Here is a 288358-nt window from a genome sequence, read left to right on the forward strand (position 1 = left end):
TAACAAAGCATCTCCTGACAAAACATAACCTACTAAGCAAGTCCTTCGTGTTCACTGGAGGTAGGAAAGGAAGCATGGGGTTTAATTGGCAGCCAAGAATATTTAGCCTGGACACTAGGAAAAGCTGTCCATGGGTGAAGACAATGCAGCTATGGAATAGAGTGCAAAGAGAGGCTGTGGGACCTCCGTCTGTGGATGTCTTGAAGGAGATGCCAATTAAATTTTGTAAGGAGGGACAAAGGGGAATGAGTTCAGCTGTATTGCATGCCTTGGGATCTTTCTACAATGCTCTGAAAAACGGTTTTAAGAAAACTACCTTTGCTGATATGAATGCAGGAGACAGCATTTACCTCAGCTAACCCTTAAAGGCAAAAAAAACCCACACAGCCCCCTCTACAGAGCAACTAATCAAACACTTATTTAACAAAGGGATGACAGACCTTCTCCACAGGCTACAGAAGACTAGAGGGCCACCTCAGACATCAAAACTAACTTCTAGGCTGCTAAAGTTCATCGAGATGAATCCACCTGAAGATAGCCTGTATAGCTCCACGCAAAAGAAGATTTCTGAGAGCAAAAGGCTTTTATAAAAAGGTCCAAGGATAGAAAGTATAGGGAAACAGAAGCTAAAAAACAGGGTGCAGACATTTAACAAGTAAGAAGCAGCTTACCTGGAGACACACTGGATTCTCTGTCACTTGAAGCGTTTTGGTCAGGGAAAGCGCTCGATGAAGGTTTGGTGCTGTGCCAGTTGCTTTGCCTGGAGAGGTGAAGGTCAGGCTCTGTGATGAGCACTAGTATTTTTTTTTGAAGCAGATTGGACTGGACAAGGAACAATTCAGGTTATTTACTGCAGTGACAGCCTAGAAAAAAACTTCCTAAAAGAGATACGCTTTGCAAACCACACTTCCTTCTACCCTCCCCGTAGTACTATGAATAATGCTCCTCCGTTCAGCTGCAAAGCAAGGCTTGGCTCTGCTGCCACCCCATCACAACTCAGCCTGGAGAATACTCGTGGGCAACCTCTGCACATTAACCCACCTCTGCAGATTACCTCATGGCTCAGGAATGGAGCGCTCTCTTCTGCAAAGGCACATGTTTGTAAGAACAGCCCCAAATTTGTACGAGACGGTCAGTACAAGCAGGGGGTAGCCTCTTGCGACATATCTCTAACATCCTTGCTTCACCCAACAGTGAAAAAGGCTCACTCTGGAATTAAGCACGTTAAAGAGCCACACGGTGAAATTTTGAATGTGAAAGAGAAAGATGGAGGATATGAAGCATAATTGCAGGTGGAGGTTGGGAGAAAGTAAATACCATTCGACTTGAAAAAATAATTTCACACGCTAGCAAACAAAAATGAAATTTATAAGGAGTTTATTGGATTGGTAAAATGTAATAAAAAAGCATTTGTGATACTTCTTCTGCAAAGAAAAAAGGCATCTGGCGATTCTGCATATTTATTTTCCCTTACAAAACATTAGAAAAGCATAACTGATAAAATAAGGATAACAACTGAGAGAGCAGAGCAAAGAGGAAAATACATCTCAATATAATTGGATAATGCATAATAAAAATACAGAAAACACATGCTTAAAACAGCTTTCATTCTCTTACAGTAAAAAGTCATTTTATGTGTTGAATAAAAAATATACGCCGGTTGCTCTGAAAATTGCAGTTTAGAAGAGGTAACTAGCTGAGAACAAAATATATATATCTATATATATTTATAAATATAGAAAATGTGTATATGCTGTATCTGTCCTCAGAACAAACTGGAATAAATGGTTTTCAATTCATGAACACAAGTTACCAGAGAAAAAACTTCATATATTACCTAGCAGAGCGATCCTGTAAGGTGCTGATTGCATTTCCTGAGTGCCCTCAAAGCCCCGTGGAAGTAGTCAGTGAAGGAGCCGAGTGGCCTGGTGGGTTCAGTGAGCAGGGAGGGGACTCAGCCTCTCACAGGTGCATTCAGCAACTCGCAGGATTCATGAAAAACTCCAATGACAGCAGGATCGGGCCCCTCACAGACTTGGGTGCTGCTTGTGCTTAGCAAGGGGTAACGCTCTGGTAGCCCCATGCTCTGACAGACAGGAGACCAGTCCCAAAAGCTCAAGTAATGTTACTTCGTTAGGATCTGAAGGCACGGAGTTTGCAGCAGAAGGCATCCCTCGTACAGGGAATGCCTCCTCGCACCCCTCTCTTGCCCAGATACCCAGGCTAGTGATTCACATTTAAAGGAAGATGCTTCCCATACCACTGAGAGCCTCTGTCTGCTAACGGAGAACCAGGAGAAGGGCGAGCAGCCACGCTCCCCTCCCAGCCGCACCAAAGGAAACAACACAAAACCTGCTCTACCTCAAGGGCTAAACCAACAGCTACCAGAATGCTGAAATACCATCTCAAACCTGGCCTGATCATCCACTACCCATTAATATCCAACGAGTAAACAACATCACCAGTGAACCCTAGAGCAGACAGGCCTACAGCTGGCAGGAATAGGCCCAAGCATAGCAGCAACAGAGGGCAAATACATTCCTGGGGGCATGCCCTCCTTGCAGTTTGGACTAGCTAAGCAGATCTCCCAGCCCATGAGGCATTTAGCCAAGAGGAATCTTTCTGCAATGACCCACACGTGGTTCGGACCCCCTGGTGTCAGCCCACAGGTAAAGTAAGTGTTAGGATTAGGCTCTGAAATGCAACACATCTCTGCTGTTTGTTCTGAGCAGGAAGGTGCCCTTACCAACACTGCACCATCAGTACTCTGCCTCTCATTTCACTAACTGGGAGGAAGGCACCTGGAGGCTGCCCTCCAGGCTCTCTGGCAGTCCAGAATACAAACCACGGTGTGGGAAATTATAGGACCCTTAAGGAAGTTGAATTTTCACCAAGGCACATCCGATCTAGCAAGGTCAGGAGAAAATCCAAGCGTGAATTTGCTCTGCCCATAGCTCGACCAATTCTCAGTCCCCAGTCTGCAGAGGGACAACAGGGGTCATGGCGGTGCAGTCCCGAGCATCAAAGAATCAAAGCTTTCCCTTTACTGCATTTCCAATAAAGCTCGCATTTCCTCTCCATCTGCAGCTGGAAAAGAGCTTCCTAAAACAATTTTTTGGGGATTCAAAGTGAAAGCACATCAGCCTTTTTAACACAGCAGCACGAGTCAAACACCCAGCCTTTGGTTCAACCTTTGAATTTTCTCTTCTAACATCAGACAAAAATGTGGATAATGGAGAGCTTATAAAAGCCAATATTAAGCAAATAAAATCTCCAGATATGAATGATTCTGGAGCTCTGACAAGATTAAAATGTTGAAGGAGATACACCCAAGTACCTCCACTGCTGAACAGTTGTCTCCCAGACAAGGTGGTGCAGTAAACAAGACAACAAGCTTTGCTCATTCCAATGGAGAACAAACAGATGGTCAAAATTAACCGCCTGTTGATTCTGTTCTGTATCATTCCTATGGTTTTCATCCCTGCTTGGCTCCGGGGTTATTTCTCTGCTGCCCATGAATGACTACCTCAGGTCTCTGAAAAGGCACATTGTGAAGAAAGCTGAATATATTTTTTGTAAAGGCAACTCAGTTAATAATAACCTACTCTCCATCTTGCTGGTTGTGCTGCTTAGATGCTTGTCAGGTGCTTGGCTACTTGGCCATTGGGCGCATTAGAAATACTACTTCTATACGGACAGATCAAAGAACTAGATCAGACTCAAAGGACAAGGCAGAAAACATCCCTTTGCCCAAGTGGAATCGGCTTCCTACCCAGACAGAGCTGTCAGGGATGCACTGGCAGATGTGAAGCAGTGCCTCAGTTCTGTGCTTTCAGCGGGTACCACCTCAGATTGAAACAAACCACAACCTCTGGCTGTGCATTTCAGTAACACTGCTCGTCTCACACAGCCCTGAATGAAACATTAGCACAAAGGCAGCCTAATTGGAGCAGGATCCCCCTCCCCTTCCCTGCAAATCTGAATCACTGTACGGCTAACAGCAGAGAGAAAACACCTGTTTCAGGCAAAATACCTGCACTACAAAGACAGAATCAAGCCCTAGGCTGGCTGCAGACTCACCACAGGGAGCAGCTCTGGATACGGAGAGGATGAGGTGGGCCTTGGTTCATCAGGAGGATTTCCTCACCTCCTAGATCTGCAGGGAACAGGCTACAGCAGTGTGGAAAGCCGGAGCAAACATCTGCCGAAGAGGTGCTGGGCTCTAGTTTAGGCAACATGCCAGAGGGCGGCTTTTTTCTCGTTGTTGATAGAGCAGCTGCCACCAAGGAAGAGTATAAAAGCAATGAGGAACTACAGTGAATGCCCATCTCCCTTTCGTTTTGAAATCCGAGCACTTTCCCAAATGAAGGCATTCCTCCCACATAGGCTTCATATTTGGAAAACTTCCCTGTATCAGAACTGGAAAATATTCTGATTGCATTTTCTAGTCCTAAAATCTGGGTGTGCTTTCCTAAAGAGTTCCTAACTTTGTTCTAATTCAGTGCCCAAAACAAAATGGACCATATAAGGACCAGATCAAGCCTAGGACACAGCTAGCAAATGAATTTAAAAAAAAAAAAAAAAAAAAAAAAAAAAGACATCACTAAAGAGCAATTGGTCCTGACTACCAGAAATGCTGAAGAAGCAAAGCTTCTGTACAACAAAATTAGCACAAAAAGCTGAAACTTAGCCACTAAAAAAAAAAAAGAAAAAGAGCAATTATACCCTTTAGTTTTTGCCATGTTTATTATTTTCACCTCTCTGCTCCCAGATGAAATGGGGCTGGTCAGTTCTCTTTCCCATTCAAGCCGGCCTTGCTCTTTGGGCTGTCCCACTGCTGGCACGGAGCTGCAGGGACACGACTTCCCGCACCTCGGGGGAATGCTGAAGTTGGGCTATTTTTTAAACATCAAACTATTCCTGTTCAACATACACTCTGCTTCCCTTCCAAAAATAAAACAAGCATCCGAGTCTTTAAACAAGAGGACTGACCCTTTATAGCTTCAGAACAATGTTTTAAACCTGGGGTAGGCGGGATGGGAATGGGAATACATTTTCCTACTTAGGGCAAATAACGAGGAAACCTACATTTCTGGGTACGAAATGCTGGGTAATAACAAATCAGAGGGCTGTTGCCGAGCCCGTTCTGCCAGCCAGATCCCTTTGAGAAAAAAAAAACAGTAAGAAAGGATTTTTTTATTTTTTTTTCACCGATGAACTTAGAATGAAAAGAGGGGCAACACTCAGGAAGGGAAGAGGAAGCCAGGTACATGGCATGGAAATGACTTGCCTGGAGCAAGAACACAAGCAGGCAGAAAAACGGCAAATAAAACCTGTCTCCTTATTCCCTCCAGCCTTGTTCCCCCAAACTAGTCTGGGAACAAACGGTGGGAAGAGGAGGGGGGAGCAGCAGCCTGAGCTGGGCAGATGCTCCAGTTTAAAGCGTATCTTCCCGAAGAGGAACCGAGGCTGGGGGCAGGGGAGATGGCTATTATTAATGTCCTTCCGTATATAGCAAAGCAGACATCCTGCATAATGGCAACACAATACATCAATAATAGCCCAAGAATAGCTTCCTACCGTTTTTTTCCCCTGACAGTTAGAAACATAAAGAGAAAAATCAAGCTGCTGAGATAAATAGCTGAGTCTCCACCCCCACCTCAAATTGCCTTGGCATATTTTAAGAGATAAATGGTTCTATGAGAAATTTAAATAGCTTTCTCTTTTCTTTTTTGGCAGCTGCAAGAACTGGGTCAGGTGTAGAAATTATTAATTTTGAAGCCTGAAAAACCCATGTTTGAAAGTAAGTTTTTTTTTTTTTTTTTTCCTTTAAAGCATCAACTTTCTTAGAAGTAGAGTTAGAAAAAATTAAAAAATAATTGTGCTTTTTTTCTATAAGTCATACCAAAAATAATTAAATAACAGTGCAAGCTGCAGAAAAGGGACGATTTGCATAACGCTTTAATGGACATTAAATGTATCCATAGTGGGTTGTTAATATTTTTTGCATAGAATAACAGTGTTTGCACAATGGCTTTTGTTCCTCTTGATCAAACATAGCGCTGGGAATATGGCTTGAAGGAAAAGACTGGGGGACATCCCTCTCATGTTCTACCCTAACTTGAGAACACATTTTAAAAGACAGAAGAGACTGCCGTGGGAGTGACCAGCACCAAGGACTTTCACAAGGAGCCCGTTTCCTCATTGCCAGGCCTCAGGACTGACACGCCAGGGAGCTGACCTGCTTGAGGCTTGCTTGCTGGTGCTCAGTGCTGGTGAACCTGGTGCTGATCCAAGGGCAAATCGCTGCCTTCCACTTCCACTCAGGTTACTGTTGTTTTACATCGATATCAGCATTTGTAGCTCAGCTACTCTGCACGCTGCCAAAAGCCATCACCCTCCTTGTGCCATATCTGGAAGGATCTCTTTGCACCCATAAAATCCTGAATCTTACAGAAAAGAAAGGCGAAATCCTGTAGAAACTGCTCGGAGCAAAGAAATACTGATATATAAACTCCCTCGCAGGATAGTACACTAGTTAAGACCTGTAAAAGGTTCAAGTTTCCAGTCCTACAAAGACTCCGAGATCTCTAAAGATACACAGCTGGCGCACAGCCCGCTCCCCTTGCTACATGCCTGGTAAAAATCTCTTTTCTGTGTCCCAAAGCAGGCAGATACGTGAGGAGGAGGAGGATGCCTCATTGCTGGATCTCCGCAGGGCTCGCAGCTTGTGCTGTTCTCCCCTTAGTGACCAATCAAAAATTTAAAAGGTGACAAAGACAAATGTAAATAGAACTGCAGTGCCTAGAAAGTCAGAGCACAGATAGGATCAGAAGACAGACTGTAATTACAGGCCCTGCTACTTATTACATAGGCCAGTTGTGTTACATGAGCCTTCTGTGGAAACTTCCTGTGTAATTAATAAAGGAGAAACAAAATACTTTTGCAATCACTTTTCTAGATTTCACTGTGGGGGTCCAATCCTGCCATCCTGGATTAGCTCTAATCATAGTCAATCTTTCTCTGCATAAACTGAAGGCATCTGTTCTGTAAGACGTGGAAAAAAAAAAAAGAAAAAAAACCTTATTGCAAACCTACACCACGCAATCAAGAAGGAAAGGAAATCGATCCTGAAAACCCCCACCCAGATTGTAATCTGACAATGTTTTCAAGACATCTGGCAAAAAAAGGAGAAGAAAGAAGAATGTTATGAAATATTTAAAACCCTACTTCTGTCAGGAATACATGAGAGGGGAAAGGTGAATTTGAAAAGGCTGCATTATTTTTAAGCCAAAAATGAAAGCACCACTGTTTGCATAGGAGCATGAGATGCTCTTGGCCCAAGCCAGAGCTGTCCTGAGAAAATGTACCAGGCACTGATTTAACAGGGGCTGGCATGACGAAGTCCAGGCTGCCTATGAACAGGGCCAAAGAAGCTGTCCTGCACACCGTGGCATGCACCACAGGACTTCAAGGGTAAGGCAAACGAGAGCGTTGATAACACGGTAAAATATCTGAGTATACACAGCCCATCACTGCTCCTCATCTAAAGTTTCAATCAGATTTTCAACAGAGATGAGAAGCAGATCCAAGGAAGGATTTCTCCTAAAAACATTCCTCTTACTGCTGAGATTCTTACTAAATACCCAAGGATGGCCAAACTGCCCTGCAAGATCTGAGATACGCTGAGTGGCACTTTGCTTTGTTCCTGCATCTAGGATCTTGGCCCCTCCACTTGCAAATCCCTACCAGCATGAATCACCTCCCCAGAAAGATCTTAGCCAGGCCTGACCGCTGGGCTGACCAACCTGCACCACCACAAGCAGGCCCAGGATGAGGCTGTACGTGCCCAGCTGTCATCAGGAGGGGAGCAATGAAGCAGACAGAGGTGCAGGAGTTAGGATGCTCAGCAGCACCTTTGCCTTGGTTACATCCACCTGCCTGCAGGACAGTTCCTGTAGAAACCATAAAAGACTTCAGGACAAGCGCTGGGCATACAAATGGGATCAAAACGGTCCTGATAAGCTGAAACAAAAGACACTTTGGAACAAAACTGGCACAGCCACAATCCCCATAACACTTGTGTAAGACAGCAAGAAAGAACGCCTAGAACGTATTTATCAAAAGCCATTTTATGCAGATTTTTCCTTCTGAATATTTAAGATGTGGTGAATATTAAACTTCAGAGATTCTTAATACGTTCCAAAGCCCCGTGGACCTTTGAAATGCTAGCTCATCAATATGCAACATCTAATCTTGTCAAAAAAAAAAAAAGAAGGGAAAAAGAAAAGCTATTCATCCTTTGCTCATAGAGGTTACAGAAAGAATCCCAAGGAAAAAAAAAAAAAGAAAAAAAAAAAACACACACAAAAAAAAACAAACTTCCAGCATCTTATGCAATAGGTTAAATTTGCACTGGTTGGGAAAGTTTCACTTTCTGCAAGGAAAAGGGAAAGTGCCTGTATGTGCGTTGCTGCTGGAAGCTTCTTCTAAAGTGTGAGGCTGAAACTGTGTAGCTGGATTACAGTAAGTAGTTTATTAAGAAACCAAGGCTTGTGGCTTTGCATCCTGTTTCAGTCAAATGTAGTCTCAGGATCCCCCCTCCACAGCCAGCAGACAGTGCGCCACCTAAAAACCCATTCTTGTCCAAAACACTGTGGTTAAAATGGCTTTGCTTGTTTATAAAGTTTAGTGTTTCGTATCGCTTGCATCTGACCTTCAGCAGAAAGAAAAGCTCAGTTAAATTGTGCAAATATGTACCAAATGGGAGCAAGGGAAAGCGGCCAAAAATGCTGCATGAGCTTTTGCAGGGCTGCAGCCTTTTAGGAGCACCAGTGAGATGAACTGGATGAGAGGCCAAATTGATTTAGGCTCCAGGCAGGGGCTTTAAAACACCATGACATCCAAATTCACAAAGAAAATGTTCTGTTACTGCAACCCCAAATTTCCTGCACATGAAAACACTGTTTTCTTTCATCTTTGGGAGATGCTCGTTCTGTAATCCGACATTTAAAAATGAACAAACAAACAGGAGTCAGCTGACAAAGGATTCTTGCTGGTGAATGGAAGTAGGTCACCGAGTGTTCTGCCTTTACAGTCTGGCTTAATATTAGTGTCGTACACAACACAGTAACAAAACTGCGCTGGAGACAGGGAAAGGACTCTAATTTTGTCTTTTCTATGAAAATTAGCATTAACATTCTGCATTAACGTGCAATGCCTCCCCAGTACCCGATATCTGGATAATTAAAAAACAAAAACACAAAGCAAACCACACACTAAATTAAACAACAACAAAAAACCCTTGCAGGTCAGCTTGCATTTAAAGACATCTAAGTATGAGTAATCGGGCAGAGAGGAATTTTCCTGAAGGAACATAAAAGAAAATGAAAGCTCCACATACAAGACCAAATAAAATCTTCTGTCTCTCACGAATGCAAATGTTGGCTGCCCTTTTACACAAACATATTAAAGGAATAAAACTGGAGGAAAAGAAATAAAAGAGGGAAAACTAATAAATTCATTTTTGGAGAAAAAATACTTAAAAACAAACTATCCTTCAAACAAATTTCTTCATGATAAGTCCCTGCAATCATGTGGTTCTAAATTACATGGTTAAATATGACTGAAAAAGTAAGGCACAATTTCACAATCATTTTAAAAGCAATAATTATAATCATTTTCTTTGATATCCATATGGCAGGCCACTGATACTATGGATGCGCAAAACTACTTGATTAGAGATCTGGAAAAGTTTTTCCGACTACTAGCTGAGCCTTGCAATACCTCTGTGAAGTAAGCAACATACCATCTTCACTACAAGGACAAGAGCATATTGAGCAAATGGAAAAAGAGGGTAAGATTGCCACTCGTGGACAAAAGGGAGGGCAGAGACAAAAAGCAAAGAGCCCCCAAGCACCACATTCCCAGTGAGGGATGTTAACCCCTGGAAATGTAAAGGTAATGACACCCCTGGGCCTTTTGTTTCCTTCCTCATTTTCTAAAAGACCTATGCATAATGAGAAATGTATACAAACAGCAAAACGGGAAAAAAAAAAAAAAAAAAAAAAAAAAAGTTTGGACTAAGAGCTCTTGATATCAGCGATCAGCCCATGGGGTAGTTGCCTACACACATAATGTGAACCCAAAAGAGACCAGGAACACACAGCCAGGAACAAAGCCCAGAGGGTATAAGAAGCAGTGCTTAATATTTCAGCCTAAATATTTCTTAGTTGTAGCCCCACGACCACCTTATGTGTGCACGTGAGTCCATATGCCAGAGTGGTCTGCAGGTGTTTGAGCTTAGTGTTTGCAAATCACAGCAGAGAACCTGCAAGCTGAAATGAGAGCTGTTCCCCAAAGGCCATCAGGAAACCTACTGAGCTTATGGCTGTCTCTTGGGTTTTTAGATGTCAGGAGAACTTTATAATTTTACAAGTGTTAAGTTTTCTCTCTCTCACAGCACTCGGAAGCACCAAATGCCAGACAGGCAATTGACTGTTGCAAATTCAAACTTGAAATGTTGAGGAAGGCAGGTAATATTTCTAGAAATGTTTCAGGAGAAATGCCATTCCTAAGCCCAGAATGGTGATGAAGCTCAGTCGTACCTCTTGATCTTCATGGCAGCTGCAATAACGTTCTTATATTTTCACTGATTTTAAGGAAAAAAAAAATGCAATTGCCACATAAAAAGTCACAGGCACTCTCCATAGCCAGCCAGTCCATGGCTTTAAGAAAAACAAACCCAACAGAAGTAATGCTGTTATTTTAAGAAGAGTCACATTATTTGGATTGTTCTGGCAAAGGAAACAGGGACTTCAAAGTTAGCAAAGCTAGTCAAAAATAGGGGGTAAAATACCTTGTGAAAAGTTTCAAAGCTTTTTTTCTTAAAATTTTACTTTACCAGGCCTAATACTGAATCATTTTTCAAGAACACGTGCTTTAAAAAATAAAAAAAGATAATAAAATATTTTTCCAAAAAAGTTTTCAAAACCATTACAGAAACTTAAATTTACCAGCAGAAGAAACCCAAGAACTACAAAAAAAACGAGGGAGACATGGGTTTTTGACAAATGAAAATATTTGTTAACAACTCTGAAATCTACTTAGATAAAAATTCAATATGGTTTTAATTATAACAGCAAGAAAAACTGTTGTGGATAACACTGAAAAGAGAATATCTCATTAAAAAAAAACGGCACTTCTGACATCACATAATTTAGTGTAAAAATTGTGACCAGCTCTAACTGGAAATAGTGTTCTCACTCACAGCTCTCTTAATTTGTACATTACTAACCTCCAGATAATTCTGAGTAGTTCCTGCTATCCTTTGGCAACAAACCCTCAATTACCATCACTAGTGTTTTCTCCTGGGAATTTCACCACAGCGAGATTCTTCAGCACATCTCTCTGCTAGCCCTGACTTACAGTATTGAAATCTATATCAAGTGTAGCCAGCACAACTCTGGGAACAAATAGCAAATCAACGTGACGAACCGACTGCAGGAAACAGATATCAATAAAAAAACAGTTAAAAACTCAAATCCTTTCTCAGCCAAGGCATCAGGTGTCTAACACGGTTACTGAAGAAGGTGAAGCCACAGGACTTCTCCCACAGACCACCTCTGGGGGTCCTGTTAGCCTACTTTTGTTGGACTGTCTCAAAATCAAAAGGATCAATACCATAAAACCAACATTTATCAGGCCTAGGCTAGGCTTGGCTCACCACGGCCTAGCAGGAAGGAGCAGTTTCAAAGAGACTTCAGTATGATTTGTTGCATATTCTCTTCAACTGCCACCAACTCTCTATAAAAACACCTTTTCCTCATTCTTCTCAGCCACATTTTGCCAGTAGGCAGAAAGTCAACTTGAGGCCTGTGTCTCAGGGAAGCCTTGCTCCTGCCGTCAGGCTGAGCACTAGTATGCAAAGTTGACTCTGATAAACACTTTGCTACTCCCACACCTCTATGATGAAGTCATTACCCGAGTGTTTCGCAGCTGTGATAAAAATCTAAACTAAAATATTTCTTAAAAAAAAAACAAAAACAAAATTAAAGGTGCATTATCTGATATGCTAAAGCCACGGTGTTGCTTTCTGCTTTTAAAAGCAACGTTCAGGCAATGATTAAGATAAGTGAAAAAAAAAAAACCATCACATCCATAAAATACTAGTGTTAGCCTTGGGGAAATGCTTAAGGATTGGGCTGTAACCAAGGCAACCCAATCTTTTGGAGAAAGTTTAAGTAGACACTTAAAGCCATGGTTCAAAGATACAGTAAATCTGGCTGTAGGGCTACTTATGACATAGGGAAAGTGCCGCAGCCACCTGACACGAAGCAGCGATCTTGTAATAACTCACCCCCCCCCTCATTGTCCACATGCTGCATTGGGTCATCTCCTGTTTGCCCTCCTCCAGGCAGCATGAGGGCGACGCAGGAGCTGCATCATGTGTTCAAGCTCATTTGACAGAAATTTGTGCCCACATCCTATCCAACTTGAATCTGCCTGACTGGGCAATACAGAATCAGTCTGGTATTAATGACTGTACACCCATGGCTTATGTCACACTATGCAATGGCTTTAAGCCCATGCTTAAACAAACCCCGTGGACTTAAGCATTTTGCTAAATTAGAACCTGATCCTGGCCCCTCTTGGGCCCTATCTGGCCACACAAATCACGGAATCAGGCCCTACTCACCAACAAATGCTCAAAAAAGCCAAAGCAGCACAAGCAAAACCTCTGTAGACTCAAACAGATGTATGTGATCTTCCAAATCTTTCTGAAAGGAACAGTTTAGACGTTACCACAGGCACAAACGAAGTGATTTTTATCATGGCTAAGAAGTGCACCTTAAAAAAGCAAGGCCTCTTTGGCAAAATAAAGTCCTTCTTTGGAACAGATAAATCAGGTTATATTACAAATATGCGATAAATATTGTGATGTAGCAATATCCCAGGGGTTCTTAATTACAGTGCAAGTAAGATAAGTCCACCAGCATTTCCTAATTAAACCCTGATGCATCAGAGGGGAGATTTCCATACACAGGTGGGTGATGAGACCCTCAGTACATACATGTATATATACACATATATATACATATATGCACTACCTTTCAAATATATTTATAGCTATTTTAGAAGCCAAAAGAACATTCATAAAGAAAATGAAAATAAGCTTTTTGGACACTCACTCCTTCCAACAGGCAGATGGCTTTGGTGTTTCAGAAGTGAAAACAAAAGCACGACAGTACCTTTGTCCAGATATATCAGGTACAGAAATTAGCCACAGTACCTCATATAACACTGCCCAATCTTTGTCAACTGCTTTCCATCTATGGGGTATTTAATGCGTGAAAAGTTTGGCTCTCACCTCCCTGCACACTGGCCCAACTCACCACAGCACCCTAATAACACAGAGATTCAGATCTAGACCTCCTGGCTGGCCCTTAGCTTTTAAGTGGGCTGGAATCCCAAACCTACATACCAGCAAACTTCTCTGGAAAGAGAAAACAGAACTCCAAAAACAGTAGTTTGGGCCAATCTGTGATTAGTTTAATTCCCATAGCATCCCTGGGAAGTTGTAAAGAAACCTCGTGCAGAAGATGAGAAGCCATATGACTTGCTCCAAGTCCAGCCTATGGCAGAGCCATAAAAGCCCAAAGGGCTCTGGACTTCAGTCCTCCTGAGTCGTGCCTGCCTGCAGCCTGTGGCCAAATCAGCTCATTTCCATCAGTTACCCCACTGTTATTTCTGAGAGTCTCATCAGCCACCTGATTTAACACTAACAAGAAGGAAGTTCAGAGCTATGTTTGTAGCCTGATGAATGGCTTCTTCTCTGCATGCTTGCAGAAATGTAAAATCCTCTGCAGGCATACAACAGTGTTAGCAATCCCAACTCTGAACTCTGGTGTTTCTGTGGGGTTAATTCAAACAGGATTTGCTCAATAGTTGCCAGGGTTTTTGACCAGTGGTGGTGGGGACTGCCTGTAAAGAAGCGAGCTCAGAAGTATCTTACGTGCCATGGTACAGGGAGCAGGAGCCCAGATGGAATCTGGCAGAAGCCACAGTGCAAAAAAGTCTGTTAATGTATAAGGCAGTAAAACTCTTGAAGGCCAGGGTAGAAATCTAGTATAAAAAGGCAAACTGCTTCAGCACAGTCACTACAGTGGAGAACGATTTCTATTGCTTAACGATGCCACCCTTCTACAAAGAAGGATTCATTTTGAGCTGTGAATTTTGGGAGTCTTCCCTGACACCAATGCAGCTTGCCAAAACACAGAAATACCTATCTGAAACCTCTGTTCCTTACACAGTTTATATTTGAATTTACTGTATACGGCTAAAGCTATTACAGTTCACAGTGTTCTTCCATAAAGGTTAGTGCTAAACTGAAAGGAAATGCACCATTTGCCGGAGCTGCAGTGAGTATATCAATTTTTTCTTCTTTGTTTCTTACCAGCCCAGCTCATCTAACTTTCCTTTTTTTCCAGCATTAGTAGGTATAATTATATCAGGCTTCTGTTATAGAGATTAAAGATGAAAGCACCACATTCTCATTGCTTTTCCGTGGGTGCATGAAAAAAATTTCTTATAACACTGTTGAAAAGTGCCAGTTTGTCACTAATATGGTCAATCAGCCTGCAACTGTTTCAGTTCTGCTTCTTAATTTGTTAAGTGCAAAGAAAGGTATTCTCTTTGATTACATCTGCAAATAAGATATTAATGTCAATTCAGTGATACGAAAATTACTCCCTCACTATGTAATTTGCACCTGAGTTATTATGGGTTTCATGAACAAGAATATTACAGCTGCTCAGAGCGAGCTGCATATTTATTATTTTTTTAATTAACAAAACAACAAAAAACACAAAAACTCCAGCAACATGAGGAAAAAAAAAAGGTTATCTGTGCCCAGCTTTTTATTTACCTTGGCATTTGTATTAACTCTGGACAGAAGATGAAAGTGCTGCTCCTGGCCCAACACTCTTCTGCAATGACATTTTACCAGCAAGGAGTAATAAGTGGCTGGGATTAAAATGAAAGAAAAAATGCTTGCTTTTTGGATTGGCACAGAGAACAGTTTAACACCTTCTTTAACTTTTTTAAGATAAAAACTGAACAACTGCATGTGTTTAGAAAGGTTCTTTTGCCGTTGTTGAAATAAGATACCTTTTTTAATGAGAACTCCAGATTGTGCACGTTACCATAAGAGAAACATCTATCCCAAGGCCTGATTCAATCCCTGTTACAGCTGAAGAAAAATCCTCCCCACTGCAATAAACAACGGAATGAGACTGCACTGCTAAATATCTACCCAGAAACCAGCACTGACATTGGTCCCACTATAATGAGTGGCATAAGATTTTTTTGAGCATCGCTTTCTGCACTGCAGTTCTATGTAGTTGTTTTTTTTTTTTTTTATTATAAACAACTGGGATTTTAAGAAAGTGTTTCCAGCCCCAGATCCTTAAAAGACCTTCTCAATGGACATGATTGACTTATACCTCTAGTAAATCAAAAGCACATTGTGTGTGTTTGTGTGTGTGTGTAGTGTATTCAAGCTTATGTCTTTCTGTGATTGCTCATTTTGTGAATTGGAAGCTTCACTAATGAATAAGTTTATGCAATAGCAAAATATAATTTCATAAGAAAAAGAAAAAAACCCTATAGAACTGGAAGGGATTGGAGACAAGTAAGGGCCTAAGACAAAAGATACAGACAACAAATCTGTGTCCCAAAGATACAATGTCACATCTACGCTCTTAGGTGCAGCATGGCTGAAGTTGTATTGTTTGTGATGTAATGAGAGGAGCACTGGTCCTACTCTCATACTGGTTTCACACCTTCTGTGACAGTGGAGCTACTTCTGCTGTGACCCAGACCCTATTAAAGTCAAAGAGAAGCTCCCCTGTCTTCAGTAAGAGCTGATCAAGTTTTCAAAATGACTTAGGAGAAGGGTCTAGCTCAGCCACCTTTCACCAGTTCAGACCTCCTTCTACAGGCAGATAACTTAGGTGTTATCACCACTTGTCGCCATCAACTGCAGAGACAGCTGGTGGTCTGACTTGCCACCCTCCTGGGGAATCACGTCTAAATTAGGTGCCTACTGCAGGCAGTCTGAACATGGCCTGAAGAACTGCCCTCTTGCTCCAAGGCCTTCCAGTTTTATTTTTTTTTTTTTTTTTTTTTTTTTAAACAGAGTTTCAGACCCTAGGCTGGAAAGAAATCATGCAAAGCTTGTGCAATTCCCCCAGGAAGGCATCCTGGGGAGGGTCACAGTTGATACTCAGAGATCAGTGCTGGCCTTGGCAGTCAGAGCCTGGATCCGAGCTGAGTTGCAGGTCTTGCAAAGGATGTGCCCGTCCAGAGGGTAACAGCCCTGATTGTCCCCTTCAGACAGGAGGCCTCCGCAGTCCTAGGGAACAAGCAAACAGCAAGAGCAAAGTAAATAAGAAATAAGAACAAGATTAAGCGAAGAATCTATTAGTCAAAGAAGCTCTCTCCTCACTCTCCACCTTGTAACATGATCCAGCCTGAGTCAGCGTAACACAGAAGCTGAGGTACGTGATGTCTTTCATGATTAAGCCATTTCCTGATAAGAGACAATGCTGCAGAGAAGATGGGTTCCCAAGCTCTCTGCTGAATTTAATCCAATTGAAAATAAAAGGAGATTATTCCCTTCACATTTCTGAGGAAGGAAAGGTCTTCGCATTGAAGAAAACATCAAACTTAAGCACATATTTAATAATGCAAAAAAAGATAAAAAAGGAAGCATCCTCAGGAAGGAAGTTCGGTACTAATATCTGACTACAGGTAATCTCCTTTGGAAGAGTTAATGCCACAAAGCTACAGCATCCTTTCCAGGGTGACAGCTAAGCAAACTCCCTGCCTGTCTCCCATGACCAGAACTGCCACCTGTGTTTGTATTGCTGTTGGTGCAAAAGGGTGTGCCTGAGAGGAGGATTTCGCTGAGACAGGAACAGTAGAAACCCCCCAAAAAAGGCCCAAGCCCTGCCCCAGAGAAGTCTATCTGTATATTTCCAGGCTGACTTAAGTATAGCTACTAGGAAGACTGGGAATTCCTCCTCATGGTGTGATCACGCAGTCATCATTTGGGCAAGGACTACTGATGGCCATGCCTCTTCAAGATAAATCTGTGTTTGTAAATACACCTGGCAAGCAAGTGGTAGAAAAAGGAATGTAACTATTGCTTCACTTGAGATAGCTGAGGCACGTGGAGGCAAATGCCAAAACACAGAAAGATTTTCAGAGATTACAAAAGACTTCTGTACCTCACTGATTTGGGAGTCTAGCTCTCCTCTTTATTGTCTTACTGACATGCAGTGCCTGTAGGAAGACTTTCATTATGCAGAGATCATAGTGCAGCAATCTCTGGAACAGCAAATCCACATGAACACTTCAGGTCAAGCCCACAGCAGTTCAGTTGCCCATGAGAAGATGTTCCAAGCTAATAATGTACTGTTCTGGGACCTATGATGGATTTCATGGAGCCACATGTCTGTCCTCAGTTCTCCACTGCACCTACTTCTGACATCCATGTATGAAGCCCAGGTATCTCAACAGCCAGCATGAAGAAATGCTGTATGATGAATTAGACTCTGCAAAATTTAGCGTACAAATGCCCCAATGCCTTACAAAAACTAGGCCTAAGTAATGGGCTGAACCCTAGATGCCAGTGTCAGACTGAGAAGTGAACCAGATGCCTCAAGTCTCAGCTAAGACCTTTAAGCCAGAGTCCATCCTTCTTTCCAGTTGGATATTAAAACCTGCAACTGCGATAAGAAATACGTTTAGTCTCATTTTCTTACCCTGCCATCTGGCTGATATATTATCCAGCAAGTAACACTTGCATTGAGGAATTCTTGAAGGTTCTCTAACACAGCTGTTCTCACATGTTAATTGCTTTAAGGTGATTTTTCTTCTGTCTTCAGATTCTTACCATCAAAATTATATGAAGTGTGTAATGAAACTTAACAGGAAAGTAGCACAAAAAGCATTGCACTGAACAAGAATGATCATGTTTATGTGTCCATTAAAATTCTTCAACCCAGAGCCATATGTTGAGTTTCCTGTACAATCTTGCTCAAATTCTAACACACATTAGCTTTCATTTTAAGAACATAAACATGAGCAACGTTTGTGTCCAAGCTATAATTTATGATGCTCTCAAATATTAAGCTCTAATTAACTGAGTCACATTCTCTTGCTCTCCTAATGAACCTGTTATGAATAAGGGACCTGATTTTCTTCTCATTTGCGCTGATATAAATGAGGAAAAATTCCTTGCATGCTGGAGTCAATGAAGTAATTTGATTGTAGAGCCAGTGTTACAATAGGGTATGCCTGTAGTGTTTATAGCATGAGGCAGCAATGAAATTATACCAGCCTTTGCTTTCTCTCCTTCTTGTGATTAGAATACTAACCTCACACCGGTAGCACTGGACATGGAAGTCACGATCCAAGGCGACAATGCGGACAGTCTCCTCTTGTCCTGGGGCCGGCATGATGGGCTCCTTACACACTGAACATCTTGGTGCAAATTTCCTGAAGAAAGAAGACACAGCCCCAGTTATTCTTAAGCTCAGAGCAAAAGTTTTTGCTAACTGCACCAGGAAGGCAGAAATGTGTGCCTGTGTATAAATGGCATATGCACGTGCAGACATCACATTTTGCAGCTTTGCACAGCTGCCTCCTTGGAAAGAAGGCAGGAAGGAGCACTTTCATCTTACAATGCAATTTCAGGCTTGCAGAGTATTAAAGAGCATCTTGCAGACTTTTAGGAAAGGTCTTAAAGAACACCTGACAGTCAGCAAAGCATATTTTACCTGCCCTAATTAACAACTGAAGTATCTGTTGAGTCACCCGTGACCGTGACACCAATGCACTGCCACAATGCTTAGGCTCAACCCTCAACCTAACTCTAAGAAAGTTTATCCAGTTCCTAAGGTTAGAAAGATGAGCAGGATCTGCTCCAAAAGCATCTCTTGGAAAAAATAAAAATCAAATATTAAAAACAGGCAATTGGTGAAACAGACCCTTGGTAAAAGAGGCAAAACAAGCCTTTTATTTTCCCACCTTATATTGTCCACTACATGAGTGTCTGGTTATTTCACGTATGTTCTGGTTTTGCTCCCCCATCTGCACATGACAAGGGTTAATCTCTGCTCCCAGGCAGGTGGGTGTGCATGGGAGCATTTAGCCTGTGGCAAATAATTACTTGCTGTTTTGGTTCAAAACATATTGGTACCAATTCTCTGGCTGCAAATTCTCTGCTCAGAAAAAAGAAACTTAGACCTACAGAATCTGCTGCCATTTAATGAGAGACAGGGTCATGGGCTATGGAGTGACAGAGGGCAATGCTTATAGCAAACATCAGAACACAAGGAGATCAAAGACCCTTCTCCTCTGAAATATCTAAGAAAGATTGACTTTGCCACCCAGCCTGTCACATGAACCACCCCAGAATTAACTAGCTTAAAAAAAAAAAAAAAATCTATCTGTACTAGGAATAAAGAAAAATATTAATTTCACTGGCAGCAGATGAAAGATGTCTGTGTAGCTGCGATCTAACGGAAAAATGAATTAAACAGTGGCGATAGTGAGCACTCTGAAAAATAACTTAAATGGATCAGGATATGACCGGAGCTGTAATCGCAGTTAATTATATGCTGCTTCATGCAGGCGCTTCCTTGTGCCATTTAGCTCAAATGCAGTGCTTAAAAATACTTCAACATTTTGCTGTCCAGGCCACTGCGGGTAATTCATTATGAGCCAAATATTAACTTCAGGGGCCCAGAAATGACTCTTGCAGATTTCAAGGGAAGTGGATGTGCTCCTGGGAGCTCCAAGCTCAGGGGGTACCTAAGTGTAGCGTGAGCATCAGGAACTGTTTTATTATCAAAACTGTATACAAGATGTGGAGTGCTTGACCTCCAGACCAGAATATCATTGCTGATCAGTTAAAAAGGGGCTGGCCAAAGTCATGCTGAATGCATGGCAACCTGACCAAAGACATTCTGAATGTCCCACTAGGTCTTCCACTACTCCCCCATCACCTTCCCCTCCACCTTTTGTTCAATGATTTTATGTCCTTTACTTGGATTGACAGCATCCCGTTTTCCACTCTCAGAGCCCTGAGGTCCAGATCTGTTCACTGCCAAAAGACTTGAAGATGGACATCAACCCTTGCTCATAACCTTTCTCCAGAAGGAATATGAAGCTCAAGACCTGCAGGACTTGAAGGAGAAGCAGCCTCCAAACCATATCTGGTTTGGAGAGAAACCTTTCATGCTGGGCCTCTGCTCAGGACCAATTTCTATCTTACTCGTCTTCTGACACAGAAAATCAAACCAGCACACAGCCATTTCAGCACCTGTCAATTAACCCGACCTATCTGAGCTCCAGGGAACATCCTCATGTTGGATTTTAACATGCGAGTTGATCGTGGCTGCTTTCCTTTCTGTCAAGTCAGTCTGCTTCTTTGAGCTTTCAGGCCCACACACTGATGTCACGAGGCTCTAATTAAGTCTACCCCCTTAGAAATTAAGAGATAAATGGTTGAGATGTAAACTCACATTTGTCAGTATTGATTTCCTCTTATAATTGAGGGGTGTAATGTGTCTGTCTTTCCCATACAGGGGAAACATTTGTGCTCTGATTATATCTACCTGTCTTCCTCAGATTAGCTGTGATGATGGGGGTGGTAGCATGGCAATGACAGAAGCTATTTGCAACTATACCTTTCAACTTACTTTAAATAGCGGCTTCACTATAAATTATTACCAGGGCTGTATTTTTAGCAGCTTTAAAATCTAATTAGCAACTAGAAACAAGAGGAACTGTGAGCATCCTGTGGACACCTAGATCCCTCTAGCTGGTAAGCAAATACCTGCAGAGTCCAACTGCACAGGACCTCTCCTAATTGCTTGGTAGACAAAGGGGAGAGACACTGATGTGGAAGTGCAGGTAGAGCCAGGGAAGAGAAATGTGCACGTGCTGCAGGGGGAGTGCAAAGCATTTAAAACAGAGGAACACAGGGGATATCCATAAATTCAGATCTAAGCAAGATCAAGCATCAGCAGCTGTTAATCAATTAATCTTGCCTGTCACAGCATGCCTGATTGAAGCAAAGCTCTGATGACTTCTTAAGAGTCTTCAGAGTAAGCCGCAGAGGGTCCAGAGCTTTTTGGACACTCAGCAAAAAGAAAAGGAGGATTTTTAGGAACCAAAGAGAAAGACAAGCAAAGCCACTGAGAGCAGCTTGGGACGTACTTATGGAAATCCTCGATGCAGTGGATGTTCCCACCGGCATCCACGGTGAAGGGGATCCCATCCAGGCTGCGATGGCACATCACACAGGTGAAGCAGTGGGGATGGTAGGCCTTCCCAGTGGCTCGGAGAATCCTTTCCATGATGGGCTTCGCACAGACACTGCATTGCTCCAGTGTGTTCTGCAAATAAAACGTACACAACCACATGTGAGTGCCATCTCAGCAAGACACTGCAGCTTCTATAGCCAAGAACACGAGAGTGTTATGCAGCCCGTGCTCCTGTGTGCTTTGCCTCCATACTGCCCAGCCTGGACGACCTTTTGCAGCTGAGTTATCAGAGACAACCTCCATGATGCGCAGTGCAAAGCTGAAGCTCACGTTCCTGGGGCTGTACAGAGACCCCTTAACTGCTCTGCAAATACAGGTCTCCTAAAGAACCTTCATCTGCCTCGTATGTAAATCAATATTCTTCTACCAGCAGGGAAACTGCTGGTGAGTCTGGGGAGAAAAAACAGCAACCCCAACAAAAGCACTGCAAAGACAGTTCAGGATGACCTCATGTAATCGTTTATCTCTAGCCCACCGTGTCTGAGATGGCTGAAATGCCAGCTCCAAAGCCAGGCTATTTTGCCTCACAGCTTTTATGTACTGGCCTGCTCCTGAAGCACTGGAGCCAAAAAAACACCTTTCAAGTGGGCTGCACTGAGTGATTCACCCCATTTCAACTCTCACTCAGCCCTACAGTCAGTTATAGAGAGACCAACACAACTGTGCTTCAAAGAGTTGTCCGTGAGACACTCCAGCCCTCCGGACACCAATGTGCAATTCACCATTTAAACCAAGCACCCAAAAGACACGTGCCATGACTTGAGGGTACAACACACAGAGATGCTACCAGTAAGTCTATGGCAATGACCTGGGTCATTTTGCTGGACTTTAGGAAAGCAAAATTTCACTCACTGCTCTTGCTTGATGAACCCTAGAGATTTCAAACAATGTTATCAATCAATGTTTGAATCCTGGATGAGACAGAACACCTATGATTACAATACTGCTTATGACTGAGATACACAGAAATGAGGAGAGTAAAAAAAAAAAAAAAGAAAAGAAAAAAAAAGGCACAGAAATATAAAAAGCTGCTGAAAGGCAGCTCACGTTGACAAACGCAGGAAGGCTGAAGTTCTGCTTCCTCATGCAACAAAATTCCCAGGGAAAACAGTGCTTTGACTGACCGCACTGTTATTGCTTCTCTGAGCCAATATTCTCAGGGGTAAGATCCAGTCCTTACATGTGCAGCCAAGACGTATTGTCAGGAGATGAATCACCCAGGAACTCAGAGAGGTTACTTCTGCACTCACACATACGCTGTTGGACATTATCTCTAGGCTGCAAATCACAAGGATGATACAAACATATAAACACACAGGTTCATATCAAAAGATCAAAAGGATTGTTTTTGGAAGGCCTGATATGAAAAGTCCTGAATTTCAGCCCGTTTGAGAACTGTCTAACACATTTGTAAAGAGAGCACAGCCAGACTAGCCTTGGTTTCAGACTGGATTTTGCTTTATGCTTTGTAATAATGGGCAGGAAAGAATTATTGCTGGCCTTTCTGTCTGGTTACTGTCACCATCATCATCATTATAACAGTAGCTGGTATGCCAGAAAAAGCAAGGTCAATAATTTTCTCCTTGGAGGAATAACCTGGCAAAATTACCATTTTGCTTTGCATAAGCAGATCACATCACCTCAGTCCACATCCCTGCTGTTCTCCGTACTGCCAAGGAAGGAATGCTGTATATCTGCAGATGCTGATGGAAGATTGTGCCACTCGTAAGGCATCTATGACAACTTCTGAATACGTACAGGTACGGAGCATTTGCCTCACCAAGTCACTGCTTGCCTCGTTTCCAACAGTTGCCAGCAACAGAGGCCAAGGGCAAATGAAATCAGGACAAACAAATACGGTAATTGCTGAGGATACGCTCCCAGCCTCCAGCAATTTCTGGCTTAAAGACTTCCTAAGCCAGAGCTCAACTTCTCTGTGCCCAATAGCCTTGAGTGGATGGTCCTCCCATGAAGTTTCCTGATGGCTTTCTGAACTCTGATAAACACTGAGCACCCACAACCTGGAGTTTCACGGCTTACCTATGTATCCAAGAGCTGCCCTGCTAAGCAGTTTGCCTGGTCTCCAGACAGAAAAAGTGAGCAAAATCTACCTCGTGCTGTGAGTGGAGCACAAAGCAGTAGCTGCCATCCATCCCACAAAGGGATTTAACACCAAACGGTGTGGCCTGGAACTGCTTCGCTACAGACCTAACACAGCTCCTACTCACGCGTTTCAGAGAGAGTTAAGACTGCAAGGGGATAATTGCCATCATCTTGCCTGACATCTCATGCTGTGATGGCTTTGGTGGGAGTTTTGCAGTGACCAGGGTGGCAGGTAATCACGTTTCTGGATTATGCCTTCAGAAACAAGTCTTCTACTCCCAAATCTCAGCTCGGTCACACTGTCTGATGTTCTCACAGCCAAACACGACGAGCATTTTAAATTAACCAACTCCTGATTAAACCGATACAATCCGAAAATCAGACCTGAGAAATTTATTCTTTTCATCCTTCCAAGTCTGTACCAGTGAGGAAAAACAAAGTCATTAGTTTCAGACTACAGCTCACTCCCTGTCTGGGAGTATATTTGCTTAAGCCTTTTTCCCTGCTAGAACCCTGGCTCGAACCCTTCTCTTCAAGGTGTTACCACAAGATGCCAAAGGGAAAGCTTCCTTGATTCACGCCCATTTGACATCGGGTTGCTGTAAGGCAGGATTTGGCCTGTGGAGCTAACAGGGTTTTCTTTGATTCTCTAATCAGGTTATCCCACATGCCTAAATGCTGCCCCAGCAGCTAACAACCTGCACAAAGGTATTTCTGCACATTATGGGAATAGCTTTGCTGTAGGATTTCAAGTTAGGCTTCTTGATTTTGCTCTTTTATGGTTCAGCTAACTCTCCTAGCACTTCTTGGAGCTTTTAGGCCTTTAGAAAGCCAAACAAGATGAAGAAAAATATAATGATGGTGCTGTTTTTTTTATTATTATTTACTTTTCCTCCTGAGCTGCCACTGCCAGCCCCAGGGTGCCTCTGATGAGCTACGCAGAGCATCAAAGTAAGGCAAAGAGAAGAACCAGCTAGGAAACATCAGACCTAGGTGTTGTGGTTGAATTCGTATCAGAAGAATACAGCCCACTAACCAGGAAGGGCTGAAGGGCAAGTTTACCACCATTTTCCAGTATTTTTTGGCTAAGTAGCAGGGAGTGACCTCCTTTATTGGAGACACTTGTGTCTCCAACCCTGATTTTGGGGGGGTTTGGAAAGGACAAGGCAGGAACAAGTGACACAATCCATTTCTACATGGGCCTTGCATTAAAGACCGAGTCTGGGTCCAGGCCTCGTGTGAGCAGAGCTGCTTATCCATGGCAAAGAAGAAACATCTCAGCTGGGGAGAATAATGTAAACTAACACATCTGAAAAGAGAAATAACCCCAAGTGAACATGCACTAAGATGCAGGCAAAGAACAGATGAAGCGAGCAGGTTATCAATTAGTTGCTTGCAGGTAAAGACGTGAGAGACTTAAAAAAAACACAGCCCAACCAGCAACAAAATGGGAACACCTATCGGATAATAAATGGCAGGGAAAGTCATTCAGGGCCTCCCCGTAGCAACACTTGGTCCTACAGAGACACAGAAACCCAACGGGAGCTGCTCTGCAGATGGTGGGATTAAACGTGGGAAACAAGATGAAAATCCAAGCTGCTGGGGAACAGTTCTGGGGTGCAGGAGCCATTAAGGACTGGAAGGGGTTGAATCCCCTCCTGAAAACTGAACGTCCCAGATGGAAAGCTGGCAGACAGCTTCAGGAGCAGCGCTGCAGCGACAGCCAAGCAGCCTGTGGGCTGCAGCACATCCAGCTTCCCTGCTCTGGATTAAAACCCCCCAGAACCAACCTTTGGGTGACAGCAGGAATTCACAACACGGTGCAGCACACGGAACCTCCCACAATGACCTAGCAGTAAATGCAGGAGAAAAGCCACCAAGATTAGTCACTGCTGCTTATGTGCTGGCAATTCATCTGGAATGCTAATGAACGTAACCTCTCCTGCACTCCGCATGGCAGACAGAGGAGAGCTCATGCACTGGGACACGAGGATGGTATAGCTTGTTTTGCTGGGAAAGGGGAGGGAAGTTGCTGGAATAAATTACGTTGGCAATTCATGCGTGGGGACATGAACTCATTTCGTGAGCACTGGAGAAGAAACATTTTTGGAGTGACTGCAGAGGAGATGGTATTAGCTGCGGGAACCAAAAGTGACTGTTGTGCTAAAAACAGGCACACGGTCAACTACTGTAGTTGAACTGTAACTTAGTAAAGTGTGGTAAGTGAATTGCTTTAAATCTTGTGACTCTGTCCTTCATTTCCTCAGACTGTGAGGAGAGCGGAGCAGGAGACATTTTCCCCATTGTGGGATGATTTTTGAGGCTTGAAAATATTTCCATACTTAAGTGAAGACAGAGCGCTTTAATCTCAAAAAGTCTGGTGAATTTATAAACCCCAAATTAGATCAGGTCAATTGAAACGCTGTACTTCATATGATTTCAAATGGTTTCATTTAGGGCTTTGGTCTGCAAACATATAGTTGGATTATAAATTAAATATAAAGCAGACAGTGGTGGAGGGGTTAAGTGTCAAGATGTAATTTCAACACTTTCAAAACCTTTCTTTTTTTTTTTTTAATATAAAAAGAGCATTGAAGACTGAGACCCCAGTTCCCTTCACAAAGTCCTCAGCCGTCCCTAGTGATGATTTACCATCTTTCTCCATAGATGCGTAAATCTTGGCACATGCAGCTTTTAATTCACTAATGACTGGCATGAAATTCCCTCCTCCCTATCCAAAGGGAAAAATCTAGGCATGTGTGGGTTAACTTTTCCTGCTTACCTTACCAACTGGACACGTTATTAGCAGTGGGTGACACTTTCCTGCCCTTTCTGCTGCTCTCAGAGGGGTAGGTGCTGGCAGATCTCGGCTGGATCCCTGCCGCTCAGGTCACATTGCCATATATCTGTGCCAGTGTGTATGGGGGGAGGGAAGAGGCATGACCCCTGACAGCCAGAAATAATCTGGAAAAAGTCCCTAATTCAGCCACAGTGGTAAGCAGTGAGGGTGCTCTTTAGGTGGTAGAGTTTGTTTTGCTGGGAGAGGGGAGAAAAGATGCCGGGATAAATTACCTTGGCAGCCCTGCAATGCTACCAGTGTGATGTGGGTCGGCGCTGAGCACACAGCTACCGACAGCTACACAGGGTAGGCTCAGGCCCTGGAGGTTGCTGTTTTCAGTGGCTTTCAAATAGTTCTTCCATTCGGCTCGGTTTTCAGTGGCTTTCCCAGCACAGTAGCAATACCATGGCTGGCACGTTTCCCCTCTGCTGGAATCTGCTTTTCTTGTTAGGATCAACCCAATTCAGCTTTGTGTTTTTGGACTCTGAGCAGCTGGAGGTGAATCTGGCCCGGAGTCCTCCCAGCATACATGGTGAAAGAGTCCCTTCCCCTTGCCCTGTAACTATTAGAGACAGACTAATGTATTTTTATGGCTTGGGTGAGTAGTAAAAATGACAACAACAGGCAATCGAGTCCACAAATGTGCGGTAGCATCAAGACCATGATTAAAATGGAGCAGGGTTCAAGAAGAGGTTCGTGAAAGATTAACAGGTATCAAAATAGGCTCTACAGCGAGAGGAAGGAGCTCCATTTGTGCTTTCTTAAGACAGCTATCTTACCAAACAGAGGTTAAGGGATTGCTTTACTATCATCTGAGCATGCCCACGGGTGGAGAGGAGACCTCGAGAAGGCAGCTGCTGGATCTGGCAGGCTCACAGGCTGCCCGTGCTAACTAGAGGTAGATATTTTTAACAGTGAACATAATTAAAATTAGGAACAGGGTGATGTCTCTCTTGCTCAGCCCTGTTTTACAGAAGACCCACGGCCATCTCCAGCGCCAACAAGTTGAGACCCATGCTGGAACACCAGGGTTAAGCGATCTGCTCTGCATTAGGCTCAGCATCCGACCACAATCACACTGACTCCTTCCAGCTAAAAATCCACAAGCTGCCTCATGTTGGAAGTTACTTAACTGCTCTTTGGCACTCGAAGCTACTCATCTTCTGTGCATTCCTCGCTCTGACAACACTGGGGTCTTTGTCACTTAAAAATGGCAGCACTTAGGAACTTAACTGAGGGATTCGTACTGTAAATTTTTGGGCTGGAAGGTAAAACGCCTGGTTTTACTTCTGCTTTTTCCATCATGTAACTGTCAGAGGCAAGGCAGTTCCCTGCTCTGTGCCTCAGTTTGCCTGTACACTCAATAGCTATAGGAGTTGCACAACCCTGGGAGAAACAGGATGCTGTTACATTTGATAAACACTTGTGAAGCGGTCCGTGTGCCCAAATTGTTTCTTGATGGAAATGAGATATTTAACAGCCACAATTCCAGCTAATCTGTAATGACTGCATGCACCTCAAAAGTCCCCGAAGTCTGACTTTGGGAAGCGCAGGATGGGGGAATAGGTGTTGCAGTGCTTCAGTGTGCCCACTGCAATTTGCAAGAGTAAAATATTGCAGTCTTGGGGAAGTGCTCTCTAACTCACACGACTCTTTTTATCCTCTAAGCCTCGGAAATTTTTTCAACAACAACAATTGTAATCACAGATAATACTACAGTAAATCAAGTAATTGTTAAGGATGCTTTCAAGTGCTATGTAGAGGAACTTCGTTACACATCTTGGTAATCAGCTCCCGTTCCTTCAGTAATTTTCCTTCTGCTGAAGCTGTGTGTCCAAACCTTCTCATATCTTGACATCAAAAAAAAAGAGGAGCAGCACATTCCTCACACAAACCCAAAACAGTGCATACCGTACGTCAGTGAGCCTTGCTCATGCTTTCTGTTAGCACTGCTGACCACAGGTACAAACCCCAGCGTAACCATGTGAAGTCAGTTGTGTTGCACCAGGACTGCAGCTGGAGCAACAAGCGTCCCACCAGGCTTCTGGAGCACTGAGAGATGAGCGTCAGCAAAGCAGAGCACCAAGTATGAGCCTGCCTTGTCTTACTGGATCATCCACCCCAGATTTCTTTAATCCGAGGAGATCCCAAGCTCATGACAAGCCCTCCAGCCCTCGTTCCAATCTGCTGCATAACGCACTGCCTGGGGTAAGATGCTGATTTTCCAAGATTTCTGATTTGAAGGAAATCCCTCACAATCCCTCCCAGAATGCTGGAGGTAAGCAGTTTGTTCCAGGCTTCGGCGGCTCAGCAGAACTGGCACAGAGCTGCCACCAAAATTCCTGGACCCTGCTGGCGATTAGCATCGCTCCAGACCCCGGGGTCGCTACCTAGGGATGAATCACCCGCCGGCTGTGCCAACTGCAGAGTGACCGTCTTCAGCTGGCTCAAGGATTTGTTGGGCTTCTTTCTACAGCTACTGAGGTTCACTCCACTGTGAAATAAAACGATGATACGCCATTAGCTTTGCTCCTCAGGGACAGGAAGAATACATTGCACATTTTGATAGCCTGTGCTTTTACCTATTATTAACAACACGCCAGGTGACAGCACCTACAACCCGGTCACAACACCGGGCTGCACGGTACAAAGTGCTCTAGGGGATAAAGCAAAGCTGTTCCCTAAAAGCCCAAGAGCTTCCAGTCCTTGCGCTACAGATGCTGCCTTTCTTGCCTTACACGTTCTCACCATCAAATCCTTCTCTTCCCTCAAAACACGATGTGCCTGACCTCGTATGCCACCCTGGGAGTTTTGCCTAAATAAGGCCTGAAGGATCTGTCCCATCGTGATTGCTTTCCGCACAGGCAGCAGGAATTACACGCAGCTGGGAGATGTGGCAAGCAGGGAGCAGCTCCACTCTGCTCCTTGTTTAGATACAATTGTGGACAACACAGAGATATAAAGCTTAATTAGCAACGCTGAGGAAGCTGTTAGAGAGGCATTTTAAACCGCTTGCAGTTTAAACTGATTAGAACTTGGTGAAAACAAAACAAAATTGTGTAGCAAATCGTTAGGCCAAAATCCAAGTACAATTGAACCGCATCAAAGGAAAAACAAAGAAGTTACTATCAGCAAGAAGTAGGTTTTTTTTTTTTTTTTTCTTTTCTTTTTGGTAGCGAATTTAATTTCATAGCCTTTAATAAACCTGATGCTCCAATCCAAGCTTGCCACTCTGGCAAAGCGCTTAACCAAAATAACACTGGAACTCATAGTTGGCAGACTGAAGAGGCTATAAATTGGTCAGATCTGGGTGGAATACAAGAAAAAAATCCAAAATTCCATTCAATCTTCCTGTTTTAGAATTTTGATGTAACTGACCATTGACATGGAAATGTTATCTTGACCTTAACTGCTAAAGCTGACTTGCGGAGGAAAAAATGACTGACTCTGTGACATTTTGGTGGTTATTTATAGTTTCCCTCACCCTCTTCTTTCTTGGTCTTCTTACATTAGAAATGAGTTCTCGCCTGCCATGCTTTTCCTGAAGGACTGAGCAATGCAAGAATTTGTGACAAAAACTATCAAGAAAATGGAATCTGGTTGATTAGCATGGAAATAAAGTTTTATTTGAAACTGTTTTTGTCAATAAGGCAGCACCCAGCAAAGATGAGCTTGTCTATTTATTTCTTTTGTTACGGATTGACCACCAGCAGCCCTTTAACTACCACCTATTTATATTTAAAGTTGTTATTTTATGCCTCCCATGTTCTCCAGGAGAGATTTCATGGAAAAAACAAAGCAATGGAAAAGATGGAGGAACTGCTTAAGAGCCTGGATATTTCTAGAAGTTAGAAGAAAAAAAAAAAAAAAAAAAAGGCAGAATCCTTCCCCTCCACTCTTCAAGAATAAAAACCTCACCTCTTTAAGCCACAAGGAGAGGCACACAATCCATTTTCCCCTTCCTATTTCAAGGCACAGATAAGGGCACGTCTAAGCTGCTTCTAATAGCTACCAAAGGTTCAATATTTCAGCTGAATATCAGTTTAACATCTCTGCCTTCCACCTAAATTACTCGAAGAGAATGCAAAGCTCGTACTCCTCTCACCTAAGTCACAAGGGACAGTCATGTTTTCTAGTGGCAGGGAAAGAGCACTGGGGACTAAGGATGCCTGGTGTCTGTCCTTGGGCTCAGCAGTGACTCAGAGCTTCATTTTATTATTTTCCATCTCCGTGCCTCACATTATCTGCAGAGTGGCTTCAGTGTGATATTGGGAGGCCTGTCATGCTCTGACAGAAGTAATGTCACTGGTTTGAATGCCAAAGCTGACACCTAGAACTACCAAGAAGTAAACAAGTCCCCAAAACAACAGAACCAAAACCAGCAAGATGAGATTTTCTTTTTTTTCCACAAAATTTCATAAAACTGCCACTGAAGCACCTTTTGAGCACAAGAGATTTTTTTCAGTGTATACATACAAGTTGCGAAATACAGGTCATGGCAACGGTTCAGCATAAAAATAGCTGCTTTTAATAGATAACGTAATCCAATATAAAGCTTGGAAAAAAACGCAACAGAACTCTCAATGCACTTGGATGCTGCTGCTACCTGGACTGACAGTGAAAATATGATTCTTCCAAATCTCTGAAGTGTTCTTCAAGAGCTGCCAAATGCATTTAAGTCCCTGATGTGAGGAGAACATGTTAGAGCCTTTAGGGCAATGGGAAACTTATCTGTGCCTGGAACACGAGGGCTGAAACCTCTGTAGGTGCTCTGAGATCCTTCCAAATTGAGAGAAAATGTAGGTTTTTATTTTGTATTTCTTAAAGAAACTCTCTTGAGTGAAACGTATTTTAACGACTTTAGAAGAACATTGGGCAGGGATGACTGGCAACAGGCACTGGCCACTGCTGAGGATAACAGCAAGAAGAATTTAGAGAGTCACTGTAAGGCAAGAATTGTGTCTACTCGTTCCCCACTATGGTGAAGGGGGCAGGTTTTTTTTTTTTTTTTTTTTGCCAGGATTTCTTCAGAGGTTTGAATCGAGTTATCCCCTGGAGCGACACCCATTCTTCTGTCTAAAGTCAGGCTCTAATTAGAAATAAACGCAGGCTGCTGAGTAAGTCCAGGGTCAAATATATCCCCTAGCAGGTACTGGGATTATTTTTAGATGTAATGACATCCCTAGTTCTTTTCATTCAGGTGACCTGGATGTTTGCTTCAGTTCCTGGTCTGGAGAAGAAAGTTCGAGCTGCCTGCTGAGATAAGAGTGACAGAGGAGAAAGGGATACAAAGAGGGAAATGGAGACAGCTATATATGGAGAATCTAGATGAGACAGAGCACATGAGAATTACCCAAGGAAGTCTACAGTAAGATGTGAGAGAAATGAAAAACAATCTGCTTTCTAGCTGGAGACTGATACTCCACCATAAGCATCCATCCATCACCCTCCTTCCTCTACTACAAGATGTTTTAAGCCAGAGAAAGATGTGGAGATGTAGACATTAGCCCCTCTGCAACTCTAGCCTACCTCCGAGGGCAATTCTGCTGGAACTCCACTGCTATGGACATCACTGACAGACAGTGACATAGGGTGGGGAGAAAAAGGATGGTACATAATTTCTTCTAACCCCTACAGACCTGTGCTATAGACCAGATCCTCTGTGCCATCCTTGGATGGATGTGTGAGAAATGACTGAAAAGCTTTGGGCTACTTCTTCCATTCAAATATGGGGGTGGGACTGGTGGGCAGAAGCTTCCTTGCAATACAATTACCTAGTTTATCTAACATCTTGGTACTGTTCTGTTACTCATGAACTGGAGATATTAAATCTCCTTGTGAAAAAATGAAGTTTCCTTACTTCGGAAAGACAATATGGATACTTGGACAAATCCTGATGGCAAAACCATCGGAATACAAATGAAAACAGGCTCTGTGATCTGCTGTCGAGAGCAGATGGACATATCTGAGTAGGTGGTAATTCTCTGGTGTCAGCAAGGTTAGTCAAGGATGTTCGCTCTAAGTCATTTCTTTCCCTTTCATCACCACAAGAAATTCTGGATTAATTTGGAATATGAAGGACACTGGTCTGAGCTGTCAGGAAGGTTTATGTCAGAGCAGAACAGACTGAAAATCAAGCTGACAGTTGGCATTTCTTTACCCGCTCTTTTACATCACTTGAGGAGGCTGCCCTGTGTATTATTTAAAGTTGAAAAGCACAGACACTGAACATTGTGCTAGTCAGCTAAGTGTCAGCTCCTAATATATACTAACCAGATTACTCCGTAGTTTGTGAAAGCAACACCACCAAAGGCTTTCAGCCAAGTATTACATTAAAAGAAGAAACAACAGTCGAGAAAATACAGTAAACCCCAAAGGTGAATGGAGCTTTTGAAAAGAAGAGATTAACTTGGGCACACAGAGCAGTACCACAAGCACCACGGTCTTGTGACAGCGCTTGAGAATCAACAAGCAAAGCAGAGCAGCAACGGAAGAAGAAACCAACTCATCCAGCCTCACCGTTCTCCTAGTGACACAGTTACATAAGGAATGTGCATTTATATAAACACATTGAATGTATAATAAATATTATATAACGTGCCCATTCTCCAGTCGATAGCGTCCTCTTGGCACATGGACTTTTGTGCTGAAATCAGTGCCTATGGAATATAGAGGAAAAATGACATTATTCCAGGATGACTGCTCTGTAACTTTTCCGTTCTGTTCTGGGGATTTTATTTTCCACAGTTGTGGAAAAAAAAAGTGCTCTGGTGCTTCACATAGTATTTTAAAATGTCTGAGATCTTTCACAGTCACCTGCACCGGTGGTTGTTTCTTATTAACTGCTGAATTGCTCGTTTCCATCCTAAATCAAGTTACTTCCAACTTTCCTTTCTGAATACCAGAAACTGTCTTTTCCCCAGCAAGAACATCTGAACACCCAAACTAATCTAACCCTTGCCTTCTGCCAAGCAGCTCATGCAAAGTAAAACTGGTATGGTTCATATCTTTCCATAGCTGCTGATTTAACAGCTCTCCTAGGAACAGAAGGAAGGGCCATCCTTCACCACACGCTAAATATGGATCAGGTCCAGGTGCAAAGGCGCGAGACATCCTGGTAGTAACACGTGGCTCATGTGCCTGACCAACCCAGCTACACACATCGATGAGCACTGGTGGTCTCCTAATGGAAAAAACGCGTTTTGTTGCTGGCACCATACTACCCTACTGTGCAAAATGATCCCTCCTCCCCTCCCGTACCGCTACACCAGCTTCCAAAGAGATGAGGGAAAAGGACAGAGGGACAGGAAGCAGTGGTGAAGGGTGTGGAGCTAGGAAGTGACCTAGGACTTTCTGAGTCATCCTCTTTTTTTCCGGGTTTGCTGCTAGGGCAGCATAGCCCAGCTCTGCCCTACCTGTAAGCTTTCCTATGGAAAAGTTAATGTTGGCTCCTTTGTATGCGATGCAAGTCCAGCGGGCATCCTCCTGCCAGTTCTGCAAGGGCAGCTAAGGAGTCTTGCTGGAAATCTGGCCCCAGAGAGAAACAGCAATGGAAAGCAGCCATTTCAGAAGCACGTTATTAAGCCATCAGACCAGTAGCTACAGGATCCCCATGGAAAAGTTGATCCAGGCACTTCGTATAATTACTTGAGCCCTCCCAGAGTCATTTATTCCCCTTTGTGGTTGGCAGGGAAAGTCAATATCTTCTCGAGCTGCAAAGTCATAGGGCTTTTTAAGAAGTCCAGTTTGTAGGTGAAGATGTTTCTCTTAGCAAAGCCTTCACTTGAGTACACTGCTCAGGAGCGATCCAGGCATTTCACAGAGCTAATGCAACAAGTTCAGATGAGCACGGCATGCGGTCAGGTTTACGCTTTCCATTTGCTTTACCTACATATGTTTTAACACTCACATTTTTAGATGAAGAGGAATAAAAATAGATTAATTGTACATACTGCCTACAGTACTGCTGGACTCCACCTGTGGGAAGGAACTGGAGTTTAAATTTTATTAAAGTTGCACATGTTTCCAGGAGGCTGCTAATTATCCTGTGTCTTTTATACAGTATTTCTGGCTCCAGGGTCTCTCTGTACTTTTCTGAAAGAAACCCAACACAAAAATATTTGAGCTGAGATCTGGAATGCGTGACTGAAAACCTTGCACTCACTCCAGGGTTCATCTGACCCTACGTATCCTTGTTCTTACCAAGCTTTGGAAAATGCTTTGAGATCTGCCGGTGAGAAAATACTGCCTGGATACCAAAGACCTGTCTTTCCAATTCAATTCTTCTGCTTCTATGAACTTTAAACTCCACTGTTTCTCTGGCATCCCTAGCATTACAGCTGGGTGTAGAGCTGATCTTTTCAAGGCCTGATGTGTGAAGTAATTCACTTTTGGTACAGCCTTCCTTTTAACTGCTAATCGCTCACAGTCACACGCAGCAAAGTGTCCTTGGGGACGGGGTGTTCTACATTTTAGGGCGGTTAATTTGAGCTGTCTTGTCTTAAAAGACATTCGATGCCTGCAGCTTGAGTTGGGGTACGTTCAGCAGGTTAGAAAAAAAAGAATAAAACAAAGCAGCCCACAGCCTCTCAAGTCAAACCCCAAGATGGCTAGAAAGAAGGCCAATTTTTGGAAACATCAGCTTTTATCTCTTCTGACCTAGATGGCTGACCACTCCAAGCACCATCTCCATAAGTGCCTTTCTTGAGCTCCTTGAACAAAGGCAGACAAATCCCCAGTGGCCGTAAATCATCATCATTCGGTAGTATCAGCTGGATTTAATAACATCTGGACCTGCCATGGCAGAGGTCTAACAGGAGGAACGTGTTAGCTAGCACCCTGCACAGGACACAGGGACCCTGCCAGCATACGATGTGCACGCTTCCCATCTTCCAGCCATGCCTGGACTCTCTGCACTCTTCTGGGAAGAGTACAAAAAGAAATCAAGACACCACCCCTTCTACACCAGCTCCACGGTTTGTGAGGTCCTTGGCACCACCACAGCATTGTTTCTGTGCAGAATCCCTGGCAACCGATCCACTTCAGACTTTTAGTGCTTTACAGGTTTAACATCAGCAAGCTGAGCTTCTTGACAAAAGATCCATCACTCGTCTCACGGGACCTCCTGCACATCACAGACCAGAACCATCACTCCAGCTCCAGCAGAAATTCATCGAGAGCTGTTGAACTAAGTTGGGATTCCATGACAGCAGTTGGGCCTAGTCTAAAAACATCAAGAGATGAAGACTTATCGCTTACCAGTCTCCTTTTGAACCAGTAGGAACCGGTCATACTGCTAAATTATTTGTCTCATTTCTGCTGTGAATGTTTGGCTACTGCTTCCACCATTGTTCTGCCTTTCACCACTATAAAAGTTCCTTTAATAGCCAGTACCTCGCCTTGCACATTACATCACGCCACCTCTGGGAAGCTGAACTGTCTGAACTCACTTTCAAGTATTTTTTTCCTCCCACCTTTGGCTCCTTTCTTCATCCTCTTTGGTTTTCAGTATCCTCATAAGAAATGGAGAGCAGACTAGATAGGGGATTCCACTCTTCCACCAACACTGAACTTGGGTGCAAAACCACTTCAACTTCTTCCCTCCCGGCTTTTACAAGTAGGCCTTTTGCAAGGGTTGGTATCAGCCAACACTGGAAGGCTTCCTTAGCTGGCTGTATAGAAAGCTGTGCTCCTTCCTAAGCAAGGCACTTTGCAGGATGAGCCTCCACCTATAGAGTTGGTGTGCCAGAAGATGCTTGTTTTCTTCCCTGGAAGAAAAGAAGGCCTCCCTATTGGGTGTATTAAACTAGTTTTGCTGAAGCGAGCCCAGAGGCATGGACTGATGAATGTCCTATTCCACTGACATCTTACTAAGCTGCTATTTTTCATCAGCATTTTTTTTCAGCATTGTTAACAACAGCTTACAGATAAGCCTAATAGTACTCAATGCTTAACAGCTCTGCAGAACAGCACTAAAAATCAGTTTTAGCCATGCACTATCACATGAAGGGACACGTCTCTTTCTCTTGTAGAGACAGTCACACTGGCCTCAAAGACATTGCTGGGAGAAAAGACGACATCCCAGGCTGCCTGGGTACTGTCATGAGGAGTCTTAAGCAGAAACCATTAATAAGTTGCATCATTTAAGCGCATTTCTAGGTTTGTATAAAGAGAGGTAGCTACTTAACACATGAAATAAAAAATTCAGCATGTAGAAGGTTTGGCAGACACATTTAAGAATTGCTTCAACAGGAGAAAAAAGTGTTTTCCCTTACTACAGAGAAAAAACTTGCTAATCACTTTGACAAGCCCCTAAAAACCAAAGAGCCAACACTGGTTACTATTGTGTAGGGGATAGTTGTAGTTAAACACGTCTGAGTGGCAGCATTTTCAAAGCTACTGGTCAAGCCTACTTCTGCCAAAAAGAAAGGACTCAAAATCATCAGAGATGATCCTATGGCTGGAAGAAGGGAGAGAGCTTGGAGGCTGACTGTTCACCAAAAGATAAAACTACAATACAAAAGAAGATATATTCCCGATGAAAGACCTTTCACAAACAGAACCAGAAAAAGATGGAAAGATCCCCAGGGAGAAAGATGGGAAGCATCTGTCACAGCTGATACAGAGCAAGGGGAACCTCTGAAACTCATCTAAGCATAAGGGAGTTTTAAGCGTATGGAATTCCATCTCCGTAAGTTACAGCGTTATAAGCCCTTTGAATTATTCAGTGTCTTTTGGATGTTACACTTTTGTCTGCTGTAACCTTAACTCGCTTTGAGTTAATGGTGATAATACTACATCAAGGTATTTAAAGCTGGAGTACCAAGAGGCTAGCGATGGCCTCTGTCAATAACACACTGCTCCAGCACGAACATTTTCCCCAAGTTGCTCTGACTACACTAGCACACAGCGAGGTGTAGAAGAGAAGACCAGCTAGGAGAAGCTCCCAGCACCCCCAGACCCAAGTGCTCAGCTGACTGGATGGCCATGAAGTCATTCCATGCACATCTCAATCAGCAGTTCATTAACACCAACCCGTTTCTCAGGAAGGAAAAACTGAGGCAAGCTGAACAATAACAACAACAACAAAAAAAAAAGCAGCAGTAGAATTCAATGCAGGAATCCCAGCTGTGAGATATGGACCCAGGACCCTGTTCAAATAGCTGAGCTCCAGCTATTTTACCTTAACCACCGTTCTCATTTCCTTGCTCCAGGGAGCTTTCAGCAGCATTGGCAGGCTCAAAGCTAGCACACAGACTGAATTAGGGATCCTGGAGCTAAGGAAAGAACTGGTAGGCACCTGAACAGCCATAACGATGCTCAGGGCTAGGTAGAACAAAGGGCAGGAGGAGGAAAAAGTCATTTCCCAGCTGCCTCTTAGAGCACAGACTTTATAGGGTACATGATATGACTCAAACACCAGGAAGACATTCAGGGAACAAGGACAGAAAAACTCAGCTAAACACAGCTCCTGCAGCCTGGCCACACTACCCCAAGAGCTGGTGCTCACAGCAGGGCCTGAGGTAGCTTACTTCCCTTACACCCCTCACAGGGTAAAAGCAGCACTACAGGACAGCTTTCCCATGCTGGGACCTCTTTGCACTGTTTCTGCCCGTGAAGCACCAGGAATTCCTTCTTTTGACAGACGTGTGAGTGGCTGGTAATGTTTTCCTCTCCCCTTCTCACAGGGGCTGCCATTTGGCACATACAGGGGGCACCCATCAGCTGCACATGCATCTGAGCTTTGTGAGTCCCACGTAGCAATGTGCTACCTCAGACATGCCAGATGAACTCAAGGTGTAGCAGAAGAAGAGTGGCACAGCTGGACCCACCCATTTTTCAAATCTGTGGAAAGGATTTCAGAGGGTAAGGCAGCTTTTACCTTCTGCTTTCGTATGCCAGGATAGTTTTCTAAATGGCTTGTGTGTTAGATCCCATATACTTAAAAAAACAACAACAACAAAAAAAAGTCGTCTTTTCTACCCAAACCTGGCTGGAAGAGCAATCTATCTACAGAAAGGGACAGCTGCACCATGCACATATGCACAGCTGAAGATCTTTCCTGTACGACTCCCCCTGACCGTGTAGAGAGCTGTTAAGATGTCAGATCATGGTTTGTTGCTCTCAGGGAGGCTGCTGCAGCACTCAGTCAGAACAAGTTTACGTCTAGGAGGAATTAATTTGTCTGAATAATGTCATCCTGGTTAAACAAAATGTTAGGGAAAATATTGCAGCGTTCTGGTGCACCTCCTTGAACTGATGCCTATATATGGGGATCAGCCAGCGTGAAAAGGATCCTGCTGAGTCAAACTAGATTATAGCAGCATTATTTTATAGAGGCAGGAGAAAAGGGGAGGGAAGGAGAGAGGGAGGGAGGAGCTAGGGAAACCTTGCAAAAATGCCAGCTGTTTGACATGTTAAAGCAAACAGCGTGGAGATGAAAAATGCTACCCACTTACACAAGTGCAGAGCCAGGTCTGCTGACAGTAGCTGCCGAGGCTTTTATTCCTTCCAGCTTTACAGGCAACAGAGTTGTCAGAAAGCAAGGCAGGCTCCAATTCCTTCCTGGGCATCAGGATGAGCTGGCTGGGTTCCCACTGGGTACCGGTGCCACAGCAGCATCTCGGTGGTGAGGATGTTCCTCGCACGGGGAGGATGTCCCGGAGCGCCTCGCTCGGAAGGAAGGAGGCAGCTCACAGGCTCAGCTCTCGGAGCCCCTGGGGAGCCGGTGCAGATGGCAGGGAGGGAAAACACACAGGCTTTCAATGAAGTCCCCGAGGTGCCTCCATTTTTCATCACCAGGCATTCGCGCAACCATTCACGCGCTGATGGTTCAGTGCTGGCTGGGGACAAGTCATAAATGGAGCGTGCCCTTGGGGGTCTCGTTTGCAGAGCTGGGTCTGCAGCGTGTTCTTAGAGCGAGCCTGGAGGGCTGGTGTCCTCTCTCCAGCAAACAGCTTAACCTTACAGCCATAGCATCAATTCCTCTGCCTGTCTCTCTCTGGCCCAGCAAATATTTACCTATGCAAAGCAGAAATGCTTACCCAGGAGAAAGCGAGAGCTACCTCCATCAGCCATCTGCACCCTGCAGTGCAGGGGGATAGGCTGGAAGCTAACTCTCCCTTCAAAACCGGCCCTAAATAATCTCTATTTAGGTCACTGCTCTGAACAGTCCAAATGTGGGAAGGGTCTGTGGGTAGGTGAAAATCCCCTACCCTAATTATGCTATTAAAGGAGAGACCCCACCCTAAGCACAAAAAAATACTCAGGCTGGGAGGAGGAACCTCTTTCTCAGGCCAGAGAGATGTCAAAGCAAGAGGTGAGGCTTGCGCCTCTCTTTGCAGTGCTTTTATTCAGCAGTGCTGGCCTCAGTGGATCAAAATCCCTGTGCTTGGTTATCCTGAAGAGTGACAGAGCATAACTGAGCATGGTGGATTGTGCAAAGAGTCGTGCTTTACAACGCTAAGCTGAAGACCGCTGTGGTAGCAGTGGAAAAACACTTCTCCATCCTCCACTGCCCAATGCCAGAATATCAAATGCAACGCGAGGCTAGCCAGGGCATACAAACGCATGGTTCAGAGGGAAAAGTTCAAATGGATTTGAGTCATGGGAGTACATCAACAAAAAAAAACAATTCTCAAAAATACAAATAAAACCTATCAGTCATGTTGTAGCTTCGAAAACCAGAATTTCCTCCCAAAGCCAGCAGTAAAACAGAAAATTTCCATGATTACAGGATGCATCTCTGTCTGGAGCTAATACAGGCTTCTTTTTTTAAATCTGGATTTTTCAAACCCAGTAAGATTTGTGTCTAACAATAAGAATCCCTCCTGGTTGGCTAGACAAAGTGATCTTGCCACTCCTTTTCGACCCCCTTTTCCTACAGGTGGCATCGTGTACCTCTGCCCCCATCGTGGTACTCACCATGGAACAAGATCCACGTTCACCTCCTTTTGCAGTCAGCAACATTAACCCTGTACTTTTCTAAACAGAGAGCTGGAGCAGGCTGGGAGCCTGTGGCAGAAGGACAAGAGCCAGGGTCGTTCCTGACCCACATCTTCCCAAGGGTCCCTCCTACCCCCTGCGCATCCCAGGGTGCTTTCTGCATGCTGGCATCAGCGAGACCCTCTCCTCCAGGCAGCCTCTCTGCTCATCTCCCCCATACCTCCAAGAAATGGTAGATTTGGGGAGGTTTTGCCCTCCAACTGACGAGGTTTCAGAGGCCAGGTCAGCCACCTCTAGGGACTGCTTCCTAACCACACAAATCTCATAAAACGTTCCGGGCGTACCACACCTCCACTTTCTTTTCCTGGCTGTGCCTTCAAAGAAAGTGGTCAGAGCTGCCTTTTCTGGTGGCGTCAGCCCCGAAACGAGGGTGAATTAGAGCATGACTAAACAACCAGGCCACTCAGGAGCTATAGGTGGAAGAAAACCTACTTTCTAGGTACTCAGATGGGGTTTGCCTTAAATACGCCAAGCAAAGGTGACACCGACACCAAGGCGATTGCAAGAGGGTTGTAGGTAGGGCTGGCTAAAATATTCCTCCCTGAGAGCTGCCAGCAGGCCTCCACCCTCACTCCTAAGAGCCGTGCATGTTCGACCAAGTATGCAGCTTCCAGCTAGATGAAGTTATCTGGGATGAATCCCACCACAGGCATCAGACCCATTTAATAGAAATCCAGTTGTCGCTGAATCACAGACAAAAAATGTGCTCCCTTAAAGGAATAACAACAGTAAAAAACAAAGCACCACCCCCCCCCCCCAACTCCCTGCATGTAAACAACAACAAAAAATAAGTTGTTTAATACATTTTATAAAAGTAAAACCAGAAGAAATGCTTTGCCTCCAACACATAAGGAATATATTATTACCACATTGTCTTCAGTGATTATTCAAGCAATGCATTTAAACGTTCAGGGAGAAGAATGTTTGCTAAAATATTGTTATGTAACATGGGGAAAATGACTAATTCAGCCCTTGATCTTTTCATTTCGCTCCAAGTAAGAGTCACTAGATCTTATTCTCTGGTCAAAGCAGCAGCATAGCCGAATTCTGACCCAATTCCCCTGGTGGCTTTTACAGTGGGCCGATCCTATCCCCCCCCCTCCAAACTGAGTTCCTAAGCATAACAGATTTCTGTACCAGTCCTTCAGGGCTGCAAGTTTCCAAAAACAGGTGGAATAAACAGAACAGACTTCGCTCTGCTTCCTGCTGGAGGTCAGAGATCATTTGCTTCCAGTTCCTCATGGCTCACATGGAGTCAGGAGCCGTGCACATAAGTCAAGCAGTGCCGACTGCATAAAGCCATCATAAGCATACTTCAGCAACTGCTGATTCACAGAGTGGGTTTGCTACATGAATTCCTCTCCTGATAGCAGGCAGAAGTTACTGAAGATCTGTCCTGTGGGTATCCTTATTTCCAGTTCATTTGCATCAAGAGTATACGTAAAAGACAAATAGGCCTGTCTGATCTTATGGACACCTACTAGAAACTTTCATTTTCCTGTCCCAGTGTGCATGTGTGGGGAGGGTGGTACAGAAATTCGGGGCTTATAAACCTAAAAAGCCATTAGTTTTATCTTGAAGTTTCATTTGTTTTATTTTTTTCTTCAAAGCTGTGACCCAGTCCAATCTGTATTGGAGTGAAACCTGCTCCACGTCCAAAGAACAAAGTTGATGCTGACCCTAATGGGACGTAGTTAGGGCTGGTGAAAATATTTTGATTATAGCTTCAGAAATGCCCTGAACTTCCCATTCCAAATGGAAATTTCCATGGGAAATATCTGATCCTGACATTCTTCTGAGAAGCGTGGGGAGAAAAGAAAAAAAACTCTGTTCTTGGGGTTTTATTTCCAAGCTTTGAGATTCCATCCTTCAAAACATGTGATTTTCCCTTTTGCGGGAAGGGGGTAAGCGGGGTGAAAGCATCCATTCCCAACCAACTTCAGTTGAAATCTATTTCTTTTGCAATTTTAAGTACGTGTCCCTGAGTGACTGGAGAGGTTTCAGTCTTCACTTTGATCAACACTGGCTGTGTTGCCCCATCAAGTGATGCGGTCACAGCTCAGGTATCTGCAGTCCTCAAACCAGGATTGTGTTTATCCTTCCTCTAACCTCCAAATAGGAGCATAATGCCCTGCATGATGAGATGGGCTAGATAAGTCTAGATCTTGTTTAGCTTGGAGTTAAGAGGGAGGAAGGTTATTGAAATCAAATGTTTGGGATTTATCCAGATGCTCCCACAGCCAGAATCCAGGCCCTTGGGGCCAACCCTATAAAACATTTGCCATCTTTTCCTAAGGGCTTCCTCAGATTGAGGTTCAACGGTACTCACGAGGCTCTGTCACCATACGAACCTTTACCAGTGTGATTTACCCAAGCTGCCACAGGGGCCATAATCATCACCCACTGAACACCTGTTACAGCACTTCTGTTATTTTTAATTAATGACAGCCAAAGTAAAATCATCAGCTCAGCCCTCCCTGAATCTGCCCTGAATCCATGCCCTCCTTGGTAACAGCCAGACCTCCTGGCAGTGGATGAAAATGCAAAAATCTGCTAACAGCAAGGCAGAACCCCCCCCAACCACACTGGAAAAAGTTTCAGAAAGCAAACAAGGTTCCTTCCCCAGCTACAGCACGGCTTATTTTGCAATTAGGAAAGAGAAGATAAAGGGATGAGTGAATTTCCTGCTGTGATGGGGCATTTGCAATAGAGTCCCTATAACTACATCTTGTTCCTAGCGGTACCAATCTACACAGTACTGGGTTATTATGTAGTGTCTTGGACTGCTTGGAGGTAATAAGCATTCACCGAAAATGGACTGCTATTAGCCACCGGCAAAAGCTGATTATAATAGTGCCAGCACTGGAATATGTTTTCCACCCATTTACAAGAGGAGTAAAATAACAGGAGGAAAAAAAAAAAAGATTCACATTTGCCAGTGTTTGGAGCGTAGTGTGCTCTACATACAATTATCGAGAGAATGACAGGAAATTGACCCATTTACGCAGAAAAGTTCCTATCGTGTTCTGCACTATTTCATTTCATGCCCATTTGAGAACAAGTCATTTCTCTTCAGGGCAGAAGATAAATTGTCAGCTCGTACACACATCTCTTTTCATTGCCAAGCACAAAAATATCACAAAGAAACATTTCCCTGCCCTCTGCTTAATTTTCTTCTTCTTCTTCATCTTCTCTAATAAATGGTGCTAACTATAAAAGTCAACGGACTGTAAATAAACTCAATTCTATTCCTACCTTACCTTATGATTGATTTTTGGACATAATGTATTCCACCCACAAGGTCTCTCGTCTGATTCAACCACTTTTCTCAGCACCAGAGAAAAATGAGATAACAGCCTTGGTGGAATAGCTTTATATAAAAACAGAAACATTTGGCAACTGCAGTTTTCTTAACAGCACACTGTAATACACGCCGCACCACATCGCAGCCCGGTGGACGGGCTCTGTGTCAGTACCGAGGATGTTTGTGCTGCTGCAGGAGTCTCCGGTGCAGTGCCTTCGGTGTGCATTTTGGCAGAGGTGCTGTCAGCACTGCCATGGCAAAGAGGCAGCGTGAAGCAGCTGGAGGATGTGTGGGACAAGGCCAGGGAGCCACAGCCATCTTCCCAGCTCTGCCTTACGACTTAACTTGCCATGGGAATCAATCACTTCTCTCACCAAGTACTTGACAGGGGGCAAAAGCAGCAATGGGATCACCGGAATAGGCAGAAAATTCATAGGAGAAGAGGGAGCAGTGACCCGAAGACAGCAAGATCCAGGGAGAGAAGCAGCACGTGTGGGTGAGAAGAAAGAGCATCAGAGAAACCTCTACCTTCTGGGCTCAGCTTTCTAGAGAACTGAGCGCTTGCTCTCTCCCTGCTGCTTTCAAGGGACGATGCTCAGCCCTAGTTAAAATCAAGGACACAGAGGAACGCAGGATTAAATGGAAGTGCCAGCAGCCCAGGTCTGCAAGCAGAATGCAGGTGTCTCCTGCCTGGTATGACTGGAGAACTGCTGATGTAATGAGCCTCGGGCACAGAAGAGCCAGCATGGCAGTAGTTTTTACTTCCCAACTCCAGCCATATCCTTCAAACACCCTTCCAGTCCTCAGCTTTCTTTTCCAGTTCCTTTAAGTCAAAGCAGCCCAGCAAACCCTGTGTTCACACCACCTTTCCTGCAACTGGCATCCCAGCTGACACACCTCAGCTCATCGTCCCAGCCTCTCCTCTTTCCTACATCTGCAGAGCACAGTGCTGAACACACTGTTCATTTGCTCCAGGACTTCACATTTAGTTTGTTCTCTTGCCACAATTCTGTCACCTGGATATTGGCTTTGCTGTGCTCTTCCATCCTGGAGCATCATTGCCAGGAGTGAAATTTAGTGACCATTTGGAGCAGGAAATGAGATGGGGAAGGGAGCCCGGAGTCAGAACCACCCTCAGCAGTTGCAGCATTTCATTACTATGCACAGGGCAGAAAGCTCATGCTCTACACAGACAGCAGTCATGGGAAATGCTGCTCTGACCACTTTTGACTATGATGGAGCTGTATAGAATATGAACTTGGGAAGCGCCTTGGGAAGGAAAGAGCCTTTCTTCAAAAACAAACAAAATGTTCAAGGTCCTGATAATTCACACCCAGACTATATTTCTTTCCAAAGACTATTTCCCAGTTAAGACAGGGGATTAGCAAAGTAACAAAAGGAGGAGTTCCCAGGTCAAGAATCATTTGGAAATCTTAGCCAAAACCAAATTGTTGGGGTCTGTTCTTTCTCCCAGGGAAAAGCTGTTTGCTGCTGCTCCACACAGAACACAGCTGCCTCTGAAACCCAGAGTCCGCGTATGCCTACAGGGAATGTGAAAAAGGGGGGGAGAAAAAGAAAACATCGCTCTGCCTTTCAGTGAGAGGGTTTTGTTCCTCCCTGGCTGACAGCACGGACACTTGGCCATGTTGCAAGAGAGCAGCAGAGAGCATTACCTGCTTGGAAGCTGTACTGCTGTTCCCCACCGTGAGGGCAGCCAGATTTACTCAACTCCCTAGAAAAACAGTGAAAGCTTTAAGAGACACTTTTACCTTCCTGTCTTCATCAGCTGAGGAAAGAATTTCCTGTGGCTAATTGCACATTTTAGCACCAAGATAGCGATTGTCCTCTAACTGCAAACATCTGCCTCCAGCCTGGGGTACAGCCCAGCTGCAACCACAGGACCTTGGGCACCAGCACCAGGACAGGATGGTGGTCCCCTGCCTCCTGCCCCGTGACGCAGGCGCAATTACGGGAACATGAACCTTGCTGAAACGGGATACAGCTCTGGAGGTGCCAGCTGCTGACTCTGCAACCTCCTGCTACGTGCCAGCCTCATCCAATCCTCACTCCAGCCACCCTCCCTGCCTGCTCGAAGCTCTTACGTGAAGCCTCTGGGCTTACTAGCTACCAGAATGAGTCTGACCTGAGCAAAACAGCTCAGCTCCAAGCCCACCAATTCATATACCGGTGACAATTTTTCCACGGGTGTGATTTGGCTCAAGCATTTTTCTGGTAATCACTCACTGCTTATGCACAAGCTGGGTTTGCTAAGCTCACTCTTGGAGCTTCAAAAGATAACCAAGCTCTTCCTAACAATGAGGAAAAGACAACAGGGTCCTTCGCATGCATGCCCTACAGCTTGTTATAGACATATGAATAGGAAGCAATGGGAGGGGGAAGTACAAGCCAAACGTTGCTGTCAGACCTGAGGTCACACTGACCCCCAACGCAAGGGACAGAGCTGGGATGGGTCCCATGCACATCTGTGCAGAAGCAAACTCCTTCAACGCAAGGAAACTTGCTTCTCAGTTCCCTGTCTCATTTCAGACATCAATGCTCACCTTCTCAACACAAAAAAAAAGGAAGAAAGAAAGGTAACAAACATCTTCTGCCAACACCTACGTGCATACACATGCACAAATATTTTGGAAAAACTGAATAATCTGGAGATGGAGGGGTTAGTGCCAGATTTTTAAAAATTATTAAACATTATGTACAAAGAAAACATAATTAGCTCCTACGGGATGTAAAAAAATTACCCATGAATGAGGGGAAAATGGATAACCACTCCTGGGTTTGCCACTTGTGAATTATTTAATAATCACTCCCCAGCAGATGGAATATATTTATCCACCCCATTGGAGCACATTTTGCAATTTATTTACGCTGCTTTAAAATGATTATTTATTTAAAAAATAAACAAGGTATCCACAAGGGAAAATGGAAGTAAACACAAACTAAAAGAGAAAAATGCATCTTTTAAGCTTCTTCAGTTAATTTTAGGGAATTTCCATTGAAAATCACTTGAATCCTCCTTACTTATCTTTGGCTTTAAAGAACAGAAATTGAAAAATGTTAATGGAGTCAGTCTAGAATCCTCACAAGAGGGGCACTTTATGAGATAGGAGTCTGTGCTTCTTACAGCGTCATTAGCCACATTGTCTTGGGTAACAAATCTGATTCAGCTCCTATTCTAACAGAACACATTCACATCAGGATCGGTGGGAGCAGGCCCATGGCTTAGACTACTTTGCTTTGTAGGAACAGTTCCTTTGCCTAACCTAGGGTGACTCTACACCAGTGCCCCACCAAACAGCACTTAGCCTTGCCATTTAATTAGCTACTTAGTCTTAAAAAAAAAAAAAGGTGCCATTTAGCAAACACTGAAAATCCAAAAAGTATTATTTAGTATTGTGCAAGTGTATGAGTTTACTGCCTGTTTCTGAAATTACAATAGCAATTCTGATCAAAAGGCCTTGGCCACCCAACAGCAAAGTGTGCTACTGATAACTGCAGAGTCATTGGGACAAACCTGAGAGAAGTCCACAGAAGAAAGACAGACCTGATCCAGGCAGATAACAAGTCATTACAGATGGATTCAGGCTTCAGTCCTGTGCCAGTCTGTGTGTATGTACAAGTATGCATTAGCTGTGTAAGGTTGCACAAAAGCTCTACTACTCAAGTGGGCACAGATGGTTTAGGAAACAGAAGTCATCTGGGAGAAGTCTAGAGACTTCCTGACCCAGAGCATAACACAAGTTTCCATACTTTGCCTGCACTAAACAACAACAAAAAACCAGCCCCCAAATACTATCCCCTCACAAAAAAACTGCAAGAAAAAAACAACAACAAAACCACACACAAAACTAGCTGCTGTTGGTGAAACCTTTTCAAATTTTTTTCCAAGAATCTACTATAATTTTCTTGAAGACCAGGGAAGGCTATTAATGGCTATCAAATGCAGGAAAGTCCCATTACAAGACCATCAATGGCTGCTGGAGAAAACACTTTCAAAAGTGAAAGAAGCACCAGATGACTTAGTTGCCAAGAGTTCAAGTCTCCTTGTCAAGAGCAAGTTAGGAGACCAAAAAGCAGCAAGTTCTTCAGTCACTGATGTGCTTTGAAGAAATGCTTCTCCGAGTCCCAAAGATAACTGCTTTCTCATACCTTGTTTCCCTTCCCCAGACCAAGAAAATCCACAGCTAATACAGGGCAAAATGTTTTGATTTTGCAGAAGAGAGAACAGAATTGCAGACATGGATGCCAGGGCTTTGTCAGATGACTAGTTTGGTAGAAGGGCTAAGCTACTTTAACTGGTATAGTGAATGCCTTATGGTTTTAAACTTAAAATGAACTACCAGCATAATACTAGTTAGAGTTTTGACTGAGAAAAGCAAATTGCTGTGTTCTTCTCTTTGCTAGGAAATGGCTCAAACAATCAAATCTTCTCTTGAACTTGGGCTTCTACACTTCTCAACAAGCAAGCCACACAGACCTCGAGGATTTCAACACCCTGGAAGGGCAGAAGCAAATTCACTGCATATTACTTCCAGAAATGCAAATCAGATTTTAGAAGTCGTTTCCATCACAACAATCTAACATATGATCATGGACACAAATACAGATGTGCACTTCTCCATCTCTGCTGGGATGCGGATGCTGCAGGCAAGGGAGTGCAATGCTCCTCTGCCCCCTCCTGAGAATGCAAAATGGAAGTGTCAAACGCTTCATGTGGAGTTATGCGCTCATTCATTTTAAAGACAGAAAGGATTAAATACATCTACATAAAGGAAAGAAAAAGTGTTTAAACAACAATAAAAGAAGATTTAGTGGTATTAATAAAGAACTCCCTTAAACCAGCATGTCACCATTAAAGTAATTAATAGGGCATGCAAGACACTTCAGCAGAAAGCGAGCAGAGCTCACATTAGAGCCTTTTAAGTTTTCACATGACCTTAAGATAGACTATGGCATTTCTGTGCAGAAGTACCCTCTAAAACAGAGATGGGGCATTCAAGTCCATAAAAAAGTGATTTTAAAATTTAACTGATACGGTGCAAGTCTAAAACGCAAAGGTTAAGGGAATATTAGAAGGGCAATAATTCTATCTGATTAAACTTTTATCTGAAGGGACAATAAAATGTTCAGAATGAATTAAGGATTTTATTAACAGATGCAGCAGCTCTATAAAAGAGATCAAAATCCAAGTGGCAGAGAAGAGAAATTCTGCTTTTTCTCCCTGGTCTGGATGGAGGTAATATTACTATAAAACTTTAATCTTATTGCCATGCCACAGTGAGAGTAAACCTGTCAGAGGTAAAAGAACAAATCTAGACAGCTTTCTCTTCCTCCTCTATGCTGCAAGAACCTCTTTTCAGCATATAAGGAAGAATACATGTATTATTCTACGTATGGCTTTGATCCTAGAAGCGACAGACACATAGACAGGTTACGTGCTGGCAGTTCACCTGGACTTCTGCGGGTTGCGGCAGTCCCCGGGTGGTAAGCACAGGTCAGTTATATGGACCGTTCCAAACGAGTACTGAGCAGAAATCAGTGCTATGCCACTAGGGACCCTTCAGCACATTTCAGCCTTTCCAAAATGGAATTAACTGTTTGAGGACTACCTCAGGTATTTTAGTTAACACCTTTGTGCAATAAAAGGATCACACTGATTTCCGAGCCCTTGAGCAAATGCGTTTCACTACCGTAGGCGATTAAATTTACACCAGCCGTAAATCTGTGGAACAGGATAAAATAAAAGCCTCCTGTGAAAATCCTCAGCCAAAGCAAGGCACGTATTACTTAGAGCAGGGCTCAGTCCCATCAGAGTGGTTTAGACTCAGCAGTATTTGCCAGCCGTGACTTAGGCCATCACTGGTTTTTCCCTCAATTCTGGCAACTCGGTTGCCTTGGTGATGGCTGCAGTGCCTGTGGGAGGTGTGCTGCAAAACACCTCCCACCCGTTTGGCTTTCCTAGGAAATCCGGAGCCTTTTGCTGCTGGCAGCAGTACCACGGTGGCTCTTCCACTGCCCTCTACACCCACCAGGGGCACAGCCTGGCCCCCAACCCACCCATCCCACACCACAGCCTCCATGCAAGGACCCAGGGCTCAACCCCTCTTTAACTCTCCACAAAGCCACACCACGTACTAAAGCCTTACGAAATGCTGAGGAGTGAGCCCAGAAGACAACCTCAGGGATGTCCAAACCTGATGCGCATCCTTCTTTTACCCTACTCTACCCACAAGGGAAAAAAAAAAAAGAAGAGTGGCTCCAAAGAAGAGCAACCAACTGCAAATTGCCAGGGAGACTAAGATGTCAAACAAATATTTTTCTTTTCACAACAGAACATAAATATTTGGCAGCACATTTAATTTAAAAAGTCTAAAAGTTACTCAAATAGAGGGAGGAACGTTGCTATGATGTTCGCTTGCTTCCTAAAATATGACCAGTCACAGATGGCTTGCTGTAGGAAATATTAAATAAATTTTTAAAAGTGTTGTCTGGCTTATGCACAGATTGCATTTACACAGATACCTCTGTTGGTGGAGCGCCAAGATGGTGTATTGGTTCAAACATGTCCTTAAACAAAAAACTACATTGTCAAGAGCTAATGGAATATTCATACTTAATCTCAATTCCTGATAATAATCAGTGTTGAAATGTAAATTAACTTCCAGATGTTATTTTTTTTTCCCCCACTTGCTGTATTTCCCTTCACAAGTACGGGAAACTACCCAGGTCAGTAGCAGCTTTTCAGTTTTGGGCACCGTAACCATTACTTGTTCAGAATTTTGGAGTAGTTTGAAAAGGACCTGTATGGAGAGCACCAGGTAACGTCAGAGTTGTACAACAACCTAAGTGCCATGAAGCAGTATTAGAGTCCAGAAGCACGGATGTAAATACAATGAGCAACAGCATTGGACTATCAAATGTTAGCAGATTAACTGCAGCAAGAAAATGAAAACCAAAACAATCAACACAATACAAAGATCTTTTGCAGTCCCCAGCATTTGCAGCAGTCCATTCCTATAGTGCCTGAAGAAGCCTGTCAAATTCCTGCTTTATACTTGATTGCTGTTCTAAAAACAAGCATGTTACTGAAGGGTCCTGTTCTACAGAACAAGAACAGGTCACAAAGCTCAGTTTTTGATGACAGGGAGGCCTTGGATGAGCTGGGCATGGTACATAACATTTGTCACCAGTTTCCAAGTCCCCACACTTAATGCACTGTCTCAGAGAGCCGGGCAGTGAAGCTGCTCAGAGGGTTACAGCATCAGGTTGCTGTGAAAAACCCATGTGGTGCTTCTGTGTCAAATATTTGTCAGGAAACAGGCAGGGAAAGCAGGGGCAACACTGTGCAGATCTCATCACACATTTTAAACCATCCAGGGGCCTTGCCAGCTCTCCCTGCAGCACAGCAGGCTTGCTGATATGCCCACCAGTGCCACTGTCGCCCTGACACACACGGATGGTTCCCAAATGATGAACAAACGGTCCCCAAATGATGGGTGCAGACACATGGACCATGGGAATCGTTGGCTGCATTAACCAACGTGTGCTCTGCTGCTGTGAGAGCTGCCACCAACCAGCACAGTCATCACTTGTCCCCATTGAATGCAAAAGCTGAGCAGTACCAGATTCCAGCTATAATCTGGTCTTCCTTCTGCCCAAAATACCCCAGCGAATGATTTACCTTTTCTGTTAATATTGTACTTGGCCCACACCTTTGTAATCAGTGCAGCTGTGAGAGAAAACACTTGCAATTTGCTTTTACCCTCTATAAGCACCAAACACTCATGATACTCTTAGAATCAATAAACTTTCTCTCCTGTCATCATTCCTGCTTGTTGTGCTTTCCCTAAACTGGCATGAATTTGTTTTTCTAACCAGAAATCTACCGAGCCCATTGGGGTTTTTGAGTGTGCGCGATGGCAAGTTAAACAGTTTCCTCTACTGCAAACAAACATTGCACGCAGGCAAGCTGATGTCCTGGAGTGAAGAAACAGAGGCAGGACGCTAGAGGGAGGATCGACTCGCAGACTGAGCTTCTGCCAGAGCAAATTCCTCGGAGTGTGGCTTCACCACGGAGACGGGTTGAAGTGGCAAGCTGCAAACGCCCGCTCGCCTCCCTGGCAGTCGGGCTTGCAAATTGCTGTCTGGACCAAAGCGAGAGGACATCTTGAATAGGAGTGAGCGAGACAAGGCTTTCTGTTTTCCGAAAGGCTGCTATGGGTAAATCATACCTGCTAAATCCACACACAGCCCAGGACAGAGTCAGCTCTATTACTGGCAGCTATCACAGCCTGGCTGCAAGGCCTGTGCTTTACCAGCAGCTCCACAAGCATAAGAGCAACGGTGCAAAATAACCAAAAGGTTTGCTAACTGTATTAACCCTCTGTTTTCTTGTGCTAATTCTGACTTATCTGTGGACACTGGCATTTTGACGTTACTGTGTTGAGCAGGACAGAGCAAATTCAGTAATACATGGATCTGATGGAAATGCACACCTAAATTACAGGACCTATTCCAAACAAACCACAGCCCTTCAAAATAACTGCCTTCAGTGGTTTGAAGGGACAAATAAACTACATGGGATTATAAGCAAGCAGTAAAACTCACAGAAGGGAATACTGTCACGGTACCTCCCACCCTCCTGGGTTTTTTGAGAGCCCTCACTCAGCTTCCAGCTGCTCTTCACATTCACCTTATACCATTGCCCAAGTCCCCAGAGTGCAGTGGTTTGAGGAGGGGAAGAAAAGAAAGATACCCCCTTCACTTGAATATCTCTGCAGGCTTAACTGCAGCTAGGCAGCGTGTTGGGACATGGAAGGCCCACGCTGCACACTGCAGGCTGTGCCTGTGGTCCTGGACAAGTTGCTTGAGCTCAGAAGTGGAGGAACCAGAGCTAGGAGATGACTCCTGGATCTACCCGTACCTAGATCAACTAGATCTAAACCATTCTTTAGAAATGCCTGCACCGCCTGTCCTTGAAGGCTTCCAGCAATATTCATGCCCTTTCTAAACAAGCTGCATTTAATCTTCTTGGGGACAGCTGTCTGCTTGCAATAAGCTGACAGTGCCACCGCCCTTTCCACCTACCTGCTGCTGTTTACCAGGAGGTTTGTATTGAGGTGGAGGCCACTGCCTGTCATCCACTGGCTCATCATAAGGGTAGTTTATTAGAGATGGATCTCTAGATGCTACTCAGGTAGCAAAAAGGATAAAAGCAGCAAAGAACATGCTGAGAAGGCAGAAAATTACAGCTGAAAGTAAAGCAGAGGTGAATGCTGCAGGACTGACATCTAATATTCATCCATACTTGATTGCAAATGAAGATTCTCCTACTAATGCTGTGCGCAAGACTTTCTTCTTGACTTATAAGCTGTTTCTGCTAGCTCTAGAAGGCATATGCAAGAGTTGGACTACCTTCTAAAGTGAGATCTCAACACACAGCTTGAAGTCATTGCTAAATGAATTCACTGTCCCCACTGCTGCAGTATGATCCGTAAGCAGATGTATAGCCAGGAGCCATAATGGCTCTACAGAAAGGGAGACTATTATCTTCCTAAGAATACACAATTAGCCAGTGGAGTTCACCCTGTGAGGTGAGAAATTCACTGAGTGGCAGCAGCTGGTCCTTCACAATGTCATCTTCATTCAGATATGCTAAGAACTCCCTCCACAAAGTTCCCATGGTATAATTTTTCTAGATTACACATGTCAAAGCAATGCTTTCTTTACATAATCAAATATGATAAACGTCCCTAATTAGAAGAGCTCAAGGCAGAGACAGGAAGACAACTGAAGATTCTGGAGATGCCAGTACACACAGGAGGAAAAAATATGAATTCTACTAAGAAATCACAGACGCCCCAAGCAAACCCCAGTGTAAAGGAGGAGCCTTCACTTGATAAAGGACATATTCATGAAGATAAACCACGGAGAGGAGTGGGATATAATCCATCCATAGCAACATTTTGGCCCACCAAGACATCTCCCACCTAGTTAATCAGCCCTGCTTCATGGCCAATCTTACAACATCGCTCTACCTCTTAAGATGCTATCCAGCACTGTGATGACTTTTCCAGAAGTATTCCCCTTATAACACTGGTACCATCACGCTATTTAGCTCTGCAGTCCACAGCTGGGCTCTCTCTTAAGCAACACTCCACCCAACTTTCTGGAAAGTCAATTATACCAAGGTGGGGCCTGATCCTCTCGCTATCTGTTTCAATGTCACTCAGCTGCATTTGCAACAGTCAACAACATGAAGGGAAACAGCAACAGTAGGTTGAAAATAGGGTGCACAACACCTTTAATCCCATCCAGTGATTCAGAATGGTTAGCCAAGCAGATCCTGCTGTGCTGAGAAAAGAATAATGTTATTGTCTCTAAGCCACCCTCAGCAGACAGGTATCGGGTCTAGCTCAGAGAATCCTCCACCAAGGTGAGCCCACTGCAATTCTTTTTAGGGCTGATGCTTCAATATCTTCCAAGATTACTAGGAGATTTTTCTTTTACAGCCTCAGTTCGTAGACTTCCTTGTGCTGTCCTTGCTGGGCAGTGAGATGAATTGGCCCTGTCCTCTTTGATATGCCCCTCCGAGGAGCTGCTATACAGCATACCTCATCACCTCAAGGTATGCTTTCTCCCCTTCCTTTATAATTCTGGTTTAGAAAGGAGGTTACGAAAAAAACTCTGCCTTCTCCCTCAAAAAGGAACCTTTTCCTTCTGATTAGAGACAAAACAAGAGGCATGACCCAACTCTTGTAACAGCTAATAGCCCAATGGAAAAAAAAAAAAAAAAAAAAAAGATTCACACTTCACATGGGTCAGCTAAGATCAGCATCTGCCCCAGTTTTGATAGAAGCTGCCTCACTGACATTCTCTCAGGCTTTTTTTTTTTTTTTTAAACCTCCTAGTCTTGAACTCCTGAAAGCTCCAGGTGTAACTTCTGTAACAGCACCCTGTCCTCCCCTATTTTATGCTCTGATTGCAAGAGACCATTTACCAAAGCAGCAGTACTGAGCCTATGCCCCACTCCCCTCCCTCAGCTTCCACCTGTGCTTTCTTAAATATATCAAATGAGTTGAGTTGAAACTAACAGAAAGAGCTGGTAAAGTTATGGATTTATTCATTTTCAGATTTACAGTGATAATCAGTTTACGAGGAATGACAGTCATCTTTACCCCCTAGGATTCCCCCACCCCCCAAGACATCACCAGTTGGGCCTAGACTAGCACAATTATTAAAGCTAATAATCGATAGGATCAGAATGTGCCTGCAAGCAAGCCAAGACTCTGGGCCCGTTTTATGTCTGCTATGCCCACAGGCTTCCTCCACTGAGGGCACAAAACCCAGGAGGCAGGAGCTGGCTGCACCGCAGCAGCAATGCTTATAGGGTCACAGGTTCAGCTCCCTGCTGCCGGTGACTCAGGCAGGAGCTCAGCACTAAAACGAGCAACACCAGCTTTTTTCTTTCTTAGGAGAAGACTAAAGAAGAGCATTGATCTCAATGAAATATTTCGAGGGCAGAAAAATTCCACCACGTAAAGAGTGCGTGACTTCTCTTTAGTTTATTTTATATTTTTGTTCCAGTTGTCATTTTGAATTCAAACTCTTTGGAAAGCAGGCATAATAGTCTTAATGATCCCATTGAGCAGTTTAAATTCAAATTGTGGAGCACTCGCAATACCATGCTGGCAGCACTTTCCATAAATTACTCTCAAATTCAATACGTTGCTTGACAAAAACAAGAATAAAGGGCTTTTTACTTTAAAAAGAAGAAAACTTGTATCATGAAAAAAAATCTTTAAATTATAGTTTCTCTTTTCTGGTCCAATTTAAATTGTTACATGGTTGCTAAATTAGTGCTGTAATCTCTGCTTACAAATTGCAGAATTATTTTTAAAAATAGATGTAATTTTACTGCAGGGATCAACCTCACGTTCAGCTAGTTGCGCTGGAGGTGCCTTCTCTGGAGCAGGTTTCGAACAGCCATGTTCTTGTGCGAGCAATACCAGACACATGAAAGCTGATCGTCATTTTACCAGAGACTTCCATGAGCACAAATTGAGTTAACACTGAGACTTCCTAATGATCAACAAATTTAAGCTTCCGCAGGATGCTCTGCGGCACCAGTGGCTCTAGTTGTACCGTTTCATGAAATATCCAGATTTCTTCTCCTTATGGCCTGACCTATCTTCTCCTACTGCACTACAGCCTCAACAGGCCAGAAAGTTTGAAACTAGGAAGAGGTAGAAACCTTGATTTTTTTTTTTTTGTCTGTGTGCACACAAATAAAAACAAACTTAACTGATGAAAGAATGCTACAATCCTGCATTTTAAGCTGGGAAATGGCGATCAAGGCATGAAGTCATGCACAATTCTTCCTCTTTCAAGCCCTCCTGGTACTATGGAAAGACAAACCTCACCCTGCAAAATCCTGGCAAGCAATCTCTGGGGTAGGTTTTAAGGTTATATTCTCATATCTTGTAGAGTGCAGCAGCACCTGGAAACCTCCATCGCTGGGTGTCCACAGGCACTTCCCTCAGGGCCCCACAGTAGGTTGCATTAACTTAGACACGACAGGAGAAGTCCTCAGAGGCCAGGAGCATCTGCCAGAGCTTTCTGCGCTAAGTGCAGGTGCTCAGCACCTCTCAGCCCTCAGCCCCACAGAAAGTTTATCTCCTACCATCAGCCACTGGACTGCCAGGAAAGGGGATAAAGAACAGAGGGAAATTTCCATGTCCTGGAGAAAGTCATTGGGACATCAGAGAACACCCCATTCACAAAACAGCAGCATCAGTCTTGCCAGACTGGTGTGTCTGGTTAACCTTGTGTTCAGTCCTTACAATAATACTGTATTTGGAAAGCAGACAGCTGGCACTGCTCTAACATCTTGCTCTTCAATCTTTTACAACAACAGTTCTACTGATATTACTCTTAACCTTTTCTTTGCACCGAGCCCAGCGCTAAAATCTCTTCAACTACAGAGGAAGCAAACCAAATGTTTTTTGTCAGTAACTTGCCCTGTAACACAGGAGGGAAGTATACTGATAACATATTGCAGACAGCATTCTTCACATGTACAGCAATGAGCTGGTTACACTAGAAACCCTATCGTGATATTTCAGATATTACTTGCCTGCCGTAAGGACTAGGAGACATCTGCCTCCTATTAATGCTTTATTTTTTTACAGTTGCTTTTAGTTGAGCAGAAGTGTCTTAATGGAGAAGACTGGTACTCTTTTAGAAATAACATTAATAATGAAAGAATCCTTGGATGCAGAGCAAAACCAGCAAACATTGGCAGCAGAACTCACTGCATTCATACAGAAGTGATAGTGACTGGCTTTTGGGTGTGGGGGGGATTTTTTTTTTTTTTGATGAAAAAATTAACTCTGGTACTCACATTTCTGTTAGCAAATGTTTTCAAACAGGTGAATGATTCCTTGGATGTTAATTCAGAGACTTTTGGGGAACTTCATCTTAACTGGGTCACTAATAAAATCAGAAACAAAAGCAAAATACAACACTTCTGCAGGCTATTTAAGCCTGGTATTGACTAAATACTAATTAAATACAACTCTCCACAGTAATCTTAATTACTCCACCACAACTAAGAGTCACATAAACTGAGAAGATTAGCCAACTCTAATTGTGGAAAAAAAAAAGTGTATTTTTGTTTTTGCACAAAGTTTTTGTGTGTATGAGTCACACAAGGGAATTATGAAAAACAAGAATTCATGAATTTGTATACCAGGTCTAGGCAAATATTAGAGTTGACCTTCTTTAATGTAAATGCAGCAGCTTGGTCTAATGGCCTACATAACAGACCAAGAGTTTTGAACACAGAGAGGTGGGGATGTGTGGTGGAAATCAGCATGAATTAGACCAGTAAATAAGCATCACTGAATTATTCAGATTGATACCAGCTGAGAACACTGTTCCCAGAGCTGGCTGCAGCCACTGATGAGCTGTGAAGCCTTGGGCCAGCCAGGCAGGCTCCACCTTCCATGGGAATGCAGGCCCACAGGAACCTGGGTCTGGGATCTTCAGTCTCATTGATTTCCCCTACAGAACTTCATGTGTTCGAGTTATCTTCTGATAATAGGACTTGGAAAAGCTCAAAAAAAAAACAAAAAAAACAAAAAAACAAACACAAACAACAAAACAAAACACCACAACAAATTTGAGTCTTCAATGCAGCAAAATCCTTAGGTGCAGGCTAGATTTTAGGCAGGGGATTAACTCTCGTTAACTTCAGTATGACTGCATCACACATCTACTCATTCAGACCATGCCCTAGCAATTTAAGGGCCCCTATTCCATTTGCAAGAGCAACTTGCAAACCTACCCAGGCCCTTACTGTACCCACTCATCATCCCACTGAACCTAATGCAGACACTGCATTTGAAAAATCAGACAGCTCCATGACAAAACCCTTTGGGGCTAAGGAGCACAGACCCCCTTGCAGATCTGACCTTCCACACAGCAGAGTCCTGAGCTTCCTGAAGGGTAACAAGACAGACTCCCTACACTTGCTTCTTCCAGGCTGTCATGGTTTTTGGCTGGGATGGAGTTCACGTTCTTCATAGAGGCTCAAATGATGCTGTTTTGGAGTTTTGATGAAATAGTGTTGATAACACAGCAATGTTTCAGTTGTTGCAGAGCAGCGCTCACACAGAGCCAAGGACTTTCCTGCTTCTTGTGCTACCCTGCCAGTCAGCAGGCTGGGGGTGCACCAGGAGCTGGGAGGGGACACAGCCAGGAAAGGGGACCCACACTGACCAGAGGGATGCCCCGTGCCATGTGGTGTCATGCTCAGCTATAAAAGTTGGGGGAAGAAGGAGGAAGAGGGGCATGTTTGTAGCAATGGCATTTGTCTTTCCAAGAAACTATTACAAGTGATGAATCCTGATCTCCTAGAAGTGGCTGAACACCTGCCTGCTGATGGGAAGCAGCAAGTAAATTTTGCTTTGTATGTGTGGCTTTTGCTTTACCTAGTAAACTGTCCTCATCTCAACCCGTGAGTTCTCACACTTAACTTTCTAATTCTCTCCCCCAACCTAACTCAGGGGAGCAAGCAAGCAGCTGTGTGGTGCTAAGCTGCCTGCCAGGTTAAACCACAACACAGGCTATTGAGTTTAATGTTTACTTGGGTTATGTATTTATTTTTGCTGAATCAGATTGCCAGAATCCTGCTTTTCCATTTCCATTCATGGTACCAGCCGCCCAGCTACCCATCAGCAGGACAATCCCTTCCCCTTCATATGCAGCAGCATCCATCAATCCCAAAGTGTTTTGGGTTGAGTCCATAACCATTTTTTGTGGATTGTATGAACATTTAAAGGCCCCTTCTGATTATATAAGAGAACGCTATTAAACATTTACTCATTCCTCTGTACTCAGAGCTGCAAAGCCGTATTGCAGAACATACAAATGCAGATGCAACCAGGCAATTATCATTCCTTTATCCCTTAAATAGATAGAAGACAAATTTGAAAGAAAATGAGGAACAGAATCCTTCTTCCTTTCCTTTTTTTATCCTTTTATCTCCCAATGTAGGAAGTTTACTGAACCCTTGCCAACAATTCACTCAGGCTAATGAAGTGTATAAGTAATGGGATTAAATAATCTTAAACCATTACTACAGTGGCTAATGCAGATGTTTTCCCAAACTAAAGCAGATGAGTGGCAAAGAATATGTGCTTGATTTAAAAAAGAAGAAAAGTATCAATCTGCAAGCAGATGAAGTCATTTCCATCCTGAAGTGAATGAAATGTTTAACTCCAGTTGTATGAAGTTGCTCCCATCCCATTATGAAAGCACCTTCCTGAAATCTGCAGTGCTTTGCACGTGGTCAAACTTCCCACAAAATTAACCTTTTATTTTTATGATACAATCATTTCAGTGCAAACAAAAAATGGAAATGTTTAAGAGGTGTATTTTTCAATCAAAAAGATCACTTAGTTTTTGAAAGTCAATTACCATGGCCCATCTATCACTGCCACTGCAAATAAGACAATCTTCCCTTTTTATATTCAATATTTCAGCAATAATCCCACTGCAAAGACTCCACAGAAACAGAAGGAATAAAGGAATATTGGTAGCATTTACAGAAATACCTATTACTTTCTTTAATTATTGAAATACCAGAAATGTCAAGAAAAGCAATTTCTGCTTTCAGAAGTGCAGTCTAATTCTGGAAAAGCCTCACCTTCCCACCCCTAAAAAAAACCCAAACAAATATCTATGGAAATAAAAGATGCTATAGAGCATACCGGAGGTACATTGGCCTTCACAAAATTTTACCTTTTTCTTGCAAAGTTAACAGGTAGAACTTGGATGCTACAGTTACCAACCTTAAACTAGGCCTTGGTTTAAAATAAGGTTAATTTAACAATGTGCAAAAAAAGCAAGGGTTTATAAAAAGGACTCTGAATTTGAGGTTTACAGGAAGACCCATGAATGCTTTAGTAATGTTCTGATGTTTCTGGTGCTTTTCTCATTTTAAATTATAGGGATTATCCCAACATATTGTATGCTAAGGTCACAATAAGGTAAGGCCTCAGGTTCGGTGATGTTCCCTTAATTTGCAACCATACAACTGGTTCCAATTGTCTTTTATAGGAGCCTCTTAAAAAGTGCAGCTCCTCAGAGCAAATGTTGATTGTTTGATTTAAGAGCTTGTTGGAAACGTAAAATGAAATTTTAAAATAAGATAAGCTTCAGAAAAATATCCAATCCAAAAGTTTAGTGGAGAGACTTCCATTAATATTAAACAACATGAAAGGCAGTTTTAGAAATTTTAGTGCTATCTTGAGTCCCATCTTTCATTTTAGTGGGCATCAACATCTGTATGGGTTTTGGTATCAGGTTTCTCAATGCAAAAAGCTTCTGAGAATAACACCACCTCTTAAAAAAGGAAAAAATTGCTGCATAGTCCTTACAGAGCTGAAATAATCACAAAAACCACCTCTTTCCCCTGCTTTGGCCACTTCATTTCAGTGCTTCATAAAAACAGAAATTGAAGTTAACCTAGGAAGCTGAAGAAATCCGAGTTCTTCTGAAGACCATGGAAAATTGGTGCTTACAGTACTGCCATGAGATTTACCTGCAAACTGGGGCTTTAACTATAATGCAAGAGCGTTGTAGAGAAGGAAATGAACATTTCCATTGCCTAAACATTAAAAACCAAAGGGTAAATAAGCACAGGTACTTACGATATAGCAGGGTTCACAGTAGGCTTTCTTCTCCACTGCGTAGAAAGGCTGTCCCCTCAGCTTGTTGTTGCACATCATGCAGGTGAAGCACTCCACATGGAAGACCTGGTCCATGGCCGTGCAGCCAGTGCCTTCCCCAACAACATTCTCCCCGCAGCGGGCACAGCGGCCTGTCACCAGAAGGAAGGGACATGAATCAGTGCAAGCTCCCATCCTCAACTGCAAAGAGGGTGCTCCTGCATGTCTGTGCTGAAAATCCTAAAATCATTTTATTACTGGTACTACTAACAGTGACTATCCTAAGGAATCTGAGCCCCAGATGCAAACCATTCAGCTATCATCTTACCCAGCTATATAGTCACCCTCAGCTCCTCAGCTAGATGGGATAAACCTGTGCCTAAAGCCTTGCCTCTGCATGAAGGGGTTTTGTGGTAGGAAGCCCCATAAAGCTGCCTGGTGGCAGCACAATTGTTACCATTTAAAGAGTAGTTTTTGCTTGTACAGCTTAAACCAATTCTCTCAATGGAGCCAATTATACCAGCAAAAAGACTTCACTTTTATGATATTGCTAGTATAGCACTATCAATCTGTGCTCTTGCTGACGTGCTGATGCTGACACAGTTCCTATTTTAAATAATAAAAAGTAGTAGCTAAGGACTGAGTGATCACAAAGAGTGCAAAACCATCTCCTACATGGAAAAATTACTTTTTTTGTGCTTGAAGATTAATATGGATTCAGACACTACGTCTATTTAAAGTAAAGAAACTGATCTATGAATACTTGATTCCTACAATAATTCAAGGAAGGTGTATCAGAAGCTACTAATAAGGACTCTAAGAGAAGCTCTAAGAATTCTATCTGTTTCTGAAAAAGATCCCTAACGCAATACACAAATATATAACAAAAAAATCTGCACACACAAACATACAAGGCTTGCTTCCTTTTCTACATCAGTGCTGAAGAACTTACAGGGCAGAAGTGAAGACGGGTTTTAGAGAAAGAGGATTTCTTAGTTCATGGGGAAAAGACATTTTCCTGTAGAAGACTGTAGTGCAGAGATTATGGAAAAGAGCGGGTGAAAGGCACACCTTCGCACTTTTGCTCATATGCTGAAAGGCAACCATTCATTCTAAACTGTGATATCCCAGGCAGATTTGAAGTCCTTGGCCAGCAGCCAGTGTTGAGAGTGGTTCACAGAAAAGGCCATGGAGGGAAGTTAGGATAGCAACCTCAGTCACCCTGCACAAGATAGCCCCATCAAAGGCAACGGAGCATCTATGGTCTGGGGCTTTACCCCACTCAAACCAGTATTCTCCAGCTGAAGAATAATTGTGGTGTCCCCAGTTGTGGGATCCTGCTTCCTCCTCTGTGCGTGGAGTAATGTGGTCACTGAGGGTGGGAAGGAGGGGAAGGAAAACAAGACCTGAAGTGAGAGAAGGAAGACAGACTGAGCTCAAAATGGAATTACTCATAAAAACATATACAAGCAAGATGTACCTAATAATACATGTATTTCGGTAATCCAACAATTATCATTGTTCTCTCATACCATGCTCTCTGTTTATTGACTTCTTCCAACAAATACTGCAAGACTTCCTAAGAGGACTCGGACACGTCTTGTCACCCCGACAGCAGGGCTGCTGCCCCTGCATGGGACAGCTCCTAGCACCCATGTCCCTGCACTCACACCTTCTTCCCTGCCTGCCCCAGCCTTCAGCAGGCTACACCCAGTGAACAAAGCATGTAAGCTGCTTTTGTATCCCTCAGGAATGTGGCAAGATCATATAGATACGCATTTGAGATGCATTAGGAGAGCTTGGAAAAGAACCCAGATCATTCTGATTTGCTACCATGGCATAAGTGTTGTTGGCACTACACTGGGCAGATGGTTCCTACTCTAACAGCTCCAAGTCTAAGCAACGTGGAGAGAAAAGTTACCAGATAAACCAAGAGAAACCTGGAAATCCCTCCAAAAAGGAATTAATAGATGTTGTTTTTAAGTTTAACCTTCTTTAGCATTTGTTATTAACGTTCTGATCGACAGTGCTGGACTTTAATCACTCCACTGTAATGCTTCTTGTGAGGGCTCCTTTTTTACGAGCAGAGGAGGAATGCAGGCTGCCCAGCATGGTGAGGAGGCTACAGAGCATGGGGGAAGAATGGAAAAAACCGTGAGGACTAGGACCAAGTGAAAGAAAATCCCACTGGAGAGAACCACAGGAGCAGTAGTGCTACGAGCAGAGGCAGGAGAAGCCTACTGTATGTAGCACAGGAGTTGCATGTACAAGGGGAGAGCGCTGCTCGGTCCTGCGTGCGGACAAGACCGAGTGTGCTGCGGGGCCTTCTCCAAACTGCTCATGTAGCTGGGCTGTAATATGAAGAGACGTCTGGGGAGCAGTTAATATCTCTATATATAAAACATGAAATTGAAAGCCATTAGTGTATTACTTTACACAGTGTTTTTCCAGCGGGAATATTCCGCTGAAGAATTTATTTTCCCTGGTGTGCCATTCTGTGATCATCCGGTATTATTTTTATGAGGCATTTGGACACAGAATAATGTAGTGTCTATGCAAACACTTCTCAGCTTTCTTTGTTAACATCTGAGTAGAACATGTGGGAATCTTTTCTTCCCCTCCTCCTCTTCTCACATTCATAATTTAGCCACTCTTGCATACTTCACCATTTATCTTCCTCCTTGACCAAGGCATCTCTCCGTTTGCTGCAGAAACTCTCTATACGTGGAGCGTTCCTCTGGCTGCACTTCTTATGTCGGGAAATCTGGGTTTGCTTCCTAACTTAGATATGCAGTCTTGAAATGCTTGGCAACTCACTCGGCGCCTTTGTAGCTCTGTCCTCTCTTTGAGCAAAGGGCATAAAGACATCTTCTCTGCCCCGAAAGGTGCCCTGAGGCTACATTCCTCCACGGCTCTGAGGCATTCCCCAGCTTCGCTGCTGGTGGCCAGGTACAGACCAAAGAACAGCACAACAGAAATCTTAGCCAGCTTCTCCCCTTGAAGTTGGTATTTCCTTAGGCTTTCCTTCCTCTTTCTGGGTTTTTCCACAGAAGATTCCCATTCAGGCAGCAACAGACTTAATCCATCTACATTTATGAGAAGTCCAGCTCCTGCTATTATGTACACAGACAGAAATGCTACTGTAAACGCTCGCACAGGAAAGCTTAAAGAAAGCTTCCTTTTTCAGAAGTTTATATGCAAATCGTAACGCTGTGGCCTGGAGCAAACCATGTTTTTCATGAGACACGGCCACTCCAGTGAGAATCAAAACACAAGCTCTGTGCCTAGCAACACCACCGACTGACTCACTCGCCCGAAGCGTAAAAGCAAGTCAGCCAAAATATTCAAATTTGGGAGCTTACAGTTGGCTGTCTGGATCCATGCAAAGGCACATGGGCAAATGTGGGACTGATCTGGTGTGCAGGGATGCAGCTGTTAGGCCCTGAGCCTTCTGCGGGCTTTGGTGCAATCTGTGAACTTACGGGGCTCCTGTGAACCCAGGTCACTTCTCCTGCCTCCTGCCTCTTACTCAGATTCGGCTGAAAATGGCTATCAGTTTCCAGAGTCGTCGGTGAGGGAGGAACTGACAAACAGATAGGCACATGCACACAGGCAGTGCGATTGCTCAAGCCTCATTTCCTTAGAAAACCAGAAAAACCCCACCAAAAACAATGCATCTATCATTATGTCTGATAAAAACAAAACAAAGGTCTGCTTTTCCTGTGTGCCAATTACCAACGGCGAAGGTATTTGTGGTTGGATTTACCACAATTAAGTGCCCACACATGTTCCCCATTTTAATATTTTCACACTGGTTGAAATAACCCAGTCTGTTGTGTGCAGAATGCCCATGAGTGAACACAGAACAAGTTGCGCTGCTTATTGGGAAAGAAGTAGCAAAGGCGAAGCTTGCAAGACTCAAGAACAAACAGATTGCACAAAAAAAGATTACACAAATAATCTAAGAGAAAAATAGCAGGCAGCGTATTACAGTAGAAACACAGAACAACGTGACCCATTTGCTTCCCACGGAGACAAATAGCACTTAAAAGGCAGCTTAAAGACAAAGGACAAAATTAGTACTAAACTGCACGAAGATGAAAATCTGTCATTTCAACATTCTTCTTCTGCCCCTCCAGTCCTTTTTAGGCCCTGGTTCAAGATCATTTCAGCAGAACTAGAAGGTGATAAGTTGGCAGCAAGCCTGGGAGACCGGAGTCCTCTATTTTTGCATGAAAGAGGTTCGTAACCTTGGCTGCGACCTTCCTTCGTCATAGCCAGGCTGCCACGTGTTGGGCTTACCTTGGGGGGACAGATAGAGGTGCCCACAGAGGCTTCCCTAATAAAACTGCTGGAAATGCCATCGTTACTCGGTGGATCACAGGGAAACACTTCAGCAGCTGAAAGGGAATGTCAGCTCCTATAGTTTATTCTGAAACGTCCAAATTTCCTGTCCTTTGTAGTATAAAAAAGGTGAAATATTGCAAATCTGAATCGAGGGGGAAGAGAGTAGAGAGGCTCAAATTGCACGCAATGCCATGTTCTAACTTTTTCTTATTTTATTACTATTATTGCCTGTTTTTTGCTTGTACTACCACAGGTCCTGGGTGATCAAATTGTGGAAAAGCCCTACCATGCTGGGTATCAGACAAGCACAGAATAAAAATAAGGGCCCAGCTGCAGGAGTTTACAACCTATTACAAGCAATAATAACTGTGCATGGATAGGAAATACAGAGAAACAATCAGACAGAACTGGTCAGCAAATAAAATTGTGGTCTCAGCACTCTAAATGTTTTACTGTTGACAAGCAGCCTTTAGACAGCCGAGCCAAGGAAAAGGTTAAGAAAGAATTTGAAAGAGGATCTGGAGGGAGTTTGAGGGAAGTTTAATGGGATGCTTCTGAGGAAAGGACAAAGAGAGCACAAAAGGGAAACGTAAGTGCCTGAAGATTGAACATAGATACCTGCAGACGGGATGGATGAGCTGATATGCCTCTGGAGATTATGAGAGCAAAAAGGGGTGGGAATAGGTCATTAAAGGCCACACAAGTAAAGACGAGAAGCTTCTGTTTGATACAACACAGAAGTGAAACCAGAGGAATGATTAAGAGGCAGAGGAAATCTGGTCTAAGTGACAAGCCATACGGTGATCTCTGCAGCTGCATGCCAGTTGAGCATGAACAGGGAGAAACTGCATTTTTTGAAAAGGATGTTGCAGAGATTCAAGGTCACTGGAGCTTGGATGCAGGTTTTATCTGTGAAGATGAATAGGAAAGGCCTTAATCTCAGCTGTTATTCAGCAAGATTCTTAAGATTTGGCCAGAGTCTGGGTGTGATCTGGAGATGAGGAATCAGGTACAGGGTGTCCAACCTTATCTTGGACATGAGTCACTTTTAAATGTCAGATTAAGAATGTGAGCCAATCAAGCAAGCATCTACCACTGAAGATGGATGGTGGAATACGTACATGCCATACTAATGCTTATGGCATAATATTCCGATAGCAATCACATTGGAGCCAAATCCAGAGGTAATGTAACTCCATCCAGCTAGCTTGAGATGGTCCTGTTTGTACATCCAAGGGCTGCATTAACCTTATTTAGGCTACAGCATTATCTGTCTGTCATACCTACTTAGACACTAAGCTGTTGGGGGCACAGATCATCCCTTGCTATGTGATTTATAGTGCCTAACAAAGATAATTCAGGCAGCAACTAGAGATACTAAGAGTGAAGAGAGCAGAGAGAAAATGTGCAAGCCTTCTCTCTACAGAAGGCTTAAATTCATGAATTCAAAGCATGCGTTCTTTATAGAGAGGAGATAGGGGATCATTTTCTGATAAAAGCATAAAAGTAGGAATGTTCTGCATTTGCTCAAATGTGGGGAAAAAAATGTTGATATCTCAGAAACTCCTGCATGATGGAAAAAACTGTTTCCCACCTAACTGTACTGTGGGAATATACCACAAGGTCATATCCTCACTGCCTATCAATTACACAATTTCCCTTGATCAGCTAAGTGTATTCCCTGGTTCTCGCTGCAGCCCTGATACAATATGCAAGAAAGAACTAAAGAAATACAGCATACTGCTTTTACAGAAGCGTACTAAGAACATTTTTAAAATATGTAAATACATTGGACAAAATATCTCACTAAAAGTTCCCCTGGCAGCCTCAAGACACCCAGTATTTCCGCTGTGTTATTTTTCTAATCATCTCTGTTTAGAGTCCGCCAGCGAATGCATTTTAGAGATTCATGACACATTCTGCTTTTGGACAGCTTTGAATCAGCTGGCAGTAAATGTGGAAAAATCATTATTCCTAATGAAGAAATATTGATGACAAAACAGCATTTCGAGGACAACGTTGACCATAAGTCAACAATGTAACAAGATTTTCCCCTCTCTCCCTCCTCTTTCCTAGTGACTTTTATCCAAGGGTTTTCAAGCATTTCCCAAGCACATGGGATTCCTCAGGGCACCAAAGCCAGACAGCACAATTATTCCATTTTAAAGGAATACATGAACAGAGGTTAATCCATTAGGCCAGGAGTATAAGAGCAGACCTTAACTGCCAGGGTACCTTAATTGGGTTAAGTCTCAGTGGCAGAGATCCTGTAACCCAAAAGCACCCAATGGGTTCCTTGATTCATCCAAAGGGCATAAAATAGGAATCTTTGATCCATAAGGTAGCATTTATTCCATTCCTGTGGAGCATGGGAGGCATGTGTCCAACTGTGATTATGTTTGGGAAAGATGCCTTGACTGTATCTGTCCTACTGTTATTCCAGCACTTTGGCACCCAGGGCCTTGCAATTTCAGGGTGCTGGGAAACCTAAATGTAATTTGTGCATTTTGTAGGAAACTATGATACTTTCCTCAGTTTATCCTTGCCTTCCTTACCTACCCGTTTTTGTTTTTGTTTTTGAACTCAGACTTCTGAGTGGGAAGCCCTTGGCAATGGTTTATTGTGCCAGGATCCAAGCTTGGAGTTCCGCCGTTTGACAGTAGCAGGCTGTATGCATCAGTTGTCTTACACAGCCTTTGGACATGAGACAGATTAATCTTAATTCCCTCTTCTTCAACAGACGTCAGAAAACACAATCTCTCACAGTAAACAGAGCTTTATGCTGCAACGTGTGCCTGTAACACTTCATAAATTCAATCCGAGGCCGTGATTTAATTACTGTGTCCTGGTTATTCTGGTTTCGCTGCGTTGCACTTGTACTCCAGATGTACAGGTCCCTGCAGTGACCTCCTTGTCATTTGTACTACGCTCGTCCAGTAGGAGCTGCGCTCTCCTGTTGTTTGCATCCCTTTCCTCCAACCACAATACAACTTCATCTTCTCACTTTCCTTGGCTGCAAACCTGACACATTCTCAGTGTGCCCCAGAGGTCTCATTCCACTCTGCACAGCAAAAGCACTGCAACTGTGCGGGCTCAGGCTACTGACACTTTCCTGTGCCGTTTCAAATGCTTCTCCGTGCTGCACGGAGGTGAGCTTGCTGTCAGAGCTGGTCACTAGTCCTCACGGTGAATCCTTCCAGCTCCTGGGGAAGGTGGAGGACTCTTAGGACACCCAACATGCAGACGGGGAACTGGGACCCATGTAAGTTATATCACTTGCCAAGGGTCACACAAGGAGTTTGTGACAGAGCCAGGAACTGAAACCACATCTTCTCAATCCCAGTCTAGTCTCTTTAACCACAAGACAACCTCTAAAAAGGTCTGATGGTGAGACAGGCTTACAGCACAAAAACCCCACCAATTCAGAGGGATGTCCCAGCCCTGCTGGACAATCCTGCCTTGGGACAAGGTCCTTGCACAGGCCGTGCCATCACTCCCCAGCAGCCTGGCTAGACACAGTGATGGAGCATGAAGAAGTTCGTGCCTCTCCAACTGGCTCTGTTCAACAGCAGAGGAGGGAAGGTGTGTATTGCCCTCAACATCCACGTGCTGATGGCCATTGTCCCTTACTCATCTGCATCACTCTCTCCCTGAGACGTGAGAGACAATTTAGCCTGCTTATGATATAAAACAGATTATAGCAAGTGCTTACCAACATGGTAGAGGCTCCTTCCTGAATTATCAGAACTTCAATGCATCAGTGACACAAAATAAAGGTTCAGAGAGGAGCCTTCCTGATTTTTCCACAAAGCTATACAAACTCAAGTTGAAGAGGATCTTGAGAGATTATGGAAACTGCCTTACTGCCTCGAAGGCAGGAACAGCATTCTCTACATCATTCTTGACAGGTACTTATCTAACCTGTTCCTAAGAACCTCCAGCAATGGAGGTTTCACCAACAACCTGGGCAAAACATTTCAGCGACTTTCTGACCTTACCATGAGCAAGTCTGTTTTTCCTTCCATCAGACCAAAATGCCCCTCACAGTTCTCTAAGCCAATGCCTTCTTACTCTACTCATGATGGACACACAGGACACATGTGGGCTTGGTTTGGTCTAACCAGTCTTATGGGAAGCTTTTGAAGCATAGATCTGCATGAACCCTTAAAAGAAATTGGCCCCCCTCCCTCCCCAGACAAGACACCTGCTGAAGTACCTTTGTAATGCTTTTCAATGCAGGCAAACGTTGATCTGATCGTGTGCCCAACTCATCAGCGAGGTACCAGTGACCCAACTCGGGTGATCTGCAGTGAGTGTCCCAGCCCAGTGGGGGTCAGTGATGCTCTACAGTACTTACGGTCCCAGATACTTTTTGAAGCGTGCCTTTTTTTTTTTTTTTTTTTTTCACATTGTGTCAACTTTCTGGCACATGTTTTACCATGTGCAAAGGGGTTGAAATAGAGCCTCAGTAACATCTGGAGATGTGAAAGAAAGGGGGTGAAAAAAGTGTGAGACAGGAAACATTCCTCCCTTTGCTGATTGATCAAGGAAATGCAAGGGAGCAAGTAAAATGTACTGTATTTCCTTTATAAATGTTCCCTTTAATGCTGATGAAAGTTGCCAGATGACAGAGACTACAGTTGTATATCCACTAAAGACCCCCGGCTGGGGAAACAGAAGAGCAAGCCGTTTGCATAGCTTTGCCAGGCACTTTTGGCTGGGGCACCGGCTGTTGTCTATGGAAGCAACAGCAATTCCTCCTCCAGCCAGCCTGCCCCATGGCTCTCCAGGACTGCAAACAGGGTGTAATGTCCCATATTGCCTCCTGGATACTACCTGCTTCTCTTCACTATTGCTCCCAGTCTGGGCTCAGAGCTAGGCATGGAAATGCCAAAGAAAAGGAGCTTTAAGTTGCAAGTATAGAGTTGGATGAAAAGAAGTACAATTCTGCAACTATATTCTAAAATTAAAATTTTTTTGTGTCTCTGGGTGAGTTTCAAAGCACTGATTTGCACCCCAAAAAATCTGCAAATGAACACTTAACTAAATAAGGAATTCAATCGTTTCATCTGTTAAAAGTAAATGAACGAATGAATCTTACTTTCATTCCCTGTCTTCCTGTGCCCATCGTTCCTCTCCATCAGGGGCCTATCACATATAGGAATCCTAATCACATATAGGAAATTAGAAAAGCAAGAGACGTTAAAAAAAAATCCTGCCTCTGATTTCTCTCTTTACTTTTTTTTTTCCAAAATAATAATAGGGCAAAATCTTTTAAAGTTGTGAAGAAGTGGGACTTTCCATGCTTTCAAAAGCTGAGAAAACTGTTCTTCATTTTACTTCCACAGGAAAATGAGAGTTCTTAAAACAAAGATGACTCTTCTCCTTGGAACATATCACTAAAAGAGATCTCTCTCTTTTTATTATTATTATTTTTTATTATTATTATTATTATTATTATTATTATTATTATTTTATTTATTGAGACTTCACCATTATGTGCTAGCCAGGGAACAATCTCAGCAGCTCTTTACTAACTCCTGGGTAACAGGTGAAGGTGAGGAGATCAGCCAGTTCCTTGTGAGGTCGGCAGAAAAGCTTTCTCTAGGCAATCTATCCCAAAGCTGGTACTGTGGGGTTTTGCCCTTCCTAAAAGGGACCTCAGCGAGGTAAACTGTTGCTGGTAGAGCTGTGGATTAGACATATTTTGGCAGTTCTGGTGATCCTAATAGCAGCAGCCACTAAGCTAGTTCCCTTTGTATCCACACTTGCAAGCCACATTCCCTGGACAGAGGAAGGGCCAAATATACGGTGGCACACAAGCTGTATATTTGTCTGGAACTCCAACAGGGAAAGCAAGGCAGGACAGGCGACAGAAATCACTCCTCCTCCCACCCTCATCTTGGGGCGATGAGGAGGGAGGGTTTCCTGGATGATCCCCAGGCCCACTGGGCTCTCTCTCTCATTCTGCGCCAGATTTCAGGATCCTCATTTGGAAAAGCACCTGGCAATCATCAAGAGGGCCAGTGGCAGAAGTCCCAGCCAGGGGCTAGGTGGGGGAGCTCTCCCCGGCCTGTCTGGGCCTCCTCGCAGGTGTCTCTCTGCGCACGCCGTCCCAGGCTGCTCACCCACGGACTCAGGATACCAGACGTGCTGGTCGAGCAGTGGAGGGTAGTTTCAGGGGCTGTTGCACTCGACCCCGTAACATAAGCGGTAGTTGCAAAACCGAGCAGGTCTGGAGGGCAGACGAGCCGGCCTCCTCTTCAGATGCCTCGTGTTTGTTGTGCAACGGTTGGTGCACCTTCGCCCACCCACTCCTCCAGGTGGGGAGGACCAGCGACCGCCTGCCCCCAGGATCACGCCACTGCTCAGCGCAGGCGTGCCTCAAGTGTAGATCGAATTCTCCTCAGCATTTGCTGTCTTATGAGCTGAACTGAGAGTGTAGTTAAGGCCCAAACTGATATGGGTAGCAGCCTTTCCATCGAGGTCAGGAAATAAGTTGCCTTGTAATGTATGCCCAAAGGATTTTTCATGATGAAAGCGGCCCCCAGCAGCCCAAGCAATGGGCCAAGGCCCTGCGGTGTTTGGTGCTGAATTAAGACAGAGCAAACCAGGTCCCACTGCCCAAAGACTTTCACATCCAACTGTTTCTGTGTTGCGCAAGGGCACTTCAAACCACTTCTGTCCCCCCAGCCCAGCCAACCCATTTCATAAGCCCAGGATGGGCGCCATCAGTATGTTCACCAGACTCGAATCCAGCCAAAAATCACATCCGCTGCTGGGCATGAATGACTCAATTCACTCTTCCATAGCCTGGCCGTGCTCCAGACGGCGTTCGGCAGCTTGTCTCTACCCCTCTGCATCACCGTGAGGGTGGTGGCATGAAGAGATTTTTACCAAAGGCTCTGTTCAGCGGAGAAGGTGAAAATGCCTGAGTAATGGTGAAGTTTTGAGTCAGAGATGCTTCCCGTGCCAATGGCTCCGGCCTACCAGCCTGGCATGCCTCCTGCATGCCTGCCTGGGGAAAAACGTCTGACAAAAAACAAGAAACAGGGAGGGAACCTGTCTTCCCCCTGCCAAAAGTAGAAAAAAAAAAAAAAAAAAAAAGGTGGAGAAAGGCTGGATCCCACAAAGAGCAGAGTCCTGAACAAATGATAGCTCTCATATTCCCCGCGGCTTTGAGGCTTGGAGTTTTCAAAGGTGTCTGACCTGACTGCATTAGAAGAAGATGTCCCACCAAATTTCAACTGGCACCTCATTTATTTAAGGTCTTTTAAAACCCTGCCTTTCACAATCCGGCACCAGCCCAAAGCTTCCTTGCTGTTTTGAAACATGCGCTGTCTGCGTGTCGACAGCAGCCTTGCTGTAAATCACATCCATGAGGCGCTGGAAAACGCCTCACCTGTACGCCGACCATCCACCGCCCCCTGCACTGAATTCCATCATCCCAAGTTTCTCAGCAGCTGGAATCAACTAACTCTGTTTTTTTCTCATTAAACCAACCTACCGGACAGAGGTTTCCTTCTTTGCCCCAAAACCTGGGACTTTTCCAACCAGGTGCAAGGTCCAATATTTGTTTACTCTCTTGGACAAGTAACAGGAGCTTTACAACCTGGGATGGAGAGGCACTCCCATTCTGGCGGGGATGTGCAGCGCTTGCTTCTACTCAGGATGACCAGACATGTCATATCCTTAAAATGGGACACTGGTATTGAGAGCAAAAGTCCTTTTAAAATAACACTTGATGTCGGTAACACCATATTACTTATGCTCATGTAACCATGCAATAATTACAATTCTGCTCATCCTCTGGTCATGGGACCTACTTCTACTGGCTGAGGTAGATGGAAAGTAATACTGAAAACTCTCCCAAGTATTTTCAAAATGATCTCCCTGTGGCACATGCTGCATATCTGGAGTCCATGATGGTGCAGGTTGGTATCAAGTATCCATAGACCGTTATTCTCACCTGATTGTCATATTCTCAAAGTTTGATCAAAAAGGAGAGAGAAGTTTTCTTGCCTGGCCTCCACTGGCATTGAATTAGTGCAAAATATGAGACACATATTTATAAAAATTATTTTATTTAAAGAAAATCTGTGGAAAACCCATCTGCACAATGGCATGTGTCACCCTCACACATCCTACAGCTTTTGATTCATAATTAGCAAGGCTTAAAAATAATAAGAATTAAAAAACAAAACAAGAAAACATAAAGCCGAGCTCTTTAGTGGCCTTAAGACTGCTCTGTTTGAGGCTAGGGCCTGTTGACTAACATAGGAGACATTGGGAATGTCGGTTAGGATCCAGGTTTATCATGATACTGGAAGGGCAAAATAAAATCCCAGTTTTGCCAGCTGGACAGATTGTCTTGACATTCAACCCGCAGTCCTCCATGAAGAGGCTCTGATGTTGACCAGTATCTATGAAGACGAGTTCAAAGTATTACTCTTATCACATTTCTAAGATGGAAAGTTAGTGCTAAATTGGCTTTTGCATGAAGGGCACCAATTCCTGTCTCCTGAATTATTCACACAATTCTTGACCTGAGAATTTTGCGCTGATGGAAACTGAAACCCCAAAAGCTTTCGCTCCTCGTGCTGGGGCAGAACCAATCAGAAAGGACCGATCCGATATCCAGAGGTCATGGTGAGTCCTGCCAGTCCAACGTCCTTGAGCGGGCATTAGAAAAGACTATCATCAGCAGGGATTATATGCGTTTGCCAAAAACTCAGCGTTGAAAAACCTCCTGAACATCCCGAACCAGTCACGGTAACCTCCATACGGAGAAGGATGACAAATCGCTGTGCTCTGAACTTTCAGGGCACTCTTTATCATTGTGCTCTGAACTTTGAAAGCACTCTTTACCAGTTTCCTTCATACAAGGCAGTTCACTGTGAAGATGGTAAGTATATTTAATCCTCATTAAGCGCTTTGGTATGACAGCAGGGAAAACTTATGGACTTGTTTACATGTGATAACAGAATCATCTGAAAACCACTAGACCTCCAAATTTAGATCTGAGGTATGTGTAGAGACACTCATTTCAGTTTAGCCCAAGCTGGATTTTAACTGATGTCAATGTAGGCAACTTCGGGCAGTTTTGAATATACATGATCAATCCAAGAAAGCCAATGCTGGTTTATCTGAGTTGGTTTCCATTTGCACCTAAAATGATGCAATTTGTTTTATGTTGACAAAGTCAGATGTGATGGGTAGATTGGGGAAGCTATTATTCATACCCCGACATAGGAAACCGTGTGGGAGATTTTCACCCCAGCAAAAGGCTACAGTTTGCAGAAGCTAGCATCCAAAACAAAGAATTGCAGCCATGTGAGGTGAGACCCAATGCAAATGCAAATTTTTAAGGCTTCAAACATTTTGGAAATATCTTTCATTGTTTTTCACTGCTCTAAGCCTCGCCTTTGCAGCCCCTACACAGTTGACAACCTGTGAAATAATGTGTATAATGCAGCTCCTGGGAAGTCTCCAGACTGCATTTTAGATCTGATGACTGATTAAGTTTTTGAATTAAGCTTCAGATCCATGTCTGAGCATTAGAAAACCTGGAAAAAGTCTGCATTTTACTATCCCAGTGCTTATCATTTCAGTATTGCTTCACAAGAAAGTTGAAGCAACTTCTCTGTAACAAGGAAGAGACAGGCTTGTGTTTTGGAAACCACAGACTGAAGACCTACCAAACTTCTTTTCCTGCAATACAGTAAAAGGCTTTTCCAGGGAAAAGCTGGGTTTGAGGTTCTAGGGGTCACCATAGGATATTCCTAGCTAAGAGGGAGATAAAACAAGTAAAATGTTTCCCCAGGGGAAGAAAATATGACTCTCATTTTATAGTGATATTTCCACTACGTATTGTTTTGCTCTGCCCTGTCCCCAGAGTACAAGCATGAAGCCACTGCACACACTGATCTCCTGAGAGCTTAGGCTATATTTAATCAACCAGACCTCTAGCCAAGCTGATGCCAATTTGAACATCTTCTAGTCAACACACACCTATTGAGATGTGACCCACTATGTGTCATGATTAGACCATGCTCCAAAATATCATCCCGTAAAACCTTACTCATTTATCCGAACAGCTGCAATTTTCCTGGGCCAGAAGAGCTCTTGTAATCAGACATTTGCTGGGTGCACACCATTCCTAAAAGCTGTTATTCACAGTCTTGGGACTTTGGTCAGTTATACAAGATCTGAAATCACAGGTCAGCCTGTTTCCCTCCTAAATGAAATGAAGTTGTTCTGCAATGGGCAATAGCAGTGAGACTGTGTGTGAACACCTTGCAATTAGATAAAACATAAGGAAAAGCCAATGCTGGCACACCTGAAATGGTTTAGTTACAGATCCTCACCTGATGGCCTGCTATAATCAGAACAAAGATGTTACAGGGAAAAACACCAAGATCCCAAGACTAACTGGCTTTCTATGAAGTATTGTTTTTGTTTGAAAGACCTAGTCAGCCTTAGATCAACGGGCCTTATGAACAACTTTAGACACGAACATGACATGACCAGGACTAGCTCAGGGCACAGACCTGTTCCCCCAGGACACCCATGTCCCTCTGCACTAAGCCTGGAGGAGGTCACTTTCCTGACACTCCTGCTAAGGCTCCTGAAGCTTGTGTTATCTGTCCAGTTTTTCATCCGAGTCCTCCAGATCTGAAAGTATGTGTCTCTCTCTGTTGTGAGCAAATAGAGCAGTTTCCACTCCTCACCTGGTATCCTCACAGTTTTGCACAATGAGACCGAAGGAGTTTAAATGACAAGCTTCCACTAGGAGCTGCCCATATGACTGACACAGCCCTTCTGGCTCTCCTCAGCTCCCCTTCTGAAGGAGGGATGCCGAAAGGTTTAAAAATAGCCCAACTCACTTCCACATCCATTCTTACTGTAGCCATAGCCTTCTCAGTCCTGTCCCCATTTCCATACTTTCCTCTCTGCTTCATATACACACATCAGACTTGCCAACACTGGAGAGATATTCACACTTCACAAGACCCTGTAGGCACCAAAAGCTGGATCAGTTGATGTGAGATGTTGCGACGAAGAATGGGAAAGAGGGGAGTGCCATTAGAATCCAAGGTCCACGCAGCATCCTGCACTATATATACACACACCATACGTATGCCTTTTAGGATTCTCACTACTTCCAGCCACAGGAAAGAAATGAAAAGCAGCTGCCCAGCTTGTGGAGGTGACAACGAGAGCATGTGACCAGAATTAGCTCCACGCTGGCAATGACGATTGCTAGGACTTTCCGGTCCAGAAGAGCTGGCTGCACGTGACAGTGCACTGCAGAGCATAAGTGACCTACACGAGCATCCCTTCCAAATGTCTCCCTCTAGGAAAGATTAGTCAGACACAATTTCTTAGGTCACGTGATGGCACACAATCCCCGAGTTAAAAAGAGGTGGAAAGTCAGTATTGTCGTGCCCCAGCCATCCATCAGCTCGAGAGAAAAGTCAAGGTAGAAGTCATCTGGCTTCCTGCAGGTTTTTTGAAAGCCAGAAACTGAAGTCACCTGGCTTTCAGAGCATGCAGATAAGGAAATGATGGCATTTTAAAAAGCTGTTTTTTTTTTTTTTTTTTTTTTTCCAGAGTATAATTTTAAATGACAAAAAAGAAACAAAACCAACCAAACTCCCCACAAAGACTTTCCCCACTCCCTCCCCACCCTGATATGAAAGGCTGTGCATCATCTGTTTGGTCTACCCCGACAGAGCAGATAGAAATCAGAACATGCACTTGGTAGATAGAAAGTTATTAACCTCTCAAGATACTGTCTGGAATCCAAATTTGTTGGGTAAATTGCATATTAAAGCTGAATACTGCTGCTAACTGCATACAGCTTGATTCAGAGCTTTAAACAAATAACTTTGCATGGCTGGAGCAGTGATTTGGAAGGACCTATGAGAGAAAACCATTCATATTCCAAGACCAGGTGCTGGTCTTTAGCTGTAGAGGGTGTCTTACACTTTGGATGATGGTTGCACCCCTCTAAAATCTCCACAAATGTGTCTCTCATTGCCAGGGTGTTTTACTGAACTACTGTGCTCAATGGGAGACTTATTTCTTCAGCTTCTAAAATCCATAATCTGTGCATAAACTAAACTGTGCTGTCCCCTTTTCACCCTAGTCCTGGTGCTGTGAACATCCTTTTTTCAAGGGTTAAGCTCTACTCTTAGCTAATATCCCCCGAGGTAACTATTTCTAAATCTTTGTGCATACCTTGGAAGGCACAAAATAAAAAAAAATAATGCAAATGAGCAAGTTCATAAAATAAAGCTTTTTTTTTTTTTCTTATAAAAAAGCATAGAAGAGGTATCAGGTGTGTCTCCTATCTCCAGTGATCCTATTGCTATGTAAGTTTTCCATTCCCACTGGCTCAGGCCAGGCCACGGGACAGGCACGGTGGTTTGCCACACTGATAAAAACTGCATGTGCACAGTCCAGGCAGGTGACATCTAATGGCAAGTTTCACAAGTCACAACGGGTTTACCCTTGGCTGTTGGTAGCGTCCCAAATGTCTGCCAGGGCTGGCTGCTCATGATTTCCCTGTCAGTTTGGGATGACAGCCTCCTGACTTCTGAGCACAGGCTGTGACCTAGGGTTGTAGCCAGAGACACAAAAACTGTGTTCACGTCCAAGATGACATGACGAACGGCAAGGTGCATCTGCAGACATGAAAACAGTGCAGCCCACTAAAAGCAGCAGGAAAGTTTGGCTACTTCTGCTTCTTTTCATTCTTTCAACACTCCCCTACCTCTTTGCACCACTGAGAAACACTCTGTATTGATTATGCTGACACTGACAGCAGAGTTGGAATTTTTTTTTTCTTTTCTTTTCACATCTGAGATGAGAAAGTGGGTTATGATTCATCTCACACAATCTGAGTCAAAGTGATTCCTTAAAAAATAAAGAAAAGAAGAGAAAGAAAAAAAAAAAACACAAACAGTTTTGATGTATTTCTATCAGAAGAGAGCAGGCTGGAGAAGAGCGCCCAGCACATGAGAGAACCCTGCTTATTTTTTTTTCACCACATTTCACTCAGATAAAATCTGCCCTTTCTCCCCGAACTAAACTTCAAGTGACACTCAAAATACCCCCAAAAGTTACTGGCAAGACACTAACCACCGTATCAAAAATGACAGCGTGAGGCAAATGCCACCAAAAGAAGAAATAATAAATGCCACACCAGGCCCCTGCCCACCCCCATGGGACACTGCTTGCTAGACTGGAAAGTAACAGATTACTACGGTGAATTATCAATTTTCATAATAGCCATGAACTATCCAAATGCTAAAGTGCGATAGCATTAGTGGGTACATTATATTAACAGCAGTTAAGATTACCAAGTGTGGTCCTGGAGCGCTTTTTTTCCCCTTCCTTATTTTCGCAGCCGTGTTATTAACCCTGGAAAATAGGGCCTGTGATCTAAATGCTGGGAAGAGCCTTCAGAGAGTTGTGATTTCTCATCAGACAGGGCTCACAAGCCCATTTGGTTGCTTTTCACATATAATAGGAGCGAGGCCATGGCTGTGGGTAAGGCACGGGACTTGGAGGAATTTTAGGCTCAATTCCCACTCTGCTACTGCTTCTCTGCGTGACTCTGGGTGACTCAGCTCGGCTCAGCCAGTCAGCCCCTCATTTGTGAATTAAGGACAATAATAATTTCCTGGTCCTTGCTGTATTTTCAGCTTGGAAGCTCAGAGGGATGCATACTGTTTCCTCCTTCATGGTTAATTTGCACATAGTGGAGCACGACTGCAGTCCCGCTAGCAGGCCTCAGATATCACTGCCGTAGAAAAAAGCCACAAAATAACATGGAAGCAATGGCAAATTTACTGCAACCAGCTTCAAAAAATAGGTGAGCTGTTGTCAGTTGTAAAAAAGCAACAACAAGAAAGGTTCTTCTATGCCAGGTCATGTGCAAAACTAACTCTAAACAAAGAAAAATGAAACTGTTTTCATGTCACTGGAACAAAGACAAAGAGTTGGCCAAGACTGCATGGCTGGAAGCGTGGTTTCTAACCCCAGCTCCAAAACTGGCTGCCTTAATATCTCTAAACAACTCAGACTTAAGTTATGACAAAAAAAAAAAAAAAAAGAATTTTGTGGCTTAAAACACTCCAAAGCACTATCTGAAGTGAAAATTACTTCTAAAAAACTAGAATCCAGAGAAACATTCTCACTCCTTGATAGACACACAAACATACAGCCCCTTTTAAAATACCTGTCAGTGAGAATTTAGTGATTATGAAATCCTGGATGGAAAATCCTGGTTTCACTTGTCTCCATACAACAGTGAGGAGGAGAGGGAAAGCAAACCTTCTCCATCCCACCTGCTCCTAGGCTAACAGTCTGCCTTCAGCTCCTGGCCTCCTCGAGGAGATTCCCAACGAGGGGTCCTCCGGGTGCCACGATTTATGTTTTTGGTGAGGTGATGACGTACCCACAGAGAACCCCCCTGAGACCAGCCAGCTCATTTCATATGGGGCAGGAAGCAGCCATAAGGTAGGTCACACTTTCGGTTCTTAATGACCTGTGTTAGCTACGGACTAATGGCCTGTAGACGAAGTCTTCACGGCTCATTATCAGTTCTTCAGCCATTTCAGTCCACATACAGTTCAGTTTGGGCATGTAAGTCTATCATGGAACAAACTGGATTCTCTTTGAACTGCTTCTCAGTTCACGATAGAAGAATGGACTTTGTTTGCAAATATGAGCTATTAACTTTTGGGCTTTGAGTATTAGCCTCATCTTTGGCCAAAGTCTTTTCAGAAGGAGACTGAGCTTTGCTATCCATTTGTACGGCATCTAGCACGGTAAGGGCCCTGTTGCAACATAAGAAATGACTTCCAACTTCACAGAATAATTTTTTTCATGGATATGTTCATTTTTAAACATGCTGCAGAAATCTTGTAGAACATTGCTGTACTTAAGAAAGACATTTCATTATCATGTTTCACTCCTCTTCGAAGACACCAGGAAATTGTCAGCTTTCATTTTCTGACTGTTGCTTCAAAAATAATTCCATTCACGACCTGAAACCCACCTTTGTTTCACAGCACATAGGTGATCATCAAAATCCCTTTGCTAAAGTGCTAGCTTGGTGCTCTGCACTTATTCTCCATTAAATGATTTCTGCATCAAATCAGTTCTATTTAAAAGTAAAAAATATGTCTAGATTGACTGCCAGCAATTCAAGCTAAATGAGGGACTTAAAAACACCAAGGTTGTCATGCTGCCTTTTACCTGCTTCAGCTGGCATTTTATCACCTACAGCAACAACGGGTAATTTTATTTTTGATGCAAGATTTAGACCACATCTGTGAAGCAGTGCTGGTCTCTGAAGTGACTGTACTTCAGAAACACTCATGATGCAAAGTCTCGTCCACTCTTGGGTGGATATGAAAAGAAAGAAGGGAACACGAGGCTGCTGCCTCTTGGCACATGTGGGTAGCAGGTGCTCAGAGCTTACAAGAGCGCAGCCTCCCCTCAATCCTGACTGCTGCATCTGCTCGATCTGCATTAAGGGACGTATGCTCAAGACTTTACAAGACTAAGATTCCTAGCATAAACAGATATGGGTGCTTGGCTTTCCAAAACAATTTTCCCACAACTACTCCAGAGTAGGAACGATCAAACTTTTGCACTCTTTTGAATGCTGAAAAGCAATTTAAATCAGTTCACAGGCTCTGCATCCGTGCTTTCTCACGCCTTACTCATGGCTGGAGATAAATGCATGCAGACATGGTATGTTTTGCTCTCCAGCCACTCATGGGGCTCCTCTTTTTCACTCCCCACTTGGAACTGTGGGCCAGCTGTAGGCATTGAGACTACCTGTATAAATTCACTCTCAAACCCCTACCTGCACTTGCTGTTCCAGCAGTCACAGGACTCCCTGAAATAAAGTTAGATGCGGGTGGCAAGCACTGACAGAAGTGAGACTGAAGAAACAGGCTCTGAAAGCCATTTAGCAGGGTAATTAAAGCCCCTGGGGAGCAGAGGGAGGATGTCTCCCCTTGCGGCAGGCCACAAGAGGGCAGCTGGATGCTGATGGTACTGCACCACGACCTACCCGAGCGCAGGCTGCTCCCCGACGCTGTAGCTTGAGCGTAAATGCTACAATATGGCTTGAGCATAAAAGATAATAACTTGAACTGCAGTGGAGAAAAGGGTCCCCATTATATGTATGCTCTTCCTGCTTTTGTGAGTGGTTGCATAACAGAAAATGACTGTCGGCTCATCAGTCGCTGAAAATCTAACCTACTATTTTCTGACCCAGATGTTGCTCAGATGAGGACGGATGCTCTCTTGCACCAGAAACCCTGCCTTTAAACAAAAGACACGATGACGCATCACGTTACATGGCGAAATTACAATGCAATTATGCTCTTTTAATAATAGTTGCATCTTTTGATAATAACCTTTTCAGAAGAACCCGGCAAAATACATCGACTTTCATTTTCCTTTTCTGGTGGTAATTCCAATGAAACTCTTACAAAAATACAGAGTGAAGACAAAAATGACATGCAGACCACATATGGTTTAGAGACACTAGAACTGTTTAACCCACAGAGCTATGTCAGGAAACAAATACACGACGAACTGAAGGAAGCCCTACCTGCACAATCTCTAGGGAGCCTTCTCATCTCCAGCTCCTCTGAACCCATCAGTGTCTTTCCCATACCTTACTTGGTCTGCTACCTGCTAACCCGTGTCCTGCTTCTCAAGCAGCAAAACGAGGGGACACCATTCTGACATCAGCCATTCTGACATCACGCTTGGTGCAGATGTAAACCCAGTAGGTGGAAAGGTTGACAGAACCGTGACAGGTTCAATCCTGGTGGCACTTATCGTTCTTTACTGTGACACTGCATCTCAAAGAACTGTTGGAGATGAAGGCTTCTCCACGGGGGATATTCACAGAGCTGCTGCTGTGAATCAACTCCTGTCTGAAGGACTAGGCACATTCAGTGCACTGAAAATTGGGTGAAAGGGGAAAAATGGAGTCTGCAGAGGTAAATCAATCTGCTACAGGTCTCACAAGAGGTCAGGATGAGAACCAGGAAAGGAAGCCAAGCATCCTGCTAGCTGGCCTTGCTCCGCACCATACTCTGCACCACCTCTACCATTGCTTAAGTCAGGACATCAAGTAAATATGAAAGAAGAAAACTGTATCTCCTGGACTGTTAGCTCCGAGACAAATAGAAGTCCTTTTATTACATGAATTGAGTATTTTCAACAGGACCATCTCAGCATCTCTCCTCTCCCCCTGTGCATCCCTACAATACACTGGAACTACAAGAGGCTGCTTTGGTAGCTCTGAGCGCTTACGGTAAAATGCCAGTGAAAGTTTCTTCCCACCAGTTAGGGAAACTCCTCCGTTGTGGGGAGTGACTCAGCTGGGACATAGTCCAGAAGGCAACAGGAGATGAGGGGCCCCAATGGCAATTTTCCAGTCTTAATCAGCACTGACTGCATGGCGATAGAGACTGATAAGCTGCCAGAAGTCATTTCTTTCTATGAGATTTGAAACGGTGGTCCAGAACAGTTGTGATCTTTGTGTGTGTGTGTGTGTGTCTTTTAAAAAACACAAAATCATGGGCTGTAGTTCCCCACGGTGGCCAACAAAATATTTTGATAGTTTCATCCTAACCTCCCGTAAATCTCCATTTCTCCTCCTCCACCCTTATTCAATTTCCACTCCACACAGTATTCTATTTTTCCTTCAACATGCCTATCTGTAATCACACATTTAGCAATGGGAAGAGCTGTGACAGAGAGAAAGCATCCTTACAGCACAGTGCATAACACGTGGGAATCCTTTCTAATAAAAAGGGATTTGATTAAAGACAGCCAACTACCACAGATCAGCAACTGAATCAGCAGTAAAGAGTAGCCTAGACTTAGGAGACTTCAATTTGCTGATCTGCCAAGGACTTCCGAGGAAAAGTCACTCAGTAAGTCATTCTGTAACCTACAAGAGGGCAGAAGGTGACATAGACCAAAGATCACAGCTCTTAGATGTAGTACAGTAGAGTGGGCTTTCAACAAAACTGAGTAAGGCAGAATAACCAGCATGCGAGTTTAACTCCTAAAATATATCTATTTTTAATTGTGGTACTCAGTTATGATACTTCTGTGCTTAAACCCTGCCTTGCCAGTGCCAGCTAGAGGATTTCCCAGTGAGTAGATCATGGTGTGGTGTTAAGTTTAGGCAACAAACAGCTGCAAACTGTGATCTTGCTGCTCCCAAGTGTGCCTACAGCACGCTGCTTTCTGGCTTGCCACGCGCCCTGGCTCCTCAGTGTGAACCCTGCAGTGGTGCCAGCTGGGTGTGCTTTGGTAAGCAATCGCTGGCTAGAGCAGTTTCCCCATCTCTGAAACCACCTTCAGGCATTTGCACCCAGGGAAGCTACAGAGAGGTGCTGTGGTGAGCACAGACGTGATGGCAGTGCGGGTTGTCCTGCTCCCGAGCTCAGCTCACCCAGCCTCCAGCAGCACCAGCCGGTATTTCCAGGGCAACGAGCCCTGAGTGGCTCCTACTCCTCTTCCCTCCCCAGGAGCCCCCACTCTGCCCACGCTGAAACAAAATAGCTTGATTGCAAACCGGAGATACAGAAAGTGAAATTGCAGAAGGAAGATGGTTACAGAAAAGACCCCAGAGTGCTGACGGGCCAAGTAAAATGACCTTTCTCCAGCCTGACAGTTCAAATGTAATTATTCCAACAAATTATTTTCATGACTTAATATAACGCCTTGCAGCTTTCTAGCAAGGTTAATTAGATTCCTCAATTCAAAACCTATCTGTTCTTAACCAACTTTTAATATGCTGAAATCCAGTTTTCTAAATTCAAACTAATAAAAGTGATTAGCTGACAGCTATCTGGTATGCTACAATTACCATGGCATTTAGACCTCAGGCAGAAGATATTTAATGCAAATCAGAGTCAATGTCTCTGCCCATTTGTCCTTTTTCTGATAATTGTATCAATGTGCCATATGAATCTTGTACAATCCACGCTACCATGCTAAACAAATAAAGAACAAAGGCAGAGATACTGGTTCAGACAGTTAACCAAAGTTGAAAGACTCTTTTTTTCCTCCCACACTTAATTTCTTCCTTCCGCATGAGCATGAAGTTGTGGCAAGGCACTAGGCTGACAGCTCAAGTAGATGGCTATTTAGCTCTGACATAGCCAGAATTAGTACAAAACTCCTGGCCCGCGCTGCCATATCAAAAAGCCTCAACCATTGTGATCCCAGAGACCATTTTCCCCTGAGAGTGGCTTGGGTTGGAACGAACCTAAGAGGATGAGGGCAGACCACCTCTTTGATTTTATCCAACCATAAAAAGCAGTTGTGCCCCAGGACTGCTGGTTTTGTTTTGCGTTTTTCTTGGTAGGTATATAATTAGTTGTGGCTGTGCTTCCCAAATTGCTGCACGGGGCACAGCGTGCTTAGAGAGCTGACAAGGAGTTCAGCCCGACACGCAGTTCATCTGCACATCAAGAACGCCAAGGCTGGAAACCGTTTCAGAGATGACCTTCAGTGGCATACATTTAATGCAATCAGATCAGTCAGGTGCAGCTTGTAATTAAGCATCACCCACCCAAGATAGGACTAAGGTTGATGGGTTTTCATCTTCCAGCTTGCATCATGCACCACTCCATCTTTGACCATGCTACTGCTTGTAGCAAAAGCACTCTTAAAATTTCTGAATGCTGTGGAGGCTCCTTTCCATCTCCTGTTCTCCTGCAGAATTAAGAGCTATTGGCGTGGCATTGGTCTGACCTCCCATCTGATAGCTAAATTGATGACCCAACACTGAGAGACTTTATGTTCCAACCCTCTGAGCTATGCATCCTTTTTGGAAGTAAAAGCTTTGATGTACCGCACTCCCAAACGGAGCAGAGCCATCCTAGTGATACATTATTAGTCTGCAAAACCCTAGCATTTCAGCTTCATAAATACAAGTGCTAAACAAAACTAAAGCTCCACTTCAGGAAGCAATTTCTGAGCTGTGAGGAAAATTAATCACTAGAACAGCTTATCAGGGTAGGTGGTTGACTCACCATTGCTTGAAATCTTTAAGATAAGATTAGATTTTTATTTTTTTTTTAAAGTCATGATTCAATCAAGCTTTCTGGGAGAAACTGAGAGTAGGACACTGGGCTGTATAATGGCAAGGTCCTTTCTGACCTTGGATCCTGTGAGTCTTCAAATTCTTTGTTCAACCTGACTACTTTCTTGGGCTATAGGAAGAGTGGGGTGGGCTTCAGTTCGGCTCCTGCCACTTACGGTTCTGCATTAAGAAAATGACTGTAATCAAATCTCATGCTTTAGGGCTTCAGCCATTTGCCTGAAGGGAGCAGGAAAAAGGTTTCTCCTTTTTGCCTGCCCACGCTAATAGCTAAATACATGTTATGTTTGTTTGGTTGCTGCTTCCCTTTTAAAACATCAGAGAGTGAACACAAATGGGTATGGGGCAGAGACGAAGTCAAATGCAGCAACACAGAAAATGCTCTCTGGTTATCTTCCCTTCAGCAAGTAGTTCTCGCTTACATCTCAGATCTGTGCTTCTCATCAGCTCTGATGATTGCCAATGTTTATAGAGAGGACATTTTGGCTCTGAGGGTGGAGGCCGTGGAAAGCAGAGGGTACTGATGGAGCATGGAGACCGATACCTACCCCATCTCACAGGGCAATATTTATCTGATGAGAACATCTTGACCTTCTCATGTAATCAGATCCTTGTCACTGCCACATTCTGTTTATTAGCTAAACCTTGGTCCTACCTGTTTTTCGATTACACAAAACCACTGAAGTTTCTTTAAGCCAACCGAAATCTATAACCAATAGACCTACAGGGCAATCTAAATGAAATTTTTCAGAATTGCTGAAATAAAGGAAGGCAACGAGGACAAAATAAATGGCCTCCCCTAGCACTTAACCTTACAAACTAAAGCAGTTTGTTTCCTAACAATTCTATCACCGAAGCCCGTAAGAAGCTAAACACATGGGCAAGATGTATTGAATATGCCCAAGTCTCATGAATTTAATGCGGAGTTTAGCCTGTACCACCTGTGTTTCCTGTAGAAGTAAGATATGCATTTTATCCCTATAGATGTCTGAGATAATTCAGTTATACACCATTTCAAAAGGAAATCAACTGCTTATCTTTTTGCCAGGCAAGGAAGATGATATGGTTATGCTCAATCGGTTATACTCAATCAGTTCAGATTTGTCTTCCTCGTATTTGCTGGACCCAGTTCTGGGCTAATGGGTGTCCATATAAAACTAACCCGATTGACTCAAACTCAGTTTCCTTTTAATCTATGCCAACATAGAGAAAATGAAAATCCATGCCTCAGGAGCAGAACGCATTTACATTGCCAGGCTTTCTGCAGATGAAATGAGAAGGGAGGAACAGGGCAGGTGGGCAGTATAGCATGCAGCACCTGAATTCAGCCTGGTAATACAGAAGCTGGGTACAGGTGGTGTCAAAATGAACCAGACATTAAAAAATTCCACTTTATAACCAGGAAGACTGTAAACATACAGCAAGTGAGCATGAGATTTATGCTGAAATTACAGAGGAATTCCTATGGATGATTACACTTCCAGCCCAAGCATGGAAAGCAAATCTATCAATAGGAATGTCACTACATTAATAGTGCAGCTGTCAGGCTTTCCTGTTACCAAACCTGGTAAATATAGAAAGGGGCTATGGACAGACTGATTCAACGTGACATAGCACTGCTCACCAAAGTAGTCATCAGAGGGAGGATTCTCCATGTCATACAGCATTTTCTTGGTCAGATGTTCCAGCTCATCCTCAGGCCTGAAGGCAGGAGTGCTTGATGCGGGTCCAGAGCTCGGATACCCACTCTAAAAAAAACAGAGAACAAACAGTCTGTGATGTGGTATAACAGAATTCCCCTACAGTAAAAGGGTCTATTGACTGTTCAGTGTTGAACTTCATTCTTTGTCTTTTAGCTTTTTGTAAAGCCCAAGGGATTCATACAAGTAAACATCCCATTTAATGTAATGAAAATGGACTCCTAAAAACATCCAGTGAAGTGCTATATATCCTATTAGAATGAGAAGTACTCTGTGCCTCATAATTAGGTGTCTACTGGGTAGCACATAGCAATAAATAAAGAAGAAAATTATTCCAAGGATAACTTGATACAAACATTTTCCAGCGCTGAAAAAAGGCTTTGGAAGCTTTTCAGTTTGGATTTGGCAAAAGCTTCCATCATTTAACAATGCAATAGAGGAGATGCTAGAACAATCATTCCTACAGTGGTGGAGTATATAGACAAAGACAGATAATTCCAAGCTGCTAGTTATGTTCTCTTCTTGTTTGTTTTGACACAAATCCCGCTGTTAACATTAGCGAGAGCAGGAGCTAGTCCACAGATTTTTAGTACTGGGGATACAAAGGTTTTAGTATGTGCTTAAAAATTGAGACCTCTTGGCCTTCATGTGCTAACAGCTGGCATTAAATATTTAAAGTCTGTCTCAGTGAGTCTTCTCCCTGGAAAACAGCAGAAGTACAGGCATATTTTGAGAAGCACAGAAATAGTCGCATGCCTAAGAGTTTCTTAGAAGAAGCTAAGTTTGGTGTCTGCAGCGAGAAACTCGGTCATTTCAGGATTAAAAAATGCTGACAGAAGCTTTCCTTGTGTGCACTGCTTTCTTGAAAGACTTGCATGGGAAAACTGACTTATTTATGAAATGCAGTATTTTAGTACAGGAAGTTGTTTAATTGATCAATTGCTCTCTTCATCAAAGATTGGACCTTATATATGAAACTTCTGAACATCAGCCTATTAGGAAGCACTTTTCATGCTCTTTACCTGTTTACATGGGGAGAAAATGTAAGATTGCCAGAGAAACAAAACACCAGCCACCTCTACCTAGCTTACACAGACAACACCTGAAATGGCGAATCCTTATTGAGCCAGTCATGTTCAACAAGAACAGCAGCTTTAAAGCACTGCAAGAGAATTAGCTAAATGTTTTCATGCCTTTTTTCTTTCAGGCAAGAAAGAGATTTCAAATGAGACATCAATCAATGCAGAGGTCTCCAAACGGCACTTAGCAATAATATTTCAATCATCCACTCCAAGAAACCAAACACTTGCACGTTCCTGACCTTGTCGTATTTATTTTTCTAGGGCCCATGCTAAGCTGCACACCATCACCCCTCTTTGCTTGTTGACCTGACCTACCTCACATGTGCTGCATCCAGGAGTGCCGTAGCACAACTGCACTTCTTGGAAGTGCTGGATTTGCTGTGCACACGCAATAGGACAGCTGTACCTGCTGCCTGCCCATCTCTTGCTCCCTAACAGAGCAGCATTGCACAAAGGAGCTGAGTGGCACAGTCCCCTGGAACAATGGGAACCTGGAAAAAGCCCCAGGCTGGATGAATGTCCCTGTAATGCTGTGCAAGGTCTATCTGCCATGTGTTCGGCATCCCTGGCTGAGAATACAGATTGAACCAACCATACCTTCAGGTTTTCCCAGGGATGTTTTATTTTTCTGCTGAAGAATTTTTCCCGAGCAGTACTCAAGGCTTTTGTACCCTAGTCCAGGATTTCTAGATGCCTAGCAGTTGTTTTGAGTAAGCTCTTGAACATCTGGAAATCCTGAATGTCCGCACACAGCTCCATAAACTCTATTGTACAAATGCAACCATACTGTGTTTGGGTTACCACAACTTTTTTTTTTTTTTTTTTTCCTTCATATGGGGAGACGTGCCTGTATGATGCACAGAATTGCACTTGCTTTCAAAGCCATGTAAGTGTCACCTTGGTGGGATATAGCATTTTTGTGTGGATAAGGCTATTCACATGACTAAGAGTTTCAGAGCCAGGTACTTGACCCAGCATAACCAGATGCCCTTGGCCAGTGTTTTGTGACTGTTTTTAGAAGGCTAGTTAACAACTGTTTCATTAGAAATAATAAATAACATAACTCTGAAAAAAGGGTTTATTAATAAGCCAATTAAGGCTGCCAGATATAAAGCATTTAATCTTGGAAGAACAGCATTTTTTTCCTTTGCTCTCTTGTTCCTAAGAGCTGATCATGAATCTTGCTTGAACATATATTTTAACACAGCAAGTGCAGCCAAGGATTTATTAGCTTGAGAAATCAATCTGGCAACTGAGCATCTTAAAATATTATTCCATCCTCTTTCGGTTTCCGTGCAGAAAGGAATGACCATCGCCACCCCATTGACTGGGACTCCTTCCCTTTTCACAGACAGGACGGTACGCCCAAGCTGATGATGGCTTCCACCCCTTTCTCTTCCCTGTTAGCAATCACCAGCGTGGCACGAACACGTGCAAGCACCACGCTCCTGCCTCTTCTGCTGGGCTCTGTCCACACAGCATCTAAAACATTGCTTTTACCCTCAGGCCTGATAACATAAATGGACCAAAACAGAAGGCATGAGCTGCCGTCTGTTCACAGAAAGGGAAGCAAGATGCGTGGAGCTGAAGTGATTTGCCACACGCGGGCTGTGAGGCAAAAACAAATCCATGCCCAGGCTGCTGCGAGTCCTATCCTCATGTCTTCAGCTGCAGAGTACTTGGGCCAGACTCGATGTTGTAGACATGCTCAGGCTGTTCTCCAACCCAAGGGCACCCCACACGCAGACACCATCAGCACGAGCCTCCTGGTCCCGGTGCCAGCCAGGCTTTGGTGGGACACCCGCGGCAGGCGATGTGTGACCCTGCTCCCTCTCCTTCATGCCGGCTTCCCACTTCTCTAGATCAGGGGGCCTGCTTGTGTCTGCTTGAGTAGGGGCTCTGGCTGTGCCATTTAAACTGAAAGACACAAACCTGCAGGTTTGCAGACCTGTCTGACTTTCTCTGGTTTTGGAGACCACGTAGTCTCACACACACAAGAAATAGGCTGCTCTCGTATTTTATCTACATTGCACTTTTCCAAACCGGGCAGATTTCTTATCCAGTATCCACAGTCAGCAAAAATAACAAATATGAACCACAATGTCAGAAAACAGTTTAACTTATTTTGATTAAAATGCTACGCTTTTTTGACCAACGTTTAAGCAGTGCCAGGCACATCATTTTTCTCCTAGCATGGCACATGCTGGCCACATGCCTCCAGGAAAATGCACTTCATGCATATGAACATGCTGTTGAGTTTGCTGGGACATGCACGCACACAAACAGAGAGAGAAAAGTGTATCCTTAGTGGATCTAGATCTGCTTGTTTCAGCAAAACAATTTCCTTCCTCCTCCTTTGTTAGGTCAGGGTAAAAATATAACTCTGGCTTTCCTTACAAAACAGAGCTATGCTGTTTATTAAACTTCCTCTATTTTTTCCTGATCTGTGCCATGATCAAGGCTGTCTAGAAATCCAATTTACTGTCTAATCTAGCACAGTTATCTTCATGCATTCTCTTTTCTCCACAATGCCTCGATGCACACACCAATGGACACTGCCCGAGCTACAGGGAGCTGTGGCCTGTGCCGAATGGCAACCTGGCCTTCCAGACCCTCTGAGCATCACTCTGGCTAATCCCAGCAACATCAGAGATGACAAATTGACCCACAAAACAGAAAAGAGCCATGGTCTGCAAGGAGGGACCGTGCTTTGGGAGCAGGAGCACCTGAATTTAAACTTAACTATTGCCATCAAATATAGAGCAACCTTGGGGTAGAGCATGACAACTGTGGTTGCCTTTGCAGATGCAAATGCTTTCATGAATAAACATTGCCCTGTGTGCTTAATTAATGGCATGCCTAGGAAAATGCCAGCGTCCCTAGGGTTAAACCCCATGGCAGAAAATATCTCCTGCTACAAACGAAAGGAAGTGAGTTAATCGCTTGTGCCACTCCAAGCGCTGCAACAACATCTGGCTCATCTTCCTCATTAAAGTTCAGTTCCTAAAAAGCCAGGTCAAAAGACGCAGTCGCATGGAATGGCTGCACAATTATTTTGGTACATGGAGTTTACATTTGCTTCAGCACTTCTCTGGCTTGTGCTCTGTACTCCAGACCTCACTGGTAATCAGCAATCTCTGGTGCTCTGCTGCCCAGAAAAGGGAGCTCTGGAGGCAGTGTGCTGCATACTCCGACACAAACCTTCCCCATCTGTGGATAAAGGTCTACCCGAATGGGTAAAAATCACAACTCAAGATCTACAAAGACATCTGAAGATCACGCTGTCATGAATGCGCCGTCATTCAGAGTACACTGTATGTGGTCATTTTTCTTGTCCATTTGCAAATGCTGTAGAAGAAGTTTCTTCTCTCTGAGAGAAAATAACTTCAATTATGTGTTCCCAATTACAGAAACGTGGAAATTATCTTCTTTTCAGAAGGTAGAATTAGCCCAATTTGGAATTGAAAAGCAGCCAGAAACATCTCTCACTGATACTTACTTTTCTTTTCATTTTTTTTTCTTTTTGTTCATCTGCATGAAGTTAGCACTTTCCTTTCACTTCACTCACCAAAGCTGATCATCAGTTAAATAAACAGTTAAATAACATCTCAGCACATTTTTTGTTCAATGGCCTGACAAAGACCATACTTTTTCATTTAAGTTATTGACTGTCCAAAACAATCGCAAACTTTCAGACCAAAAAATTCAGCATGGTGCCACATCTCTCATGAGCTGAGCTCCCAAAGAAATATCAAGATTGCCTGCAGCTGTAATTCAGTCTGTAATTAAGGCCAACTGAACCCTCTTACAGAGGAGATGCACTGGAAAAAAAAAATAAAAATAATTCTTGATTTATTTTCCCAGTGAAAAGTCACAGCTGCCCAAGTACATACACATTCCTGAAAAGACGACTCTGTCTAGATTCCTGCCGCATGCACACTCCTGGGTTTACTTCTTGGAGAACCATTTGTCAAGTCCCTTTGAAGAAGGTGCCCTGTATCCCCTGAGGGATACACCAACTGCCCGGGACCTCCTGCCCACATAAATGGCCTGAAAACACAAGTTTTGAGGCAGGCAGAAGAGAGTTTTCCCCCAGGATGAGCCCGAGCGGGGCAAGCCCTCGGTCCCCTCGCAGGCCACGTGCCTTGCCACCGCTTCCCGAAGCAAACCAGGAATCCAGAACGGGCATCTCTGGCAGCAGAGCCCTCATTTATTAAACACTGGCATGCTTTGAAATAGGACAGTTTTGTAACTACTCCAAAGCTCTAGAGGATATTTTTCTTTATTTTTAAACTTCATTATTGTAACTCTATCCTCACTTAGCTATTCACGCGCATTCCCAGTCCTATTCAAATCCTGCGAAGCTTCTCGTTTCAAAAATCTCTTGTGACAATGTTACACAAAATATGGGTAATAATAATAATAATAATACAAATAAATTCCTTCTGCCTGCTTTAACTTGGTCAGCCTGTGATTCTGGCCAAATGTCTCCTTTTTTCTACACTTTGAAATAGGGACGTGGACAGGTGGAAGGGCAGGCATCTTGTCTGTAGTTTTAAAATCCAGATGATAGAGCCAGAATGCAAAGTCATTAAATAGCTGAGGAGTTCCCAAGCCTTATGAAAATTAGACTGCCTATTTTGACTACCTGGAATCCAGCTTTTAGCTCACATTTATGAAAACCAAGTCTTGGTCTCTGTGCATTGACACTGAATTCAACAGAATCACCCTAAATAAACCTTAGTTGCCCTGTAAAATGGGTCTAACGATATTTCTGCGTTAATTAATCAGTGCCTACAAAGCTCTCCAAGCTTCTGTGATGCAAGCAACTATACAGAGACTGCTTTATTAATCATCAAGCGCGGTAATAAACAAGCATGACTGTTTTGTCCTTGGATTGTTTGCATTCTATTATATGCAAACAGACTAAATAGCTTTTCTTGCTATTCTTCACGTTCTCACTTATGTTCTGAATGGGGAAGGGCTGGTTGTTTCTGCTAGGTGTTAGCGAAGTTGGATAATCTGTAAACACCGCTGGCTGGTGCTTGCTTCTGCGCTGAGCATGATTGTGTTAAATGACAGCTTCCACTTCTGCTGTGGAGAGTCATTGTTCCTGCTGGACACTGTGGTTTGTTTACAATACCCGGGGTTAACAGGAGATGAGCTAGGCTTTTATGGAGCAACATTGGCTGTTTCTAATTAGGAAATGCAAAACAAACAAATCTCCAAGTAATGCATCTTTGACATGTGATAACACGGAAACAGCAGATTTAAACTGCATTTCAAATAAGAACACCTACACAGCACTACATGTTAATGTCCCGTTGCTGCTTAAATGCATATACAGAAACAAGTGCAGCAGTGCCTGATCTTGCCTGGGGCCTCCTGGCTCTATCATTACACAAATACACTTTACCTGTCAAGGCTTATCTCACACAGAAAGGGGAGCGGGCTATTTCGTTTCGTGTTTTCCTCTTAACCCTACTTACTTGGGTGGTAGACATTTTAGTAGCCAGGAATTCAAGGCACAAGCTGCATGGTACTATTGAGAGGGAGAATGAAGCATCACTGCTATGTCAGTATATGGATAAGTAAACTGCATTGTTTTAGCCCTACATTTTTAGCTGTAAGACCTAATTCTGATTCATAAAATTAGATCAGGAAGTCCTATGTTTACTCTTTTATTTGTTTCAAGATAGAAAGGTTTATTCTGCTCTAGCTGCTTGCCTTGCCACATCTCTTTGGGCTCAGAGTCATGTACTCTCCCATTCCCATGTATCACCACTAGCAGTAAAGACCTTAAAGCCTGCTTACCAACTCCCCTTCTCTTGATGTCATAATAATGTAAGTTTCCAGTGGATGCCTTTAAAAACAATTAAGCATCATATTTACTGCTATCAGCAGCTCAAAATACGCACTCCAGAGCAGGAGCCATAAGCATCCATAGCAGATGACAGTCTCAAAGTTTTAGTCCCAAACTGCAGAGGGAAATGCTGTAGATGGCCTTGAATTCACCTTTTTGTCCTCATGGTTATACACCTCGGGGTACATAGTGCCATCCAGGGCTTCTTCTCTGGGGAGATGACGTACAGAACATTGTTGTAAATCCATGCTAGCACTACTGAAAGACCCAGGGCTGTGGGGGACTCTGGTCACAGCAGCTGGCACCCTGAAGTGGCTTGTGGTCTCCCAACCAACCAAGCCACATCCCTATCTCATAGGTCAAGCACAGGGACACACCTGGTGAAAATGAGAATGCTCCAAAATTCATAATGATGAAAAGAGATGGTTTTGCTCGCACCGGACACAATTAGCCCGAACAATTCATCACCACAATAAAACCACTTTTAAAAAGGACTCTCCTTCCAAACCCCATCCTTCCAGAAGCATCCCGAACCCGCGAGGAAATAACTGAGCTTTGCTCTTTCTGAAGTTTTTCACTGGTAAAGCACTTCACCAAGGCAGAGCTCAACCATTCTCGCAGACGACGAGAAGCGAGGCGACGGGCGTGCGTACACACGCCTCGGGTGCAGGGCCCTCCCCGGTGGACCACAGCGGCGAGGGAGCTCACCGCCATTCAGCAGGCGGTGCCGGGGCTTTGGCAGGCTGTTTGTGCAAGGAGCACCACCTGCCCTGCGGTTCAGGTTCGTCGCCCGCTGAAAAAATACGCTGTCCCAGCTGCAGGGCCTTATCGGGTAACAAAACCAGAAGTGCTGGGGCATCACTTGTTTCAAAAGAAAAATAAATCTCACCATTTTAATGGTACTAATTTTGCATGTGAAACTTGCATTCATACTGTATTAACAGTTTAAATATAGCTTTCTTGCCAGATGCCTGAATATGCTAGAAAAGATACTTAAAATATGCAAATGGGTTTCTGTTTTAATACACAAAGAAACTTAAAATCACATCACTTTCCATCATCAAGACAGGTTTCAATCTAAGCTTTTTTCATGTGAAAACTATAACAGCAAACAAATGGTTAACCAAATGTGTTTAACCCACTATCTGCAGTCTCACTTTTAGTCAACTGTGACATGGGCCATTACACTTCCCAGGACACCAGTGACTTAAATGAAGACTACACATTTTGCTTAACATTGACAGATTATATATATTTATATATAAACTACAGTAAGAAAAAAAGCTTCTCAGACTAGAGAGGGCACTTGGTTCAGCATCCACAGGATTGGAGGGCAGGATTCCTGAATTTTATCCTCAGCAATATGCTTAACCAGTCTGATCCTGCACCCTGCTGTTTTAAATGGTCTTCATAATGCTTGGCTGTCTCAAGAGACTTTGAGAGCCTCAATGAACTCATGATTACAAAATGCTTTGAGATCCTTGAATGAAAGATGCTGAATGAGTACAAATTATAACTATTATTAATTATCTTTGGTTGCCAAGTTGTGCCTCCTTCCACTCAATGTGTCTACGTTTTGTCTTGTAAGATTATAATGTCTTCAAAAGAAACACTGCTCTCCCAACATGCCCCTCAGCTGCCCAGGAGGTGTCTTGTTATATAAATAAAAGCTGTAAGAATAATATTAGCTAAAACAATAGTGTGGCAAAAGCAAATTATATTCCTGCAGCACTCCGAAATGTCTTCTTTTTCTCAGGACAGGAAGATTTCTCTGTTTTACTGTTCTGATCCCAATGTTCTGATCCCCAAATCATCTCTTCTCTTTCCCTCATGTGCAGTTGCAAGATCTTTGCTGTTTTTCTTTTAGGTTTGCACAGCCCGCACCTCTTGAAGTGGTTACTGCATGGCCCCAAGCCCTTTTAACAACACGAGTTCCTTTGGAAAGTGGATGGGGAGCTCCGAAGACGTCAGACAGCGTAAGCACTGAGTACGAGTCTTCATTTGACTTTCAGCCTCCCAGGTGACCGAGTCAAGGGAGAGAAGGCAGAAATTTAACAGACTGTCCAGACAGCTGGATTCTGCCCAAGCCATATAACTGCCTGGCTCCTCAGCCAAGCCACACTACGAAGGTGACAAAATACATCCAAATGGATGGATACCTTTTCTAGTGATGCAAGAGAAAAGAGAATTTGCAAATAGTATTGAGAAGATAGATTGCTATTTGTCAAAGTCAAAGGACAGCTCATTTGCTTGCACCTCAGGACGTTGCGGTGAAAGATCATGGAGTAGAGTATTAAAAGGGCAGTGCTACAGCTCAAGACAATATGTAAAGCAGTAAAGATCAGAATTCATTCTCTAATTTCTGCCTCAATTAGAGTGTCTCTATATTTTATCCCATCTACGTGGATGGTTGGATGGTTTTGTTGCTGAATTGCTTTATACTGAAGCTTTATTGCATTTAGAACAATTAATTCTCCTCATGAAGAGCCCTCTCCAGGTACCTTTAAGTTGCCTGAATCCCAGCTCAGCCATCTAACATCCCATCAAGTGCCATTTGCAATGACCATCTGCAATTTAATTCAAGCAGAACAATCTCCCTGGACGTGAGTGGTAACTCGCAGCAGCTCCCATATCCCACTTCTACCAGCAAGCCCTGGCCTCTCTGCATCCCCAGCCCCAGCTATGACAGTGGCCTCTTAACAAAATTACCTGACTGCAGTTGATCGTAATGACCGGTCATTAAAAACTTTTCAAAGATCTCTTCCTCTTTTGGTGAAACAGGGGTGTCCATCAGAAGTGGACAGTTTGCTTGCAGATGAAATGCTTTCTGCCTATGTTACAGCCCAGGAAAGCGTTCAGCAGCAAGCTCGTGGTGCATCCTATATCCACGAGGCATTAGATGTACTTGCAGATGCTTCTCTGATGCCGAGCGCTATCAGGCAGACGATACGATACATTAGCACTAAGGGAAAAGGTAGTAAGGCTAAACAGTCCCATCAGGGGCAGAGGGAGTAATGCACAAGAAAGGAAGCAGGAGAGAGTGAAAGGCTGCAGTCCCCAGTGAGTTTCATCTCAATAGCCTGAGCACTGCTGCTCTAGAAGGGACTTGTATATGTTTTACTATCAATTACCCCAGGATAATCAGAAACAATATTTTCAGAACAAAGCGGTGCCAAATTCTATACTGCACTTGGGGAAAAGGCCAGGGCAAATGCCTGTCATCTAGATGATCATTTATTTCATCCAATGTACTTATGAAAATGATCTCTCATTTGGCTCACAGCAGTAGAAATTTCTCAACAAAGTCATAATTCTCCTGTAATACAGTCCAGGGCAGTTAAGTATTAGTCAGATAAAAGCTTCAAGCCTCCCTTGAAACACTGCCCCTGCTTAGGAATTTCCCACAAGCAGTGGGAGGTGGGAGCCGAGCAAAGGGCAGCAAAACGAGGGATGATTTTCCCTTGGAAGGAACCACGGGCAGAGGACCCAGCACATCCCACCTGGTGGTCAAATTGTGCCAGGGAGGCAAAGAAGCAGGGTTTATAGGCTACAGAAAAATGCTGCAGGAAGCTTCACTGTGGGTATTAAATATTCAAGGAGTCTTTGCAACGTGCAGGCACAGGGGTGAAGATCTGAGCTGCCTGTGCTGTTGCGGTGATCCTGCTTGCAGAGAGAGAAGGAGACGGCCCATGGAGAAGAGCTGCAGGAGCAGTGAGGTCAAGGTCAGAGCTAGAATGAGGGCACTGGCAACATGGGTAAAGAGCAAAACAACCTTTTCCAACACAAAAATAACAGTTAAAAAAGGAAGAACTACAAAGGCAAGAGAGAAGTGTTGGCAAAAAGAGGAAGGGCACTCCGAAGGCAGTGTGCAGTAGGGGATTTGAGACATACCCTGGTGTTGGAGGAGAGGATATGACGAGCCAGAAAGGAAGGAGAATAAAGTGCAACATGGCTAGGAGCTTCCAGAGCTGGCAAGAGCCCATGGAGAGCCAGCTGTGTGCACCCTGTGCATGAAGGAGAGTGGCTCAGGGAGGAGCAATGTGCAATGGAGCAGTACGAAACAGAAGGCTGCATCCTACTACCTGCATCCTCAGAACAGGGAGCAGGCAGGAAAGCAAGAGCAAATGTGAGGTATCAGCATCTGCTAATTTTACTGAATCAGCTCCCCCATACAGGAACTACCGAATGCTAACCAAAAAATGACCAGTTTCAGATGGTGGGATTGGTCAAATGCTTCTGGATACATGCACATGTGCTTCTGCTGGGGCATCAGGGTGAGAGGGCACTCAGAGCACAGCAGTACCCACGGGCTCACTTGATTTCCCCAGTGAAGGGTTCAAAGGTCAGAGGTTGCCCTTTGCTTCCCCTGCTGCACCTACTGTGTGATCCCACATCCACCAGGGGCACACTTTTCAAACACAGAACTACTTTGTGGTCACAATGCCCCAGATGATAAGAGCAGAGGTGCTTTTTCTGTGGTGATTGGGCTGTTATTCTGCAGAAGTACCTCCGACCTCCAAGCCAGATCAGGTTTGGAATGAAGAGCAGGGGGTCTTAGCTCAGCACTAGGAGCCAGAAGTGGATGCAAGGCTTGCTGGATTCAGGGCCATTCTGCTCCTTTCCCTGGTCCCCTGCTTTGCCACTGGCCTCTTAAAAAACCCTGAGACCTTGGCAGCCACACAGGCTGTGTGCGAAGGGAGGGAATGTGAATTTCCCCAGCTGCAGCCTTGAAGACCGCTGCCAGCCCGGGGGCACAGCCACTGCTCTGACTTGGAGACCTCATGATCTGCGCTGTTCAAGGCATCAAATGCTTGAAGAAACTTGCCCTGCTCAGAAGGCCACGCTCGAGCTGTATTTCTGTGCTGTCTTTTGTGCCAGGCTGGGACTGACTTTGAGGAGGTCAGGAAGAGCCTGATGACTCAATAAATAAGAAACACTTGGGAGAGTGAGCAGAACTGACAGCTCAACAAGATCCATGTTTAGCTGTCAAAACATTCCTCCATGTACAGAGACGCAGCGAAGAAGGCTATCCACATAGCTCCCGGGCTAGAGACGAACTTATCCCGCTAATTGGCCAAGCAGTGCTTCGTGCAGGATGGGGCGCACTGGAGGAGGCGGTGGCATGTGCAATTAGGGCTGAGGAGGCCGAGGGCTGTGGCAGGACACAGCGTCATGCCTGGGCCACTTTGATGTATTTAAAAGCTCGCTTTGTCCGCGAAACGTGTTCGTGTCCTGTTCAACCACAACAACAGCAGCAGCCCCCTTCTGTTTTTTAATGATTAAGCAGCTCGCAGGTTGACTGAGCAAAGGCTGAAGGGGAAGAACAAAGAGATAAATATAATTCTGCTTGCAGAATTTACTTGTAGAGGATGGGCTAGACTTTCAGACGGTGCAAATCAGTCGCTCGAGGGAACTCGCTGATTTACACAGCAGCGGAGGGTCTAGCTCAGTGTGCCAAAGTGAGCAAGTACTCAGGTGTACATGGGCTGCTCGAGAGGCACTATTTGAGTCAACGAGGTCAACGCAGGGAGAAAACCGGCTCCCAGTCTGCCAGACCAAAAGCAAGCACTGCAGACTTAGACCCCACTCTCTCTGGGGATATGGGTTATTGAAACCTGCTTCCTTGCAGGTGACACTCTAGGGCTTACTTAGCTAAAGTCCCTTTTGCTAACTGCGGTGCCCCTCTCAGTCTGGCTTTCATAAACTACCACTACCACTTCTCAGATTAGACCAACCTGGTCTTCAGGGCTTCTTCTCTCCTTGCTCCATTTGAGGAGCCAGTTGCCCTTTGGAGCAGACCTCACAGGAAGCAGGCCTCCTCCACCTTCCTTCTCAGCTACCTTCATTTTTCCCAGGGTAACTTATTAAAAAAAAAAAAAGAAAAAAAAAAAAAAAAGATTTCAAAAGCTTATCTATAAAAATGCTGTGAACCTCAAACTCTACACAACTACGTATTCTGCTGTCTATGCTTCCTGCCCCTCCTGCCCCTCCGCATTTGTGTTACGCTATTAATCAGGGGACTCACGTCCCCTCCTTGTGCTGGACACATATTTGACAATCACCCTGGCATTTTGAGGGGGTTTGCAGTGTGGAGGAGGAGAAACAGCGAGGACAGCAAAGTGCTGGAAGACATTGCCTGGGGAGAAGCTGTAATTTCCATCACAGAGGCTTTTCTGAGTAGGAACAAATATTTCTGAAGAATGGCTTAGGCAGAGTTGATCCTGTCTCTGAGCAGCAGACAGATCTTCGAGTGAGTTCCAGCCTTATTGTTTATGCTTCTGTGATTGTGATAACGGTTGTGACAGATTCTGCAACGGAGCTGAGCAAAGCCAGCTGAAGGCCCTATGGATCATCTTCAGGGCTGAAGCTGCTTACAGGAAGGGAAGCTCATGTGTGAAGTTGCTTTATGGTTTTGTTCCAGACTCTAAATCAAAGAAACTTTGCTCAGACGTGGTATGACAAAGAAGCTGGGTCCTAAACAGGCACAGCGACTGCCCTTCTTTTACCGTCTCCAAAACATTGTGTCTCCAGCTTAGACTTCTGGTACATAAGGTTGCTGAAATTCAGAGAACCCACTGCGTGGGCTGTAAATACTTCGTTAGACAAACGGAGGCTTTGTCTTGCCCAGGTTCCTGGGAATGCTCACCTGGCACTCGGTGCTGAATCCCCACTAAAGCCTCTCAGGGTGCAGTGAGCCTGGCCAGGAAGCACGCGGTAAATGAGCACGAGTGCCCCAGACAGCAAAACGCTCCACGTGCCTCTTGTGCAAAGGCCCTCGTGTGTCTGCAGCAGCTGGCAGGAAAGGGAGTTACTCCAGAAACATCCATGCGAGCCCATCCCTGCGATGCCACCTTACGGGGAAGAGGAACGGCAGGGGAGCTGTCTCATCTACTCATCGCAACATCTTTAAGCCACAAGATGGTATTTACTAGCCGGCACCAGACAACATTCAAGCAAGAACAGAAAGTCACTTTCCCAGCCCTCCCCGTGAATTGCTCCCATCTGTGCAAGAGAGCAATCCAAAAGCCCTTATGCCCATGACAGCGCTGCAATCACACGCTTCGGTTTCTAAACCCAAAATAGCGCGAGCCAGACCCCGGCGAGGCTGGTACATCGCATGCAGCTGCGCTGATAAAGAGGAGACGTCGCGAGCGGCTCTCGGGGCCGTGGGTTGCTAGGGAACGTGGCGAAGCCCCGGCAGATTTCGCTGCCACTCGCTGGCTCCTTCCCCTCTTCCCACCTCGCTCGCTCTGCGCCAGCTTCTTCGCCCCGCGAGCGCCGTTCCTCCCGGCTGGAGCGCGCACAAACAAATCTGCCGGCAACAATGGAGCGCGATTGCTCGGCACGCGGTTCCCCAGGAAAGAAAGCTCGCTGGCCTTTCGCTTTCAAAGGCAGCCAGATGATGGTATGGGAAGAAACACTCTCGCCGTTTTCTCTCCGTCGCGTTGTTTCGTTCAACTTGTGCCACGAGGAAGGGTGGGTGGCGAGGCCGGGTGGTGCAAGCAGTGGGCTGACTTTGTGGGAGCTGTGCCGGCGTGGAGGCAGCAATGCGGCGCTGTGCCCTCCAGCTCCCTGCTGCTGCCCAAACCTTTGTGAAGCTGCTGCAGGAGACAGTGCAGCTCCCACCACTGCACCTCGTTAGCAAGGGCATATGTGCAAGGGTTGTGCTGCTGGAGAGCAGTAAAGGAAAACCTCTGCCTTCCCCTAAAAGCCTTGCGGTGAGGAGAGACCGGTGACCAAGGTGGAAGTGAGAAGCTTTCCAGTATTAATCAATCTTTAAACAATTTGACTGAATGGTTAGGAAATGCAATGCTCCCTGCTGAGGCATTAGGGATTTATATTTACGTGTCGCTTATTTCTTTCCGCCCGGTGGTATTTTTAGCTCCCATTTGATGTCAGGCCGGTGGTGGCTGCTGCCGGATCGATGAGGCTCTCCCACGATGGCAGCTGGGTGAGGGATGGCAGTCGGGAGTGGGATTCTGCTCGCCCCGGGATGCTGCCTGTCCCTACATTGCATACAAGGTGAAGCAGCGGCTGCTTCCCTAGCCTTACCTGCACAGCGAGGCTGCAGGCCTGGTCAAATGCCCTTCAGTACCAACGGGGACTTAATTAAACTCTGAAGGCAGCAGACATTAACAAGCCCATACACCTCCAAGAAAAAACAAGAGAGAACAGATCTGGAACTGACTTAGATTGCTTCACAAACTTCTTTGTCCCACAAAGGAGGAAAACACAGTATATGTTTGAGGACCTATTAAACGCAGTTAATTCTGGAGAATGAGGAAGTAGCGTTTCATTTTCCTAGTAATAGCACAGCACAAGTCTTGTCTGTCCACAGTGCTTGTACTCACCATACCCTATAGGCAAGGGGAAACTCACATAATCTCCAGGGCAGACCAGATCTGTGGTTTCCACCTACTCTCGGCTCCTGTCTTTAAGAGGGACCATCACTGTGATGATGGACTGTACAAAATACATGCAGCACAAAACATTAAAATACTAAACAGCATGTCAAAAGCCTAACTTCCTCCCTGAGTCCAGGTGATTTGCGATTAGGCTACTTAGAGATAGGAGGATTTGTGTTTCTTCTCAAAACCAGAGAATCTTATGCAGTGTGACAGCGCACATTCTTCTTCCATGACAAGCCAGGCAAGGGTGGTCAAGGTCTCATCTTGACCTTTGCCCAGCAGCAGCATGCCAACATGCAAATACCCTCCCCGGATTCGTGTTCTGCATCACGTGTTGAGCTCTACACAAACAAGGAGGATTCTCACTTTATGAGGGAATACAAAAAGTTGCGTGCAAGTGTATGTCAGTACGGCAGCATTCCTACAAAGAACTTGCCCGCACTGCTTCATCATCCTCCAGCAAGCCAGTGGCATGGCCTTAAAAATGTGAGGCAGTGCCAGCATCTCCTTCCTGGTCTATTTGTGCTTAAAACACTAACCCACCTTCATTTCCCCTTTAGTCTACACTTCAAAAAATGATATTCATCTGCAGAGACATGCTAGGTTGATACATGCCAGGCGCAATTTATTCCTCAGCTCAAGCCATATGGTTCTAATAATAGTGGCTAATAAAGGAAGAGTGTGTTTTCACCTGTAATTTTTCAAATCCCATCAAAAAGTGGTGCACCACAGAACGCTGCAGACTGCAGCACAGCACATGTGCTCAGTCACATTCTGCACTGCTCTGCACTTACTCTGCTAATGGCCCTTAATTAATATGCACAACCAACTCAGCATCAAGGGCAAAGAGAAAGCGGTGCAGCTTTGTGTTTGCAGAAATTGTACCTTAAATTAAAACAAACAAACAAAGCAACTGCAAGTTTATTAAAAGTGATTTTTGGGATCTGAGCCCTGTAGCAGACTTTGGAAATAACCAGCAACAAAAGACATCAAGTTATCTAATGGGTTCTTGGCAATCATTTTGCTTGAGAAATAAATTTGCCGGTAGTGCGGAGACAAACGTTCAAGGCCAACCTTGACATCTTGGTCTTGGCATGTCTCAGTAACCTCTGTAGTTAAAAACATCCAGTGGGCACTTCCAGGAAGGAAAGCCAGTAGATTTCTCACAGAGGAAAATCGGCAAGTAGCAACCATAGCTAACTCAATAAAGCTTAATGGAAAGGAAGCAAGAGATATGGTTGGTATTAACACCCTGATCAAGAGCTAGGGGATTTCCACCTGATTTACTGTGGAAAAAAGTATCATTCACAAAGTCATCCACAGAGTACACACTACAACACAGCGTTTAATATAATAGCTTGGCATCATCTGACTCCAGATGAAAGGGTAGGAGGATATATTTACACTGCACATGACTCCAGCCTCCAAGAATGCCCCTCAAGGCAGCAGCAGTGTGGTCTTTTACCCAATGACACCCTTATCCTGCCACAACTGCTGTGCTCATCAGCCCAGAAGCTTGCAGGGGGGATGTTGGGGTCTGGTGAGCAATCCAGCACGCTGTGCTCCACCACTGGGGCACTTGTCCTCCAGCTGCCTCCCAAAACTCCCTGAATGAGCCTTAGGGCCAAACAAAACCTTCCAAGGGGCCTTTTTAGCCGTGGAAGAGAAAAACAGCAAGTCACGGAGAGGCTGAGCTGACAGCCCCACAACAAGCTGGGGCAGATGAGTGCCCTTGGAGATCCCAACACCACGCACATGGCCAGGGAGGATGCAAGCACTCGGGTTTCACAGTTCAGCTCTGGGCTGAGCTAAAACCATGCTCCTCTGAACCAGACAAACCCAACAGTCAAGGCGGACTTTCTTCAAAGGACTGCGGTGAAGCACAAGGCCACCTCAACAGGATGCTTTTCAAGTAAAAGCTGAGCCATCGAGCTTTCATGCCTCAGCACAAAGAGGGGTTTGTTTAGGGTAACTCCAGGATGCAAATCTCCACTGAGGTCCATGTCGTGAGTCCAACCTGAATGTACAAACCCACCTGATGAGACAACTGCTTTCTCAGGGGATGCAGAATACATAGGATCAGACTCAAATCTCATTAGATACACGTTTCATTGCTCAGGGTGTCACAAACATCAATGCTGCACCTAAAAATTAATCCCCTCCTTACTGCCACGCTTGGTGTTTAACCAATTTAGGAGTTGAAATCTACTTTTTTTCACCACATGGGTGAGGAGGCCAAAAGATAGTGGGAAGGGAAAGAATGAGATGACCATCTGCATTCTCAAGCCTGAACTGAAGATTTTTTCCTATCATTTTGTGGGTCCAGATAATTACTATGCTTACATATTGCTTTCAATTCAGAAAAGTTCCCCTCTACAGTAGGGAGAAAGTGCACAGCAAGTAAATGCCAGAAGCTTACATTCCTCACTTGGGGGTCTTATCTCCTGATATACAAGACCCCTGCTGAAATGCATCCAACTGAGGACACTTCTTGTTGATATCACAGAAAGAATTATCATTAAAAAGAAAGCCTTCTGGACAGGAACAACGAAACCAAGCAATATAATGTAAAAAATAAATAAATAAATAAATAAATCACATTCTCAATAACCAGAGCAGCTCATTTCAAACTATGTATTTTTAGTCCAAGATCTATTTTTCTCCTGTTGGCAGCTTTTGGATTTGCAGAGCAGATTCCCACCAACACCTGCTCGCTCTGCTCAGCGAGTACTAGTGAAGCACGCTAGTACTAGCTCTAGTACAACAACGAGCTGACGCGCAGTTCACGGCTGCCTCCACTTTGCATCCCATGCACTTTCCCAAAGCTAGCTGCTGTGTTTTCAGCGACCTGAGAAGAAATACTTGTTCCCTTCGTAATTAGATTCACAGTAAATGCGGGAAGCGAAGCAAAAAGAACACAATGTTCAGAGCTGCCACTCATGGTTAAATAATTAGTCAATATTACGCTCAAATGCTGCCTCCAGTGTTCATGCCAATCTGTACGAGGAGGCATTTGTCCTTACATTACTTTGGCGCCTCGTTTCAGTAATTTCTATAAGCTGGCAGCCTGGCCTCTGCAGAGAATGGGTCACACCACTGCTAATTCAGATAGATTACCAAATACAAGCAAAAACAGAGAGGGATTAAAGGTGGTGAGATGTTAACAAAGCTTTAGGAAGTAATATATGTAAGAAATCCTTCCACCTGATTTTTATAAAGAAGGCCTCGCCTAAAAACAAGGGGGTTAATTAGTTTATAATTAATGCACAGCCATAATCCTATTTGGTCTACGTGTCTGTTATTGTTTTCTTACACACACACAAGCCCTATCAGTCCCCAGCGGGAAGGATTCAGTTGCTTGGCCACCCTGCATAGGAGCCCACTCCTGCTTAACAGTCAGTAATACTGTGGGCCCTGTTAGGACCATGAAACTCTTCCCCAGACTGGAAACAGCAGCTCACCGACGTACTGCTTCATCTAGGTATTCGTGTCACTTCCCCCAGGGCAACATTTATCATGGCTGTATTTTTCCCCAGCGCACTTGTGTGTGCTAGAAGGGTTTCTGACAAAAGGAGTCGTGATGGTTTCTGGCTGATGTAGAGCTGAGCTAGATTCCCTTGGAGCATCAGGTGATGCCTGAATTAACGCTGTTGCTTGTCTAAATAAACTAGCTTACAAAGAAAGTATGGAACATTTTATGAGCGATGGGTACAGACTGAGTCCTGGAACGTTTCTGCATCATCTGCGCAGCCTTTCTAAAACGCTTCTATGAAAGGAATGGAGACTACATCAATATTTACTTTAATCACTTAGCAGACGCATGGCTGCCTAGCTAATACGTGGTTAGGCGGTGGAAGTTTCACTTCCACCTCGTGCCAGCCAACAGCAGGAGGACTACAGACATGAATGAACTTACCCTGTTGTAAAACAGAGGCAGGAAGAACAGCCAGCGCTGTCACACAGCACCCCATACAGCTCTGGGGACTGCAGAGCCCTTTCCTGGAGGCTGTCCACAAGGGACAACACGATGATCTTCAGAACAAATTGATTCCAATGCTTTTCACCAACCTCGAACTCAGTAAGGGTCAACAAGACAGCCAGGCACCACAGATGTGGCAACAAATGGTGCTCTGCAGCTCAAAGGAGCCTGGCCAAATACCAGTCCCTTCTCGTAAGGCTGCTTGCTCCTGGAAAGGAGCCACTTCTCCCTCATCTCTGCCTGGTGCAGAGGCTACTCAGGCCTGGGCTGCTGAGAGCATCGCTGCTAAAACCAAGAGCATGTCTCACAGGCAGGTCCTGCAAACGAATCAGGTTGGCAAAGTTCAACTCTAATTTACAGTACCTGTGGGATATGGGGACTAACGAGGACTGAGATCGTGTGCTTATGCCTGAAGATCCTGCAAAACCTTTTAGCAGGAGGAAGATGGGGGAGAAACACCAACAAGAGAACTCTGAAGTGATTCATTTTGTCTGAGTTTTACTATGCGTGCCTGACAGCGACTTCATTAATCGCACAGCTCGTCTCTGAGTTGCCACCCTCCCCTGGCTGCTTCATCCATCCACGCAGCTTGCTGGGGGAAGAGGGAGTGAGACGGGATCCAAATTAGAAACTATTTATTATTGTTGAAGTAGAAAATTAATTGCTTTTCTTCTCCTTCTTCCCCCATTCTGAAACACCCCTCCTAGGGAAACTTGTGCCGAGAAGTCCTTGTGAACAAACACATGGAGAGTAACAGAACATGGTCCATATGTAGTAGCAACCAAAAATAAACCCAAGTCTGAAATGCGTACAGTCAAGTGGATTCATAATGTCTCTCTCTACGCCACAGTAACAGATGGTCAGTGAACTGTTACAAGACAGACCAAGACTAGTTAAACAGATGGGGAGTGTTATTTTTATACTGGTTTATAAGTGAATATTTAAATTTCCACTAGGTTATCTGAATTATCATCAGAGGAGAGCATTCCTGAAGTCCCCATCCAGCCAGAGCTACATTCTGGAGAGGCTTTTCCCCAGGGAAGCTGATGTGGTTTCTTCTTATGGCCCTTCACCGGTGCTGCTTTACCTGTGATGAAACTCTCCCGGATCTCAGCAAGGTCTGGCCCAACGCTGTGTGCCCCTGGAAGTGTTTCTGGTGCCTGACACAGCCCTGGGAGTTTGCTCTCCCATCCTGTCCCAGCCGCTCGGCAGAGCTCTGTCCAATGCTGAAAGAGCCGCTGCCGGTGGCTGCGTGCGAGCTGCGGGGCTGCCCGGCCTCCTCTCCTCATCTCTTCTCTCGCTGCTTTTGTCCCTTACATTAATTCACAAAGCAGGAAGGCTCTGAACGGCTGGAGCTCAGCTGAGGGGCAGGGTGGATGGTGGTAGCTAGCAAGAGCCATTACAGTGGGGTGGCATTTAAAGAAGACATGCCTTTAAAGACTTGTCTGTGTTGAAGGAATGCATAAGAAAGACCGTAGACACAGCAGACTTTTCTCCATTTGTGCAGTTTGCATTACTTTTTTTGCAAGCTTCTCATCTCCGGATAACACTGGTTGGGTTCACTTTCCCTTCTCAGGGTTTAAGTGCAACATCTGGTTTCACAAGAGGGCAGGACAGACTAAAAAATAAGTTGATTAGCACCTTGCAGCACTTTGAATCACATTAAAAAAAACTAAACCAGCAGTTGATGAAGACACTGATACGTGCTGCTGCCAGATGTCTCAAAGGAACTTGGCTTTTTAAAAACCACTGAGCACCCTTTAACAACCAGAGTGGTTCAGTGTTTCAAGGTGAGCATAAAAACACTAGAGAAATCCACATTCTCTTAATTACAAGTGAGGAAAAATGAAAGTGAAGCAGAATACCTGGGATTTGTAGGCACTCACACACTGAAAAATCAGTTGTGTGTCCACAACATGTCTGGCTGATACTGCCCTGCATCTTTTTAGCAAGTCCTCCTGGTAGCAGTTGGAGATTATATCCATTCCCCACTTTAAAAACCTTTTTACAACCATACAGATGCACAAAGTCTTTATGTGTGATCTGACCCAGGCCTCCCTTCTCTGAGACTCCTGCAGCCAGCTGTGGTCACAATTGCTGGAATGGCACCTGGCTTGGAAATACCACCCCTGAAATCCCATTCTCACCTTCCAGAGCGACCATTATCCTCTCACTGTTTGAAATACTGCTGACTACTGGTATGAAGCTGCAGGGTTCTGCCTGCAAGCCTCAGAAGAGCTCCTGCTTGTACTTCTTTATAAAGGAGTTCCACTTCATGGCTGCATTATCTGTCCAGATGCCTTCACACAATAGCGCTAAAGAAAAATGAAACTCTCTTTGCAAGTATTTATTCCTAATTTACTAAGGGCTAGCAGGAACCAGTGACAAAACCCCCAAAAGTTCTCATTGAAACATTTCATTTACCTAACAGCTTGAAATCTCCAGGCTGAAGATTACGTGCGCACACAGGCTTGCGTGCTAAGTCTTCAATTAAAGAAAATAGAAAAGCCTTGCAGTTTAGTCACTGGGAGACTTTTAAGCATTCGCAGCCTCATCTCTTTGCACATGAAATGTTAATGGGGCAACCATGCACGGCTGGCTCCACAGATCCTGCTTCAGATAGCAGTGGTTTTTTTGTGATACCTATCACTGGGCTTCAGAGGTGAGGGGGCCTGTCCTGCTTCATAGCTGATGACACCTTGTCAGCATGCCACTTTCTCCACGTCAGTTCAGGAGTTCATTACATCTAGATAACACCCTTTTTGCTCTCTGCCTCATGTTTTTTAATGCCATGCACAAGGCGGTGATTCATCAGAGAAGATGGAGCGGTGCTCTGCAGCAGGCAGACAGCTTCCAGTTGATCTACTGCCCTGGTTGGAGTTCACCACAGGGCTTTTTATTTCACGTGTTTGTTTATTGCAGTTCCTGAAAGTCCGGTGCTGTTACAGAACAAGCTCGTAACTGCACCTGACAGAGGGTCAGGGCTTGTCAGAATTGGTCTAATTTGTATGTTGTGTAAACAACATTAAGACTTTGGAAGTATAGTATTAAGCCTTCAGTTATTAAAATTGTGTTTTAAAATATGCACGACTAGAGAGGCATTTGCAGAACACGTTATTGTTAGCGTGGCTTGGAGCCAGCACAGACCTGCAGTCTTCTCTGTGCTGCTCCGTGTGCTGTTCCACACACAGGATAGAAGGCTACTGGTGCTCTCTTAAGCCAAGTGTCATAGTTCACTGCACTCTGATGTGGAAATTAGTTTCCTGAGATCCTCTAGCAGTTACACAGAAAAGGCTTTATAGGTTTGCCTTGTAGCTTAAAGTAAACTCATCTGAGAAACTGGTGGTACTGAAAATGCTTGGAAGACCTGAGAAGGGCCTTAGGCCTGACACATAAGAGGTCAATCTCTGGTAATTCTTTGCATTAAACTTACATTACTTCTTGCACTTGGGTGTGCTTGCTATGTCCCATTTTCCCTCCATCAGCCTCAGTCCTGGTAACATACCTTTTCCATGCTCTGCTTTAGGTACCCACAGAAGAACAGTCGTTGGGAGAACAAGACCAAGATTTTGCAACAATATAGTCCAGAGTGTGCTGTACACATACACAATAAATATAGTATACAAACATACATACAGATATTTACAGACACACACACACATAACAGCATCTAAATTATGAAGCTGTGCAGTTCAGTGAAGCTTGCTGGAAATGCTATGAGACCAGCATTTAGAAGATTGAGTCACTTGTCTTGGTGCTTAACACAGATGCAGGAAATTGTATCTTGGGACTTTGTTTCTGAACTCATGTCATATATACAAGAGCATCCAGCTACTGGAGTTGTGATCCTCTGAGACAGCAAGGCAAAAGGGAAAGAATGGCTCCGCACACTATATGAAGTGTGTACAGTTCTGTGCTGCTCATTTCTGGAATTAGTGCAGGCATGTTTTACTGGGGCTCTGGTCAAGTATGAGAATGCGATTTGCAGGAAGAATAAAAAATACAAGGATGCAAAAGGCCTTTGATCCGACTCAGTTTCACTTCAGAGGGAAAAAAAAAAAAAAAAGGTGCTTACTATATCACAGGTGAAATTTTGGCTCATTCAAAGTCAATGGGAGTTGAACCAAAGACCAGGTTTTCAAACCGTAATTTCTCCTCAGAGGCTAGCACAGTCTGGTATTGGATTTATCCAATGGTCTGATTTTATCCCTGGATTGAGTGTTTTTGAGGGGAAAACAGAAGAATGAATGTTCCACTAAATGAGTATACAAAATACACAAAATAACTATTGTTAAGACAAAAGATACTACCATTATGTTTTACCTTAGTTTGATTGATAAATATGCTACCACAGAACCTGTTTTCAGAAACAGCAGTCAGCTGAAATCTGGAGGGTGAGCAAATCCCTGCTTTTCAAGAAAAAGGGAATGACACCTCCAATAACTTCAGAAGCTAAAAACAGCAAAAAAACATTCCTCTCTGTTAAATAGAAGTTTATTCCTGAAGCATACTTTTTAGACAGTTTATTTTCAATCCAATTTGCAGTTTTATGAACCAAACTGGTGTTATGGTGGTTGCTAAAGCAGTTGTATTAGTTGTTACAATTATAATCTTCCTTCTTCCCAGAGCCATAAACCTTCCCACTTGTTGCATAATGGAGCAATTACTCCATAAACTCTGCTAGTCTGTTCGTTGACTGCAAAATAAATAAGCGCCAATGAGAGCCATTGGCCTGTACAAAAGATGAAAATGCAAACAGAAAGCAGGGAATTCACCAGATTTATGGAGGAGATTTTATTGGCCATTATCAAAACATCCACAAGATTCAAACTTTCCTCAGCATATAAAATTTGCAATTGTAAAACAACAACATCGCAATGGAACTTTCCACTGCAGGATGTGACGAGGGGGAGAGTGCTCCCGGAGCAAGAAACGCTGCTGTGCTCGGGGAGGTCGTGCTCACCCCCGTTCTCGTCCCCTGAGCTTTACTTCCCCTCCTCTAGCCCCCAGGGTTAACAGCATCCCCTGGGTGTAAGTGGTGGCTGCCTTCAACATGGGCTGGGAAATGCTCAGGCTCTACTGGGGATGCGAAGGGAAGCTCTTGCTCTGACTAGGAAGGAGGAATACGGACAAAATGCCAGCAAGTTGCTTTTTATCTTCAATTTCTTGGACTGCTGCACACTATCAAAAGTCTTTTGCTTCCTCAAACCCTGCAGTTCCTCTTCAGCTGAGCTGTGAAGTTGTTTCATCAACAAACTCAATATAAACTCTCAATGACAAGCCTGGAAGATTTATGATTTTTGTCATCTTTAAATAGCCATCATAAAAAAATACTGAAGCTGCCGAATTCGTTTGCTAGAAATTGACACTTATTGATGGCCACTGCTCAGGGATAAGCGTGGTGACCTGCTACAGTAATGACCAGATAAGAGCCCACTATAAAATGAAAGGGAAAAAGAACTTTAGGTCAAACATCTTCAAAATTCATGTGCGTGAAGTCAAGCTTTGAAATGCATCTGTAAACATGAAATCAGGGGTCAGCTTTTCAGACCTGCTGTGTTCCTGCAGTCCCTACTGAAGTCAAATGCATTGTGCCATGGAAAAGCATACCTTGGGCTGCTCCTTCAGCAGCCTAAATATAGATGTATACGCCTAATGCTGGGTGCCAGAGAGAAAAAACAGGCATTAAAGGAAAGAAGAAGGAAGAGATTACATGGTATAGCTGTGTCAGTGCTGCAGCTATTGGTCTCTAACTGCAAAGCTATTTCTAAGGAGAAAGATCTACTTCCAACTTGTGTTTTCAAAACTAGGGTTCAAGGCCTTGATTTTATATCACAGAAAGAAATTTACCATTTGGCAGCAGAACTGCAGATTTCCTTCTTTTTAAAGAACAGAGGACACAGAGCAGCCCAGGTCTCAAATCCTCCCAGATCAATTCCTGAAAGCCCCATAGCTCACTGTGGCCCATGGAGGCCTGAATTCCTCTCGATATCAAACTTGGCACAGGGACAGATGCCAAACACCTTGACAGAGCTGGCTTGACAAATATGTGCTGGGAGAGCCTTGGCTTCCTCATGGCACCACACCAAGAGGATCCTGGATTGGGAGCCCAGCGATATTTGGTAGCAACAGCACGCTTCCCAACCCGGAATGGCCTTTGCCAGGAGCAGAGCTGCTCCCTGGGATATACTTAGATCTGGTTCACTGACGGGCGCAGGATGAGATAGTCTAAGTCCCTCGCAGCCTTTACATTTCTAAGATTCAATGAACTGAGGCATCTGGCTGTTCTCTCAAGAATGTATGTTTTTGGCAGAGAGACGCCCAAATTGCTCTTCTCTGCCAGCAGGAAAGACTTCTGGCTTCTCCCGCCGCTCTCCATGCTGGAAGTCAACACAGAAAGCATAGCCAGAAAGGGCAGACAGCTGCAAGGACCTATTAGTTATATTCCACTGTCACCTGGGAATTTCCCTATTGCCTCTCCCTACCTCTTTTCAAAGAGTCCCTTGCTGTCCCCTGCTTTCCCTATAATGGGAGTCAGGATGGTTACCAGATTGTTAAATTTTTGCCTTTTGCACCCTGGTGGCATGGTGGGTGCTAAACACTTCGGTCTGTCCTCACATCATGACTCCAAGGCCCCAAAATATCCCCTGTTAAGTATCATGCTGCTTCATTTGCTTGACTTTGTACCAAACCAAGCCCCATAGGCACGGCCGTCAGCACAGAACGGAGGGAGTGGTGGGTCCTCCCTGTTGCCAAAAAGCAGGCCAGGGATGTCCGAAGCTGAAAACCTGAGGCCAAGCTGTGGCTGTCACGACAGGATCCAGCCAGCAGCCTGAACAGAGGTGTTGTCAAAAAGGAGAAGGGTGAGGAGCACAGTGAAGGAGCGACCGAAGCTGCAGAGAGGTGAATAAACCATGGGTGCTGGGGTGCGAACCTCAAGCTGATAACCTGAAGGAAAAGGTGGCAGAAACGCAGTGAGCAAAGCCAAAGCTAACCTAACCGAGTTCAAAGACAGGCACTACGCTTTGGGCAGTCACAGAAATAAGGAATTAAGGGGAAGGAAGAGAACGAACAACAACCTTACAGGCCTTGCCACAGATACTGGGAAATGGGCAGCAGCACCAGGCTGTGACTGACTGGGGAAGGGCCCGGCCGTGCCTCGGGTCAGGGCACGGGGCAGGTGGCACCAGGGAGGTGACTGGCTCTCGTGGCTGGGTCACAGGGCCCTGCAAGGCACAGCACTCACATGCTCCAGCATGAGCTCTGGCCGGCTGCAAATCCTACAGGACTTAAATAAAACGTGGCTCTTAATCAACAGATTGAATGCTGAGAAACCTGAGCGTGAGGTGGCTGCCAGAACCCGCAGCCAGTGAAAGTTGTTATGCACCAGAAGACATGGCCAGACCAGGCTTCAAGTCTGAAATGACTGTGATGGGAGCAGCAAGTTTTCTCTTTTTAATGCGCTGCTGTTTCCTGCACCGTGTGGTTACAGCAGTGCAGGTGACGGCGCAGCCGAATGGTGACACCACATACCACAAAGTCTAACTTCTCATGGCTCTTCTTGGGGCCGAATTGGTGGAAATTGACCATTGCTTTCATCTCCTTGGTCTTAGCAACTTCATATGAGTTGCTAAATGAGGTGCAGAAGTAGCAGAAGGAATGTCCCTCACTTCAAGGTGTTTCAGTCTCAAGCTCAGAGCTGGGCTCTAGCACCCAAAGCAAAGTGCAAGCCCCGTGCCTGTAAAAAAGGGCTTACAGGCAAGAGTGTTTCATTAACCAGCAACTCGGCAGCTTGCACATGTGTTGTGTTTTGTAGTGTAAAAGATGTAGGAATAGCAAGGGTTGACGTAACCGGTTTGGAGAAGACATAGACTGGAAAGTTTCTCAGAGCTTTTGACAAAGGGGTTTGCAGTCATTTCCCTGTGGTTTCTTGTTTCTCACACACTTAGCAGAGGAGTCGCATGCTAGAGCTCTGTCAAAACCCTTCAGAGTCACTCTACCCTAGTTCCTAACACTGGGGTACCTAAAGCACGGCCCTGTGTAACAACCATTTCAAACCTTCTTCTGACTGTGGTAGACACGAATCCTTAATATCCTGCTTTCTTTGCGTCTTTTCCAGCCTTGGTTTGCTCTGGGCAGAATAGGGCTTCTGTGCTTCTTCAGCCAGGCAGGTCTTCTACTTTGGCCAGAGTTTCTGCTTTTTCCTGCTGAAGCCTTCTGCCTTCTTTTCTTCAGATAGGAACTTGTATCTGTCGTTCAGAGGGCAACATGTTCACCTCTAGAATGACTGCTGAGCCAAGACCTCGCTGTCCTGTTGATATATCTACATTTTATTTCTGACTGTAGCCGAGGATGACAGAAAACTAGAAATGTATAGGCTCTGTTAAACTGCAAGATCTCTCCGCCTTACAGCATTTTAGGTGCTATAAGGTAATAAAGAAACAACACTGCTTTTGTTCTTCTCAGTGCTGAAGGGTTCTGCAGGATCTCTCTCCCCACAAATGGTAGAAAATGCTGTTCATGCATGAAGCCAGCTCTGGATAAACCCTGTCTAGTCACGCATCCCTGAGAGTGGATTTTTCAAAAGAGATGCAAAACAAAGTACTTGACCCCCTTGTGATCATTGCTGCCAATACACCCTAACGTTACCTTCCAGATCCAATTACAATTGTTAACATTCATCGCAGGGCACCATCTCCTAAGCTCTGGGCACCCCAAAACAGGCAAGAGCAGCTGGGTGCGCTCCTTTGGAAAAGCAGGTGCGCGGGCACATCTTCTGAACGTTGCAAGTATGCAAGAGAAAAATAACATTCCCTTTCTTGGAACTTGTTTTCGGCAGTTGAACATTTCACAAAGAGAAACTGTTAGTACAAACACTCAAAAGGTCAAGCTCTAAATAAACAGACAGACAGAGTGATGAAAGGGGTTAGTTGTTATTAATGAAGCTGAGATGATCACAAGTCAAAAAAAAGCAAAGCAGCAATGAAGACAGAGGGCTATGAGCACGCTAGAAATTTTGGCAAGATCACATATGAAGATACAAAAAGCAAAAGTTGCATTCCCCAGCCTGAGACGTAACATGCCCCAAAAAGTCCTCCTTCACTGTTCCCTGGGATTGTCAGCTACTTTGCAGCTCCTTTCACTGACTTTAGGAAGATAAACAAACTGGATTTGCACTAGAAATGTGCACCACCTATCCCCACATGAATACTATACTCAAACTAAGGCAGAGGATGAAAACAAATCCAATTTGTATCTACTACACAAGCCTTGTTTTATTTTCATGCACGAACAGGATTTCCTTCCAAATCAGGTGCATGTTTTTCCCTGACACACAATACTGATAAAACCTGGCATATAGCTCATATTAGAAGAAATCTGTGCAGAGTCAATCACCAGCCATAGAAAGATGATGATGACAACATCAGAATAAAGACAATAATTGAAAAAAAAATCATGGAAATTTCAATAAACTAAATCATGGCCAAAGATTTCCTGTTTTATTGGTGTTTACTTTGGGGATTTGCTTGTTTACCAGCAATGTGGCAGTGTTACACTGAGTATTAATACGTACTTTACAGAAAATAGAGAACTGTAGAAGCTGCAGAGCAGCTTTTGGCTCTGAAGCAAAATTCAGATCTTATTATGTATCCCAGTTTAGGACTAGCCCTCCTTATAATGAGCTGAGCCCCAAACATGAGCACAGTCAAAATTTGGCTCTGTAGTTTGTAGCTTGACCTTAGGTAAACCTCAAACAGGATCATTTGTGGTTCAGAACAAACAAACAAAAAAAAATCCCTTGATGTTTCTGAGTCATCACATTGCATTAGTTCAATTTTCAAAGGTGGATTTGTCTCAGTCGGTCAGGGAGCTTTTGGTGGGATCAGTAAGTGCTTCTTGGCTCCAAAGCGATTCAGCACTGAGGACACGATGCGCACAGAGGGAAGACCTATCCGAAAACAGCCACGTGCTCATACCACGCAGGGACTCATGTGCAGAGCTACACGCAGCTATTTGAACTGTTCGCAGCCAGTGCCCAGCTCACGAAGAACAAGGAGAGCACTTCCGACATTCCTGTGAACATTAAACAGTCGCTGAAAGGGCAGGACGAGCTCCTCCCTCGCACGAGTGAAACCTCCCCATGCCGCCTCACACGGTGTGGTACATCTTGTCCTCCTCCTGCTGGCACCCATCCGGAGCAGTGGCATTAGGGGACAAGCCGTGTGACAAGAGCAAACAATAGGGCAGACACACACACACCAACCGTCCCTGATACACAAGTGCCAGTGGGGCTGGCACAGAACAGAAGGGCTCAACAAAGCCAGCAGCTCCCCAGCCACTGAATGGCGATGGGAAAGTCTCAGAAAGGAAAGACTGGAACCTAAACAGCTCCCACACCGATGGGAAAGTTAGCAGGTCTCTAGGGAGGTTGATCTGTGCACGTGACACCAGTGGATTTGCAAACAACCCAGAAAAAGTGAGCCAAACATCTGTGGGTATACGCAATGGCCTTTCACAACACACGGGACTGCAGGCACTGCTGAGTCTAACAGTTTTGGGGGAAAACAAAACAAAACAAAACAAAACAAATAAAATAAAGCAAGTGCTGCTGGTATTACAGACCAGTGTGCTGAGGAGACAGGAAAGGAACAAGCTGGGACTCACTGCTGCAAGAAATAACCAGGTCAAACTCTGCTGAGCATGAAATGTGATGGAGACTTGGCCCTGGCCTTGACCTGTTGCCTCGCTGTGTTGTTAAAACATGAGCAGCAAGGAAGGGAAATGCTGGAGGTTGACCCTGCAATGAGCAGAATGCTTTCAACAGAAGCCATCTAGTTGCACAAATCACTTCTTATATGTTAAGAGATGGAACAGAGGGAGATGTGGAGTGAGGAGGAGAGAACATGTACGTTCATGAACAACGTGCACATGTGTGTGGTGGTGGCCAGAAATGGAAAACAAAGAGATCAAACCAGCAGGGCTGGCTATGCCTCGAGCTCCACGCAAAGCCTCTCTGGAGGTTCGCTCTTCCAGTGGCATCCACAGCAGCCGTTGTGGGCTTGCTCACTTGCTAGGCTGCCATAGACTTCGGACTAAGACAAGGCAGGGATAAAAACTTGGATGCTGTGTAGAAATTGCTGCACCCCAATAAACAATACAATCAATTACCTTTTGCTAAGGAAGGCTGGTGACCTCTGGCAATGCCCTTTCCCTTGTGAGCTGAAACACGCAGACAAGGCCGCTGTGCTCTGATGTGCAAACACACACACAACCATACGTGCTTGCTTTGCTTACTGCCCCGTGCCTGTGCATCCCAGCCAGCGAGGCAAATGTCCTTCAGTAGGATCACTTGAATGACATTGCAAATCCAGCTCCTTGCCCAGAGCCAGCCCTGGTGCCCAGCAGCTCCCAGGACGACACACGGACATGCCCCTTGCCCTCGGAGCTTCTCTAACCATCTAGCACACCAGGAACACAAAGGAAAACCCAAAGACACACTGAAACTTGGATATGTCAGTTTGGATGGCCTCACACACACAACCCTCAGACCTGACAGGTGCCTTCGCAACTTCTCCTTTTAAGAGGAAGCACAGACCACTGCGTGTCAAAACCCCTGGGTTCACTTCCCCACTTCAACACCAACTCACTCTTTGGACCTGGGCATGTTAATTAACCCAAGCAAGGTTTGATTTCCCCGTCTGCGTGAAAACTGCCAGCCCTTCAGAGGCATTCTTACTCAGTCCTTCAGTGCTTGCAGACAGAAGTCCCCTGCGTGCAGACTTCGAGATCCCACCATGAATGAGCCATCAGTATCGCAGCAAGAGGGCTTAGATGGGAGATCTGTGTGGGACAGCTCATCCGTGGTAACTCCAAGGGGAAAGGAAAAGAATACAAGGTTCAAGTTGTCAAAACTATGCCGACAAACTCTTTGGTCAGTGTGTCAAAGACTGATGTTAAGCCACTTATAACCCACGTTTTGGTTGAACACTTCTCATTGCCCATGCTTGGCTTAACGCAGTAAGCTGCAGTCCTTGGCTTTGCAGCAATCTGAACTCATCGGGTAGGATGCACAAAAGGAGCAGAAATCATGGGTGACTGCAGTGAACTCTGAGAACGTGGGTAGAAGTGCAGTGACCCAGCTGATACCCGCCTACACACGTGTGCATGCCATGTGGCTGTTTAGCATCCCACAGCAGAACCCAGGCTCCCTGTATGCCACACAACTGCCAGGTCGCTTCTTTTTGTCAGGCAGGTTTTTACTGTTGTTCCTGTAGTCCTCTGTATCCCCACGGTCTTCCCAGCACTGAAACCTCCTGCAGTTCTGCCAGGCTAAATCTATCGGGTGGCAATCACACGGGTCCGAGGAAAGCTGTGCACCTCTGCCAAGAAATTGTGCTTTCCTGCAATTCAAGTGAAAATCAGTGCTGGGGAAGGAAGGCATCTGCAGAACAGCTGAGGCAGATATGAGCAGATACGAAACCATCAGCAATAAGCACTCATCAGGACAAGCTGAGCGAGACTGCCTCGCTCACTGTCATCACAACGCTCTGGACCTTGTATATTGAGCCTCATGCGCAGAGCCTGTATATATTCATCACCGAGGAGGAGTGAACAGCTGCCTCTTGCGCAGCGCATAAGAGAAACAGGAAAACAACTCTCTCCAAGAAAAATAGGATGTGAGATACAGAGAAATCCTTCTGGGAAAAATCAGAAGCAGTAGGCTTGGAAAGAAAGCTTAGAGAAATATATGTCTGTAAAGCTGGCTCAGTTTTTCAAGCAGAAACCTACTTTGTATCTGTAAGGACGCATGTCCACAACAAACCTGTTCTGATATCCACTTTTGCTACCCTGCCTGTCCTTTCTGACTGGCCCCACATTGCTGGTGGTGCCAACCCCAATCAGCACATCCCAGCCAAGCTCCCCAGAAGTGGATGGATATCCACGCTGGGGTGCCATTCACCTGAGTGGTTCTCTTACTGCGTTCCTCTTCACACTTCTTTACCATGGGCACCTTCTTATACAGCAAGTAAAATCTGTTTGCTCAGAATTTCTAATGTAATCAACGTCTCTTCTATCCTCACAAAAGAAGGTATCAAGAAGTGTTAAGCATACAACAGTCCAAGGTCTCCTGTGTACCAGTGTGCATAAGGTATCAATTCCCCTGAAGCTAAGCGTAAAGCTGCTGTAACGCCAGAATTAGGTTCACTGTGTAATTGTTCGAGGCAGGCAGGGAGTAACCAAATAAAGAAGCTACTATGTGATTTACTCAGTCTCCTAGTTGTTGCTTGAGAACCTGGGATGACACTGTGTTAGCCTCTGATCTATACTCCTAGCTTTTATTAAATCAACATAGTTGCTTCAAAGTTAATATAACTATCCTGGCATTACTCTGGCCCACTATACACATGACAAAACGCTAAACTGCACTGTAACTCCATGTGCCTTCACAGGATAGATCAAACTCACCGCTACAACAGCATTACATACATTTTCTGTATGTGGACTTTGGATATATACGGTGTCATATCTGTGAAGGCTTTCTTGGATGTTTGTGTGCGTCTGTTCCTGTTTCCTTGTCTCATAAAACCCCAACAGTTGGAATTACCATACAGAGATACCCTGATTCCAGCTGCAAATCGTTTCCTTTCATAAATGAGTTTGTTTTACAGCCTTCTAAACCTGAATGGGGATAACACGGCCACCAAATGTCAGATGAGCCATTAGAGACTGAACACCAATGGAAAGCGTCTGCATAATCCTGAATGCCGGGGCAACAACATTTATTCTCATCCTCACTTCCCATTCTTTGCATCTGGTTCGCTATAAAACGTGCAGATGCTTCAGTAATAGGAAAGCCCAGGATGCAAGTAGTCATGCCTGATCTCATTGTCCTTTTCCCCTGCTTGGCAACAAAACACATACTTCAGCCATGGCGAGGACGGCCTCTTCATGCTCCAACCACACCCTCAGCAGATGAGGGAGTGGGCTACACTCACCCCTAAATTCCACAAGAGTCCTCAGACCCAGCCAAGGTCAGGACACTGCATTGTTGCACTGTTCCTCACGGCTAGCGCTGTCCAGGAACTAAGACATCCTTAAAACTCTTTGACTTGCTTAATTAAGTCATTCTCTGTCTCTGAAGTGACCTTTTTACCCCCTCAGCACAGGCACCTAGCTATCCCTCTGACGCTGCATCAAGACACAGACCGGTGGAGGAGAAAACCACATGGCTGCTGCCTTCGTGAGCCTGGCTGAGTTACCTTCTCCCCCTGCGAGCGCGGGGAAATGACTATAAAAGTGGGATATTGCTGCATGCCTTGCAGAGGCTTTGCGAAGAATTTAGTTAAGATCCATCGGAGGGCTCTGAAAAATATAAAACACTACATAAATGCTAAAAGTTAACTGCTTTTAATGATGAATAGCCTCAGATTTAAGAGAGGTCTTTTCTTAGTTTCCATACAAAGGTGCAAAAATATCCTTCATTGCAAATAATCACTGTGCCTGCTGTGAGAGGCTCTGCACATGATTTCAATTCCCTTTCACATAGAAAATAGGAATAATACTTTGCATTTATAGACTTTAAAACTACTTTGCAGACAATCAAGTTTCAAAACCCCCACTGTGATACAGGAGGCAAATATTATACCCGTTTTACAGAGGAAACTAAGAGGCAAACATTTTCAACTACCTAGCCTAAAGCCAGAAACGAAACATTTGAGAACTTGGGCTCTCTAGCAAGGTCTATCTAGACCCGGCTTTGCTCAGTTGCTCTTCTTAGTAAACTCTTTACGCTTCTGCCCCCAAACTTTGATATAGCAGGGCATGCTCACGGCACAGCAGAAGTGGCCATGGCATTTATCTGCATTACCAGTGCATTTAGTTTTTTTGTAGATACCTCTATTGCCCACAGAGTGTGCCTGGAATTGCATGAGGCCACTTATTCCATCTTTTAGCATGTGTGGCAGTAGAAAAGTTGTTGACAACTCCAAGTTAACCAAACATGTATTTTTAGAACCTAAGTCCGACGTTACAGTGTCTGGACTCATAACTACCCATTTCTCTGACATTAAGCTGAGCTACCACATGAGAAAATTGCTAGAATGATAGTATTTCCAGGGCATACTGAGTCATTGTCCAACATCTAAAATGGGAAATAAAATAATTTCTCAGAAATTGTCAGCACAGTGGGAGGCAAAGTTTGCAGGAACTCAGCTTGTGTAGAAAAATTCAGGTTTCTACTCTAAAACAGGTCCCTCAGCACTAAACACATTTTTTTTCCTCTTTTTTTTTTTTTTTTTTTTTTAATTTCCTGGTGATAGAAAAGCAATTAGGTCCCATGGCATTGATTTCCTGGCATTATCTCATATTTAGAACAATTATTAAGCAACACTAGCAAAATGATAATGGTGATGACTAGGGAGCAGCAGGAGAAGGACTGCGTAGACCCAGAAACACGTTTCATTTTTTGCTTTGATCTGTCCTAGAGATGAGCCGAGGTCCTTGCCTGATGACACCTTTTGCCCAGTCCCTGGAGAAGGATGCTCACGCACCTCGTCCCCCTCCACAGCAGCAATTCCTTGCCCGAGTGAGACCACCTTGGCTTGCCTCCTCAACGGCCTGTGGGGAATGCTAATGTGGAAGAGTAGGAAAGTCCCTCGGGCAGAGGTTTTCAGCCACTTAATTTGCATACGATTATTTTTTCTCTCCCTTGGAAGTGCAGGCCCCCGCATAATGAAGTTAAGCTTCTGACAACAGGCTTGCATAGATCGGGAAGTGCAGCTCAGAAGTAATTTGCTGACACTTGGGATTTCCAAGGTGAAAGCCACCGACCTACTGTCCAGGTATGGGACAGCCTGCGCTCAAGAGAAGCAGCCGCCTGTGGTCCCACAGTTAATAATTAACTCCTAAGTGGAAGCAGAAGGGTTGATGAGGGTTTATGACTGCATATCCTTCGTATCCTTCTTACAAGGAGAAACAGATGTTTGCAAAGACCACAAACCTCCATTCCACAAATCGCTTGCTCTGCCTGTTACCTTGAGGCAGTCAGTTCCAAAAGCTGAATTAAAAACCAAACAAATTAATTGTTTTGCTGGAAGGTTCAGAGAAGAGCATGGGGTGGAGAGGCAGAGGTTGTACAATTCCCTCACACAGCAGCACGTCTCCGGCCTGCTCAGAAGGCAGCAGACAGCATGGGAAAACCCTGTCCTGCCACTGAGTTTCCTGCTGGTAATCAGGGTTTTCAAGATTCAACTACAGAGGAGCACTGGAAAGTCTTCTTCATCACCGAAGAAGCATAGACCCTGTCTCATCTGTCAGACCACGGACACGTCTGGATGTTTTCACTCGCATTCATTTATATTTATAACCAAACACCAGACACTACCAAGTCGTGTAATGGTGAAGCACTTCATTTCAGCTGAGATGTTTGGTTCCCCTCCCTTTTATCTCACTTTAAATTGATAGCATCTTGATTTCCAAAAAAAAAATGAGGGGATGGCACTTTTGAGTGCTGCCTTTAGCTATGCATTTGTATGCATTTTCCATCTTTTAACTAACAAACAGGAGGAAAAAAAGTTAATTTTGCTAGCAGCCTGCTGTGATATAAATAAAAATAATAGGTACATTCACAGATTTTGAACTTTTTACAGCCACTGCTGCAAAAAGCAATTTTAATTTATAACCACGGAGTCTTGCAAAACATATAACGAAGACATAATAAAATGGAATGTTTATCCTGTGGCTCCCATTAGACCTCTTCCGTTCGATGGTTGTAACTAATGACTTGTTTTTCCACTTTTGTATTGGAAGCCTTATTATTGGGCGGCACAGAGCATACCTTATTTGATTTCCCTAGCAATGCCTGCACCTCTTGCTGAAGCCTGCAATTAGATGTTTATGAAATAATATTAAAAAGCTGCATAATCTTGTCTGTGGTCAAAAATTAAAAAACAACAACAACAAAAACCAAACACAAACGCCAGCAACAAACCAGCCCTGTTTGTATAATATTATACCGAGTACAATAGACTAATGTTCACTCCACTGCATGTGTCCTTTTGACTAACCACTTCTATCTGACAACCTTTTTTTGGCAGCAGAACACATTGTACTTTTTGGATAATTGACTGTGGAATATAATGTTGTTTATTCAAAAGCAGGTCACACAGAACTGAGCTTCCAGTTGTCTTTATCCTTTTACCTTTCTTACCTTCACAATGTTTAAATTTATGCTGAACTTCTTTTAATTACACATATGGTTTTAATTGCTGCGCTGTACTTATTCACCAGAAGGTGACTTGATAGAGAAAGGGTAAAGAAAGGTAGGTGGGATGTTGAATTCAGATTTCAAAACTAGGGTTGGGCATATTATTGGTGAGAAATCTGACAAAGACACAAACGCAAGGACATGCATTTCCAACACCCTCTGTTACCTCCAGGGCCATATTTGCCTGCAATATAACTCCGTTATTTCTTTGTACTAAAAATCTACTGGACACAATCACCCACCTCTTTCTCACTCATCTGGAAATTCAACAATGGCAATAGCCTCGGTTTCAAGCTTAAACCCTGGGGACACGCAACCTCGTGGAAAATGATGTGGAAACATGTAGAGGTTGTGAAAAATCTAAATTTGGGTACATGCAGTTAAGGGAATGGGTTTAGGAGAGAGTTTTAACTGAAGTGCAAGATGAGGCAGTGCAAGAATTGATGCATTTCTAAAGCATTCTCTTGGTTTGCAGCCTGGGAGAAGAGAGGTCACAAGTAAGTGGTGCTTAACAGGAGAGAGAAAGGGCTCTGATGCTGCAAAGGAAACAGAAAAGCCTGGGGAAGGAGGTGCAAGAGAGCACCTCTGTGATGCTGATCATCAGACCAGGGGACCATGGTAATCACCTCAGACTTCAAGTCTGCAAGATACTCATGAAACTCAGCTTTGCAAGAATACAAATGTCGCAGGGCACTTCACAAGAGATTTCTTCTGTAGTCTGACTACGACTGGAAAATACCCCTCCAGGCCTCCTGGTGACAGCCTAGAAGGAATCCATCAGTGGCAAACACACAGCAGGAGCTTCCCTGGTCATTTATGCAGTTTTTTGCCCTGAAAAAGCCACGAGTTTTCCTTTCAAGCTCTCACGGCAACAACAGAAAAGGAGGTGATTCACTTAATGAGCCTCCAGCTCTCACAAAGCCGGAGGAAACACCTGAGAAAGAATATCCTTCAGGTGAGGGTAAAATACAGCCTAACTAGGAAATAACGGGATGAAAATGATTATGTCTAATTTGCTCTATTACAGCCCAGGTGTGGTTCCATTTTCCTGATGACTAAAGTAATCCTAATGTGTCAGTCTAAGTTACTGCCAATTCATTTGAGGAAATTTTGTTTGTTTAGAAAAAGCTTTAATCGGGGTGGGGGGGGGAACGATTCTGACAGTAATAATAATTCATCTGTCTGTGCTGGTGCTAAACCACACGGTGGAAAATCCTTGCTAATGCTAGATTGATCACCTAACACACAGCAGCTCCGCTCTTCTAATTTGTTTCATGTTGCTGACTTCAGACAGCACATTTCACTCTGGACTATTTTGAGGATCCATGCAAAACTGAGTAACTGCCCTATTAGTGTGAAGGCATATGAATAGTATTCTGCAACAAGCAAAGCAGAGTTCGTCTGGTATTTTTTCAAGCAGAGAATACACAGTGTTTGGAACAAACAAAAAATGCGATTGGAAAGTTTAGAGCCCTTAAATTAATTCCCTGGACAAAAAGTTGAGGCACCATATTCATAACATCACGTTATGTAACTTGCACTGGAGCCAGGCAGCTACTAAGTGAAATAGTATGAGTTATAAAAGCAAAATATTATTGTGAAAACAATTTTACAACTTTATAATTCACTATTATTTTCATTTAAGAACAAAACTGTCAGTATAATTGCAAATTCTGTTTGCCTTGCAGCAGTTCTTTCAGCTGGTGATAGGAAACCTTTTTTTTTTTTTTCCCCCAAAGGATGATATTTCACTTAATATATTGCATTTCTTTACATTTATCCAGAGGTAAATCTAAACTGGAAGCCCATTATTTGGGTATCTAAGGAAGTTTTATATCAGAACATTTACGATCGGTAAACGTAACCATATATTACCAATTATTTCTTACCATTACTCTTGGAGGAAGAAATACTATATCAGCATCCAGTATAGACAATTCTCTACTCTTTATAACTGAGCATCTATTTTAAGGGACATCCCACATGACGTGCATTTCTCCCTCTGCACCATGACCATTTTCTACCTTGCCTGCTCGCAGAAGGACGAGGCCCAAGAGCCTAGCTGTGGACAACCACGGCTATCAATGGAGCAATGAATAATCTTTTGAATTGTGCACAGCTCCCTGCACAAGGTTGGTGCTTTGGTAACAAGCCATTGCTATGATAATGTGTGCACATTCCATTAAGAACCGGATTAAGACCACAAACATGTTTCACAGAATTCAGTGGGAAAATCACCCCAGTATGAGCGATCCGCTCTGAATGACACAACCAAAACATCACATTAGCCAAAGCAGCACTATGAACTGGGCAGTTCCTTGCCAAAACACTGGTATTACCACTAGCTTGCAAGCTGATTTTCAAACCAATGGAGCCAGAGCCCTTCTCGCCTCAAGCAGAAGAGCCATCCAATGACACTGAGATGCTCCATGCCTACTCTTTGTCCCCAGCTCTTCTACTGGTTTATCGCCTAAGCCTGGGCAAGTTACCTTTCTCATTCATGTCCTAACTTCATGTCCTAGCAATCAACTTGACAGCAGAGATTATTTGATAGATGCACAAGATCACCATGTGCTTCGGTACCTTGGCTTTGGAAGAATTACAATGTAGTTGGACTCGATTGTATTTTAAAACAGGAAGACTCAGCCCCTCCAATAATCAGCATCACCATCACATGCAACAGCCAGAGTATGCCTGCGAATTACTTAAGTAGTACTCACTTGTATGGGTGCTGCTTTTCGAACTGAAAACTGTAAACTGATAGCTCAAATCCAACTGTCCTTGCCTCATCATGCCTCAGACCATGCCATCCACCAGAGATCCAAGCTCAGATAGCCCCATGGTTCGATCACCACTGCCTGCAAACCAGACAGCCTCCCCATTAGAGGTTTCTTCTCATCCATAGGTAAATATATGCTGACCATATTTTATGTCCACAGATACAAAATCCTTACCCACTAGACTGTAACACAACCTGACAGCATCTGCCAATGTAGACACTTGGTTATCAAGAGTTAAACAGCACACAAACAGAGGCCTTAATTAACTTCAGGGTTGCCCCATTCCTTATCATGTATGGAGGCATTGTCCTCGGCTTATTTTAAGAAGGAGCAAGAAAGAACATCCACGTATTACACCAAAAGCCTCTTTCTCAGTTATTCCTCTTTTATTACTAACCCAGTGTGGCTAAATAAAGGCTGAAACTGAAAAACCTGCATCCCGAAGCTGTAAATTTAAGTTGGATTCTCAGTATTTGCTGACCTGACTTACTTCTGTAACTACAGGATCCCTGTTATCTTTAACTTCAAGGTAACTGCTTGGCAACTTGTTGTTTCTCTGTGATTCCTAGGAAAGAAATCTGATGAATTCCTCTGTCATCAGCCAGTCCTCCTAATAAAAGCAGTGCTTAAATAATAAAATATAATACAACAAACTAACTGTAAAGTTCTGAAACAAGAGTGGTAAACACATTTTACAGTGAGAATTGGGCTCTTTCAAAAGTTTAAGGTATGAGAGAGAGCGTGCCAGATTCCTGAAGCAAGCTGTTCTGAAAACAACTCTTTGCAACTCTTGACAATACCTTTGCACCTAAAAAATCTGAAGAAACGCACAGAGATTTTGATGTCGAGATTTGTATTATCTCTGATTGGAAAATACCATTCTCAATGCCACAGAGTGCCAACAAGTCCCAACTCTGAGCCTCTCATCACAGTGTTAGACACCACTGCCTTCTTCCCCTCCTCCTCATTTTAACAGAAGCAACAGCATTTAATTTAATCCACCCAGAAGCAATGACAGAGTCAGCAGCTGATATACAGCTAGCGCTGGTTAGAACTCAGAATTACTGTTTTGTGAAGAATGTCAACATTTTGACATTTGTTACTATTCTCAGGGTAGAACTTGCATATTCATTTGGAAATTTTGAAATTGAAATGTCACACTGAAATCACAAATTCAATTCTGAAGTTTGGAATTTCACCTTTTATTTCACTTTACAATATCTTTCCCTTTTAATTCATTCAATTCCAGACTGCCATATTTTAAATAACCATTTTTAATTTTACTATTATTTATTTTAGCATTGTAAAACTATGGGCAATTACTAGCTCACATTGTCAGAAAACTGACTTCAATCACCCTTTTATACTATCTATCTCTGAATCCCATCCAATGGAAATTCTTGATGTGTGACTTTTGACTTGGGTGCAGATGAGAGATTCTGGGGGAGAAGACTCTTGGGGGGAGGCAGGCTGTGCACGCTAAGCTGCCTGCCTCTCTCCACAGCAAAAAGCAAAGCTAAGAAAGACTATATCTGTGTGACAGCAGGAGGAAATCTGGCAGATTGCATTTACTCATCTGCAGAGAACAAAAAATTCCTAGCCACTAGATTAACAGCAAACAGCAAGAGCATTAGTCTCAGTTCAAACGCAAGTGCCGGAGGTATCTATTTTATGTGAGTGATAGCAGACTGTAAAAATTATTAAACCAGTACAAGAGAAGTGCATCAGTCATAGCAAAGGACACTGGTGAGCAGATGTTTCTGAGGCAAAGATGAAACTTCCAAGCGAATGTCTCCATCGCAGGTATTAAATCAGTGGAAAAACTGACAAAAGCTGTGTAAAATGAGAAAACAGCAAGCCGTCACAGTCCTCTTTTGGGTACTGCAAGTTTCATGAGACCGTGTCAATGCTGGTTGCAGCAGGCAGCAAAGAAACACCACCTCCAGCAGTGCGGAAAGGATGCGGTGGTTGAGGTCTGCTAATCACGAGCAGCCACCACCGCCTAAACCATGCCAAAAGCAGGAGCTGCCTCGTTAACTTTACCTCCTGATCTCCTTTTGTCTTTCCATTTTATTTCCACGGTGCTCACCTACAACGATGCACAACCCTGAGAGGCTGTTTGGGGTGGTTGTCCTGCTCCACATGCATGCCACCTGTAAATAAATAAGCGGGGACAAGGGGACTTGGGGCTGGCAGATGATAAGCATATGAGGACTCATGCATTTGTGCCACGGGAGCAGGCATGAACAGACACAGCTACCAAAGGGAAAATTACTGCAAATTTGCAGTAAAAGAGCATGGATTTGGATGCTGTACTAGATCAGAGCTACAAGACACTTTTGTCCTCCTCATATCAGCAGATTGCTCTGAAGAGATCGATGGTTTTGTTGAGATTTCCACCATTCTGGACCAAAACTACAAGCCGTCCTCAGGTGATTTCAGGTGCACCCAGTCTGGAAGCTGAAAATGTGCAGATCCCTTTGGAAGGGAATGTGGTTCCTCAGGACTATAAGTTGATTCAGAAAGAAGAAGGAGAAACCATGGGATCCAAGATCTAGGAAGGACAGACCTCCTGGGTGTCTTCAGCTGCCACCTCTCTTATATACCAGCTGCCAGGTGAGGTCCCTGAAAGTGTGAAGAATTTTCTGTCTCCTGCTCAAATCTTAAAATCTAAGTGCAGAAAAAGGATCCTCAACTGCCAAACTACACACTGTCAAAGCTAAACATTTGGATTGAGGCCCCGGGTGCCCATAGCTCCTGTCATTAGACAAAAATAGCAAAGGTTAGGGCAACAGGGGACTGAGCCTTTGTAGGACTGAAGGAATGAGGCAGAATGAGAGCTACAATGGATGCCAACAAGGTCAACACCCATAGAGTATTTTCGCCTGACCCCTTGGAGATATGTAATAGTATCTCAAAAACACTCAAACATAACCAAAGTGAAAGGACCTAGAGTTATTTGAAGATATGAGAGCGTGACAAGGGTATTTGGTGAGTCAACCAGTTCAGTACAGAAATATTTGATGATAGCTGTGTCGGTCAGTGGTGGTAGTTTCTTCAACTCTATTTTGGCCACAGGGCAAACTGGCAGGAATTCTCCATGTCAGAAACCGGCTTTGCCATTCTTTTCTTCCTACTGTGGACAGACATCTTGGTGCCAAAAATGAACATACCTAATGAGTCACTCTGGTCTTGTGCTCTCTGACCTTTGGGAGGGGGGAAGTTAAGAAAGAGGCTTCAGACTTGGACTTGGTCTGCAAGGACACAGTACCATTGGCAACAGGCATGAAGGCAGCCGGTCATTTCACACGTTTCTGTGATGGTCTTGTGACAACTCCCCTGTTGCTCATGCAGAGATCCCTACTACTTTCAACTACGAAGAGAAAGCTACTGAGATTTTTTGGCCCTGAAGCACATGATGGTTTAAATGAGGACACGCACTCTACTAGTTCATTTCCTAACTAGGACTTGGGCATTAATGCTACATGGAGCGCTACAAAAGACTAAAATGCACAGAGGTTTCACATGCACTGCTCTCACTTCCATAACTGGCCCAAGGACAGAATGCACCAGTTGTGTGTGAGTAAAACTCATTGTTCTCAGCGGGCTTTAAGAGCCCGTACAGATTATTTGCTGTTCCCATACCAATCCAGATTTATTTTGGATCAGCGGCGACTTCAACATGATTAGCACGCAGCAGTAAACATAGAGCCACAGTACTGTCAACCTCTTCGTAGCCAGAATACAAAATATAAAGCATGGTGGGTTTTTTACCCATTAAAAACCCTAAATGAACTGATTGAAAATTTCAACTGTCACAGTGACAGTTCATGGTATGTATTAGAATCAAGGACCATGAATTGCTAGTCTGAGATTGATTTGTTAAGACATCCTTAATATTTTCCACACAAAGTGTGTTCGAAATTCAGAATGCAGTTTTCTGAATACATTTAGGAAGCATTCCATATCTTAAGATGATTCTGTTGCAAGAACAAAAATACCTAAAGGTATTCTTGCATTTTAAGTGACAGGTATCAATGTCTGTTTCTTACCCTTGTCTTCTCAAGTCATTCTCCTTAACTGAAAGGCCTCAAACTAATCTTGAAAAAACAAAACACAACAAAACGCAGAAGCTAGTTTTGTGTATAAAAAATATACTACAATTCATGTTGCAGCCAACAAGTAGAATTATGGTGACAGCTCTCTATCAGAAATCTGGCACTAACTAATAGCCTTTCATTTTCTCCCTTTAAATCAAATCATTCCAGAAGTTGGTTTTATGAATGAGTTAGACTGCAAAGGAAGAGAACGTTTAGCAAAACTGGACAACACTGCTTTGCTGGCAAAGCACACCATGTTTTATTACTGACCATTTCCTGTTAGACTGCAAGATCATCTTCAGTTCTTCACCAATTAAACGGTACACCTTATGAAGCAGCAATCAAGCAGTTTGCCACCAGTATATCAGAGATCAGTTCAAAGGTGAATAGGCAATAATGCCGATATTTAGCAGGCTAAAAGGCAGAGTATATTCTAGAAGAATTTATCACTGAGCGGATCGTGGTCTGTTTTGCTGGAGAACTGAAATCGTTTTTATATAGATACATATAAAATATTTCTATATGTGTATTTGCAAACGCCACGTGCACACATACAAACACATATGTAAATATATATAAATACATATTTATGCATACGTGAAACCCCAAACTTGAGCTAAATTAAATTGTCCCTCCAGCTTTGTAATGCAAATGAGACTAACAGGCTTGTGCTGTTTGTGGTTCGAGATGATTTGCGTTTCCATAGAGATGCTGACTGAATTAAAGTTTTTAATTTTTTTTTATATATAGGCCTACTTGTATCTTTAAAAGTCTAAATATGTATCTGCTGTACCTCAGCATTTCCTCAGTGACTCCACACCAATTTCCACCAGTTAAGGCTATGTGCAAATTTTGAACCCTTCGCTACTTTCCAATCTAAGCCCTGTACCAGGCACCTGCAGAGCTGAGTTTATTGCTTCTCTCCTCACTCCTAGCTTCTTGGTAAGGAAAGGGGGAAAAAAAGGAAAAAGAAAAAGCAGTTTATTAACTGCTAGCAGATCATATTCCAAGGAGTTATTTATTTATTGCCCTCTGTATACTGCTCAAGAAACATCTTTGCCGTCAAAAGTTCCCACTGTCAGAAAATCTGGAATTCAGGGAAAAACAGACTGTGCGCTTCTAGTGGGGGAAATGCCAAAGGACAGACTTTTTCTTATGTGTCAGAAGCTTTTTACCCTTTCTCTTTGAGCAGTCACAGGCTGGAGAGCAGGGACGTGCTGAGACGAGCCAGGGTAGCCCTGGCCAGCGATGGGTTCACCACCTCCCTGCCTGGGCATGGCTGTGCTCGCCCCTCAGTGGAACTTAAGCCCGTCTTATACAAGGATCGCACAAAGCTCAAGTCCCCACATGCCCCCGGAGCCACATTAGAGATGGCCGCCAGCAAAAGTGACAAGGGTCGGCCAGGGTTGAAATTTGGGCAGGGAAACCAAGCAGATCAGTTTAACTTTCTGTTTCCAATCGGCTTTGCTTTATGAGGCCCGGGCACAGGCTAAAGTGGCTGGATGCCACTCGCCCTGCCACCACCTGAGAGGAAAATCAGAGAGCCCACAGCACTGTGTGGGAACTCATTTCCATGTGGTTTCAGCAATATGTGATTTTTAAACAGCGACACACAAGAGGTCAACCTCCGGAATCGCTCTGAACCACAATCAAAAACAGTGTCTTTTGTACCTCCCATCTGCGTAAGAAGAGGAACTATTTCTCTGGTGAACCAACGATGTCCATAAGCACCCATAAGACGAGATGTTGACACCCAACCTCTCGTTTGATCCTGGGAGAGCCCGGAAGGGAAGTCTATGGCACTAACGCCATACAGACGTATTGCCGACGAGCTTATCGTGTAGGGGCATGTTGCAGGGACGTAGCTCCCTCCCGCCCCGCGGGGTGAGCTCCTGCAACTAAGGCTGAGCCTCTGCACGCAAGGCTGCCCTACCCTCCCATGCTGACGCAAGTGCTAAGCCCCCAGAAGCCTATTTTTGAACCAGAACAGAGTTCCCTGTTTCCAGCTTTTTGGAAGCCCCATGGAGGGAGACTACTGTCTGTATTCCTCCTTATTTTCCTCCCTTTGACATGGGGTGTGGAGACAAGGGGCAGAAAAGGCAAGAAGCTGAGCCCCTGCTGACCGAGATAATGTGCCTGCAGCCCTGACCTCCTGGGAAGAGGAGCCTGAGCTGTGGCCACCCTACTGCTCAGGGCACATGGGTGCAGGCAGAGCCATTTAAACCTACATGCTGCCTTTGTGGAAGGGTCCCAGAGCCCTCTGCACTCCCCCACTGAAGCCTGTGAGCGCTGCATCTCTTACCTTTTGCTGCAGCGGCTGCGGGGCCATCCCTGGGTCGGTGATGTAGGTCTTCTTCGTACCGGGCGGCTGGTACAGCCCTGGAGGAGCTTGACCCACGGTGTTACTAGCAGGATACGCTGGCTCGACCTTCCATGTGCTCTGCGGCATGTAGGGCGCTTCGGAGCCGTTCCTCCCCCCGTACCCACCGTAGTACGGGTCCTGGTACCGGCCCTGCTGCGGCGCGTAGCCATAGCTGGGCTCCGAGGGCCGGGCTGGCGGCGGGGCGTACCCATAGTCGGGCCCACGGGGCTGCGGCGAGCCGTACTGCGGGGCGCCGGGCGGGCGGGACGGCGGGGCCGAGTAGGGCTGGCCGGGCCCCACGCTGCCGTAGTGTGAGGGCTGAGGGCCGGGAGGCTGGTAGTGAGGGCTGGGCTGCGCCGTCCTCACCTGCACGTTGAAGGTCGGGCGGCTGGGCGTGGAGGCCGTGGCGTAGGAGGCCGGGACCGGCTGCGGCTTCAGGGTGCCGATAGGAGTGACCGGGATGGGAGCCGGCTGGCCCGGGCCCTTGGCGGTGGATTTCTTGGTGGCGGTGAGGGGAGGCTGGTTGGGAATGATCATCCGCTTGTGGCCGGTGACAGGGGTGGACACGGACGGGGCGGTGGCAGCAGAGCTGCTGGTGGTCCCGGAGCCCTAGGAACGAACAGAGAGAGCGGCGGCGTCAGCAGGAGGGGCCGCTCGGGCATTGGGTTGTGCGCGGAAGGGTTAAGAGGGAACGGGGTTTTGCAGTAACATCTGCACAGCAACTCAAACTGCTTAGGAAAGCAGGAATGTACCTGAGACCACACATTATAAAATGGTAATAGCAACCTTTTCCAGCTCTGACAGAACAGGGACAGCGCTGCTGCAGCCGAGCAGAACTGCCACGCACGGTGTTTCGTCTCTCCTTGGGGTTTTCTCCTCTGCCTCAAAACAAGCAAACAAACTCAAAGGCGATAAATGTGAGGGGAAAAAAAGGGGACTCACTGGAGAATAATTAGGGGGGAGACTCATGTTCCTGTGAAAATGAGAGCACTCAGAAAAAGAAGGAAAATGCAAGTAGAGTCTCTGTGGAGATGTGAAATTCCTTGGGTCCCCAGAGTGCTTGGAGGGTACTGCCCCCAATATGAGACCATCTTTGATACAACACAGGAGGCAGCAAAATGGGATGGCACAAAAGCAGCTCCCAAGCCGTAAGAATAAGCTTGGACCAAAGCAAGACACAGAAGTGTCCCTGCTCCTGGCTGTGCTCCTAAGCACTGCAAGTCTGGAGTGACCCCAGCAAAGGCAAATGCTACACACGGCACATGAAAGGGCAGAAAGCAAGCCAAGATTCCCAAGAGCTTCAGAAGTCAGCTCCTGCAATGGCAGCCCTGTAACCCTGCACCGGCACCTGGGCACAGCAGCGCTCGGGCAGCCAGGCATTCGGTTCACAGCAAGCACCGCCACTTCCTGGGATTTGGCGACCGAATGAAGATTTAGTGAAGCAGTGACACTGTCCTAATGGGTATCTTACATCTTTCTGTCTAATGTACTTGTTTCTCGTTCTTAAAATTCTTGTTTAACTCTCATGTCACAATACACCGGTGTAAAAAGACAGCTTTGTTAAAGAGCTCACAACATGAAATGGTTTCTGAAGACTACTGAAGATCACCATTAAGCTGAAGATCACCAGTACTGAAGATCTCCAACTCTGGAGCTCAGGGTTAGGTAAAATTTCATGCCTCTCTTTATTTTCCTTTATTCAAAAAGGACACTTGAATTCCATGCCTTCTGTACAGAGAGGGAACACACGCAGTTTGACAGCATTTCTTTGCTGTTGCCCTTAGCAAGATGGCTCTGTCTCATCCAACCTTCCTGCACTGGGCTTGATCTCACCCCGATCCCCTCAATAACCTCTCAATTCTCAGCATCCCAAAGTCAGACAAGCTGAGCTCTCACCACAGGCTGTGTTCAAGCTATGACATACACCTTTTTCCTTAAATGCTCAGTCTTGTGCTTGTCCCCAGGCACTGCTGCTCTGTGCAGGCTCCCTGCCTGCATGTGCTGCCTCACCACGCTCTTGCTGGCACTGCTGGGCAGGGGAGAGGGCACTGGGGGCTCAGCAGGAGCACCCCGCGCATCCCTACCCGGGCCAGAGAAATCCTCTGCCTGGTCAGCAGGTGGCGGCAATAAATTGCTGCCAAATCAACCCAGGTCAGTGGCTGGAGAGGAACTTCAACCACCCATTTACTTCCCTGAGCCTCCGAGGGTACCAAACTCACCATCCGTGCTAAGGTGGGAGAAAGGCAGGCCCACCACCACCATGTGGCAACCACCACACACGAAGGGAGGTAAGAGCAAGCCACCCAACTTCTCTTTCACAGCCCACAACCATGTCTACGTGGGATAAGGAAGCTCAACTACACGACTGGGAGCTCTTCACTGGTGACAGGTGCAAAGACATTTTTGCTGATGCACTGGAAAAGAACTTACTTCTGCAATCACACCTTCAGGGCAAACCTCCCACAAGGAATCACTATAAATGAGCAAAACAACAGGAAAATAAGAGCATCAATCTAGTTTTAGAGGTGTAAAAGGTGTGAATGCAGAGGTGGGGAAAAACAATGCAGCAAACTTCTGCTGGAGAAAAAACATCTCAATGTATTCAAACCCTGACCTCGTAAACAGATCCATGACAAAGCATAGACAGACTGAAGAGATTTTGAAAGTGAGAAGAACGAAGAGATTTTGCTGAAATGCAAAGACAGAGACAAGTTAAGGGTCTGTAGCCCTCTACTAATATCGCCTGAATCTTCTATTTCTGAAATACCTGATAAGGAGCAGGCATTCCTCCATCCCTGCCTCCAGAGCACAACTGTGCTCAGTGCTAGCACGAAAATTTGCTTCCTGTTGGAATTATTCTCCCATGTCAGCCTGGCGTTTATGTCCAGGAGTGCTAGAAACTTTCCCATTTCCTCACCTATTTCATTCTTGTAAATGACAGTAGTTTGTCCACTTACTGTAATGGGATGAAAGGTCCACAATGCGGCACTGTGTAATTACCACCAGAAAAGCATTTTTTTCCCATGTGAACAGGCAGAAGGTAGATAATGTTTTAATGACAATGGCACATCAGCGGGGAGGGGGAAAGCTCAAAACAAAACAACATCAACGAGCCCTTATTCATCACATTTTATGTTTCTGAATGCGGACTCTGGAAGCAAATGATGACAGACTGCCAGTAAAGCTCTTGCAATCGAAGCCTGTCCCACCCCAAGAATCCCGGGGGATTTTGATCTTATAGATAAGCATCCACTTAACACATTTCCTGTATTGGTGCCAGTCTCCTGCCAGGACTGGAATACACCTTAACAATGAATGATAACCTCTTCCTCCAAGATAACCCTCGCTGCCTGCTCTCTGGCACTCTGAAAGGCTCTGAGCAGCTCCCCCGTTTGACGCCACAAAAGGGATGCACTCAGTCTCCCCTCCTGCACCAGGACCCAAGTGAAGGAAAGGTGGCAAACCATGGCACCAGGGCCACAGACCCAGCTCTGCCATCAGCTTCGGAGCAAAGGGTCGAGCTAACAAGTGCCGGCTGCATTGTGGCATTCAAACCACAGCCTGCCTTGAGGAGGAGGAAGTTTGCATCAGTAGGAGTCCCCAGAGGCACCCTGCGTGACTCATTCTGAATTCCTCTGAGGGTGCTGGGCAAGTGTGTGATGAAAGCTGGGCTTGAGTGGGAGGAGGAGGGTGTAACACTAGTTAACATGGTGTAGTAGAGATATGGGACAAGTTGGAGGGAATTTAACACTACTGGAGCATTAACGATTTATGGGGACGCAAAGAGGAGCTTTGGCTGTAGATCCTGAGCAAGGGCACAGGTGAGGCAGCACCATAAATCCTCTGCCCTTTTGCTTGGGAGAGAAGGGTGGCTACAGTCCAGGCTTCTGTGTACCCTGCCGCAGACTCAAATATCACCCCCAGCATAAACCTCTATCATTAGTGGATTAAGAAAAGACGCTATACATGCACATGAACTATGGACAAGATTCCTGCTCTGAGGACAGGCATGTGCAGAAGAATGAGAAAATGACACTCCGATACCGTGGAGAAGAGTGATTTCAACAGATGTCTGTTAGGCACTAGGAGGATAGGAGAGATGGATGGGGCTATAAAGATGTCGGGTAGATGAAGAGGGAGTACCGAACAGAAAGCTGGAAAGGACTACCTATATCACTGGGTACAGTCCCAGCAAAACAGATGACTGTCACAAATGTTTCATCCAAACGAGTCCACGGAACATCTAGTAGCGCAATGAAGTAGGCTCATCCAAAAGCACATCGAAATGACAGCCCAGAAGCACGAAAACAAGTAGAAATAGGAGTTAGAAAAAGGATGAAGACAAAGAGTGGCTTCATAGGATTTCAGGCATCCCTTCCTCCAGCAGCTCCTGGACAGCTCATTTCAAAACCGTACTGCATTTGCAAGTGACTATCGCAGCCAAACACGCTCTCTGACATCCTCTAAAGGCTGTTTTCAAAGGAAGACAGGCTTTCCTCTGCTCGCCATGCACTAGATGAAACTGTCTGACACACTTCGCAAGTGCAAATTAGAACCACGCTACTTACCATCAACCCCTTCTTGCAAATTCATATTTGCAAAGAGAGAGTAAACTAGAAACCCCAGGTGCTGATAAGGCAGAGTTGTTAAGAGAAACTAGAGTAGGAAGGAGTTAAATTCAGAACCTCAACTACCACAAACATTATAATACAAAATCTTTTTTTTAATGGGGAAAGCACAAGAGCCTTGTTTAAACACAGATGGAAGTACCTAAATGTACTGCCTCTTCTACAAATGAATTATCCAGCAGTTCAAATAAAGGTGAACTAATACTGACAAAATCAAACAGAACTCAATGAATGTGGGAGGAAAAAAACCCCAAAACACTTCTCCTAAATAAAGCTACCATGCGCAACTGTGAGGGGAATCATTCTGTTTGGTAACTCCTGTCATGTCTACTGAAATGCAGTGAAAGTTTATAAACATTTGCAGGAGTTTCTTGCACCAACCACCGTGTGAGAAGGCTGTGCCGTTATCACAAATCCGTGCGTTTCTACGGGTCTGACTGTCAAAGCTGGAGATCTGGATTCAAAGCTACCCTGGTGGGGAAACCCAAAGTTCGGAATATCTGTGCGATTCTTCATTCTGTAGAAATTATTTACATAGATCTTACATTAAATTCAGCGTACACCTACAACAAAGTCATTAAATAGGTACTAGAGATGAAATCTGTTCTACAAGAAATAGTCTGTAATTCTATACCATTTGCCAGGGTTAAATCCTAAGAAGAGTACAAAGTAACTGTAGTGTACAGCTGGAGCATGGTTCTATATGATCAGCTGGAAGCCTGATGAAAAGGACTCGATTCTCCTTTTATTTTGTGTATTTGTAGAGTATTTTCTATAGAATCCCTTCAGTTATTCAGTTTCAGAGACTGGATCAAAAATGCCTACACAAAGTTTATCACGTTCTATTCAATTCTCCAGACATTTTTCATAAAGGTACAGTTGAATAGCTCTAGCCCTTTAGCTGTCAAATTATCACATATAAAGATACATTACTCCAGCTCAGTGGTTTTCAACCTTTATGCTCTGCAGCCCCCAAATGTTTTTCAGGAGAGACAAGTTCCTTTACGGAGAGAGTTAATCTACTGACAAAAAACATGTTATTTTTTTTTTAAGTTACCTTTCACAGAATTCTTCTTAGTTACCTTAGGAGTGATGCAAGGACCCCCAGGGTTTCCAGAGCACAGGCTGCGAACCACTGCTCTAGCTGGGGCTGTCTTTTTTGAGTATTTCAGTCACATTTACTCCGGGAGAGGAATGAAACAACCCTCGAAAGGCAAAGACCTGGCAACTACTGGTGGTCTGAACGCAGGACGCAGCGTTCCCAGGAGGCTGCCGGCTGCCAATGCCCGTGCAGCACCTCTCTTCCTAACCCAGCTGCTCTTCTGCATGGTCCATGAGCACAAGCGGGACCGAAACGTGGGGCCAGCTCGGGCAGGCACCAGGACCAGCTGCAGTCTTCTCAGTGGGGCTTGGTGGCAGCAGTGGTTGGAGGCCTGTGTGTGGCAAAGCCAGCGAAGGGTGGAAAATTAACTTGGCTTCTCCTGACACCATGGGTTGGCGTTCACCTCGGCTAGATGAGGTGCTTAAAGCTGTGAGATCGGTGAAGAAATGCATCTCCACGGGGCCATTTATCCCACTCTAATATTGAAGCTTAAAAAGGGGAGATGAATCATCCACTGGGGGAATCTACTTCTCTCCTCCGACTGTAGAAGAAGCACGAAAACAGCCAAGACAAGTCGCTGAATATTTAGACAGCACAAGTTAGTTGAGACAAATCCCACAATAAGCAGGTAATTTTGACGTGACTGTTAGAAACAGAGATACCTTTCCCCGGCATTAAGTGTGCTGCCACTCAAGCTCAGCTGGTGCTTTGCACCGAGGGGGTTTTGGAGTGCCGATGAGCCAGGACCCTGCCATGCCTGCAAGACCAAGAGGCTGGGCAGCGAAGGCATTTCCAGCAAACAAAGGGGGTGATGGGGGTGGGCTGCACTTTTCCACCTACATGCTGCACAGCGGCTCCCACTGGAACTGGAGCTGCTGCCTTGCCATGAGAAGCATTTGGGCTGTGCCTTCTTCCTGCCTGTGGCAGCAGAGCCCAGCTCCCTCTCAACGTGGGAAGGAGAGCCCCAGGGAAACATTAAATACCCTGCTTTGAAACCTGGGCCTTTAGGTACCTGAAAACGTGAACAGGCATTTTATGGGGTTTCCTGGTGTGCAGACACATCTAACACCTGCTGACTTCAAATTCTGTATTTGAACAAGCAGCTTTGCTAGTAATAATGTATGCTCAGGTTCCCCTCAGCATATCCTCTTTTTCTGTCTGAAATACCATCTGGGTGAAAAAGAGAAATCTGGCCTTTTAGTTGGGACTTGCAGATACTTAGCATTCTGGTAGAGCTCTAGCTGGGTTGCTGAATGTCCAGAGATCGTGGGCAGATGCACTGCCCCCATGCAGCATATCCGATGCATTTGCAGTAGCAAGGATTTTCTGGCCTTCTTTGTAATGTCCAAATAGGAGACCGAGCACACTGAGGACACGTCGGTCCCCTGTGCACTGATGCTATGCCTCGGTTGCTAGCACAGGTGTCTTTAGGTGTCAAAACGTCCTTAGAATCTCATCCAAAATTTTGAAGTCTGGTCCAAAACCATAAAAACCTCAGCCAAAACACGGTTATAATCGGATGAAGCTTTTCTTTTCAGTTTCATCATTCTCTCATTTCCAGTTTACAGCTGCCATGTGAGCATCACAGAGGCATGGGCTGTGCATGATCAGCAGCCACACTCGCACTTCCCAGCAGTGTTTATATGGGATTCAGCTTGTTGGCTTGACTACCAGAAGCTATCAAGGTATTCGAACAGATTGCTCCTAGGCATTACACCAAAAGAAAAAGAGGAGAAATCTAATAAAGTGTTCATCTCTGGTTCTCAAATGAAGAGAATACCTTACAGATGCCATAAAGTGTTACAAGAACACAACTGCTTCTGAGCTTTGATCTGTTTTTCAGCTGCTACCAAGGGTGGAAAAGGAGTCAACATAATTGTTAATGTTTCTGTTCACAACCTCTTTTGCACTCCTTGTGACAGCCCAACACAAGGGAGAAGAGGGTGCACAAAAGAAAAGGTGATAACAAGTTGACCTCCAATATTTTATCATGGAAAAAAGACTTTCACAACAGATGTGTGCAGTTACAAACACCTTGGTTCAGCTTTCAGTATGGGTGTCAAGTTTTCTAGGCAAGCTGGGTTTCCACTTCCCAACACTCCATTAATTCCACAGAGCCTGAGCACATCTGAAAAGTTTGGTCTCCAAAACACAAACGCAATGCCAGGGAGGAATTTTGCTTGTCCTTCTTGGTTTCATATTTACTTTTCTGTTTACCCCAACACTATCACTACAATAACTACTGTGAGACTTTTTATTTGTTTTTCCCTTTCTGATGAGTGATCATCCGGTATTTATGAGAAGGACTACGTGAAAGACCAGCTATAAAGATGTGCAAACAATTGACCTAAATACTTCTAGCTCTGGTAGACAGTCAAGGGCCATAATTTGAGCTTAATTCATTGATAGAGATTGCTAGAATTAAAACTCTCCTATTTAAGCAATTCCTCTTGATCAGTTCAACTGCAGTAGCCACTTCATCTACAAGGACATCTGACATTAGTATGAGAAGTATCATTGTCAGAAAGCTACAGAAGATGTCAGTTGTGAGAAGTTGGATGTTTTCTGAACTAATCTTGGGATATTTCTGTAATTTCCCACCTTCTTGACTAGAATGACAAATTTGTGCCAGTCTGGACCTCAGGAACACGCAACGGCAGCCCCCCACGTGGGCTGAATCTCTGGCACATCGACTCAGCAATAAATTATGTAAAGAGCTGCGCACCACAGCCCTTTGGTTACATCAAAATGCAGAACTACTGAATACAATCCCGGAACAGAAGACCACAAAAAGGGTAGAGCGGTACGCTGGGAACACAAGTGCATGGTGTAGAGAAACCAAGCTCCTCAAGGAACACCTTCGCCAAGGTTTAGTCAGGCAGACAGCATCCAAAACATATCCATTAGGCAAGCTGGGCACTTTAACAAGTTGAATGAGTCTCCTTGCTTAACTTAGGTAAGACGTTGCATTGCCTGACAATGGGGAAAGCCCCCGCTCCCCTATAAATAAAAACTTTGGGTGAGCAAGGTATTTTTATGACTTTTGCTATTACTGAGCTAGTGAAGCTTAAAGTATCATAATTACAACATCCACAAACTTAAAAACGTTTTTTCTTCCTTTTATAACTCGCTATTTGTAATGGAAAAGAAGCTCATGTGCATGATAAATATGGGCAGGTTGGAGGGTTATACAGATTATGCAGCTATCCATGGATGTGTATCATGATTCACATAAATGGATCAAAATGGAATAATGGAAGATGCATGAGCGAGGGGAAGGGTTGTGCAGCTGTGAGTGACACAATGAAAAATATTCACAAAATCTTCTGGAGAAGTCTTCTCCAGCTTAGATGGAAAAGTTAGTATTTTCCATTGTGTGTTAAACAACAGATTTAAAAAATAGTCCAGAAACTCTATAAAAGGTTCTCATTTCCTACTAAATTGCAAAGGAGTTTTAGAGTGTTTATAGAGTATGCAAGCTTTCTTCCTTTATTAATTCTAGAGGATATTAAAAGTGTGCATATGCACACATAAAATAATATGAAATACATATGCACTCAGTCTCTACTTGGTTTACTTTGCTTTACTTGTTATTTGTTTACGATTCCATTTAGTTGTTGCATTGCTTGCATTTATGACCTATTTATCTTTTCAAATTCCAAAAGTCTATTAAACCAGATTAAAAAAATTATCCTACCACAGGGCATAAACATTTTCAAATGTTAGTATTGTCTCTATTTCCTGTGAAAACCATGTGTTTTTATTCTTTTCTTCCCCACATTTTAAAGCCTGTGCGAAGAGTAGTACAGAAGAGTAGAAGCATCACTGAACAATTCCGTGTTCGTACAACATCTGCTTTCTTATGGTTCATTTGAGGTCCAGAACCCACCATCATCCGCCAATATTTTTAGTGGGATACAAAAATGATTCAAGTTAGTAACTTGAGTGGTTAGCAGCAGAGAAAAACCATGCAGCCTCACCAAAAAAATAACACTTCAAGAAAAACAAAAACCAAAAAACAAACAAAAAGAAAACACAACACCATAAAAGGCAAGCAGATACGACAGAGGGGTTATTTTTCCTGTTAGGTCCAACGTACACCTTTCCAAAACGCTGACGGGCTCCAACAGGTCAGCTTTAACTGTTTTCCCAGATGGCTCCTTCTGGGAAGTGGAGTGGAACGTTCCCTCATTTATCCGTCTGCTTGGGTTATCACCGCTGCCCGAAATACCTTCGTCTTTTCACAATATCACAGACTCCAACTTACGATGCTGAGAAATATATACGATTGGAAAGGTTTTCTTTCACCCTCTGCAGCTCTTAAAATTATTCTGTACGTATATAAATACATACAGCAAGATGCATGGAATTTATCCATTACAAGTCTATTCAAAACACCAGGGCAATACTGTAACAAGCCAGGAAAGTGAGAGTATTAATTTGTAGCACAGAAAAATACCGTCTGTAACATGGCAATACTCAAGCAAAAAGCAATGCAGACAGTTGGAGAGAATATTTAGAAATTAAGGTGCTAACTCAGAATAATCACCTTCTCCACTATTTTCCTCTCTCAATAGAAAACATAAAATTACTTTAAACATGTGGATAATAAAGTGTTTACTTAAAAAACACGTTGATAAAAGTTTAGAATAAAAATTTAGGACTGGTATTTTCCATACTTAATATCAAAACAATATTACTCTAAAAAGCCCATGTACAGCAGTCTCAAATCCATTGCCTCTGCAGGCTTGGTTCTGTTGCAAATGGCATTATAAATCAATCCGCTTTTCCTAAATATGCCTTGAGGAAACAAAGTCACAAATAGCCATTGTAATTTTTAATATAAAAACACACACACACAGAAAAGAACAGCAAAAAAATCTCTTCCTCATTCTGAAGCAGAACGCAAGAGCTGTGTTTTTCAACAACTCGTATTGCTGAATAGGTTATATGCTTGTTCCAAAAAGGACAACTATTTTTTGAAGCAACTTAATGCCACATACTAGTTTAATACCAGGCTTTCTTGTATGCCACGCTCCTCTCAGCTCAGCAGTTTTAGGAAAAAAAAAAAAAAAAAAAAGTCGTTAAACTTCATCAGTGATATCTAATGAGCCCTATTAAGTTATGATTTATAATTTTCCTCACTTACACTGCTCTTGGATCAAAATAACATCTCGAGACATTTGCTCCATGGCTGCTGATCAGGTTAAGGTTATCGCAGACACAGCTAAGAACCAGAATATTCTTTAAAACCTCGTTCTGCCCGAGTTACATTTTTAAAAAGTGCATTATAAGAAGCCAGATTCTGATCTCAGTGACACTGGTGCCAGCTTAAGCAAGTCAGTTGACTCCAGGAGATTTACTTCAGCACTGTCTGTGGCCAATCAGGATTCGGCCTGCTACTGCCAATGAATTTGGAGGGCTTTTCTCCGCACTGGGAGCACATCGGGGGTTGCTATGCAAACTTAACAAATCTTAAAAATGAACATCTAAGGAGATCTTGGCAAGTCATACCTGAACGAAAGCAAATGAGATTTCTAACCTAGGCTGAGCACAGGCTAAGCAGAGGCCTGGACCGGCCTCCGGCTGCAGCCCCTGCGAGCCCCGGCCTGGCGAGCCGACCCGCGGCACGCTTCGAACCAGGAATTGAAAAGCAGCTTGCTAATTCAAAACAAGCACACATATCCTCCCGCTCTCCTCACTTCTTCCTCGTGGTGGATGTATAAATGTATACTGATGGCTCCTGGGATTTATAGCCTAACCGATTTTGACATTTTTAACTTCAGAATTTGAACCAGTGACTTTCTAGCCCCGGGGCGGGAGTGCTAAATGCTAAAATCTTTGGGACTAGGGAGTATTAATTTAGTCCTTCTGAGCAGCTTGGCTTCAACAATGTTCTAACAAGGGCTCAACGCTATCCAAAATTCAGCAGTGGACGCCCAAAAACTGCAAGGAATTTTGGATCCAAAGTGGAGTTTTGTGGCTTTGGTTCTTGTTTGTCACAGGGCAAACGAAGCTCCAGACCTGAACTCGAGGGGAGCGGGGAGAACTCAGGTCTGGGTCTGAATTTACAGCAAGATGAACTTCACTTCCAGCTTGCGTTGCTTCTTTTTTTGTGGTTCATGACATATTTGTATTTTAAGAAAAAATAAACTATGCACGGAGCAAGCGTCCTGGCATCACAAGTCATCAATAAATCTCTTTTCCATAACAACCCACAAGAATTCACTGCAGGACCCAATTGTTAAAACACAAAGCCATGACACTCTATAAGCTTTCAGAAGCATCATTCTAGCCCTTGTGGACTCTCTGAATTCTCTAAATGAGTCACTGGCCTCTCAACGGAATTGTCAAAACTTAAGTTAAGCCAGGTTAATTCCCTCCCCCCTTTAATTTAGAAGTCCAGCTGCAGCGTGTGGCTTTCCAGTGAAAAGACCTAAACGCAGAGCTCGCTCACCCCGAACAGGAAATCTCACGGGGCCTAAAGCTCGTCTTTTCCTAAAAACTAGATATAAGCCACACTAAAGGGGGAAAATGTGATTTTCAAAGCCTTGTGGGGCATGTGATGTAAAAATCAATATCCTACTTACACAGCTCAAAGCATTTTCTGCTGAAGGCCAAAGGATCACAGCTGAAGCTGTTACGGTTGGGAAGGGGCAGCTGTAAGTGGGGACGGGGGGAGCAGACCCTAACAGAGCAAGGACAAGGGAGAGGCCAAACCCAAGCACTTTCACCAGAGCAAGCAAGGGCTTCTGCTAGGTGGGACACAGTGAGGACATCCCCTCTGCCCTGAGGCTCTTTTTGGTGGAAGGTGATGTGATGGTGGGACAACTGCAGCTCGCAGCACAGCATCCTGCTTGGCTTTAGCTACCTTGCTCGAACTAACGACGGAGTATCAGCTATACAGGACACCCAAAACCAAGGCTTTTGCTGGGCAGGGTCAGCCTGCCAGCAGCTAAGCCCCAGCCACATGTCCCTACCACCAAACTGTCCGTGAGAGTGCATGTGGAGCCATCTCTGACCAGTCTCTGTCTGCTGAGGCCTCACCTATTGAGTCTGCTTTAACATGGAGACGAAGCAGGGCTCCAGCATGTGAGCATCTTCACAAGACGTTTCACGTGTCTCATGCACACAGGGTCCAGTAGAATTTACCAGATGTTATTACTTATTTATTTTTTTTTGTACACAGTTTGCTAGGCTGTCTTTACAAACTTGTCTCTGTCCCACTCTGTGCTGCATCATACTCGGCATAAAGGAATAAACTACCCTGAAAATTGCTCAAGTTTTTGTACCCTCTCCCCCACTGCTGGAAGATCATTTCAAAACACCACTTTGTAGTTTGTTAGAAAAACAAACAAACAAACAAACAAACAAAAAAACACTTAAATTTCCAGGCCAAATATTTCATGTTGTCCTGTTTGTCCTTAGGAACGGGTACAACAACAACAACAGCAATTAGTCACAGAAGATCATTGTGTTGATTTCAATAGCTTATACCAATTTGGTAGGAATTGGTAAAGGCTCCATAACCTTCCAACAGAACTACAATTTTCACCACTGAGGATATTATCACAAGGAGGAAAGGTGTTCCCTCAGCTGTAACTAATTCTTTCCTTAATAATAAAAGAGAAGCCTACCAGCAATTCTTCTGAAAATGGAAAAGATGGAAAAGGAAAAAGAAAAAAAAAAGACAAAAAAGAAGGATGGAGGAGAAGAAAAAAAAGTAGTTTCTACTACTAATGCAGAAAAGAAAAATTTAATTGAGGATTTTGGACTTCATTAAAATAAAAAAGTAGCTTTCAAGACTGCAGAAAAAGTTTAAAGCATGATAAGAACTCAAAAAAAAAAAAAAACAGATGGAAAACTAAGAAGAAACTGAAATTAGTTGTGGGTTGTTGTTTTTTTGTTTATTTTTTAAAGGGAAAATATAAATGATTTTAAACTGATCCCATGATACTTTTAACAGCTGGAATTGATAATGCTGAACTCAGCCATCGTTGTTCTATATTTAGTTTTGTATCTATCAAAGTCCACATGACTTTTCCATGAGACAGACAGATATATAGGGTGATACACAGATAGAAACATAAAAAGAAAAAAGGAAAAATATCATTAGGAAAGGGTACATTTTCTTGTCTGCTCTTTCAGTATGATTTTTTATTTCAATTTCTACCTTATTATTTCCTATAAGTAGAAACAGATTTCTCTCTCTTTCAAAAAATTCTTAAACAGAAAACCTCTTTTGACAGTTTCAGCAGCAGATTAATCACTTTTGCAACCCACAAAAAAAAAAAAAAAAAAGTTTTCTGGAAAGCATAACTGTCTGTAAATGTAAATGACAGAATTACTCTCTCTTATGCTAAGACGCCTACACATTCTCTCACTTCCATGACTCAGCACCAGATAAAAGTATGTGAGATAATAAGCAGTGAATTTTCCTTTAGAACAACAATTAAAATGGTTAAAAAAACAACAAGTCTTGTTCTCTCCCCCCTGTCCCCGCCAAATAAACAGAAACCCCCATGGTGTTAAAGCAAATTCTGCCAACAGATTTCCCTTCCACTGGAGTCACTGGAATCGAGTACAAATATCCCAACTTGAGACTTCAGAGAGGAAAGGGACCAGGCTCAACAGCATCAAAATCAAAACACATGCAAACACGAGAGGCTTTTCTTTTTCTCCAAATGAGCAATAATGGGTCTGTTTCAACAAAGAGGAATTTTATTACTGTTCATCCCCTGCCTCGCTCTAATTTGGTAGACAAATGAGTCGAAATTTTGCTCACCTATAATGAAAATTTCCAGGCACTCTATGGCAATGCACTCATGCCAAAAATCACAGAAACCTGTGGGGAAGGGAGGGGAATTTCAGTGGGACTTTCCCTCCTGCCCTGTGGTCGTCATCTGAGTTGTGCGAGGAGCTCGTCAGGAGCCCAGTTATTTCTCCCGCAGCACGCCGAGGCGGTGGCAGACCCTTCAGACCAACGTGTAACTCTTATTTTGGACCAGTCTCCAAGAAGAAGCCAACCTCAGCTAGGCTCTGATGGTACCTCTGATATAAGCAGCCACGATCTCAATGCAGTAATGCTGGCAGCCGGTTTGCAAATGCTGCTGGCACAGGGACAGCCACCTCCTCCCCACAGGCTCCATCAGCCCCAGCACGCAGGGTGCTGATCAAGAGGAATGATTGTTTATTAAGCAGATATACTTCATAAAAGGGGGACTTCCCAAGCCCCCATACAGCCCGGAGTCCCCCTTGCCCAGGGCTGCACATTTCTGCTATGAGCTTTGACCATCTCGTGAGGAGTGGGGCACCAAGAGCCCACGTCCCTTGGAGGCAGCTCCCTCTGCCAGGACCTGAAAGTCATAGGATTAGTTAAATTATTAAATAAAGCAGAAAAAAAGAGAGCTCATGCCCGTCACCTTCAGAGGAAGCCCCATCCAGGAGAGCCACACCAAGCAGCTCTGCCATCAGGCCTTTGTACTGCTGATGGCTCTTAAATATTTTATTCTAGAAATCGGAAATTAATGGCATTAGCCATTAAAGTTTAAATTTAAAGGAAAGCCCCAGGGTAAGGCTCCTGCAAGGCAGCAACCCCGTTAGGTCCCTAATCTCTGTGCTGTGAGGATTAATGTCCCATACACAGCACACACACACAGGCAGCTTGTGCAACAGCATCGCGGGCCACCGGTGCAGGACATCTCATCAGAGGGATGCTTGGGGCTGAGCCAGAGGCAGAACCTAACCCTTTGGCAGACATTTATTAATAAAGCCCCTCTTCTTTACGTTGGGGTTCCTGGAAATTTGGGGCAGGGTCCCCCAAATGATGAATGCTTCCCATGGAGAGAGACCAGGGCTGGGAGAGGCATGGGGAGCAGGGTCCTGAGCACCCCAGTGCCACCCCAACCCAGTCCACCTTTTCCCCAATCAGCTGTACTCCCAAGGATAAGCCCTGTAAGTTCTAGATGGGGAATTGCAGGCCCCAAAAACCCAGCACTGGCCCGTTGGCATCTGTGTCTCAAAACCGTGAGTTTTATTTCACGAATGACAGATTTCCAAGCCCAAATCCGACTCAAAGCAGGTGTAGCTCCAGTGGTTTCTGTGCAGCCACATCTGCTTACACTCCAGGGCAAATGCCAAACTATTTATTGCTACTTAAAATTTATTGCATTTTTAGTCCTCCATCCCAAAACGGCTTTTGTTCAAAAATTCCTTTTAAATCCTTCTATGCTGACGGGGTAAATCAAACCCGACAATTAAAATTGTGAATTGGTCAGAACCTCACAACTTCCACCTGAGGATCTCCAACCACTTTTGGAGCTTAAAGGCATTTAATCACTCCCATGCCTCTTGCAAAGAGGAAAAAGCAAAAAAGCAAAAAAAAAAAAAAAAAAAAAGCATACTTTTAAATTCTCTTTTTGCAGATAAAAAACTGAAGTACTGGGAGCCCCCAATACCCTGCTAGGAAGCAGCCTGCCCCAAAGACCGCTTATCTAGTAAATCAGAGGCAGGGCTGGGAAGGGAAACCAGGAGTTTCAGCAACTCTCAGTCCTCTTGTTCTCACCACTTCATCAAACAACAGGCGCAGCTATGTGATCATACAGTTGTCAGTGTTTTCCCTCAAGGGGCTGGTCAGAAGATGCTGAAAGCATTTGATCCACATGGTATTAAATGCTAGCACTGAACATTATTGTTCGACGATGAAAATTCAGACATAAATAACTGGCTTGTTTCAAATGAGTAAAAGGATGTCTGTGTTTGCAGGAAACTCACAAGAGGGAGTAAAGAACCAGGGTGTTCCTTTCCTTTTATTATTACCCCCTTTTTTTTTTTCTTTTTTTTTTTTTTTTTTTATTTCTTTCTCGGCGATGTCTGGAAATAAACCATCAGACAGGGGAGCTGCTCCCGGTGCTGCTGTGGCAGATGGCAAGCACGGCTCGAGACGGGGGCTCTGCCTCGGCGGGGCTGCGTGGGGAATTCTGCAGCGGGAGGCAACAAGGCACAATGTGCAGGCTGCCGTCTGCATTCATATAAATCGCTGTCTGTTGCTAGCAGCACAAGTTGTTCTGAAAACAAGAGTCAATCATCTGTAGCCTTATTTCTGTACATTTCCTGCAGGGGTCTCATGAAATAAATGAGAATAAATGTAAGGGCGAGAGTTCCTATTAGGAGCAGCCTCGTCAGCATCACCCAGCCAAGCATTTACGTCATCAGCATGCTAATTTAATCAGACCTGAGCAGTGATGCTATAAATGGATTACCATCCCAGCTAGTGTGGTTACCGAGGTAACTCAGCCCTTTGTGCCACGGATACAATCGGCTTAATGATAATAAAAACCTCAGCACAAATGAAACAGAAGGAAAAGCCTGACAGGGCTGACGCATACACGACCCTTTCTCTCCTCTTCCCCCCCACCCTTCCTCAACCTCAGCCGCTTACTGCAATAAAATTAAGTGCTGCTGTGATCTGTATGCACAGCATTCCCATAGGGAACACGCAAGTAAATAGAACCCGCGGAAATAATTAATACAGGCCAACAACTAATGCCGTCAGCACTACTTAGTCATTCCACAAGCCCTGAATGGGAGAGGGACACGCAGAGACAGAAACGCTGCACGGGCAGACTCCAAAGAGCCTGCAAAGGACTTCAGAGAAATAGTTGCTCGCCCCCATGCAGCATTAATTATCCCAATTAAGCGCTCGGGCCAAGAGCCAAGCGCAGTGGTGAGTTTCTGCAGTGCCAGGAGGGGGACGTTCCCCCACTGTGTCCTGCTCGGCCAAGGCTGGAGGTCAGGCGAGCATGGGCAGGCAGAAGGCCGGGGACAAACGCAGCCACAGTGCCCCTGCCACAGCTGTGGAGGGGAATTGTCCTTCGTGGGGAGGGCTGCAAGGGGCTCCTGGGCTTTTCTGCACAGCCAGCACCTCCCGGCTTGGCCTGGGAAGGGATGTGCCCTGTGAAGCCTCGGTGGGCTGAAAGCAATGGTGCCACTGTCCTAAAATGGCTCCGCGAGCTCTTCACCCAGATGAGCCCAGAGCTCCCTGTGGATGCTGAAAGCCACATGTTTTCTTACTCATCTGCCAAGGAGCACATTTCCCCTTGCTTTCAAGACCTGATTTTCTTTTCCTCTTGCCCAGTATCTCAGCAACTCTGAGCTCCAACAGCAGCACCTAAGTGCCCAGTGCTCAGGCGTTTCACCTGCCCTAATGGCAGCTGCCCTACTAACGCCTCATCGGAAAGCACCAAACACTGCAGCTGCATCAAGAGCAGGAGTGCACCCGACAACCTCAGCTCATGGGGCTCCTGCTGGGTACTGCTCCAGTCCAGGCAGGACCCTAAGGCATTAACACGAGACCAGTAACTTTCCACGGCTTCACCAGGATTGCAATGAGTTTTCAGCTGCCTGTCAAATAAACACATATATCAATCTTGATGCTTTGTACATCCCAAAATGCAGCCTATGGAAAGAAATCCAGAGTTTTCCCAGGGTTTATAACTGGGCATGCACAGAAATGGCTTTGGCCTTGCCTTCATTTTGCAGATTTCTTATGGAAAAGTTCATATCGCCAATTCCTGTTACGAGAAGGACCTGAGACTTGCTGCATTTCAGTAGCAGCAAGCAGCAGACAGGAGACAGCATCCCAAGACCCACTCCCAGAATCGGCCTTAAGACCACCGATAACAGAAACTATTTTCCAGACACTAATAGAAATGCATCCCATTTTTCTCCAATCCTGTGCCCTGTTAGCTCCATGTCAAAGCTGGGTGTGTGCAGTTGGTGGGATCGTGTGAGGGAAGCCCATTCCAGCCCCAGGAGATGGTCTCACCAAGCCAATCCAGCCCTTTTCCACAGAGTAGAGGTACCAAGGGTTTGGGACCAAACAAGGGTTAGTGGGATGAGTTCTTCCAGAAGAGGAAACCCTTTCTGAAGCAGCAGAACACCAGCAAAGCCAAAGCAGCCTCCGTGCACTGTTGCATGTCCCTGCAATGAGCAATAATAGCAGATTTGTCTATAGAATAGAAACATTCAGGCTCATCTCTTGGGAAATCTCGCTAAATACTTTCTCACTCCTCCACTAAGCAGAAGAGCACCAGTCCTCCCGGGAAATTCATTACATGCTTCTAGAGAAATAGTTAAATGGTTCCTTTAGGAGCCCTTTTAGATCAGATTACAGGAGCACACTTTTCCCTGGAAGGGAGAGAATCCTATGCAAATGACACCAAATTAGTATGAAAAGTTAAACTCTAGGCTGGAAAAATCAGTCTGGCTGCAGGACTGCACCTCACCAGGCGCCAGGCCGGGAGCTGGGAACAACCCCAGGAGAGGCGGCCGGGGGGCGCACACCCTCGAAGCAAAAAAAAGGTGCCGCTGTCGATGTGAAAAGGAAACCCTCACCTTTGCTTAAACTTAAAAGTCACAGTGACAGCTTGAGGGATTGTAACCTTTCAGTGACACACCGGCAGGCTCGAAGCTTTGCTGTGCTCCCTGCGTACAGCTCTGGGGGCAGAGGGGTCCCAGGAACGCGGCATCTCGGGGTGCCTTTATCACTTTGGACAGTTTGCTGTGTCTGTGAGCTTAATCAATACCAGAGATGAAACCGGGAGGAGTGTACGGTCATGTCAGCATATACCACGCGTTCCTAGGGCTGAAGGCAAAGCCTCGGGAAAGCGTGGGGGTTGTTTCAGCAGGGCTCTGAGCCGGGGGTACAAATATTGGACGTTTGAAACTCTCCTCACACGGTGTTTTAGATCACCGAGCTGCACGTAGCTAAGCTGGATGCTGGTTGTTGCACCCCTTGTACCTGGGGCGATAGCACTTCATTTTACAAAGGGGTGAAGCACAACAAAAGGGAGGTCACGACTTTGCCTCTGGTTGGCTAGGTCAGTGCAAAGCCAGGGCTCAAACCTTACAACCCCAATGCACAGACTAAGCACAAAACTGCAGGGTGTAAAGCAGCCGGTCACTTTGGAAAGGAACCTACCAAAGGGATGTGATGTTATAAATGTTCCTCCAAGACGGTCTCTTGACCAGTTATTCTGCAAATACCATTCTGGTCAGGGTATATGCGGCTCCACATCTACATGCATGGGTACGCCCAGGAGAGCGCTTAGGAGCACACTTAAATTTCAAGCATGTGATTAATTTCTAGCAGAGATGACGGAACTTCTGTGTCTGGGAGTTTTTTTAGGTTATGGTTTTTAGGAAGTCTGAAAATTACAGCACAAAACAACAGACATTTCTAAGAAAAAGGGAGGAACTGGCAACGATGTTGAGTGTTTCCATTAATTTCAATGGGAACTACAGGTGTTCAACACTTCAGAGAAAGCACTTAAATATTTTTGCCACCACAATCAAGCAAAAATCCAAGCAGCAGCCTCCTTTTTCCCCTTACACCTCGCTCCTCCTGCCAGCCAGGTGGGCCCTGGGGTGGTTACAGCAATGCAGTGCTGTGCACAACAGCCCCATCCAGCTGCAGGTGTCCCAGCCACATTAAAAAGAGAATTAGGTGTTCATTAAAATTTATGGTATGTTTCTAACCTCTTTATAGTTAGGGGCTTGTTCTCTTGGCCGTAAGGTTATATTGGGTATGCTAGGCCTAATAATGGTGGTGGTTTTGTTTATTTGTTTTTTCCCTGCCCCTTGTCTTGCTTATACAATTTCATGCTGTGGAATGATGCCAGGGGAACAACCCAGGCACCGGTATCTTAATTTCACAGATGCAGAACAGCCAGTGCAGGCATTTCTTTTCCTTCTTCTTTTAGAACACCACAGGACGGCTGGGAGGGGTTGCTCTGAGCCTCTCTGGGGACGACTTCTCAGCACAGCAGGAGCTGTGGCCATTTACAAGTGGGTCCTAACCCTGGGCACCAGTGAAATCAATGACTAAGAAGGAGCTACAGGAGAGTCTGTCTGTGAAAGAGAGTCGCTGGGTCAAATACTTATTTCACTGCTTACCAGTGGGAAGCTGAAGTCTTACTGCGCCCCTTCCTGCTGCCCAAAGGCCTTGTCACGCACAGGCAACATCACAAGAATGATTTTGTTATTTTCATTATTAGGATGACTCTTTCAGTGACCCGCAAAGGTAAGCAGCACAACACACGCTTGTCAACTGTCTTTGCTCCACATATACCCTAATGCCTTCAAAAAAAAACAGGTCTCCTCTCTGAAATGAGCATTGTTAGCTCATTTCACTCTCTCAGGTTGGCTCAAAATAAATAAGAAGCTGAAATATTTTTGCTGCTGTTTAGTTTCCTAAAGGGATATTATATACTTAAGAACCATTAAGGCAGTGACCATTTTGATCAGAGAAACCAGCAGCAACAGAGCTTGCTGTCTTTGGAACATCTGCTCTGCTTTTCAAGTCCCTCGGATTGCAAAGGAAGCCAGAAAATGAAACCTTCAGGAATGGCTCATTTCCAAGCCTTTACGGGCGGATCAGCGGCAGGGCACGGAACTATTCTTCGAGAGAAAGCAGGGCATCCTCGGCAGCATCCTCATCCAGCAGGGCTGTCGGTGGCTGCAAGGCAGCCCCTTGGGGATGTGTGGGTCTCAGATGTGCGTGGGGAGGCCAGGTGCTGCTCCTGTCTGAGTGCACCCCTTTGGGTAAGGGGAACAGGTCAAAGTCCACCAAACCAACTGGTGATTTTGTACAGCCTTAAATTGCGTCAGCAAATCTTGCTGCAAGCTTCCCTGCAAAACCATGAAGAGAGGCTGAAAGGGTCCCGAGGACAGCATGCAGTCCAGTCCTCTCTCTTCAGGTAGGGCTGAGCCTATCTGACTTGCTCCTAAGAGGTGTTTGCACAACCTGACCTAAATCCCCTCCAGTGATGGGGGACCCACCATTTCTCCCCGCTGTCATTTTCTAGGGCTACCTATTCCTCCTACTACAGTTAATCCAAAATGGCTAATCTAAACCTCTTTAGCTGGATTTGAAGCCCCAGACTTCGTGCGTTCCCAAGCAGACACGCAGAACCTTTCATTCTCCTTTGCTTTGCAGCTGGAAGCAGAACAGACCCTGAACAATTAAGAGGCGAGTACGCCCACAGGGAAAAGGTTATTTACATAAACAGGATCACAATGTGCGTGTGTTTATGTATTTATTACTTATAAGAAAATACTGCAATCTTTTCTCTTTTCTAATTAAAGCACCCAGTTTGCCCTGCTGCACAATTGCTAAGCAGATTTAAAATGGGGACTTCAGTAGCTATTTTATGGCTAATCAAATGAGTAAATATAATGATCTGCTCCAATTCCCATTCTGATTACACAGTGTAGCTATTTCATTCCCTAAATAAGATCCTTGCACCCAAAAAGAATAGTTTAACAAGCTTAAGAGCAGAATGTGAGGCTCAATTTCTCTGAAGGGTAATAGAGTGGGAGTGTCTGTATAATTAGCTTTGTTGGGCTTCCTCCCTCACTATACAATGCTTTCTATACAGAGCTTTCACCGTCTCTACAGGTCCCCATGTTAAAGCTGCAAAATAATGCGGAACACATTAGATTCACACTGGCTTGTGCAGAGGAGTATTGGAAGACAGAAAACGAGCTTGAGAAGTGCTAGCTATTTCAGCCCAAAAGGGCTCCAGTTTTAATTTAGCTTTTGCAATAAAAGCACATGTGCTCATGCACATATCTTATTCATCTCTAATGTATTGAACTCTTAGATGTTTCTGAAAGTTAAGATCCTCCAGACTACTAACACACTGATCAAATCAAAGTATAAATCACAAAAGTACACCCAACATTTTCTTTGCTGCACAGAACTTGGAATTACATTAACATCTCACAATCTCACAATCTATAATGCGAAACATTAACTCATTTGGAAGAGTCTGATGTTGAATTCCCTCATAGAAAATAAAAGTATTTCATATACTGATTTTTCACTGCAAGAGGCATTTTTTATATAAGCTGGCAAAATCATGATATTTTGTACTTGCAGAAAGAATTTTCAGCTGAAGATCTGAAAATGCTTTCTGAAGTCTGACAGCCAGGTGGAATATGTTATTATTACCATCTCTGTTTTACAGATGGGAAACTTAATGCTAGAACAGCTCAAAATCTCACTGAAAATACAGGGGGCATGTCAGAGATCTGGAAGGAAGGGGAAAACAACAGATCCCATTCGGTTCCAAAGTACTCTGCCTACTTCAGACCTCTCCCAGTGAGCCATATGGTCACCAGGTCTCTCTCCTGTCATTTTCTATCTGGAAATATCACATTGTCTGTAGATACTATCTTCAGAAACCATCATGCAAAAACTTTGGCAATGAGGTTAAAATCTAGTCAAATAATTTAATTCTGCAATGACTGCAAACATATTTGAAAAACAAAATGGGATACTAGGGAAGTTACTCTGAAAAGAAAGTAAAACAGTGGAATCACAGGCTTTACCTGTAACAAACAAAATGCACAGTTACATGTAATCCAGTGCTTCACAATAAGTTAACAGCAAATACCAAAGGAAATAATACAGGTCCAGGAGCCACTTCCATTGTTACTGCCTTCAAACTCCTCAGTTTGCACTTGGACAGCAATTCCTGATCAGAAACATATGGATACTGCACTTAATTTTTCAAATTACTCTGAAACAACTAAGTATACCAGGACCTTTGAGCCTTGAAAAGAGACAGGTAAAGCTATGAGGGGTACAAAAAGGAGGAATGATTGTCCTGTCTCTTCCAGTGCTAGAAAGAAGCAACACGGAACAACCCAAATTGGAGGCAAATGGAGAACATACACAAGGGATTGAGTCTCCTTTGCCATGGGATGTGTTAGATTCCAGAAATTTACCTGATCATAAAGCAATTAGATGACCTGACAGAGGAAAAAAGCCCAACTGAGTATTACTGGAGAACATTTCTGATAAAGTCATTCTCTTTGAACAGCAAGTTGTTGGATAAAGGGAAAAATCCTGGGGCAATATTGCTATAAATTTGCCCTACCTGTCTTCTTTAGTATTTACTAGGAAGGACACTGAGCTGGAGTGACCATTCACCTCAGACAGAATGGAGACTCTTAGGTTCTTAATTTCAGGCCTACATATGCTGACACTTGACAGAAAAACACTGAAAAGCCAAGGCTTAAATTCCAACTTTGGTCCAGGCAGGGTGTTTTTCTAAAGCCCAGAACCCAGACTGTATTTCTGTCTCTGAAAACAAAACAAAACAAAAAACAACACAAGATGGAGATGGCAGTCCAGAGTGTAAAGGTCCCTTATGCCATAATGCACTTCTCTGTAGGAATATTTCCCTGCTGTTGGGCACAACATCCCACCTGGGAAGCCCGTTCAAGCATCTCCACAGAACAAGAGGATCGCCTTCATGTTCCCTTGAGACATGAGCATAGAGCTCCTCGGAGGTGTATTAGCAGAGTGAGAGACCTTGTTTGGACATAGAGGGAATTTCAAGCAGAGAACAGCTTGAAAATGGAGAACAGCACCCTGGTAAGTATTTCAAAGACAAACAGATACCTGCTTTACTCCCAGCAGTGCCAGCTTAGCCACATAGAAAAGTGAAGTAGCTGCACAAATTTTTCAAGGTTGTGCTTGACATAAGCTTTTGAGAGAAAAGAGAATTTATCCGGATCCACCCATGCAGTCACAGAAGATCAGGAAGGTCCAGATGCAAATACGACAGATCACAAACACTACAGCATTACCTACGCATCCTCACGGCACCAGGTACTGAATGCTCACCCGAACACCCGGCAGTGAGCAGACAGGCAAAGACACGGGTTTATCCCTCTTTAACAGAAGGAGGAGTGCAGCCCTGAGACAAAAGATGGCTCAGCCAAGGTTAGACAAAAGCAGGTGACAGATGTGGGAGTCTCAGGGACACAGCTACAACAAAGGTCTGAGAACTCGCCTTCTCCTTAGGGTCAGGGTGGGACTACATCAAAAGGAAGTCGAGGTTAATGACAGATGCTTCAGGCTATTTCTTGCCTCCTCTCTTTCAGCATAGCCTTACTATCTTTAGTAAGCTTGGAGGAAACAATTAGAAAAGCTGATGCCAAACAGTCCAAACTGTCCCTTTCTCAGGGACAAAACCCCAAATTCCCACCTGGCAAAGCTGCCTATCTAAGAGTCCTGCAGAGTACAGCAAGAAAAGCCCTTTCAGTGCTCAAGCTGCTGTTTTACAACAGGAGACATTTTTAGTCTACAATTTTCTCTCTTCCATCCTTCCCCATTGCTTAAAATTAAAATAAACATGGACCAGGGCCTAGGATTTTATTTTATCTGTCACATATTGCTATCATTAAACACACTCAAAACGAGTGGGTTTAGTTCAAATAAAACTGTCTCTTCCCTCTCCCTTTCTCAGCTCAACAAACATAAAATAGGAAACTGCACTCCAATACATTCAGAAGCAATACACGTTACATCACGAGTAGATGATCCATCTGGCAGGCTGACATGGTAATAAGTTTGCTTAATTGTCAGGTCAGGCGTATTACAGATCCAGTCTGTCAGTTCTTTTATTACAGCTTTGTACTGGGGAATTTAAGCCGCCTTCTACTCTGTATGTATATATGAGGTATGGAAAGTGAATGCATCCACATGGCACAGGCACACATGCACGGACACATATAGGAAGTGTCACTCTGAACAAGGAGATTAAATTAAGCAAAGAAATACTCGAGTCAAATAGCTCTTAGCAGCTGCATGTGTTTCAGTCCGGAATAATCACCCAAAGAAAGCAGTGAGATATTTACATTTAATTTATTTGAAACTAGACTGGGGAAAGCACTGATTATAGGGGATAATCCAGCACTGGCTTGTAAGCAAAAGAGCCAGGGATCCTCAGATGTTCCCTCCACTTATACTTAGTAAGTGATCAGTCCATTACTTTGGTTTTGGCCCTGTGAAGTTCACACCATGCAGTCTCCTGAGACTGTCCATACATCCTATGTCCTCTGGAGGTATCGCTGAGTACATTCAGCAAATGTTTGAACTTATCAAATGCCTGTTTTGCCTTTAAAAAAAAAATACAATGAAACAAAGCAACCCTTTTTCATCCTTTGCTTTTGTATCTTACTTCATCTCCTTTTCTTCGTTAATGAGCTCAATTCTGAAATTACTTTATTTACAGGAAGACTTTAAAGTGTTCTGAAATACAATTTGTAGGAAAGATGCCAAAGATGAATTGTATTCTCTAGACCTGCATGCATTTGTGATTTTACATGAGCACGCACACATATGTTCAATATAGGAACAGCAGGTGTTCTCTAAAGTTTTATTGCTGCTAGTTAGAAATGACCACATTACTCAACAGTGTCAAAGCCAAGTCTTGTCAAAAACAAGTCTTGCCAAAAAGCTAAAAACGGCTGTTGTGTTATACAGCTCTGCTTTGGGGTACTGATTCTTCCAGATACCTCCAAGACCTGACAGTGATCTACACTTAGCCTGAAGAAGCACTAAACGATTGCATCTTCCCTGAGATAGCTCTGCAGCTTTTCATACTAAGCAGAGTGCTGTGTTGAGCACAGTAGCAGCTCTCTGTCACCGAGGCCTCATAAAACACTGTGACCTTCATGGCCACCTTGTTCCACAGCCAGGTCCCTGTTTCTTGCACTTTGGACATTAGCCTCCGATGTGGACTCGAGTCAAAATGTTTCCAGAAAAAAAGATTAAAGGGAGTTCAACATAACATTTGTACTACATCCCCTTTTTCAAAGAAACCCAGCTGAAAAACAGTGGCTTATCCATCACTTTTTAAGACCTCAGTGTTAATTATACAGCTATGCCATGGAACACACAGTTGGTCTTTCTGCAAACCAGCCCAGTAATCAACCCCAACACCTTCTCTTCCCCTCTTGATAATTGCGATTTGGAAGTGCATGCGTATCCTGGCTTTCTGCCAGATGGACATAGAGTCATTCCTTCCATCTTTCCTGAATCCTTCTTGGATCACTAGCTAATGGCTTTGGAAAAGGGAGCCAAAATTGCTTGAGCCCCTAGGAAGACTGGAGTGATTGCTGGTCTGCAAGATGGCACTTCTTCAGGGCTCCCTTCTTGGGACAGAGGCATCCTCTCATCGACTTCTTATAAATCATTCCAAAGGGGACAAGATACCCGGTCTGACATCAACCCAAAGATAAACACCAGTGCTATTTATGACAAGATAGCAGGGTCACTGACCTGGGCTATGCTAACAACCAGCTAAGATGACCGCAACAATCCGATCTGTCTTTACGTGTATAATGCCATAGAAACTGCACAAACTGCCCTTGTTCTTGCCGTACTCACCCACAAGAAACCACTACTTTCTGAGCAAAGAATTCATGCTAAGACAAACTATTTTGCTTGGGCAGTCTCAGACTGCAAACATTGGCAAAAATATTTCTAACACCTGCATCAAAATCTCATTTTTTCTGGCCAGGTCCACTTCTGTGTTGTTTTTTTTTTTTTCTTTTTCTTTTTTCTTTTTTTTTTTCTTGGTGTTGTTTTTTTTTGTTGTTGTTGTTTTGTTTTGGTTTTGTTTTTTTGTTTTGGTTTTTGATTTTAAATCTGCAGGAGAAGACAGTAATACTCATTGGAGCAACACGTTATTGATTTCCCATAGAAACGGCAGCTAGAGTACTCTCTGTCAGCTGTGAAGCAGCATGTTAGGCTTATCTTGCTGTAATATTTTTTTCCATCCCATCCTTTTACATACTCATAGATGTCTCCTATTCACTATTGAAACACCATATGGCGATAATATATGCTAACACAGGCACAGTGACACAGTCCACAAGCCTGTTATTGAGCAAAAGTTGACAACATAAGGCTAAGAAAATTGTAAGTGCTTCCAAGCCACAATATGTACGTCATCTAATTGCATTTTACTGTGATGCAAAGAAGTCTGACTCAAGGAAGGAACCTCCTTACAATGAAACTCTAACAGCCTGGAGTAATTTACAGTTATTTGAAGAGCTATCGGAAGAATCTATCAATTCATAGCTTTCAGATATGGGCTGGGTTTCGGTTGTGTTTTTTGTGTACTTTTTTTTTCTTCTTAGCCTAGGAAGCTTTAATGTGCAGAGACAGTGCATCTCAGCACCACAGTCATCTCTCAAAAGGTTCCAGACAGGAAGGCAAAAGGCAATCAATAAGAGAAAATATAGACACAGCCCCTTAAACTATCCGCAGATACATCTGTCTCTTCCTCTAATGGTTAACGGTTTTGAACTAGGAACATCTTGCAACAATCCTGAGATATGTTCGGGCCATAAACGTATCATGTTTATTTATGCACTGGTAGCAGGGTCTAATGTAGAAAATGCATTGCCAGCTCTTACTTTTTTTGTAGGGCACTAGTTGCTTCCAGGCAGCCCTCTTTTCCCCCTACCTGAAAGCAGGCTGGGAGCTGTTCTGCTCTGCCTTCGGGCTGTCCAGCAGGGGCTCCAGGGAGAGATCCTCTCTTGCCAGTAGGACAGACTGTTGCATGGACAGGACAGACCAACAAATGACAGAACTATCCCAGAACTTCACAGATGTATGTCCAAAGCCCTGCTTTACAATGAGCTGTGCATCAGCTGTGCTTCAGCTTTTCATTTGTAGAACAGAAGAAGAATCAACTCTCTCCTTCCTTAAGGCATTACAAAGATAAATGTGCGAAATCTGCAACAGCTTACGCAAACTGGCACCAGGAAGCAACCAAGATAAACTTGTAAAGGCCATACTATAAATGCTAGGGTTCCCTAGCACATTCATAGTCTTCACCTTTCAGATGCATTTAGAAACTGCAACCACAGAAATTAGTTGCCCTCCTCTTTTCAAGAGCACAACTCAACAGGAACTCACATCAGCAGCAGCAGTGCCAGCCCTTCGGTGGTCTCTGGATAGAGTTAAGCTGAAAGGCAACGACTGAGGCAACACTCTTCTTGCTACGAGTGTAACGCACAAACCACAAAGTCATCGCTGCCAGTGTGGTGGAAATGGCCCGGGGCAGACATCCAGCGCAGGCACAGTGGGAGCAAAGTCCCAAGCGATGCATTGCCATGCAGGTGTTTCTCTAAGTTGCTGTGCTGTTCCCTTGGCTCTGAACTATTTCCTTTCCCTGACTGGGAGGGAAACGCAGCTGGTTCCTAGGGTGTGCAGAGGAGAAGGAGCCAACACAAAAGGAACAGCAACCATCAAGAGCAGAGCAAAGGAAACCTCATTTCCTATGGACTTGTGTCTTGCATCTTGAGCAGACTGACCCTTCCTGTTCTCTTTCTTTACCTCTCCTGACCGCCCCTCCTGCTTCCCTTCTCCTAGAATTAGCCTTGGCACTTATCTGTGTGTATCAGCCAAACAATCTGCCTTTCAGGTCAGGGATCCTGGTTACAGCACAGATTGGAAGAGCAAAAGTCCAGGTTGCCTGCAGGACATGCAGCGGGCTTGGAGCTTGGGGCTCACCATGTGCGCGTGGGGCCAGCCCATGGGCCATGGGGAGGGGAGGACAACCAGCTCCACACTGCAGCTCCCCGAAATAATCCACGTGCTTTCATTTCCAAATATGCCAGCTATTTCTTTGCAGAGGGCAAAGAAGTTACTGATTTGTGCCATAGGAGTAAGTGCAACTTCATAAAAATCCTTCAGCCTTACACAGGTGGGGAAAACAACTTCCCACTTCTCAAGTGCTGCTGACTTCAGTGATGCTGTAGGTCCAGGGCACTACAGCTTTCTGGGCCTGGGGGTGTGAATCCTTCGGGATTTACTCACAAGGCACAGCAGCAAGATCACGAAACTGTAGCTGTGCATCAAGCAACACCTCCAGCAAAGAAGGGTAAGGGTTTTTTATTACCTCTGACCGGTTCACACACTCTGGGACAGGCACTGCTGTATCACCCCACACCTGAGACCCCTCTCTGTGCCTCTTGAGGGGAGTTGTCCCAGTGTACCTTCTATCCATCAATCCACACATGCTACAAGAGGAGAATAAATCAGTGACAGTGTGATGGGGAGCCCACGGCCTGCCCTCAGCTCCTCTGGTGACCCTGCACAAACCAAGTTGTCTCATCTCCCGGTGCCTCGGTCCCTCCCTCACCTGGGAAAGAGCAAGAATACTTCTGTATTTCACGGGGCTGTTGCAGTGGTAAATCTAATGCCACCGAAGCACTCAGATGCATCGACCCGTGTAAGGATGAGAGCAGAGCCAGCGGCCCAGCGAAGCGCAGGTCTCTGCCCCAGCGGTGGCTGCACTTTGCTGGCTGGACACGTGGACAGCTTGTGAAGTGCGCTGGGTCCCTTTGAGATGAGTGCCAAAGCACTGCGAGTGCCAAACACTGAGGATGGGGAAATGATGACAGGCTTCCTGAGCTGATGGTATACAGCAGCCTGGTCCCATTGTGGGGAAAAAGACAGAAAACAAAACATAACAATAGGTAGAAGGCCTTGAACAGCTTTAGAAAGCAAGAGTCCAGCTCTCAAGCACTCACAACAAAACAATCACGAATGCAGAAGGAAAAAAGACCAAATTATGAGGTACTATTTGTTTTTTTATCACTGATCCCAAAGTAAATGTTTGCCTTTATCCACGCACAAATTTGAGATGCCTGCACAGATTTTAAAGTCCAATATATCCAACACCAGTCGCCATCTAGGTGCTGGAGCCAAGCACGTAGGCAGAAAACCCAAATGGATGCAAATATTAAAAAAATAAAGAGAAAGGGAAAAACAAACCTTCCCAAGATTTCTGTGAACTTGGTTATCCAGAAAAAAAAAAAAAAAGAAAAGCAGGAGTAGTGGTGTTTTATTTTCATTGTGATGATAGCACTACAGAAAAGAAATAATACCCTGCAAAGGTCACTCTTATCCTGTTCATCTGTGATGAGCTGATAATCTTGGATCTTAGAAAATTTCCTTTAAAAATCTTCACGGACATGCTCTTATCAAAAGGATTATGCTCTAATACATACCAGCAGATGCAACCGATTCCAACATCTGCTAATCAGAACAGTGTCAGCTCGCTGCATGCGCCGGCTGGAGCCGATGAGCGCAGGAAGGTTCCCCTGCTCGTACATGTAGGCCAAACCCAAACATCCATGAGCTCAGCTGTTGGCTACGCCTCTCAACTCACACGTACGCGGCTGAACATCCCCTGCCTTGTGCACGCTCCTCTGCCTGCAGGCGTGGCAGGGACAGCGTGACAGACGTGCCCCGCCAGCAGCCAGCACGCCCGCGGCAGCGCTCCTAGAAAGCTCGAACCTTGGGACCATCTCCGCCGCCACCCACACGGGAGGGATTGTCACTGCCTTTGGGGACGGGAACTGCGGGAGGAAGAGAGTTTCCTGGATGTAAAGGCTTCGCTTCTCGCCTGCTGGGAGGAACCCACTGAAACGGCTCCAGATGGGACACTTCCTTTCCTACTTCTGTAATCGACACGGGTTTTACAAAGAGTACAAAGCCGGCGTGCCGCAGCCAGGAGTGCAGCTCCCTGAGGTGACCCCGTGGTTAAAACAGCCTGTGCAATTCCCAGTCCTTGTCACCACTGATTAGAAAGCCCACAGCAAACAAAATGCACCTACCTCAAGTAAGTGCAACAAATACAGAGCAATGTGCCACTGGGAAGGCCTCACCCCGTGCAGCTGGAACCAGAAGCCTCCTTGGTGCAGCTGCCCACAGATTAGATGTGCTCAGACCAGCAGAAAGCAGCCTGACCCTTGTATTTACCCCAAATATCACTTTTGAATACAGCAGATTAGCCATAAAATTCAGCCCAAATAACACTGAAAAGACGCAGCAACTTTCTGAACACCTAAAACAGCCAGATCCCACTGAGCCCTGTAAATCAGCAACCATGAACTCTTTGTCACATAAATGCTACAGGAGGGGGCAATTAATTCAGAACCTGTCAAATTAATCTTAATCTACTTGAACCCCCGAATTTTCATTCTTAAAAGGAAGAAGAATGTTCCTGACAACTGGAATAGTAGCAAATATTCCACGGACTGTGCTTGCAAAACCTTTAACAATCCGGGCTCAGTCAACTAACAGGAACAAGGAAATCAGACTCCGAGTCTGGACTAGAGAATTTGCATGGACTGTTTTTGAAGCGAGCTTTAGCAGTCTGTTATTTACAGAGCCCATATGCCAATCCCACAGCCCACACCAAGAGCAATCATAGGGCTTTTTTTTCCCGATGCCGGGGAATGCTCTGCTCTTTGCTGCCTGGGAAGCTTCATTCATGGCTGGAGATCCAGCTCCGCGTAAACAAAGATGAAACACCCGAACCCTTAGCTGCACGTTCCCGGCCCAGATATAAACGGGACGCTAAAATTAGAAATGCACATGAAAGAGTGCTCCTAGGAGTCTTCCATGCCGAGCGTGTTGCCTTGTTTCTTGGTTTCCTATCCTATAGCTGCTCAATCCTCTTCCATCACTCTGCAAGAAAATACATCCACTGCCTTTTCACTGCTTTTGTAATCCCCAACTGGCTGTCAAAAGAAGTGATGGAATAACAACCAGTGCTGTCAAACATTTAAATCCCTTTTAAATTCCAGTCATTAGAAGACATTATTTCCCAGTATGTTTGGAACTTAATGAAAATGTATCACTGATTTTTAATTTAATTTTATTTACTTTTTTATTATTCTGGAGCTCACACTGAGAATGAGCTTCTTTCCCTTCAAAACATTACTTGCTTTGGCTGACAGTGTTGGATAGTGGCAGATATCTAGTACTGGGGGCAACGATACACAGGCAGAGATACAGGCGTGAATCTTTAAGATACCTCAGCTAACTCTGCCTTCATTTTCCCCATCTGTTAGATGAAAAAAAAAAGAATTTATTTCTCTTTTTCATTATTTGTAGAACCGCATCACCTAAAGGCCTTCAACCCAGACCAAGGTTTCATTTTGTTAGATGCCATACACGTGGGTAGGAGGCAGATCACGTTGAAGCAGTTGCCAAGCTACACAGCCAGAAGAGATTTTGGGAGGAAGCAAAGCAGAAATGCTACGTTTGTGGTCATTTTGCACAGTGGTGGTAGCTGGGAATGAAACAGGTCTCCTAAGTGCCAGCCCAGACCCCTCTGGATCAAGCTGCCTCTGAGTGCTGAACACAAGTAGATTTGATCTTGACCATCAAAGCAATTTTTTTTTCTATTTGAATACTCTGTAAATTTTGGCCACCCAGTATTTGCTTTTTAAAAAAAGCCTAATTACCAGTGGACCAGGTACATTTTATTACCTGGTACACCTCCCACAAAGTCCTATTTTGCCAAACAGACAATCTATATGAAATTCAGGATAAAAACCAAGAGTTTCAGAAGGTAGGTGTCTGATTCCAAACAAAGCAATCAGCATTCAATACATAATTCACAGCAGGGACAAAAAATCCTGAGCTTTCATATGCTGCTATTTCCAATATTTCATTTTCAGAGCCTCTGCTGGAAGCTTTCTCTCCAGAGTCACAAAGTTTTCTTGTTCTTTTAAAAAAATGCAAACATTTATTTTATGGGGTGAAATTTGGCTTCTTTTTTTTTTTTTTTTTTTTTTTTTCTCTTTTGCTTAAGGCCTTGCTACTCTCATCTCCTATGCTACGATTTAAAGAGAACAGTTTAAAAAATATCTCTAAATTGGGGAAAATACCCTTTAACAGAAGAGTAAGATGACCACAGCATCCACCAAATCCCCACCAAATCTCCACCCAAATTAGGAATTGGCCCCACTCCCATCCATGGAACTCACGCACCTAAATGCCTTGCCTATACAACCCCCTTTTACTATTAAAAGGCATAGTGGGTTCCCTGCCTCTAAACTTTCCAATGGGTTACTGTAATTTAGAGGTGTGATATGTAAACAGAAAACACATCGCAGCTACACAAGAGGACCTCTGTACTTCATACATCACACTAATATTTCTGAACTTTACCAAACCGGAGGAAAATATGAATACATTTTGTCATAATGCATCTGCAGTTCTTCAGACAATACCTACGGCAAGCTGATTTACTAACACCCCACTGCAAGCACAGCAATCTCCGGATCAGGCATGTCTCCTCCAATTCAACCACAACACTGGAAGCAGCAGCACTGCTGAAGATCACACAAACCTCTCAAGCTCAGGTGCTGTTTGATCCTTTCTAAACCCCTAATTCCAACTGAATTTATGGATGTTGGCCTCTCCTCCCAGCTCCTGTGACAGAAAGCATCCTTAGACACTGCTGTCTTGCAGCTAAAGATAATGACCCAGAGTTGTAATTTTCTGTTGGTTTAGGTAAGCGCAATTTCAAAAGGAATAAAAGAACAGCATTTTAATCAATTTTGGCTGCTCCTGTGACTCAGTCGGTGAGACTCTCACAAGTCATGGGCTCAGCTTGGGGCTGAGGTGATGGTGACCAAAAGCTGCTTCTCACCCACGTGATGCTGATTATTGATGCTTGGAGAACCTCTGCTGCGGAGGACACTCTCAACAACAGCCTCAAGACCAAGGAGAGACGCCTGGGGATGATGGGAACCTCCCTCAATCTGAAAAGTATTTTGGACTTCCCAAACGTACTGAGGAGGATACAAATCCCTCTTGTCCAGAGGCACCTCCCATTGCACCGCGTCTCACTGCAATCCCAAAGTCGTACCGAGGATCAGAAGAGATCGGCTCCTCTGTGAATGTACGCCGACGAAGGCAGGGTTTGTTGAGTAAACCACTTGCCAGTATCCTGCCAGCACTCCTCCTCCAGCATGAGAAGCCTATTTTACAGTTTAGTTTATGTTGCTTTAAAACTATTTTGAAGATAAAAGAAAATAAAGAAGCCCAACAATAAAATTTCTCTTATTCCAGAATAGGAGTACCCCCAAGGGCAAGGTATACCTATAAAATTATTATAATGCTTTAACTGCACAAGCACAACTAGAAATGTCTTTCCTGAAAACAAGTCGTAACTCTATTTTCCTATCTGCAGCCATTATTCTGGTAAATTTGGGAAGGTCAGCTAAGGTGTAATGCAATAAATGCGCTGATGTTCTGAGTAAGTACCTCACAATTTGCAGCCTAATCTATTATCCTACTAAAAGACCATCAAGTGACTCACCACTTTTAATACTTAGTACAGATCAAACAAAGAGAAATATCAAAGCTTTACCTTCTAGTTCCACCCTTCAAGGACTTGTTTGAGTACTTTTTAATTACAGTAGATGACACATTCAACTCTGGCATTTTCTTTTTGTAACAGCTATAGGTAAAGTTGCTGCAGCTGTACTTTTCATGGGACTTGGTTATGTTAACCAATGAATGCTGACAAGTCTGAGAAACTAAACACAAAAAGTTGGCTTTTGGTCCCAGAAATGAAATTCAGCTTTTCTGCCCCCTGTATCACGCAGTGACTGCACCACACTGGGAGCAGCATCCCATCATTTTGAGAAGGGGGGGACAAGTCTGCAGAGCCTCCACCAGAACCGCGGGCACAAAGCCCCATGAAGGAGCGCGTGCAGCTGGCAGCACGTGTCATCCTAGGGGCTGATGAGTTTAAAAAGTCAAATCAAGTCCAAAAGTTGGGCTTCCAAACTACAGAAACTCAAATAAACCTGCAGAAATTTGCGTTTGAACTCTGCGAGTTTTTTTTTAATAGTATGGGTACAAAATAAAAGCAAAAAAAACACCACACCAATCTGTTCGCACAATGCCAGATCCCCAAGCAAAAAGTATCAGGAGGCAGTCAGCAGTACTGTCAGAAAACTGCAAACGCTCGGAGAAGTGGTTACACGAGTTGCATGTCTCTGCTAAGACACTGTAGCTGACTGCAGGCACTGCCAAGGAAAATGGGTACGTACAAATCTCTTCCAGTTAACTCTCTCGCTGGGTTTTGACACTATAAGGAATCTCCCCATAGCATTGTGCCTTCGTACGTGGTTGGTCCAGACACACAAAATGAACACAGATTATTCAACACGGTGCCTGAGCACAAGCACTGTTAAAACTTGTCTCATTTATCACAAAAACAAAAATTCCACTGGGAAAATGACCAAATTGTGTCTGGTTTGTGTCATTGCTGGTTTTGACTGACTGACCCAAATCAGTGTTTACAAGGGTAATGCTGTCAGTTTATGCAGCCACTGTGTAGATGCAGCTAGAATGAAAGAAGAGTTTACTGGGAGGTCTCCACAGAAAGGACAGAAATGGCACTGGCCCTGACACCAGAGCTCTGCTGGCAGGTGGGCACCTGGGCTGGAGTCTTGTTCAAAAGTGCCAGATCTGATTTAATGCTGATTTTGCTAAGTTCACATACTTAAACAAAAACTTAAACCTAAACAAACCCCTATCACTGATTTTGTTCTTCTCAAAAGTACTGTTCCGGCATTACTTGAAACAAATGCAATGATGAAAAGAACCAGAAGAGCCACAAACTAAAGAGATGGTCTATACGGATAATGGGTGTGCACCACCTCACTCAATTTTCCCTTTGATTCTGGGAACTTCTGGGGTTTTGCACTTCTGGGGTTTTAGCCACAGCTGACACTGGTAAGGCAAACATAGCTGCAGACGTGCCTACAGATCCAGGCACATGTAAGAAATGAGACCAGTCATGAGACAGGACATGAAGGAGGTGCACAAATGGGCACAGACACATCTGGGATGATTTTAGAGATCTCACGAAACGCCCTTATGAAGTGCCACTAGGGTTTCACCTTTTCCTCTGATAAGGAGATGACATCTTTCCAGAACTGAAATAGCTCAATTCAAGCATTACCTATACTAGTGACAAAAATTAGCTGAGCTATTGATGCTCCAACAGTCCTCACCTCGACACAGTGGAGTAAGTGGGAATTCCAATCTGTCTTGCTGGGCTACAGCCACCCTGAACACTAAGCTATTATCCAAGACACTTTGTCGCCATTGATTAGATGACAAAAACAACAGAAAACAACTTGAGATGCAGATACCTGGATCATTCTGGCAGTGTGACAGATAAAAGTTAACAAAACATGGGGGAAATAAATAAAAGTGAAAAGTGCTTGTGAATTGATCAGGTTTTAATTCACATGCTCTTGTTGACGGAAAGTTGGGGCAAATGAAATGCCATTTTTTTTACAAGTCTTTTTTCTAACAATCTCCACGGCAAATCTAACAATTGGGATCAGAGGCCCTTCTCTCAGAGGTACTGCAGCTTTTGAACCGGTGCCCCCTTCAGAGCGGCTGCGCCCTTCTTCCCATTGACAGCCACATCTGGATGCTATCAGGGCAAGCTGGCATGCCTGCTCGCAACAAATACCAAGCGGTTAGCAAATTGACTCCAGCAGTCGATTCTGGCCACCTTCCCGCTCGGTTTACGCAATGCGCCACTAACCTGTTGAGTCCGAGGTTTGTAAGGAGAGCTGCTCTCTAGGTCGGCCAGGATGCTGGTCAGGGAGTCGATTTCTGCATCTAGGCTGGACCGCCTCTCCTCTAGTGTCTTGCCACCAGGATTCACCTTCAAGGAGAAAGAAGAAGAGTTCCGGTTATTCAAACCACTTGGCCCAGCACATGGTTTCTTACTGTCCTCAAATGGAGCTACTACCATGCCCCGGCAATAATTCTCGGGTTGCAGGGACAAACATGTTGAAATGCTATAGCTCTCTCCCAGAAGCTGGGCCGAGCAGAAAGCCTCCATCTCACAAGGATTTAGGCTGCTTTGGGGCTTTTCTTCCTGCGTTTCCCACAATGGTCCCATTGTGTTAAGTTGACTTGGAGGATTATGCAACTCGGAGTGCAATCTGCTGCCGAGGTGAGGCAGGACAAGCCCCACAGATGGAGAAGCTGTATTTTAACCGGATGCCCAGCTGGGCAGCCAAAGCTGGGTGCAGCCTTGGAGCATTTGGGTACTGAGAGCATCTCTTCTGCAACATCCCCACCCAGACAAAGCTCACACAGACCATGGCTGCAAGCCACTGGGGCCAGCAAACGGCCACCTGCACACTTGTTATTATTTTAAATCAATCTGTGGTAGCTGTACCTGGACAATTCAACACTCCTTTGTAATTTCCATCGAAAAAATAAGCTCCTTTGAGGAGGAGTGAAAAAGTTCAATTCATTTCTGGCTGACTCAAGGTGAAGGACATGATTTGCAGTAGGCAGTCACAGAGTAATAGAAAGAAGGTCCTTGGGAAGAAGGGCTATTACTCAGGGAAGCCCATGCCCAGAGCAGACAACAACCTACAGCCAGGACACTTTTGGATCCAGTGCACCTCGCTTTATCTCTGCTTTCAGAGTGGCTTGGCCCTGCTTGTACCAGGCTGGTCTGGACACTCGCTCTAGCAGGAATAGGAGTTCAAGAAAGCCTGCAAAGGATCCCCATCAGGTGTGGCAGAGGTGCCAGGAGCTTACACACCTAGCCAGTCCACACTTAGGGCATGCACAGAGGCAGAAGTTCTTGAGTTAAGTGAAGTCTTACACAATTAAACTCTTTTCTGAACCTGAGTCATAGTCAGTATTTGTCTTCTGTCCTTCCGTGTCTGACTTATCTGCAAATTCCCCAGGCAGAGTCTCTCCATGTATGTGCAACGACAGAGCTCAGTGCAGAAGAGCACACTCACAGCTCGACTATTACAATAAAAAAAATAAATAAAAGAATTATACAACAACTCACCTAATTTCAACTGTAATGCCTGTTCAGACCATACCAGCACTTCCCCACAGACAGTCCAGCTCTGTTTACCTTCATTCTCACCAAGTTACTTCAATTTTCCGAGCCAAAAATTTTCCTTTCCCTTTGGCTCGCTGACTGCTCCAGATAGGTTTTATTTAAATTTCATTTCAGGAGCACTAGATCATTACCTGTTTTACACAACTCCCCAGTCATCAATCCGACACATAAATGGCAAGTTGGTCAAAGAGAGACAGCCTATGCAAAGCAGGGAGGCTCTGATCTGCCAAGCTTATACGTGCGAAGGCATTCATTAGTTCCTAATGATTATTAAATCTTATTGGATTACAATAAATTTGGCTTGACTAACAAGAAAATGGAATCTCCAAGGTGCTTTATGCAAGAACACATCATTTAACAGACTGAAAGTCAGGTTAGAAACTACTTTCAAACTCCATTTTTCTTGCTTCTTTTTATTATAGAGGCAGTCAAAGTTTTTCCATCCAAACTATTGTTCAAAAAAGAAACACCTTAGACAGGAACTACCCCAGATCGTTACTCCTAGCCAGCTGTAGGTATCCAGATTTTTAAATCTGAAATAGTCCAGTTTCCTTTCCATTACTAGTACACTTCATGGCTCTTGCCTGGGTTTTCTCCATCCTCCAATTGATGGCCTGCGACAATGGCAGGGCATCCACAGCCTTCCCAGCCTCAAAACCTGAGATTTCTCCACTCCAGAGAACATTTGAGCTCAGTGGCCAAAATCCAGCCTGGAAAGAGGGGCAGATGTGGATGGCAACCAAGGCCCCAGCACTTGAGGTGGTAATCAGGCAGAACAAGGAATAAAACTGGGGCCTGCAAAGGGGCTGCTTGGTACCCTGGCTGTGGGACTGTGCTGACCCTGGAGAGGAGGGATGGCAGTGGATTAGAAGATCAGCCGAGTTTATTTCTGCTTCTTAGCATTTCTGTGCCATATTACTCCCAGGTTCTCATTCCCCAGAACAATTATGCAATAGCTGACTAGCAAATGCTGCAGAACAAGTTGTAAGGTTGTAAAAGTTAAATGTCCTTAGGAAACCTACAAAAATAAAATAAAAATAAAAGCATGGAAACATCTCCATTGATTTTGGGCTCTGCAAAAGATTTATTTATTCAATTAAAATATAATCAGCATAGATTAAGAGCCCAGTTCTACAAATGCTAAAGCACAATGCAGTATGACAGTGCCAACGAATAATGTGTGGACGGGCCTATTGGGAAAGGACTGGACTTTGAGAACACCGGAGAGATGCTAATTCTCACAAAGGCAGGTTTCTGCTTGCTTTTTCTTCCCCATCTCCATGAATCCTGCGTTTTTCTCCCCATAGAGCTCCAGTTTCCATCGAGGGATTCATCGTATGTGGAAACAGGAGAAGAATTTGCAACTCTACAACTTTAGTAAGAGAGGACTAAGTTATTTCTGCTCTCATGCTCTTCGTCATGAAGCTGCTATAAAAGTTTTATGATATTGCTCTGGAACAAAACGCAAGCACCAGCTCCCAAGGCACAACAGGTTAGTGCAGACAGGGCTTTGCTCCGAGGAACCCAGGCTGGTTAAGTCCAGGACATTGCAAATACGAACAGCAGAACCAGAAAGAGCTATTTCTGTCAGGATTTTACTGCATTGTTTCAGACAAGTCACTTGTGTGCCCTCCGCTTCAGCTAGCTGTATATGGAAAAACGGGTTTAAAAAGGGAAAAGGATGCTTTCTTTGGCCTGGCCAACCTGAGTTCGACAAAAAGCAAACATAAACCAACCCCATCCAACAAATTACTCCTGCCAGAGCCCATCCACTCACGTGAATTTCTGCAACGCCTACACTCCCATCCCCTGGCTCAGTCCCTGCTGCGAGGCAGGAGAGAGAAAAACAGCAGAGCCTCACTGCCGGGCCCGTTTGGCCACCCCTGAATTCCTGGTGTGCAGCTCAGAGCAGCTGTGGCAGTAATCCACTCCTGCACCCTGTCAACCCACGCTGTCCCAATGAAAACTGTCTTTAATTTTGCTAATCCTCCCACCCAACACCAGCCCGTGCCACAGGTCCCCCTCACCGCCCCATGGGACGTGCAGTGCAGAAGGCAACGTGAGGCCTCACAGCTCAGCTCACTGCGCTGAAATAGGCCCTGAGACTATTTGCCAAGCTGGGAGATAGGAAAAGCACAATGATTTCCCTAGGGGCACCTTTTCCTACAACACCTGCTCTTATCACACATCCTAAATTCAGGCGGAGATGCAAGGACACTGCTGTTGGCCCAAGCCAGCTCCTTGCAAGGGGCTCAGACAGACAAGGCCACACAGGGCAGCTGCCTGCGGGCTCAGGTACCTTTGGGCGATGGGAAGGAACCAGACTGGCAATGACACACCACGATGTTTGACACTGGCCAAACTTTCTTCCACTTTCCCCACTTTCCATCCCTCACAGCTCTTTGATGGCTGTTTGCTTTCTCCAGCTTGCGCCCACTGCTGCTGCCTGCACTGCTCTGCTGGCAGGGGGAATCCTCGGTGGAAGGCAAAGCAAACAAAATGCTCTCCACACAAGGAGAAGGCATCTCTTTCTACTCCACGGCCCTGGGCACTGGGCTCAGATGCAGCTGCAGACAGGGAAAGAAGGACGGATGGGGCTCTCGTTCCTTGTTTTCGCCAGGGGCAGGCGGGGGAGAGGAGGGGAAAGATGTTTGGTTTTGATGGCATCCACTCTACCTATGAGAAGAGACTGTGAGAAATTTTAACCAGGAAGAAGTGATTCAGTCTTGATACACTTCAGACTGCTGCTATTTGGGTTTGTTTTTTTTTTTTTTTCTCGCTTTGCACTTTCTCCAACAATACCACTGCCAGAGGCAAAAACCTTTTCAGACACACACCCTTGCTACCCCATCTCCCTCACTGTACGAGTTCCCAGAATTTCTTCTTTCCAAGGTTACAGAAGCCATCTAAAGCACAAAAAGCCACAGCAGTGGCAAAAAGATTCGTCCTTGAGGGCGTATATCAGGAAAATGAGGCACCCAGAAGCTGAGCTGCTGTGACTGTTCTCCCCTGAGCCTAAAGACAAGTGCAAACATTTTGTTTCAAATTCCCCGATGTAAATTAAAACAGCTCGCAGAGGCTGCCCCACCAAGCACGCACATGCTGACAAGAGCTGACTACAGCATTTGGGGCGAGGAGGGTCTTGGATGTTTGACTGATGCAAAATTGCTGTTCCAGGCACCAAGGAGGGGCTGGAAAAGTAGTCTTGCCCTTTAAAAACAGACAGATTGAGTCTTTTGAAACAAATCTGAAATGATGGAAGATTTCAGCAGATGTGACCGCAGTGATTTCACCAGACGTGATTGTATCACGGATCTAATAGAAAAGAACTTCCCTGCTGTTCCATCAGGCTGAAGCCAGGCCTGAAATATCCTTTTTAGTCTTTTGATGACATCAAGGATAAAAGCCAAAGGGAAGTTAGGTTTTGATTTATTTTTTCCCCTGCTCTTTCTATTTTAAGTCACAGAATAGTTTTACCTGGTTTATGTTTCTGAATATTAGCCGGACCAAAGAAAAACACTTCAAAAGTTTGAAGTGGGCTGTTCAAAGGCATCGCTTTGTGTCTCTCTGACACAGCTGTCATTTAACTGAGTGACGTTTCTACAACTCTGGCCACTTTTGAAGATAAGGAGGCAGGTGGGTCTGCCTGCACCCCACTTAAAAAAGGGGGTTCGGGTGCCAATGACCACACAGCACCAGTCCCCTTGCTGCCCCGGCAGTGTTCAACCTATGTGCCAAATGCCTCCCATCAGCAAAGCTCACGGCAGCAGCAAACTGCAGGAGATGCTGCAGGGTAAAGGGGGCTGCCCTCTTAAGACCAAGGCACAGCTCCATCCCGCACTGATGGCATGGGTCTGGGGCAGCCACGGTCCCACTTGCAGCTTCTCCACCCATGTAAAATGTAAAGAGCTCTGGGTACCTTCAGGGTTTATTTTCTCTCTGAAGCAACATGGTGTTGTAAAGAACTACACAGTTCTAGCTGGGGTAAAGGAACAAGGAGAGAAAAGGAGTTATTTGTTAGCATTGCTAGGAGACATCTTGCAAAATCTCAAAAAAGCAATTTATAACCTCGCTGTTGTGTAGGAGGCTTACAAGAAGGACAAATAATAAAAAAAAATAAATAAAAAAAAAAGATAATAGAAGAAGAAAGCAAGAAACTGGAAGGTATTGGTCTCAAAGCAACACAAATGAGGTGTCTCGTCACACAACAAGCTGCTAAGCTGCAGAGCTACTTTTGCTGCACGACACGGTGGTTGCTATGAGTTTATGTGGATTTCAAAAGCAGCTCGAGAAACACGTGGGCCAAAACTCTACCATGATACTTCAGAAAAAATATAAAAAAATACTCTGTGCTTCCCTCTTACATTTCTGTCTGGCCACTCACTATTGACCCTTGCTGATCTGATTTGGCTCTTCATAGACATTCACACTTCCATCGAGCCTCCACTCGTGCTGTCTATCTGCCAGCTGTCACCACCCTGGAGTCACTCCGTCTGCTGGTGGGAACACGTCAGCCTCTGCAGGTTAATAACTGATTATTGCCTCAGAGCTGGGGCTCTGACCAACACCTGGAAACCCACTTCTTCCCTCCTTGTAGCTGAGATGACAGAAAATGCAGTCAATTGCACTCAGCCTCCTGGGACCCATATATGAAGGAGAGCAAAGACTTCATTGCCATTATGAATCTGTATTACACTGAAGTTTTTATATTTCCCTAGAGATCTGTCTGATAGGCTCCGCTCACATATCATAGTTAGGAAACATCCCTGTCCCAAGGAGCTTATTGGATACTGGCCCTGGAAAGGGAATACAGGCAGAGGGCTGGAAGTGAGGAGCTGAAGATGCACCTAGCTGGGCAAGTAAGAAACTCAAACAAGCTCCTTCTGGCCACCAGATGAAGACACTAATGCACTGGGCCAAAACAATTCCTAAATGGGCATCTCATTCTCTGCATTTGCTGTCCCAGCCCTGACAAAACAAGCCAGATGATGACAAACCACAATCCAAAGCCATCACATCGCCAGCTGCAATTTCACTGCAGGATTGTCCTGACTTCACATGATCCGAGGGCTGGGTCTGAGCTGCCACCATGTCGAGTGCTGACTTGTGGGCCAGAGGCCCCTCCACCACCATTTAACAAGCCACTGCCCTCTGTGCATCCTGAGAGGGGATCCAATCCCAAACCCAGCACTTGGCTCTGCTCAGGGGCAGGATGCCACTTGCTGGTGTCCCCAGGCTGGAGGTGCTGTGCTGCCTGCCACCCCCAGGCCCCACCTGCTCTGCTCCAGGATGATGTTATCCAGCCCCCTGCTCCCAGCATCACAGACACCTTTACTTAGGGCATTCAAACCTGCAGTACGCCTTTTGGGGTTTCTAACCACTTGCTTTTGCTCATGGAAGGAAGTCTTGGAGATTTCAACATTGGCTAAGTAAGGCTTTCAAGGCTGCGGCACCACTAAAAAAAAAAAAAAACAGCAAAATGGCACATGCCATTTAGTCAACAGGAGGATCTTCACACTGTGAGCCAGCTAGCACACAAGGAAGAGACACCATGATCCTCAAGCACATGAAAGCAACAGGATGGATTTGATAAGGAACAGTCCAGGGATGAAGGGAGAGGAGGCGTCCCACCAGCTGACATCTGCCAGAGCAGCAGAGCCGACAGTCCTGATAGTTTACTTACCATGTCTGATCAAAAGCTTTGGAAGTCTTGTCTGTGTTAAGTGCTACCAGATGCAAAATCAGCAGCAAGATGAGAAGTGTATTAATAAACTAAGGAGGCACATAAAGTTATTTGAAAGCTGAATGGGAAAGATGGGGAGGGAAGGGGGAGAATAAAACCAGTTTATTTTTCCATTAAGGCAATTTAATATTCTCCGGGTGGAGTTACAATCACTCGTCCTTGGGAATTAAATTGAATTAGCAAAATGTTCTTGTTCATCAGCAGAATATACAATATAAAGTGGAATGTATCAATTATTTCTTTATGTCTTCTGCAGGACGGCGCTACTTCTCTGTTCACAGGGCAAGAAGAGTTGGCCATGAAGTCCTTTTGACCCAGAGTGACTTTCAGTGGCTGTAACTAACTTTATGGCAGCAGGGAATATATACTTTTTCCTTTAATTAATGCAATAATATTAGGACTCGTTATTGATAATTATGGTGACTGCTAAAAGTTTCCCCTCTCTTTGCCCACTCCCCCGCCAACTTGAGATCTGCTCCAATATTGTCACAAATTAACGTTTAATTAGCCATCTAGCAGAACTGATGTTCCCCACAGAGTATTGCTGCTTGCAGAAAACCCGAGAACTACGAGGAGATATTGGATATTTCATCATCTGCCTCCAATGGGAGCCATAACCGAAGAGTAACCAATTACCCCAATGCAGTTCCAAAGTTCAATCAATAATAGGAACCAAATAGCTCATTAGGTGTCCGCTGCAGCAAAGGACGGCCTTTCCACTGACTCACATTACATGGAAGTTACGTTTATAAAAGATCCCATGGCAATGTCCAAGAGCAGAGACTCCCTTAACCTCCACATCCTGGCCAAGTCGTAATCTTCCTCTTTCCTCTTCTGGCGTAAGAGAAGAGGGAAGAGGAGGATGCCTCCAACTGCACAGGACGTGTCTGACAAGCCACGAATTACACACGCCTACACACACACATCTGTTGGCCAAGGCGCTGCCTGAGCGAACCCAGCAGCCACAAGAGGAGGTGAGGACACTCTCTTGCCATGTTCCCCCCGGAGCAGAGTGGCTTTTGCACTCTATTTTGTTTCCTCCTCGTGAAGACTGTGACAGCTCCTGAAGCTCTTTGAAACTTCTATGTGAACTACGCCATCAAACACGAGCAGGCTGAAAACAGCGAGGGGCAAGAAAAGAAACGCGTTTTTGACAAGATTTATCTTGGATGGTTTTCCACGCAAGGCTATCCGAATGGAAGCCACATGTTGGAAATTCACCTCCTAGAGCCAGCGTTGGAAGCCCCACTGCTGGAGTATGGCACCCAGAGATGCGACAGCCGGGGAGCTCACCTTGGGGGCAGTGGGCAAGCCGTCCCTGCCAGCCCCCATACCAGGATTTGTGGTCCAGAGGGAGAAACACCGACCACCAGCTCCTTCCCAGTGTTGTGCAATCCTGTGGCAAGGGAGGCTGAAGATTAGCGATTTCTCTTCTTTCAACACTTCTGGCAAGTCTGATGCTGAAATACCGCATCCAGGTTGGAAGGCAGCGTTTGAAAAACTTGAGAGACTCCCCAGAAAAGCAGAAACAGCTGACAATGAGACACGTACAGAGCTCACTTGGTTTCACTTATAAAGGAGACTGAGTAGCTCAATAGCTATACCTAAACAGCCTCGCAGAATGAGAATGCCGGATACAAGACTGCCCTGCCCCATCTTGCAAAACAGAACAACGTGCAGCAGCCAGGAGGCTGAAGCGAGACCGATTCCGGCTAAAATAAAAGAGATGTTCACTTTATGCCTAATAGTGCAGGTAATTAAATGCTAGAACCAACTTCCAAGATTTCTTCATCTCTTGGCATCTGCTGCTCAAGCCGAGGTGCCTTTAGTCTCTCCAGGTGACCGGGTGAGGCTGCGATGTGCGACAGGCAGAGGGACACAGCTGGCAATTTGCTGGCTCTGCCTGGCCCCCAGATCCACGGAGGGGAGAAAGCGAAGGCGCTGCTGTGCTCGCAAAGCTCTGCTGAAATCACTTTGTATTTGTAGCACTTCAACTGGAAATTAAATTTGCATGAACAAACTCTATCCCACACAAGACTGTATATTGTGACAGTTAAATGAAGAGCTTTTAAAAAGGGACACGTCTCAGGCAATTTTAATCAAAAAAGATAGGTTTTGTTAAAGCTACCAATTTCAGAAAATTAAGGTTGACTAAAACTGTTTTTAAAAACTCCTTTTGGAATTTAATCACATGTTGGAAACCCATATGCAGCTGCTTGTGTCACCTGCAAAGAGACTGTATACAACATAAGCTTATGCTTAATTTTACACGTGTGCTGAAGTTCTATCAACTTCAATGAAGTTTCAGCACACAGTCGAGCTTCTCTGAATTTGAGAAAGCATTCCTGAGCACGGGCTGTGAAGCTATTATGAAATCACCACCAAAAAATAAAAAGTAAAACAAAAATTGGCCATTCAATTTTCACAGCCTGAATAAGCTCCAAGCGCCAAAGTTAAACATATAACATATTTCTGAATTTGTTTGCTTGTTTTGCTGGAATAGGAAGGGGTACATGCCAAAAAGTTTGCAAGGATTCAAGAATCTCCCGGAGAGCCTGGCAAGATGTCAGGAAAATGGATGTATAAAACTACATGAAAGTGGATGGCTCGGGTTTGGCTTTCGCAGAACCGAGTCAAGTTAAAAAATTTACTATATGTCTCTCGAAGCTGAGAATGGGAAAGCCTGGACCCTGCCTCAGTACACATGCTTAGGGCAGATGACGGGTGCTGGCTCAGAGGGCAGCCTGTTGCAGCCCACCAGCAGCTTCAGATAAGCCTCAGCTGGGCAACACCCATCAGGTCTTATTCGCTGAGGAAGGTCCTCACCTTCAAGAAGTTGGCTGTCTCCTTTTCCAAACCATTAGGCCTGCATTTCAATTCCCTTCAAGGCTGCAGGACTCATGTCTAGTACTTGATTTGGCTGAATGACCACAGGTTTTCTTTCTTTTGTTTTTAACCACAAAGTTCTGTTCAGACACCTTACCTTCTAGACTTTTCCAAAGGACTTCGGGAGAGGAAAAAGTATCTGAATTACACAAAATTGGAACAATGAACAACTTGCAGAGACCACCATAAAACCTTGCAAAGAGAACTCTCAGTATGCAGCTCCTTCCCAGATGAACTCTGAGGTTTATTCTGGTACTGCCCACATGCAGATAAATGAATTAAAGTCATTTTATTTTAATTATGAATTCATGCCTGAAAACAGATATGCATCAGAAACGATGATTTCTACAGTACACATTAGGCCACAGGAAAATATCTCTTAACTCTGTTTCTGCTTGGAGCCAATACAGCCACAGAAGCCAAATGGCATTTACCTCGGTGCAGAAAACATCCTCTGTCTGGATTTCCTTATGAGGGTCACTCAGTTTTAGCACCTGCTGCATGCTGCTCCCGGTGAGCAGCCCTTCCATCAGCCATGGGGAGTGCTGACACCCTAACACCTGCACAGGCCCCAGCAGTGACATCTTTCGGGAAAACACAGAGCCGTGTTGCAGGGCTGAGCACGGTGAATTTGCAGAGCCCGGTATGGGGAGAGCAAGTCAGGAGCGAGGGGAGTAACTGAGCCAAAGATGAAAGCTAGACCTGAGATGCAACAAGACATGAGGCTGTTTCCATGGCAAAACAGAGACGCGTAAATGATGAGATAGAGAGGGAAGGAGCTGTAGGTCGGGGCTGCTGAACGAGAGAAGCCTGTGCAGCACCTCTGACAGAGTCCTCGCTTGCTTGTTTGAGCAACACTTGGAGCTGCTGCAGCCTTCCCAAACATTTCTGCTTTTTCTTCTCACACAACTGAAAACAAAGCCCTAAAAGCAATCTGTGATATTTTCCAGATGCTCTTTCTTACCTGTGCATTAGAGCTAACCAACATCCTGCATTTTCATCAGCAAATCGTAATGGAAGAATACAGTTGTGGGGAATGGTCCTCAAAGATAGAATTTAATGGCAGCAAACACGTAAAATCATTCCTGCCTTTCTGTTCTGGAACAAATTCCTCCAGCTCTGGCTGCAACATTCCTCATTGTTATTTCTACCACCTCCCAGCTTGCTCAGTCACTGTGCCACACGCTCCTCGCAGAGACAACAAAATCACCTGGCATGGCAACCAAAGCCTTTGTTTTCACCAGGGATAGAAACTGAAAAATGGACAGGAGCCTGCATTTGAGCCACTTCCCTTCTTGGTGACTAGATGCACTCGCATCATCTCCATATCCACATCTTGCTACTGTCGGGCAAAATTTACACCTAAAATAGGATGAAGTTTGCCCTACACTTTGAACTACTCCAGGGCTGCAAATCTGAATTTAGACAGACAAGGAGTATATGTGCATTTCCTTTCAACTTGTTTGACCAAAGTTTACTTCACTACCCCAAAATATTGTACTAAAAGCATCAAAACCAAGGTGGAAATCTGACTTCTGCCTGCTGTGTCACGTCCCAGCCTACCACCATGACCAAGCTTCATGGAAAGACTTTGTCTTTCTAAACCACATCTTCCAACCCCAGCCAGCTTCACAGAAAAGGCAAAATAATTTGTCTCCGCTGCAGTTTTTAGAATTCCTTCTTGCTACTGACAGTTTGTTTGTCTTAGTCTCGCCGCTGCATTACAGTTCCCTAATGCAACACAGCCTACCCAGGATTTGACATGAGAGCAACCGATCCTGCAAAAGATCTTTCCTAGGACCTGCTAATCCAACAGAAAATGTGAATAGCACTCAGAAATGAGAAGAATGGAAATGTCGTCAATACCGATCATGTTATCTCGCTCTCTTCCATCACTTAGCTCATTGGCTATAATGGGAGAATTCCCACGTCTTCATTATCTATTTTCCCCATGTTTAAATAACTCTACCTTGGATACAATGATGTTTTCGCTTCCCTTTGTCTGTCACAGCCTGGTACTAGCTCAGTCTGACAGGACCAAATTGTCTCCTTTTTCTGCATGCTCTCCCTGCCTCCCTTATTTCTTACCCCATTCAGGTTCCTATTACCCACAGGCGGATATCCCAGGTCACGGATTAACCTCTCTGCAGGTGTGGGCACTGGACCTGCCCCTGTTGCCAGCAGGGTGGCAGTGTCCCACAAAGAGCTGTACCCTCACGAGCCGGGACGAGCCCACCAGGGCTTGTAGCCTCGGGCACAGCCCCAGGGGACCCACAACCACGCTGCTTGGACCACGTATGCAACACCGCCTCGAGTCTTAACCTGGGATGGTTTTAGCTTGGCGATCTCTGAACATGCCAATCAGCAGTCTCTCTGACCTTTCTGTTTCCTATTACAACCCTTTAGAAGGGCCCATGCCCTTATTTACATGTGATCTGTATTAGCTGCTGCTTTCTTCTGCTCCCTCACCTCATTACCCGTCGCATGGCAGATTACCAAAAGCTGCTTCTGTTCCTTCTCTGAAAGTGTTTCACAGCCCCGTCGCAACCCTCCTCCTCCCAGGGAACGCACGAGTGTGCACCAGCACAGGTCCTGGCACATCCTGCCTGCTCTGTTACTATATTAAACAATAACATAACAAATACATTAAATAACACAGTAATAACCATGATGAAAATAATGAGAACAGTTAACTGTTTGGATCCTTGCTTCCTTTGTAGTCCTTGCCGAGAGGTTTAGCTATTAAAGGCTGTATTGCATTATAGCATTGCCAAGATATTAATAGCCAGGCACAGAGATGAATGGCAGGCTTACGCTGTACAATTAAAACTTTTCCAGTTCACCCTTTCAGTAAAATTTGTGGTTTATAATAAGCATCTTTGTCTATTCTGAAGAGAGTAAGGATTGGAAAGTTACATAGATGGGAACAGAGGTTCATTAAAGATTTAAAATAGAATGTGGTTTGGCATTGTAAAACAAACATGCGTATAAGATGGGTTACATCAAGAGCTGACTGAAAGACATGCTCAGTGTTCCTTTTCTCTTGTGATCCTGGATTTACTGGTCATGCTACCCACAGAAAGGATAAAAAAGCAGCAGGGATAAAATGTGCTTGCTTGTTCCCCAAGAATATGGAGGCCTGCTCTATATCCCTGCTCATTATGCATTTCTCATATATATATATATATAAAAATATATATATATAGTGTGTGCCTACGTGCATATGTATATATGTGTAGGTATATGAGAAAACCTATGCAATTTCATATACCACACATCCAAATATTCATCAACATAAAGGCTTAGAATTACTGATTCTTCTTACCTCAGCGCCCAGAGACCTCTGTAACAGAACTAGCACACATCGACCTGTAGGAGCCGGTGAGCATTTACACATGCAGAGAGCATACATGTTATTTGTTCAAGTCTAATTCAGAACACAGCCCGTTCCCGTTTCTCAAACACACAAGGACGGCAGAAGGAGGGAGACAGATCAAAAGCATTCCTGCAAAGCCAAGGTTTGAGTAAGAGGGTTAACATTACCAGGTAATTTATTTATACTGTTGGACACGGCTTCAATTTAGATAAAAGGCTGTTACTTATCACCTGGATTTTAATAAATCACATTAAGAGTCCCAGAAATCTGCAAAAGCGGGCTCTCAAACTGAAAGCTGTACACACAGACCACGGTTTTATTTACAGAGCCACCAGGAGCGACCGCTCCTTGCCTGAGCCCGGGGAGGCAGTCAGCTAGAGCTGCGCGGTGCTACGGATGCTCCTCTCCAGCGAGCACCTAAACCCGGGCCAATAATCCCGATGATTAACAAAATCTAGCACTAGAGGGAGGCTGAACACACTTTCTGCTCTCTTTGGCCTTTTCGGCTTCTCCAGCCATTCAAAGGAAGGCGATTTTGAGCCAGGCCAGCACCCCGGCAGAGCCCAACTGCGGAGATGCGCTATTTAAGGCAGCACCCCCTGTTGGCAAAACCCGCGCCCTTCCTTCCCCAGTGGTTCCTCAACAAACGCACCCAAAACCAACAAATGAACAAATTCCTCTGTGATGGATGAGTTGGAGCCCAGGAAGAGGCAGAAGCAGCAGCAGCACTCGCCCAGGGGCCGGCAGGCGGTGAAATGCTGAGCCATAAGGACGGGGCTGGCTGCTCGCACCCGGCACACGTTGCCACCAGCTCCTAAGGCTGGCTCCTGGAGAAGGGCTCTCCTCTGAACAGCCTGGCAGAGGAAGGCCTGTATGCCTTCAGACCACGTTCTGTTATTTCTCCTCCCCATACTCCCCCGCTGAAAGGAATTTCCCGTGTAACCCTACAGCACATACAAGGGCAGGTTCCAGGCTGCTCTGTGACCTGAACGTGCCGAGAGCTGGCGCCTTAGCTTCTGCTTTACCCTGCACCCCATGCAGGCAGCACGTCTGATGGCTTTGTCACTCTAAACCCCATCCTCAAGCTCTTCAGCACGTCCCCTTTGCCATATCCCAAGTTCTATCTGCTCCCAGCAGCGGATGGTGTTTATTCATTAAGTCGCCGTTTTCTCCGTACCGAGGCGGCGCGATGCGGCCAACAATTGCTCTGGGATGCAGGAGATGTGGGCACTATTTTTAGCCTGCTGCTGGCCAGCCCGGTGACCCAGGCAAATCACTTTCCCTGCTTCAGCTTCCTTATCAGAGAGAGACCGGTATTTCTTTTGTGAAGTGCTCTGCGGCCTGTCAATAAAACATGCTGATAACGGCCAGGGGCTGTTGGGAAAGAGGTGATCTCCCGGCTCAGCACCGTCCGTGCTACGGTAGCAGCTCAGGTCCCAAATTAAAATCAGACCCGGGCCGCAGACACAGCACCTGTGGGCAATTAGCAGCGATTTGGAGACGCGTGTTTTACCGGGGTGGCCCTTGGCGGGTCTGCAGCTCGGGGTCACAGCTGCTCGCAGGCACCCAGCTCCTGCCCCGACAGCTCCAGCAGGCACTGGGAAGCTTCAAGGCTCCGTGTGAGCCTCTGCCGGACAGCCCCAGCCCTCTGCCACCCCAATTCCCCCGGGGAATCTGCAGGATGCCCCCTTAATGGTTCGGCCTCCCCCAGGATCGACGCAGGGTAGGGGCCAGCCGTCGGCAAGGGTCCTGCTGGGAGCAACACCGGGCACTTGGAGAGGTTTCCTGTAAGGGTTGCTCACGTTTGCTTTCCTTCAGAATGCCCTTTTTGAGACTAGAAGGCAAAAAGAACAACAACAACAAAAAATCTCCCTGTCTCCCAGATCTATCTATTTCCCTTTGACAAACAGTGATTTCATTTTTCTTCCCGTCCAGGATTTTTTTTTTTCTCCTTTTTTTTTTTTTTCTTTTAAACTGAGCACAAGCCAACGTGGCAAAAAGCTCTTTGCTTATGTCCTTATTTGTCAAACACGCCATCGCCGCGCCCTCACCACCATTCTGGGAACAAGCCCTTGCCTCCGCTGCCTGACTTCAGCCGAAGGGGAACTTCCCAACACAACTGGCCCCCAGCTCCAAGACGCTGCTTTTTTAAAATAAACATTTCCTTTTCTCTTATTATTTTCTTTTTGGTTTTTTTTTTTTTTTTTTTTCAAAGCATTACAGTTAATAAGAAAAGAGTCAAAATTTCCTTCCCCTTTTCTCCTGCCCTGCTGTGAATCTGAACGTGAGCTAGATGAGGAAACAGAAATTACAAGAAAATGCCAGATCTACTGCAAAGTTGTTTCATGGCCCACTCCTCCTTTGATTTCAGCCAGTGTAGGCATCTAGAGGGAAGTTAGATACTAAAGTACCTTTTTGGATCTGATCCTAAGTGGTCAGCTCCACTGTCCAAACAGAGATCCAGAGATAAATAGGCCTATGAAAACCGGGCATTATTATTTTAACTGCTACTCCATAAACTCCAACTTAAACTGTAATAATCTGTGCAGCTTGCAGCTGTCTGCGAACGGTAATGCATGAAATGATAATAAACTAAACATATATCTATCTGCTGCTGCCCTCATCAACTTAACACCTAGTATAAAAAACTTTACCTGGAGCCACAGTGCACATTTTTCACGAGCTGTCAGCGGCACGAAACCCTCTGCCATACGGAGAGAATTTCTGCTGTCAAGAGGCTGCGCTGCTGGAGATCCGTTTCCAGCAGTGGAGCAGACGTGGAGGGCTTGCAGCGAGCCCCAGGAGCAGAACCTTGAACCTGCCCCACACTCAGCAATGGGATCGTCTGCTCCTGGATATGCATTTAACGGAGGGGGTGCAGAAATGAAGTGCTTGGGGTCAGAGAGCAGAGCCAGGTTTAGGTTGGAGCACAGGCCAACACACACCCCAAGGAGTGTTGTCTTTGTGCTGTGATGTCCTGAGGCTGTTCAAACACCGTCAGGATTTGCAGCAGAGCGAGCACAGCCACCACCCCATCTGCCCCTTCAGCAAGGGAACCTCTGCCCGCAGTCACATTCAATACCCAGAGGCATCAAATCGTTTTCTCCATTGCCACGTGCCCTTTTCCCTCATCTCCCAGGCCTTACTTCTCACATCAGTGTGGATTTTGCTACTCCTGCAAGACCAGGACTGCTACTCCTGCTCATCTTGCAACACGAGATCTTGCCGGATCCTGATTCTGCACTGGCTTAGGCCTGCTCCCAATATATTTCACTGAGGATGGAAGGGAAAGGAAAGGGGAAAAGGAGCTGAGAGCAGACGAAATGCAGGGGTCTGTGTCTGCTGGGTACACCTGGCGGTGGTGACACGCAGGACTGCAGGGATGCAGCCCCAAGGCTTGCCTTCCTCCCAACAGGCTGCCATCGGAGGAATCCTGATCTAACCAGATCCCTGCCAAAACCGGGGCTGTTAACGCTGCCCCAGCCCCGGCTTTCCAAAGGCAGAGGGAAAGGGTGTGACAAATAACAATTTCATGAGCTCAGCAGGCAAGAGCCAGTCCATCTGGTGGTTGTACCAACAGGCCAGTTTCAGTGAGAGCCCCGTGGTGCTGTGGCACATCTTCGGACAGTCAGAGGATTGAGGCGCGAGGATCACAAGACACAAACCCCTTCCAAAACATGTGGCGAGGTTTCCTCCTTGCAAAAGCCCTTCCCAGGCCATGGCTGGATCTGGAGAAGCACAGAGGCACCACCACAGCCTCTTCCCATTGCACAGGGAGCTGAGCTTTGCCCCGCGGCAGGCGCCTGCTGTGCTGCTGCTTCCCAGCACCCCGGCTCCCAGGGGGACCACGCTTCTTGGAGAGATAAGAGGCAGAACAACACTTGCTGGGGAATTACTTCACTCCCCCAAGGCTGGGAAAAGCCATGCTCCTCACTTGGCTAATGTCTCCGATGGCTGCAGCCTTTCCTGGCAGTGGGAAACATAATTGTCATTAACCCCTTCCCTCTCCAAGGATGCTGAAACCATCACGGGAACACGCTTAGACTTTGGGATAGCCTCCGAACATCTTGCTACAGGCAAGAGTTCACAAGAAGCCCATGAGGGAGAGAAATGTTTTCTTTTTATAAAGGCACAAAGTGGATGAATCGACTCCGGAGTTCGTGGCAGGGTGAGGAACAAAGTCAGACCTCTTGAATCCTGTTTAATGCCTGCTCACTTGGCTGCTGCCAGGCTCAGCTCCAGCGAGGGACAGAGCGCTGCCACCACCTTCCTGGGCCATCAGAGGCAGCCCCACGCCACAGACACCTGGTTACACAACTCTGGCCAGTCTCAAACCCAGATCACGCTGGCTTTGCCCTCACCACTGCTCCCAGAAGGCTCTTTCAGCCCCAGTGCTTAGAAGCTTGCTACGCACTGGCACAGAGGTACTCTGGGCAAGCTCAGCGCCTTCTGCTCCTGCCTGACCTAGCACAGCAGTACCCGGCACTCCAGGTGAGATGGGGAGGTCTGCACGAAGGAGGCCATACCTCGCCATCACACAGGACGTGTCGCTGCCTCGTGCAGCTTACAAGTTGTGCTTCCACCCAGATGGCAAATCTGGAGGATCCAACCTAGCAAAAATGAGGTGGAAAGGGTCCCAGTGACATCACCGGAGCCCGGGCCAGGGCTTATTTGCTGCATTTAATTTTAGGCAACTAAACAAAGCACTTTTAGGATCAGATTACTGCCCTAAGGTCTCTCCACAGTCAGTGGAAGGAGGTGGCCCTTCCAGAAAACAATTCATTCTGGGAAGGTTTCACTCCCATCCACTATCACAAGGACGTAACGCAATTAGTTTTCTAATTCAAGCCGGATGGGAAAAATCCTTTAATAGCCCAGCAAGTTTTGAATGGAAATATTCCCTGCTTGGGAAACAGAGCTTGCTAATGCTGACTTGGTTGTTCCTGACACGTGATCTCAAACCCCAGCACTCTGCCACCTTGTTTTATTACCATTCACTTATTTCCACAGCCCCTTTGGAGCAGTTCTGCGCTCACAATAAAATTCTTGCCTTCTTACCTGCACGTTGAAAGTAACATCATCCATAGGGGGTGGGGGGGGAAAGGCACCTTGTGATGTGATGTTCCCGAGGTCATCCACAGGAGGTGGGGGTGGAGGAAGGAAGTCTCCTAGGAGAAAAAAAATCAAGAGAACTTAAGACTCATTGCAGAGCACCAGCATTTTCCTGAATCATTTCAGAATGTCTCTCTGCTGCCCAGAGAGAAAGCAGGGAGGTAGACCAAGATGCAGGGATGGACTGGAGACTGGCTCCTGGGATGACTCGTGTGATACTCACAGCTCTGCCACTGCTTTTATGGCAGTCAACACATCATTTAACCATTAAATACTCAACTGCATCCCTTGCTGATCCAGGGGATGGCTGTGACAGCTCAGGAGCACTTTCAGATTGCTTAGAGGTCCTCGGAACCCGCAGCAGCCTGGAGGCAGCAGCACCCAGACCAAAACTCACCTCTCCTTTAAATGTGCCACAGGAGGCTGCAAAACTTGCACTGCCGAATGCCCCACATCCAGCCTGGCAGCAGATCCCAAGCAGTTCACTCCCTTCCTGTGCCAAATGACGCCAGCTGGTTTTGGTCACTCTAAAGACCGCATCAGCTGCTGACTGCAAGTCAGGACCGCCTGCCTGCTGGAGGGGACACTCAGAGGGCTGGGGCTGGAGCCCAAAATCTTCGGGGCTCGAGTTGAGGCTGTTTAACCTCCTGGTCAGCACCAAGCCCAGTTCCAACCTCCTACAAGCTTCCTCAGGCTCACAGCAGCTGGACCCAGGAGAGCCAACATCCTCTCGTCTCCAACCGCTCATGGAGCCCAACGTGCTTTTTTGTTTTACCAGCTCAAAAATGATGTTCTCTAGACCAGCCCACCACCCTCTTTGCGTTTCCCTTTCTTATAGGGACCTCATGGCTTCACATAAGGAGCTGCTGGGAAAATCAGAGGCTGTCCTCAGTGACAACAGCCAAGGAAAGGGTGGGCCAGTTGCAAACCCAGAAGCATCCACCTCCTTCAGCTCCGAGGAGGCTTTGTATGTGGGGCTGATGTGTAAAATATCTCCACTTTAAATTTGCTTTGCCTTAAAGTTCTGACAACGTCGATGTGTAAATACAAGTACAAAGCAGCACACTGGCTGCAAAGCCATCCAGCTTTGCACAGGGATGGGAGACCTCTCCTAAAGGACATCTCAGGAGGTGGGAGCAGGAAGGAGAAAACATGGGCAGAGCAGCGCAGGCAGCAGGACACCAGGCTCTGAAAGCACCTCCTAATGATGGGAAAAAAAAAAAAAAAAAAAGGAGCTTGCCATTAGCACTGGATTTGGCTCCTGGGGAGGCAGCTACCTGTAATTTGGACCACTTTGGTATATTTTTATTTCCTCTCATAAAGCTTTATGCTGCAAGCAGAGCTGTTTACTGTTGGTTCTCCTCTGTGCATCTGTGATGGAAGTTTAAGATAAGTGAATAAAGTGTTGTATTTCACATAGCTCAGAGCTGTGGCTTTTGGAGGGTTTTAACCCTTTCTGTGTGGAAACACAAGCTGTCTCCTTGACCCAGCATCGCTCCAGCTCCCAGCTACGGGTCCCCCAGCACCATCCCCAGTGACCAAACCGCTCACAGAGGTGCTGAACCGAAGCCCAGTGACCTGCAGTCCCTGGGGCTCCCCATGCCGAGGATGAAAGCCCAGGGCTGAGCCACCGCAGGGCAAGCTGGGTCTGCAGCCTCAAAAAGATTTCCTGTTCTCCTGCAAATCTGCTAAAGCCACGAGCTATCCAAAAGGCACAAAGTCCCCCTGGAACTTTTAAGGATCTTATTTCCCAGGAAAGTAATTTCTTCCCAGTTTCCCCAAAGTGAGCATGGCTAGAATTCAAAAAACCAACCAACCAACCAACAAACAAAAAAACCCCATTTCTGAATCCCTAAGAAAGAACTGTCCCAAATACAGATGCTCCAAGACAGCTTGAAAACAACACACTGAAAACTAATTTAAAACAAACATGCTGCTCCAATAGACAAAATCCTATGAAACCTACTGGCTCGTTGTATGGCAGAGTTCAAGACTGATTTAAAAAAAATACATGCACAATAACATCTGCAGTATCTCCTCTTTGCTCTATAATTAATCCAACCTTTTATTTCACATCATATGAAATTCAATACGGAGTAGAAACAAAGCAAGAAATATTTTGAAACGAACATCTTAAGTGTTTCATTCTAAAAGTGCTGGGATGTCTGAGTGCTATGTAAACTTCTGTCCTTTGCTTTGAAAACGAACCTTCAACCAACCAATGTGGTTTTGCAAACAAATTCATCTCCAGCGGACGCACGCTTCCCCAGGAATACACACTTGAGATGCTGTCGCTCCAGTTAGCCCCAGCTCCAAAGCCTCACCTCCCTGCCAAGCCGTGCTGCTTTTATTACAACCCTTCAATCCACCTAAGCCAAACCCATGGAGAGAACGGGGTGAAGGGGATGAGATAAGGGAAGGGCCGGGGTTTGTGCACAAGCAGAAGGCTGAGGGGGAAAACAACAATCGCTGTCACAACTTCAAAACAAATACCATTTTGCCACTTTGGAAGAGCCATTGCTCCCCAAAGAAAAAAACATTGGCAAGAGGTTTCAGAAAAAGAGCGAAAGGACAGAAACAATGAGAAGAGCTCTTTTTAAGAGTATGGAAGAAAACACTTCTCTCTGGAGCAGGAGGCAGCTGTACCGCGCCCCAGCCCAGCTCTGCTGCCTCTCTCCTCCGCGGCTGCTAAGCTGCTGGCGACCGGGAAGGGTTTGGACTGGGAAGCAGAAAGCAGATGTGTGATGAACTGGGGGGACCTTGCAGATGTTTGGCCTTTTCCTGGTCCTCTGTGAACAGATGGACTTTCCTCCTTCACAGCTTTAGTTATTTATCCTGCCACTGCACTTTCCTCTTTCCCACACACGGCCGTAGGACCCCGTCCTCCTCCCAGCGAGCTCACGGGAGCAAGTCCTCCCTGAGGCAGGAGGCAGAGCTGTTCCTGTATTGTTATTGGCATTGCTCTATGAATCCCTCAGGCACAGAGGGAAACACATAAACACCGTCAAATCTGGGTCCCGAACAGCGCACGGTTTACAGATGACTTGCAAGGAACAGGTCTTCATCTGGGGGAGAAAAGGAGGAAAAAAGCTGAGTACAAGCTGAGAAAAAAAAACCAACAACACAAACACAAACAAACATCCTGTTTCATGCACCAAGCACCTTTCTCACTCGCAGGCAAACCTTTGAATTCCTAAGTGCACGGAAGTTTTCTGCAGGATCAGACTCATCTGCCTCAAGCCTTTGTTTTCAGGGAGATGCATCTGCCAGTCAGCAAATGAATTGCAGCACAGTAATTGCCTCCCCCATCGACTGACACAGTTGTTTAGACATCAAGATTTGCAGCTTTGAAACTTCTAGACACGAAGATGATCTCACATGTTCAGTAAGAAGAGACTGTTTGGGGGAAAACCCTCGGAAACACACAAAAGCAAAACATCATATTTTTCCCTGGAACAATAACTTAATGAAATCTATCAAGCAACAAAACAGGATTCACACTGGCGTTCCCAGATCTCTGGCTGACATCTGAAGACGATATGCCCAGATGTTTTTCATTTTTCTTCCTCCAAACCAAAATAACCCTTTCTCGTCATTTCTGCCTCTGAGGCTGGTTCAGAATTGGTTTGAATCACCTGAAAAACCAAGCTCCCCACCGGACCCAGAGAGCAGAGTACAGGCAGTGATGGAGCAAACCCCCACTGACGCGTTTCTCTTCTGCTCCAAACAGCTGAGCAGATGCAGTCATCTTCCATTCCCCGGTCAAATATTTAGCTTCTACTGCAGAAAGCCAAATTTGGGGGTGATCTACAGTGAAACAATTAAGATTTACACTTTGAACCTAATCCATCAGGGCTAAAATCCCTTTGATTAAGCTTACCGTGAATTTCTCTCCGCACCCATTGACCTGTATCCCACAACAGCCACAGGAAAACCCTGCAGAATCCTGCAGCACTGCAAAGTGCTCTGGAAAATTTCATGTTGCAAAAGCCACACTGTGGAATTTTTATAGAAAACGTCAGCTCGATACGGCACGGTGACTCGTAGGTGCCACCACGCCTTACATTGACATGCTGCCTTTTCCTGTAACATCTGCATTTAACATCCATCACTGGACGAGGAAAACACACGATTAAAATCATGCTTTGTGCTGGCACATCTTCGGTCAGAGCCATGGCCCAGGTGGTCCTCGGCACCGTGTTGGTACAGGGGAACAGCCACACCATTACACACCAGCTACACAACCCACTTAATTACACCGCATTCACCTGCCACGTACAAAATAAAGCCAACCCAAAGCACTGCTCAAACGACCATTTTCTTACCAATTACTCACTCTACCATTTGAACTACTTTTGTTAATCAGCTACTGTATTAATAAGCAGGGGGAGAAAAAAAAAAAAAAACATAACACACTGGCTAATTTTATTCTTAGCATTTAAAAAAGGAATACTGAATCTGTCAGGTAGTTGCACTAAAAATTTACTTCACCACCTGCTAGCTGAAATATTGCTTTTATGGATTTATATTGTATTAAAAGGTCACTGGCTGTTTAAGTCTTAAACAGTTTTAATCATTCTAAAAGTCTCTTAACAGTAAGAAAAGGAAGCTCAGAACAAACAGCAGCAGGGATTCTAATTAAAAGGGCCAATTCATCTAATTTTATTTGGGGTTAATTATTCAGGATTCACTCTCTGATGTGTAAGGAATAGCAATTAGTAATTTTAGTGATTTGAGGAACATTGGAGGTGTAATCAGTTAAAATGAGTGAGTGTTTACAACACAAGATGTTGAATTAGTTTCTCCCAGCTGGAGAACAGGAACATTAGTCCCCTACAGTTCAGGACTATGAATCGCAGTCCTGCTTAAAATATTCCCTTCAAATAAAAAACACACGCCAACAATCATCTGGCAATTCTGTTTACTACACGACGAGTCAACAGGCAATGTGTACCATGGCAGCTTGCGTTCCTCACCCCATCCTCCATCCCATCGGCCAACTGCCCGAGCCCCTGGGATCTGATAGAAACATTTCCCCAGCATTTCTCCCACCTGCGCAACTTCAGCCAGGCTATCAGCCTCCTGTCACGCAGCCTTTTGCTACAGCTCGCTGAGATAATGAAAAGAAGCAGCCTGTGAAACTTTCAAATGTTAATTAACTTCTGTGTTTAAATATACAGAGGAAAAATGACCGTGCGATTAACTTAAAACCTCCAGGTACAATTCCTCCTACAAGCACAAATCCAAAATAGCTCTGCTGGAATCGCTCTGGCCTTCTTCCAGCGTTACTAGAGCAAGGAGAAGTTACTACAGCTCGCAGGAGCAGCAGATGAGGCTCTGCTGGGGACAGGGGAGCTGCATGGGCGAGTGCCAGCGGGGAGATCCAAATCTGGCTGCTTTGACGTTCGGGTCTGAGCAGAGATGGTAGCCCAAAAGCTGCTTTTTCCACCTTTCAGGAAGTAACTGGGGTTTATCAGCAGGTAGCACAGCCACATGGCCACTGGGACAGGAGCTGGACCCCTAAGCTGAAAGGTTTCAGCGTGGCGTGACCGCTACAAGGAGCAAAGCTGGCACACCAGACCAAGTCTCCTTCAAATGATTCAGCTTTTATCAAGCAACTTGATTTAGCACAGACAGCTGCTATTTTTGGTGTTGTGTACACAGATCTTTCATCCCGGCTCTGGTCACCGGTGGGGAAAATCCCCCCCTTCTTTGGTTCACGTTAGAACTCATTGAACTCCCTCTCAAACACCCGCAAAGGCAGTAATTAGCACAGGGATAGGAAACGAGGGCTCAGTTCCCCAAATTATGCAAAATCTCAGCTGCTTCACCGCACTGGATGCCCCTCATCATGAAAACAACACTTGTGTGATGAGGCTGCGTTTTCAGCCAGCTTGTGGCTGCAGGCACCGAGGCGTGCCACCCTTTCCAGCCACGCAGCCTCGGCGCCCCAAGGATATGGGTGTATGGGGAGGCAGGTGAAAGCAAAAGCTTCTTTGAGTCCCCCGTGCACATCAGCCCATCATCCTACACGCCGTATGCTTATGAAACATGCCACCAAGTACAGAGACATCTACACACGGCTGCGTTTTGATTCTTCAAGTCGTTTTTCCGTGTGACTGTGGGGACAAAGCATTCCAGCTAACGTCCCCCGCCGACCTCTCTGCAGTGGGGATCAGATATTTTGCTCACCTCGACAGCAGGTGCTCTGAACGCCATGCAAACGGAGCAGTTCTGCTCCCACGCGTGCTGTTACACCTAGCGGGTATCTCCGTGACACCGGTGTCTGCACGGAGATGAGGTCAGCTGGTATCAGAGATCAGCTCTCAGGAAAATAAACCTGTCCTTTACTAAGGTTTACTGAGGCACCGCAAGAAACAGCCTGTGGCACTGTGAAATGTTAATTAAAATCTGTGTTAAAACAGAGGGAGGAAGAAGAGCTGTAGGATTAACCAAGAAGCTCCGGGTACCACTCTTTACTGCAGACTTCTTTCAGGACTTAGGGCATGTTCCTTAGCCCCGCTGTGCCTCGGTCCACAGGCTCACAAAGCCATCCTTTTCCTATCCTTACAAACACACTCAGCGGAGGGAAGCCTGTCCTGCTTGGTCACTACTACAACAAGATCCCACTTGGAGCTGCAGCTGCTCAGGTCCAATAAACGGGGACAAAAATAGTTCCAAACGATTTTAAAAAATGACAGAAAACAGCCTGCTCAGATGGAAAGATTTCAACACAAACAACTGGAAATAGGCTGGAAATCGGGGCATCTAAGGCAGAAAAGCAAACCCTATCCTCAGAGGGGACACACGCCGCATTCCTGCACACCATCCCGCTCCTCGGAGCAGCAAAAGGTCCACGAAGCAACTCAGCGAGGGAAGCGCTGCCTTAGTCAGAACAAAACCGAAAGGGGTTATCTATTTGTTTATTAGATGATGGTGTTAAACTCGTTTGTTCATTGCTAAGAGTGCCTGACAGGAGTTGACACAGGCATTAATTTACAAAGGAGGCTGTTGTGAAGGAGTTGAAAAAATGAGTTATATCGCTGGGTAAGAGCTCGTTCTCTGTGGCTGCGGCTGCGTGGCCTGATCAAAACAAATTTTGTTTTTTTCGGCACAAAGAGCCACGGGTCAGCTTTCTGCCCCGAGTGGGCAGCCGGGGAAGCTCGGGACAGCATCCTTCAGATGCATCCTTTCTTATCACCAGTCAAACCCTCTCTGTGCCTTGTGATGAAATACAAGACACTGTGCAGATCAGGAAAGCTACCTCCCAGAGCTCTTTATTGCCAAGGGACTTCCTCAAGTTTCGGAAGCTGCAGCCAATAGTTTTTAAGCAATCTTGGACTTATCTTTGCTTCTAATTGCTTTTTGTTTGTTTGTTTGTGTGTTTCGTGTTGTTTTCCTGCTTTGGGGGTGGACTGACATCTGAATGGTCCGAGGAAACCCTACATGTTGCAGCCTTGGAGCCAGCAGCGGCCCGTGCTGCGGAACATCTGGAGGCACTGGATCCATCCTGCTCCCCCAGCATGCGAAAGAGAGAGCCAAAAGAAAATAAAAAAACCTGCTGTAGCCAGAGCACTTCCTTGGGTGATGGGGTCAACCTGCCTGCGAGGCATCCTCTTCACAGAGTGTGCTGCCACTGGCTTGATAGAGTGGAACAAAAACACCAAGTGGGAAACGCCTGGACAGCTCTCACAGATGAACTGAAGAAGAGAACACAAGCTGATTTTCAAACTGGCTCCCTCAGTTCCTTCCCTCCTCCCTCCCACCCCTCCCCGTGTAACTCTCATAAACATCCACACTTGGAAAGACTAAAGCAGAACTCGTGTCTTTATCAGATATGCCTTAGCTCACTTCACTGTTTTCAGCAGCACAAACAGCACTGGCTTTCTTCCTTCTGCTGCAATTAGTCAATGCTACTGGGGAGCAGAAAAAGGTTGCTAGATTTTCTTCGCGATATAAAATGAATTTGCTTCTTATTCACCAGTGTAACAGTTGAATAATAAATTACATCCTTAATCCTTGAAGATTATTCAAGATAAAATCAAATGTTGGATAAACAGAAATCATTTCTATTTTCTTCTTTCAAAGTAAGTAACTAATGCTCCAAATCTCCATATATAAATACAAATTTATATTTATAAATACATATAAATATACATAAAAATATGTTTACCCATAGTGGTGTTTTTTCTCATGGATGGATTTGGTTCTTTTTGCCAGTTCCTGCTGGCAACGTCACACATGATCTGGCTAGATCATGGAAGAGAAATGGGATTATGACCAGATGTAAAAAATAAAGGAGGTATCGGGAGATGCTTTACACCCTCTCTGCAGTACTTTTGGATAGCATGGAAAGCAGAGGACAAAGTGTGATGTAGGCTCTCTTCTTTGAGCTCAATTTTACCCTAAAGCACTGATCCACAATGTTTCTCAACCAATGATCACTACCCAGCACCCCAAAGATACTATACACACTTATATGTGCAGTTATCACCACATTTTAAGAAGAAATGCTTTAAAATTTATACTTTCTTACATAATTCAGCGAAGTAACTGACCATCACTTATAGTGGCCTCCTGGCAGCTCACGGACCTCTCTAGTTCAGGAGCAAACTGCTAAACTGACTTTTTAAATAAATAACTACATTTCTGTTCTCTATATCCCACAGAATCCTCTACCAAGTATCCCCTTGCCCCTTCCTTCTCCTTGCTGGTCAGTGCCAGCACTATGGCAGGTAAAACAAGAGCAGAGAGAGCAATTGCACACCTCTGTGCCACTTCCCATCGGTAGGATGCTAAAATGTGGAAGGGAGGACTTGCTCGGTGCAGAAAATGGATGCAAGAGAACTCAGCCCTGATGGGCACTTCTGAAAGCTGCAAAAAAGCAGAGGTGGATGCCAGAGGCACAGAAATGGCACATTAGAGGCCAGGATGACGATGATATTGGCACTCATGACACTGCTAAAACCCATTACACTAAAATTCTCTCCCTAAACTGACCCAAGCACGCTGCCTATTCTGCAAACAACAGCAGGCCATAAATGCCAGCACTGTGGTTCCTGTGCCAGTTTGGGGGAAAACACATCTCTCGTCTTGCATTCCCTATGCCCATGGCCACGATATTGCACTTACTCCAACTTCTGACCGTTCTGAGAAAGCAGTCACTCACACAACCAGCTTTGCTGTGACCCTGCTCAGCACAAGGTGCCTCCCTTCCAGAGAACAAGTCCTGGGGTCTGGCACCAGCCCAGGGAAACGGCAGGAACTGCGAAGGGGCCCTCGCAGTAAAACACACCGCACCAAAAGCCAGGTCAATTATTTAGTGTAGGGAAACCTGGGTGAGATCATTTTCAGATTGAGTTAAAACTTTTATCTTTAACCAAGGCTACAGAAAATGAATTACTGAAATACTTGTGGATATTGTTAAAAGGAAAAATGTGGAAGAAAATTAAAATCTTCTGCAAAGATTGTGGTTTTCTTTGAAATGCCAGAGATTTTTATTCTCGTAGAAAAATGTTGTGGAAAAAAAATGATAACAAACTGTAGTAGCATACTGCCACAGCTTCAAGGCTGGACTTCTGAAATCTTCACTCTGAGGTTTGGTTTTCCTTCAGAGCTGCTACTTGGGCAATTTTGGGAAAAGAATTATGTTAAATGAAGTGGAGAATCTCTCTCGATTTTCTTCCACCCTAACTTCTCTCCCAGCCTTGCGGCAGGAAAGCACAAATCCATTCTTTTCAGCTGATGATTGATCTTCAATCTAAATCCCCACTTCAATATTAATAACCTCTCAGAAAACAATTAAAATAGATATATTGTTTGAGTGTGTGCTCAGGGAACAACTGAAGAGGATAAATCTTCTAGGAGCACAAAACGCTCCTTTTATTGTACTTTGAGACCTCTGATGCCTGCAGTGACACGCACCACGTTATTCTCTGTAACGCACACGTCTCCCTGTGCTACCTGAAGTGCTCGTCTGGAGCAGTGAAGGGGAAGGAGAGGAGTTCTTAGCAGCACAGGGGAAGAGTGGATGGACCATCACACCCTCAAACACAAAGCCCTGCATCAGGAAGACTCTCCAAGGGTGGACCTTTTCTTCCGTCAGACAGAAGATGCTGCAGGAGGGAGAGCATCTTCCAGTTCCACATCACCAGCCAGCACAAAAAGCCACGGAGAGCCCAAGCAGGGCTTCATTTGGGAATTGTTTTAATGGACAGAGATGCACAATATGCTGGGATGGTATGATAAATCATGGAACCTATGTAATTCGTAGTTGTTTATGAGCATGGTCTCCCCAGGCTCTGAGACCTTTGCAGTCAATGTCTCTTGTCTCCATGATCCATGACAAAGAGAAAAGCATCTCCTGGGCCTGCTGTTCTGGGCTGCCTTACTTCAGCACTGCTCAAGGTTAGTGCTCTCTGTAGCAGACCGGCTGCATCTACACTACCCAGCCTTTGGTCTAGACTCCCCCCAGCCTCTGCGGTGCCTGGAGCTGAGGGCTAGCACTACTCACTTGCCTTCTTCCAGTCCCAAGTGCAATAACAAAAAGGCTGTGTTCCTGCTTGCCAACACACTGTTTTTGCAGCATAGAATGAGGAAGTGTGCTGTGTGCCATGGTAAGAGCGCATGTGGAAATCTTTAAGGGTGCAAAGCTTTCTCGAAGGACTGCCTTGGGCACAGGGAGACAAACTTGAGTCCTAATCTTGGTGTCTGCCTAGAGGAGAAGAGACAACCATGCTGCTTTGGAGAGCACTAACCAGGTTTCCTAAACAAAACCGAACGACAGAAGGTTTTGCAAACTCACAGCATCAGATTTCTCCCCTCAACAATGTCACTGCAATCCTGCAATGCATGAGTTGCTGCACACAGTCATCCAAGGTGACTGCTTTATAGTTTCTTGTAGTCATTCCAAAAGTGAAGCTCAATCCTAGAGGGTTTAAAGAATCATAGTCAGGTTTCTTTGATGAAAGACACCCAGGTGAAGAATAACCCCATTTAAATAGAAAACACGGAATGTTTGAGTACCAGGCCTGTCAAAAAAAACACAAAGTAATCAAAACACACCTAAGAACGATCTGAAATTAGCCAATATTTGTCTTTCTATACAAAGAAAGCATTCTGAATTTAGAAACAGTGACATAACCTAGATTTAAAACCCAGTACCACATCTAAGCCAAACTTAGATGTGGCTGTTGAAGATCACTGAAGAAACAATGTTCTCTGCTTTCAAGAGACTGTGTGATTTACCCTACATCCTTATCAGGTCACATATATCACATCATGCCATGGCGATTAGCATCTTGCTTGATTAAAATCTGTAACTCCAGTGGATTTAAATGGCTGATTTGAGAGCCACTCAGATGAGAGCCCAGGGCTGGATCTGATCACAGGCAGAGAATGGCATGCTGCGATTGCAGAGTTGATATCTGCTCCCCTAGCTCTTGAAAATGTTGCAGCTAAGATCACCTGGCCAAGACGGGTAAACAAAGGTGTGTGTCAGGTCAGCCAGCAAAATTTTTCTAAGCAATGGCTCTGCACTCCTCAGGAGAAAGAAGATAAAATCTGCTTTGGCTCCTCTTTCCTATATATCTAACATTTGCAAGAGAAAAAGCAGATGACTGCTTAAAGCTTGGGATGATGCATGCCATCTTCAAGCTATTCTTGAGTGAAACGTTTAATGTTTCATGTGGTTTGGAAATGGCTTAAATTCCCTGCTGAATTTTTCATGCCCGTACACAATTTAGCCTTTATCAAAAATTCCCTTCAATTACGTACTCTGCAGAAAACGCAGAAATTCTTCCAAAGGATCCTGGGTGATGCAGTCAGTTGCATCGGTACAGCCTCTTTTCCCCTCTTTTTTTGTTTGTTGTTTTTCAGCTGGGGTTTGCACAAAACATCCCTACTTGGATAAGCCCACTGCAGCTATCTGGACTTCACCATCTGTGCTGATCATAAAAAATCAATGCCACTTTCTCTTCCCATGCCTGTATTTTAGTTGAGGAGAACGCGAAGACAGAAGAGCACCGGAGAGGGCATAAAAGGTTGCAAACTTTTGGACGGACCCTGCTTCTTACCTTGTTCTGCAGGGAGCTGTAAGAAAGCTTTTGCACGACAAAGCCTGCAGAAGGCTCGCTGTTCCCGTGCAGGAGATGCGGTGGGGAAACGGGCGTAATTAGAGCACTGCAACGTGCCAGCTATTCTTGGAGGCACAGCAGCCCCTCAGGAGCTCTCGCAGGAGAGCGGAGCGAGGACAGCCCTGAGACTGCTGTAACCTATGTCACAGACATCCCCCGAAACTTGGAGCCATCCTCCGGCGTCCTGTGTGCCGAGCAAGCACAGGCTAAAGACACCGTCTCTCTGTTGCTTTTGTTCTGTGAACACCTTCATTTTGCTGAGCCTACATCCCCTGAGGTTCCAGAAATATTAACATAAGCCACATACAAATATTATTTCAAAGAAACTATCCCCATAGTTCTATTTCTGGAGATGCATCTTAAAAAAGCTTCCCTGAAATACTGGAACAGGACCCATATTATCTCTTCATAAAAGGAATACAACTTCTAGGCTTCTAAAATCATTGGTAAACAGTTCAGACTTCCTTTTATACTGTAAGATTTCCTTCCCATAACACACAAGATATATTGCCTCGAGGGAAAAGCAGCTTTATGAAGAGGAAGCTACGTGTGCCAGAATTGTTCTCTTCCATTATTTGAACATCCTTTCTCCCTCCCATTGTTTTAATAGAGTTGGTCACCAGATGAACCTGCAGCAAAACACCAAATCCCTCAGCAGAGCGTCTATCTGCTGAGAACCCCAAACAACCTCTGCTCCTCTGCGGAGCCTTCCTGATGCCCAGGAAATATATGTTTTCTGCACACACCCCATATATAATTTTGATAGAAAAACGGCTTTGCTAATAGGCTTATGCTCTGCAGCTCCCACCAGAACAACGCTTGAGGAATGGATGTCTCACCAGTAATCTTCCCCTTCCATTTATTTCTGAGGAACTTGGTTGAATAGAAGGAAGAAGAAGGAAAACAGAAAAAGAGAGGGAGAAAAAGAGAATGTATTCAGTAATGACCTGTGTCACAGGGAGAAAAAAAATAAATCTGGTGTCCGATGTTCCTACACGTGACTCAGAGAAATGTTCCACTCGCTCATGCACGTGCTAGCATGCAGCACAGACTCAGTTACACGCAGAAGTTCAAGTGCATGCTTAAATGTGACATCCCATGGGACCTCAAAAAGCATGTATCAAATTAGGCATTTGGTGAAAAGCTTTGCTAAGCAAAAGGACGAGTTTACATACTTTCCCCAATGCCTCTGCTGAAATGAGGCTGAATGGTTGCTCTGGTACATCCCAGGAGATCCCGAGTTCTTCCCCAAAACATCCATTTACTGGGATGTCACTCTTGCACATTCAGCTCTGGGGAATCAGTACGGAAAACTGGGACCAGGGAATCTGTGTCCTAGGAATGACAGTATGACAGTATTGCCAGGGGTGGCTAATGTGACCACAAATCCCTTCCACTGATCCAGATCACGCACCCCACCAGGGGCCCTGACATTTCTCCATTTTCTTTTAAATCTCCTCTAAATGGTACAATCTCCCCAAATCCAAACAGGAAAATCCTGGGTTCCCCCAGATCAGAAACTACTTGGTTTCAGACAATAGGGATCTGCTTCTAGAAGGCCTGAATGGAGTTGCTAAAAATAAGCAAATACTCCCAGTCTTTCTGCACTCCTCTCCCTGAAGTGAAATGATCAAGAGGATTAATTTTAGAGTATGCACAGTTTTAATGTGAAAAAACACAAGTTGCATCTTAGCTTTTAAGCAAAGACCAGATGGAAAGTCTATCATTAGAAATGCCAAAGGGAGAACACACTCAAAGTTCGCCCCAGGATGGAAAGGTCATTTCTAGTCATCCTTGTTTTAAATGTTCTCAGAAGCACTCAAGCTTTTGTAATAACACAGCCTTCTTTCAGTTTATCAACTCGATTTCCTCCAAAACAAAATAAAAAACTCCAAAACAAAACAAAAATCACCAAACAATACCAAAGGCAGAAACTTTAAAGGAAGGTGCCAGCTCTCTTTTTCTTTCCTCTACACAGCAAAAGGATCATTAAATTTTTAATGAATTATTGTTTAGATGACGAGAAATGCCACAAAGATGATCTGTTGATCCCACACAGGGTTGTTTACTTCGAGCTCCATGAGAGGCAGCAGACAACGTGTCAATGAAGGCTGAGAAGCTGTTCCTGGCTTAGCAGGTAGCAATGCTGATAAAGAACGTGTCCAACTGCTCAGGTTTCACCCATGGGTTCAAAGCAACTTCCCAAACCCCCAGCAGAGACCGTGTGCCAGCTGACCGACAGAAATCCGCTAGCCCATCTGCATCGTAACTACGACTGGTCACAAGATGTGAGCAGCTCAGGAAGGATCTCACTGGTGGTACAGACGCACTCCAGTAGCTCGCATGTGACGACTGAAGAAGGCAAAATCGTGACCTGTGATTCTCACCTGAGTCACTAGGATGACCTGAAAATAACGTAGTGCTCCACTCCACTTGCTAACATAGATAAGAGCAACAAAATACACAGCTTCAACCGAGACTTCACCAGCCACTAATCTCCACTTGCCAGCTAACTGTGGAACAAACTTTTCCCCCACTAAGAAAAGCCCACAGCTGAAGTACAGTATGTGAATAAGCCTGCTGGGATACAGCCTCCAAATCCTAACTGGAATATATTTAATCAAAGACAGAAAAAGCTTCATTCTCTCTTATTTTCTAACAAATAGAAGAAGAAAAAAAAAAAAAAGACATAGATATTATGATATAAAATTGGCATTTTCACAGTAAACACATCTGTGTCCCAGTGCAGATTATTCCCAATACAAACTGGAGCTACTGGCTAAAGCTGAAAGTGTTTTCTCCTTGCAGGCTGTGCCTCTTCTCAGCTGTACTGGGCCAGCCCTGACAAGAAGAATCTGGCTTCAGTTCTTCTTTGTGCATAAATAACAAACTTATTTGCAAGGTCCAGACAGCTGCATTTATGTAAAACCACTCAGAGGAGCCATCGCTGACCTAACTTTGCAGCCACTGGGCTGCACAAGTGTCAGAGTGAAACGTCACCTGCAGCATCGCTGAATGAGGCACAGCAGAACAACAACAAAAAAGACTTTATTCACAAGTACCATGCTAAAATTTGGGGACCCACAAACAAATGCTTTGTCATTTCTTAGCCACTTGCAAACAGCGATCGTTCTGTATGAAATCATCAACAAACAGGAAGCACAGTATCCTCCAAGCTCCCTTCAGAAATCTTCCTTTCAAAACATACCCCCGTTTTAATCATTTAGTATTTGCAATAGAGAAGAAGGAAAAACAAAAAGGTAGGAAATCTGAGAAGATCAAACCTTCCCTTGTCCCCACAAATAGACATTCTCTGCCTTCCAATAGACTTGACTAATCATTTTTCTAAGTAGCCAAAAGATTTCGCAATTAAATGCTTATATAAATAAGATGCATCTTTCTGCTGCTTCTGATGCCTCATGAGTTTTCCAGCTCCTCTCAAAGAGCTTTCATTGCTCTGGGCATGACAAAGCCAAAACCGCTAGAATAGAAAGCTTTGGTTTCAACTCCATCCCAGTGACCGAACGAATTCCCAGAACCTTCATCACCGCTCTTGGAGCACGAGAAGGAAAGGAAAAAAAAAAATAAATGAGAAAAGAGGACTTTGATTCCTAAGATCAGAACCACATTTGCTGGACAAATTTGTTAGAAATCCTAGCTCTGGACATAGCGTGAATTAAGCATATTTGGCCAGGTACACAGTGATCAAATAAATACGGAGCCTCACAATTCCCCTCCTGAAGACTCACGTTTGTGGTGGCTACTGCACTTTCAGCCAGCAAAATGTGACCTTTAGGCCCTGACATTTAGGCCCTGATTTTCCAACTTGTGTTACCTCCGCCTCCAGTTTCACAGGTGGAATTCATAGCACTTGAACGTTTAAATAGTTGGCGGTGTCCACCAAACACGATGCCGTGTCTTACCCAACTGAGTCTTAAAATGGAATATTCCTGCTCTGGAGCCCCATGCCATGCTGGATGGTCAACTTACAGGAGGTACTGGACATGCTGTATCGTTTGGGAAAATCAACATGACAGCCGAAAGCTCATCTCTCAAAATAGTTACCACGCTGCTTACTTTTTTCTCTCTTATTTGTTTCCCTGCCACAGTTACACAACACATTCCTGCTGGGGCAAAAGGGATAATTAGCAAGAGAAGAGCTTTTGGACACACACAAACAGGCAGCGCTGAGTACAAAGTGTACAGTATCACATGAGAAACAGGAAGATAACTGTCTTCCCACGTGAGAAGGAATAATAAGGAAAATGGATCCTCCATTAGTTGGTCTCAGGAATACCTCTGGAAAGCACCATACACTCAGAGTGGAAACACGGTGGTTCAGCAATTATTTGTTTAAAAAAATCCAACAGTGATTGCAGGGAAAAAGAGCTCAGCTGTAATCATGCATCACAGCTCCTGCCTTGGATTAGCTGCTAGGTTTGAAGTATTTTCTGTCTGGCCAACAAGAGCAATTTACTGGCGTGGAGAAATATTTTATACATCGGAGTTTTCAGGCTCAGCCAAACCAATCATTCCTGCAGCTCTCTAAACGACTCTTGTCCCTAATGAGGGAAGTGAACAATTCAACAAAACCTAGAGATCTGGCGGCTGGACATCCACCCATCCGACCCCCTTCTGCTGCCACAAGGTCACTTCTCCCTCTCGAAGGCACACATCTTGTTCTTTCCCACGCAGGCTGAGTGCTGATGCTCACAGAGCAGTCGATCAGGTAACTCTCTCACGTTACAAACCCAGCTGCCTGTCCTGCTGCAGAGGAGGATTAGAGGCTTGAACGCCACAGGCCCACTGTCGGCAGGAACGGGTTAACAAGGAAAATGGGATCTACAAATTTAATCCAAATCTAAGGCATCAGGATATGGAGCCTCTCTGAATGGACTAAGCAGAAGACGAATGCACTACAACACCTCATACGTTACCTGTTAAGGCTGTGTGGTCTCATGTCTGGGCTGGTATCACAGGAGATGCAGGCCAGCTGTGATTTTACCCGGGTCACGCTTCTTTCATGTGTTGCCTCTTGTCTTTATAAATTTGTTTTCACGTAAGACAGCTGTGTCAGACCTGAGCTCCCAATGTAATTTTCCTTCTACACTTGCAGAATGAATTCAGTCAGCCAGGTCCCGCTTTCCCTTGGGTACCACACAAGGAATTACAAAACGGCTCGATTTGTGCCCAAATGGAGCACAAAAAGCCAGTGCAAAAAGTGATGTCAAACACCATGAGGGGAAAGGACCCAATGACAAAACCAGGATCTGTGGGAGAACCTCAGTCCCGGGACAGTGAGGGGTGGTGATTGGGAACATCAATTCTGTTCATCAGTTGGGACCATTCGATGAGCCCGTTCCTGATAGGACACCATGGCACCACAAAACACCAAAACACCATTTACAAACAAATTTCCGGACCCAAAGTGCACTTCAGCCTCCCCCAGGCCCCCGTGCCTTCACCTCTGACATGGCAGGAGAGTAAGCCTGAGCAGCAGGGAGGCAGTTTACAAGAAGGAGCTTAATTGTACTGCAGTTTTAAAAACCAATACAGAATTAATCATTTTGCAGAAGTTGTGCTCTCTGCCTGGGGGGCTGCTTGGCTGCGTTGAGGAAGTGCATGGTGTTGACTTCCCAAACTGAGTCACCATTACAGGCCCTGGGCAGTATTTATAGAGTTGGGGGAAAATTTCCAGGAAACATCACTTACTGGCACTCCTAAAAATAGCAAAGGAAACTCTTCAATTACTAAACTTTTAAGGAAGAAAGTCTTTCTTCTTCGTGACAAGACAGCAAAGCAGCAGCCTCTCTGATTTGTTTGGAAGCAGTTACAATTAATATTGTTCCTTATCTCACTTTTCCCTGACAGCAGTAGATGTTGCTCCTAAGCTATTAATTCTGAACAGCTGCAAGGTTGCTTTTTTCTCCTCTCTCTTCCACTGATTATTTCCAGGATAAGATGCTGAAGTCAGCCTCATCTCAGGAAACTTTAACAATTCTCTGCTGGAACACGTCTGCAATACAATCCATAGGCTGAGCCAGAGATCTCTCACACACGTACTTGAGCAAAGCCAGGTACCAACAACAGCACGAGTTTGGCAGCCCAGAGGTTGGCCCAAACCCTTTAACCAACTGTCCAGGACCCCAGTTTGGGGGAATTGTTGCAGCCTTCGTCAAACCACCTGAATCTGCAGGTTAACCTGTCTCTGGAAGTCAAGCTATCCCATGGAGGGATGAGCCAATTCCTCCACACAACCTAGACCTGCGTTGGGATGGAAAAGCAGACAAAACCACAGGGAGGGCAGGATTTGTGGCTGGATGAGTCACCTAGAGGTATCTGTTCTCCTCCACAAATGCAAGAGTTTCTCTGTCTCCTCAGAGCCAGGCTTTCAGCAAGGAAAGCGAGGCTTTCAGAAACATTCTTTCTCCTCAATAGCTTAAATGATGTAACTGCAAATCTGGGAGAGGCTCGACCATCTTAACCTTCCCACTAAACACACTTCGATTTATGCTCTTGCTTCGTGAGGCTGGGCAGACCACTCCAGACCCAGTCCCCTTTGCCATGGCAGTGTCATACCCCATCGGGAAGGCTGTAAGCTGGCTGACTACAGAAGTGCAACTTACTGAGAGAAAAAAAATATCTTTTAAAAGCATAAGATATGAGCCTATGAGCTTCTCCCCATCCTGTATAACAAATCAACATGACAGAATTTATTATTATGACTGCCACACTGCCCTCACCACTGCCCTCCCCTCTGAGCCCTGGGGCCAATGTCAGCCAAAGAGCACAGAGGACGAGGAGGCCTCCGAGGCCTTCCCCTCCATGGAAGAGCCCGTACCGGGCATGGACTTGGCCGGCACCTGCCCCATTTGAGTGCCCAGCCCAAGCACGTTGGCTCTGGCTCTCCCCAAAGCCATCTGTCAGCCGGCACAAAGCCCGTGACCCTCACGGGGCATGAAGGCCCATGCGAGGCCCACCGAGTTTGTTGTGCGCATGCCACCGCGGGGCCGGCAGGCACAGCAGCGTGCCTCGGCTGGCTCTGACACGGGAGGCATGCAAAGCACTCGTGCAGATAAGATGCTCCCCTCATGTCTTGCATGAGACGTGCCGACCTCCCCCCAACCCTTTCTCCTTGGCATTGTTAAAGATAACATGAAAATCTGCTACTTATTTCTCCGAACGTCTCTGTTTTAAAGGTTCTCCCCCTCCCTGTTTTTCTGAGGCCAATTAAAAATAAAAGTTTACCAGGAAGACGACAAAAAAAAAAGTGCCTGATATCATTGGATTCAGCCTGTAAGGATCTCACACATAAAAGAATTATGTCCCTGAGCACTTTCCAGCAGACTTTCAGAAAATTTCATCTTTCTACTTCCCTGGCTGGATAGTCTGTTTGAGTAATTTTCTCTTTCTCCTGGGGTTGGTTGCTAAGAGACGCACTATTACTTCTCCCTCTCTTATGACCCGATTACTGTGATCAGCAAAGACAGCGTGCAGACAACAGCCTGACACAGCTCATACAAGGACATCGGGCTCGTTACAAAATGATGGACTGTATTAACACTCTGCAGCCCCTCCGCTCGCCGCGGCCTTTGCCGAGTCTCCAGGCACAACTGGGGGCTTTTACTTCCCCGGCTTCTGAAGTGCGCCTTCAAACATTTTAAATCACAGGACTGGGAAGGGAGAAGAATGGACTTTTACCTCCTGTGTTTCACTGCCTGTCAGCCGGAGCAGTGTTAATGGATCCTTATTGAGAAACGCTCCTTTCCTTCCCCTACCTGAGAAGTGGCTCGGGAACTATTATTATCCCTTTTCACCCTCCTGCAAAAACTTCGCAAATACACAACGTGCTTTGGGTTCGCACATTCCTTCAGACAATTCGGTGGCATGTTGTAAAGCTGGCGCCGACACTTCAGGGGTTGAGAGGTGACTTGGTCCTGCGAAGAGCTGAGCTGCATTGCTCTGGATGAGCACGGGATGAAAATGATTCCACTGTAGGTGCACCGGGGTCCCAAGGAAGCCAGCATGACCCCCAAAGCACTCCCAGCACGTGCTGAAATGGCCATGGCCTGGCACTGAGCCCTCTGGAGAAGACCCCGAGTGTCAGGGCTGGTGGGGAGCAGGCCGAGATGGGAAACTTGGAGCTCAGACTGTGTGCATTGAGGGGAACATGGGGCAAGAAGTTAGGGGAGCTGATTTTGTTGATGTTGCTACCAAAGAACAGGTCCACTGCCAGCAGGTATAGCTCAGGAGAAGGTCACCGACCTCACAGACCTTCAGTCTACACTTTGCAAGAATTTAACTCTCATCAGATTAGCTTTTCATAGTATAAATTTTAAATGTCATTGATTATATCAAACCTACTTTTGAAAAGATTGTGTTTACCAGCACCGTTTTCCTACCGTTACCAGCCCCTTCTCTTCCCACCAGCTTGCCTGCAGCAGACCCTTACACACCAGGCAGCTGGACCAGGCTACCGTAGAATATCTAGAAAATGCACTGCTAAATCTTTCAAAATAGATTTTAAACAGAGGTGGCCCAGCTGTCCAGGCCCCTCCTCCTACAATGGTTCCTTACCTCCATGGCATTTCCCATAAATTCAGTGCTCAACAGAAAAAAAAAAAATCAGCTCTTATGTCAGCACGATTTCTACCATGCTACCAACAAGCCCTTTATGCCAGGCTCTCCATTATGGTTTGGTCATGTCTAGACTAAACCAAAACCTCCCCTGAGTCACTGTCATCTCAGGAATTGGCGTTGAAAAAGACCTATGAGTCTTTTGGTCTGTCCCCTCTCCAGGCGGCATTCTCCTCTCTGGAGAGGAGCCTTTGCAGTCTGCTCGGCACCCAGAGCAGCCGAAGGGAGCTGGGTGCTTCTTGGCACGTGGCTGTGCCAAGAAATTGCTGGATGTGTAACTCCAGCACTGTGCTCTGCAGCTCCTGAAATAGTTCGGGTAAATCCCCAATCCCCTCGTAGGCTCTGAGAGCACGCTTGCACATTCTTTCATTGCTGCAACCTTCCAAGGTGCATGCTAGTTAAGGATGCCAAGAGAAGGGGAATTTTTTAGATAGTGATGTCTGTTTATTAGGAACTAGACCTGCTCATCCCCTTCTGCTTAAACTTTCTCCTCTGCAAAGCCAGAGCTGCAGGACTCTGGGTCCCACCCTCGGACCCTCAGCTCTTGCACCTAGTCCATCTTCATGTGCTTCACTTAAGTGACGAGCATTTCAGGCCTCGTATATTTATTCCAAATCATAATTGTGTAGTGTTCGCTGCCAGAAATGCCTTCGCTCTGGCCACAACTACAGCCTCTGTGGCTTCAAGAGTTGCTCATTCATTCTTCTAACCTTTTATTAGACCAACCTGTAATATAATCCAATAGACATTTATTGGTTGCTCTGACTTAGCAGTACTCCGTCTGGCAGAGTAAAAAAGCTTTAGGCAGAGAAAAGGAAAAAAAATATACGTATAATCCTTTATTATAACAGTTAGTTTTCAGGGCATAAAAAAAAGCTGCATCGAGTGAACGAGAGCAAAAAAATAAAAAATGTTACTTGACTGTTAACTGTCATATAACAATTGTTATTATTTAACAGACTAGCATCTGGAGGATGTTAAAATTTCAGATTAAAATAAAAGGGACAAGTGCTGCCTGCTTGAATTCAAGCTATTTCAGCATTAACATTGCTCTCTCGTTTTGATTGGGCACCACAGCCCTTTAGAACTATATAGAGAACAAACATTATCTTTTTAAAAGTAGGTTTGATATAGTCGATGACAGATGTTTGCAATTTGAGTTATAAAAAGATGGCTTCTTTCCAATCCAGTGTATGTCAGATCCGTCTTTTTTTTTTTCCTTCCCTTTTTTTGCCCTTTTTCTTTATTCTACCCAAACTATTGTGGTTCACAGAACAGGCCACTGCAAAGATGAATCACTATTCAATGTTTGAAATAATGAAGTGGAAAAATTAAATATAGTATCTCGAAAGAACAGACAGGAGGAAAGGAAAAAGAGAAAAAATATGCACGGCAGAAAAAATTAAAAATCTACCTGCTGAGGAGTGTAATGTTTGCTTTACGATACCAAATAACAAAGAAAATACAAGCTCACTCACCAGAATGAAAAACAAGGCTAGGTATTACTTCAAGCAGTTCCCAAATAAGTGGCAATATGTTCCAAAGCCTCTGAAAGTTTAATATTTGTAATTCTAACAAAACACAGTCAGAATTGTTAATAAAACCCGGTGGCTTGACTTGACATTTTGTGAACTACAGATAAGTATACTGGTTCAATAATAGTCTTTATGCACCTGTTCTATGTTGCATTTTTTCCCAGTGCCATTATCTGAGGTGGTATTTCAGAAAAGAAAATGTTCATCCTGAGAGCAAAGCCAAGAGCACAAACCTCCGTATTTGTCTCCAGCAAAAAAAGAAAAAAAAAAAAAAAAAGAAAAAAGCAGACTCAGACACTATAATCCAGCCCGAGCAGTAACTTCTGGTGAGATGACTGCAATCAAAGCGGTAGGGCCCACCCAGCGCTGGTTTATTTCCACCAGGGAGAACGCCAAGTCCTGACGCTGGTCACCGCACCGCAGACACCGCGGCAAAGCTCGGTCTCCGTTTAACTTTAAACACAAGAAAAGAGGTTGAGAGGAACCGAGGCAAAAAGGCAGGGGACCAGCAGAAAGGGATGCTACTGCTTGGCCAGCATGAAGGGTATGGAGTCTGTCTAACCACTATCAAGGTTTCATAAGCCATGGAGCAGAGGGGCCGCTACCCAGGCACAAAGGCACCAGCTTGGCCTTGTGTCTTCAGCGCGGCTCAGCTTGCTCGGGGTGATTTAAATCCACTATTACACAAATGAGAACCACCACTAACTTCCAACTGGTTTCACTTGGTTCTTAACCAATGGGGAAGAGGATGTCATTAAAGGGAAGTCAATCGAGACTTCCGAAAGGCTGCTCCAAACTGGTTCTCGGCAACCCCGTAATGAGGGACCCCCAGCTTCCCACGTGTTCTGCGGGGTTTGGGGGCTTGGTCCGCCCGTTAAATGCTCTTGTGTGGAAGGTAGCAAAGCCACCACAAAGAGGCCTGCAGATTTAAGTTCATTTTCCCTGGCTGTATTTTCTAAGTGCCTGTGGATGATGCAGTCCTGACACTAATGAATAAAGTATTGCTTCATCTGCTCCATTTCATTCCGCACAAGAAACACATGGAAGAACGAGAGCAAGAATTTAGAAGGGCTTTAAAAGTTTATAATACTCGTTTCAAAAAAGCTTTCTTTAAAAAACAAGCACCGACGTGGGGGCTGTGCTTAGGCAGTCAGGATGATTTGCAGCAGTGGCAGCCCTCTTTATTCCCACAACATTTCTCATCTCTGCGAGCGCAATCCTGAGAGCGTGATGGCAGCGGAAAAGGGTTACAGCATTTCTCAGCCTATTTTCCTGTCCCATCACCAAGATGCTGCCTCACTCCCGGAGCTTCAGTGCTTTTATCAGCTGGCGGCAGAGCTGGAAGCAGACTAGCAGGTCCTGCTGGAAACTCCCTGGGATTTGCAGGACCCAATCCAACATCAAAACGAGTGGATAACTGCACATTGCCGTGCCTCATGTGGGCTGCAGCAGCAGCCCAGGTGCTCAGCTCACAGCACGTGAAAGATAGCAAACCTTTGCTTCTACCACGATGAAAGGGGGTTGAACTAAATTCCATTATCTCGTGTTAGTTTGGGGCTGAGTGCATGCAAACCACCACCAGAGCACGGCTGGCACAGGGCTCCCTACTCATGTGTGTGAGCCTCCTGCCAACTACGAGCAAAACTGAACAAAATGCCCCAAAAGCTCGTGGGAAGCAGTAAGGAGAGCAGGTACACCTCTGCCACGCAACCAAGCGCAGCCCTTCCAGCAGCAGGGTTTGCTCATGCCATGCTATGGTGCAGACCCAGCACAGACAACCAGAAAAACAACGGGGGAAAAAAAAAAAAGCAGAAAAAATGCAGAATCTCCCAAGTCAGCCTGAATTTATCCTTTCAGGGCTCTCATCCAAGTAATGAATAGACTCTGGAGCGGTTTAGTTTCTATGAACTGTCAAAGACTGCAGAGCAGGGAACAGCACAGCTAAAACACTGAGTGTCTATTCCAATAAATCCATACCCAGGCTTCAAAAATTAGACAGAGATACTGATAGCAGCTGCTGTAAACAAAACCCACTAGGTATATTTGCCTACAAGAAAAAACAAACAGCATGAGAGTTCACGCTCCCGGTCCCTTACAGAGGCAGCAGAATATAATTAGCCACTGCTCGAGATTCTCCACATAGATGAAGAGGAGGAGGGCAGAGAGGGTCAGGACCTGGGAAACCTGCATCGGCCAGGTTCAAGCATACACGACGTGGTGTCAACTACATAAGCTCGCCCTGGAGCCAGCACTGCTGCTGTGCCTTGCCTCGTGAGTCGCAGCCCTCTCCTCCAACTAGGGTAGATGGAAGGAGGTGGTTTTAAGAAATAAAAACAAAGACGAAAACCGCAAAGACCTGCGCATGAGCCTTGTCATTCACTATACCTGAAAGTGCCCCCAAGGAAAGAAAGGAGGAGAATGAAAAAGCTTGCATTAATTCTCATCTCTTCGTTTAGTTTCCGTTATTAAATCCATATTAATCGTTTCTGCGGGTATTACATTCACCAGGGGTGGCAACTGCAAGGAAAAGACAACGGCACTGACAAACACAGAATTCAGAAGGAGTTGGCGGCATAAACTCAAGTGGCTGATTTTGCAAAGCCTGTCCTCACAGCCTCCAAAAGGGTAACAGAGAAACCTGCCCAAGCGCTGTGCAACCCCATAAACTCCACGACTGTCCTGGGAGGGATGTTATCTGCATGGCCCTTTGTGGCCAGGGCTGGACCTGTGCTATCTGTCTCACACACGCCTGGTCACATTCCTGCAAATGAGATGAATTGCAAGACGATGAGGACAGATGGAAGCCTTCCCCCCATGCTTCCTAGCCAGGAGGTACTTTTTGTCCCAGTGCTGGTAAATGCTGGGCTGTAAAGCCCACCCCTGCCTGGGGAGCAGCCTCCCAGGGCCCATGGGCTGTGCTCGATTTGCATCAGCCCCGTGCTGCTCCCGGGCTTGCACCACTTCGTGTCTGTGGGGTTTTACTTGGAGGGGAGGGGAAGGCAAAGGGGAAAGAGCTTTTGCGGTTATGAAAACCAGCTTGAAACCAAAAGGATCCAAACCAAAGGCAAATCACACCACAAAGCCTGACACTGTGACTGCACTCAAGCCATCCGATAACCTGAGGAGCCCCGGCTCGGGCTTTTCTGAGCACCCGAGGCTGCACAGTTTTGAAACTCCTGATTTTGGCCTCGCAAGCTTTTTTACTGCTTGAACGTCTGGATACCTAATTTGGATTTCCACTTTAGCTCATTTGCAGCTATGTTTCCTCCCCACAGACACTTGCTTTTCTTGCACAAAACCATCTCCCCCTAGCCCGAGCAGCTCTCCTTCCCCTGGGGGGCACAGAGGGAGCTGTGTAGGACATCAGGCACCTGCACGGGGAGGGATTGCAGCGCTCACGCCTCTCAGGATCAGGCCCACGCTGAGCAGCAGCGTTTGCACCCTTGGGTTGAACTTATTGAAAACAGACCCCAGCAGTGACTCTTCCCACGGAGAGAGCGTGCAGGGATTTTGGCAGGGTGCTGCAGAGGGCTGAGAGACAGCGAGAGGAAAGCATCTCCCTCTCCCACGTGCCGGGGAGGAAGGATCGGAGATGAAGAGCAGCAGCAAGGGCCCATATGGACGGGGTGGGGAGCAGATGAGCCCCAGCACACCGCCATGCCAGCACGGCTCCTGCAACCCAGCAAGAGCTGCCACCCGCCAGCCCGAAACCCCAGCACAGAAATTCATCCCCACCCCAAAGAGGGAGGCTAAGACAAAGCAGGAGGTACAGACCCTGCAAAACAGGGAGGAAGCATTTGGGGTAAGCAAGGTTAATCCTCCACGAGCTGCTGCCACAGGGCAGGCTAGCACGAAATCCTCCAGAAAGCCAGCCCAGACCACAGCACATGGAAGTCCAGTCTGCTGTTTGTAGGGTCTGTAAAAACACAGCAGTCCCCACCTTTCTGGCTAGCTGTTCGGCAGAAACCCATGCAGCACGTTAATCAGAGCTGTGTTCTTATTTATTATTATTATTATTACTACAGTCATATCCCAAGGTCCCCAAACAGATCCCTGTGACTGCAAGACTTGTTTTTTTCTCTGCTGAGGTGACAAATCTAGCTCACAACAAGCCTCAGCGAGGCACTGTGGCAAACAGCGAGGAGGGGGACTGGCACCACCGAGAAAATTGCTCACTTAGCTGGTCTGAACCACGCACGTCTTGACTGCTTCCAGCACATTAAAATGCTCCTGTTTTATAAACCACTGGCTGATGCGGTTTCTGTTTTCGTTTTACTCGTTTAACTATTTCTACCTTGCTTCGAAGTTCTGTTTTCATCGGCACCTCCTGGCTGGCTTTTGTGCAGGGATCCAGAAAAGCGTAAAAGTCAAGTTGGGACCAAGAAAAGGCCACCGCAGAGGCACCAGAGCCACATGAGAGGCCAAAGGCTGGAGGAACTTGGGTCCAGCCCCTCCTTGTGCACATAGGTGCCTGGCTCACAGGTTTTTCATTCTGGTGTCTTCCCAGTGGAGGGATGAAAAGACACTGGAGTACAACAGGGAGCCGCAGCACCTCCGCCTACGGCCTTGCAGCTCACCAGATGGGAAAGCCCCAGTTGAACAAATTTAGGTGGTGCCCCTTTAGGCAGCGGGACACGGAGCCGTCTCCCTGGCTGAATCATTGCTGCAAAACCAACAGAGGTCGTTGAAGAAACAATTAGGGGGCTCGGAGGAGAGAACAGAGCCATAAAAAGTGAATGAGGCATGGCGAGCTAAATATTTTCTTGCTGTCCCTCCTCACCTGCCAGATCCCCAAAGCCTCGTGTTCTCAGGGTTATATAGGGTTGAGCTAATGGCTTTGCACCAGCTGCTGACGCCGACTGGCAGCGTGTCACCTTCTGGAAGTGGATTAGCTTAAGCTGCCCATACGCCATCACATCACTAAGCCAGTCCCTGACCGGGTCTTCGCCATCCCTCAGTTCTTCCAAGCCTGTCTGGTGACGACAGCATCTCTAAAAGCCCAGAATAATGTGAGGCAGAGGACTGATATGGAAAAAAAATAAATACAAATCTGAAAAGGTCTCCTGTAAATTCCCCAAATCTCCCCATTTCTAACAGACCAGATGCTGGCAGGACTGGGTAGCCCATGTTGCATGAGGAACGCTTGCATGGCTCACCCACCCCTCTCAGCCTGCAGCACCCGGGTGCTGCTCTGCTCCTATGGGAAGTCTCCTTCCCCAAATGCCAAGGAACAGATTTTTTTTTTAGAAGGTGGTGATGTTCCTGAGTCACTTATTATCAGATCTACAATAATTAAAGCATCAACAATTAAGGCATAGTGACATTTCTGACAAAAAATAGTGGGTGATCAACAACAGTTTTCCTGGAGGAAAAATAAAAGTGTCACTTTTCATTATTATTTTAAGTTTTAGGGGAATTAAAAAAATAACAATCTTATTTTTTTTAAGAATTCCACTTTACTTGAAAGTGACATTTTCACTGCACTTCAGAAATGGATTATTTTTACTTTTTTTTTTTTTTTTTTTAATTCCAAATGTCTTTCTCTTCCCCTTACTTGCTAATGTTTTGTTACTGAAGGCAACAGAACAGGTGCATATGACTTAGTTTCTCCCCTCCAACACATTTTCTTTTTTCGTTCCGAATTCTCTGAAGTTAGAGTGGCAGAGGGAAAAAAACGAAGCACTAGTCAGACTATTCCAACTTTCCTACTAAACACCCTTAACTTTAGAAAATTGCTTAAGTGTGAGATTTTATATGTTGCTTTGTTTTTCTTTCCCCTTTCTGTTACCCTGTAGTCTTCCTGTAAAAGGCACACAATTTGAAAAAATAAGAGTAGAAAAAGGAAAAAAAAATACAGATGAGATTTATGTTACGGCACTTGATACAAAAGAAGGAAAAGTGGAGATGGAACAAAGTAGCACATCCAAAACTGAAAATCAAAGGCTGGTTTGGCAATTTTCTTGAATACAACTGAGTTTGTTCCTGCTTTTATCCCTGCCTCCACATGTCCATGGAACAGGAACCCAACAACTGTGTTTGCTGCTCAACTGCATGAAGAGAGCAGGGCTGTTAAAGCAGGGGGTAGAGCACGGCTGACATGTGGTGATCGGTAGGCTTTTGTTTTACTGACAGAACATCTTCAGAGGTTACTGTAATGGTTGTGTAAATATCCACATAATTATACCATTAAGTTATTTCACATTCAAGAGCCTGCCACAGTAGATGAAAAAGAATAAAACTGAATCAAACCAGCAGGCTGGAGAGGAGGCATGCCTAGAACCATTCTGCCAAATCCATGCCCTAACACCTCTACCCACATCCCAAACTCCATCCCATGTTTGTAGAGGATTCCCATTGTGCTGACACACAAAAAGAAACATCAAGGAGAGTGCTCAAGCTCTAGCTCCTTGGATCAACACATAATGGCAAAAGAAAAAAAAAAATACAAAACTCATTGAAAAGCACCGATCTTGGAGATAGGACATCTGCTTCCAATTAAAACCAAGAAAAATCTGTCCCCCTGTCCTCCTCCAGCCCTGCTCCCCTCAGGAAGGTAGCTAGCCAGAGGAAGGGGGAAGAGATACTTTCACATTCTTCTTGATTTAAATGATCTCAAGAAGGGAGGCTGCCACAAATACACGAGCCAAGAGAAAGTCAAGCATGGTCTGTGTTAAAGGTTACCTCCCTTGAATTAGACAGTTGCTTCCTCAAACAATTTACTCACCATCACCTCCTGGTTGCTTGTATGGGTTGTACTTTGGCTTGGGGGCAACAACGGGTGCAAACTTCTTTGGCGTCTGCTGGGTGGACACCGAGATGCTGGGAGTCCCAAAGGCATGCGTGGTCTCCATCCTCGCTGTGACGTGGCCAACGGGCTCGTTGGTACTCTTGGGTGGCAGCCAGGACGGGTGGGACATGGTTCAGATCTGAGGAGAGGCAAACAAGGATCAATCGCACATGCATTAGGAAGTTAGGCTGGGGAGCTAACAGTTGTAATCTTTGCTAATTTGTTAAATTAAACCCACAAAATATGTAACGTGATTAACCTCTGCATGTTTATCTTTAAGCGCGTTGGTCCCACTGCACAGGAATTCAGATCCGAACTTGCATTTCTTTCTCCAGTTGGTTGGAATTACTGATCAGCTCCTTGCTGGTGTCTGCAAGAGTGTTGTTATTTTCCTCTTCTTACCAGAGTTGAAGCAGGCCGATACCCCGGAGGAGCCCATCACTCCCACCATCTATTCAGCACGATAGCGATGTATTTGCCTTTCCCTGTTAGGCTTTTGTGAGTACATTAACGTAGAGCACTGCAGGTGCTCTGGGGACAAGTGTCATTACAGGCAGGCAGACACACTTCCAAAATACACCTTTAGCACTTTTCAACATGTCATTTGTGGCCCCAAATCCCACTGTCGTTCATTTAAACTTTTAAGAAAAAGGATTTCAAAAGCAGCTAATCCTTCCTGATGCCTCCATTTCTGAATGCCCAGCTTAAGATATTTTAAAAGCACGTCAATTTTGAAAAAACGCCAGGATTCCAAAACCACTGACAACCAGGCTCCTTTTAGACATCTCAACTTGTGTAACAGAAAACAGAAGCAGCCCAAATCATTACTTATTTATGAAAATCTTGGCTTCGGTCTCTTTAAAAGCCTACATCACTTTTGAGAACTGGACTCAACGCTGCTGAAAATATTGCCCATAAAAAACCTGTTTGTAATGGGCTGACCTGCAATGAACAAGTGCTTTCCACTGCACACAAGCCACAGCCGTTGGGGAGCTGCAATGGTCCTACAGCACCAGCACGTTATGCCTCTAAGCTGGTTTTGAGCTGTGGTGAGGAAATAAAGACCCCAAACGGACAAAAGCCGCTGCTAATTTTGGAGCCCTTGAGTGCCGGTCACTTCTGCCCGTGTCCTGCTTTGGTGCTGGGACTCGCCAGGGCTCTGGAAACCAGGCACAGCTGGGACTTGCTCTGGAAAGATTTGTTTAGATCAGAAAGGCTGGAAAAGGATCAGTGCGAGAGACAGCACCGGGCCAGAGAAGACATTAGCTGACTGCTGTTGCGTAAAAGCATTTCCAGCTGGGCACGGCAGGGCAAAGCAAAGGCACGGCTGGATTTGCAGAGGGGTCTCTCGCTGCTGCCAGGGCAGAGATGCTCGGGAGTCCCAGCTCTGCTGAGTGCGGCAGCACAGGGCTTTAGTGGCTGGTGCGAGCAGTCCTCTGAGGTCAGGGTGGGGAAGATGAATGGGGACAGATGAAGGATGGCCTCTGGCAGATGTACACCCCCTCGGAGTGAAATCATTACCAAGCCCCACAGCACAGCAGCTCTTGAGCTGTTCTGACACAGCTCTGTGGTCACGCATGCAGCCATCTATTTGAATGTCTCACGGGGAGGCATTTCCAAAGCTGAGAAGTGCAGCCACATATAGCCAGCTGTAAAGGTCAGTGCTTAAAATCTGAAAGCAAACGCATGACTGATATTGTCACCTCCGCCACGTCCCATCAGACAAGGAGACCGAGGAGATCCTCACTGATATGTGGGGGAATGCAGGGCCATCTCCTGCCTACCTGGGCATGTTCTTGGTGCCTCGAAGTGAACACTTCCAGGCACACGTCCATGCACACACGCTTCTCAGAAACAAGTAACAAGTTGGCTCTGCAACCAGCCCCCGGGATTATATGGAAAATTTAGGCATGAGGAAGTCACTTCTGACAGTGCATTTAAGTCTACCTATAAAAAAAAAAAAAAAAAAAAAAAAAAAAAAAAGGAGATATCACACTTCATTTCCCCTTTCTCCTAATTTGGGCTCAGGTGTCACTACAAATGTCAAGACCAAGCAGTTGGGGTTTAGGTACGGAGCTATTTTGCCAACTCACCCTGACTGGCAAAGCATCTGCCTCCGAGAAGCTTTATGGTGGAGCAAGATCAGTTGAGTCCTTTATTGAAGAAGCAGATAAGAACTCTTGGATTTGAACCAGAGAAAGTAGTCTGATGGGCTCCTATATGGACAAGCATGTCCCAGCAATTTGCTGTTAGACAGTAATGCTGAATCAGTGGGGGGCAGAAGTGGGAAAGGGGCAAGGTCTCCACATGGGGCAGTACCTCCAGCTGACAGCAATGCTTGTTAAACCATACGCCTCTTCTAGTCTAAGATTCCTCCAGGTAACAAGCTTCTTGCTGGAGGAGTCATTTCTCCTTAAAGCCTGCAAAGAAAAGCCAGTCCCAGTGTCTGACCCAGCACTAGGAAATGGACAATTTGTGGTCATTTTCCACCTCCTTCACTCTTTGTGTGCGAGAGGAACTGCCATGTGCCAACTATCAGCCCCAGCACTCCCTCACCATGCAGCTGGACTGCTCGTGGTCACAGGTTTTGCAATCCCTACCGCTGGAGGATGAGCAGGAGGCCACTGGTGCCAGCACGGAGGGACTGGCTCAAAATGAAACGAGTGGAAGCGTGGCAGGGGCACCCTGGAGTCAGACAACCATCGAAGGCCGAGCTGCAAGGATGCATCATTCCCTCCCACATACGGCTGCTGGCCAAGCTCACGATGACAGTGCAGAGCATCATTCTGAAAGCAAGAAGTGAAAGGCAGGTCCTCCCCGCAGGGCTGCAGAGGAAACCAGCCGTGACGGGTGGGCCGAACCGCGCTCCCGCGGCCTGGTACTTCCCGTTACCAACACCAGCCCTGTCGGACCACGAAAATGACCATTAAAGCAAGGAGATTGACCTATCCTGCCACATCTTCCTCACACGTCATTCAAAGACGTAAAGGATGGCAATACAAGTCAGGCAACCCTCAGAGCAGACAGCAATGTGGGTGCTCAGCCTTAGCAGGACAGCTCTGAGCTCTGCTCTCTTACCACATCCGAAGGTGACCGTACCTTGCCCATTGCTGCAAGCATCCTGGAGTTTTATTCTGACAGGTTTTCAGCCCCTGGTTTGACATCTCGTATGAAAGATCATCCCACTGTAAAAAGCTCCCCCAGACCCCTGGCATTACCTCCCCACTGATTCAAAGCAAACAAACAGCACTAACAAGACGATCATCATTCCTGCCCTGGCAGCTCCCCAGTTCTTCCTCACCCACCTCCCAGGCAACGTGCCTTGGTCCCACTGAGCTCTTATGGTCTGCCAGGTTGGTGGCAGGGCCGGGTTGAGAGATGCAAGGAATATCTGCTTCAGCAGGCAGGTTGCACAGCGCTGGGGACAACCAACCACAAGGTGACATCCCAAGGAACGAGCTTAAAGAGCAGCCTGTTCTGACGGGCAGTTTGGGAATGTGCAGACCATGCTGCTGTTAACTCAGTTGCTGACTGTAAGCTGGCGTGCAGCTCCCTCCCAGCTACCCTCTAACACATTTGTTTTGGCGGCAGTGGTGTATTCTAATTGTTTCCCTGTTAGCCTTTCTATTCCTCTTTCTCCCCCTCTCATTTTCTGTTATGTATTTGCTGTCACTCGTTTTTGTTATCTGTGCCTTGACAATGTTTTCAGCAACTTCCCTTTTCCTCGTCTGTTCCAGCCCCAGCCTCGATTAAATTTAGCCAAACTACTTTGCAGAATGATGAAAAAGGAAAATGAACTAACTTCTTTTTAACAGCTGAAGCTGAACTTCTGGGTTTGTTCTGTTCTCCCCTCAACGTTTTTAATCTTTGCAGTGTACATGACTGTGTGCCTAGGGTAAAAGGCCAAGGGCAAGGCAATCTAAGGGTCTGTGGCTTTTTAAGGAGCACAGCACCCCATCTCCCTGCAGCCTCCTCCACAGTGGTGCACTCCGGCTAATTTAGACAAAGCAGTCAGCACTCCCTCACCATTTCCCACAATATTGCCTATTTTCCACCAGAAGCTTCTTTGGAGCAAAACAGATTAACATTTTTTGATGTAGACAAGTAATCAGAATAGCACAGGAAAACCTGTCTTACTCTAAACTTACTCTTATCTGTGTCACTGCCTCGGCATTGTTGTGCTTCCTGCACTTGGACGAGAACCTCCAAAAGGTAAAGGCAATGCTCTTCTGCATGGATAGCAAACACGACCAGCAAGAGTAAAGTGTATATTTCACTTTTGTCTTAGGAGTGTTTCCTTCCAAATATATATTTCTGCCAGTTCTACAATGAATAGTGTAGTTTTCAGAAGTTTCTAGCTGGGTGTGGGATGTAGAAGATTGCAAAAGTTGGTGACAGCAAGAAGGCAGAAGTCACTGAGAAACTCAAAAACTACAAAGAACAAAGCTGCATTGGATGTTGCAGGCTCGAGAGAGGTAAGTAACAGGAAAAATGCAATGAAGGGACCATCAGGATGGATGGATTGGGGGAACCCAAGAAGCAGGACCAGAAGAAAGATCCTGGGAGCATGCACACTGGCAGGGGATGATGGAGCTGTTAAAACAGCCGCATTGCCCATGTCTGTGGGTGAATACAAGCTCCTCCTTCAAGGTTAATAGCGGCTGGAATGAAAAACCATCAGATCCAGTATGAATCACCAGTTCTCCAAAAAAACAATTCCCCCACTGGAGGAAAGTGACTCTCATCAGCCTTTTGCTGTCCAAGCCAGCTACTGTTACTCCTCGTATGCCAAATGCAGTGCATTAAGGGCCTGATCCCTCTGCTGCTCCAGTCACCAGTTGGATCACAGAGCTCTCATCGAAAAGCTGAGGTGCAGGCTAAATCTCTGGTTGCCTCACATTTCTGCTTCAAGCAATGCATTCGTCAGGCACAGCTTCCCTTCAACGAGTCCCCTCCCAGCAGATCTAGCCATCCAACATTTAATACAGCCTGTCTGGAATGATCTTTGTCATCAGAGCCTGGGACCCGGGGAATCCTCCCACAGCAGCTGTGACCTCTTGTTTCCCAGTTTGTGCCCTATTTCCCTCTGTTTTGTCTGAAGTCTTCTGCATTTCTGCTTGCCTCTCACACAGCCACCCTCAGCAGTAACTCAACAGGTCCTTCCCCAGTCTGGCTACTTTTTCCTGTGACTCCTTACGCCTTGGCAATAACACTTCAAACCAAATTCACAGACTCACCCCATAAACTCCCCTAAATCTTCCTTCTGTCACCACTTTTGAAGTCCTGTTGACCATCTCGTCTAGCCCTCCTGCGTGTTGAAGGGTGTTGAACTCCACCCAACTCTTTTTCTGTGAAGCTTTGTTGAGCTGAAGAGCATTTGTTAGAAAGTATAAGCAGTTTCTACCTGAAGAATGCAACCAATGGAGAATCCACCGCAACACTAGGTAAATTGTTTGGGCAAGCAATTAAGCACCATAATTATAGCTTCTTCTTTATGTCTGGCTTAAATTTATCGAGCTCCACTTCCAACCACAGGATTTTGTTACACTCCTCTCATCTGCATTACTGACCTCCTTAGGCAGATCCTCTCAGAACACAGCCAGGTCTTTGGTGAAATCAAATTAAAACATTTAAATTAAGTATCAATTAAATACACTGTTAAGAACAGACTTCTCTTGATTTACTCGTGTATTTACTCTGAACTCTCTTCAATTTTTCAGCAACCTTTTGTGAAATGGTGGATGCTAGCATATGACCGTTTTTTCAAGAATGATAACTAAAAATGGAAAGGGTAATACAATGAATAATATCAAAGACAAAAACCATACTGAATTCAGCTGTGGCTGCCTGAGGTTCTGTTATCCTTCCTTCCTTGGAAGCAAGCATTAGTCATCATCTGCTTTTGGAGGTAGAGGATAAGACCGGACTAACTATGATAAATAACATTAAGAGCAAAGAGTGAAATCACACTGAATAAATAAGGAAAACAGCGTGCTCTGGTTCTATCATTAGGACAATCTTAATGCTGTAAATTCAGAAAATTCTAACCATGAAAGCACACACTGCAGCAGAGGAACTGGAATCCACGAATCCCAAGATGAGACCACACTATCTAAAAACATCAGACCAGGAATATCAACAGAAGATAATGCCAGGCTAATAAAATCCTGACAAGGCTTTTTTTTTTTTTTTTAATGTGTTTTTTTTTTAAAAGCACATAATGGCTTGGTTGTGTTTTTTTTTTTTTTTTTTTTTTTTTTTTTTTTTTTGCTTTTAATTACAGGATGTCATTCATCTTTGAGAAGCAAAGGTAAAACAGAGGGTTCCAAGTCAATTTAGCCTGCTATCAGATAAACAATGGAAGGGTAGAGTACCAATTTGTCTATTCTGAAATTGTTAGTACATTTGTCTCTGAGGCAGGCTGGCTTTCCTGTGATTAGACTGTTACCCAAATAAATCTTCATTTCATTTTCATATTTGTAACATGGACCAAATACTCCTTGGATGTTGATGGGCTTTGCCAAGACTGAAGAATTTGTCCCTGAGTTAATTAAGCTAATGCTATGCAGTGGGTAGAAACAGTGTTTAAGAAAAAACGAGGAACAACAGTCTGTTCTTCCAGACAGTCCGCTCTGTTGTCCATCCTACTCCTTCCTAAATCCACTGGCTTGATCTAGATCCATAATGTTCTTAGTATCACCCATGCACAGTTAACCATCAGCCTTAAGGCCACGGGGATGACAAGATACGGGGAGGCCAGTACTTTGTCACTGACACAAGACGCAGCTGGAAACCAGTGGTTTCTCTCGGATGCAATTCAGGAAGAGAATGGAGGCCTCTCCTCCGCTGGATGAGCAAAGTTCATCTCTATGGGCTTACAAGAGCTACATGTAGACAGGTAGATTGCAATCTCCCCATGCTCCCTTCTCTTCCATCCACACAACAGGACTCAAAGAGAAAAATTCTGGCTTTACTTCATCTTCCAGAAGAGTTTTAAAGACAAGTTCTAGCACTGAACCAAGGAGACATCCGTCCTGATGAAAAACCATGCCACACATTGCCCCTTCCAGTCACAGGTACAATCCACAACACTCAACATTTCTACTCTTCTTTTTTTTCCCCTCCTGAAATTTCCAAAAGCAGAACCCAAATGCTCTGCTGAAATACAGTTCTTTGCTTTGTCCTTATCACCTCCACTCCACTAATTATCCAAAAGCAGTAATTGAGGCTGACCAGAGAAATTTGCTCTTTATAAACTCCCAAAGCTGCTTGTTTCTCTTGGCATCGTTCCACTCTGAATGTTAAGTTAATTTATTTCTCCATTTAGGGCCAGTGATCTCTAGCCATGAAGCTTTCCTGCTTCTTGTGGTCTCCAAAAGAGGACATAATGTCAAAATTCTGGTCTCATTAGAGGGCTTTAACCAAACATAGGAAGTACCATAGCTACTTACAAACTCAGCCCAAGCCCTCTTGGGATGTCTTTCCCATATGGTGCTATTTATCCTCATCAATTTTACATCATACGGGAAATTATGTGATTTGGGGAAATTGTGATCCCTTTTGAACCCCCTTAATTCTTGCTGATCTGCACAACATCTCACAAAGTTTAAGGCCTGTAGCACTAACCAGCCCAAAGAAACTCCTCCTTCAGACGCTGCCAGTGGCAAACTGACTTGGGTTCTCAAACATCACATCAGCAACCAGGAGAACCGAAAAGCCACAAGAACAGCTCTGAGCACTGGGATTACTGGGGGGGATGACGTGACCCCAGTCGCTGCTTAGCAGCAGAGAGCTAGCAGGAGTCATTGAGCCCAGTGACTGTCTTTTTAAACCTTACACAAAAAAAAGAACAAAACAACAAAAAACAACAAACTGATGCACATGGACTCCAATTTCTTGGGGCAGATCTCTCCCTGAGATTAATTTCTTTGCTTGCATATATTTCGCACTGTTTCTGGACATTTGTTCGTGTTTTGCTTTAGTCTTTTACAGCAGCTGTCAGCTGGAGCAAGTTGAAATCTCTCTCTCCCCTAGACCTAGATTTTCTTCCAATTGCTTGGATAGGGCTGGGTTTTGTATCCTCAGCTCAATCCCCTTAAAAAGAAAAAATTAAAAAAAATTGAAATCTCTTCTTCAGTTAAACGGGGCTGAAAGCATTCAGCAACTTCCTGCTATGGGACATCACTAATGTAATCACAGGAATTAAAGGAGAAAGAAACCTAGTTAGAGCACTGCCTGTGCTGAATTATTCCTCGATTCATATAATCTAGCATCATCTTGCTCTGGCTTTAACAGCTTCAATCAAATTTTTATGGGATCCTTCGGAAGACCAGACTTAAATTCAGTGTTCGTCCTGCTTTGAGCAAGGGGTTTGCTCAGATGACCTCCAGAGATCCCTTCCAAAATCAATTATCAACACTTTAAGACCTGAGACTTCCAGCTACGGCTTTATCTGCCCTCAAAAGGGTTTACAGCAATATAGTTCTCAAATACGGACTGAGCCCATTCTTCTAACGAAATAACAAATACTTGGAAAATAACTTCTTTTTCTAACTTCTACAGTATCAGTCAGGCGTAACAGGAAGATGGCGAGTCCATAGCAGAGATGGTGGAGATCTGTTAGAGATCTCTGCTACCAATGTTTCCTGCAGGTTAAAGGCACCAGACACCAACCCAACACCACTTTCATCTTACACCAAAATCCTGCTGCTGGGACGACAGCATCAACCAAAACCTTACCCCTCTCTAAGCTTCCTTCTTGGTTTGTTTCTCTCATATCAGCCTCAAATGTGGGAAAGGTAGAAGGGCAAACTAAACATAAAACTCCCTTTTTTTTTTTTTCCCCAATATAATTGCATTAGTAGTTTTGGGATTAGATGCAGGCTATTTGAATTTGACTGCTGCTGCAAAACACACCCATAAAAACTGATGAGCAAGATCTTCCTTTTACAGCCATGTCACATCCTGGTGTTGGATGACAAACTAGGCTTTAAAAAACTAATAAATTGAACTTGACTGGCCCATGTGCATTGAAACAAAGAGATAGTACTGGCTCCCTGGAGATAGATAGATCTATCTAATCTAATACAACTCTAATGACCGCATTACAATTTCGCCAGAGAGCAGGCTGATTTCTGACTCCTGTGGTATGAGACAATCCTCAGCAACTCCAAACACGATCATATTGGATAAAACGTTAATCCGAGGCCTTAGCTACTTGTGGTCACAACAAACCCCAGGGCAATTGCAACGGAGGAGGTAGACCTGGTGGCCTGCCCAAAATGCTTACTCAAACACAGCAAAGTTTGTGGTTGAACCTTGAGAGCTGAGCCAGGAGGTAGCTCTGAGCCAGGCAAATTTCTTCCAGTTCTTAAGCGTTTCTTCCTGGTAACTTGACCTACAAGTTTGCGAGGGGGATGCTGCACTGTCAAAGGAAAGTTTGAGATGGATGTTTGAGAATTTTATGTAGAAAACAAGGAAGGAAATACACTGATAAGGATAGCAAAAGATCAGGCGGAATGACGCAGAGATGTTACTGTGGGGAGTCTCGGACTATGAGCTCCCTTATGCACACAATTTATTTTCAAGATCCTTTTGCCAAAAAAGTTGCCTTTATTCTTGCTGTGGCTCTACTTGTTGTCGTGCCTACAGTATAGCTCCATAATTGGGTTCCTACTTCAGCAAGGAGCTGCCAAACACAATAGAGCGTATCCAGCCGGTGCACACGTACTGGAATCAGGTCTACCAAGAAGGTCCCACAGAAGAGCAAAGAAACCAGAACAACACAAAAGATGGCAAGGTTAAAGCTTTTAGAGCAAACCCAGGCAGTTTGGATGCTGATAGTGCCTGTAAACAAGAAGGAACCATACGGAACTGGCGTTCAGCTCAGCAGCAAGATATCAACAAGACCCCGGTGGGACCCAACAGGACCGTGGCAGCGTATTGACACGGAGCTAATTGTATTAGCTCTGCAGAGAGCCGTGTGTACGGCTCAGCCTGGGGAGAACAGCAGGGACCTGAGCCCAGCAGAGAGGGGGAAACTGATAGTGAACACAGAAACAGAGCAGAGCTTGAGGTGCTAACCCAGCAAGGCTGGTGGGGGTGTAGGTACGCTACTCCTTATGGCAGACCCCAAGCCGTCCTGGAAGTCACAGCCTGGTGTATAACAAACCCTTGGATGCTTTCTTCTCCTTCCTGAGCACTGCACCAACCTGTGCCTCACTGTTGGCAGCTCAGCCCATGGCACCTTGCAAATAATCAGGGGAAATAGCCTTTTTCCTGTGGAAAATCCTATATCCTAATACACAGAAGAGTGATTGCTACCAGATGGCTGGGAACTGATGCTGCAGAGAGATTGCTAATGGAAGCAAGATATCTGAGTGCCTGGAAACTGCAGGAAAAGAACACACACCCCTTTGTGCAAACAGTCAGAAAAAGACTACATTTCTCTAAGTTCACAACAGGTGATTTGACATTCTCAAGAGACCAGCACCCTAATGTATTCCTACCTCTCTTTTGCAACACAAAGCAAAATTAGAGATTAAAGTGCTTTCTTCTTTAAGAAACTGAAAGCCCACGGTACTCTCAGGAAAGAAAGAGGATCTCTGCTGGTTATCGAGTCCTGCTTTTAGATAAGGCTTGACCTAACACTAGATAAGGCTTGCTGTGCCTTTGTCATTGAAAACCTCCAAAACGGAGAACCGAGGCTGGTAAATTGTTCAGGTGTGCACTATTTTCCCAGCTCTCGAGCTGAATCTCCCAATCCACTCTGTATATGCAGGGCATTTTATTTTGCCATTGGGACAGCAACGTTTGGCTCTGACATTGTTGTAACACCCCAGAGAGTGGCTGCAGGCTGCCATTGGGTCACTGTTGCCTCCTCTCCACCAGGCTAAGCAAACCCAGCTCCCTCAGCCTTCTTGCAGACCATGTGTGCTAGGACCTTGAGTCTCCCACAGCCGTCCTCTGGGCTCTCTCCAGCTCTGCAACACCTCACTGCAACTGCAGGACTCATGACAGGACAGCAGCCTCACCAGCACAGAGCAAAGGGGAGCAATAATGCCTCCAGATCCCTCTCGGGTTCTCCTGAAGCAACCCAGCACACACTTCGCTTTATTTGCTGTCACAGCGTACAGTAGACTCGCATTTGATTTGGCATCCACTGTATCCTCCAGGTTCTTTCATCAGAGGCAGCACACAGCAGAATAGAAGGTGTATTTTGAGATCATGCCTAAGCCAAGGGAGCCCCAGACTGTCCACGGACACATGGCTAGAAGAAGTTATGAAGTGATGTTAGCTACCCCGGGCTATCTGCAGAAAGCACAACATGCAGCTGTTTGAGCAGACGGCTGCTCAAAGAGGGATGTTCTGGAACTGGGGAAAATGGGCAAAGAGGAACATTAAGAACTGAGGCAAGTGTGCTGACACTCCCAAGCACACCAAGATAAAGCTCCCTTGTAGTAGCTCCAGGGCATTAGTTCTGCTCTGAATAGAAACTGGGGACTGAAGACAAGTGGTCGGGATTTAATTTTCAATTCTGCTTTCAAACTCATCAAACTACTGAGGACCATCCTAGTAAGCTATTGCTCTTCCATGTCAGGTCAGTGTCTGCTCACTCAACAACTGCTGTGCCCCGAGCTCTGGGAGCAAACCAGCAGTTTGCTCCCCTGCTGAGCAAACCACGGGGCCAGCAACGAAGCTAACTCAGCCAGGCACCCAGGTTGGCCTCACAATTTTGCTAAAAAAGTGCATCATATCAAAAAAAAGTCATTCCAGTTGCTCCACCACTATCACACCTTGTCATTTTGATGAACCACTTCAGCCGTTTGTTCCCTCCCCCAGCAATCGGTTCCAAGCCTTGTGCCAAAGAGCTTCCAGCCGAGGGTGGTTCCCCAGGTGTGACATGGATGAGGTGGATCGTGAGCACGGGGAATTTTTGGAGGAAAGGAGGAACCAAACTTCTAATAAACCTGGAGCTGGCTTTACGCTGCTGCGTTTCAGCCAAGGCTGGTGGCCGCTTGGGTTCTGTTTTTGGATGCTGCTGGGGCAGCTGGGCCACGTGGCTGGGCAGTGCACACAGCTCAGCTAATCCAATGTCCTCCAGCAGTTGCTCCTGCCAGCTCGCAGGTCTAAGGCAAGGCAGGTTCCCCACCAGTAAGTGGTCGGAGGCATTTCAGCACGCCTTCGCTGTGTAAAGCACGTATTTCTCTTTCAAAGTAACGCGGTTGCCAACACCTTAATCATTCCCCAAGGACCTCCAACCCCACCAGCCCCTCTAAGTGCTTCATTACCTCCCGCAGACTCCTGCAGAGCTCGCATCCCAGGTGAGCCGTATGAGCGAGGCTCTGTCAGCTAAAGAAAGCACACGGAGCTGCAGGAGACCAGAATCTGCAAATCAGGGCTAATGGCTTATCCATCACCACTCGTCGTGCCTACGAGTCCGGTCTCTCTCACTGCAAAATATCCAGGACAAAAAGGAAGACAGCAACAAGAAACCACCTCTGAGATTAAAATTATTTCAGGTTTCTTTTCATGACATCTCACGGGAGGGAAGACTCCTTCCCTTCTTGATGGACTCTTTAAGGTGCTATGGGGACCAGCCAAATAATGTAACTGAGGTACCTGAGCTGTGCGCACATCCCCAAAGCTTTCTTGTTTTTGAGTTAGAAACTGCTGCCTCAAGTTATAAAAACACCATGTTTTGAAATTGTATTGATATGTTCTTGGCACTGAAAAAAATTAAAAAACAAATAAATAAATAAAACTGCAAAGGCAACCAGTAAGGAAACTTGAGTTGCCCTTTGTTTCTACAGGACTTAAAACACTAAGGGGAAAACCTAAGCAACAAAGTAAATTGATCTGTGGAAAGATGCAGTCTGTTAGGACTGGTACACGATCTGTGTTTTGAAGCTAGCTTGAGCATACGAAGGCATAACCAGTGCTCTGAAGCTTCTAGGCTGCTGCCATCAGGTTCCTGGAGGTGGCCCTGCTGGAGACATCCCCCTGAGGAATCACGTCCAAGGCACGTCCCTCCTTAAAGCAAGCAGCCACCAGGGACCAGCTTCACCTGCTCTCTGCACACAAGCACAGCCAGCTGGGCCTTCTCCTCTGCAGTCCACTCTAAATTCTATCACCCTCCTGATTTCCAGTTGAAGCGATGACCCAAAGGCTCTAGATGATAGAAGAAGGTTATTTAATCCTGCAGGGAACACACATGCATGCACACAGACATGCATACACATGTGCACATCACTTTTTTTTTTTTTCTCCCCGATGCTACATCGTTTGCTCAGGAAAGTGGGAAAGGAGAGAAACCAACAGTTGCTCACATGGATCAACACTTCCAGGCTCTCTCTTTTGCAGCTCATCTCACTCATACTTGTGGTTTTAACATGTGATTCGCATTAGGCCCCTCTGCTCGCCATTTGATGGTTCTGCTAAACAGATGTGAATTTGTTTAGTCACAGAGCCTGCTCCTTACACTGCCTCTTTGTAAAACAGATGGGCTTTTTTTTTTTTTTTTTTTCCTGTTCAGCAATATTCAGATAATGATCGCACCCCATGCACAGGTTTGCTTGATGATTCTGGACGACAAGGCACAACACGTGAGCACGGACATGATCACACTTGAGCCCTCTCCAGCAGCCAGGACACCGCAGGACACCATGGTACTGATGGACAACACCAAACCCCAACACCAGCAACATCTCGAGAAGACCCCATAGATCTCCAAGTCCCATAACTTGAGGAAATCGAGTGATGCACAACGAACCTAGAAGGGTCCAGAAGACACAGCTCCACCACTGCCCACCTCAAAGGATGTCCCCCCACGTGAAAGCTCCGGTGGAAGAGAGAGCTGAAGGGCAAGCTCCCGCAACGTTCATGGGGACATGAAACCAGGCGCATCTCCTGGGACTCCTCAGCATGGGGAAATAGCCTGGAAAAGCTATTCGCTCCCTGTGTGGGCATTCTTCTCTCTGCTCTGAAAGTGCCTTTGGCAATGGATGAAGCAGAACTGCACAAAGGCCCTCTCAGAGCAGAATAAGGCTGCCCACATGAGAAGTGCGCTCGGAATAGCTATTGCACTTTAAATTCACACCCTGGCTTTGTTTCACAATACTCCCCCTGTGCAGAAAGGCCCTAGGCTTCAGATTCAATTTCAGCCCGTATTATCGATAGCTGAGGACTGCTTCCATCTGAAGGCAGGACGCAGCCTATATGAGAAGTATGATTAGAGGGGAGAGGGATGAAATCCACAACTCCTCTGTGCTGTCCTGTACGTGGATGTGCCTCTGTACTGCTTTAATAACCGAATGCTGATGACTTCATCCCAGCAAATGGCCCTGCTCTGGGGGTAAATGATCTCTGCTTCACCACAGAAACCAAGCACAGGATGTGTATACATGGCACACACAAATGTCATGCTCCCACCTGTGCAAGGATCTAATTCCTTTCCAAAAGCTGCAGTCCTGCCCCTCAGTCACAGCTCTGCCCTCCGTGCATTGCCCACCTGTTACGACGATGACCTCAGTTGCTACAAGAAGCTACTTAGGACGTGTATAAACTTGCCTCGGGGGGGGAAAAAAGAAGAAAAAGAAAAAGCTGTAAACACGGTCATATTAAAATTTGGGTTATCTGGAGAAGGAGACTCCAGGTTTCAGAAGAGAAGCAAAAGGGCAGTTCTCTGCCTGAAAGGCACCCGGGACACAGCCACTAACAGCCCTCCCTCTGGGCCCTAACTCTCAACATTTACAAGAGCAAAAAGTATACGTTCCTTTATTTTTTGTGTGACGGGCTTACAATAAAGCACATTAAAAGGCCAGAAGATATTAGGCAGTAAAATTTCCCTACAAGAGAAGACCGGTGCTGAGAAGGACAGCTGAGTCCTTGCAGGAGGACAGGCACTTCAACTACAAAGCACCTCGTGAGGTGCAATTTTCCTTCCTGTTAATGATCCAAATATTCCGCCTATGGATCATACAGCAGCATTTCACTTTTGTGCATCTTAAGAAAAAAAAAACAACAAAGTGAACCGCTGTGAAAGAGAGACTTTCATAAGCATAAAGCAAATTTATGTGTCCAATTCCCAGGGGCTGGTTTCCTAACCTTCATTATGAGCCCTCAATAACTTTCTCTGAGGAACGAAACAATGCGCTCGTCTTACTCCATTCAAGCCAAACCAAATTCCCCCAGTTTTGCCCCACCTGCTCCCCAGCCCCGGGGCTGGTGCTCTGGCTGGGACAGGACCGATGCTGCACCGAGGCAGAGCGTGGCATCCTCCGAGGTGCAACCCAGCCACCTCCTGCGTCCTCCCTTCCTCGTCACCACCTCCTTTCCTACACGCTGGGGAGAAGTTTTAGCCCTTTCCTTACGACACTTGGAGCTACGGGATGAAGAGAGCTCTGCAAGTGCCATCCTGCCACATGTACTTTTAGAAAAGCATCTGAAAAGCAAAGGATGGATACACACGTTCTCAGTGCGGGGTTAAAGCTAATGGGGAGCGGAGCTATCCCAGCTGGCGAAGGCTCATGATGGATAGCAGTGAGATGTTCTGAAGAAAATTAAGAAAACATTTTGAACGCCCTCCTAAAAGGGAACAAATAGGTCCAACACTCCAACAGAAGGGGATTTTTTTTGCATCTCTGAGTGATAGTGCTTCGCTTTTATGGCCTGCGGCTGCTTGGAAAATTCAAAGCTATTTCTCTGAAGAATTCACTTGGACAAGCTTTATGGCTTTGATCAGTTAACTATTTTTTAATGTTAATCTACCCCAGTGATATTTGTCCTCCTTTTCCCCATGTGCACAGAAGCACAGATGCAGACAAATACTACACAAAAGCAAACATTACCCAGATGAACAGACAGGAACAATCACATCCAGAGCCGATAACCCCACACCAACTGGGTTCTGTCTTATTCTTTTCTCTTCTAGCAGCCCAAGATCCTTTTGTCCAATATGACCTGCTAAGGGAAATTTGGGAATCAAATTTGGTGGCCAGCAGGCGTAATGTACGTGCGGTGATCTGGCCACAACTATTCTTGCTCAAGTTAAAAAATAAAAATTGTATCGCCTGAAAGCTGCAACGAGACACGTGGCTGAAAGGCCTTGCTCCATTAACAGACAGCCTGCAAGCAGCCCAAGTGAAGCCCCATCCTCCAGATGAACAAATAAAGGTGCAGATATGAGGATCTTCTTAAGTGTATGGAGCAAAGATATAAACTGCACCAGGAACAGGACTGGAGCTACCTGGCAGCCAACATCCTCCTGGGACCGCTCTGAGCTTCCCTGCAGACTCAGGCTTACCCCCTGAGCACGATGCTTAGCAAATCTCCATTCACAGTCTCAGCATACGAGCTTACCTTCCTATTTAGAGCACCAAATACTGGAGATCGGTCGAACTGTGTACCAGGAACACGCCGAGTACATAAGCTCATGCACAATTACCTGCCCCATCAGTTGTATCACTATGGCCTCCTGTGCCATGCAGAGCAGCCTTTACACCTAGAAAAGCAGGGTAAGAACAGTCCCTGCCCTGCAGTACCTCTGCTCCTCAAGTTGCTATCTAACTTTGCTTTTTGTCTTTGGGTAACAGATTCAGGCAGTATTTCCTGTGGCAGAGAATTACACAGGCTGATTACCCTCTGCGGAAAAGTGAAAAAATCCTGGAAGCAATTTTCTGTCTCAATTGTTCCCAGAGCACAGGAACAATCTCTTCGCCCTCTTCCTATTTTCTGCTCAGTGCCGTCCGGGCTCGGCATGCCGAATTCATCACGCTGCTGCCTCAGGTCCGGGTCCTGCAAACACTTACCCAGGTGAAACTTTGCACATGAGCAGTCCTAAAGACTTCCACTTGCATCAGCCTTGAACTTGGCCGCGAAGTCTTTAGAAGTCATAAAGGATGGATGGAGGTAGGTGTGAAACTCAAAGTATTCAAGAAATGTTCAATCCTAGGTAGGCCCAGGCTAACCTCCACGGCATGACACAGATGAGCAATGTGTTTGTGACAGTCATTTCTTAACTCAGCACTTTTAAAATTCATGAGCACATTTGTAAAGACAGTCATGGAAGAGCAGCTTGAACTGAGAACCATGAATCTCAGGTAGAGCTCATAGGAAGGAGGAGCATTTTCTCAAACAAAAAAATTCATTACCATGAAAAAATAAAAAATAAACTAAAAAAACAACCTGTTTTTTTTTTAAACCAACCAAACTAAAAAACCACCCTACGCACCCCAGGAGGCAGCACCATGCTCTGCTCTGCTCCAGCACCCAGGTGCCTCGGGGAGTCCCAGGCTTCATGACCTGATGAGCTGAAATTTGGCAAAAGATGGTCCCACAAGACGGGGAGAGGACCAGGGACTGAGCACCAACGTGCACCTCTCCGGGCATGCTGCAGCAGGGGCTCCAACCATGTATTTTTTAGCATTTTGACAACAAATACGTTCTGTACATGTACACACCCACACTCTGAATGATTTAATCAAAACCTTATTGTCCAGCCAGAAGTGTTTTGATAGAAAATGCTCGATTTGCCCTCATCAATTGGGCTTCAGCATCAGTCAAAGTATTTTCTTGAATTGACACCGCTGGTCCTAGAGCAGAACAAGCTCTTTGGATAATTTGCCTCCGAAGGCCGGTACTGACCTTTCAGTTGCATTATTATTTTTTCTTTAAATAAAGCTAACTTCTAAAAGATTGTTACTTTTCTGCTGATGCTGCTGGGAGAGGGGAAGCAAACAGGGCTGCGTGCCCGCCACACAATCTCATGGCCAATCTTAATATCGCTTAATTTTCAGATGAGGAATTTGGTAGTAAACAACCTTTTCGTTGTACACAAACATTTTTAATTTCATGCCCTGCTAATCATACATCTGTTAGAGTTCCTTCTCCATCCATTGCTGTAACGATAATAAAAGAAAAATCATCACGCTAAGAACGTGGTTTGTCTGAAACGAAAATTGAATAATAATCGATTTTCCTCAGCGGGATGAGGGAAGGCAGCGAGCAGCACAGCTTGCCCGGTGAAGCTGACAGAGGTGTGGTTTTGGAAGTGACACCTTCACATTCGTCCTGCCGGTGGCTACCAGGGCCGCTACCCTCAGAGGTGGCAGCCCTGCTGCTCCCCGGCGGGGTGGATCGCAGCAGCCCCGTTTCATGGGCACTTTGTCACCATCCCTGTTTGTGTGAGAGCCTTTTCTGAACTGCTGATCCATCATTTTTGCCTTTTTAAGGCTCCTCCTATTCCCATAGCCGTGCCAAGCCAACTCCAGATGAGAAATGCTGTGCTTGTAGCAGCCACACAATGAACAAGTGACGGGAATCCACCTGATGCCCTGGACAAGGCGACCCAAAGACATGGGCAGAGGTACGGGGCTCTGCTACATCCAAGATGCCTGCCCAGGCTCCAGTCCTCATATCAGCACCCTGTAAGCCTCTCCTTCCAGAGGCTGTCCTCTAAAGCACTGTTATCTACATCAGCTCCCCCTCATCTTCATGGAGAAGCGCAGCAGTTTGTGTAATCCAGCTCTAAGGAGACTCCCTGGGGTTAACTAGTACCAATTAATTACTCCCATTTTGTAGATAAGCAAACAAAGGAACACAAGAGAGCACTGAGCGCCCCGGTCTGCATTTACAGAGCAGAGTTCACGGCACACACACGCTGACCTGGCTCACGGGTCAGAGTTACCAAAGCCCTGGGGAGAGGAACTTGGGATCCCCGGCCCCTGCCTCCTCCTCCTGCAGCAGCAGCACCAGCCTGCCCCACACAGCCACCACTGCAGGGCACAAAACCCATGAGGCCGAGCAGGATTTTGCTTGGCCCTTCATGCTGAAGCTATATATATGTAATAAATACATATACGTTGGGCAGAGATCCCCAGGCTGGTGTTGGGAAAGGCACTGTGAAACCCAAAGCAAGGCTCGCTCTGCTCACCCACAGCATTTTATTTCATTCTCCACTATCACCCTCCCCATGCACATTACAGCCATGCATATCAACATCAGAGCATCCCAGCCACAGCAGGCTCGGGGCAAAGACTGGGGGAATACGGTGAAGGTGATCCCAACCAGCCTCTGCCACCTGTAAGGCTAGGTGACCACGATCAGCATCAGGACAGGCACTGATACCTCCCGGCTGCAAAATGCAAAATTGTTCAGCTCCGGGCTTTTCAGACCTCTAATCAAAGTGCATTCAGTCAAACACCGCTACCAGAATTACCAGCCTAAAGGGAGGGGAAGGAATAAAAAAAGACTTTGTTGAGCAAAAGTACTCCGAGACACATTTGATGTAATAGTCATATGATTAACAAACTGTCATATCAAAGTTTTCTGCAAAGTAGGAACACTCTGACAGTTCATATTTTAAAAACTGACATTTTGATTCATTACTGTAAATAGCACTCTGTATTAAATATTGTGACAAGGCATACAGTGTATTTTTTGAGCTCTATAACATTTAGGAAGTACTGGATTTTTTTAAAAAAAACACGTATAATATCAAAAGCAGTTAAAGCAGAACTCCAAGACGGCTTGTAGAGGAGAGGATCGTTATTTCTGAAACAACCTACTTCTTCGCCGTCATCCTGAGCACTGCTGGGAACTTTGGCCCACAAGGATCTTAATGTACTGTTTGCATAATAAAACAGGGAATTGTCTCACGGAACAGAAGAGCTATAAGGAAAGTGGCTACATTAAATAAGGTAAAATTACTCAGCAGCACAGCGTCTTGGAGCTGGCGTAAGGGGAAGAACGCTAAAAGGTGCTGAATTGCCACTCAGGATATCTGAGAGTGCAGGATCGCAATCAAAATAAACAAAGTGACGTCCAAATGAGTGCCCACACGGGTATCTTGCTTATCCCTTAGTCTCCAACCACGTTTTGCCCATCGCAGGCAGAGGTGAGAGGGAAGGGCTGCCCAGAGGGAGCTGCTGAGGACTTTTTCTTGCATGGGACTGCAGGAGAGCAACCCGAGCCGCAGGGATGCTGTGAGCCACCAGCACTGCCCTGCCAAACCAGCCCATTTCATACCTTTCCTCCCACCCCCGGAGCCTCTCTCAGCTCATGGGGCCCTTCCCTGACTCAGCAGCACGACAGCAACCAGGACTGGGCCCATCAGCAATGCAAATGGTTTGCATTTCCTCAAAAGCTGTGCACAGGATAGAGAAATTAAAAATAAAGCCCCGGCTAGCAAAGAAAGGCCTGACAAAGCAGCAGGAGAAAACCCGAGGCTGCCTAGCCTGTTTGCAAGATGCTCAGGTGTTATTAGGACCGCAGTCAAGGGCTTTAGGAAGAAAAATGGTTCCCATTACCATTACTTACAGCCAGCTGCAAGTGGAGCTCTGGGCTCAGTCTGCTGTGAGAGAATGGATATGCTGCCACAGACACGAGCAGCGAGCCCGGCCCGGGACACGGTGAGGCAGTCACGCACCCTGAAGATGGATCACAATGCTATTTCCACGTGGGGCTGATCCAACACTGCCTGCGTTTCTTTCCCTAGGAGCAGCTACATACCGCTCATATGCTGGAAATCTTGTGGATGGGTTTGCATGCCAGCAAGTGTGGTAGTAGTAGTGGTCTAGCCAGACATCCAAAGCATATTGGCACCGCTATAATTTGTCCATTCACCAATATGTTTTCCTAAAAACGCCCATATGCTTTTCCTGCAGTTCCCATATGCTTTTGCGAAGGGAAACAAAAACATTTTGTTAGTTGCGAGCGATTGATCGCTGCATATTTCACAGAAGTCAAATAGAAAAACAACAACAAAAAAGCAGTCAGCTGCTTCCCCCTCCCTTTCCTCCCTGCTCACGGAGGGAACTGTGAAGAGCAGGAAAAATTCAGCCCACAGCAAAATACACACACGGCTCATTTTTTGCACTGCAAGATATTCTAGGAATTACAGGAGGAATCTTCATTAAAAACAAGCTATCAAAGATCTGGCAGCCGGTGGCATTCCAGGCAGTAATTCAGCGTTGGGTGTTTGTCTACGTCTCCAGTGCTAGCTCGGGTCCTCAGGAAGGAGCAGCGCCCGTCGGGTAATGCAGCCCACAGGAATCCAGGCTCCTGGAGAAGCACGTCAACCACGCCTGGGGGATGCTGCCACAAAGAGGTTACAGCCTTCCTGATGTGCAGGGACAGCTAATTTGATGCCAAATCTATCACAGAAATCCCCTGCCATGTGCAAGGCTTCCTAGGAAGGCACGGAGCTGCTGCTGCAGATCCCAAAGCAGCGAGTGCGTGCACAGAGCGGGCAGACAGCTGGGTTCAGCTGGGAGCACGAGTGTGGGTGTGTAAGTTTGTGGGTGTGCAAGCTTGTGGGTGTCAAGGCTGGACCATGTGGGAACCGTGGCTTTTCAGTCAGAGACTCATTAAGAAATGTGGCAGACCCGGAGCCAGCGTTCAAAGAGGAGCAGTGTGAAATGTTTCTCTGGAGAAAGATTAGTGCATGTCCTTCTTTACACAAATAAAATTAAAGAGAGAAGCATAATATGGACAAATCAATTAACTTCTGAAAAGCCAAGGGCACCGAACGTAACAGCAGAGGAGATGGGAAGAGCTTTGTTACAGGGACACCGAAGCAGTGCAAAGCCTTTCTTCCTTGGAAAAGAAATTCAGCTACTGCTGCATGAAGTCCTGATTCCAGCCCTGTGTTCCTCCAGTAATGTTCCAGTAACAGTGGAGTTACTGGAGTCTGAGGCTGACTTTCTGCACGGGACACCCCCAGCTGCATGCACCCTCCTGCCAGCATGAGGACTTTCAGTGCTGCAGTCTAATGTTCTCCAGTTCTTCAGCAAATTTAACCAGAAATGTTCTCCCCGAAGTTTGGGTTTCCTTACCAAGATCTAACCTCACGCAAATGGCCTAATCAGAGACCAGGTACAATAAGGCAAGAGCCCCGTTTTCCCACCAGAAAAAAAAAAAAAGCTGAAAAAACAGTCAAGAGAAGAGAAATCAATCTCTTGCACAAGGCTCACAGTAAAAAATAATAAATTTGTCAGAGACGGCTTGCTTGGCAAGACACATTTTATGATATGCTTTTGTCCTGAGAGGAGCTGTGAGCACCTGAACATCTGACTTCCCAATTCACAAATATATTGGATGCTGTTGCTTAAGCTTTCAACAGAGAGCAAAAAAATACCATCTCATTTAGTCAACAGTCTACAAGGGTAGGCTTCTCCCTAGGTTTCATATTTACAGCAACACTTTGGGACAGTCTATTAGGCTTAGCCAGGAAAGCTGCCACGGAAGGAGCGAGACTACGAGAAGTGCTGCCATTAATCTTTGATAACCCAGCAAATGGGAAGACCAGGCCTTGAACCAAACTCTACTCTCTTGCTATTAATCTCCTGTCCTCTACTTATTAATCCCTTGTCTGTCTTTCTCCTTCAACATTTATTAATGCCCCCAACTGTTTGCAGTAAACAGGGCGCTGAAACCTCATCTCTAGCCAGCCATAATTCACCAGACAGCAAGAAAAGCAACAGAAAAACAAGAGGGTAAAAAGGAGGAAAGGAAGGATGTGGATTGCCTTACTGAAATGGCAGGATGAGTGCACTTCTACTCAGTGACACGGGAGGGTAAAGAAGCTCTCCCAGATTCTGCATGCCACACAGACATCTCACCAATCTCAAGCCAGATCTGCACTGAGACAAACGAAGTAGCTCCTCTAGTCAAAACCGGGTCGCTGGGTCTAGTGGCCTGGGTCCAGCAGCAGCCTCTGATACGAAAATAACCCCACAGCAACCCAGAGCATGAAGGCCAGTGCTGTATATACAGCACAATTAAAAGGGATGATGAGGCCAAAGCTACCAGCCAACCCCATCCATTTATTATCCCCTTCTCCACGGGGCTGCTCGCTGCTTTCTCCCCACAGCTGCCATCACCCTGTAGCATCTCTAACACCTCCTTCACCTCCTGGGATGTTTCAGCTGACGGAGGCCTGAGGACAGACCCACTGCCCTGACACCACTCCTTTTTAGCAACCTCCCCTGAGGGCTCCCCCTCACGATTCAGTCGCCATGGGTCCAGACCTGGGCCCAGAAATAATAAAAACCACATTGAGTCTCCTGGGGTGCCCTGGCCTCCAGCACCACAGGCTCTGGAGAAACACCTTCATTTGCTGCAGGACCAAAGGACACTTTGCAAAGCTGCCCTGGGGTCTGCAGGCTCTGCCCAGACTCGGCTGTCGGCCAAAGCCCCACGAGCTGATGCGCTCCTCACCTGGAAGCCAGGCAGCCCCCTCAGGCCCCGGGACAGACGTAGGGACAAGGCTCTTCCGAGGCACCTCTGCGGATGGAAACGGAAAGGGCAGCATTAACCTTTGTGCTCACAGTGACAGCAGAAAGTAAATCAAGCTGGCCGTGACACCTCATGGAGAAAACAGCCCTAAAAGGGCCTGTAGGCCCGCTACCTTCCCTCGCGGAGCAGCTCATGACTATTTTTTCTCTGATCCAGCTCCCGTGTCAGCCTGGCCCTGCTTTGCTCCATGTAAGGGCTTTTCACACGTCGGCAGGGCAGATTAAATCTGAGCGAGAGCATCAGAGCGATGGAGGTTTATTGGAGAGAGGAGCTGGTTGTTTTAAATCAACGCGGAGCTGGTGAAAGGCACTGACGTAAGGGCTCTAGGTAACAAAGCCTCTTTCAAAGCCCGACCAGACACCCTCCTGCCTCTCGTGCTTAAAGGGCCTCTTCTTCCCCAGCCTCCTTCTCCGCGAGGGCCGCACTGAGTCACCCTGCGGCGCCAGGTAGGCATGTGAGCACCCAGAAGTAGCCAGGCTGAGATGGGATGTGTTCCCCACGCAGCACTGGGGGAAAAAAAAACAAGTGGCAGAGTGGGACGGTCCCAGTCCCACCTCCACCTCCAGCCCTGGCTTCTTTTGGATGCCTCCAAAGGTGCCTAGCAAAAAAAAAACAAACTAAAAGTCAGGTTTTTGAAGTAACCACAGGCTGCCTTTAACCAGCAGCTTTTCATACTGGCAGCTTATTGATATCTGAGCCTCCTCTTGTGTTTTCCATCTCCTTTCATCTCAGCACCTGGGAAGAAATAAGCAGGCACAAAATACCAGCACGGATCGGTGCAAGATCCCACATACCTTCCCCTGCCCACCCCAACACCAGGGTCAGAAGAGTCCCAATCACCTCCAGCTTCTGCCCATCCCCTTCCCCTGCGTGCCTGAAATTAATTATCTCTTAACAAACACAGCTGAGATTAACTAATGACTTAAAAGATCCTTAAAAGAAGGGAGGAGAACCCAGCACTGGTGTCTTTGCCTAGGGGAACCGGGTCTGGCAGGGCAGCAGCTTCACCCTCCTGTCCTGGGTGGAGAAAGGGGAGCACAAAGGAGAACTGCAGAGGTTGCTTCAGGCCCTCACCGAAGCACAAGAAGCCCGGAGAAATTTCCCAAGGATCTGCCTGCTCTGATGCTGGATATTCCTTTCATATTTGCCATGACAAATAATTCATGTTAACATTTTTTCGAGCGCTGTAAGCCCCGTATCGAGTAACAGCAAAGAGACAGACAGGTGTCCCGACCACAAAGGAGGCAGCATATGCCAACAGTTTGGAATTTATTATTATTGTTATTTTTTAAAGGGGGAAACAAATCCCACGGATTATTCTGTGCATGATACATTTTCTGCTCCCTGTTTGATGTCGCTTTCAGACCGAGGACTTCAAATAGCTAACGCTAACCTATGCCTCCAGCCTGTTTGAAACTCATGCCCCTTGTGTGACGGGCCGTGAATGCATGGTGAATCACTTCCACCACACACGCAGGGGGTGAGGAGCGGTGGTCCATGCCTCCCAGGCACTGCACGGACATGAACATGTCAGGGGAAAGGAGACGAGGGCCCCCTCTGCGTTGCTGCCTGGGAATTCAGCGCTACCAGCTTCGTGTTTCCAGAGCTGGGAAGCTCGAGCTGCAGGTCAGCAGCCCAACCACGAGCAGTGAGACGAGAGAAGAGGAGAACTGCTGGCGTTTTCTGCAGAGCACACACATACAACCTGCACAGGCTGCACTTCCACTCTCCCTGCCTGCCTCCGGGAGATGCTTAAGAGAAGCTGCATTTTAATTACTAGTCCTAATCAAGGGAATCTAATCTTGACAGCGAGGGACAGAGAGCTAACCCAAAGTTACAGGCGTGGGGGTACGTGGGTCCCAGCTCTTCGCTTCTCTGCTGACATTATGGCTTCCAGGAATTAAATCAAAACCCCACTTACCTTCGGAGAGGTTGCAATTTGCATCTAAAGCGCTGCCCAAACCTCAGTTGTAATAACCAGATAGAGCTCCTCCGAAATCAATGGAGTTCCTCTGATTCTGTCTGGTTACAGATCTACAGACCAATAAACATTAAAGCTCCTCCAACCTGCAGCTAAATATCTTCTAATAGAAGACCATTATCTTTGTCAGATTGATTTGGACACCTTGTTTAAAGCGTGCTTGAAGACTCATTAGAATCTTTGGGGTTTGGTAGCTGGATTTTAAGAATAAACCCCAGCAGCAATTAACCACTCGAAGACGGCACGTTAACAGTTTACAGACAAAGCTGGAGTAGAAATACAACTTCATTTTCTGCTTTTCATTGGGAAATTGGTAAAATGGAGGAAGCAAATAAAACGCAGAAAAATGAAAAGTGAGTTGTGCACACACCAAAAAATCATCTGCATTATTTTATAGACACTGAATTAAAAAGAAATACAGGGATAAGAGAAACAGAATCATAACAGAGAAACCCAGTCTTCTCCTCCTCTTGAGCCTTACTAAATTACAGCACACACACAAGATGATGCTCACCCCAGGAAACGCAGATGTGCTTCCTTGGCTGCCTCTGGCCCTAGCAGCTGGGCTCAGGTTGGGCTCCTCTCCCTCGAGCCTTCCCGAACCCCCTGTCACAAAGCCTCCCAGCACTGAGCTCACAATGGCCAGGCTCCCCAGCAGCACTGCTGCTACCAACACGTTACCAACACATTTTACAGCTCTCTGTCCAAAGGTGGATGCTATGGACATTGCCACATCCCGAAGAAAAAGAAATGCAGCCCTCCAGTAGCCTTTCAGTCAGCAAGACAGCGCCGTGAGCGAGGAGGTGGCACTGACCCAGGAGCGAGCAGGTAGGATCCTGGGGTAGGATGGTGGCAGATGGGATCCTCCTGTCCTGTCCCAGCTGGGCTGGAATGTCACAATGCCTGTGGGGATGGCTGTGGCACCTGCACCATGCTCCTTGGTCATATATGCCTGCCCTGACCACAGCTCTCTGCTGGCTGCGAGGAGAAAGGGCAGACAGCAGCACAGCCACCCCAGGCACCCAGCACAGGGCACGCACCAGCCTGGGCATCAGTGTGTGGGCAGGGGTGGTGGGGACAGGGTCGTGCACAGCCCCCCGAGTGCACTCCATCGTGTTCCCTTTCGCTGTTTCAGATCTGGATGCAGCCTTAAAAACCCATGGTGCCAGGCACCTAACCAACGTGCTGCTCCAGCTAAACAAGGGCAGGCTGAGCTCAGTTTTGCCAGTAAAATGGGAAAGGACAAAAATAAATGAAAACAACAGCAACAAATCAGTAGTAGTAGCATTTTGTTGAAATCAAACAAGCCCGAAAAGCCCCAGCAAATCAAAGACAAAACAGAACAAGGGATATGGAGAAACACTCTCAGTCTCTGCTATTGCTTCGAGACAGCAGCCGTGATTGAAGCTCAGGTAGTTCAGGTGCTGGAAGCAAGACACCGTGCTCCATTAACACAGAGGTACGATGCTCCTGTGCCGACGTGCTCCTGCACCACGAGAGCAGCTCACTGTGGGGATGAGCAGGATGCTCGGACAGGCTGCCTCTCACACTGCAGCCCAGCAGCTGAGCCGTGAGGACCCCGTGCAGGCGAGCACCCGTGCCCACCAGGAGGACGGATGCTCCTGGTGCTCCCACCGTGGTGTCGGGCACCTCCATCGAGGGTCCCCTCCCACCACCCCCGGCTCCCCGCCGCCACGCAGGAGCTTCCCAGACAGCCCGCAGAGAAAGTCAGGCACAGCTCAGCTAAGCACCTGGATCTACAAACAACAGATTAAATTCTCAAGCTACAAAAGTATGTTTTAGCAAAAGTGCAATTGAACTCCATGTACTTGTTACATTTCTAAATATACTCCGGTTGTCAAGACAACAAAGAGACTGATGGATCTCTAAAGTGTACTGTATCTATTTAATTGTCAGCATTTCAAACTGACTCGAGGAGGGAAAAAAATGCTGCGTGATAAGTCTAATCGTCATGGTTACCACTGGCTAACCCCATAATAAAAATATATATATGCTAGCTGAATGTGCCAAGCCATGTGAGGAGCAGATGGGAGACATTCTCATTACTGCGACAGCCTCCACTGGAGAACTAAACTTGAGGAAGGATGCGAGAGACTTTACAGAGATCTCAGACACAACAGACGTCGTGGGCTGCATCTTCCCAGGCGTTTGGCAGCAGCCGCTCGGGCTTTTCCGCCGCGCTTCTTCGCCCCTCGTGGGCTGGGGCAGCCCACGGGGCTGGGGCTCCCTAACTCGCTGGCGTTCCTGCCTGGGGAATCTCATCCCTCCCCGTAAAAAGCCTGGGATGCGAGCTATTACTCCTTAAAAACCTCTGACAAAATGAGATGTGCAACTGCCTGGTGTTTGCGCTCCCACCCTCGCCTGCTTCTCTCCTCCCCGCGGGCAGCCCACGGGGATGGCTCTGGCAGGAGGCTGCTGCAGCCCGGCCCTGCTGCTCTAACGCGGTGAACAGCTCCAAGGAGAGCCACATCCCACCTCAGAGAAGGGCAACAAGCAGCAAGAAGCTTCCAGCCACTGCTGCAGGTAGCATTGCACCAGCCTCAGGTCAGGCTGGGCATTTTCATGCACCCCCTCCAGCCTCTGCACCGACGTGACAAGCACAATCCAGCACCGCCGTCCACGTGCGGTCCCTCCTGGAAGAGATGCTTTCCAAAAAAAGCCTCAGACACTGGCTTTTTACGTGCAAGACCTCCACAACTACGTCTGAGATATCTACCTGGGTACAAAATGATTGTAAAACCCAGGCTTTCCTCCTCTGAGCAAAACTCATCCAACCACACTCATTTCTCACCGTTCTTTCTTCAAGCTGCAATTTAACTTGTAAGGGGGAGGTACGGATCTCATCTGGACACAAGAGGCAATGGAAACCAACTCACATTCACCTGACCAGCACTGACGTCAGTGAATGACCAGGTTTCCAACCTCCCCCAATGGCTTTTGACAGGGAGCACGTCAGAGTTGAATCACCCTTCCAAGTCTCCCCCGTGACGCTCGGCTCCCTGGCACAGATAAAAGCTCTGCACCTCCGCCGCCAGATGCTCCCATGGAAATCCATCTCCAGGAGAGAGCCACAAAATAAAACTCGATCAGGTTGGAAACCACCATTTAAGACACTCTCCTTCCAAGGCCTCTCGGGCGAGGTGTCTGAGGCTGTGCCGTATTCCCTGGAGCTCGCCCTCGCTCACTACCAAGATGACCAATTTCTGAATTCCCGACCTGAGATTCTCGGTGACAGATATCTGGCTTTCGTGCCTACCAATACAGTCACCGTGCGGTTCACCATCACGCGCTGCTTCACAGAGCCCTGTGTGCACGGAGATGGGCAGTGAAAATCAAAACAGAAGTAGCACAGAAGTGTTATTTCCGGGGCTGGTGTGAGAATTACTGCAGCTACCGCTAAGGCTAGGAGCCAAAAAGGAGTCTCAGGCACAAAGAAGCCTTCAAGTCAACAGGACGTGGAGGCAGCTGGTTTTCCCAGGTATATGGCTACACCTGGAGTGAAGCAGTACCAGCATTTCATCCCGAGGTACCTAAGTACTTCTGAAACTAAGCATTTCCCATAAGGAACTTCAAAGAGCTTGCAGCCCTTCTGCAGGCTGTATCCAGAGCTTAAGTGAGCTGAAATCCCAAACAACCGGGAGCTTAAAATCACACTCCAAAGCGCCTGTTTCGACATCGTAGGGGTGCAGGAACCTAACTTTGGTTTTCCTGTTACTGAAAGTGCTTGCCTGGGGCACCAGGCTCTCAGCTATGGCTCTGGGACAACTATTACATTCTGTTCTAATAAAGTGCACGCTCTCAGGAGCAAACTCCCCAGGATGACTCCTTTGCTTTGGCACAAATGGATTCATTTGGTTGAGATAAAAGGATGTTCTCTTGCATCACTTTCATTTGATTTTTTTTTTTTTTAAGATAGAGAAACAGTTAATTTTGCTAAATGAGTGCTCTGTTGCCATGACTTCACTGCAGACAAACACAAAGCCATCAAGCTCCTTTTCTCTGGGCGTTGTTTTTTTCAAACAGGTATTTGATTGCCTGGATTTTCTTACTTCTTTTCCCAACATCTGGATTTCCAGCAACATCCCCCAGCCAGGCAGATTCATAAGGGCTATACCTGCTCATTTAGAGATATTCCTGCACATATTCATGCACTCACAATCCATCTCTGCCAGATGTGCCACCAGGCCTTCTGTGACTCCAGCTTGCAAATCTCTCCCGAAGAGATTTCTGAACCCAAAGTTTATGGGATTAGTCCCTGAAAGGCAGAATTCCCACCAAGGACTAAAGGATGGCTCCATCCTGCTCACTGGCAGAGTCTACTGCCAGGATTTTGCCCCAGTCCAAAAGCAGAAGCCTCCCACAATTACAAGTCCTTCCCAGTGCCTCAGTTTCCCAGGCAGGGGAAGGCTGTGCATACATGGCATCTGCTTCTGCAGGGAGTTGCACGTTGGCTGAGTTAATATTCACCAAGTACACTGGGGATTAAGAATATTATTAGACTTGACTGAGGTAGACGCTTTTTTCTCTTTTCTTTCCTTTTTCTTTTTTTTTTTTTTCTCCCCCTCTAATGTTTGCATTGAATAGACAGACTAAGCAGAAACAGCATTTGTAGCCTGCAGCCATTATCCCAGTAAATGGCTTATTACAGCACGCAGCCTACCCGCTCACCTCCAGCCTGTCGCACTTCCAGGCAGGTAGGTGGAAGCGCTGCTCATGCCGGAGAACTTTCCTTTTTACTGTCTCTGCCTGATGGAGACTCTCGATAGCTGGGCTCACAAGACAGGGATTAGGATATAAATGCTTCGGTAGAAGCTCGTTGTTTGGTACCTATTTACGACAATCACAGAACAATTAATTACTTCCTGGCTAAGACTAATTCCCGTCTCTTCCAAAGAGGTGGGGGGGCTGGGAGGGAAGGAATTGTCTCAAGACTTTCAATTTCCTGATGAGTCACAGCAGACCCACTCGGACGCGCTCGATACTTCAATCAGGCTGTTTCTTATCAAGGTATATTCAATACATTACCAAGACGTGGGGCATGCTATTTTAAGGGCTCATTTCAGGCCCTGTAGGCATAACGCTGCTTCTGAACGTGCGTTTGGTCCTGGCCAAGGCAGGCTCACCTCCTGCTCCACCGCCCCTTCCCCGCATTCCCATCACCAGAGAGAAACAAACGCTGCAAGAGACAGAAAACAAAGAGCCGTACGCTCGCTGCACTGATTTTCACAACACGCAGCCCTTCAGTAAGTAGCCCTCTCTCCCACTTCATTAGTTCATTCCCTTCCCTTTGGCAATGAAATTACTTATGTGACAGCAGCATCTGACAAGACGAAAACATTCACAGACTGCGCGGGTTGCAACAAGTCCGCAGCCTCTTGCTTTCTTCGTTCTAGGGCCAAGAATCATACATTTATTTTTCTGCCCCGGGGAGCAACTCGGCATCCCTGTACGAATCCTCAATTGTCCCCAGTTCCCACGCCACCCACTCACAAGCTCCCAGGCTCCGTAAGGCAGGCGGGAGCCACCTTGTCCAACCTCTGAGCAGCAACGCAGGTTTTGGGGACCACGGCAGGTGCCCTCTGGTCCTCGTTAATTCCTTTATTTAACGAACTGTTAGATGTAATTTATCATGCCGATTGGGCAATTGATCCCAGGCGGGTCCTTTGAGTCCACGGCAGGTTGCGTTCTGCATCAGCCTGACTCCAAAATGTGTAAAAAAAAAAAAAAAAAGAAACATGGCCATGATAATAAACTTCAGCTCCTCTAAGAGCAGCCACTGCCCAGACACCACCTCAAGGCCACGCTTGAGCTCCTTATTCCCAGCGGTTTTCCCCATGGCACTGGACTGTGCGAACAGTTTCTGTGCAAGCAGCTGCAGTGCCAGTTTCTGCCCAGCCCATGCTAATTGCGAGCGATTCCAGTTCAAACGCTCTGAAGCCAGAAAGTATTTTGGTGACATCCAGCCCAGGTCTCATCTGTCACCAGCTCTCCAGCGGCGAACAAACCTGCAATCAGCTATGAAAACTTGTCAATGTCTTTTCTTTTCCACTCCTTGGAAACACTTCTGTGCAAATTCCAATTTTAGGCAGCTCGTTTTTGATCCTCGCAATGTTTTCAGCCCGTCAGTGTAATGGGACTGCCAAAGCAACACAAAGGTGTGGCCGTGGATGTCCCATTGAAGTCGATGGATCCTCCAAGCCTTAGCGGCTCCTCAGGTGCTACTTGACAAGTATCATCACCTCGCCCTGGATCACGTTTATCTAAAAGCCTCAAGGCACCTTAGAGATATTCAACCAGCTTCAGAGACTCCGTGAATGCAAACAGCACGTGATCAAGGACTGCTTCACATGGCCAAGCTTGGTTTGGAAGACCCGAGGAAGGAAATACGCCGAGCTGTAGTTTAAAGCATGGCAAATCAACTCGAGTGGGCTCCGTTAGTTAAAGTCACCTTAACTAGAAGGGGAATACTCACACTAATTTTATATATTTCCATGAAACACACTATCACCTCGGTTTGGGTGTTTACAGGACAAGCAGTGACATTCACTTTGAGCTGCAAGGGGCTGAGCAGCACAGCTCTGAGTGCACGTGAATCCACGCCGGGAATTTCAGCGCCTGCTCTCTCTGTTTTACAGTACCCGTGATAAAATCCTTCACCACCCTTGGGCTGCACTAGCCAGCCCCTAACAAGATCTGAAATGCTTGCTGGACTGTGCAGCTCTCTTCTTCAGGCAGCAACCAGCTCCTTTAAAGAAAGTGTGAGGCAGAAAAGGGGATCATGAGCTGGTGGCCTCTGCCGTGCCATGGAAAAGCACCCATGGAGCTGCTGCCTCAGGGCACAGTGCAAGCAACTTTCTTACAAACCAGTGTTGTGAGCAAAGGGAATATACAGAACCATGTTAACAAAGATGACAAAAACAACTTCAAAGGAATTCTAAGTTCTCCTTGTTTTGGACAATTGCATATGGCTCTGTCAGCTCAAGCAGATGAATTATCAGATTTGGGCTCATCTCGTTTTCTTAAAATGTGTAAGCCTGGGATTCTCCCATGCCAGTCAGTTAAGTTCCCATGCTTTCCCAAAAAGCCACTTGGAAAGTTTCTAAATGCAGAAGGAGAAAAATAATCCTGCTCGGTCCACGCCTGCGTCTCCCTCTCCTCCCATTAGCACATGGGGAGAAGGTTGGCTTGGAGCAATACACCATTTCCATTTGAATATGAATCACTCCTCTGGTGAGAAAACAAAACAGAAGCCCATTTCACACGAGCCTTATCTAAAGACATAATGAAAACCGACACATCTAACAGGAGCAATGGAAATAAAGCACGGTGAAAATACCGGCTCAGGCAAACGAATAACAATACTTTCTGTCCCAAAAGGTCCCAAAGCTCACAGGGGCAGGAACCACTCCAGCTGCCACCAAAACCTCCTCACCTCTGGATGGTACCCGGGCAGCACCACCTGGAGCTCACGACGGAGGGAACAACATCATCGAGCTGAATCTGCACAGGAGCATGATCCTTCTGGGAAACTGGACCACTCTCCTGGAAAGTGGAAGCTGGTTTGATTTGGATTCATACCATTCGAAAATGGCATTACGTGGGCTGAGCACCTGAATACCAGGCACACACAATGCTGTAGTTATCAGTGACTGGCTGAAAAAAGGATGGAAATCAAACCTCTGTATTCTGGTGCTCTCCAGCTTCTCATTCAAAAGGTTACAAAAATAGTAGTGAGGTGGGGGATTGAAATACATGGAGTACAAATGGATTTCTTACTGCCCACAGAATGGAGGGAGCAGGATTCCCTGCCCCTGCTTCAATTGCTGGCTTCCCGTGGAGTTTTTTTTTCCTCTCCCCAAGTCACTTTTCCTCTCCCCAGCTCGGCCCTCCCTTGTCCTACAAACACAGCGATATTCCACCAGCATTAGGAACAGCCTGGAGGAAGGCAAAGCATTACTATTTAACACTGCTACTGAAAGGCTGGTCTTCAGAAAGCAGCAGGTCTTGCCTCTCTCCAGCTTTGCTGAAGCCCTGACCAAAGCACTGCTTTCACCCTCTCCTTTCCCACCAGCACAGCTCACGCTGTCACCTCCCTGGAGGTGGCGGTGGCTTTTTGTTCCAGCACTGTTCAACAGAGACACAGCCCAAACTCAGGCCCTGTGCGTGCTACCCAAATACAGGCAAACAAGACATTCAGAAATCCTTCGAGAAAGAGGCCCTGAGCAAGCAATCCGCACGTTTCCAGCACTAAATGTTTGCTTCTCCTCCTGGCAGCATCTGGAAGCTTGCAGAGCATTTACCTGCATCTTGGCAACAGCTTTTTAAACCTACAAACTCATCAACAATTCACCTTGACTCAAAGCAATGGTTTTCCTGAGTGCCGAGGAAACAATGAGCAGAACCATCTTTTGCTTTTTCCCTATTTATTTTTTTTTTGGCAAATTTCTGATAAAGCTTTTCTGAAAGGAACTTGCTTAATCTTTTCCCGCATTGTATTCTGTATACAGTTGCCATTGCAGAAATAAAACAAACCAAAAAACTTTGTGCACAAATGCAAACAAATCGGAGAAGGGCTTGGCCCGCTCTGCCTAACACAAATGCCAACCTCCTCTTTTACTGGCTCAGCAGCAGCGACCCAAAGCCAATACGTTCTTAGCATTTCTGACAGGCTGACTTTTGGAGGAGTTTGTGCAAGTTTGCCTTCAGTGCCTTGGGACTGCACAACAATTCGAGGGAAAATTCCCTTAAAAGGAACGTGCACGGTGATGTTTCGATGCTACCGAGCTGGTTCCCTGCAGAAGTGACCTCTCTCCAACCAGGCAGTCATGTTCCTGCAAGCCGGAGACACCCCCTCGTCTTGGTTTAAACAGAACAAATTCATTTCTTTTTATTGAGAGGGGGGAAAAAATCAACAAATCGATGAACACGAAAGGAAAGTTACAAGGAGCTGAACATGATTTACAGGCAAAGTGAATTGCCAGGGGATTCAGGCAAAGATTCATCGCTGATTCATCAAACAAGTCATTGAGATGTCTAAAGAACGAGCCATCAAGAGAAGTCCCTCTTCCTCTCCACCTCGTATTATTAGTTACTGCTGGAAGTGACCTTTTCTGCAAATCTCTCGACCACTCTGAAGTGCCGGAGACTTCAGGAAGCGAAAATTAGTTCTTAAAGGAACTAAAATGCTTCAAAAACATTTTATTAAAGGTTGCATCTTGCTTCTCTCTCTCATCCCTTCCCTTGGGCATTTCGGATGAACTACCTGCTACAAGAAAACAGTCACTGTGCAGTTCTAGCTGACAATCCCCATTTCGTTCTCAAATTCCCTTCCAGCATCCAGCCCAGGACAGTGATGACACGGGTGCTCAGCACGTTGTAGGAACCAAGGGGTTGATTGGGAAGCTGCCTGATACCACCGGAGCGAGGCAGCAGCAAAGCCAGGAGGAGAAGCAAGGGGCCCAGTCCCTCTGCTCTGCCGGCAGCCTCAGGAAGAGCTTATCTGGGGAGCTGGCATCGCCTGCAGCCAGCAGAGATCTCGCCTGGCTCCGGAATCTGCTCAGCCCGGCAGAAGAGTGGGAGGTGCAATTGCTGGCAGGAGCAGGCAGAGCAGCAAAGCTGGTGGAGATCATAAATGAAAGAGTGTTGTAAAACACAGAGGTGAGCGCAGACCGACACTCACCTTCACAGTTCCCCCACAGACAAGCACGCCACGCTAGACTCTGAAAGCTTTGAAACGCATCCAGCCCTCGCTGCGTTGATCCAGGAGCCTCATTTGTATGCGGGTTTGTTCTCACACACAAACACGGCAAGTTTTTAAGTCGCACACGTTTTGCACATGTCCCACGGGCTCAAGCTTACAAGTTCCTTGGGAAACCTGGTCTTAAATGGGACTGTAAAACCAAAGGCAAGAGGTTACAGATAAAGGCAAAGAACACAAAGAACCCCAGAGGTGCATTTGGGTTGGAAGGGAGCTTTGGAGGTGCCCAACACAAAGGTTCCCCAATACCCCCAATTTCCAGAGGATCATTTTCTAAAAATAAAACATGCTTAAGAAACTGAGCATCCAAAAGTGATTAGTCACACAAAAACATAGGCTAGGCTCTCTTCATTTCATATCACTCCAGACTGGAAAGTTTTCATCAAGGCCATAATATATTCCGTTCCAGAAGAACAATTAGGGGGCATTAGACAGCCAGCTGTAACCCTTCGTATTAAAAGGCCTTGCTACTTATCACCATGTGCTGTGCCTTTAAAAGTTTCCAAAAATGACGGTCTTTTTTGTGCATGCTGGAATATTCAAGAGCATTTCATATCTATTCTCATATCAAGAAAAGAGCAATTAGATCAATAACGAAACAGGAGTGCTCCCTTTTACTTTCTGTGGTTTGCAAAGAGGTTCATGTTTCTGTGCGAGCACAGCTCTTGTTTTAGTGATGTGAAAGTGTGGTTTGTGCGATACCCAGTTTCTTCTAATATTTGAGTTTCTGTTGTTATCTACCTACAATTTACAGTAAAGTATCTTTTATTCTCACACCCCTCAATCTCAAAATTAGACCGATTTTCCCAACAACAAGATTTTATTACCCCGTGTGGACCTTTTACAAATACTGGAAAGCTTGCCGACAACACGCTCCTCGGTAATACAGCACGAGTTCACAGAAGAAGGCATCAGCATTACCTGTCTATGCATGAGGCTGTGTGTACAGACACATAAAGAAGAAAATGCCTTTCTTTAGGGAAAAGGACTGATTTTGAGTTTAGAAAAACAACTACAGTTGGGCCGCAATCCATGACAGGGGTCCCGGGGCTCTCCATGCAGTGTGAGAAGATCACTGAGCAACATTTGAACCTCTGTTTACATATCACTGCTGTGCTATTTACTATCATTGGATAATTATTTTCAAAAGTAATCAAAATATTTAGAAGGGGTTTTGTTTTCTTGTTTTGTTTTTATTTTTGTTTGTGCTGTGTTGTTTTTTTTTGTCCCTGCTGCAGAGCATGAATCCAATTCTTCTAATTTAAACAAAAATTTCTTAAGAACTCTTTTGAATTGGAAGGACACTGCCAGTACTGCAGATGGGTAATCTGCTGGCTCCAGCATCAAACAAAACCATGCCATTTATAGCATTTTGACTCTCTATACAACAGATGACAGGACGGATATTTGAGCCAGAAAAGTTCGTTTTCCAGATAGCTGTTTACAGCCACATGCTCCTCTCCAAAATTCTTGACTGTGCCGTTTCTGTGGCCCTCAGAGCAGTCTGCCTTCGTCAAATATGCTGAAGGTCCCAAAGAGAGACTTCACCTTCTGCTACAAAACAAAGATCAATCCCACAACAGAAATAGTCAGTATTTTGGTTGGTTTGATGTTTCTGCAGAAGAAGAGAAAATCGCCAAGAGCAATCTTTTCAGCCCTATGGCAAACCATCTGACGAGCTCTGCAGCCTGAACCTGCAGGGTTTGCTGAGGGGACTCCACTTCGCAGTGCTGCACCTCTCAGGACCAGCCTAGGAGCTTGTACATGAACATTTTTAATGGTCAGAACATTGCTGTGCCCTCTCTGGCACCGATTTAACTCCGTGGCCTAGCAGGGCATTACCTCCAGCCGCTTCAACTAGGATTAGCTCAGGAAGCCAGGACAGAAATGTCCAAGCCCCTTGGTGCCTCTTGCACCCACCCAGGCAGGACCAGATTTCGGCCAGCCTGCATAAACCCTGGTGGGATAAACCAACGTTTGAGAGGCTCCTTTACGGGATTGGTAAGAAGGTGAAGAGCTGCCATGTAAAAGGGGACGTAATGGGTGTACACACTCCCCAACAAGGCACATCCCTCCACCCGTTACAGCCAGTAACGGAGATGTCTAAGAGCACACAGCAAAAGCCATTACAACCGAGGCCCTGGAAATTGAAGTGGCAAATATACCACTTACACCATGCAATGAATCGATCTGATTCTGTTGTCAAACATGCCCAGAAGGACTTGTTGGGAAGAGAAGCGCAGAGAGGAACTGTAAGAATATCGCTTACTTGGTTCTAAGCTAGAGCAGAACTGCCCAAACCCTCCAGTTTTGTTCCTTTGGATTCCCTGTAAATAGCCCCAGAGCCTGGGAAATGGCAGTAGCCGGATCTGCACCAACACGAGGCACTTTAAAACTTGCTTTTGGACTGTTTGGGCAGTGCTCAATAAAACCAAGACACGACGCACCCTGCCCAGTGAGGTGCTGTCACCGCGAGCAGCTGTAACCCAGAACGCGCCATTTCATCAAACGTTTGAATTAAGGGTAGGCACTAACCCGAAAGTATTCTTATAAATCAATGTTGTAGTAGATCACAGTGACCACGGAGCTCAAGCATGTCAAATTTAAAGGGCACTTGGTTACCCCACTGCTACCTGCATGCAGGAGAGCCAACCATGCCCAGCTTCCAAGCCCCTCCAGACCCAGGGATTTCTCCAAGTCTGATGAGATTGCACGTTTCAAAGAACGAGCCCACAAAGACAGGCTTGATAGAGTACACAGACTACGGGAAGAGCGTTGTTTGTTTTGATGCAAGCTCCCTACACACCTTAGGAGAGCCAGCAGCTGGCCTGCCCCTCACCAGAACACCAGAAAAGGGCTCGTGCTGCTGCTGCAGCTTAACCCCGTGCTGGGAACGGCTCCAAACATCTCGATGGAAACTAACGTGAGACTAAAACTTCTGCTGAAGTCATTCCGCTCTCTATCAGGAAGCGGAACCTACCTCCAGCCAACCACCTCCTTATCAAAGGAGACTCCAGCCCGCAATGCAGCACCTGCTATGCCCTGACCTGGGCACGTGGCCACCAGGACGTGGCAGGAAAGGCAAGCTCACTGACCACCACACACCAACCGACGACCCGAGCAGGATTTGGAGCACTGCAGATGGGCTGAAAAGTTTTCTTCCCATCCTCCAGTCCCTGCCGAGTGCCTGCACGCCCTCACCCCCATCCCAGCCATAGCAGCGCCTGGCGTCAGCTCACAGCGACCTTGGGGGGAGCGATAACTCTTGCCTCTCTGAGCAAGAATTTGGAAGACCAACTTTTATTGGACAGATACGTCTGCCTGAGATTTGTGATCAGATACAGTGCACGCTACAGTATGTGACCTGGAGAAATATTGCCATCAGCTAACTGCAGCACCGATTTCTCTCTTCCCTGTCCTTCATTAGCCTCAGAAGCTGGCCTTGCCAGCAGCAGTCATGCAAGATGAGACAACAAAGCACTTTAATGATGAACCTCATCGTGTTCTGTATTAATTACTGTATCTGGTGGTAAACTGTTGGTTATAAATTGTATTTTGATAAGCTGTCCTTTCTCTGACAAGCCAGTTCCAGTGCTTAAGGTTGCACGGAGTCCTCGGGTGATACCCCAGGAGTCCTCACTGCGCCCAACACTGAGCCAAAACAACCTTTGAGAGGCTGATGTGGGGCCCCTTTTCCTACACACCCCAAGCTGAGGCCATCATCCCATTCCACTGAGTGCTTTACAATCCAGCTCCAAAAGCTGAGGTGCCAAAAACAGCAGCAAGGGTCCTTCAAAGGTGCCCCAACACCTCTCTGGGCAAGGGAAGGGACCAAGGCAAAAGCAGGTGCAGGGTTGAGCAGCACAGCCCTTGCTGAGCTCCTTCCTCCAAGCAGCACTTCGGGGTGAAGCTGCAGCTAAAGCCTGTGGCACTCGTTCCCAAAAGCTAAAAAATAAAAAATTAGAATTAAATTAAATTAAATAAAAGATGAGTAAACTGGAGCCTATTGCCTTTGATAGCTCTTTGACAAAAAAGCATTCCTCCTGCAAGGTTCTACCTTTCTGAGTAGTAGATGGTAAGTGGATGCCTCTATTTTGTGCTCTGCAGTTAAGTGCAATACAAGGAGAGCATGCTCACATACACAGAGAACAATTTTCCAGAAATGCTGCAGTATTACAATGTTCTGCAAGATAAAATAGCAGGGTAGCAATCTCCAGAATATCTCAGAAATCAGAAGAGAGGAGGATTGCTTCTACCTGGGATTGAAATTATCAACTAAAATTCTTGTTCTAAAACATCACATTCTTTCTTCCTTCTCTTATCTTGTTTCCGTTTAATTCAGTGACATTTAGTTAGCAGAACAGCTGCTAACAAAGGTCTCCGAGAGGTGGAATTTCATTTTCTATATAAAGAAAAATGTTTTGGAGCAAACTGCAATTTGACAAAAATACATATTTAGCAAAATACATTTTTAAAAGTGGGAAATACGTTGGGTTTTGGTGGTGGTGGGTTTGTGTTGTTTTTTTTTTTTTTAAAGGCAGCAAAAGATGCACTGCAGCTCATGAAAAGGATCCCCAGTCGTAGGAATGAAGATAAAGCATTATTTTGGAACACAAATCCAGGAAAACAAGGAGAAGGGAGGTGCCTGTTCAGAAACTTCATCCTCGAAGCCGGAGAGGGATGTGAAGCCCTGTGGCATCCCTGCAAGATAGAAATTAGAACTGCTTGCAGCAGTCCAGCGTTTGGTCTGGTTCTTACCCCACTGGTGGCAGATGGTGCCTGCTATTCTTAAATCTTTATTTCCAGCTAGTAACAGTAATTGTATGAAAACTTCTGTCCTTGGACAACATCACTATCTTTATTTTGGGAAAAAAGCAGAAGAAGCCTTGCAGTTGAATAACTTTCCTATTTTAACAATTAAAAAAAATAAATCTAACATACTTCTCCTAATTGGAAACACGCAGAAAATAGGATATGGATGTATTAGTTAAAGGTCAATGCACATTTAGCCACCTCTTTCGAAACTGACAATATTCTCGTGACAGCCATAAAAGCTGCTTTGAATTTTAGTTCCCTAGAAAGTAAATATAAGGAATCCCAAAGCCGTAACCACAAGTGCCACAACTCTTAACACTGATGTCATCCCCAGCCGAATGTGGACTGCAGCAGCCGGTATGGTAAAGCTCCAGGATTGCCTCCTCTATGGTATACGGGGAGAAAACAGCAATTATCCCCCACCCGAGCGCCCCTGGGCACGTACCACAACGCCTTCATTTGGGGCAGCATTCACAGCAGGATGGGTTTTGTCCCCCAGCATTCAGCGTGGGGCACGGCAGGGCTGGTGGCACTGTTTACAGCATCTGCGAGAGCCAAGCAGCTCAGGCTGCCATACATTTTATTTCCTTTCGTGACTGCTCCTTCCTGCTAGCTCCAACTACAAAGCAAAATTTTGTTTTCTTTAGGAACCGGTTTACTTCAATTTGCGCCAATTTGTTTTTGTATCAATTAGCCAGGGCAAAGGGGCTGCCTTTCAGAGCCCTTTCTGCTACATTAGACGTACGGGGACGCTGTAATTAAAAGATGTCAGGCGCAGTCTCTCCCGACGCATTGATTTCTTACTACTTAGGAAACACTCGGGGAGAGCACAATCACCCCTGACTGTCAGGGGTCCTCATAAAATCCATAGGCCTGGATTTACAGAAACTGCTAATCGCTTTGGATGCTGAGAAGGGGTAAGGCGCAATCTGAGTTAGGGAAGCAGAGGAAATCTCTTATTAATTCTAACGCCATCGTGCACTTCAAAGGCAGCTTACAGGGCTGCAGAGCCGGACAGCCAGAAGACTTCCAGAGTAAGATGCCAGCAGGAAAAAAAACCCTCCAGACCCCAGTCCAGAGCCAAATCAAGGGAGATACGAACACCCTCCCTAAGCCTGGAGCACCTGCACCCTGCAGCGCCCATTTGATTATCTTCATCACCCCCTCATTGTACCCAGGACTGTGCAACTAACAAACCACGCGAGACCAAGATTTGTGCAAAGCCAGTTGAAATGTATCTTCATTTCCCCTACAATAAACTGCCCAACACGCACCCCACAAATAAAAGGCACAGAAGGAAGAAGACAGATCACCAGCACAACAGGCAATGTTGCTGAATATTATTGTAGCTTTCCACAAAGGGCCAAACCCAAAACTGGCTACCCAAAACTGCCCGCTCCTACCCACCGCAGGAGACCGATCCCTGATTTAAAGGAAAATCCCTTTTTTTCAGTTTGCTGGGTGATGCCCAGTCTCTTCGGATAACAGCACCTTGGCAGGGCAGCACATTTCAATACAACAGGGCAGAGGGAGGAGAGGTTATCCCTGAAAGGCAACAGCTCTGCATGCTGCAGATCTCTTATTTCAAATCAGAAAATGTTCTTATCCCAATACCAGTGGCAAATTGTGACAGCTCTCTCTGTACAAGCAAGAAGTCAGAAGACAACCCTCTTCAGTGTCTGCCTTAAAAACACTGCCCTGTGCAGGCATCGAGGCAACTCAGTGATCTGGTCTAGGACACGGAGAGGTGTTTGGCAGAGAAGAGAAGGAAGCAAAGCCTGGTGTGAAGCAACACCAGAGGTAAAGCAATGCCAGAGGTCCTGCACCACCTCCCACCCGAGTACACTTCTACCAGCAGCCCTGCTTCTGCAGCCAGCACTTAGCGAGTGCCTTTCCCACTGGAAACCTTACTGTTTAGATTTCCACGATGATAACCCACTACAAAAGGCAAATCACTAGAGGAGGACACCCAAGAGTTTCCAGCCAGAACACAACACGCCTTCAGCGAGGCCTTTGATTTCCACAGGCACACACTGAAGTTGTTCTTCAAAACAAAGAACAGCCCGGCTGTTGCATAACTAACCTTAGGCTGTGTTAGATAAGTCATGCCTTCTCACAGATCAACTGACCTTAAATAATGTCCCCAGTGTATTCAGAGCCAATAGGTTTCTCTTTTAGAGCTCAACTGACAGGTCTTCTCTCCTTCCAGCTATTTCTTCAGAAAGGCACACAAAGAAGGTTTCAAGAGAAATCTCATGCTTACTGTTCCAAGAGCAGCTTTGCAGGCCAAAACCGAAGCACAAGATCTCAGCTCCAGATTCACATCTCCCTTTGAAGGCTTCTTCCACGCTTCGTTTCAGCAGAGCAAGTGAGAGCTTTCGCAGCACTGAATGGGGATTGAGGAGGAAGATAACTGGAAAACCCAGGCTACACTGGGAAATTTTGCTGCAGCTCTGCCAGTGAATCGAGGCAGAACCAAAGCAGGCAGGCAGGCCGATGAAGCCCCGCTTTGTACTCGGGGCAAGGCGAAACAAAGGCCTGGTGATGAGGGGCTCTCGCTTGTCATGCAAGGGTCAGCAGCAAAGGCAAATTCCACCGTGGCATTTCCGTTCTGTCGCCCAACCCATTGCTAGAAGCGGATACAGCCGGGTCTTTCATGGCTTATCCAAAAATGCCATTTATCACAGCAGTGCAGCATCATCCCGCTGCCACGTTTCAGCCAGGAGGTGGGAAATCCATCCCCACCCCGAGCTGAAGCCACAGCGCGCTGGCACAAACAGCTGAGCCTGGTCATTCCCACCATGGTGATGTAAAAGAGAAGATGAGGGTTGTTTGTTTTTTTTTTACATCATTTCTCCATTGTTTCTGGGTGCAGGATGATGTGGTAGCTCTGGAGCAGCTTGAGAGGTAGAGACACTGGGGGAGGAGATAGAGACAGTGTGAAAGCTGACAAGCACAGCTCTGCACTGCTCCTGGAAAGTTGTTTTGTTGCCCAAGCCAACGTCTGTGCATTCCCCACTGGTGGGAGCGATGTTTTCGGAGTGAAATGTTCTGCAAAGTAGGGCGATAATCCTTCGGGAATGCAAGTGCCAAAACAACTGGCCGGTGAACCTGCAGCGAAGGCAGAGGCACTAAAAGCCTGGCTATTTTCTGACACGGGTTAAGTTGTCATACATCCTCCACTTGAGCAACAGTTTTCCGACGTATAAATCAGGGCCGTTACGGCTTCTCTTCTTGCTGCACATCGCTCTGCTCATTCAGCTGGTGCTTGACGGGAGCTTTGGTACCAGGGCAGGAGGAACACACAGCCAGCAATCCCCAGACCCCTTCCCATGGAGCACTTGAGGACAGGAGCCCTGCCTCACCTCTTGCCATCAGCCAGACCAGACTTCATTGACAAAGCTCTGCCACACAAAGCAGCCACGCTATTTCCTATACCAGCCATCATCACCTCTCTCTGTAACTGCAAGAACCCAAATTTGCAGGGATTGTTTGTGCCAGACAGCTCAATGGCCACAGAGGAGCTTTCTAGTAAACCGAGCCCTGAATGCTAAGCAAAGGGCTTGCAGAGCTGAGTTACTGGAATCTATTCCTTCTGCATTAGTCAGCATATATGAATACATCCTCTTGCTTCATTAAATTTTAATTGGAGTACATGTGAATAGGTTTTACTGGTTACTTTACCAAAGGGAGCCTGAGTACAAGGTGTTCACGTGAAAAGCTAGAAAGCAGCATCTTTTCTAACTTTTCTTTCTGATTTTTTAAAGATCCACTGTTGATTTCTTCAGGTCAGTTAACATTTTGGGGCTGCTGCAAAGAACCATGAAAAACAGCCACGAAGTGCAAATAAAGCACTTTGGAGGGAAACCGGACACAGATCATTAACCCTGTGTTCCTCGTTATTATTGAGACAAAAATTAAATGCAAAATCCCTGAGCAGCTGTTGCATTAGCTAGTTGATTGGTAGTGCTAAGCACAATGATTGCTTTGCTTCTCTGGGTCATGCATGTTTGGGCTGGACTGTCTGGAGTTTCATTATTTTAAGCGTCCTTAGGTACTCTGAAACCACAGCAGATTTGAACCTATAAAGAAATCCTACTTGTAAACTTTGAGATTTCCTCGGTAATTGCCTTCTCTTGTACTTGAACACAGATGTTTGTTTGTTCACACACACTTTTCTTTAGCTTAGGGAGACTTTGCGTGTACTTGCTTGCCTACCTAGAACAGGACAACCACCTCCAGAGCTCCTTCCTTATAAAACATGGGCTGTTTGACCAGATTCTCAAGTCCATAAAATCCACATGGTCAGTGCAGCTTGAATCGACTTACAGTGGCTTACACCAGCTGAAAATCCACCAGCTGAGCAACTCCACTGCCTTCCCCTTCTTCTGCCTGCAAGAGGCACCGCTGGGGATGGGGCTTCAGCATCTGACCGCACGAGAAACAAAAGGCGGCTGTGTTGTTCTGCCCGGCACTGTTTGCTAAGTGATTCAGAAAAAAAAAAAAAAGGAAAGAAATTGCAGCAATTTAAAACCACAACAAAGAACTTACCGGACTACTCCTGCACACTTGCTTAGAAATGTATATTCTGTAGGGCAATACGTTCTGGCAGTCTGGGGCTCTAACACACTTTCTATGGCGATGTCCTAATATTAGAAAAATCTGGTCATAAGCTAAAAATGTTACAAAAATAGCATAGGATCATAAGTTACCAGCTGAGTCAGAACGCGATCTGCTACTTGACTTTTATACTATTTTATTCTTTTGGAAAAAAAAATAATCAGGCACGTCACACTTTTTTTTTAAACAGTTTGTTGCTGCCACTGCTTGTGAAGGAGAATGAGCCTTTGTAGGAGGGAATTTCTCGTGTGCTACCCACAAAAGTCACCCAAAATGGCAGAAATCAATCTGCAAAGGAGCAAAGGACACAGATCCACTCATGTACCATAGCCACGTGTGTAGCAAGTCTTTCACCAAGAATGTAGATCCTCTTCGTGCAAGGTCTACAAGGCAGGAGGCTGCCTCTTGCTTGTGGATGTATAAGGAGTCCTCAGTAAGAGGCTCAGGGATCACAACGGGATTGTACCTGGCAGTACAGTGGCATAAATACCAAGAATCTTACGCATTCGATACAGCCTTCACCATAAAAGCATTTCATTTGCATGCTGTACTTGTAAATCATCGGTAAATAATTAACAGACAGTATGAGCATGTAACAGAACTGAGTCGCAGGTGTTGGCTAAGGAAAAATGCTATAAATGGATATGTCATAGTAATAAGCAGCCTGTTCACCTGTTAGATGCAGAAATTAATTACACAATTTAGTTTTCATAAATTAACCCCTGACACCCGGAGCCTTACTAGAAAGCACAGCCATATTCTTTCTCTGTTGTTTATGACCATTCATTTTCCTCCTTTCACAGATCTGACAGATCCTCAACGAAGCAACCACGACCGTCGCCTGTCTGCCAGGCTCCTGTTTGCTAGGGAGAGCTCGCAGCCAGTTCGTGGATCCAGCAGAAAGTATCCAGGGAAGGGGTGGTGGGAGCCAGGGAGCCCTGCCCTGCAGTCCCTGAGGGAGCTGCTGGCCTCGCTGGCTGCAGAAGCCACAAGGGATTTGAAGAAGATGATCAACCAAACATAGCAGGGAAGGAGACCCCCTCTTTCCACATCTCTTCAATTCCTTGCTCCTTCCTGACGCTGTTCGTGGCCTACAGGCTGTGTGTACATCAGCGGAGCTCGGCGCAGAGCTCTCCAGGAGAAGCTGTAGGGCCGAGCACAGCACCACGCAGCTCAGCCCTCCTCTGGGCCTGGATGCACTCAGGCAACGATGCAACTTTCCAGCTCTGAAACCGCCAAGCTTTTTGCACACTTGGGCATCCTCTGCAGTGTACTTGCCTGTGAACATGGCCTGAGCCCCCTCGATGGAGAAGGGGGGCTCTTCCTTCCCCACAGCAGGGTGGCCAGCAGCTCTCTCCAGCAGCCAAGCTCGAGGAGTTGCTTCTGCTGCACACCCTTCCCACAACAGCCATTTCCAGGCCTGCTTTCTGCAAATGTGGCCTAGGAGATCTCCCTGCGTGAAGACAGAGGAGCAGAAAGCAGACGATGAATCAGGAAATCCTCCTGTCAGGTGTCGTGCTGTGAGGAGGAGCAGAACACAGCTCCGCTATCAGACTTCTCCATGCTCCGTAAAACGCCGACGACGTTCAACATCACAACATTTCAGCCCGAAACACACAGCTGCTTGAAGAGCAACATGCAGCAGCCTGCTTAAATGACGAGGGAAGGATGACTCTTCAGAGAAAAGCAGATGACTAAAAAGTTATTCAATCCAAAACAGTGCAGTCAGGGAAGTAAATTGTCAATGCCTTACAATTGTTAGCTACATAACCCTCGGAAAACATGCTGATCCTGGCTCATCTACAGCTCTGCCTGCAAACAAAACCTAAAAAAGCCCTTTTCTAGCAACAACTTCAGAATGTTTAAGTTCATTTCACCAAGTTTGTTTTGGTTTTGAATACAGTAATACACAAGCAATGAATTCTTGATTTCCCCCCCTCCAAAAAAAAGCAGCTCCCATAAGCTTAAAAGTAAATGGGAGTGCTTTGCTTCCTGGGGTATGTAACTGGAACATTTTTCTAGCACCTAATAAAACATTGTTTGGTTGATACTAACCATTAAAATATGTGTTTCAAGTCATGTAATGTTCCCTGTGAAATTTGCCTTTTTGCTCCATGAAAAAAGGGCACTGAAAGGAATCCTGCAGCCATAAGGATCTCACTTATTTCATGGAAGTATCATTTTAAAAGCCTCACAACATGATCAAAGCATTGTCGAGAACAGATGTTCCAGGCTTTACAAATTCCAGCATAAGTATTTTTATGACATTTATCACTGCTAAATTCTTTTAGCCTTTTTTTTTTTTTCCTGCAAGAAGCATGCGTGCACTTCCATCCTCGAAGGAGACGTGTCAATGTGTGGCGTCAGCTGCTGACCCTATCCCTCCCAGAACCCCTCAGGGGGAATTTGATGCAGTACCTGTGCATTGGAGCAACCGGACTCTGGCTCTGGGCTGACCATTCATACAAACCCTCTCCCCAAATGCTCATTGTTCCACTCCCTTGACACCACACTGCAACCACCAAAGCCCTCCATAAACCTTCTTCGTGCTGGCCAAGGCACACGCCACCATCCCTGGTGATGACACCACTGCCATGACCAGCCCCAACAACCTCATCTAACTTCAACAACCTCATCTAACCTCATCTAACTTCGTAGCTAACCCTGCTTCGAGCCAGGAGCTGTGCAAGAGACCCACCAGCTCCTTCCTACGAAAGCTGTAGGAGGGTTACAAATCTCTGGTGGGTGCTATGTGGAAATGTCCTCAATCACATCAATACCCCAAGAAAGCACCTCCCCTGGTACCCCAGCTCTTCCTACAGATGTGGGATCCCTCTGCATATGCACAGCACCTAGAATGGGGCTTCCCTTGCCAGGGCAGCAGGCAGGCAGCACTACTGAGCTACAGGGCTAGGTGCAAGCAGGAGATGCTCAGGGAGCTAACGTGTCAGACTCTACTAAAACCAGACGAGCAGAGACAGAAGGAGCAATAGCAGGGACCTGCAGGACTGCACAGGACCACGTTTCAACTGAAAGTCAAATCACAGCCAAGTTTCCCCTGTGACTGAAGTTCCCTGGAAGTTTAGCTCTCCACAGCTGGTTTCTGTGTTTTCTATCTTCTTCCCAGGAATATCATCAAGCCCGCTGGTTGCTGAGAAAGTCTAAACATTGAGCAGTACTTGGCAGTTTTGTGAGAGTGAGCTATGTACCAACAAAATCCCAACTACCCAAGAGTCTGAATTATACGGTTTCTCTCCATGTCTCAAGAATAACATGGGCTTTTGTACCCCCCAAAGAAAGGGGATCTGAAACAACCAACTCCTTTGAAATCTCACACGTTCACAGAAGAGGGTGTTTGTGAAGAAGACCCCACAAGCACATCACTTCTCTAATATGTGCCCAGTTTAGTTTCACCTGTTTCCATGTGCTCCCTTCTCAATTCCTACAACCTGCTTGCACATCCTGTTTCACTATGAACATGAGCTTCTGCCCTGGGGCAGCGCTGCCTTCACTTCTCCTCGTGGGGTGAGCGGCGATAACAGTCAAACTGGGAGCAAAAATAAAAAAACAGACACGTTTACCCCTCTCGTTTGCTGGAACAGCAAGCAGTCCTAGCTCCACCATCATCCCTCCAGTCAGAAGATGGAAGAGCAACTGAAAAGGCAGCACAAGGTAGGGGAGGTCTTCCAGAAGCAGGGAAGATAAGAAAAAGGATGCCCAAAAGATATGAAAGGAGAGAGATCCCAGGCTTCAGTGACAGGGGGTGGGAGGTTGGAGATGCTGGAGGCAAACAGAGGTCTGAGCAGAGAGGACAATCAAGGGTGCCTGTCTGAGGAAGCCAGGCAGAAACTGGGAGGTGTGGAGGCGCCAGCTCCACACTGAGCGGTCTGAGAACACCCCGCAACTGCAAAGCGACATGAGACAGAAAAGGCCGTGCTTTTCACTTGAATAAATACCACAGCTTGCCTGTCTCTGTCAGCTACCACCTCACAGGACTGCAAAAGACACGTGTCTGCATGTACCCACCTAACCTGGAGCACCTAGAGCAGACACGAGCTGAGCTGAACCACCCTCTGCAGGAGGCTCCATCAGCTCTTTCACAGAAAGACCAGGCCTCTGACTCTGGCAACGTGTGACCAATTTGAGCCTCGAGAAACAATGGTTTCCAACAAGCTTTCTAAGGTCTGTCTCCCAATTCCCCAACTCCCAGAGCAGTCACGAAAGCAGCAGAACTGCAGTGTCTGAAGCAGGCAGCTCCCCTGCATCCACCGCGCATGGCGCCCACTGCCAACCACCTTCCTCTCACCATGTTTGTTTTTGCCCTTGATGGACCTCTTCTGAGGACTTCTTTCATTGTTTAAAACCTCAAATGTTGTTTTCTTCTGTTTTAACGAGGTATATTATGAGCTTATTTTGAATGTCCCTGGTAAATTTGCCCCCCCAAAATGCCTTTTGTTGCCAGTTAAAACATATACATGAAATCTTGCCACGCTGACTGCAATGACTGCGTGCACACACACGTGTGCGTGCACAGGCAGGTGCTTGCACACAGACGTGCACACTCACATCTCGGCTACAGATCCTCTGGAGAAGACCTGTTCCCCAATGTGCCCTCAAAGGGAGAAGAGAAACAGCGGGAGCACGCAGCACTGTCGTGCAGCCACACCACACTCCTCTGCTCTGGCCTCAGCGACAGCCACATCCCGTGTCCCTGTGGGTCCCATCCCATCCCTCCCATCTGTGGGCACGTCCCTGCATAACCTCCAGGTTGTGGTACCGGCAGGGTGTGAGTCTGGGCCACCTCCGGCCCTGCGCCACGCTGCTGACACCAGCAGGCTCCTGACTACCATTGTTGCTTGGCCAGCCCCGTGTGTCCTCCCTGGGGCAGAAATCTTGCTTTGAAAACCAACGCCAAGCCCCAAAGCCTCCAAAACCAAGCCCACCACCCACTCATCCACCCTTGGAAAGAGCATCATCGCTGCCTGAGCGACCGTCATGGGACATGGCTTCAGGCCCCGGCACGTGGTGAGGGGACTTAAAAGGGCACTTGGGATGGTTCGAAGAGTCAGCAGGATTATTCTGCTGAGTGAGGGACACTGCGAACCTACTCCAGACCTGAGGTTTTGTTTCCTCTTCCCATCCCAAGCGAACTCGCCGAGCACTTTTAAGAAACAGAAAAAAAAAGCTGTGACCAATTTTCAGGCCTTCTAATTCAGCTATTAAAAAAAATAAATCCTACATCAGTCCCCTCTTGTTTTTCTAAATAAAAATAATGTATAGCCCTAACTTGATAATAAATATGCTCAGAAGCTGTCCTTAAGTAAAAGCTTTTGATAACAAATTGCCTGTGCTAACTGCTATTTTACTGTTGAATTTTTTATTGTTGCTTAAGCACTGCAATTATGCTAATAAGCCAGAGAGGATGGTACACTAAAGCATTGAATGTGACAGATATAATACTCAATAAAATGTTAATCTTACCTGAAAATTGGAATCAAACAGCCTTATTAGTATTTATGGATATGGCATCTTCAACATGTTTCTTAAGAGGAATACATGCAATGGATATTTTCAAAAATACCCTGCTATTTTCTATGCCTCCATACGATTTCATTCAAGGTGCCTATTACCCCTGCTGATAACTTTCAATTCCTTTCAGAACAAAAAGAAAAAAAAAAAAGCATTTTGGTGCTTGAGCCACAGAAAACTCCTGCATCACCAAACGCTTTTCCCCTCCATGCCCTGAGGACGGGGACACCTCTCCTCAGCCCATGGCAGTGACCCCAGGGGGACACAGGGCTTGGAGGGTGCACAGCAAAAGCATTGCTCTGCCACACTCCATGGCCTCTTCTTCCCCTATTCCTAGCTTAACGGGCAAGGCAGGTGAGTCCAGCAAAGGGTTAAGTCAGTGTTATTTGCAGGTTCTGGGGCTTTTGAATTTTAAGCTGGGAAGAAATGCTCATTTTTATTTTTGTTTCTAAATTTTTCAGCCGACTCTGACGAGGAACCGGCCCCATCTGTTTGGCTGCAAGTTACAGCATTGCAGAGTTGGACCCAGAACTGCTGGGCTGTCGTAGAGGATTTGTCACTAAGGTGCCACATGACTTTCCACAAGTCGCATTGCATCTTTGCACAGTTATTTCACCACCCAGTCTAAGCCTGCTTTCTCAATTCATGGCATAATTTCTTCAGGGAATGAGCCACCTTTCACCACATGTGCCTTTTTTTTTTTTTCTTTTTCCCCCTTCCTTCCTTTTTTTTTTTTTTTTTTGCCAAACCTACGGGTGAGATGCTCTCAGACCCAGCCTAAGGCTCCGTTGTTGTGCCTTCATGTGCTCATCTTTGAGAGGAGGAATAAAATAACCTCAAAATATCCACATGCTTCTAACATGAAGTGTATTTGCTTCCATGATCAGGCCCTATAAACAGAGCGTTTCGACACAGTGCACTGCTGTGGCTTTCAGACACTGCAGGTTAATGCTTAAATAACAGCCTGCTGCCTTGCAGCCTCACTCCTCCTGCTGCTCTCACCCAAAGAAGTTAATTCTGCTGACAGGACCGCAGAAACGTCGATAATACACCATTACACTTCCTGACAGACAAGCAAGGTTCTTGCTGCTGGATGCTGCCAGCCTCCTCCGAAGCAAACCTGAGGTAGGAGCCATCTAGGAACTGCTTCGATGAATATTCACGATGGGGAAAACCCAAGCGGCTGCCCACCAAAACCTGCGATTCCCAAAGTGCTCTAAAAAATCACAGAGAGCTACCCACACTCCCTACTCACAATATGCTAGGACTTTAAGCCATGCCTGCAATGCACACCAGCCTACGCTCGGAGCAGGACGTTTGTTCTCAACTGCACGGAAGGAAACGGGACTGCCCTGTGGGACACGGAGCTCCCAGCAGTTCCACAAACCTCGGCTGCAGGTGGAGGCAAGGAGCATAGAATTAAGAAAAAAAAAAAAAAAAGAATTTTCAGTTGCAAAATCATCCCAATAAAGCTACGGAATTGACTGAGCTTGCACCTTGCAGAGCTGGGAGAGGCACCTCAGGGCTCCTCTGCCCCACTTTTGCCCCAGCACGAGGTGCCAGACTCCAGATCTTCAGGTCCACCCAGCAAGTTCACCAGCTGCACAGCTGCCTTGTGCTGTGAGGCTGCAAGGCAACCACTCCCATAAAGGTGGCAAGACTCATCTCTGCCACGTTAGGTGAGTCTTGTCATTATTTTCAACCCTGCAGGGAAATCTAAATTGGACCTTGGCATATTGTTTTCTTTCGCTAAGCAGCGACGTTTGAATGTTAACTCCGATCCTGACAGGCATATTTATGGAGTATTCCTTGCAAATAATCTTACCCTGACCAGTCCAAAAGGTTAGAATCATAAAAAATAACAGCAACAACAAGAATAAAAAAGAACAAGGCTGGAAAACCATCAGTGCCATCGGCACAACCCCTCAACTTATTAGCCGTCCTTGCAATAAGGTGAACTGCAAGGTCTTGGATGTATTTGATTGATTGAGATCAAAAGATCAGGGGGCACACAGTAAATTGTATCCTTCCATGAATGCATTTTGCTTTCAAGATTTGAGCAGGTAGTTGCACGAATTTTAAAGCTCAAGAGGAAAAAAAAAAAAGACATACAAAGGTGACTTCAGAGAAAAGCATCCCCTTACTTCTCTCTTGACAGCATCTGCATTTCTTAGAGCTATTTGAAAGTTTCTTCCACGATCCTGTACCACTGGGACACAACAGCTTATCTCCGCTGAACAGAAGATGCTAACAAACAATAAGACACTCATGTAACTCTAGGGGAGACACCAGTATTTGCTGACATTAAGAATGAAAGGCAAATGTTAGAGAAACCAAATGAATCCCAAAGTCCGAAAGGAGGCTGAAGAATTTCCCGTTCATTTTCAGGTGTCCTCAGACACAGAAGACGGATCTCACTGTCCTGCTCAGCTGCACAAGAAGATGAAGGACCCAAACTCTGCTCCTCTGGTGATGATCCCTCAGAGGTGCCAGGGCTGCCTGACCCCTGGCCAGGTTTGTCATCTGCAGCTCGTGGGGGAGCAAGGGAGAAGCGAGAGAACTAAAGGAGCAGCCATCCTTAGGACATAATTTCAACACCCAGCTGGTGAGCTAGCATTTCTAAACACAGAAAAAGCCTGCTGTGTTCACTGTCAAGACGGGACAAAGAAACACAATGGAGAACAGGAACAGAAGAACAAGAAAAGAAATATGAAACTGCCATCTCATCAGCCCTGGAAACAAAGAGGAAGAGCAATCATTTGGCTCCTCGGTATGTGTTCCATGCGTTATTTGTGTTTTGCACAGTGTACCTCAATCTGTAGCATTGTCCTCTCACATCAGAGCAACACATTTGAGACTACCCACCTGAAAGTAAGAGTAAAACCCTTAACAAGGATCACAGAAGAGACCCAAACTTGCAGGAACTTGCTACAAAGGAACAGGAATTGACACAACCTCCTGTTTCTATGGCAAGGTTAGATTACACACCAATAACCAAGGACCGAACTGCTTTTCCACCTTTTTGCACTTCACTCCAGAGGGACATCACCATTCAGTAACAAAGACGCTGAGCACAGCTATTGCCATAGATTCAAAGCTCATCATCAGACCAGGCAGCTCCTTCTGCACATTTTCTTTTTCCTTTCAATCTTCTGCACAGATAGCTTTCTACCTTTTAAGTTTTGAATAACGTCAAGATAAGAATTACACTTTCTCCAATTTCTAACATTCAACAGGTTAAAAGGACTCTCCAGATGTCATCTAGTCCATTTCCCCACCACACGGAAAGATTTGTTCTCCTAAAACACGTCTGATGGAGCTTTTCTAACTCATCCTTAAACCTTTCCAACAACTGAAACTCCACGAGCTCCTCAGGCAATCCATTCCAGTGCTCAGTTATTCTTAATGCGAGAGATCATTTACTAATGTCTCATCTAAATTTCTCCTGCCGCAACTTAAGCCTGTGATTTGTCTTATTTACAGTAAGTGGATTTACAGTTTGTTCCCTCTCTCCACAACAAGTTCGCTATTGTCAAAATTTACGAACTGAGGCACCCGTGTGGCTTGCCCTTTCTTTGCCATTCTGCTTCTGCTCAGAGCAGATTCGTAGTCTTGTGTCTCTGCATGTGTATTGCTTTCCTTACCCCGTGAAAAAAGGCAGCTAGGATATCACAAGGCTGCTTCAAGAGAAGACGCTCACATCCAAAGGCTGATTCATTCAGGCACACCCAATTATAAAGGACTCTTAAAAAAAAAAAAAAAAAAAAAAAGAGGTTTGTTTTTAGGATGGTAGGCACAGGGTCCAGTAGTAAACCGACAGCTCTGAACTGCAACTTCTTCCACCCTATTATTTAACATTCAAGCAGATCTTCAAAAGCAACATCAATGACTGCAGATACATCATATGCCACCACTCAAACTTAGCCACATTTTCTCTGACAGCCACCATAAGGGTTTGATAAATCTTTGTTCCAGGAAACAAAGTGCACCACTGCCTTTGCATAAAGTCCTGCCAAGCTAAAAGCAGTACCCAGTACACATCAAAATCAGATGGCTCCGACTCCAGCACTGTGACAGGGGACAAACCTGAATATTGCCACTGGTGGCTTTATTTTCAGCATCATTGAAACCAACAGGGGCAAAACTCCCCATCCACTCTGGGACTTGAGTGTGTGTAATTGTGGGATGGACCCAAAGGAGAGAAGTCAGATTCGATGAAATACTGAATAACTTTTGTGTTCACGACATATGTCCTACCTCTCCATCTTCTGGATGCTCTAGCTAGCAAAAAGAAATCTTTCTCCTGAACACAAGGGCTTAGTGATAAAGGAGGAAGAACAAAGAAAGGATTTACATGAGCAGCACTGGGAAACACAGGGGAAGAGTTCTGAATAGCAAGAATGTCCCAAATTTCAGGAGATAACAAGCAACAAGGGAAAGCAGGGATTTGCCTTCTTACGTTTGGGGGGTCTCAAAAAATGAGAGCCACATAGTAGCAACCAATTTGCCACAACTGTTCCATGGATCACTTTTTGCATCCCACCCAGCCTAAATTCCTCTCTCCCCTTAACAGGGGCTGCTCTGAGCCTCAAAATGGGAACTTCTTTTGGCCAAGATCCACTCCTTTTGCCATCTGCTGTGAAAACAAAGATGCCTGCTGCACATCTGGGGGTCAGAACGCCAATGCAACAACTCCGTGCCTTCTCTCTTGCCCACGCCACCCACCATCTATCCCTTTCACCACCATTCTTTGTCCATATCCAAATTTATACTTGGAATTTTTTTTTTCCTCAATCCTTTTCATCTGCCCTGGACTTTTGCTTCCCTTGATCATCTCCCTCTTACCAGTAGAGCACTTAGAGCAAGCCCCGCTGCTGTCAGCACAGGAAGGTGACACTCTCCTATTTAGCACAGATTTGATAACAGAAGTGGTGTTTCCAAGGATAAAGACAAATACCTGCAGCAATAACATCCCTACAACACACAGGAGCTGCAAAGAACCAGCATTAAATGCCTCCTACTGAAAATGAAGAGCTCAAAGTAACCTCAAAAATGTGCATGTCCAACCAATGAAAGAATTTAAATACATGCCCATCCTTAGGAATGCAAGTAGCTTTGGTGATTTCAACACGACCGTCTGTAGGATCAGATGCATTACCTCCCGACATACCAGTGAGAGCTATGGATGTTCAGCAAAGGATACAGGTGTGAGGAGTGCTTCCACCAAGAAAACACAACCAGTTCCACGGCAGGATTGTGGCTGTTGAAACCCATGGAGTAGTACTGAATGGCAGCCCAGGACGGGGAGCCAAGAAGACTACCACACGCAATTGAAACTGCCAAGGGATTAAGCTAGACCAAATGTAATTACACAAACTGGAAGCTGGCCAGGGTACCGGCTGGTTTAAGAAAATTAAAAGAGGTGTTCAAAAGTTTCAGAGATAGAGTCCTTCTTCTGTTAATTATTTGGTGAGTCAGTCGCTGAAGTCTCGGTACTCTGGGAGGCTGTCTGAAAACGGGGGAAAAATGAGGCATAAACTTAAAAGGCATTAGAAGCGATTAGCAAAAGCCTTTGTTCTCCATGGCAATGCTCACTGCGCTGGTGCGCGAAAGCCTTTCATGTTCATGCTGAAAAGTGGCCTTAGTTCCTTTGATACTTCTGGGAGGAAGCGTTTAAGTTTACAAATATCCCGCTGTCAGAAGTTGCAGACAACAGTCGAGGAACTTCTGCGTGTCCCAGCCGGGTCGCGTCCAGCTCTCAGACGGGCAGCGTCTCTGCTGCAGGGACGAATGCAAACAAGGACGCAGGGAAGCTCATTTCGACCCAGAGGAAGGTTCACCCTACTTGCTAGGGATGTACAGAAGCCAGGCGGTGCAGAAAACCGGGTTGCAGCAACGTGGGGCAGTGGGCTCCTCACTATCTTGCAGCTTTTGGAAGATAGGGAGCATGTAGGGTGGGCAATGGTAAGGAGACCAGAAAGGATGTTTCATGGTTAATATGATCCTCCTGAACAGTAAGATGGAAGTCACATAGATCATGGATTTTTTTTTTTCCGGATATTTATTTCTGTGCTGTTTGTACCAAAATGAAGAAACACAGAGACCACATCCAGAAGAGATGAGCACTGACTGACGTGCTCTGTTCAGTCTCTGAGGCTTGTACTACAACCATAAACAAAACATGGGAGTTTTTTGGAGAAAAGAGAGTATAACTCTCAGTTTTGGCACCTGAAAGTAGTAGATGTAGTAAATGTCTCTGCTACCTCTGCATGTGAAATTCATCATTAGAGCTACACTCATTACTGTCTTTGAAGCAGTTGGATTTGACAGTAAAAGCAGCGTGGAATTGGAGATTAACCTCTTTGGGTGGTTTATTTGGTGAACTGTTCAGCTGATGCACATTAAATACACCGATTTTTTGACTGATGTGAAAATAAGGGAAAGATTAAACGGCAATCTCCCCCACAGGTGCCGTACACCACGCGTGTTGAGTGGCACGGTTCCCCCTGCAAGTGCCGACAGCTGGACACACAGCCCAAGGCTCTGCATGATTAACTTCATGCATTTCCCCAAAAAAAACAAGCCAGGAAAAGGCAGGCGTTTCACAGCACAGAACGGTGCAATTTGTGGGAATGGTCTACACACAGATGGACGCAGCAGCTCCACTCCCTTTGTAAGGAGCAAACAAGGGTGGACAAGGCCAGGAGGGACAAATGCTGCCGTGCACACCTTGCCCCAGCCCAGAGGGGCCTCATCCTCCCTGCGGCAGCCCAACCAAGCAACACCAGAGCCACAGGCACGGGAAGAAGTCCCTCTGCTGTCTTGCAATGGGATGGAGAAGCCAGGGGCAAGCAACCGCAGGAAAAGCGCCGTCTTTGCTGGTCCTGTGCAAGCCAATATTCTTCCAAAACATCCAAGTGTAGGCAAACGGTCTTCAAGACAGCAAAACCACACATGGCCCCAATCCCTCATCTCTGGCAAAAGGGTTTTGTACTCAACGGGAACCGGCCACCAAGGGGACAAGATGACCAACGTGGCCAGAGCATGCAGGTGGAGGTCTCCCTGTGACCACAGCAGTAATTAACCAACCCCACTAATGGCCTCTGGCGCCCGGTACGAAGCACGGGGAAATGGCACAGGAAGCACTAATGCCAGGCAGCGAAAGATGGAGTCGCGGCTGTTTCTCAAATAAGAAATTTTTGCCTAGATTACTTATTATTTAAAAAAAAAAAAAAAAAAGTTTCAGCATGCAGGGACATCCTGTTCGCTGTATTAAATTAAAGGGATGATTCAAGAGGGAACAGCTTTCAGGAGGCAGAGGGGGAAAATCAATTTCAGGTTGCTACGGACAACTGGGCTGGTTCCTGTAAGACTAAATCTGATTCAGCTCCGTGAACCTGACAGCGAAACATTCCCTGAAATACAACACGCGCACGCTCCCTAAATAAATAAATACAATAAAACACACGCTCGTGTCACCTCCTGACTTCTGCCTGCTGAACTAAGGACGTGCTCGAGCCCGCTAATTGCAGCACGCCAGCCTGGAGCTTTGGCTCAGCGGTGACTTTTTGACTGCAAGTTCAACACCTACCGCTGCCTTACAGGGAGAGAGAGATTCGGGGGCAGGGTGGCATTTGGCAAAACGACCCAGAGCAGCAGAGCAGCCCAGAGCTGGCAGGGAAGTGGCTTTGCTCCTGCAGCCCCACAGCATCCTGCTGCATCGCAGCCGGTCCTGGGGCAGGACACCAGCACGTCGGGGGCAGAGCTGGACGCTGGGCTCCAAACCCCTGCTCGGAGGGGCTGGAGCAGAGGAGCTGAGGTACCTGCTTTTGCACCAGTAGCTGTTAAGCGACCAAATAAATCCATCTCGATCAATCCCTCCATCAAGGCAACAGGAAATATTCCCATCCTACGGTACTATGAGTCTTAATTTTATGGAGCAGCTGATGTTTTTCCAATGCAAGGTACCATTAAAATACAGGATTTTATTAGCAAAATCAATGATGTGTGCTGAGACAGTCCCTCATGGCTTTTAAAAAACATCTATGAATAATTATAAAACTGATAGCGACAGAGAACATTGTGCAATTATTGCAGCTGTTTTACAGGATTCTCTAATAATGATGGCCCCTACTTCTGGTAAGACACCTTACGGCAGTACCACAAAAAAATATAAATAAGTAAAAAGCAACAGAAGCTCAGCATTCCCCTGCACTTAGAAGGTGCAAACATGTTGCCTGCTTTGTGTTTATTGAATATTTTTTTATATTTTTTATTTTTTTCCAGCAAGAAGAAAACATTCTGGAAAGCAAAACATCACAACATTTACGGAAATATTTACCAGTTGCCTGCCCGGTTCTCCTGCTCCACCAGTTCCAATGTGTTATTGCTTTAGAAACACAAGCCGGGGGGATTATTCCCTTTCAAATTTAGCAGAAATGGAAGCAGCAAAGAAAGGCTGTGGCCCTGCAGCAGCCACAAAAGTCACGATGCTCCATAGCCACGCACACAGGTCAGGTTACCTGCAGCATCTGAAAGCCCTCCGCAAGCAAACCAACCCCTGGGGACACTGGAGGAGAGTCCCAGGTATGGCAAAGTGCTCAACGATGCACTTACATGTGGGGCAGAGCCAAAAAATGACACCTGTCAGTCCTACTCCAAATGTTTCTGCTTTGCACCCATAGCTACACGTTTGCGAGAGCCCTGGGTACGCGCTGAGGGGAAAAAACATGAAGTCTCTTTACTCCACCTGGCTTTAAACAACCTCCGGATGTGTGTGGGGATGGCTGAGGGAAGAGTGGCAAGAATACTCAACAGATGTTTTCATTAGCATAAATTTGCCATTCATTCCTCTTTCTTCTACCATCACAAACTCCCCTATTATCCTCGCCGGATAATTTACAGTGCTTGCTGCAGAGCACAGGCTCTGAGAACAGAGACAGCACACACTCGGTAATGTACAAGTTCAAAGAGCTGAGCCACGCATGACCTGCCAGCAGCTTGTTGCTATTTTCTTGCATATATAAAAGAGCTTTGCCTTCCTGCAGCGCTGGAACTTGTCATCATGAAACACCCTCCTATTACAACATGGCCCAGAGGAGCTACTATTTCGGGTCCTAATAACGTGCTTGGTTTTACAGGAAAGCATGAAGGCAAGTAACATGGAATAACCCAGATGTCAGGCACAGAAACAGATGGGCTCCTCACAAAGCTCCGCAGATTGCCTCTGCTGAGCACTGTCACAGCCCATCCTCTAGCCGGGAAAGCACGGTGCCGAAGGCAGATGAAAGGAGCACGTGAAATGAAGCAGCAGCATCACCTCCACGAGGCCTGCGAAGAGACAACAGCGGGCTGCTTTCCAGGCAGCCTGAGCCCGAGGCAATAAAACATGACTCAGTCGTGAGGCTGTTCTTTCCCTGACCAGAAACACCTGCTGGCTAAGCGACACTCGCCCGGTTCTCCACCTGCTTGGCCCCACGAGATGCAAGAAGCATCCATGGGAAGGTGCACGAGGACGCAGGGGTCGCATCCGTGGTCTGGGGAAAGCTCTCACCAAGTGAGTGCACGTGGGGCTGGCTGCAGGAGTCTGCTAGCACGGCCACAGGCAGCACCGTGATTCACTCCGCTGTGGCTTCCCATCCCCAATTTGCCTTCCAAACAATCTAGGAAACCACAGCACCTGCGGTGGTGGCTCGGCGAGGAGCTGTCTGCGCACACGCTGAGTCAGTGGCAAGGCGGGGAGGTGATGGACTGGCCTGACCTTCCTCATTCACACTCACGAGAGGATGCAAAACCCAGGCGAAGAAACCAACGCTTCCGAACCCCAGGCACGTCTGGAGAAATCAGGAGCCTTGGTTAATGTGTGCAGGGCTGGTGCTTCATACCTTGAGGGCTGGGGTCGCAGCACAGCCCCAGAGCAGCTGTCCGGTACCGCAGGGCGAAGCCAGGTTATGAATGAAGTCCCGAGATCGATTCCCTGATCTATCCTCTGCCTACCACTGACTGGAAGATGCTATTCAGGGAAAATATAATTTAAAGGCGGAGGCTAATGATGAATCAAGATTGATTTTTTTGGACAACCAGGACAAGAAAATAAATGCAATTGGAGTCTACCTGCTCGCAGCTTGCCAGGAGTCAGAGCCAGTTTCAGGACAACCTGGCTCCTCTCCCCTTCCTCGTTCCAGCCCTTTTCCCTGCTCTGTCCCCCACCAAAAAAAAAAAAAAAAAATAAAATAAAATAATAAAAAAAAAAGAAAGAAAGCCCCTCGCAGAGGAGAAATGCACTTACACAAGACAGTCACTGTTCCCTGGAGCCAGCTCGATGCTGGCCCTGCTGAACAGTACAGAGTGACTCAATGGATGTGCAGAGGGCTCACTTTCTGGGGAAAAGCAAATTCCAAGAGTGCAGTTGCAAGGAATGCATTGTATGTCTGGTATTCACGCTGCGCTCCCTTTTCCTGTTCCTTTTTTTTGCCCTATAAGGAGCTGAGCACAGCCGGCTGGGCTGGGAGGGGGCAGCGCTGCGTGCTCAACGCCTCCCCACTTCCGACTTTGTTTGTCTTTACTGGAAACCCCATCGATCCATCTAGGAAAAAGGCTAGTGCACACACGGCGGGGTGTCAGCCTCAAACATCACGCTGCTGACACGCAGGACACAAAGAGGAGGAAAGCTGAACCACACCAGCCTAGCACGGGTTCCCTGTGAAGATGCATGCACATGTGCACACGCACGAGCAGTAATTTTCTTAATTATATTGTTGGGAAGGGGGGTGCTGACTTAAAAGCTAGGAACTATTGTGGCTACAATCCTAAAGGGCTGGTTCCCAGGCTAGCAGCGCTTCAGTTGTATCTGTGCTGCAAATAAAAGGCAGCCTGGCCTTCGGCACACGCAGCTGGGGCTGGGAGGGTTACGTGACCTCAGCACAGAGAAACTCGTCCTCTGTAACGCACACGGCTTGGAAACAGGAGCGTGGGGCTGTGCATTAGAGATGCAAATTGCTGGGAGTTTTTCTCAAGTCCTGACAACCTCCAAGTTAAAGTCCATTGCAGCAGCTTCAGCAACAGACTGGGATTTCCGTATCCAGGATGCAATTAAAACATTACAGTGTAAAAAAATAAAACCTTTTTGCCATTGCTGCTTCCTCGGTAATCAATCGCCTATTCCTGGGGGCACTCAGGATTTTGCAGAAGCAGAAAGGCAAAGACAGAGCCACTCCACCTCCGAAGGCAGGAAATCTTGGGTCCCAAATACCCAGGAAGAGTTTGCACCAACTCCCATTTCTCAGCACATGTCAGAATCAGAAGAGCTCTCATTTAACCCTGCAGAGGAAAGCAGTGACAACAACTGCAGAGACTCACTGGGCCCAGCGAGGCCACGCCAGAACTGGCCAGGAAGAAGATGGGAAAACCTTGAAGAAATCAGCAGCTTGGCCCATTTACCCCTCCGTGTCTCGTCTTTGATCGTGGCTGGTTCTCGATGCCTTGAAGGATGATGCAAAACCTCCCTAACAGGCAGGTGTGCAGTACAGATGCTGTCTTATTCCAGTGCCCAAAAGATACAAGACTGACTAAGTCCTGAGGCAGGAGGTTCAATATTCTTTCCAATTTTATTTTCTTCTTTTGGTCATTAGCACTGAAGTTATTCTTTACGTGCACAAAAGCATCCAGGCCACCTTTGGATCTTACATCACCGGCCTCAAAAAGCCCCACAGAAAATTAAAGGTTAGGTGATGGAGCTGCTTGGTTTGGGTTTGTTGTTGTTTGTTTTGTTTTTCTCACTCGTTTCAAAATTCTCATCTTTCCGTTTTGACTATCACACGCCTGCGTGTCAGGACAAGGAGCGCAGACCAACCAAGGCTGCCTTCCCACACCTCTGCTTACAAACTTCTCACTCCGTGCTTTGAAGAGGACGATCCCAGCGCTTTCAGTCCCTCTGCAAACACATTTAGAGGGCAGGACACCCTCACCATCCAAAATATCTGTCCCATGCTGAGTTGCCAGCACTGGGGGAGGGGCTGGGCAGCAGCCAGGAACCTCTTCACCCAGTTCTGCTGCTCATGGATTCATTACATCAAAATCCATAATGGTTTACCTGCAGCCCGCTGTATTCAAATGGAGCCAAGGATGCTCAGAAGCACCCAGTGGAGGCTCTTGGATGAAGACACGCGGCTGAAGCTCCTCTGGGGGAGGGGAAGGTTTCTAGCCTCATTAATAACAGCCTGAAATTAAAAGCAGAGCTTGTAGTACAGCTGTGATTCCAGCTACCCCGCTGCTTGTGTTAACAGTGCGGCTTTATTATGGTCAGGGATTAAAACCAGCTCCAACAATTAAAAGAAAAGAAAGAAAAAAAAAAAAAGAGAGATGGAAAGAAAAAGAACCACCAGCACCAAAAATCAGCAAAACACGAAATTCCTGTGGGCTGGAACGATTAGCAAAACAAAGTTGCGTGCCGCGAGAAGCAAGAGTGAAGGCTTCCTCCCCCGCTGCCCCGCAGCCCCCTTCCCCCTTTGGGCAGCCACCCGGCGATGCCCTGCGAGGCCACCACGAGCCACTGCCACCCGTCCCTGCAGGATGTCACCTCCTGCCCCCAGGCAGGCACCCCGCTGGCACGGCGCTCCCACTGTCCAAATGCTGCGGGGTTAAAGGCAGAAAGGGAAAGGTCTCGCAGGCGGTGCCAAACGCGCCTGCAACTTCTCAGGAGCCACCAGCGCTCCCGGAGCAGCAAGCGTTTAAGCATCTCCTCGGACAGACTTGTCTCAAAATTGATGCAATGCTGATCTCCAGCAGCCGAGGATTTGTCCCCTCTTCCTCTGAAGTGAGGGGCTCGGCTGCTGTCGTTTGGAGCAGATCCAGGGTAAAGCTGTGACGAGGCTGCCTGTGTCGGCTTGGTTTTAAACAACCGGGAGTTGAGAGTGGGGAAAAAGCAGGCTTAAGCATCTTGAAGCAAACAGAATACGAAGCCAGTGGGAAGTTGTGCTAGGAAAAGGACGAATTAGCCTTCCCTCAGTTTGTCACTAGTTGCTACTTTCACCTATTTATTTAAGGGTGACCCCAAAACCGCAAGTGAACGAACACCTGTATTTCTTCACTTGTCATTCAAAGCTGACGGGAAATATTGCTAAATGGGAGAGAAAATCCTTTCCTCCTACGCCAGCCCAGAGCAGGGAAGCCTCAGTTTGCTGTGTCTTCATATGCGAGTCAATGCCTTTAAGGGCTTGGTCAACACTGGAGAGAAAGGAGGCTCACATCTCAGCTTTTTGTAAATTAAAAGCAATAAATTCATGAGAAAGAGACCTCCCTGCACCTCAAGACGCACAGCAGGACCTGCTGCTCCCCCTCCGGTTATGGTGGGCACAGAAGCAGGAGGACCAAAGGCAGCAAGGAAGAGATGATCATTTATCCTTTGTTTTACCATTTTTTTGTTATCATTACCACCAAAATTGCCATGGTTTTACTTTGACACCTTTCGTCTCCATCAGGACAGAATAAAACCAAAGGCGATGTTTCCAGTGAAATCACCAACAAACAGCGCGAAGCTACTGAAGACCACAAGTTCCTTATGGACCAAAAACCTCACACAGGAGGCTCACACGTGCTTTCCCTCAACAGTGCTTCTCCTGCCTGCCCTCACAGGTTCGTCGCCCAGTTTGCCAGGAGTTCTGGGGTTCAGGATTTCTTTTACCTCTTTTATTGTCGTTGCTTTTGATTTTCAACACTAGAAAGTGCTAAAGAGTCTGCTTTGCATGGAAAAGCAAAGAAGAGAGAAATGTGGCAACCCCCTGGGCACCCCTGCACTCCTGCAGAGCCTGAGGAGGTCCCTTGGGTGTGCAGAGAAGGGGTCCCTGCTGGATCCCTGAAGAAGTGGCACTTGCTGACAAACCAGGCACTGAGTAGAGGTGACAGCAGACACCACGCAGTGCACGGGGTGGGCACTGATGAATTCAGAGCTCCCCCCCCCCAGCACCGTGACTGTGGGATGGCACACGGCCTCTGCGCTGCTTCTGGAGGCAGAACAGTAAATTCAGGTGAGGTTTTGCTGCTGTAATGAAGGATGATGATGCTTGAACCAAACAGAGAGGATCGGTTATATGACAATGCATGTGCCTGGGCAGCTGTTCTCAAAAGCATGCCAAGAACGTTTTACACCAGTTAAGTTCAGAAGCTCTAAGCCAGGCTGTGCAAACCCTTTAAAATTCCCTTCCCTGTAGGGCTACAAAGTGCTTCAATAGAATTGCACTTAAAGCCGTGTCTGCAAAAATATCACAGCTAAGGTGGCAAGTCCCCAGCAACCACACAGCTGTCTGCACCACGTCCAGGGCTGGTGTGATAGCGTAAGAAACCCAAAACCTCCTTTCTTTTTCCCAGCAGAAGTCTCCAGCGCTTTGAAAGCATTTAAACTAAAACTAATAAACCCCACGACACACTTTCCTTCTCAGACACCAGAGCACTTTCTAAATACCAAGGTGACTGCAACCAAAAGTCACTGTGGCTTAGCAAATCGGGGCGAATTGACTTCCCGGTGGTTTCAGCTGAAGCGCTTTGCCTCACGCTTGCAGCAGGGGCTGGGAGCGCACGCAGTTGTTGCACCGCTGAGCTGTGGTGGTGCACCACCTCCCTGCAGCATCCCCACTTTGCAAACGGGAAAAACGGGACAAGAAACTACACAGGAAAAAGAAAAACCATCAACGATGACCCCCACACGCAACCCAAGAGATGAAGTTGGAAGCTGTGCCCTGAACAGGGCACGTGGCAGGGCTGGCATGAAAGCTCAAGAGCTCTGTCGAGAGAGGAGAGCTTGTGGTGGGCTGGAAAAGGGAGCAAGGATGAGCAATAATTGGCCCCCACACTGCTCAGCTAGTCCCAGGAAAGTTTCAGACTACTGCAATCGGCCACGCTTTCCATCAGACCATTGGTACCCTGTGCCAGAGGCAGAAATATCAGGGTGCCACCCAGCTACCCGTGAACAGGAGGTGGAGCCCATGGCGTGTCTCATCTAGAAACGGCCAAGATGTGCTGCACAGGCATTTGCACTTGGGTGATTCAGATCCTGCCCTTACAAAACAGATGCTACAATCTCCTTCTTACACCGAGAAATTGCCTTGAGAAAGATTTCCTCTCTTGCCCCAGGATTCATCAACTCCTTACATCACAGACTGGTGGATGTAAGCGATGTCCAACCCTGCACAGACTGGTGGGGATCGATGCAAGGGATGGCACCAGAGCTGCTCCTTCCCTCAAGGACCTGCACCGTCAGCACCAGGGGAAGAATTACACTCAGTGCTGCCTTCCCTTAGAAACTGCACCAACAAACATCTGAGCAAAATCAGCATGGACCATACACATACATTCCTCATTTCTCCCCCAAATTTATTCAGTCCAAACCCACCCCTCCCTCATCTCCTCTGACACGGGGACCCCTGAATACATGAGCTTATTTCTCCATTAACGCTGAGGTGCTGCTGACATGCTGAGGAAGAAGGTGATCCAGTGAAATTACCAGTTATAGCTCAGGGTGGAAACCAACACTGCGACCAGTGGCCCTCGTGATCTTAAACAGCTCCAGAACTGGCTTGATAGTGTTAGTACAATTTATGAGGTTAAACAAGCGAATATATCGATCCCTCCAAGGACGTAAAACTTTGTACCTAAACAATGGAAGAAAACATTCAATACAGACGTCATAACGCGCCTACAATAAACTATTACTGCATTTTCAGGGAAAGAGACTCGGGCACCTGTAGCAGTATGGGGTTGTCAAACCACAGCCAAGGAAAGCACTCAGCTCTGCCCCATCTTCCAGCCCATCGCACAGACGTGTGCCCCCCAGCTACCCAACTCTTTTCTTCACTAAATGGCAAACCAACAGCCGTTCTATGGTGAAACCTCAAGCTTTGTTTTCCTTTCCCATTTTCTTGTGTGCTGGCCAGGAGGAGCTAAGGGGACCTGTGATTTGGTGCTTCTCAGAGACCTGGCAGTCCCGGGCAGCACCTCAGGGCTGGTACCTCTGGGCGAGGAAAGCCCCGAGTTGTGTCCTTCTCCTGTCCAAGTGCCACTTAACATGGGCTTGAGTCATTAGCCAAGGATGTTCCTCGGGAAAGGGGGTCACCAGGCACCTCTACACGAGCAAACACCCTCCTCAGAGCGACCTGAAGCTGCAAGGTCTTGTTTGGGCCAACACTGGCGAGGGAATATGATCAGAAAAGCACCTAACGTCACCGCCGCTCTTGGCAAGGGAGGATTTACTACTGTGAGGACTAGAAAGAGGATCTGCCTGGTCTGGAGGCCAGAGGTCCACAAGGCAAGCCAAAAAGTAACTCGTTCCCTTTCCTAACAAACTGTGTTTTCAGCTGGAAGTCGCTTGGCAGCTTTCCTACCAGAGGATGCGGCAGGTCAAGACGAGGGTTCACTCCCGGCCAGGCCGAGCGGGGACACGAAACACAAGCCCAGAGAGCGCTCTGCAAACAAGGGCTGAAACGCCACGAGGACGGCGTCTGCGGGGCTCCCCACGGACAGCAAGGGACACTGCCGGCCGTCAGGAAGCTCCGACTCGCAGGAGCACGGGGACGGGGTTAAGCACCGAGGTTAGGCACCCAGCTGCACTGTGTCTGCCTCCTGAGCACCTCTGGTTTTCTCTTCGCTGGGAAAATTAAACCGCGGTGGCATTCTGCAAGAAAATTGTCACTTAAACTCCTTATTAAATGCAATTTCCTCTCCCACCCTTTTTCATTAGCGACACTCGAGCGTTCATCAAATCATCCTGTTATTTCCAGACAAAATGTTAGTCTTGTTAGGGAGAACTTACGTATTAGCACTGGCTGCAAGCGCAAAAAGCTCCACCAAAAACCAATTCAGAAGCAAAGCGTCCCATCCACCTGCATGGGAATGTACTTAAATAAGCCTCGCACACAGGGAAACCCGTAAGTGCTTGGGGAACAATGGTTCTGTGGGAAAAAGACGCAGCAGTAACCGCATTACTTCTCCCTCCGAGGCAGTAGCTTTCCACTTAAATATAATACAGTGCACCTGCTTATTATTCTTGTTCCACAATATCACATTCAGATCCATGCTGCAAGCATCCCACTCATTGCAGAAAGACTTCAGGAAAGGGGAAAAAAAAAAGGCATTAAAGGAAAGCAATCTATAGTAGCACATTACACCACACCAATTTCAAGCAGGCTGTCATTCTCATCACACCAGACGGCATTTTAACTCCAACAGTATCCTTCGGTGAAACATCCTTGTTTCTGCCTTCGACTCGCTATGCTGAGCCCTCCTGAAATGAATGGTGCAAATTCTCTTAGTCATTTCAAAAGGACGCCGCTGCTCGGAGCGCTCTAACTTTTCGCATCATCTTTCCCAATAGCACGCAAAGCACTAAGGCCAAAACAGGCGTTTTTAAAGACGGGATTAAAAATAAATAAATCAGCACCTCCTGCCTTGGGATGGAACTACAAAACGGGGCTGGGGACCTCAGCTCGAGGGAGCCGCATGTACAATCTCAGATCCAGGCCAACTCAGAAAATCGCTTAATTACACGATTAACTTTAACACGTGCTTAAGTTGCTTTGACTTCCGTGGGACTTAAGCATATACTTATGTGCTTTCCTGTACAGAAATACTCTCTTAAATCAGATCCTGTTTTGAAGGGATGCTGCATACACACACCCACGCACACTCACGCACACACGTGCAGCTCGTGCCCTCAGGAAAGCTCCAGCTCCTCAGCCCAGCTGCAGATCAGACTGCCTTACTTCTGTGCCTACCGAGGGATGGAAATGTTTCAGCCCGAGCTTTACGTACCCAGCCTGAGGTTTAGAAATGCCTCGTTTGGGACAGGGGCTTTACGAAGGGTCAGCTCTAGATTTCAGACTTGGTGAGTGACGCAAGGCGCTGGGAGGACTTTCTGCTGGTCTCTTCTGCAGGGCTAAGAGTAAGGAAGGATGCAGAAACCAGCAGAAAGCATGGTTTAGCCCTACAAGGGGGGCTGTAGGACTACAGCAGTGACTGAAAGGCGTCTGAACCAGCTCTATCATCAAGGAGCTCTGGTTTTTCAGTGTACAGTTTGAACCTCCCCAAAACCCCTTTGCCCAATGCCTCCCCTCAGCAGCTACTCTCTTGCTGTTGCAGTTAATTGCAAGCACATCGCTCCGGCAGCTCGCCTCATACAAAAGAGCTCCTACCACGTAGGGGCCTGCTTTTCCCACTTTGCCCATTCTCGTCGCAGTGCAATAAATTATTATTATATACGTCAGTTTTGCAAACAACTACAGCATCCACGCTGAGTGCCTGCGCGGGGGCATGCTGTTTCTCAGTGTGATCCGAAATAGCCAAGATATTAAAATCCCACAAAGAACTGTGCTTCTAATGGAAGAATTGATGGGCCAGATGTTGACACTAATGATTATTCTGCTTAGCCCGGGGCAGAGCCCAACCCCTCTAGGTCTGAGGGCTTCGCCCTTCTCCGTTCCCCTACGCCTGCACCGGGGTCTTGCTGCCCCCATAGCTTGTGGGGTGCTCACCCAGGAGAGCGATGCATCAGCCCTTCCCCAGGGTTAATCATTGCTCCCAAAGCACCCCGAAAAGGGATCAACGAGCTCTTCAGTGCTGAAGTTAGCACGGGAGAAGAAACACTGGGCAGTAAGTCACCCTGTGCTGCGTCCAGGCTTTGGACTCCACCAGCCCGATGGCTCCACACAACCTTCCTCCGCTTGGGGAAGCCCCAGCTGAATAACACCCAGCTCTGTCCAGCACTGCACTGGTTTATGTTTACCTCCTGAAATCCCTGGCTTTCTTTCAGATGCCAAGCAATGCAAATACAATGGGAAATCTCTGCAGATGGCCCATAAACCCTCACACCAGCTTAAGGAGAAAGAGTTAGGAGGGTCCCTTTTCCCAAACACCCCCCTGGGCCCTACAAGCCCCCCAGTCTCCACACCCAGAAGCCATTCCTGGCTCAAGCTGTCCTCTTGTTGCTAAACAGGCACGGGGAAGCTCCAGGTTCCCCTAAGAGCCCAAGATGCAGGTTCCTGAGCAAGTTCTGGATTCTGTGCCCACTGCACTAGCACCAAAAGTCAATTTGGTCTCAAAATCAAGCCCTTTGCCATGCAGCAAGAAAGGGCCTGGACAGCAAACCACCGACTCCCAGTACATGTAAGACTTCTCTGGGACTGGTGTCCGACTGAAACCCACGCTGGCCTTTTTAAACTGCTTTTCCCCATTGCTCTCCAGCTCCAGGATCAATGGAGCTGCCTGACACAGCAGCTTTGTGGGGCAAGCATCAGGGTTTCTCATCAAGCATTCTGTGTTTGTGCCATGTAAAAAAAAAAAAAAAAGCAGAAAACAAAAAACGCACACCCAACTGTTTTTCAGTATTCCTCTCTCCTGGCTGGCTGCTGAGGGAAAGATTTGCTCAGACCGTTGGAGAAACTGACAACTTTGAAACACAGAAATGATAGTATAAGTCCATTCAACATGAAACAAAACCGAAACACATGGTTTCCCCAAATTATAGCATGAAATTTAGATAAAAGGGAATAAAAGGGAATGCATTTCTTTTCTCTGAAGCCAGTGCTGTCCTTTCAAACAGTGCTTTGCTTGCCTGAAGCACGTGCCCAAGCTCCCCGCCACTATGCAATTTTCAGGATTTATTCATTTAAGCTGTGAGAGAAGGGAGCACGTTACGTCCTGCTGACAGCACGCAATCGTGCGTGTGAACGCAGATGAGGACGAGGTGAGATTAGGACAAGCTTGCAGGGATTTAGCCCAGTAGGTTATTTATTCCGTGACAGCACAGATTAAGAGGGTTGACCGCCCCTTTGGCCTCACGAGCGCTCATGTGAGCGAGCAAGCACGTTTTATATCGGAGGAAAGGGGAGGAGGTGTTACCATCCAGGTAAATATCTCAATAAAATAAACACAGAAGTGGCATTTGGCACTTGATTAGCAGGGCATCTCCCAGGATCCTGCTACAACTTACCGAGAAATGCTCTTGTTGAGCCTCCCAGGGATGGAGCAGTCCCAGCTGACAGGTGGATGCGGTGAATCAGAGGGACTGAGTGCCCAGCCCAGGATCTCGGGGTCCTCACCACCTCAGCACCACTACCTACAGCCCCATGCTCCCAGTCCCACGTGGACATGCTCCCAGCACCTCGTTCGTGCCCTGTCCTGCTGGACCAGGCTTTGCTGCAGCTCTCCAGGAATTAAGCAGTAGCAAACAGGCAGCCTCATTCCTCCTGCCCTGTTCTCACCGTAAAGTATTTCTCTCATTTCTGAGCGACTGGCTGTTCTGTCTCAGTTCTGGTTAATATTATTTGTATCCTAATGCTTTCTAGGAACCATTCCAGCTTTACAATGCAGCAAATACCACTCGGTAGAGGAAACAGCCTGCCTGGCCATGCTTCACCTACATCGCTTTAGGAACTGGTTCATGCGGCCAGATAAGCTGCCTGCCCCACAGCCACGGCTCTCCCCACGCACACAGCCCCACTGGGGCCGTGCCCCGGTAGGTCTGAAGGTGCCTTTCACCAGGGGAGACGCTGGGCTGAGCTCTGGAGCTCCTCCAGAAATCCTCCAAGGAGCGTGAGCAAGCAAACTGAGAGAAAACCACAGAAGCTCGAGATCAAAGGACTTTTTGGGTTCCGCTTCTTACTTGCGCTCACATTGGGTATTTCCCGTTTTCTTCCTCTTGGTCTCACCAGCAGCAGGTCTTTCCTTCCACAGCCTCACTGCCGTGGTATGCACCTGATCAAGACCGAGCACAACGGCCAGGAGGAGGCTTCCAGAGCACCACCTACCAGAAGGGGAAGCCGAGGCACAGAAACACCTGGGAGCTGGGGGTTGGTCTGTTTCGTTTTTCCCAATCTCCA

General features: G+C 45.6%; 1 protein-coding gene across 1 annotated transcript; it reads right to left on the reverse strand.

Annotated features, from left to right (window-relative positions):
* Positions 1-15407: 15407 nt before the first annotated feature.
* LPP (LIM domain containing preferred translocation partner in lipoma) lies at positions 15408-237822 on the reverse strand. Its single transcript, XM_032193775.1, has 10 exons — positions 237793-237822; positions 217414-217615; positions 188330-188439; positions 169932-170054; positions 132892-133560; positions 87036-87159; positions 60883-61052; positions 21292-21470; positions 18444-18564; positions 15408-16414 (listed from the first exon to the last, which is right to left on the reverse strand). Exons 2-10 carry the CDS (start codon positions 217604-217606, stop codon positions 16286-16288), a joined length of 1818 nt encoding a protein of 605 aa, XP_032049666.1. The 5' UTR covers positions 217607-217615; positions 237793-237822; the 3' UTR covers positions 15408-16285.
* Positions 237823-288358: the final 50536 nt, after the last annotated feature.

The sequence above is a fragment of the Aythya fuligula genome, chromosome 9, assembly GCF_009819795.1.
Source record: "Aythya fuligula isolate bAytFul2 chromosome 9, bAytFul2.pri, whole genome shotgun sequence".
Classification (NCBI taxonomy): Eukaryota; Metazoa; Chordata; class Aves; order Anseriformes; family Anatidae; genus Aythya; species Aythya fuligula.

Bases quoted from the DNA above. Each gene is read 5' to 3' on its own strand.
- LPP (XM_032193775.1), bottom strand. From the start codon at position 217,606: ATGTCCCACCCGTCCTGGCTGCCACCCAAGAGTACCAACGAGCCCGTT. The intron at 188,440-217,413 runs GTGAGTAAATTG...TTTTTCTCCTAG, and splicing joins CAAGCAACCAGGAGGTGATG to GAGACTTCCTTCCTCCACCC. The intron at 16,415-18,443 runs GTTAGTATTCTA...CTTGTTCCCTAG, and splicing joins TCCAGTGCTACCGGTGTGAG to GACTGCGGAGGCCTCCTGTC.